Source organism: Pimephales promelas, chromosome 4 (genome assembly GCF_988280905.1).
Source record: "Pimephales promelas chromosome 4, fPimPro1.hap1.1, whole genome shotgun sequence".
Lineage (NCBI taxonomy): Eukaryota > Metazoa > Chordata > Actinopteri > Cypriniformes > Leuciscidae > Pimephales > Pimephales promelas.
Genome location: NC_142772.1, coordinates 33248994 through 33531832, shown reverse-complemented (window position 1 = coordinate 33531832; position 282839 = coordinate 33248994). Strand labels below are relative to the sequence as shown.

Here is a 282839-nt window from a genome sequence, read left to right as displayed (position 1 = left end):
ATTGGTCCGTGGGGGCGCCCTGTTTGCGCAAAGCGTGAGAGAAAGTCAGCACACACATAGGCTACACACACACACACACGGGCAACTTAGCCACTGACACCCCCAGTGCTGTTGGGCCATAGGCTACTTTGAGTTTCTGTTTGTATTGAGATTTTTTCCCGCACCTTAAATAGCTGATGTTGCAAATAGAGATGTAGGTCCAGGCCGTAACGTTAATTAATCACAGCTTTTTTGAGGATTAAGAGCGCTGATTGGAGTGATAAATCTGTTTCCTCCTCCATAAATCCAACTGTCCATATGTGAAACAATTAGCTCATTCAAACGTGAGATGCAGTTTTAGTGTGCTTAGGCCCAAACCCCCCAGGCAGGTATGTTTGTCAGAGAATACATAAGGAGTGGGTGAGAGAGCAAACGCATCATGCCAAGTTCATGTATAACACACATTAGTAACAGTTACATCACAATTTCATCACCATCTCCTTCTGAATTCATTGTTATCTCCTTTCTTCATTCCCCTGCACGAGCGATCAAATCGTTTCAAGTTTCGATTACTTGCTGTAACTTAAAAAAAGATATAAGGCCCAATAGGAGTCATCTAGTAGGAATCTCAGCAAAATTGCTATTGTTTCATTTTCCACTGCAGAACCGTATATCGTGGGAATCGGGATATCTTTCAACAGGTTTCAAGAGGTTTGACGCCCCCCCGTCCCCCACACATAGCTAACCTATTTAAATAGGCCTGGCGTGCATGATAAAGATGTGTCTAATGACCCACGTTGCGTTGCTTGGCATGAACTAACCGCAGTCATTTCACTGTCTGTTCCTTCGGGAGCGCGAGGCAGCGTTAAGTTGTTTGATTTTGAGAAAGTGCATTTGTCGCGCGCCTCACTCCCGCGGGACTTCGCTGTGTTCGGGGTGCGTCTCGCATCTCAAACTAAACACGAGCCACTCAAGGACAAACTCAAGGAGTTATTGTGTTGGAATTCCCCCCGCCTCTTGTGTATTATTACATTTTGAATGGTTATATTATTCACGTTTAGGCTATGTGAGTTTGCATGTGTAAACACTGAAAGCTCTAGCGTGTGTCTGAACGAGTGCGCGCGCGAGTGCAGCATGTGTGAAGATGCGCGCTGGTTCTCATGGTTGGATTAGGTCGGTTGATCACGGCTTCAAAGTGGAGGGCTCTAGATTCCCAAGTGGCTCCCCTCAAATGTCTCCGACTTGATCTTCTCCACCGGCTCAACAGTTGATCGTGTCAGCTCAGTCCCTATGATTCTAAGGCACAAACCTTCCCCTCTTGCTTTGATATGGGAGGACTTCTGGTGCTCTTTGAAACTCAAAAGATAGGCTATAGATTAATTAGTCTTTGTAGGTTGTTGACATTTTTTAACTAAAAGCGACGTCCTTATTTGAATTTGTTGTCTCCATTCTTTGCGTTTATTATGTTCGTTGAGTTAGTTCCTTTTGCTTTTATGTTGCTTAATTTTAAAGTGAGACGAATTAGCATCAAGTGATAAATTAATTGGTGAGTCTCTGCTGGTGTGTAGACAGATGGCATCATTATAACGCGCTGATGACATTTGTAGTTGCATTTAACTGTTATGGTAATGAATGGGTGCGAGGCAGAGAGGAAAACAAGCTCAGGGCCCCGGGGCCTCAGCAGAACACAGAGGGGAACGCAGATCCAGCCCTTGCATCTGGAACATGAAAACACGCGCTGAAGCGGCGAGACGAGACATGACGAGCGGCGCCCTCTATCGAGCACATTGGGTAAACCAACAGTCCGCTTCGCCCGCGCTCTACTTGTTATCCAAGGACATTATCCTTGACAAATCCAATGAGAAGTGTTTTGCAAAAAGAAAGAAAAAAATCCAAGTAAAAACAAATACACACACGTTTGTTTTTCATTTATAAACTTTACTGTTTATACTGTGTCTGTGGGACTTTCTTGGGAATTTCCCTGTCCGTGAACGGATAGTTACAGATGTAACCTGATGTCTGGTTCTGCGGTTAAAGCGAAGAGTCCGTTTTATTGAACCCGCACTCTTTTGTTTACTTACAGTAGGCTACATCCTGATGCAAGCATTTGGTTTGCCAGTTATGTTTTTTTTCTTTCTTTAAGGCAAATATAGGCTAACACTGTTATAGCATAATGGTTTGTGTCAGGTGAACGATATAAACACTTTTTAATAGAAAATATTTTGAGAAGATCTATTAGTCGTTTAGTTAATAGCGTGGATCAAGTCGACTATACCAGTATTATATTTTTTTTTATTTTTTTTTTATTCATATACATAAATTCTTAGGGGAGATAGGGACTACTTATCACACAGGGAAGTTGTCACAATGGTTAAACGCAATAGCTATAACGTGGACTACTTATCACACAGGGAAGTTGTCACAATGGTTAAACGCAATAACTATAACGTTTCGAGTTAAAAGTCCAATTTCAAAATGTTGAAGTTTTCTCTTCAAAACTTTTTATATTTTAGTTACAGCTGTTTGGTTAACAAGTGAAAAAAAAAAACCCGCATACAATGGGATACATTCAGGTAAACGTCTATAGTATTATATACTCTCAAAGCACAATTTTATACTTTTACAATATTTTGCTTTAATTTTTTTTGTGCTACCGTTTGCTTTTTCATATTCATTTTTTCATGAATTGTTTTGGGTTACACTTTATTTTACAGTGTCATTGTTACATATCTTATATGCAACTATTGTAATTACTATACATTATGCATTATTACTTTCAACTAACCCTAAAACAAACCAAATCCTAACCCTATAGTAAGTACATGTTACTTAATATTACTCAGTATATGTATAATTACAGTGTAACAATGACACCTTAACATAAAGTTTAACCTTGTTTTGTAACAATTGTTTTGGTGTTTAAATTTCATCCCACTACTCATCCTTGATAAACTGCAATTTGTTTTGGGTGGGAATGGCCAAACATTCTGCAATCAAAACTTTAAGGTACGTGTTTATACAAAATTGATTTTTTAAAACAAACCAACCCTGAGAAATATTCACTGGAGTAAAAGGTGTGACAACTAGTCCTGCTCTATGCGACTACAAGAAAAAAATTGTTTGTTAGACTTTTATTTTCCTTAGAGTATATAATACTTATTTATGTCAAATGAAAAAAAAAAAAAAGAATTTAGAAATACATTGTTAGTGCTATAACACTGAATTATCAAAAGTTCAGACTATTTTTCTCATTGAATTAGAAGATGTCCAAGAGGATATCAATAATCTGAATAGCACAATACACAAAATATCTGATTATAAATCATAGAGGCACATCCATACATTTTAAAAACCCTGAAATAAAAGATGTGCAAATTAGAGTACACATATCGACACAAATGAAGCTTTGGCAAAACAAAACCTGTCGGTACAAACGTACCAAGACCTTGAAAACAAAAGTGTTTACTGCAATGGTCCCCCTCCAAATAATCTCATATAATAAAGTTATAAATCAGGCAGCAGGCATTTAGTTTTCAGTAACATGTCTGAGCACCTGAGCCATTTGTTTAAAGGGTTAGTTCACCCAAAAATGAAAATTAAGTCATTAATTACTCACCCCCATGCTGTACCAACCCCGTAAGACCTTCGTTCGTCTTCGGAACACAAATGAAGATATTTTTGATTAAATTTGAGAGCTGTATAACTACCACATTGGCTCCTAAGGGACTGCCTCTTGACGGCCCAGAAAGTCAATGAAGAAAATGTTTAAATATCCCAAGTGACTACCGTGGCTCAACTATATGTTTATCAAGCGACGCGAATACTTTTTGTGCGAAAAAACAAACAAAAATAACGAGTTTATTCGACTATTTTTTTCTTCCTTGTAGGCCAGAACGAGACTTCCTTATAGATTTCCACGACGCATGCGCGAGATTTGCGATCTGCGTACACCAGCTTACACCACTTCAGATCGCAATTCTCGCGCATGCGTCGTGGAAATCTATAAGGAAGTCTCGTTCTGGCCTACAAGGAAGAAAAAAATAGTCGAATAAACTCGTTATTTTTGTTTGTTTTTTCGCACAAAAACTATTCGCGTCGCTTGATAAACATATAGTTGAGCCACGGTAGTCACTTGGGATATTTAAACATTTTCTTCATTGACTTTCTGGGCCGTCAAGAGGCAGTCCCTTAGGAGCCAATGTGGTAGTTATACAGCTCTCAAATTTAATCAAAAATATCTTCATTTGTGTTCCGAAGACGAACGAAGGTCTTACGGGGTTGGTACAGCATGGGGGTGAGTAATTAATGACTTAATTTTCATTTTTGGGTGAACTAACCCTTTAAGAATCTTTGCAGCAAAAAAAGTTATATAATTAGATATTATACAAATAAAGACAACATTATCTTTTAAAGCAATTAAAAATATGAATTCTGCCTCCCCACCTAAAAAGATATTATGAAAGCTATATCTCATTGTAATCATGTAACTGCGCCTAAATAACTAAAAGTAAAGATAAGTGTTGGTAATACATCAATGTATACACACACCAGAAGACTTGGCACCTTAAAACTATAGAGCTATTAAATAAAAGTACTGAGCATATGATTGATTTGAAATGCCATAAAATACTGTAAGCTTTGTAACTGTCTCTGTATTACAATAATACAGAGATAAACTCTCTCTCTCTCTCTCTCTCTCTCTCTCTCTCTATATATATATATATATATGTATATTTATTCAGCTTCTATTTTTAGTAACATAAATTTTGAGCATTATTTGCACAATAATATGTTATCGTCATCAGGCCGGCCTGAATTCAGTTCTCTTCCTAGTCATGATGACAAAGAAGTCAGTCAGTGCTGGCTGAAAGTTTTGACGTAATTCTGCATATGTTACATATCCTGGTAAATCTCAGATCACTGCAGGGAGGATTGCATCCTCTTTCCCTCAGGTCATAAACTGCGTGTAGCCCTCGGCACCCGTTACTATGACGTCCATCCAAATTCGCATGGCCTCTGGAGACGGTGCCACCATGAAATAAAGTCGATCGTGAGTCTTCACGCAGAAGGTTAGCGAAGGATTTGGACTCTGTAAGGACAGAAAAAAAGACACAGTATGCATTAAAGTGTGAGAAGATGGAGAACAGCAGGGCAGGAAAAAAAGGCATATGTCGCTGAAGTGAAAAAAAGAAAGCATGACGAAATGTACATGAACATGAAGCCGCCTTTGATCTCCTTGCCTTCTGCTGTAAGAAATTCTCTTTATGAAGACGCCTGTCTGTTTAAACTTTCACTGTGTGCTCAGTGTTGGTGCTGTAGTATGGAGCTTGATTTGTTGATGGTAAACAGGAGGTGTTGAAAAAGCACGGCATCCGTTCACTCGTTACCTTAGTTGCGCTGCGCAGGTGATCGTAATACACCTCCTCTATGGCTTGGAAGTAGATGACACCCTTCAGTTTGGTCTCGTGTTTATCTGAGTACAAACCATAAGGAAAAAAATTAAGGAAAATAACAATGCTATGTATGGATTTTTTTTTTTATGATATTATTCTACAGATCAGGTTTATTATTTATTAAGAAGAGATTGCATTTGCATCATTCAAAGAGTCTGTTGTGACAGAAATAACTAGATATTGGTATAAAAAAGGTCTTTTTAAAAGGTTTTCCACAGGGATTAAACAAACACATAAAATAGAAATGAATTCTAGCGATCAGAGCGATTCACCTAAAAGCATTGTGTGTCTCAATTTAACACTGTCTGCCACCCTCTGTAAACAGCTCCTATGACAGACGTTCCTTTTCGCTACTTAGCGCAGATTAACATCTCTCTTCGGATCGATTCTTATCTCGTAGATGTTTGAAACCACTGTTTTAAGCTTGTCAGCCTCCAGTGAGCCCCCTCTCATCAGTGTTGCGATTAAGATTGACTACTTTCCCCTTTGAACGGTTTCATTTTTTTTCTCTCTGTTCCTTATACAAATCTGCTTAGTAATGGGATAAATTGTTTTTGTGTTTCATGTTTTTGAAGAGTTAAGTGCAGTATTGTTACTCAGAACTGAGCCAGGGGTAAATCTACACCCCCATCCCTCACAAACGCTGGGCTAGAGAAAGCATTGCAGTTTATTTCATCATCATCATCACCACCATCATCATCATCATCACCACTAACATGGGGAGTGAGGGGGTGAAAAGGCTACACACATGAGCAAAGAGAGAGAGAGAACATCTAAAAGAAAGACAAGATGATCGGAAATTGAGCGAATAGAGATAAAACGTTTCCCAGAAGTTGCCACTTTGTAAGTGCCGTCAAAATTTTTTCCCCATATTTCTTCTCTTTTTCCACCTTATGTATTTTGACTTATACTTAGCAACACCAGAAAAAAGTATGTGCTCTCCTTTACACTTAAATCTCTTTCTATATCAATTTGTCAGGAAATAAATTCGATTTATAGGTATACACAGTAAGCTTTATGAAAAATTTCTCAGTTATAAAAACTGTATTTTGAATTTAAAAAAAGTAAAATTCTAAATTTATCACAAAACAAATTTGCTGACCATTTAATCAGGCATAAATACAACAATTATCTTACCTATGTAATAAGAGAAGGTCCTTTTAAGCCGATCAAAGACAAACCAGCGTTTTTTCCAGGATTTGATCTTGCCGCCCATCTTCACAAGATGGCCCTTGCACATTTTCTCTGTAACAATGACAAACGGACATGTGTCCACGCAGTGGCCTGATGACTCCACATGGGAACGCAGGTCGAACTCTTCTTTTCGAATAGGTAGGTAGCGCGTCATTGGCCGAGCCTGAGGAGGGTAGAGCTCAGATTAGCTGCTGTCTCAAATATTTCCATTAAAAAAATACTCATTCAGGTACACATAACAACAATACATTTAATGGCAATATAGCATGATAATTTGATATTCTGATCACTGTATTTAAGCATGCATCAGAAAAATGCACACAGTGGTGAAGATCACAGGTTGAATTCATTGTTTGGTTGTGTCACTTATCAGTGTTTAAAACATTGCTGTCCTACTGCCCTGCCCTTCCTTGCGTCTGCCTTACACCCCCTCCCATCTTATCTTCTTTTTGCTGTCTCCCTCTCACCATCTGTCTGCGTGTCTCCTCTCATCCACCTGCTGTGCGGAGCTGCTCTCTGTGCATTCATGCCTCCCGTCTGGCCCAGTCAAGCTGAGCAAGTGACCTCATAAAGACTTTTAAAGAGCAAATCCAAACATTCACTGACCTCAGAGCGGCACCGGTGAAGTGCACTGCTGTGTTCAGAGTTGTACGCAGACATTGAAACTGTCTGTACAAGTGAGAGCAGGCGCTACTCCACTGTGTATACATCCATGTTTCAAATGCGGATTTATAACTAACCTGATGTTACATATTTATACACACACATTATATTATGCTAAACATTATTAGTTAAAGGGTTAGTTCACCCAAAAATGAAAATTCTGTCATTAAACGTATACTTAAGGATTTGGCATTAAGCTTTGTATTAGTAGGAAACCTGTAGTATTTTTGAATTACCATGCTTTCCACCCTTACAGTATATCCCCCTGAGACGAGAGATTTATGTATTTTTTGTCTGGAAAAAAAACCTCAGATAACAGTCTTCATTTACTCTCATTGTTACTCGAGGACGGATCAGTACAACTGTTCGTGAACCAGCTTACGGTCTCCGGAGCGACAGGCCTAACGTCACTGATCACGGCAGAAATGGAAGTGCACTTTATGACAGTTCATCGAGTCGTTTTACAGATATAAAGTTTACCAGTTTATTAAGCACCCCTGAAAAGTTGTGTATATATTTATTTACTGTTAGTTGTAATGAGTGTTTTGTGTACTTCGCTGTGTATGCTGATGATGATGATAATGAAAATGAGAGAGTGAAGAGAGAGACTTTATGGATAAGACTTTAATGCGCTCTTCTTATATGCACACTTCATCTTTTGAACTCATTAGTATATTTTTGGCCATCATTCGGACACGGTCTGCTCCAACAGGCTTGTACTAATAATAGATAAAAGCAAGATGAAAATTAAGTTATTAACCGTAATTAAACTAGACTATACCTGTTCTATTTCCATACAGCATACATTTTCTGACTCGATGGCATTATTGTCCGACCTGGGGTCGAAATGAACACTACTGAGAGTTTCTGTTTTAAGATTATCATTCCGTGAGATATGATTGTTCTGTCACTGAGACTATGTTTACACGGAAACGATTCTGAAGAGAAAACGCAAAAGTGGCGTTGCGTCATCACTTTTTATTCTGCGTTAAGACGAACGTTTTGTGTGGGAAATCCGTGTGCAAATGGTGACGCAAAAGTGTGTGAAATTCAATGTAGTATGCACTTCAGGCGGCTAGGAGTGCATACTACAACAACACCAAGTCCACGCGCCTGCGTACAAGTTACCTTCACTGTCAAGCAGACTTTTGGGTTTTTACCGTTTCCACGGGAACGCGGCGGTGGAGCGTTTTTAAGATTTCCACTCAGGAGGGTGGTTTCACTTTTTTGCGTTTTTAAGCCTCAAAAATGCCGTCGCCGAGTAAACGAAAGGCACATCCGATAAAATATTTTTACGTTTTCACCCGGAATCGTGCTCATGTAAACGGGGCCTGAGCCAGGTCGTGAGGCTCCGCCCTCTGAGCCGGCAGCAACAGCTCATTTGCATTTAAAAGGATACATACTAAAACTATGTGTACACACTAAAACTTTTCTGAACCCAAAAAGGTGACAATTTAAACAAGCTGTAAAAAATTTGGGGTGTTTTGAGCTAAAACTTCACATGCACACTCTGCGGACATCAGTATAAAAAGTATACACGTCGCTTCATAACATTACAATTGAACCACTGTAGTCACATAGACTATTTTAACAATGTCTTTTCTAACTTTCTGGGCCTTGAAAATGACAACGACGTTGCTGCCTATGGCTGGTTTAGAAAGCGCTCGGATTTCATCAAATATGCATTCTGAAGATGAATGAAGGTCTTACTAATTAATTAATGGGGAATTCTATTCTGCATGTTAGTTTTACCACATTGACTTTGATGTATTGAATAATAAAAAATTCAATTAATAAAATACAATTCAAAAATGTATTGAATAATAATATAAACTAAATAATACAAATTGTGGTTAAATAATATCAATATATATATATATATATATATATATATATATCACAATAGCTTTTTACGCTCTTTATGTAAGAGGTGTATTTAAGAAGCTTCTTAGTTTTAATTATATTTATGAATAACTTAAATGTGCCACATCACTGACCTATATTTACATTCACATATAAATATATGAATGTACATGGTCTCTTGATCTATAAAGCATTATGATAATTATAATTAATACATGAGTTATTAATGAAAGCCTTATTATTTAGTATTGTCCCTTTTATCTCACTGGGAAACGCGATGATTTTATGTCCGCCTAATAAACGATTGGGAGACTCTATAACTCTATTGCTGATCTGAGACCAATTCATTGAGGTATTCTCCAGATGCACTGACCTGAGAACACTGTTTCTCTCTCATCTTGACCTCTTCCTCCACAAGTCTCTGCCTGTGCGCGGTCTCATCCATCAGCCTCCTCTCTACCTCCTCTCGCCTCCTCCTCTCGGCCTCCAGCAGCTGCTTCCGTGCCTGGACCTCTCTCTCCTGACGAAAACAAGACAGACAGACAGACTAAGACACAGAGGGGCTTCAAATCCACTGTGAGAAGATTTAATAGGCGATAGGGAAAAATACATACAAATACATAAAATACACAGAGCGGAGTGACTGGGGATGCATGAAAAAATAATTCAGCAAGAGATTGTTTGATTGAGTATTACTGTCTGAGAGCTTGTTAAGATCCAGCCTTTCATGTCTATCACTCTTTGTAGGTAAGAAACAATCTTTAATGCAGTAATGCCAAAGGGACCAGGGCTTCCTTTTTAAATTCATGAAAAAGATCTCTTATATGAGAGACAGGCTGTGGGATGGATTATGTTTCACAGACAATTAAAGTTTAATGGTACTCACTCGACTCTCCACCAGTCTGGCTTTCTCCTGCTGGGCCTCCTTCAACATCTTCTCCATCTCCTCCAGCCTCAATCCTGCCAGCCCATTGCTGCCAAGAGAGAAACACACGATTACGGTTTACGTGGTGTTTCCAGTGGCAGAAGACGACATTGGGCCCAAATGCTCACTCTAGACAGATCATAGTTGCTTTAAATGAAACTATACTGATTTCTAAATAAATATCAAAACACTTTAACAACAATAAAAATATATAAAAAATATATTATATTAAAATTATCGAGTACGTCTCTGACAAATTATTATTATTATTAAATTATTCTTAAAATTTAAGGCATTATATACTACTAAAAAAAGTTTAAGCTCACAAAGCCTGCATTTATTTGATCAAAAATACAGTAAAAACAGTCATTTTGAGCAATATGGTTATCCCTTAAAATAGCTTTTTTCAATTTAAATATTTTTTTTACAGCAGGAGTTCTCAACTTTGGCCCTCAAGGTCCCCTTTCCTGCAGAGTTTAGCTAAAGTGTCATTTATTTCTGTGATGGCAAATTATTATAATCAATGTTGAAAACAGCTGTGCTGATTAATATTTTTGTGGCATAACAGAATTAATTTGAAATACATTTTTCTTGTAAGAAATAAGAGTATTTACTCTCACTTTTGGTTAATTTAATGCATCCTTCATGAATAAAAGTTGTGGTTAAAAAAAACTCAAACCTCAAACTTTTAAATGGTAATGTATATTTTTAAAAAGTTGCATAGTTATTGTGAGTAATATGACTTTTTATATGTATATGCCACTGGTTAAAAAAGAAAAAGTACATTATTTTGCTTGGTTGAAGAAGATGTGATTTTTTTTCTATTTCACTTGAGGACCCTCTTTTACCATCTCAAAGTAAAGGTTAGTCGAGGGTGAGGTAAAACTGCTGAAACATCTAACCGAAATGTAAGAATGCAAGGTCAAAGATTCTTGTCCAGACTATCGACACTGAAAAGTAGGGCAACATCAAGAGAACGTCTTTTCATGACTTCAACATCTGACTAAACACCTGAAGCTTCCCTGGGATATCCAAGGAGCACATACTTTAAAATGACATTCTGTGCTTCTTTTGCCTCGGGACAAGACCAAACTTTGAAGATGAGAAGAATAGCATGTCTCTTTGTAGGGATGTATGCGTTGTCATGGAAACAACCCAGGAACTATTCAGGGAGGAGGATGAGAAAACATTTATGGGGAAATTGGGCAGCGTGACCCGTTGTCAGGGGAATGGTGGCAGAACGAAGGGTTCCCTTGACAACTGCATCTCACCTTTCAGGTGAACAGGCGGAATTGTTGCCGGTAGATACGCTGGTCTCCACGCTGTCGGAGCTCTCCAAACTCAGAGTGTCATAAGTCGACTCTCCTGCTGGGGGTGCTTGGTGGTGGAGAATGGAGTGGTGTACCATGGGAACTCCTGAAGGTGGTGCCCCCCACTGGCTGTGTTTAGGATCCGTAGGCCTGATTCTGGAATCATCACATGTATAGAGCCCTGGAGAAAAACACACAGAGCAGATCAATAAAAACACTAGACTCTACAGTATGTCTAAAACCATCTATGGGTTACATGTAGCTGTGTTAGCAAAACAACATTAAATTATTCAACACACGCTGCTTACAGTCTGATAATAATGATTGATGGACTACCTCTGCCCTGTAGATCTAACTGTCTCCTGGAGTCTAAGTCCAAATAAGCAGGAGATAGGTCTGGGAGACTCTGAAGATAAAACAGAAAAGTGACATATTTGAAAACAATATATGTGGAGTTATAATGAAGCTACAACAGGTTTTAAGTTGAGCCAGTCTTAACCTGCATGTCTACGCCACATTGCATATTCAAATTTTTTAAGGATTAAATACGCATCATATGCCACCCTTGTCTTTGAAGTAAGTGCACAACACCAAGGTTAAATGTATTCCACATAATGGATCAACATGCTGAATGAAGCTAAAGCCTGGCCCACACTAAAAGATTCTTATCAGATTTTCAAAATGTGACAGACCACAAACATGACGATAATTATATACTTTATATATATATATATATTTTTTATTTATTTATTTCTTTATTTATTTTTTTACAGTTTTGTTCGAATAGTGTGTGGACAGCACACCACACACTAACAGATTCAACCAACCAGATTCCCGGCTGTGCAAACGGGAAATATCGCAAAATCTCTTAGATTTGGTCATTAGCGCTGTTTTATGGGATCGTTGCTCTTTCCTTGTTTAAAGATAATAACACGTGTTTTTTTATCCAATTATCAAAATTTTTTTGTTGCTTCAAATCAAGGTTTGTAATGTGAATCACCTCATAGCAGGTTGGTCTGGTTCATGGCTAATAACTCTTTTTAATGAGTTTTTTTTAATGCCTATGGGAAAAATATTTCCACGGGTGCTGAAAAGGTGGATGAAAAATGTTGCATTATATATTTAAGCACAGCTAAAGTTGAATAAAAAATTGTAGACTCCATATTGTTGCCTCTTACATTATAAACCATCTTACTTTGGTGGGTGTGTTTCTGCCTGATGTGGTCGTGGAAGGCAGGGGTGTAAAGGTACCATTGGTCTGTCCCAGTTCTCCATCCTGCTTACAGATCTAAAGACAAAACATCTCAACATGTTCTTTATCCTTTCATCATTCATATCCTCCATCCATAATGACAATGACAAGCGAGGAAAAATACGACACCAAAGCAACCAGGCACCCGGCAATGTAGACGTAACAGACGTAACAGCAGTAGATTAAAAATGAGTGGTTATTTCTGCATAGATTCAATCAAAAGGACAGGGAACTTAAGGACAGACAACTTAAGGACAGACAAAAGATGCAAGCAGAATAGAAAACAGACAAATGAAAAGAGTTTACCTGCATAGGTTTACGTGAGGAGAGACACTTAGCAGGCAGAGGGGGAGGACAGGCATGACTGGACTCCCCAGCTGCCATGATTTCCTGGTACCAGCGCTCTGAATCTAGCCTGGGGATTGAAGGCCTACTCCATGCAGGCTGGGTCTGAAGTGCAGTCCAGGTAAAGGGAGGATAGGTGGGAAAAAGTGGAAAAATTGATACAGGAAGAAAGGAAAGATGAGACATGCATTGAAAATATTAAGTGGTATTTAGATTAGAAAATGTAAAAAAAGAAAAAAAGAAAAGGAAAATGTCTCAAAACCAAAAGCTTGAAATCCCACTTTATTCAACTCAGATTTCACATGGACTAGCCAGTGAGTGCTGTGGTAAATACAATCATGAACACATCGACACCAGGAAATAACACACACCTCTGCAGGAAGTGACTGGGAAGAGCCACACTGGGATGTGTGGCTGGAGTGGACAGGATCAGCGACAATAGCTTGGAATGATTGGATGGAAGATGTGGGGGAGGGGTCAACTTTAGGCATCCCGAACAGCTGGTTTAACTGACCGACTGTCACATACTCCTTTATACATTCAGCCCCATCACACACAAACACAAACATAAAATGTAACGTGGGCATTTTAGGTTTAGAAAAGCATAGAGCTAGCATAGCAGAGGCACAGGATACAACAGCAACTAAGACACTAAGACAGCTGGGAGTGGGAAGAAATGAAAAAGAAAAGTTTCAAGAGTAGACAGCCAGTGAGTTATTCAGACAGCATCATAAAAGAAAAGCCACAAACTAGAAATAAATGGTACTGGAAAGGGAAAGAGGAGGTGGAAAGGCAAGGAAAAGATTCTGTCATGGATGAAAGAGTGAGTGGAGGAGTCATACCTCACGAGGTGTGTCTGATGTTACAGCCAGCGGTAGACAGAGCGCGTTAGGGAAAGCAGTTTGGGCAGGGACACATCCGTTCCCATACATCTTATATACATCAGAGAGTTTGAGGTACTCCTAAGCACACACACCCATTCATCCGTACACACATCCACATCAGATATCAGTTCATATTTCAAACAACCCATGAAGAACTGCACCTTAAATCTCATGTACCCACTGGAAAAAGCACGCTTATGCCCAACACATCACAAACATGCCAAGCAACATCTCCAATATACACACATGCAGAATGTGTGGTACAGAATGTCAATGTCCGCCACCCCAGTACTACGATATGTAACCACAGCAATCATCAATGGTCTGAAAACCATTCATGCTGGATTGAGGCAGACAACTCCCACAATGTGCACAGTGAATTCTCACACAAAATGCAAATTATTTGCATTCAGTAACTATAGCTGTTACCAGTACAATGAATGCTCAACAAATGAACATCACATACCCAACAACTGAAATAAAATCCTGCAAATATTCAAGGTATGATATACCACACATTTGTCTATGGGTCAAAGGTTTGGGGTCAGTACGATTTTTTTTTAAAGAATTTCTTATTTAGCAAGGACACATTCAGGATCCAAAGTAATAGTAAACACTATACATTGTAACAAATGATGTATATTTCAAATAAATAATTTCTTTTGAATATTCTATTTATCAAAGAATCCTTAAAAAATATGATCACAGTTTCCAAATATTATGCAGCACAACAGTTTTCATAGATAATAATAGGAAATGTTTCTTGAGCACCAAATTATCATTATCATTATACTTTTTTCTAAAGCATTTAAGTTTAGCTTTACCATCGCAGGAATACATTTAAAACATATTTTAAAAAAAAACAGTTATTATTAATATTTCACAATATTACTGTTGTGCTGTATTTTTAACTTATTCACTCGCACCTTGGTGAGAATAAGAGACTTTTTTCAAAAATATTTTACAAATCTTGCCGCCCTCAAACTTTTGAACGGTAGGTTATGTCCATACACATCAGTAGGGTTGGGAACTGAGAACCGATAACACTAACGATTCTCAGACAAATCGTTAGCGGAACTGTTAAGAAACTGAAATCATTACATTCTATACAATTTCAATCCCTTCTCATCAGCCACATACTGTAGTAACATGCTCATTATGAATGGTGAAATGACTGAGTAAGTACCAATGACAATGTTTTTGTTAGTTTGTAAATCCCCCACAGCTGTCCTGGGGTAATGCTTTTACCTCCTGTTGCCTGTTAGAATATGTCTGAGTGGTGGATCTTTGACAACAAGAAGAAGGGAGCAGAGAATTCTGGGCAGGGAGCTCATCAAAAAAGTCAGGTTCATTGATGTAGAGCACTTCCTGTTTTGAATATGAACACCGAAGTCAGAAAACACCACCAAGATAGTTTGTGCAGTGTTGCGCAAACCATGCCAAATAACATTTTTATGACATTATTTGTCTCATATCAAACATCTTCAAATTGCCTCTACATATTTTATGGCTGATCAAAGAGGCATAAAGCGTACCGCTGATGGCGATAACCCAGAAAAAAAAAACATGCTCATTTTACTTCTAAGCAGGAGTGGAGTGGATCCCTACAGACACAACCACCATCAGGATGTACACAGCGATACGGTTATTTCAAACCAATGCACTCAATACTGAGATAGAGAACAGATGTTTTTATTATACTTATTCTTATTGTTATAAATTCTCTGGAGGTCCCTGTATACAGTCTGTTTACTAGATTAGACAGGGATAAAAAAAAGAGCAAACAAAAACATTTGGCAAACAAAAACAGGTCAATTGGCCATTGATTAGTAGAGTCATGGCTGGTGTTACCTCCTTTGTGCTGCTTGGCTTGGAGAAAGTCTTTCCACCAGTTAGGCTCTGGTATCTCTTCTCTAGGGCAGACAGTCTCTCCTTTTCCTTAAAGAAAAATATATCAAGGGTCAGATTTACCATTATGGAGTTTTATGGGTTATATAACCATACTTTTTAAATTGTGAATTTGGATATAACAAACTAAACGGAGTTGAATAATGACACTTAGGTAATTTTGCAACGTTAACTGTTTTTTCCTGTTTATAACTACGATGCTGCCAATTAATAAATAAATGTGACAAAAAAAGTAGTAACCTATTTTTGTATTCTTTTTTTATTCTCTTGGTAATATATTTTCTTGAGTCAATGATACTGAAACAGAAAGTACATTAAAGTTGCTATGAAATGGAAATAGCAATAGATCTTTTATTCTGTATTGCGATGTAACAGATTATCGGCAAAGAAAAAACTTAGGGCGGGGGCTTGGTTGCATCACAATGTTGCCACACAATCGATTGTGGAGGGGCAGGTATAAGCAAACTAAATGATTGATGATCTAGGAAACCTCACCGGAGGGAAGTCTGCCATTTTCATTGGAAGATCTAATTATGACATTTTGATCAAACATTACGAGTTCAAAAACATAAATAAATAAATTAATGAAAAAAAGAATAGAAACAAAATGTAAAAAATGAAAAAATATACATGGATGAATTGTTCACAATAAGATCAATAACCTATATTTAAATAATTAAAACTAATTTTTGATTTCATACCAACTTAAAGGTACAATGTGTAAAAATTTGGAGAATCTATTGACATAAATGCAATATGACATCCATAACTATGTTTTCAGTGGTGTATAAAGAACTTACTTAATAAACCGTAATGTTTTTATTATCTTGGAATGAGACATTTATATCTACATCACTACGGGCACCCCCATCTATGAAAGTCGACATGTTGTGACTCATGTTTCTACCGCAGCCGAACGCGAACAAACATTGCTACAGAGCGTGTTTCGTAGGATTATTCGTAACTTGGTTCTTCTCCCTCGCTGTGTTCTGGCTTTGCTATGTGGGGATAAATGTGCTGGTTACGTTCACGAGACAGCTGATTAGTACTCATGTCATTGACCCTAAAACAGTATGTTACAGGAATCACCAACCCGTCGATCATGGAAGCATCTTAAGTCGATCGCGAAGAGTTTTCCAAATCAGAGAAAAAAGCCTGTTGTGTGTAGTAAATGGTGCTGTTACAATCACGTCATTTTTGCCACGCGCACCCAGTTTAAACAATGCTTTACGCTTTAACTAGCTCAGCCACAGTAACAGCTCATATTTAGCCAGCTAAACCTTTACTACTTTTTTAGAAAAAATTTATAGTTGCATAATTTCATGTGGTTCTTCTCCCTCACTGTATTATGCGTTTGCTTTGTGGGGAGAAATGTGCTGGTTACATTTGTGAGACAATCAGCTGATTACTATTATTATATAATATATTAATATATGACTAAATGTAAATGTAATGTAAATGTAAATCTCCACCTCCAACATCCTCACGCGCAATATATAGTCTACTAGCCGGTACTCCTTCTTTTTGTGTACAGATGTGACGTAATGACGCAAAGACATACTTGAATCTCCCTCGGAAATCCACCAGCACCACTGGAATTAAAAACATTATTACAAGCTTACCGTTTTGAATCGAGCTAAGGCAAGCAGATAGTTTTGAACACTGGCTGGTTATGTATTTTCTCAAATATGTATATTTTGGATAATTTTTTTACCCAAAAAAAGCTATGGACTTCAGCTTTAAGTATCAAGTCTCAGCTGTATTTCTGTGGTGATGAAGACGCTTTGCATGAAGTGTAAATAGAGATTAAGCTTTGTTCTCAACCTTGTGGAGCATCTGCAGGCCCAGTGTTCTATCTTTGGCCATCCTTTCACAATCCTGAGCTGCCTGAAGTCCAAGTTGGTTAGCATGGATCTCCAGAGCTGCCATTTTCTCCTACACAACCAAGAGAAACGTTTCAACGGAAGCCAACCTCATTTGTCATCCCAGTCTGATACAGGACTTGCCACTCAAAACTGAGGATATGAGTCCTTAATAGAACTGACCTGAGATCAGTGTCATTTACCTTCCTTTTGGCCACACTCCGGTGATACTCTGCTTTCTCTTGCAACAGCTGCCTGCTGACTGTCTCCTTCTCCTCCTCAATGCCACTCTCTCGCTCCAACTGGCGGAACTCCAAATCCTCAAAGCGCTTAGTGGCCGACTCCAGAGCCTCCACCTTCTACAGACACACACATGCACAGATGGACAGAGAGACGAAGAGGGAGAGGGAAAGACAGAGGCAGACGAACAGATGGGAGAAACAAACAAGCAGACAGACAAATGTTCCTCAATGACATGCCGAAGAAGATCATTCTGTCTGCCAAACAATGTTTGCTGTATGGAACATGTATAAACAAAAACATTTCAATGCATCTCCTAAAAAAAGACAAAAACAATATTACACACATCCTCTGCTTGGAGATTATTGGTACAAAGATAAAGAAGAGTGAGGTGATTCGCTCAGTTCATCACCATATCAGTGAATTAGTGAGGAGATTTAGTAAAATAAGCACTTAAGCAAGAGTGAAAAGCAAAAGACAGACATACAAATAAATGAATTTCATGCAGTTTCATTCCCTGAAGAGAAGAGGTGCATCACAATGATCATGGTTGTTCAGTCAGTGTGTAAACCCTTTATTGCCATGAGCATAATGTGGCTCGAGAGGGAGCGCAGACACACAGCCAACACACACAGCCATAGGATATTTGTGCAGATCCAGATTCTAACAAGCTGTCCAGTTAAGGCTGTTGTATCATATCATGTGATTTGCCCATTAATTGCTGGTGATACTGGAGGGTGATACATTCCAATAGTTATTTTCATTGAGTGTCTTGTGTACAAATGGCATTATATAGGAGTAAATCTACATCAATCTAATTGGCTGTTCTCTGATAATTTTCTTCTTTGCTATTTTATTTTATAATTGTAGAGGCAGGCTGACATTGGGTATTTCCCTGTGTGTTAATTTCCCTTTTTTATATTTAGATCTCTATTGCTTTAATTCACCATTTCCAACACATCAATCATCTTAGAGTACTATGCATTATGACGGTGAAATACCTACATTCACTTAGCATTTAAAACAACTGATTACATTTTTTAATCTTTTATTTTTCATTCATTTCAACAAAATGATTTAAGCAAAACAGAATTGTAATATCAGCCAAAATTTCTGTATTGGTGTATTTAAATGTATACAGTATATTTATTCACTGGTCGTCTATTTATTAAAGCCGTCATGATTAATGTGTTAAATAATAATTTCATTAATTAAATGTTTATCATAGTTACATTTATAAGTTACAAATTAAATTATCTAAAAGTAAATAAATTGACAGTACAACTGCTTCATGGTGTTTTGTCTTATTTCTAAAGACTGGCAGATACTCCTGACGAAGGTCGTGTGACCGAAACGTTGTGTGTGAATAAACTTGATTGAAAAGTGCAAGTAATGATAGTGTGCGGGAGTTCCTTATCTGCTTAAAGACTGGCTGGGAAAAGAGAAAAGAGTGTTCTTGTAGCAAGGCTTTCCTTTATGCTTAGAGAAAGGATAGCCAATGAATTTATAAATTTGATCCACATGGGACAATTAACAACATTAAAGTAATTTATTTTAATTCATTTCATTACTATCAAAGATTTTATTAAATATGGTGAGTGAAACACACCAAGGCCACTGGACGGATGGCAAAACAAGATTTTATATATATATATATATATATATATATATATATATTTGGTTGTAGAAAAAGACTTCTAAATTAGAGGGAAAATGTGAACTGGCAACTAACTGTGCTAACTATTTTTTTTTTTTAAATCATGAGATCAATCGGTATTCATTATATATTTTAATGTCCACTCAATCCACCTATACTTTCTTTCATTTCTCCTGCTCCTCTTTAAAGTGAAGCGGATGTATATGTTCGATAATCGCTGTGACTGTCACGGCAGTATCAAATCGCACACTGACCCTGGTCAGTTGTTCCTGTAAGTGCTCCCTCAGTGATTCTGGGCATTTATGAAGCTGGCCCTTCAGCTCACTGTACGAATCCCTCAGTCTGGCCAGGACATCCCGCTCAGCTGAGACTTTTGCTCTCTCCTAAAAAACATTACACACACGTAACATACACACAAGTGAAATACACACGCAGCAAGCCAGTAAGGCCGGAGAGAGGTGAAAACAAAGAGGAAACAGATAAAGACACCATGCTGTGTTAAAACAGAGGTTTAGATATGGGGTTGCCATGGCAATCAGAGCCCATATTGCAGCAGACTATCTGAGCAGAATAAATATTCATACAGCAGTCAGTTGTAGAACATATAGTATATTTACAGACAATATTGTATATTGTATCTCTATTTGATTGCCTTTATGGTATTTTCACTGATTTTAACATTTATCGATGTGTAAATTTACTTTCAATACATTTTTATTATACCTACAGAAAACTGATTCTTTATGTTGTGGTGTGGAACTTTAATGTTTAATGGGCTTTAATGTTTTATTGCAGATTTCATTCCAAAGTAATTTATTTTTATCAAAAGACTGATATGAAAGTGCCCAGTGAAACATGCAATATAGTCAGTGTAATTTGAATTATTAAAAGTTAGATGTCAGACTGTTAGAAACTAGCATGGTAGAAAAGATGAATCCACAAGGTAGAAAGAGGAAACAGGGAAGCATGCTTTATAGCGTTTGTTTGTTGTCAGTACCGTCTCTTTCTCCGTCTGAGTTGCATTTTCCACTTCATTCAGTTTCAGCTGAAGTTGATTGATGATCTCCAACTCTGTCTCCACTTGATCAAGCTCTGCCCTCCGTTCTCCCTGTAGTAATGCTTTCTCCATCTCTGCCTGCCAATAAAATGACACATTCAACAGTCTGTTCACTTCCATATGTTTCTGTGTTAACATGAAGAACGCTGCACTGCTGATCAGGCAGAATCCTGCTTTCACATCGATTTTAATATGCAACACCAAAGATGTTTCTATGCATGACAGATGGTGATGCACTGACGTGAGATGAAGACGCCTAGTGATTGAGCAGGCTTTACAAGTTTGGATGTGAATATCTACATCTCTCGCTCTCATTCATGTGGTTATGATGGAAGTGAAGGAAGGTACATGTACTTTGTGGACACATCACACAGGCAACGGTCTGTAGGTTTAGTCTAACCTCCTGTCTGGACTCCTGTATCTGCTGTTCCAGGTCAGTGACACGAGTCTTCAGCTCGTCCACCCGAGCCAGAACCCTGAGCCGCTCTTCCTCCAGATATGCTCTCTCCTGCTGCCCCAGCACTGAGGAATCTTCATGCTGAAAAAGCATTTGTCAAACACAACAACAAATTGTGTTTGTGAGTGTGTTGGTGAAGCTACTCAGACAATGTTTGCAACAATAAACTCTACGTGGCCTTCTAACAGTGACCTAAATGAATGAAAACCATTTTATCTAAAGAAAGTGAGAGAAGAAGGCAAAGAGAGAGACATAGAAGAAATATTCAAATCTAGGCAAATTCAAAAGGGACCATTTTTCCACATGAAGTGCGTAGAAACTTCCACAACTACAACACAAAATCTCACATAAAACTTTAAAATATGGTCATATACATAATAAAGTGTGTGCACAAATATGTCCACATACTCATTCAAGCAGTTTTTGTTTTGTGTATAATGAGGTCTAAAAATCCCAAAATGCATATCTGTTCCATTTTTCTAATTTCATTCAATTGAGAAATTAACACATATTTCTTAGTATTTATTAAATACTATATATTTTAACATATTATATATTTTTAGCATACATTTTGCTTTAATTACAGCCGCACGTGAACTCCACAAGTTCATGTCAAGACTGATGATCATGTTCTCCAGCACGATTTGAGATCATCCAAAGAGCATATTGTGCTTTAGTGGAAGCAAGAACATGACCATCTTTACAAAAATCCCATGATCAAATGTCACAAATGTACTTATTTGACTAGTGACCAGGAAATAGCGCAGAATCTTTCAGTTTTTCTTATTAATTATGACACACGTGTATATTCACATTGTTTAAAAATGTTCTGTTCAGTCTAATAGTGGGAGAATCACGCATAGAGTGTGTGTGTGTGTGTGTTGTACCTCCTGGTGCTGGCTTTCAGTGCTGCTACACTCCTCTTTCAGGTTCTCCTCCTCATTCTCTCGCTGTCTCTGAGAGCTCTGGGCCGGCACAGTCGCCGGGACAGGACCGGGTCGTCGAACAGAGACCTCCTCCATACCCGGGAACTGACACGCCCTCCCTGCGTCCAAGCCAACCAGAGGATCACTCTTATTATACTCGGCACACAAATGCAGGATGGTCTCAAGCCTCTGCCTCTCCTAAAAACGCAAAAAAAGTTTTAGCTGCGCATACATCTTTAAATGGCACAAAAACTCACACACAGGTCTAAAATGGTGTAAACACATGTAGTTAACACTCTTCTAAGAGCTTTAAGTCTGTAATTTCTAAACTAACTGCAACCTGACACCAACATTTCAAAAACCACTTACGGCACTGTGTGACTCCCATAACATCCTACAGCATCGCTAACACATTAAACAACTCAGTATAAATAATAAACTAAAAATCCTGAACATCCGCAACAGTGCTTGAGGTCTCATAAAAATTCCCTTTGTGAAAGTTTCCCTTCAATCCAGTTACTGACCCGCAAACCTCTGAGCACACTCAAGCGACCTCTCACCTGGCTGTGATAGTCAGCTGCTGCCATCACTCTACATACACAGTGTGTGTGTGTGTGTGTGCACCCTCTACATACAGGCTGCCAGAGTCCCGCAGCTCTAGCTGGACTAACTAGCGCTCTAGGCATTGGTGCTCATTATATTTTTACATGGACAATACCCAGCACAGCTTGGCTAGATGACACGAGTGACATTACTAAAATAGCACGGCAGAGAGCACAAGTAATCTACAGCCATCCATTTCACCTAAGAAATTTTTATTTTGACGAACTAAGAAAATTATTTACACAAATAAATGTCAAGACAGGCCTGAGACTCTGACGTCTGAAAATGCACACAGTACAAGATAAATAGCATATTTTTTTATTTGTAACAGATTGAATTTCGTGCTCTAGGTGTTCGGTGCTGTAAAAGACTTTATCACTGAGCCATTATCTCACAAGACCAGCCAATAGAACGTCTCAAAGCATATGCTCTTCCCTTTTAACGAGGTCTCCCCTGTCAGGAGAGTGCAGACAGAGTGCTGGAACAAGGAAACGCTAACTGATGGGTAACGTAGCAACAGCATTCTTCTCCAACAAAAGGTTGTCAGCACAGCTGGTCTGCATGCTGAAGACAGACCAACACAAAGCCCAAAGCACTAAACATGTGTGTAAAAGCCACTTTAAGACACGACTATCCTCTATTTGGGCACAACAGCCAAGACAGTAAATTGAATTCATTATTAGGGCCCTGAAAAACAGGTTTAAACAAGGGAGTTAAGTGTAAAGTGTATTCTATAGAAATTGCTCTGGGAAATTTTTGTGTAAATGTCTGAAAACCAAAATGCAGATTTTAAAAAAATACTTTCCATCTTTTTTTCCTCTCTCTCCACACGCAAAATCTTCCAAGCATCGATATTAAATGTAAGAGGTGGTTTAAAAGAAGAGATGGTTAATTGAAATGTTCTTATGCGCATCAATGAATAAAAAAAGTGTAATTAAAAATGTGTATTTAGGGTATACATCTATTAATTGCAGAGGAAAACAGTGCTTTTAATATTTAAACTGATTTTTAGATGTTTTTTAATCTGGTAAACAAAGAAAAAAGTTATTTCTTTCAAAGGTTGGTGCCATATCGCCCTCATGTGGTTCATAGTATGAAATGCTTCAGTTCTCTGTAGCTTCCACAGACACAGAAAGGAACAAAAGGAAAATGACCTTTAAAACTTCAGTGAGGCAGCAGAGACACACATCTTTATGGATTTTGAAGACAAAGTGCATGTTTGTGTGTGGTGTAAAACAAGTGATCTTCTGGTGCTGTGACCAAAAAAATAATACATGCAAAAATAAGTCATAATTTTGCAGCCATTATAGTAAAATAAACAGATTTTTAAAAGGGAGGTGAAAATACTTCCTAACTCTTGCATCAAAGCCTATCAATCCAATTTCACATTTAGGTATTTTGCCACAAATTCACCTGTCACTTGGTCATGTGGTTCATAATAATAAATTATTTGTCCAAATATTTGTTCCATCTATTATGCTGGTAGCCCACAGTTTCTGCTATTGTCCGTGCATTTACACTCGTAGTTGTTCCTAGTCAGCCTGATGTCATCTTTAAAAGTTTGTGACAAAATGAACAGAAAACCACTCAAAATGGGTTCAACATTTTTTTTTGTATTATTATTTAATTATACTTTTATTCATCTAAGTATCCTGACAAATATGTAAAACCATTTCCACAAAAAATAGTAAGCAGCACTTTGTTTTCACATTTGATATGATTTTGATATGATCAGAAATCACATTTGTGTGATTTCTGAAAGATCATGTGACACTGAAGACTGTAGTAATGACATTATGGCTGCTGAAAATCCAGCTTTGATTCCACAGGAATTACATTATAAAACATTAAAATAGAAAACTTATTTTAAATTAGAATAATATTTCACAATATTGCTGTTTTTACTGCATTTTTGATCAAGTAAATCCAGCCCTATGGTGAGCATAAGAGACTTTCTTCAAACCCCAAACTTTTTTGTTTGTTGGGTCAACAACTGATGTCAAATGTAAAATCTGGTTCCTGAAGCAAAACCAATTGAGATCCACTGTTGTTGGGAATACGGCTGTCTGGAGAATGTGTGTCTGAGATAAAGGGAGGGCGGAGCACAGCAATGCTATCATTGAGAAGAGAAGAAACACATTTTCAAGCCAACTGGGCCATGACCTAGAACGGAGTAAACACAGACACGTAAAGGGATTTGAAAGTAAATATGACATTACCCCACGAGCCATTATCTCTTGTCAGGATTAGAAGAAAAGATTTTTACTAGATCTCTTTCCTCTCGCTTGTAATACACTTGCTCGCTTTTGTCTTTTTATCTTATCTCCCAAATGCTTTTCCGCTCAAGAACCCGATGAAATGTTCCCCCTTTCTGAGTGTAAATCACTCCTGCCCATAAGCCCAGAATGTGTGGTCACGTGCGGCTTACAAGAGCATGCTGCGAGGTCACGCACTTCTAAAAGGCCATTTTTTAAGCTATCAATGTCTATGCATTTGCTGACATTAGAAAGGAGATTAATGTTTAATTAACATACAGCTCAGCTGTGCTTTAATGTGGCACAAGTTCTTCTAAGGGTGATACTAACCTGAGAGCAGCATTAAAAAGGGCAGTCCACTCATTTTGGACAAAAACTAGCACTACCTTTCAAATTGCCACACCATTGGATAAAGCTGTGCTGTAACCATGACAACAGTGCCAGACAGACCAGAGACCATAGGACAAAGTTTAACCCAAACAGAGCTCTCTTGTTCATAACAAACCTAATGTTCCTGCCATTGTCTCAAAACGCTAACAAGAGAGTGATATTATGGAAAATGACTATCCTGTATTCATTTAGTTCTGTCTCATAGTAAATGGCCTAAAATAGTTTTTCTCAAGGGAATAACAAGAATGTGTGGCAGCCGCATATAATTAGGTTTGTGTGCGCAACGTGCATTGTATTTTTAAAACAGGTTACACTACTTCATAAAAATCATGAAAATGCCATTAAGTGAGCTGGTTAGAGCCACCGAAGATTTATATAATTTCAGGGATAAATAAGAAAGATGAATGAATGGCAATTCCATATGGGAATTTGAGATGCACCCAAGCAATGTCTGGGTTTTTAATAGGTTTAAATGAGAGAGATGATGTCTGTGTGTGATTAATTTAGGCAGTAGAGAGACTAATGTTTAGACTGCTAAATGAGGACAGTATGTGTGTGTGTGCATATGAAGAAGAGGGCAGCTCAAAGCACTGAGATTGTGTCGGGTAAATATAGTCTTTGGGAAGCCACACGTTCTGCACAAGCTTTTAAAAGGCCTCAGGAATTTACATCTGTGTGTTATTCCTGACTGTTCTGTCTTGACCAGAAAACTCTCTCCATATAAACTCCACCCGCTCAACCTCCAGTACTAAGGCCACTCCAAAAGCCAATGACACAATGACAAAAGCCTCATTACACAAATACTCTCATCAGTGCTCTACAGCAATCTATAGCTTTTCTATTTCATTTTATTTCCCAAAGACAAAAAAGCATCACTTTAATTAGTACCAGAACTTATATTTAGATTGGATTTGAATTGAAAGTGAAGAAACAAAACATCTTTGAGGCAATTGAAACACCACATCTGTGTACACGCATATGGAACCCCTTAAAAGTTTGGATTCTATTGACTCAATTTCAGTTTCTCTCATTTTTCTCATGATCTTAAAATACCATTTGATCTAAATCATGTTTTTAAGATACATATGAAAAAAAAGCTAAACCATAAAGGTTTTTACCTGGTCACTGATTTACGGATAGGTATCTGATTAGTTAAAACGATTCCATTTACCTCTGCAAAACAGACATATATATATATACACACACAATCTTACAATCTTCAATTCCTGCACTATAAGCACAGGAGTTAATGTCAACGAAAGCAACAGATATGAGTTGCGTTTTACTTATCATCAGCTAAATTGAAGCAATAGGAAAAAGAGCAGTACACTGGTAACGTGTTATACATCCTATAACATGCCCTCACACTTTATTTTTATTTTATTTATTTTTTTTTGTGTGTAAAATTTACAGCAAAAAGGAGTAAAATCTGGTTTAAACAACCAGATGCATTTATATTTGTCCTGTTTAATCTGGAATGCGTCTCAGACTACCTCCTCCTGAAGTTTAATCCGTCTCGAAAGCATTTAGGAGAGAATTTACATAGCTCTCCGATCAGAGAAAACGCATGAGGTGACCTGGTGAAAAAAGCCCTGATAGTTTTGACCCCGTTATTGGGCACTACATGATTTCCATACAATTCTGTTTAAAAGTTTTACACTTCTCTTTAAATGTTTAATGTTTAAAAGTTTTACACTCCTGTTTAAATGTTTAAAAGTCTTTTAAGCTCATCAAGCGTGCATTTATTTGTTTCATTTTAAAACATCATAAAAGTATGTAATTGCAATGTAAAGGTAAAAAACGTGTCACTTGATCCTTTAGAAATCATTCTAATATCATGATTTGGTCCTCACAAAAAATATTATCAATGTTAAAAACAGTTGTGCTGCTTAATATTTTTGTGGAAACCATTATACATTTGGTTTTTCAGAATTATTAAATGAATAGAAAGTTTTAATTTGCATTATTTGGAATGAAAATCTTAAGTAACACTATAAGAGTCTTTACTGTCACTTAGTGTCATTTTTGATCCATTTAATCCTTCTTGAATAAAAGTATTAATTTCTTTAAAAACAACAACTAACTGATGCCAATCTTTTAAACAGTACTGTATCTCCATTTTTGTTATTTCATAGTATGATAAAACTAGTACATAATAATAAACGAGTAGGTGTGTCAAAACTTTTGACAGGTACTGTAAACACACATGCTCATACATACCAGCCTCTCCATTTCCTGCTCACGCATCCTTTCCTCTCTCTGCCAGCGATGGTACTCCAGGAGGTCTTCCTCTTTGTCGCTGACCTCTGAAATGCTGTTCTTGCGTTCCCGTGTGCGCGTCTGGACCTGCCGAGGCTCCCTTGAGTTCTTTCTCTGGTTACGGGGACTAGTGAGAGGAGATGCCCCTGTCTGAGAACCAAAAGCTGGATTGAGAACACCGTTCTGCTTTCCGCCAGGCTGGTCCTTCAAAAGAGCTGATACAGGAGATGGACTTCTGCCGTGCAATCTAATATTTCCTGCTTCATCCTCTGCTGTGGTTCGTCGTTGGAGACGAGGACTCTCCGGTACAGTCCGGCCACGAGACGTTAAAGGAACACCAGGCAGAGCTCCAGGGAGTACAGGCACCCCCAGGACACCTTTGCGTGATGCAGAGGGACTGAGAGGAGGAAGCTGACGCATACTGGACAATTCTACACCACGGCGGGACGACTGGGGACTGTCTGGAGGAAGGAGTGCATGAGAATGGGACTGAAGACTAGAAGAATTTTCTTGGACTGATGAGCCAACACTGGATCGAGGGCTAGAAGATGCCGGTGAGGATGAGGAGGTGAGTCTGGTATTGACCTGTCTGCTTAAATCTCCAGATGCAAATGATAGTGACGAAGAGGAGGAACCATGGGCCAGGTGTGGATTCTCACCTCTACGGTTTGTAGCAGGGCTTGAGGGGGTTTCAGTCAAGGCTTTTTGAAGCCTGGGACTTTCTTGATCCTTTAGTCCCCCATTGGAACTGCTGGCCTTGGATGCAAAAGTGCGTGGTTGTGGCACCGGGGGCTGGGCGGTGCGGGTGTAGCTGGTGGAACGGGTATTAGAGGAGTCCAAACAAGCCCCTGGACTGCTAACCCTAGAGGAGGTGGAGATGGGGGAGAAAGGAAGACTGGTATTTTCATAGATGGAGCTTACTGACAAAGCACCAGGACTGGTTGGAGGAGAGACAAGACTTTGGCCACCCCCGTTGAGCATGGCAGACTGTGAAATGGGGTGGTGGGCTTTTTTACAGTGCTCAGATGAGGAAGTCTGGCCTTCATCCATAGACAGAGAATTCATAATGTCCTGAAGGTCCTTTTCAATGGAGCGCACAAGAGTGCCATGTCCAGGACGAGATTGATTGTTCACAGGAGGATAGTTTCCATTGAGCTGCCCATGGGTTTCTGTGGAGAGCAAAAAACATCAATTAATTACCTTAAGTATTAATATATAATTAATATGTATCAAATGTAGAAGACTCATACAAGATATAGACCAGGTTAACAAAATGTAGGATATTTTAAATATATATATATATATATATATATATATATATATTAGTGCAGTCAAATGATTAAAATATTTAGTCGTGATTAATCACATTAATGTCATAGTTAACTCGCAATTAATCACACATTTTTATCTATTCTAAATGTCTCTTGATTTCTTTTTGTCCCATTATTTTTTTCTCATTTTAATGCTCTTATCAACATGGAAAAGTGAATCGGCTTGCTTTGTGCAAATGTTTTTTATTGAAAACAACATTGGCATATAATGTGTTCAAATTCACACTAGAATTCTCACTTGGAGCAAATAATCTCTCACACAATGTAACACTGTCCATCAATAAAAGGGTGAAAGAAATACTGACTAGGTCCTGATATTGACGAGGGGGCGGAGAATTCGCATCAGCTGTGTGTGTGTGTGTGTGTGTGTGTGTGTGTGTGTGCTTGGCCATCATCAGTAGCCTACCCCCGGTTTCACAGATAAGGCTCAAGATAAAATGCATGTTTGAGCTGTTATAATTGAAAGAAACTTATATCTTATTTAAGCACTTATCTTGCACTTTATCTCATGTCATGCATTTTTGCATTTTTTTTTATTTTTAAAGCTATTATGATCTAAACAAACAACAAAAACATCAGGCATCTATTTCTCACAGCAATCTTGCAATCACGGATTTGAAATGTCAATATTTAAAAAGTCAGAACAAGGGGCGCAGGAAGTAGGGGTGTTTTCACAGGATTGTAAATGTTTGTTCATTTACATGTATTCATTTTTAACATTTATTTGTAATACTAACACTTTAAGTGGGCTATTTAAAAAAAAAAAGTTATTTATACTGTATGTTAAAAAATAGTTGCATAGTGTGACGTCATTTTGTGACCATTGCAGTGCATGTAGAAAGAATTTGTCCGCTCCACTCCTGATGTTGTGTCTTTTGTGTTCATTTTTATTTCCTGTCACTGTGCAGGCTCTCTCATTGTATATAACAGTGTAAACAGCTCCATAACCCTGTTATTTAAAGGCTTCATTTATGTACCGGCCCATTGCATTAAGATTGCAGGCAGTGTGTCAAAAAGTGATGTCCAGTCAAATGTCCTGGTCTGGTGTGTATTCCGTTTAAATGAGTGTTCTCTCAAACACGCTTGTTGTGCTTTGTGGAGTTTTGACATGTTTTATAGACATCTTCCTGTGCTCCTGGTCAGGACCATATTTCAATCATACCACTTGTGCTCTACATCCACGCAGGACGTGGCTGGGCATAATGCATACAAACCCACAACACCCCCTCCCTTACACATATGCTCAACTGGGTGTGTCTCTCGGCCTACAGACTGCGGATGGCATGAATCCCACCCTGAGCCCAAAGGTCACAGCAGACAGAAGAGAATAGAGGCTGAATTACGGCATGACTCATTCTGCGCACTCAAGACCAACTGAACGCACTCAATTCTGTTCACTCTTTGCAGCCAAAGCCAATGGTGCACTAACCACACAATAAACACATTATTTTAGGTAAGCAGGAGCTGTTTTTATGTGCTCACATCACATCACCCTTTTAGATCAGGTCATTTTATTTTAAAATATAAGAATAAATATTTTATACTGTAATTTTACCAATCAAACATGTAGAGAAATTTAGGGTAATACACTTCTACTGTCCACCAGTCAGAGCAAAAGTTGCACTGCAAGTTTGCTTTTTTGAGATGCCATTCAATGATATATTTTTTTTTTTATCCAGTAATGAAAATAGCTAAGAATTCATAAGAAATTAAATATTTTAAAAATTGAATTATTAATAAATCAAGTGAAACCTGAAAATAAGATGAATTTCATGAGAATATCAACTCTGGAAAACAACCTGAATGATGGTTACAAAGATTGATGTGACAGAACATCACAAATAAATAAAAACTGTCAATAAACAATCAACCACTAATTGCCATCGTGTTATGATGAATTTGAATTATTATCAAAACATGTCATTTCAATGTTTGTTTGTTTTTTACAGTACTGAATGGAAGTGCTTTAGGGTCACCTAGATAAACTCTGATGCAGCAGGCCATTACCCCAACACTAGCTTCACAACAATGTGATATGCATCACTGTCATGGCGGGTCATGTTCCTTTAAAATGTCCATTTTGGTGTTCAAGGGTTTTAAACTCAACCAGGGTCTCTCAACAGGGGCTTTCCAGCAGTTACAGAATGCCTGTGGCAATTTAAAGTCCCATTCTTTTCAGAGAATCACTTCCTGGTTTCTAAACTATTTGAAATGAGTCATTGCTGAATGAGTGAGAGCAGGGTTTAAAATGTGCTAAGATACAGCTGGAGGTTTCTCCAATAACATGGATATTAAAAGAGGCAGGATTAGGCCGAGTTATTTTAGGCAGATTTGTGTCACCTGAGCAGTGTCTGGAACTTGTTATAATTATCTAGGGTACAATGCCTCTTTGTGCACCTTTTGCCATTACGTCTAGTTAAATCAACGGAACGCACACTATTATTTGCAAATGTAGCTCTTCCTCTCTTTTCCTGAGTGCCTTCAGCCACTTTAACTCCCCACAGCACAGTATCCAGAGCAGTTCTTATACTACCAGATTTTAGGTCAGTGTAATTTTGCTTCTGCATATATACCTGAGTGGTTCTTGTAGGTACTGGTAAATCCAGGGCTTCCCCCTGGCATCAAACTCTTCATCCTGAGGGCCTCCTCTGGGTGGTTAAAGCGGAAAAAGGCTGACTGACCAAAACACAGCATACACCCTGAACAAAAGAATCATGTGTGGTAAACAATCAAAAAGTGCTTTATGTATGATGAAACTTCTAGATTAATTGGTTTCACTCAAGTTGACAATAATACTTTGAAAACTACTGGGGATATAGATCAGTCTTTAATTCAGTTTATTTTAAAAGGAGTAACAGCCCAAATATGGAAACTGTTGTAATATTGGTGATATTTTCTGTGACCTATATCACCAACCCTGAATGGAGCATGGCCATCTTATATACCTCCAACTGCTAAATGGTAATAATATCTTCATAAATATGACTTCATTCTTTCAAGGTAATCTAGAGCATCTGAATGAAACAAAACAAGGGTGTGGATGGAACAGTAAAGCCAAACAAAAAATCAATCAGTACAAGTCACTCACACACAGTGTTTGACTGGCCTGAAACATGTCCTTCTTTACATGCTTTATTGAAACTCATATCACGGCTTATCTTGCCATATCACAGGAGTTCAAACAAAAAGATTAAACTGAGTTTGTCTATTCGTAGGAAACACATATATACCTCCTATATTACCTTGTCCTCTGCCCTTATGAAATTGCTGTGATTAATGGGGCGGAGGGATCAATGCAGACTCAAAGTCGTCTCTCAAAATACCAATGAATTATGACCCAGACTTCCATTTCATAATGAGCATTGGCACAGAAAGCACAAAGTGAATTTAAGATCAGTATGACTCATTGCTTACTTACAGTAGAGAGGAGAGGATATGAAATGCAACACTGCGAGCTCCACTTAATGCCATGCCGTTATTTAAATGAAAATGCAGACCCTCTTTTTAACACCTCTGTAGTCTTTGTTTCTAAATAGTCAGAAAATTTTCTAAATGAAATAGTTTTCCATATGATGTCAAAGCTTACAGTGCTCCTGTATTTTTTCCACACATGGGCACATAGGCTACAGGAAAACAAAATGTAGCCACATATTTAAGAAAGAACAGACTGTGATATTTTAGGAATCAAAATAACCTTCTAAAAATTCAGCACTAACATTAATAATGAGGGCCATTAATGACAATATATCTGGTGGTTACGGGCCAGCCTGAGCATTCACTGAGAGAAATAAGAAAATATATAAAATGTATAAAATATTTGTGTACAGTTTGTTATCTTTATAAAAAAATGTGGTGCACATGTATTATTAGGTCAAAGCACTGAGGACAGACTAGAACCTCTATTTACACAACTAAAAGGCTAAACAATAACACAGACATATGGCATAAGGGGCATCAGAGGGGTCATGCTGGGCATAATGAGGTCAGAAAAGGGTTTTGTAGTAATCAAGGTGATATGACAGATAGCACAGTGCTGTTTTATCATCACTATAAGTCTCATAACAAGGCTGGCATAGTTTTAATGCGTTTTGATAGCGTTCTCAGAAAGTTCACGAAAGCATAGTCTGTTTTAGGTAGAAGTGTGTGGAGAACATAAAATAACATTCAGTTATCTCTATCATAACTCTAATACACACATAACTGACTGAAAAAAATTAAGTTATTACGGCACTATATACAAGGCTATTGTAATGTAGGCTATCCTCTTGGCTATCCTCTTAGTTCCAAATGCCTTTCTTTGATCAGACACGTACATTAACGAACACAACGGGATTAGTAAACGGTGTTCGTTGGTTAATCTATACGGTGTCTTTGGAATAGGCAACTACAGCAGCAACTATAAATATTGAAGATAAAGCAATTTCACCTACCAGGTTTGGGATACAAACTCAAACTGATATCCAAACGATTGGAAACCGCTGAGAAACGGTGGACAGATATGTTCGTGTGGAGCACTCGCACGTCGCGTGGAGTAAAGAGCGATGAGCGCGTTGGTCTGACCGCAGCTTTTGTGATGTAAATAGGGACTTTAAGCAACAGCTGCTGATAGAACGGCGACGGCAGCCGGAAATAAACAGTTAACTGCCGTAGTTAAAGAGCGCAAAAATCACTAAGCAACAGTAAAGAGGACGGCATAGGGAATAATTTAATCATCAGACAAAATACAAAAAGAAAGTGATTTTAAAAAGAAAGAGAAGGGTTGATTTTAGCACTTAATGATATACAGAAACGATTTCAATGCCACATAACCTAAAACATAACATTAACTGTCTTAATCTGTCACGTAGTAACGACTACGGCAAATCAGCTGTTCTCCCGTAGTAGACGGTTACAGTAGAACGTCAAGAAGTAGCAGTTAATGTCGCGCATGCGCAATAGAACGCCAGAATGCCGTTGCCGTTCCACCAGAGGCTGTTGCTTAAAGTCCCTAATGTCAAGCGCTACGACAGCTCGTCCACTCACTGACTTCTAATAGCCTACGACACAAAACAGCACAGCTGTCACCTGCCCGACTGTCATCGCCAGTCCAAAGAAAACGGACAAGCAGTTAATACAACAAAGTGTTCGACATCCGGTGAAAAGATAGGATAGCCTAACTTACTTTTCTCCTTTGGCGAAAATCTGGACTTCGCGGATGTTCAAGTCACTTTTAATGTAACTCGAATTTTTATTTAATATGAGAAGAAAAAAATGATAGGCATTAAGCCTGTTCAGAACTATAGACTCAAATGTATTGGAAGTAGTCGCATGGGTGGCACGTTGGACAGCTGTCCTCGCGCCGGCTGTCTCAAGTTATTGTCATGCACAGATCGCGATCAGGGGGGCGTACTGCAAATGAGCTTATCTGGATGACTATCCCTTGATCACTAACGGTCGAACTGGTGATAAAAAATTAGGTTACTCTTAGCAAACGTCAAAAAGAAATGCTTAGTTGTCCCATAAAGGCTTGAAATAAGCTAACTTAACTTAATAGGCAACATTTGTTTAGGCTACTATTGTTGACAAGATGAAACTTGGAGAGAATTCTGAGAATCCAAATCAGCAAAATATTTCTCTGTTAGAATCGCACTTCTTCAATCTATATAACTATGTACAGAGCGATTCAAGAGCGCCTGAAATAGCACAACATAGTAGGGCAAGGTCAAGTTCTTCAAATGGAAGTTCAAACAAGTCCTCATCATTATCATCGTGCAATTTCCTGGCCCGTGTATAACACAAATACACACTGATGTGATTCCAAAGTGAACAGCCTGAAATAGCTCCAAAGAGTATAGCATAAGGTCAAGTTTTTTAAAAAGGATATTCTTATCACTACTAACAAAAAGTGGTTACACAGTTATATTTGTTTTGAAAATGCAATCTTATCCGTGCTAGAAATGGTTAATATCTGATGCAGTCAGCTTGCGTTTCATAGAAGGTTCACTGAATTAAGGCAAAGTCCTCTGATATTGATTTGCAGGCTGAATCTATTGAATAACTGTCAAAAGAGTTAAAGTGAACCATCAGCTGGACACAGTTTTTTCTTTCGTTCCCATTTTGAAACCTATTCAACATATATTGAACAAATGCTGGGGTAATGAGTTCGATGAGCCCGTTGCTTACCTTGTGTGAGTCTGACAGGTTTGGTAACTGCTAAGCCATCCAATGAGCACTGATTTCCACAGGGGTACAGGGTAATGGCTCCCCCCACATTTTCAATGTAGCAATGCTGAGCAGTGACACCGGGACCCTGAATATTAATGTCTGTGTTCCCATGGCCGAGTGTAGTCTTCCCTGCAACATGTGATGGAGATTTATTAAAACTGATTATTGCTTCATTGCTGTACTTTAAATAGTTTAATGAATAAAAAATGTTTTTTTCATGCATATGAAATGCTTGCAACAAAAGGACACATGGTTTGTGTTCCCTTCTTTAACAAAAACAGGACCCCCCCCCACACCCACCCCATCCGACCCCAAGTTATTTCATTCGCAGTGTCTATGAAGCAGATGTGAGTAAAAAGCCATCACCCAAGCCTATTGTGAGTGCAGACATGGTAAGAAAAAAGTGACAAGAGTGGGTGTGTGCTGAACTTTAAATTGAAGATGAACATCATGATTCATGATGCTTTTTCAAGCGGTCATGCAAATTCCCTTAGACAAATGTGCATGCTCTCACTCAAGCAAGCTCAGTAACACAATGTGAAGCAACAGGGGATTGTCAAAGTCAGGTCATAGCCCCATAATTCTGTCTTTTGTTCTAAAGCCACTGCCATCATGAATGAAATTTACAAGATAAAACTGAAACCTCAATACTCCTCAAAAAAAACAAAAAACCTCAATCATAGATCGATCATATATGTATATATACAAGTTTGTATGTTTAGTGTAATAGGCTACAATAATGAAATCCATCCATCTATCTACATGAGCACAGGAAATTGTGTATTCAATCCCCTATAAAATGATTCGCTGATGAACACTGCACTAAATTGACTTCCTCTGGGATTTATACTTGAATGCTTGTTCTCATTCTTCCTCAATGTCAGGGGATGAGAAGTCCTCTATTTGTCATTCTTCATGAGATGAAGCATAGCCAAGCTTTGAGGACAGACAGTGCAGTGATATTTGTCCTCTCTCATGAACTTTTACCATTACCACACAAAAACACAAATTTAGTCCCCAGTTTTTCAATTGGCATCCCTTCTGTCGGTGCGATCATATAATTAGGTCTCAAAATTTGAAAAAATCATTGCCACTAAACACAAATTCCACAGCTAACCCAACACAACATCCTTAGTCAAATGACCATATTTGCAATTTAGCAGATATCTGGAGGGGGATACTTTATGAGGGTATTATATATTCAGTAATTTTTAAGGTGACTGAACTTACCCTCTGGCAGGGGCAGCAGAGTTATAGCCGTACTCAGACGGCCACTTCCCAAGCTGACGAGATGGGGCCGTTCTGCCTGGACTTTGAGAGTCTTGCCTGTTTCAATCAGGTCCAGCGACGTGTTCTGTGAATATATGAGGACAATACAACAGTAAATCAACAACAGGGTCATTTTTTTACAGGCTTTGATCACCATTAAAGTGACCTGTACTTTTTGGACGACTGCTCAGGGTTCCCCAAACAGGATTAGTGTAATTCCATTAGGACCATTGAGTATTGCAGCGGCAGGGTAAGAGGCTAACTGGCTAAACAGGCTTAGCTCCATCAGGTACCACCAAGAGGCTAACAGGATTTAGCTGTTAGATGAAAGACAAGGGACCAGACCGATAAAATAAGGAGGAACATATTTGGCCCCAGCGTGTCACATGGAGGTTCTCAAGGGCAGCACAGGGTTTACTTGCTTGGTAAATCATATGATATTTGAGAGAGTGATGAGGCACTGCACTTCTTCAAAATAAATGGTAGTTATTTATTTATTTATTTTTCAAATAGGGAAATAGCACATTTGGTATCTTTAGATGATGTCAGAAATCATACAGACTATGATGCACTAGAAAGGACTTTAGAAAGGAACTGAAGAGCAACCAGTGACTGATAGGGGTTGGAAATATCACATCCATCTCTTTTCCACATCTAGGATGTAAAACACTAAGTGCCAATAGCGCTGAAAATGCACAGAGATTTATTTTTGAGGTTGAGGTTTATTGTATGAATTTGTTAGAGTTTCCCTTTTCCTACCAACATTAATGGGAAGAGAGTATTTAAATAAATCATTTAAAGTGATTTAGTAAGGTTTGCGCTATTCAATTTAATGGTATTTGCGGCATTATTTACTGGCCAAAATAAGCATGTCTTAAACCAGATGCTAATTTGCACTGCTCTTGATAGATTGCATTGGTCATTAAGGAAATTATCCGGCTGTGTCTGTGTTCTTTAATTTTGCTTGTCGTCAGTAGATCAAGTAAGCAGGATTCTCCACTCCCATAAGGCGCTTTTTTGGAATTGCGCTCTCACGCTAATTTGCCCTGTTTAGTGAATCTGGCCCTAAATGAACTAATGGATTGGCCATAGGGAGTATGTCTGCAGTGGGCTTTTCTTACTTGTACAAAATAAACATTTACAGATTTTGAAAAAGATAGAAGTTTATTTTCTTTTTGAAAAAAGGAAAAATGTTCTGACATTATCAGTCCAACCTAATTTAAATTTCAATGTAAAAACTGATGTGCTTAGAAATCAAAACACAGTCAAATCCAAAAGTTGCATTGAATACATATGTAATATATATATATATATATATATATATATATATATATATATATACTGTATATAGTAGGGGAATTATGGATTACACGGGTTGTGATACAGGCATATGTCCTTGGTTGTTTTTCTGTCCCAAACTAGCCCTAAGAATGGACCATTCAAATAAAGCTTATTTAAAATTAAGTATTTAAAGTGTATTTAAATAGATTATTTAAAGTGTCTTCAGATGTCATCTTTTTATGGTCTAGCGTCGATAGAAATAACCTTTAAAACTGAACATGAAGCTTTCAATAGCAATGTATAAATTCTTTTTAAAGTGATTAAATGTCAATGTAGTTTGTTTTAGCTTTCGTATCTTATCCTGTCATCTCCTGATAATAGGGCTCCATATAAAGCTGCCACACAGTTTCCATTGTCCTCTGACATTTTTTTCTACACACTGCTCAGTTGTTTGTGTTTCTCTCTCTCTCTGTGAGTGTGTGTGTGCGTGCATGCAAAATCAACTTCAAGTTTTAACAGGTGCATTGAACTAACTTAGGCTTGATGTTTTTGAGACCCTGTAATGTTTGATAGGTGGAACACAGAGCAGTGTTTGAGCAAGATTAAATGCAGACAGAAAGGCTGGACTGGACATCAACAGTGATGAAAATTAACCCTATAATTAGGGAACATTTCACCTCTTAATTTTCAAGTTCTGCAGATTCCACTTTTAAGTGGTGTAAAGTTTTGCAGAACTATTTGTCTATTGCACCAGATGTACTCATATAGACATTATAACGAAATTACAAAATAAACTATATTCTGCTTTTAAAGTAAATGGATTTTACACAGCACTTTTCAAAGGTTCGGGGTTAGTTATACTTTATAAAATGAAATGAATAGTTTTATTCAAGGATGAAGGATGAATTTAATCAGAATTCTGAGCAACTAGTTTCTTTTTCACATTAGATTAAAAATGTTTTGGCACATGTCTGCAAAAGAGCAAGTATAACTACAGTTTACACAATAAATAAATACATGGCTTTGTTGATCAAAACTAATTAGTTGATAAATGAAGCTGTCAAACATGACACAACTTCTCAACGTTCCTTGATTGTGTGAGCCATCGAACTCAAAATGATCCATTAATTTATCAAAATCTGTCAGACATGCATGTTTATTCCATAAATGTCTGACGTGGAATGATTGTACTGTGATAAATTGGCAAAGTTCAGAAGCATAAGAATTTGCTCATAGCACAATCACTACCATTTTTTAACATACCTAAACAGCAGCTACAGCAGTACTTTAAAAAAAATTGTAGTAATGTGCTACTTGCCATGGAACAGCAAAATAAGAAGATATAAGAATGAATGGTGGTAGTACACATAAGTGTGTAAAAATTAATAAGACACTGAATTTTCAGTCACATTTATACAAAAATGTACATAAAAATAAATACACTGTATAAATAAAAATGTTAATTTTCTTTATGCACTACAGTATTGACCTTTTGTACCTGTTGAAATGTGTAGCTATCTAAAAAGCTCAGTGTGATACACAAGTATAAACTGACATTCTTGTATAGTAAAGAAAGCAGCCAGTCAACAAAATAGAAAAAATGTATAACAAATATTTGAATGGCGAAAAACATCTAAACAGTTTAAGTGTTGCTCAAATAGCATAAACACTTTTTTTATTTTGATGGCATTGGCCACTTTACTAACACAATATAGGTAGGGTTCCCACACCTTGGTTAACTTCAAATTCAAGGATTTTCCAGATCCAATACAATCCAATCAAATTCAAGGACTTAATGGGGAGACACGTTTGTTGTGTTCAATAAGAAACGTTGAGGTACTATCGTAGTAGTTTCGTGCGTGTGTGAACGTCATGAAAACACAAAGTACCCTGAAACCCGGGAAACGTTAAAGTAACGCGTAAATGCGCGTAATTAACGTAAATCAGGTAGAGTGCATATAGGCCACGAAGTGTTGGCAAAATACACTTTCATCCAAACGGAGGGAATAATATGGATTTTATCCAGAAATATCCAGAAAAATAAATTCAAGCACTTTCAAGGACCTGTATCAATGTATGTTTACTTTCCAAAACTTTGCAAGGCCTTGAATTATGTATTTATTTTTTTTCAGATTCACAAACCTTCAAGAATTTCAAGGACCCATGGGGACCCTGTATAGGGTTTGAAGGATGAATTAATTGTTTTGGAGAATATTAAGGCTGTTTCAAAAAATGTGCCAAAGCGATAAAAACAAGATTTTTTTTACAATAATACAGTTTATGGTATTTAAAAAAAAAAAAATCAAATACAGCCTTTGTGAGAATATTAAGAGACTTCTTTCAAAAACCAAAAAAAAAAAAAAAAAAAAAGAAATCTTACAGACACCAAACTTTTGAACAGTATTGTGAATGTATATGTATACAGATCACACACTCACCTGTAAGACCCGATGAGTCAGATGACCGTGTTCTGGAACGTTCTGATTCAGCCTGTCCATGTCTATGGAGTTGTCAATCACTTCATGACATTTGTCAAGATCCTGCTGGAAATAATAATAAATAATACAGAGTTTTTTTGTTTGTTTTTTGTTTTGTTTTTAAATCAGCTAGTCCAAAAATTATTTGCTGAATGGCTAAAGTTCAGTCAAATAAAACGTGAGTGGACTGGGTCATATACACAATGTATTTTTTTTTGTATTTATCTATAAACAGACTATTAGAATAGATATCTGGCAATGTTGCAATGCTTAAAGCTTGTGTCTTTGAGCTTAACATGAATGATCAATGAAATGAATGAAATACATCAAGTGTTTCCTTATTGTAGACAAAATACAGTGATGTAATGATAACAAATGCATATTATGATTAACCAACTGTCGTGAACAGACTGAAGTCTGCATCTTAGTTGAAATACACAGCATGAGTCAGTGTGACTCATCTTACGCACAAACACACACACACCCAGACTCGGAGTGAACAGATGCAGCCAATTATCTATGGTAGACACAGGCACATTAGCGTGAACAAACTAGAGTAGACCTCAGGTCAGCACACTTCAAAGCAGATCAGTCATTTAGGAACATCCCTAACCTAAATTCCCCCTCTCCCTCCTTCCTCATCCCTGACTCATGCCACTGTCTCTCAGACAAAACACACAGGGAATCCCAGAGAAACAGACCCACAAGACAAACTGAACATCAGGTTCTGTGCGTGTGGGTGGGTTCTTTTTAACCATCCGAGTCATCGAAATCATAAGTAATCAGTTTTATCTTATAAGAAGTTTTTAGCTAATAGTTTTCATCTTAGCTGAGCTCTTGGCTGTAGCTCAACTATTCCACATTTACAGTCTGGCACAGCAAAACATCAAAAACAGAATTTTCCGTACGTGTTTTTTTGTACATAATGATCATTGAGGATCAGTGAAGAACAATAACGTCAGTAAAAGACGTGGTAACTCAGTAGCGATGTGGTATCAACATTATGCTTAAAATCATGTAACTTTGCGACACTATTTTATTGATTAATAATTTGATTTGGCGGTTTATAATCAGTGCAAAATTGCTTGTTCTGACATTAAACAGCAGAAAATACTGTGTAGCCTTTCACCACACTACATTTTTCTTGACAATATTAAACAATAAGTCAGTGCTTCTGATTTAAAACAAATGAATCTTTTGGATTGTAATCACATGTTCTGATAATTAAATACAAAAACAAATATTAATATATTCGTTTATTTCTCCTCAGTTACATTTTTTCTTAACAACAATGTAAAAAAAACAACCATTGAGTTGTCGTGAGAGGTTATCCTAGATGGGTGTAAAGCCAAAACTGAGTGATTTTAAGGCAAGGGAAACTGTTTCCACTGCTGGCATGTCCAGTCAGGGAAACGACTGGAATGAGACGCTTCGCTTCTCCAAACAAGCGAAGACAGGTTAGGTGCGTGCATATATTATGGACATTTTAGTCTTTAACTCAACAGCTGGTACAAAACCAAACTTCATCTTTTCCTCCTTTCCCCAGCTAACCTCTCTCTCCCTTTCATTCCTGATGTCATGTTTGCAAGTGCAGCTGGCAAGTGCTGCAGGCCTACCGCCTCTCACAACCACGTCCAGTGTGTGACAGAGGGAAAAGAGAACAGAAAGCCTCTGTCACTATTCTGAATATGGTCACTGCTCTCACCATCACACACACACACACACACACACACACAACTGGACAATACAGACACACTGACTTGAATGCATACAGATTCCTTGATTCAAATATATTTGCACACAAATAAACAAAACAAACAAATATACACTTGATATCAGTTCAACTGGAGGATTTCAAACCGGTAAGTGGCATGCCTCTGAAACGTGTCATTAAGACTGCACTTATGCCACTGTGTCCTGCCCTCTGCAGCAGAAAATAGACTCAACCACATAGCACAAACCACAAAGCTCCTCTTACAGGGGTTATAATCATACAGGCTACACACACACACACACACACACAAACACGTGTAGCAGTATGTTAGAGTTACGGTAAGTAAGGAAACCATAGCAGGAACATACAGCTAATATAACAGTACAGCTAAATGTAGCATGGGCAGTCGGTGAATCTGGGAAACAGAAATCAAAAACTGTAAACTTGAAGGCCTAGCGACTTGTTAATCCTCTGAAAAAAGTGAAATTACACTGAGATTTAAAAATTATTTTAAAGTCACCACCAAGAACAAGAAAAATAAAAACAGTCCATTATCTTACATTAAATAAATTAAATATGTATATTCTATTATTAAAATATAGTATTTTTATTCAAAATGTTTTATTAAAATATATAATAATAACTTCAATTTAAAAAAATTTATAGGCTATTTTAAGTTTTGATTATATGGAATGTATAATAGTTTTGAGTTACTTCTGCACTTGGCATGATACTGATAAATACTAAGCAATTGATATAATGAAACATTTACTCTACATTTCTTGAGTCATAGCTGCCAAAAATCAATGCAGTAGTAAAAACAACCAAAGAAACTTCATTTAGAGTTTGTAGACATACCAAATATCAAGTTCTTAAGAACCCATAGGCAACATCAAGCCCACTCACCATATTTTTAGCCCAAGAAATACCCGTTCTGTTGCTGCATGGCCTTGTTTATTGACAGTCTCTGTGCTATGTCCTGTTTTTACGTCTTTGAGCCTTTGGTTGACCGTCTACAGTCAAGCTCTTGCTGTTTGTTTGTCCCTGCCGCTCACTCATGTCTCTTACTGAATGTTCTGAAGTTTCTGAGGACAGAATTACATAGTACCGCCACAGCTGGGACAGAGAGAGAGAGAGAGAGAGAGAGAGAGAGAGAGAGAGAATGAGAGAGAGAGAGAGAGAGAGAGAGAGAGAGAGAGAGAGAGAGAGAGAGAGAGAGAGGGAGAGAGAGAGAGAGAGAGAGAGAGTGCACAGGAAGAGGAATTCACATAAAAAAGTCTCTGTCAGAATCCAGGTGTGCGGTCCATCTTTCCAAACACCCATGAATAATCGTCAAGTATATGTCTAAATTTAGAAAGATAAATCACGAGTGACTTTACAACGTCTACAACAATTTACTACGTCATTTTCTGTGAGCTCATCTCACCTGTTTACGTATGCAGCTTACTGCTCAAAAACATGCTACACATAGGCTACTTTTATACTATCTCACCCTTATGTTTATTTTTATTTATTTTATTTACTTCAGGTTTATTTAACAGGGACAATGCACACTAATGATACATGATTAAATGTACAGTGTGCCAGAATTAGCCAGTAGGCTATTTTACATCTGCTGTCCCTGGACAGATCTTGATGTCACACCTAAAACAAAAAAAAAAACAACAACAAAAAAACCATAAAAACAATATATCTAGGACAATAACTAATGTCAAAGGTTTCCCCTATCTAAACACAAGATAAAACAATGAGCCAGCCAACCACATTGGCATAGCACAGGAGACACAAACAAGCAAACAGACTAATAAAAATAAAGATTAACAACAAAAGACAAAAAAATAAATAAAAAAAATAAAATGTTATGAGTTTCTTTCTTCTGTGGAACATTAAAGAGGATATTTTAAGAAATGATTGTTTGTTTGTTTTGTCCAAAACTGGTTACCACCATTCTTCAAAATATCTTCTTTTGTGTTTGCGTTTAATTTTCGGGTACACTATCCCTTTAAGAATTATATTTGACGTTAATGTCATGTTTTCATTTTAAAGCAACCGTTAGAAGACAATGGGAAACATCTGATGCATGTGTGGTTGCTATTTTTAAAGAACTGCTGGAATGATATTAAAGAGTCAGATCATCATCATTGCAGCATGGACTCATTTCGGACAGATTTGAGTTTACACGCACTTGTGGAGCATGGAAAAGTCCTTGATATTCCAGGTGGAGTCCCCCTACTCACTTCCTGTTCTTCCCTCCTCCAGAGAAGCAAAACAAAAAGTGGTGTTTTCCATTTGATGTTCAACAGCTGCAAAACTGCTGACGTGAGTCACTTTAAGAATATTTGTTACATTATTAGACTCATTTATGGAAACAATTTTTTTTTTCATTGTAGTCAACGAAAGTTGTCATGGAACTCCTATGCAAACATTTAAGCTTTGTCTCTAAGTCAACATACAACAAAGCAATCCATCACACAGCGAGCCAGACTGATTGGTAACAATCCTAAGAAACATGGGAAAGCCATGAATCAAAGCACTAGAGGAAAAACTTCTGTCTGGTGGAGGACGAGAAAGAAATCCTTTTTTTTTTCCATGGCCATTGCCAGTGAGTAAGACAGATGTCAAAAGAGTCCAAACACATAAAAAAATGAACACAAACAAATCTGAGCAGCAACTAGGCAACCACAGCTGGAAGATGAGCAGACTCTTCCGGTGTGGGCTCATAAGCGGGGACTCTTCCTGTAGCTTGACCCTATGATCAAGCTACTCTCTGGGAATAAACAGTCTCCAGCTGCCCCCTTCTCACCCACAACTGAGAACAAATGTCAATATGCCTGACAATTTAAAGCTGTCCTCTGTTTTGAGCCACTAGTACCTTACTGTTGAGCCAATTTAAGTTATTTATTTGTTTGTTGTCCTCCTCTGGGAGTTAAAATTCTAATGACTTTATGTGAGAATGGTTATTCCACCAAAGCTTCAAACATTCATGTGTAAGGCATTAGGCTCAGAAGTCTAGAGTGAAGCTGCCATGGTCAACACATGGCAAGCACACAAGTTGGAAAGTTAGCTGCTAGATAACTTTCCAAATTTCCATGCTGGACTGCTGTCTTTGACACATGTGATATCAAAGCTGAGCATTTTGGTCTTACTCATAAATTCTTTGATGGCAGGGACATGCTGCTTTAATCTCTTGCAGCATTTTGCAACAGTCTAGTCACTTATTATAGTATCAGAGTAAAGCAACAAGGCGTCAGAATGATTGACCACAGATCTCACCCCAGAAAACAGTCACAGTGGCTTGTGTGGCAGAAATGCCTGAGATCAGAACACTGTTTTTAGCAGTGTGTTTGTGAGAGAGTGAGAAGAAAGACTGGATTTGTTTCATTGGCACGGTCGTATAAGAAAATGTCTTAATTTTTTAAAAAATGCTATCCAAGAGGGAACATTCTTGCATATGGTGCTTTTTTCCTTTTTATTTTTTTAATTAGCAACCATTTGGACTTAAAATAAACACATTCAAGAAAGCATTTCCAGTCCCAGCCTGCCTATTTCGGCCAAATATTTCACACTTTTTCACAAGCACGTGTCAGAACTGAGTGTAACGTCCACATCTTCCATCACACCTGTACTCATACCATTTATTAAAGTCACCATGATATGAAATTTCATGAAAATAATGTGAATGACTGTGGATGATAAGGTTCACAAATTTTATACAACATAACTCAATCTTCTAGTGAAAACAGACTTCTTTTTGTAATGACATTGATAAGACTAAACAAACATTTCAGTTTCAATCCCATGTAAGGGGGAGAAAATCTGAGATCTACTCAATTTGCATCCCTATATTATCATTCCATTATGTAGTGTTTGTAATTCCTCAAAGGAAAATACATGTGAACTCAAGTATGATCGAATAGACAAATTCATGGTTCACTTCAGGTAAAAGAAACTGGATTTATGGTTCAAACAGACAGAGAAAGTAAAATCCCTGAAACTTTAGCTAGTAGCTCACATTTGTGGGTTTCCATATTGGAAGTGCATTTCCTTATAATACTACATGGATGGAGAACGTAAGCAACACCTCGAACATAAGCTAAGACTTGCCGAGCCAGACTTTTGATTATTGGCATAAATCGCTCAGTGAAGTGACTGTGGGCATGCTGTCTGCAGGTGTGAGCTACAGGTGTGGGCACTAGGAGAAAAGCTTGAGGAATTATGCCAAGGTTATTGAATCCTCTTTGGCTCTTTTTTCACCAGTGCTGGTGTTCAATTCCCCTTTTTTTGTTCCTCCTTTATGTTTGTTTCATCCACTCCCTCTTACCTTTTATGCACACGTTTCTTTGTATATTTGTTTGTTTTAAACACACACTTAGGCAACTCTTCCAGCAATCGTAGATAGCTACATCAAACTCTAAGTTGGATTCATTCCACTGCCTGGCGTCTCACATTATTAAATGCGAAAATGCTTTCCATATGAATCATCCCTTAGAAAAGTGAAACTTACTGCTCCAAACGAAGTGACTTTGTTTGTGTTTGTTTCCTGAATGAATCAGTGTTTTGAATGAATTGGTATATTGTTTGATTCAAGGACTCACTCAAAGGCTATGTCCCAATTCATAGGCTGCATCCTTCAAAGGACTTCCCATAGCCATAGTCCACTGGTTTTCGCCTACTGTATAGTAGGGAAGTATCCAGGTTCAATCATTCGATGTCAATTACCATAATGACGAGCTTTGAAAAAAGTTGTTAAATAGTGCCAAAAGATCCCAATTCTGACTTGTACCATGTGACCGCTGTACCTTACCAAAGCAGATTTTTTTTTGTTTTGTTTTTTGGTGTTGATAGTTTCGCCATACAAAGGCATTATTCCGAGTCCGAGAACAGTTCCTATAACTGAATGTAGTATGTGTTGTGATCTCTTAAGTACGATTATTATGCAGAATTCACGTACTACCGGAAATGTCCTCCATTTCTGATGTCGTGATTACAAGCTTGTTGCTTTCAAGTGCTTTGTCAGATAGAAAACGTGGAGGACACCAGGTTTATTCTAGCCTATTTCTTAGGGAGATCTTATTAAAGTCAACATGTATTGAAGATGTTTTCTTTTGTATAAAATGTAACAACCCATTTTTTGATGACCATCCACTGCGCCATCTGGTCAACTTGCTGACGATTCTGAAATCTTGGTGAAATGGGTGCTATTTTCGCTGTTCAAAAAATTGTTATTCATGCACAATTTTAACAACAAAACAAGGTGAGCTGTTGTCACCTTGACAAAAAAACAAACAAACAAAAAAACGAATTTAAATACCAGTCACAGGAGAAATTATTCTCCCCTCCACCATCTTTAGAGTTTACGGTTCAAAGGAAATTTCCAATAGCATGTGAAGGCGGTGTTATATCTGAGTTTCCAAGTAAATATGACTTAAGAGGGTATATTCATGTCCAATTTCATAGGAAACTTGTATTTATGATCATTCCGATACCACGAGTGAAGGCAGCATAGTCGCCACCTACTGACATAATGATGTAACCTTAAGAAAGTCCCTGAGAAATCCTTGGAATTCAGACAGACTGTCTGGAAAGTGCAAACACAAACAAGCAGGTTGCACAGCCTGTCAAATTCATGGACTGGAACTAAATGTTAGTGCCTATAATTTATGTCACATGTGTAATATCTAGCTGTGTCAAAAATGTTTAATCTATGACTGTTGCATTGCAGGGGTCATACAGCACACAGGTGGCATACAGAAGAGGTATTGAATGTGTTTCCAAATCTCTGCACCTGATTAATTAAACAGTGGAGTCATTTGACTGACAGACAAGGAATGTTTCAAACCACCTGTTAGTCAGCCTCTTTTAGTGAAAGCAGCATTGATGGTGCAAAAAAAAATTGTGTCAGCAGACCAAGCACAACCTTCCTGCACACTTCTCATACACTGGTGTGCAGTGCTGTCCCCACTGGGACAATAGTCTCATTGTTCATTCTTTAGGTCAGGGCCATTATTCCCATCCTTGTCCAGTGCAGCCCATTTTTATTCTCTCTAATATTCAACACATAAAGAGACTAGAGTTCTCCATTACTCACACACACACCTTACCTAAAATGAAGAAATACATTCATTTGAGGTAATTCATAACTCACACTATGACATCAGGGTGCAAAGACTGTTACACTGTTGTTACTTTTTAAAGACTGCATCCATTTGTGTCATAAACTGAAGTCAAATTTCTTCCGAAATCTGAATGTCCCTTTCAGTTCCTCTTTCAATGATTCATATACTAATTTTAAAATTTTAAAAAGTTTTGAATGGGTTACCATAGAGACAAATGTGTTACTATTTATAGTTATTTGTTTTTTTATATATAAAATTGATGTAATTTTACTAATTACATTTACATGTATTCATTTAGCTGACGCTTTTTATCCAAAGCGACAATTGCCATATATGTCAGAGGTCGAACACCTCTGGAGAACAAGGGGTTAAGTGTGTTGCTCAGGGACACATTAGTGTCTCACAGTGGATTCGAACCCGGGTCTCTCACACCAAAGACATGCGTCTTATCCACTGCGCCATCACCACCCCAAATTAATAATAAAACAAAATAATTAACATTTTTGGGGATGCATAGTAACCTAATGGTATATTATTATTATCCACACTACATATTAGCACCAATCTCTTACTTGTTTCATAAAATGATCACTCTAAATGCATTCAGAGAACTTCATCACAAAAACCCAGCTGTCAGTCAAAGCCTTACCTGAGTTCAGATCCTAAGCTGTGTCAGTCCTACATATAATCCTTAGAGCGGGAAACTCATGCTCACTTTAAGACATCTTAAACTCTATGGAGCACCAGAGCAGGATGAACAAATCATTCAGAACTAAAAATGAGAAATATCTTCCCTCATCTGTCTGTCCTGCGCTGTTCCCCCACCTACATGCTCTCTCTCTCTCTCTCCACCCCTTGTCCTCTCCTTCTCTTTTCCAACCCTCATAGTCTCTCACACACTTCTTCCCTCCCTTCTTTTTTTTCATTCTGCTACCACAAGGCAGTCTTTTATTCTCACAGCTGAAGAGCTCCTCACTTGTTCAGCCTCTGGAACGAGACACCCACCCTGATCCCAGATCAGGAGACAGGCCGAGAGAGAGAGAGAGAGGCTGGAATACAATAGGGGTGATTTATCACCACACTGATGTAGAGATTTCAGAAATGGTGTCTCGTAAGATTAGATTCGTAATATCAGCATATTGTGGAAACAAGTCAGGTGGCTCATTTTTTAGTCCTCACTCTCCCTGATTCTCCAACGTCCATTTGATTCTCTGTATAAAGAAATCTAATTCCCACAACATAGTTGAGCTCAGGCCAAGTCAGATAAGCAAAATGTGAAATTAAATTCAATTACAATAAGCCAATAAAGCTGCCCTCTAAATACGTTAAAAAGGCCCTCTGTAAAATTTCTTAGGACAACAAACGGAAGAGAAAACTAAAATTCAGAAACAGAGAAGTGAAGGCAAATTGGAGGAGTTTGTGGAGATGACGTTTTTGAAACAGAGAAATGGCTGTTGTGCTACTCAGAATAACGTCTTATTTTAGCGTCCAAATGTTAAACACCCAAAATACACACATACGCAATAGTGGCTCCCCATAAACCCAACCCATCTCAACTCATGAGACATTCCACCAACGCATGTCTGGAGAGGACGTTGTGTGGGTTGGAAACTTTGGGGAAGCTAAAGAAGAATGCGAAGTTGCAAAGAATGGCAACTTAAAAATCTGTTTGTAAATGTTCAGTGGGACGGGATATTATCAGATAAGTAATAAAAGTGTAAATAAAAGGTAATGGCTTCTGCTTAATATATCATCTCCATGTTAACTTTAAAATACCAGGCAAGTGTGTATGAGGAAGGGGGGTGGGGGGGGGGGGTGTTCTTAAATGTTTTCCTAATGCCATTGCCATTAAAACTTAAGTCTAGAACATACGCTACAGAAAGCCTATACACTTTTGTGCGTAAACACCCTTTAACCTTATTTTTCTTCATCTTCCTTCCATCTCTATCTGATTTATCTATAAAATCCACACTCCGAATTAAACACTAAAACGTTAGCAAAAGTATATAGGATAGAAATATCATCGTCGCAAAAACATGTGTTTCACAGCAAAGGGGATTTTACTTTAAAGGGTTAGTTCACCCAAAAATGAAAATTAAGTCATTAATTACTCACCCCCATGTTGTTTCAACCCCGCAAGACCTTCGTTCATCTTCGGAACACAAATAAAGATATTTTTGATTGAATATGAGAGCTGGATCACTCTTCCATAGGCTTCCAAGGGACTGGCTCTTGACGGCCCATAAAGTCATTGAAGAAAAGGTTTAAATATTCCATGTGCCTACAGCGGCTCAATTATAAGTTTATCAAGCGACGAGACTACTTTTTGTGCGAAAAAAAACATAAATAACGACTTCATTCCACTATTCCATTACATCCTTATGGGCGCATGCGCGAGAACTGAGACGAGGACGTTCTCATTCGTCTACTTCTTGTTACCGGCTGCTCACCGCGGAGTTTTACCGCCCCCTACCGTATAAAATGATGATCCATATATAAGGCGCTCCGGGTTATAAGGAACACTGTCGTTTTTTGAGAAGGTTAAAGGCTTTTAAGTGCACCTTATAGTGCGGAAAATACGCAAATTGAAAAGCGTATGTACAGCGCGCATCTTCCTCTGCTTGTAAACAGAAAGTTTTGCGCTTCCAGCTATATCAGCACATCATCTTATACGGTAGGGGGCGGTAAAACTCCGCGGTGAGCAGCCGGTAACAAGAAGTAGACGAATGAGAACGTCCTCGTCTCCGTTCTCGCGCATGCGCCCATAAGGAAGTAATGGAATAGTGGAATAAAGTCGTTATTTATGTTTTTTCGCACAAAACGTATTCTCGTCGCTTGATAAACTTATAATTGAGCCGCTGTAGGCACATGGAATATTTAAACCTTTTCTTTAATGACTTTATGGGCCGTCAAGAGCCAGTCCCTTAGGCAGTCTATGTAGGACTGATCTAGCTCTCAGATTCAATCAAAAATATCTTTATTTGTGTTCCGAAGATGAACGAAGGTCTTACGGGGTTGGTACAGCATGGGGGTGAGTAATTAATGACTTAATTTTCATTTTTGGGTGAACTAACCCTCACAGTGTAAATCAGAGTGGCTGTTTCCATTCATAAGATTCAGACCATTACACAGAGAATAGAAGCTGAAGTGGAAGAAATAATGACCTCTGGTGGTTGTGCACGTTTCATTTTCATCTACATATCTACTCCACTCAGCAAGCTCTGATATTAGACAGCAGGGCTTGTTTTGTTCTCAGAAAACAAAATTTACAAAAACATTTGGCCTTTTCAGTGAAGTTCAAATAGATATGCCTTTGAAAAAAATTTTGAAATGTAGTTAATTTTTAAAGAACTCTTCTCTATGGCAACTAGCTTGACGTAGTCAGGCTAAACTAGCCTATAAACAAACTTAATATAAATTATTGTAAATAATTCATGAAATTTTACCGTATCCATTGCATGCATTTAATCAGATTTGTAATTATTATATTTTACTATAATACAAATATCTGAGGAAAGGAGCTGGCTGTAGTGGAGCTGTGCATTAAGCCAATTGAGGAGGAAGGATGCATAAAGCCAATTCGAGCACTGCCTCAATCTACTTTCAGTGCTTCTAACAAACACATATGAGAAAAGCCCAGCCTGTAAAAACTTACCTCAACTCTCCACGCTAATTTAAGGTGAAAAAACAAGTCATGAAAATACTGATGGCCTGATATGGCTTTGAAATGTGCTATTATAAAATCAGATACACTGTCTTCAACATATTTTCCAGAGCATAATTACATTGTGAAAAGTATTCAAGTAGGACACATTAAAGGGATAGTTCACTTTGGAATTAATTTTTGATATGTTTTAGCTTACCTCAAGGTGGGTGTCTTTGTTTCCACAGCATTTGCAATTCTGACATTTTTTGGTCAAACCGTTGTTGTCTGTCAGTCATATAATGCAGTTTTAGGGGGTCCACCTCAAAGAGCATGCACAGAGAAGTCAAAATTAAACATGATTTAATGACTCGTGAATGCAAGTACACACTGATGGCCTAAGACACGAAACGAGCGGTTTGTGTGCAATTTCGATATATCTAAATATGTTTAGTGAAACGTAAAACTTCCGAAATCTTCATGTAAACAACGCGCGAGAGATCACTTCCGGCGTAACGTCTGGAGACGGTTCAGTTGGACATAACAAGAGGTAAAAACTATATAAATACTGTTCGTTTTCTCACACAAACCGCTCGTTTCGTGTCTTAGGCAATCAATGTGTACTTACATTCACGAGTCATTAAATCATGTTTAATTTTAACTGCATTATAGGACTGACGGACAACAACGGTTTGACCAAAAAATGTCAAAATTGAAAATTGAAACAAAGCTGTGGAAACAAAGACACCTACATTTTGGATGCCCTTGAGGTAAGCAAAAACATATAAAAAAATTAATTTCAAAGTGAGCTATCCCTTTAACTGCAGAAAAAGGACAGGTCACAAAAGATCCTTTTAGACTCTTTATTGACTTTTTTTTTAGTTTACACTGGAATGTTCTTTAACATGAATCCCTAATTCGTTATTTTACAAGATTACAAAAAAATCTCTGAAGTCTTTATACCATTCCCCCAATCCACATTATGATTCCATGAAAACCAAAACATTTAATACGCCCTTTCCATCATCAAAATATGCAGAGACATTCAAGGCATTATTTGGAACCAAGACAGCAAGGGAGGCCTCTTTCCTTCAGTGGGGGCCATGTGGGGTTGAGACTGAATTTTGGATGATGATTTGGCAGGCTGGGAACCACTCTTAATGCTGATTTGAGACCAGAGGTCCCTCCCTGAAAACCCATTCACAATCACTGACAGTCAAGAGACACACATGATCCCGATCCTCCACTGAGTGGCTCTATCTACATACAACACATTTTAGATAAGAATGAGCAGGTTGCCTTTTAGCAGTATGAAGGTCCAAGCCTGTAGTTCCTGCTTTCAATAGAAAACATGATATAAACCAGATAAACTGAGCTCTCATTTTTGAACAACTCACTGCACTATGTGTTGTTAATGGCTTTAAATGTTTTTTCCATTTTAATTGTTTGTCAAATTGTCCTCAGATGTCTATGATACTGGAAACAAAGTTATGAAAATGGATACTATATGTTCCATTTCATAACAGGTTGGCATTACTACATTAAAGCAACGTAAAGTAAGAAAATAGCAAGTCAGACAAAGATCCAAGCACAGATTTAGTTCTTAAACACGAGAGATGTCAAACAGCAGACTGAAACAGGAGATGAAATATATTTTAGACAAAACAAAAGTATGAATGGCAAAGAAAGATAAAACAATGACTAGTACAGACATTTCAGGATATGGACGAAAAGGCTATTGCAAGCAAGGGACAACAATCTTCTAGTGTTTCAAAAAAGTTAGTTCACAGCACAATGAAAAAGAAACTTTAGAAAACCACAAACTGAAAGAAATGACATGAGCTACTTGACCCTTACAGTGAATGTATATGAACCATCAATTCATATATATATACTGCCATGATGGCATCAAATAAATAAAGCTCCACCAGCCTACCTCCCTCCTGATAAAGTCTCCATTTTAGCCCCAACCCTCGCTGAAACTCACTGGCCTTTATGAAGAAGGTTACTTCGTGAAACAAATTTGGTACAAGTATAGCCAATATTGCCAGCAAAGTCTAAAATGACTTCATTTTATTTTTAGGGGATAAAAAAGTAAGCAGAATCCCATTAAAGTACTGCTGAAGATGATAAAGATTGCATCGTCCCTCCATTTGTATGTCTCTCCCTTTTTTTTAATTATATGAATGTTTTCAGTCCATTTATCTGCTCTTCTGTCAAGTTGGGTGGAATTTTGTTAGTGATGTTTCCTTTTATAGTATTTCATACTTGTCGACCACAAATGATGTTTCTGTGGAGAACCGAACCGGGCTGTCCCCATCCACTTGAGACACCTTAGTGACCTGACAGGAGAGAACATGAACAAAGAGAAAGGGGGGGAAATGTGAGTTTTCACCTTTTGTTTTGCATTTAAAAGGGGTCATGAACTGCATTTTTTTAATAACTTTGTTTCCTGAGGTGCACTTAGTTATAATGTTTGTATGCTTTATATATATATATATATAAAAATTTTTTTGTCAATTTAGAAATAAAAAGCCATTTTCTACCCTGTCTTATCCCTCTGATTTAAACGGCATGTCTGCCATGAGACTTGTATAAACGCCCACTGCTTTGATTGGCTAACATCTTTGCATATGAACTAAGTTTGAGAGAATTCCACCTGTAATGCTATGTTTTACTATTACATCTATCGAGATTAACTAATTGTGAAAAGTGTTGATTACAACATTATATTTAGATCTTCTCCCGTGACAAGAAAGTTTGCAGCGATGAGCATCGTAGCCGATGACAGAATTGTCTGTTGAGCGCATCTCGTCATTGCAACCCGATTTCAGCACTCTCACGAATGCTTTCATCATAACTAATTGAAAATACAATGTAAATAAGAGATTTATTGTGGAGTGTAGACAGCATCATTGATTATAATGGGAGTTTTGGCCAGAGTCACTGATAAACTCACTCTGTTTGATTGACAGCTCCAAAGATTATAAAGGGAGCGTTCTTTGACCGCTTTCACAATTTTAAAAAAACATTTTCATGCTACTATGAGAAACAATGTGAAGTTTACAATCTAATCACTGGATTGATGGTGACGCATAAACGGCAATAAATGATTTTGAGACAAAGAACGTCTGACTGTACATGAATAATTACATATCAAAAATCACTGATCACAGATTAGGCATTAGAATGAACATGGTTTCTTGCATGTTGTGTCATTACTTTCAGGTCCATATCTTAATGTCTGTTTGCAAAGCCTGCACCAAAATGTGACTGATTTACCAAATAATCCACAGTGAAATGTAACAAACAAACAAATATTGCTCCACTGACACACTCACATAAATAACCACTTTCCTAGTATTAGGATCCTTTGGAAGATAATGTTATTTTTAGTCCAGTGATCATTCATCTCTATTCTCTCCTTCTCATCTCACTAACGTTTCTGATGGTGGTTTGTCGCATTATTACATTATAATGTGGCAAAATCAGATATGATTTATTTTTTGAAAGAGCTTGGTTTAAAAAAAAGCTGTTTTTGGACTAACAAGGAAGTTTTGAGTTCTGAAACTTACAGGATGTTTTTTATAGTACAATGACCTCTTACATGTCAAAAGATAACTTTTTAGCGGTTGTTATCGAAAATGAAAAATGTATAAAAATTTAAAAAGTTATTTTTAAATAATGTATTTTACATTTGAAATGTCATGATTGTATTAATTATTAACTTAATTAGTTCATGAACCCCTGTAGCTCCATAACAAAACATGGTTTGGGAAACCATGACCTCTTTTTTTTACCTGAATGTCACAGTAGCTTCCCTTGGAGACAAAGGAGACACTGACAGGGAAAAAGTCATTGGGCTGGCCATTTATGCTGAACTCCATGCTACCCGTCTTATTCTTTACATCGATCACGGGAAGAGACCACTCCAGGACATTTCGTCTGTTGTCATGGCGATATTCTCCATCTAAATCACCAATCACAGGAGCTCCTACTCCAGACCTGTGATGAAATGTTTTCAGTAGAAACATGACCCCAAGATGCTTCATTACACACGGGGAAAGGCAGAAGGTACTTTAATATGGAGTATAATGTGAGTGAATTAAGGTCGCGAAATAAATTCAATTAATTTCTACTCACGGTACAGGAATAGAGATGACTACGTCATTGAGTTCCAGAGTTTCATCCTGTAGCTCATACTCAATGTTTACGTCACAGCCGGTACCACTCTCAGAGGGCCAGCAGTTTACTGCAGAGATGAAACAGACAGGAATTGGATGAGCATAGGTCATTTGACACTATGGGTGAGAAAAACAAATATCTTTATTGGTATTAATGAAAATAGATGTTTAAGACTGACTTGTTAATGGAATGAGAGATTCCTCTGTGGTCTGTAGTCTCCACTTTAGCACACCCACGTCAGTTTTCAGGGGGAAAGATTTGTCAGGGTTTTTCAGACCAATCACGGACTCCGCTGTGAAAAGTTTTTTGTCCACATTGGGATGGGTCTACAAGAACAGAAAAAAATAGTTGGAAGAGTGTTACACACTTCTATAGTTTTCTATTTTCTTTTATTAGTAGTTTCAGAATACATAGAAACATTTAATAGTTTTCAGTTTTGGCTTGTGTTTGTAGTTTAGTTTATTTCAGTTTCATTTTTCATTAGTTTTAATAGACCCTACTCTGGGTTTTTTTGCACTACAAACTAATGACTATACTAATACATGTGATTTTTTCACAAGAAGCATCATATTCAGAATTTTGAAGTGCCAATGCTGCTGCATTTAGAAAAACGTCACCTGTAACTGGACACCTCTCTTGTCATTATTGCTGATATTTAGCCTAATTCGCCCATTCTTCTCATCAGACACTCTGAGGGTAATCATGCCAATCACTTCCATGTTCTGGAGGCCACCATCACGGCCACACGTCAGGGTGATCTTTTCCTCCACCCGCATATGCACACTGAAAATTAGACAGAAATTGTTTAGATAATAGTACAATTTTAAGGATTATCCTAAATGTTGCAAAACAATCCTATTTTAAGACAAAACATAGTCCCGTTTCACACATTTTGTGTTTGCAGCATACTGGTGCATAAAAATGACGTGGTTTTATACAGAAAATAAAGTGATTTCTGGGTCATTGAGAATTATATGATTATCAAACTCTAACTATAAAGGGTAACATGTGCCTTTATTGTTGATGAACAAATACATTTTCACCATACGTTCTGCTGACTTCAGTGTGCACTAAGCAGCAAAAATAGGCTCAGTGCTGAAACTCTACTTGACATGCTGCTCAATCGTACAGTGTAAATACTGTGTGGATAGAAAACTGTTAAAGGCCTTGTCCACACTAATACATTTTTGTTTGAAAATACATCTCACCGTTTTGGGCTTACGTCCTCACCAAGATGACGTTTTTATGAACGAAAACTAAGCTTTTTGAAAACGCTCTCCAAAGTGGATAATTTTGAAAATGCCATTTTTGCGTTGTAGTGTGGACATTGTAACAATAGATGTGTGGTATTCACTTTCACGCAGTTGCAAAAATGTTACTTTGCACACTCTTCATATCACAGTCCGGCAAAAATAACAGAAAATTCACTTGCATTTGCTGTCCAGTGGCAAAAAATAAGAGCAGTTGCATTTTAATGGTGAGTATGATGTGGATGCATCAATGAATAGAGAGATATTTTACTAAATAAAATGATCTTGCGTGATGTCTTGTTTCATCATTGTATGTCAATCCTGCATTAAAACAGAGACATATCATTACCTCTCTGTGTGGGTTGGAGGAGGCAGAGATTTGGACGCATCCGAGGGTCTTTTGCCTGTGACCGGCAAGATTTCTCCCTCTGACTTGAGTTTGTCCACAAAGTCATCCACCTCCTTCCCCTTGCCAACCAGTTTAAGCGCTTTACTTGGACCACTGGACCTAAACAAAATGGCATTAATAGTGCATCCTGCTGCTTTTTATACAGGTTAAGGATCGCTGTAGTCCATTAAGATTATAGCTGTACCTGACGGGTGCAGGGGTGGGTTTGGGTTTCTCAAGCTCGATCAGAGTGTCTGTGATGATGGATGTGTTGCTGCTGCTCATGCCCGAGCTGCCAAAACCACCAAAGCCAGGACCCTTCTTTCCACGCTCTGAATCACGCCGTATCTGCTGAAGTTCTTTAGCCTTTCGTCTCATCTCTGCCTTAGCCTCGCGCTCCTGAGTCTGATGAACAATTGAGTGGTTTAGAGAAAAGAAAAGATAATTGACAGTAAAGTGCATCATAATTACTAAGAGCCCTTGCCAGTGGGTTATTTATAAACAACAAACATATAGCTGCGATTAGGGATGTTAAATTAACTCCACACAGCACCTTGTTTCACACATTAGGAACATATTGATCCTCCTTAATTGCATCAATTCTTGTACCTAAGCTATGCAAGTCTAGCAGATTGGAGAATTTTCTAGAATGTCATTAAATGGTGTAGACTTTTGTGGAATTGCCAAATTCAATAATTAGAAGAGCTTAAGATGGATGGGAAAAAAAGTTTGCTTTGCTATTTCTCAAGGAATGTCTTTCCTACCTCTCTGACGGCACGGAAAACCTTTTCCTCGTGAGAGTCCATTTCTGTGAATGTTCGGATCTGGGCCAAGTTGACATTTTCTCTATAACCGAGTGCAACAATCTCATCGAACGCAAAGATGAGGTCAAAGCAGTGCTCTGAAATCTCACTCTCCTCCAGGACACGACAATATTCAGGAATCTACCAAAATAAAAGTAAAATGAACAGAAAACAAATCAAGTTCATTGGAAAATTCTGATAGTAGAACAGGTTTAAGTTTCTATTTTACAAATTAATTAAAATAAGGTAAGATCTACAGAAAAATACTAATTTCTTTCATTACTTAGACTGATTTTTGGTTTATTTTACAAAAAAAAAATTAATTTGCTATTTTAAAAATGTGTTAATTGTAACTACATTACCTTACTACATCCAGTGAAAAACTGTAAATGTTATTTTACCCTATCGTGTCAAATTTAAGCCTTTTCTAAGTAAAAACTATGGATTGCAAATTTGCAATTTCATTTATGGTGACATTCCCTGGCTTATGCGTTATACATTTTTTATAGTGAATTTTAGGTAAAGAAAAGTGAACAATGATGTGCATAAAGAAGTGATGAAAAAGTATTTTATTCCACAGTGTATGCGCTTTCTTTCGTACCACACGTGAGAAGAGACGCAGTGTCTCCAGGTCCTCCAGTATATTACTGTTCTTGGTGGTGACCAGCACCATGTAGAGCTTTTCCAGAGGCTGGTAGACGTAGCGCACACTCTCAGTCTCCACAAATGTGTGCTGTTTGCCAGTGTTCATCAGCTTGGGAAAAGCGGCCAGAAGACCCTCCACTCGCGTCCGTGTCATCTCCACAAACTGCCGCGATACCAGAGCCTTACCTGCCTTGGTGCAGATTGCTGCAGCCAACAGCACCTGGAGAAGAGTTATTGAACAAGAAATTCAGGGAGCCAATTAAAAAAAAAAAAAAAAAAAAATTCAAAACGGCCGTACGCAATGATTAGATCAATTTAAAGAGCTTACACACACAAGGTGTTATTTTAATGTGTTGATGTAATTTCTACTGAAACAGAAGACCGAGCAGGAAGTATTGAACAGCTCTTACACTTTTTTTAAATTGCCAATAGCATTTATTTTATATCCCAGCTCGGCCAGAGGCAGTAAAGCTGCAGTTTCCTCCTAAACTCTAACCATTTCTCCTTCACTTCACTTTGAAATATAGCATTCTGTTCAGAATTCAAATGAATTTGATACATTTTCTGTATGCGCCGACTGTTATCCACTCTGTGCTATCGTGTCTCTGGAGCAGAGCAGACTGTACGCAGCTGCGGCAGTTCGCTTGACACTATTGTAAAACCAAATGGAAAGTATATACAGTCTTTCCCTATCCCCTGGCCTATAGTACACTATATGCCATTCACCATGTAGAAAACAGTAAATGTGTTATTTGGACAGAAAATCTGAAGAGAAGCTTAAGTGTAGACTAGAGTGATGTCATCAAAACCATTGATCCATTTGGCGGAAGTGAGAGACTAAGTTTTGAATCCTTGTATCTTCTATATGCGAAGTTTGTCATTGTTTTGGAGAACACAAGCTCATAGCCTAAATAACAGTAAACATGCACACTAAAAGCCAAAAAATAAATAAATAAATAAATCGTGATTTCATGGGGACTTTAACACTAGCTGGAACATGCACCATTTCACGCGGTCACGTTTATTTGCATCAAAACAGTGGATTGTGCCTTTAAAACAGTGCATTTGGACTTAGGCTATTCTTCCAAACTGTCTGTAGCTGTATAGCAGCTCAAGAAGTAAATAGAAAATGTTGCTGTTGATTATTGTACAGCGAATAACTATTGCCTACTATCATAGACACTGCTGAAAGCATTTAAGACATGCTGCTGCTGCACAAAACCACTACAGCAAATATTGACCAACTGTTTAAGCAACAATTTCATTAGATACAGATGCAATAGAAACCTTTCACCTTGTATTATGTAGTTAACCCACTAGTCTGCCCCATCTAGAGTTTTATGACAGAACTTGGCATTTAGTTCCATGACTTTTCCAGGTCTGGAACTAACATTTTTGAAAATCAATAATATTTCAAGATTTTTCAAGCTAAAGGAAACCAGCCAAAGTAACAAAGTATGAATGGGATTCTTTTATTATCAAAAAGAAATCAAAGGGTGAAGAGTTTTGTGGTCTGTTATACCTGTATTACACCTGACTAGACAGATGCACACTTCAAAATACTACAGTGCAATCCTCTTTGACCTAAGCTAGTCCACATTACACAAGACAGACCCAATGATTGTGTATGGGATTAAGATATCTACTTCCATCAGCATTTCCATAAAACAACTTTAAAAAAACATCAGGCAATAAATGACAATAAATGGGAAAATTAAATATTCAGCTGAGCTAAATTCAGCGTTACATTTAATGAAAAAGCCTTGAAACAAACCATCCTGTTACAATTGAGCAACAGACATGTCAACATGATCTACAACTGATCAACGTGCTAGTTGCAAATTGACTAATTTAAACAACGACAAAAACAGTCTGAATTGTTCTCAGTGCTAATGCCAGCACTGAAGTCAACACAACCTGACCACGTCAACATATGCTCTTCAATGGGCTAGTTATTTTACACACAAAAAAAAAACTGTCATGTAGAATTAGCCCACATCGTCCTACCGTTATCAATCACAACTTGAACAGTTGATTTGTTATCACAAACACGTATAATGATAAGCTGATAGGGAAAGTAACAGGCCTACTACAGCGAGTATTTGTGATGGTGCTGCTGTAAGTTAACGTTAGCTCATTTCTCTTATATTGACAACACACCTTACTAGCGAGTTTAACAGCTCAAGAAGTGACATTATTCGTAGACATTATCACTGAACTGATTTACACTTTTACAACACGGTAATTTCAAAGTCTCTCTTGAATAAATATCGAGCAATAAATCAGCCTGCGGTTCATTTCATTAGCTAGCTGTATCCTCTCGTGTAAAAACCGGAACCCGTCGTCAAAATCAGCCGTTTATCCATAACCGAATTAAGATGAACTCACCATTTTCACGGTCTGATATGTTTTCTGCGTTTAATCTTCTGAACGCCGTTTGTGTGGCTGTATAATGCTATGTGGAGATAAATAAAACTGTTATTTGTGTGCAAGGCGGCTCAATATGGCAGAAGTGTAAGCCACGTCTCCAACCGGAAGCAGCTCGTCGTCAGGGGGTAAAAGGGCAGCAAGGCTGATGTGGAGGATCCAACATCAGCAGCAGGACTGCCCAACCCACACACACAAACAACCTATTCTTATGGAAAGAATTATGGAAAGTAAACATAAAGTTTATGGATGTTTCTTTTATTCAGTGATATGGACCTAATGGTCCGGAATAAAGAATTAACAATAAACGGTTTTCCAGAGATTCCAAAGACATAACAAAAGTTTATTTATTTTTTTACATTAACAAAAAGTTGTAAAGAAAAGAAGGATGCACACTGTGAATCTGAGTTTTGGTGCCCTGTGTATCATTTGATTCCTCATTAAGGTGTTGCATTCCATTTTGAGTGCTTGATGTGGTTTCTTTTCCTTTAATTCTGAAATCACCCCTTCTTTATCTGGTATGAATGAGTCATTTTGCTACTCTCTTATGAATTGTCCAATTTTGTCATGAGTTGTCCCTTGATGATGTTTAATGACTTTACATTACAGTGCGATTCATTTTAAAGAGGCAATAACAAGAGCAAGCAACACAAAGTTTCTAACATCATCTAGAATGAGTGATGGGGGCTTTGGGGGCGAAACACTGTGGTTCGGACTTCGGAGCGTGTATCAAACTGCCAAAGTCACCCACGTCATTTCAGTAAACGGGGCTTCGTTATGTCATAGTCTGTTTCTAAATTTCAAATGTTCACCGCTAGGGGGCGATGATCTCTGCGAACCACAGACTGTAAAAATCACGCGCCCCCCAGCGGTGAACCATTGCACAAGCGTCTATGGTTTTTACGGTTTTACCTGATGTCTGATCAGTTTCATACATTACAACAAAAGGAATAATTGTAGGTTATAGTCTCTTATTGACAAGTTTAGACCAAACAAAACACGCCCAGAAAATTGATATCAAAACACATAGAACACACACGCACTGTATTAGATGAATCTGATACACTGTTATGTCCAGCAGGGGTCACCAGCGTGTGGCGTTTCGAACACTTAAGAAGCAATTGCTTTGAAAAATTAATAGATAATGTAATAAAGAGTCTGGAAGATGAAGATGCAGTTTAGGGCTCACAGATCGAACATTTCAGCTGTTTCATGAATATTGTCACATTTCCGGCAGTCTGAATCATAGTCTGGTTTGTGTATTTGACCTATTTTTACATACAATATTTAAATATTTACATGATATGTTTATGTTTTTACTACATTTTAATATGTAAAATCATTAAAAACTTTGTTGCATTCCATTAGGTTTTACAAATGTGTATTTACTTTATCTAAACAGGCACACTACAATTCTCAGTCAAAACTTTATTTTATTACAAAATTCATTTATCAGTCGACTCTTATATTAAACTGGTTTATAAATATGATTTTTCAATAAATACAGATGTTTTATTATTTATAATTTTTTTAAATTACACAACAAGAATGCGCTGTTTGGCGCAGCGTGACGAGCTTGAATACATCTACAGTACAGCCCAATGTGTTCTTTGAATGCAGACGGAAGTACTGTTCGTTCCCGTGTAGGTCATACCAGAGCCCGTCTGCTCACACATCTGAAATCTGGTCATACACAGAGTTTGCGGAAGCAGTTGGGCATTTTAGAAGTCAGTCACTCTACCAAAACAGTTGTGCAAATGAGTGAAAAATCTTGACGATACAGTTCGGGGAACAGATCGCTGATGTCTGGAAACGTAAGTATATGTCAAGTGTAAAAGTAAAAACTACATGGTTTAATGCGCTGTGGCAAATGGCTGAGTTTTATTGGCTCAGTGAACTGTCATTTTAACCGTTCTGTCTTCCTATTGGTGGACGGGAAGAGTTCGGAAGAAGTAGGCGGGGTCTAGAAACATGTGGACCTAAGAAATATGAGATTTTGTTCCAACTCTTGTGGTGAAATTGCTGTGTTAGTTTTGCACCGGCAGTTATAGGGTTAACGTGGGGAGATCCCAGGCGGGAAGAAAGAGGAGAATATTAAATGTGAGCAGGCTGGTGCGTTCTTCTGAGTAAACAAAAGTTCAGAAACAAAGCCTTCCTGGTCGTTACAATATGACAAGTGACAAGTGTACCTTGATGTAAAATGTTTACATGCGAGTCAAAATAAACATTAAAGTCTCTTATAGTGGCCATCGAATGGCCAAAATTCCTCGTAATTTGAATATCAATATGTTACAAAATGACACATTTTTATTTTATGCGTGACCTATCTACAGCTTTGCCTCTTCTATTTTGTAGTGTTTTCTGAACTTGAACGTACGAATAAGCAATAGAATAAAAAAAAAGGACAAACTGGGTTGAACGGGCAACATTTATCTGACTCGCAACTGTGAGCAGTGCATCGAGCCTTGGGTTTATCAGCACTGCCCAGAAACACAGGGTGTGGGGAATGCAAGGACACTGTAAACTAAAGGATAAAAAACCTCTTAAGCAGTTGTTGATTCATTCAGTCATTCATAAGGCCTTGGATCCAGCACATCATCTTCTGCAGCCTTCTGAACAGTTCTGAACAGTTATCCGCAAATAACATGGAAGGGCCATTCAAGTATAATAGAGTGAGAGTTTGATGAAACATATTTTTCTATTTAGAGGAGTTGAGGTGAGCGTTATGATGAAATTTTGTAATATTCTTGTTCTTGCAGGAAGGAAATGGCAAAGTCAGTCGGGTTATTCGCATGGGAACAAGGAAGAGCCAGGTAATGTAATGTTCAGAGTCATTCAGCTATGATGTGTAATAAGTTATTCATTCATTAATTTCATCTTCCTATCTAAGAATGTTCTGCACTTAGTTATACAATATACAGTAAAATGTATAGAATTGTAGTTGTACATTAAAATCAATGTTTGTAATGTTATATTATAATGTGTTCCTTGGAAAATTTTAGCTTTTTATCCCCATTGTGGTTTAGCTGTGGGTCCCTGGGTCTGTAAAGGTTGACAACTCTTGACATGGAGAATTTCATTGGGGTTTTCATCATTATGCACTCAAATTAAATGATCAGTGGAGCCAGTTAAGTCAAAAATAGAGAAAACATGGATTATAAATTGAATGGGAAGTGTATAGATTTAGATTTTCTTGTCTGGAACCGTTACAAAGTGAGGGTAGATAACAAAATGGAAATGGGTGTTAACTAGCATGCTTTAATCAGATAAAAACTAGTCCTTAGTGTCACCAGAGTGATTGCTGGGAGCAACGGCTAGCATTTAATCATGAAAATTGGTACATGTGTGAGGTTAGTTAAAGACTTCATAACCCGGAGAGTTTTTAAATAATGACTTGGACTTTAATGTTTAGGGAGCTGCTCTCAGATAAAATGTATTGCACTCTATGTATGGCTCTATGACATTGCTGAAAGTTAAATTTTGTATCTGCTATAATGGGGTTGTCTGTGTCTCTCAGCTGGCTCGCATTCAAACAGACAGTGTGGCCGGCAGACTGAAAGAGCTTTATCCAGACGTTCATCTAGAGATAGGTAAGAGAGGACATTTTGCACAGCATCATTTTTATGGATTCCATCAACTTTACTTGTATTGCTGCATTTGTCTTGTGTCTGTCAATTAAATGTATTTTTTCTAACACACACATACACACACACTTTTCATTTTCTTGTCCCCATGCACTCACTGCTTGTCTAAGGACAGTGAGGGATTGTGTTCTGCTGAGAATGTGTAATCTATACCACCGCTCCACTGCTGAATCCTACTGTCTGTGTCAAAAGACATGAATGATGATGTCAGAGTTGGAACCAGTGTGCACAACTATTCATCTCTGAACCTTTTTGTGTGCGTGCATTTCAGTTGCCATGTCGACAATTGGGGACAAAATCCTGGACACTGCATTATCGAAGGTAGAAATCCATCTGCAATTTTTACATGTCATTACTATTACAGTATGTTAGGTTTGGTGGTGTCTGTAATAAGAAATGCCTTTGAACTTTTGTGTGCTGCCCAACTTGTACAAATCCATTATAACCTATTAAATGTGTTTTCTTAGATTGGCGAAAAGAGCCTCTTCACCAAAGAGCTGGAAAATGCCCTTGAGAGAAATGAGTAAGTTTAATCAAAAACTGATTACTGTGTTAGGACACTGATGCTAAGTATGTTCTCATCTCAGCTTTTATGAAGGTTTCCCCCTTCTAAACTCTCTTTCGAAAACATAATAGACTGGTGTTCAGTACATTATTCTATAAAAAGCTTTAGATTGACTTAACTTGTAATTATTATGCTTTCCGTATTATTGATATGACATTTCAAATAGAACAGTTTTGCTCATATTTACTGTATTCAGCTGCTTCGCCCTCTGTTCTGCTGGTTACCAACACTACATCAGAGGATGTGAAAGCAGTTCTTTAAGACTTGTTGATGTGTTTTGTGTAATAAACCTTAATTAATCATGCGATAAATAACTTTTTTTATGGTGACACTTAACACAATGCAATAGAAGTTAGAACAACATTTTTCCTCTAATGTGTGAGTTTGTGATTTTTTTTTAAATATATTTTATTTTATTGTATTATTATTATTAATATTTTTATGTGTTTTGTTCACCACTAGAGTGGATATTGTGGTGCACTCTCTTAAGGATTTACCTACCTCATTGCCCGCTGGATTCACAATTGGAGCCATTCTTCAGTAAGTACCACACACTTGACATCTGACAAATATTGTTAATTAATTATTATCATTAATGTAGTTATTATCAATTATTGTGTTTCCTATTTAATTAATAATAATAAATGTTATTTATGACCCGTAATGCCCAAGGACAATGTTGTAGGTGGTTTGAAAACCTGTTTGAACAGTGTGTGTGTGATATATTGCTCATTGTTTTGTGAAGGCGGGAAAATCCCTATGATGCGGTGGTGCTTCATCCAAAGAATGCTGGACTTACTCTGGACAGCTTGCCAGAGAAGAGGTGAGCTCTGTGTTCTTTAACAATGTAGTCATGCCAAATAAAAGTGCAGACACCCATTCTAGAGAATTTGATTGATGACCCAAATAATGAAGGAAGATAATCAGTATTCATGGCGATGGCATTTGATTTCAAAATCTTCATTCTGTCAGATGTCACATTATGATAGCTATATGCATTTATGTATCATTTGAAACCTTTTTATCCCCAGTGTTATTGGCACAAGTTCACTTCGCAGAGCAGCTCAGCTGAAGAAACGATTCCCTCAACTGGAGTTTGAAAATATTGTATCCTGCACTTTCTTTTGCTTTTTGAATCTCTGGATGTTTATATATTATTAATGGGAACAGCTTTATCATTGATTTTGTTAGACTGCCAAAGCAAGCGCATGCTTCTTGGGTATTTGTTATACCGGCAAGTTTCTATATACTGTATATAGCATTTTAACAGTTCTAGAGTCTGTCTCCTTGACTTTACTGCTATAGAGAGGGAATCTAAACACCCGCCTAAAGAAGCTGGATGAAAAGGACGACTATGCTGCCATCATTCTGGCCGCAGCAGGCCTCAAACGGATGGGCTGGGAAAACCGAATCAGTCAAGTATGTTAGTCACGACATACTTCCAATTGAAATGAATTAATTAAAAAGAAAAAAAATTGTAGAGCTGGGATTTCAATCCATCAGTTGTTGATAGGATGCAGGAGGCAGATATGAATGCGTGCTTGCAGTAAATAGTAAGAAAGGCACGAAATGATTAGAGAAGTCCAGCATACATCAAGAGAGCCTGACGTTTTAATAAAAAAGGAACAGATAGTTCTCAATAAGATGCATTTAGAAAGCAAAAATACATTTTAATTTCATGCTGACTTTAATATTAAAATGATTTTTATCTATATAGGCCCATTTGCAAATGTAATTTCATATAAGACATGATATGGGTTTATAACTAGATTGTTATATATTACTGGGGAAAACCCATATCTACCAACCACTATTCTGAATATTGAATGTCTCTGATGACTACAGCGGTGTATATAGTTTTATTTATAATGCATTCATTGTAGTCGTTCTATAAATTGCAGATTCTCGGCCCTGAAGATTGCATGTATGCAGTTGGCCAGGTAAGTCGTGTGGAAGTGTGCACAAGCATTTGTAAACTATGAAACCCCATTAGGAATTCATGCACTAGTAGCTTATTTTTTCCAGTTTATACCCGTCACGCTTTGCACTTATTATTGTGTTTGTGTGAGAAAGAAGCAGGTGCAAGCTCAACTGTTATTGCACTTTATAAACATTAAAGGAAACACCTGTGTAACAATGTCAACGGTTGCAGCCAAAAAAGTGCAGTTTTTTGTGTTTGTTGCATGAACATAATGCTTCATTCGTAACCAGACTCATGTGAAGCCATTGCATACATTCTGTAACTCCAGAAATGGGACACTTAAAGGGATACTCCACTTTTTTTGGAAATAGGCTCATTTTACAACTCCGCCAGAGTTAAATAGTTGGGTTTTACCATTTTTGAAACCATTCAGACGATTTTCTGATTTTTAGAAGATTATCAGTAACCAGACAGTTTCTGGTCTCATTGACTTCCATAGTAGGAAAAACATATACTATGGAAGTCAATGAGACCAGAAACTGTCTGTTTACTGATATTCTTCTAAAAATCAGAAAATCGGCTGAATGGATTCAAAAACGGTAAAACTCAACTGTTTAACTCTGGGGGAGTTGTAAAATGAGCCTATTTCCAAAAACATGCAGAACTGTTTTTATATGACATGTCAGTCAGTAAATAACATAAAATGTGTCTTATGATCAGGGAGCACTGGCAGTGGAAGTCAGAGCACAAGATAGAGACATTTTGGAAATGGTGTCTGTCCTGCACCATCCAGACACAGTGCTGAGGTGCATCTCAGAGAGAGCTTTCCTCAAGCAGCTGGTGGGTTCCCTTACATACACACATGAAATGAACGGTCAATGGATGTGGTTCATATCTAATTGACCATATTCCTTGGCATACAGCTGTGGGCTCTAAAAATTCTATTTGTTCCTTTGCCTTGCTTTCAGGAAGGAGGCTGCAGTGTGCCTGTTGCTGTTCACACAGAAGTGAAAGGGTCCATGGTAAAGAGCATGTTTTATGCTACTTCACTCAATGTAAATCTGAATGAGTGTTGTTGATGTTTGTATAACAGATTAAAATCGGCTTTTGTTGCAGTTGTATTTGATTGGAGCAGTTTATAGTTTGGATGGAGCTGATTGCTTGAAGGACACTATGCAGACGTGTGTGGAAATAGACAACAAAGTAAGGGTCAAATATACTTATATATACATAACCGTTCAAATGTTTGTGGTCAGTAAAATATTTTTATTCAGCAAGGATGCATTACATTGATCAGTGACTTAGGTAAAGACTTAAATTTGTTTCAAAGCTTTTTTTTCATCAAAGAATTCTGTGAATAAAATGTATCACAGTTTCCACAACTAGATTAAGCACCACAACTGTTTTCAATGTTGATAATAAGAAATGTTTCTTGAGCAGTAGATCATCATATTAGAATTATTTCTGAAGGATCATGTGATACTGCTGAAAATTCAGCTATGCCATCACAGGATTGAATGTCAGGAAAACATTACTAATATTGAACGGTTATTTTAAATTGTAGTCAGTTGTGTTTTTAATGATATTACTGTTTTTGGACCAAATAAATGTAGCCTTGGTGAGCATGAGACTTTTTTTTTCATAAACATGTACTCCAAACCTTTGAATGGTAGTGTATAATGCTACATGATTATATAGTAAATCATTTTACAGCATTATAACCTTTATTCCAATTGGTTTCTATCAGGTGAGTGAGAGTGCACAGGAGTGTGTACACGTTGCAGTCACTGCCAACAATATATCATCATCAGCCCTCGATGCTGCTGAGAAACTGGGGATGGATCTGGCAAACGTTCTCCTTAATAAAGGGGCCAAAGACATTCTCACAACAGCCAGGAAACTTAATGATGCTCGATAATATATTTATATGTTTTTGTACATTTTGTGCACCAGAGTTAGTTGGGACCTAGTTTATTAAAAATTTGGCATGCTGTTAACTTGCTAAACTTTATCTAGAGCTGAATCTCCAGCTTAAATACAACCATGATTGGGTAAATATATTAAGTCTCTTCAGCTACTATACCTCTGTGACAGCACCAATTTTTCTGTCAGCTGCTAGTTCTCACATAAGACACTGAAATGTCTAATGTTTTGACTGCCATCTTCTCTCAGGTACATAATTCTGGAAGAAAATCCCTTTGGTAGTCTTTCAACTAAGGATCAGGCTGTTTTTATCAATGAGCCACATACACATTAGGTGCTCAAAGAGATACTACACTCAAAAATTAAAATTCCAGAATGATTTACTCACCCTCAGGTTGTTGCAAACCTGTATGATTTTCTTTCTTCTGCTGAACACAAAGGGAGATATTTTGAAGACCAAACAGTTGTGGGGCACTATTGACTTCCATAGTATTTTTCTCTACTATGGCAGTCAACGGTGCCCAACAACTGTTTGGTTTCAATCATTCTTCAAAATATCTCCCTTTGTGTTCAGCAGAAGGAAGAAAATCATACAGGTAAATGATGGAATTTTCATTTTCGGTTGGAGTATCTCTTTGAAATGGCTACTTTTTTTTTTTACATCTGGCCGTAGTTTTTAAATATCGAACTTAATATCTAACTATTTTATAAAAATGTCTATCAAAATATGGATTTTAATGTTGAATTCTGTAAAATTAGGTAGGCTAAATCACAGACGTTAAGATTATTACTTCAAAAGACTGAGCTCCATGCAAGTTCAATTTGAAAAGTTAGCATACGTTAGATTCTTCACTAGGACATTTAACGTTAGCTATGCAACGTGTTGTAGTCATCAAGACGCCATGATGTGCCTTTTAAACATGTAGCTAATTGAGTCAATCATAGCAAGTCATTTCACCAGCAATGTTAAGTTTTCTGTAACTAACTTATATCAACATGAGAAAAAAAAATTATCTGAATAAAGACTATCACTGATAACGTTACCATTGTTGTTCACTTTTTCCCCGTTGATCTCAAGCGTTGACCTGTATTCTTATTCAAAACACATACACAAATAGATATATAAAAAACTATTTAATACGTAAAAAGGCATCTCAATAATACAGGTTACATCACATTCAGAAACATGGAATTGGCTCTTTTCTGACGAGTGGGGTGGCCCTTAAAAGGGCCTTTGGGTTAGTTAGCTTAGGACAGCATAGCTTTTAATACTCCTGTGACTGGGAAGATCCCTTCTTTCCAGATTTGCCAGAGCTAGCAACAGCCTGGCCGGTTTTCTTGGGCAGAAGGACGGCCTGGATGTTGGGGAGCACACCACCCTGGGCGATGGTCACTCCTCCGAGCAGTTTGTTCAGTTCCTCGTCGTTACGGACGGCCAGCTGAAGATGGCGAGGAATGATACGAGTTTTCTTGTTGTCTCTTGCGGCGTTTCCCGCCAACTCGAGAATCTCAGCGGTGAGGTACTCGAGGACAGCAGCCAGGTACACGGGAGCACCAGCACCTACTCTCTCAGCATAGTTGCCTTTACGGAGGAGACGATGCACACGGCCGACGGGGAACTGGAGACCAGCACGGGAGCTGCGGGTCTTGGCCTTGGCGCGGGCTTTTCCACCGGTTTTGCCTCTTCCAGACATGTTGATGAAGATAGTTCTTTTCTCCGCTTGTAGAAGAAATCAGTGAAACGCTCCTAACAGTTGCTGCAGTATTTAAGGACTGACTGAACTAGAGTTGTGTGATCCCGCCCACCATTGTGATTGGTTAGTCGCAGTAAAGAACAGACCTGATTGGCGGTTAGAAGCAACCCTAGAACGGATGTGATTTCCTATTGGCTTGAACTTGCAGTGCATAAATGGCGCAAACTAACAAACCAATCCGGGTCCATCTACATGTGCGCGAACTGATTGATTCCTCTGATTGGTTCGTACGGCTCTGGTCCGCGCCCACTGCTGGTTTATTTCTTTGTCAATCAAATTTGGGCGGTAAATTCAAACCACACATTCATTCATTCTTTTTTTTTTTTAGTTTGGCGCAAAACGCATACGGAAATGATTATCATTTAACCCACAACCCCCACAGTTCTCCTTTTTTGTTATGTTTTGTGTGCTTGTATATAATTTCAAGTCATTGTAAGAACATTTTGGTGGGAAAAAATAAGAGGAATGGATTTTCAAAAATAATTTATTCAGAATAAATTAAACATCAGATTAAGCACAATAATATAAAGCTCTGAATTCCTCAAATGGCCCACTGCCTTCATTTTAGATTGTTCGGAGTTATCATAACATTCTGGTCATAGAACATTTTCAGGCTTTATGCTCCAGGAATTACACTGCAAACAAGCGCTCTGTCATTGTTCCATGAACTGTGAGCTGTTGACATGTTTTTCTATATTAGTTTAGGTCTTAACAGATCGTTGATTAATTCAAATAAATCTGATGATAGAAGAACCAAATGCTGAAAACATGCACCGGTTGGTAAAGGGATGGGAGAGGGATAAAGAGCTATTCCTTAAAGGGATAGTTCACCCAAAACGAGATTTGTGTTCATTAACTCACTCTACAAACCTCTAACGTTACTTATTTCGTGCAGATAAACAGCCTCAATAGCCAAACAGTGAAAGTGAATGGTAACCGAGGTTAATGATGATACAATTTTGAGTGTGAACCATGTGGACTATTTCTCTACTACGAATTAGTTTACGTTACTAGAAAATAATAATAATGTTATATTCAACATTATCATAAAAGCTATCTATTGTATTACAACGAAAATGCGTGCGAAGGCTCATGAATAAGTTATAGTATATCTCAGAAGAGAAAAGGGGGTTCTATGTTAGTTGGTCTGTTTTGTTCAAGAAAGCAATCTCGGATAATAATAATATTAAAAAATAGATAGACTAAACATATTTTTACCTTCTTTTTTTGTATCCCCTGAGGTTTGTTTTTACGTGGACCCTGAAAAAGCACTTTTCCACTGCAGATTCAGCCTGACGTAGCTCAAGAGTTTGTAGATAATATGTGGAATAATTTATAAATATACACAAATGCATTTTTTTCCCGGTAGTGTATCCCTTTTGACATATGAAGGGCTCATACTTTACAAACAATACACACAAACTTAATTTAGTGAGAAATGCCTATAGCTTGTGAACGTTTCCGTTTTCTAGAACAAATAAAAAAACATCATTATAAAAGATTATTAAGCCACAATTAATAAAAGTAAAACTTACCACTATTTGAAAACAGATCATAATATCCATTGATCTAAGTGCTATATCAACAGCAAAACGAGAACAAAGCTCACAGCATGTCTTAGCATAAGTTAACTCTCTAATGGGCTGATTGGGCTCAGGAGAACTAAACAGCGCCGATAACAGTAAACGATACACAAACATGATTTTTTTTAAAACGACAGAAAAAGAGCTCCCCAGCATTGTAAACAATCAGATTAAGATTAAAAGTGCAACGGATGAAATAAAATAAATAAGTAAAACAACACATAGCGACAGTGTTGGAGGGGAGGCATCAATAGTCATTGATCTATGTCGCCCCCCTGTGCTCAATAACCGCATAACACTCCCGTCCATTTTGAGTTTCTCGAATTGGTTCACCCATAATCATTCACATAAAAAACTTCCCCCAAATTAATTAGATTAACAATCCATCCATAAATGTTCAAATCCTTTTTATTTACCACATTTAATGGTGTTTTCCATCCTAAACGCTGTAATCATAGGTGAAGGATGACATTCCAGGCAGGAGAACAACAAAGCAAGGCTGGCTTCCTGGGTACAGTATGGTCTGAAGCATGACGTTACTCCAGAAAGGTTGTGGAAAATCAGTATCTAACATAAATAACTTTTCACACTCATTTGACTGGTGCCTGCACCATCTCTCTCTCAAGTTTCCATCCGCTCTATTTATCCTTCAGTTATCTGTAGTGCTGGACCCTCCATTGGCTGTGCTCGATTTGCCCTTAGTCTTGGACGAGCGGAACGAGAAGCGTTTGATGAGACGGCGGGAGAAACTTCCAGACTTCTTGCGGCTGGTGGAGGAGCAGGAGGCTGTGGAGGAGTCATTGCCCAGGTTGGAGACATCCTCATGGGACTGACTGAAACTGGGGTCTTTTTCTCTGTTTTTCCTTCGGAATAGTAGCTTGGTACCACTGCGGAGGAATCCCACTGAAACAGAACGTGCATACACATAAATAAAAAGAAAGAAGAAATATATCATCCTTATATTGTAATCATTATTGAGTGTTTCAGGGATGACATCAAAACTAAGACTAATTCGCCACTGATTTCCCTTGAGATTTTCCTATGGCTTTTTTTTTTTTTTTTAAATAATAGGGCTTTTCAATTTATGAGTGAAATAAGCTCTTAGTGATGATACTTGAACGTTTTGCTGTACAACATAGATTACAAACACCCATATTGAAAATGAGGATTGTGTTTATTTAAATAAAAAATGCTGTTTCTAAATGTTTCTAATAAGAATGTTTGGAGGGTGAGTGTGTGTAATTTATGTTGTAGAGCAAAACGTTCATAAAAATCTCCAAGTTATGTTCACCACCTTATTCCACTCATAAATTGAAAAATCCCATTATAAAAAGTCATAAGAAAATCTGGAGGGAACAGGTGGCGAATTAGTCTTCTGGGTTTTGACATCATACCCGCACCACTCTATGAGCACAAGTTGTAATTGCTGCCTAATATGTTCATTGTTGCTTAAAGGGATAGTTCACCAAAAAATAAGATTCTGTCAATCATTATACTCACCCTCATGTCGTTTAAAACCCATTATACCATGGTCTGGGTGAATACTCGATTCTGATTGGCTGCAGGGTGTCCGTTAAAAAGTGATAGAGGACACCTAGTAAAGTAGTTCTGGTGAAACTGCCTGTTTACCATTCGAAATGAATAAATAAATGCGCTGCCTACAACGGCTGTGAGTAACCATAGCAACAGGCAGTCACATGCTCTATCATCTAACGTTAGATATTATAGCCTAATACAACAATGAGCGACTTCGTGCTATTTCTTTTAACATTTATGGAGAATATGGCAACTTTGACGACTGGTATGCTGCTGAAGAAAGAAAAAATGTAAATAAAACGGAGAAAATTACACCGCTGCTGCTCTGCTCCATTGAATTGGTAACGACGTAACTTGCGACCATAGTTGGATAACGATGCTTTCGGGAAACGCACCCCTGAATGAGACCCTGCGGGAGTTTTACGCAGCTGTCCAGACAACCAAGGCAGGAGAAGGCTGAACGTTACAGCGTTTCAAGCCTAAGGAGCCTGAGGCAAATTACCCTCTCTTTGATCTGATTAATTTATTGCCCTCTATAACGTTAAGCGCAAATCGCTGGAGATCAGAGCTAATTGTTTTCTTATTGTTGTTTGATTAAACCCGCTTAATTAACCCGCTTATACCATGGTCACTTGCCAAATAAAACATTAGTTTATATTTTAATTAGGCTAAATCTAGTTTTTACAAATAATAACTTGCCTGCCTGACTGTTTATTTAGCAACCGGAGATATAGTCCGCTTAGCTCGTATCCCTTCAGGTTCACAAATGCATTTTTTTTTTCATGAAACACAAAGGTAGGCATAGTTTTTTTTTTTTTATTACACATAAAACAATTAATCAAACAACAATAAGAAAACAATTAGCTCTGATCTCCAGCGATTTGCGCTTAACGTTATAGAGGGCAATAAATTAATCAGATCAAAGAGAGGGTAATTTGCCTCAGGCTCCTTAGGCTTGAAACGCTGTAACGTTCAGCCTTCTCCTGCCTTGGTTGTCTGGACAGCTGCGTAAAACTCCCGCAGGGTCTCATTCAGGGGTGCGTTTCCCGAAAGCATCGTTATCCAACTATGGTCGCAAGTTACGTCGTTACCAATAGAGTTCAATGGAGCAGAGCAGCAGCGGTGTAATTTTCTCCGTTTTATTTACATTTTTTCTTTCTTCAGCAGCATACCAGTCGTCAAAGTTGCCATATTCTCCATAAATGTTAAAAGAAATAGCACGAAGTCGCTCATTGTTGTATTAGGCTATAATATCTAACGTTAGATGATAGAGCATGTGACTGCCTGTTGCTATGGTTACTCACAGCCGTTGTAGGCAGCGCATTTATTTATTCATTTCGAATGGTAAACAGGCAGTTTCACCAGAACTACTTTACTAGGTGTCCTCTATCACTTTTTAACGGACACCCTGCAGCCAATCAGAATCGAGTATTCACCCAGACCATGGTATAAAAGCGGGTTAATGCCCTCCGAGGTGTCCATTGTCAGGTTTTAATGGACTTCGGCGGAGGCAACCGTCCTCCGCTGCGCGTCGGCCGGTTTACGCCTCGCCGTCGTCCATTAAAACCTGACAATGGACACCTCGTCGGGCATTAACCCTTACTTAGACTTTCGCCCATCTTTCGAAACACAGATTTTAGAACTTAAATTAACTTAAATTTGATTTCCATCTGTCCAATGAAAGTCTCTTCACCCAAAAATACACTCAATGGTTTTATCTAAATGTTTTGATGGGAAAATCTGGGTTTTTTTTTTTGTCCATTTACTAAATTTGAGTGTTCTCTGTAGTAGGTTCACTGATCAATGTTTAAATGTGAATAAAAGTCTAAATTAAATCTGTTCATCATATAAAGCGATCATTTCTCTTCATAAAATACTTTAAATAGATGGACAAAAATCTCTCAACTTTCATTAAAAATATCCTCATTTGTGTTGAGGATGAATGAGATGTGTTTGGAATGACATGAGAACAATTGATGAGGGCATTTTAATTTTGGTTAACTAACCACACAACTTACTATATTATATCTGTATATTACTGCCATATTGACATTACTTTGACATACACATGTAATTTTTAAAACAAGCATTTTCTGGAGCGCTGCTTTGAAATAATATGTATTGGGAAAAGTGCTACACATATAAACTCAAAATTAATTTCATAAAAGGCATTAAAGAAAAAATGTACACCTTTGTGGTCTTTGAGGCTACGAGTCTCCAGCGCTCCGGTCGATCCCGTCTCTGACTCCGCGTCATCCACGGACGGTCGCTCTGACGCGTCAGACGGTGTGGTCTCGCCTCCTTCCTGATGCGCGGATGCTCCGTGGTGGTTCGGGGGTCCACTGGGAGAATGCGCCCCCTGTAGGGCTGCGTCCATGGCTGCAGCATAGCCCACTGATAAGGCTGAGTCATCCTCAGTAATGGGGACCTGTGGGAAGGACAGAAAATTAGTTTTAACATTCTGTTTCTCATGTACATGTCCTGCAGGCACAGCTGAGAAAGACAACATCTCAGCAGTGTGTTTGCAAAAGCGGCTCTGCTGTCAGCCTATCTGTGAACCCTGTTTGTTCAGACAGTGAATTTGAAACTTTAAACTTTGACAGTCAGACGAGGGCCAGTATTCTTTAGATTTACGAAAATATAGATTACAGTGTTTAAAAGGAAGTTACCAATAGTTAATTTTGATGTTTCAGTGCTTCAGAATAAACATTACGTTGGTCACATTTAAATCCTATCCTGATGAGTGTTACATCAAACATTATGTGAAAGAAAGAGATGACAAACAAACTTTACTCTGGGGGAAGAGGCTATTCTCGTGATTGTTTCTCTAGACACTTTGTTTCATTTTGTAACAAAGATGTTTATATGAAACTGATTAGAAATGTGTGTTTACACAATGTTCCGACTGACCTTTGACACCCCAGATATGATGAGAGTGCTGCGTTTAGTAGGCGTCTTCTTGGGTACCTTACTGGCCGACTCGGTCAGCTGCCGAATGGCCGTTTCTGCTACGGGATCCAGCCCATTGGGGAGGGTGCCTTCTGCTAGGGAATAGCACACAGACACAAACACAACAGGATCACAAACTTACACCTAATTTTGTTCAGAAGGCACTGCGAAAAGAAGATTAAACCGATAAATATGAACAAAAAGTAATATAATATGGACAAAATAAAATGATTCTTAAAATACGTTTAATTTATAACAAATTCATAATATTAACAAAAACATTTTAAAAACAATAATAACATAGACATAACAATATATAAATGAGTGGTACTTTCTTTTGGTAACCCTAACTTTTAATTTAATACAAAATGAATTAAATAAATGATTATAAAGATTTAATAAATCTATGCATTTTAATACATGTTTCTGAAAGACGCTGCTTATGCTCACCAAGGCTGGATTTATTTGGTCATAAATACAGTAACAATAATAATATCGTGAAATATTATTACAATTTAAAAAAAAAAACTTTTCTATTGTAATGTATTTTTTAAAATGTAATTTAAATTAATATATTTTTAAAATTGGATTTATTCCTCTGTTGACAAAGCTGAATTTTCAGCATCATTACACCAGTATTCAGTGTCATATGATCCTTCAAAAAACATTCTAATATTGCAGCTCAAGAAAAATGTATTATGATTATCACTGTTGAAAACAGGTGTGCTGCTTAATATTTTTATGAAAACCTTTTTTTTGTAGTTTGAATTATTCAATTCACAGTTATTTGTATAGCGCTTTTCACAATACATATCATTTCAAAGCAGCTTTACAGAAAATGCATGAGTCCACATTACAATTAGAGTGATCTGTTATAAGAGGCAACTGTCTATGCAGTTATGCATTTCAGAAATGTGCATTTACAAAAAACACACAGAGTTAACAATGTAACTGATTTGTAAATGAATCATCTTAAAATGCTAATCTTAATGTGGAGCTCACTGCTGGGGGTTGGACTGGCACTGGTGCTGCTCTGCAAGCTGTTTGTGAGCACACTGGGAGTCTTTTCAGTCACCTCCACCTTTGAGGGAGACCTAGACGGAGAGTCTGCTCCTGCAGTTACAGAGGAAGAAACAGGATAGGGTGAAACTGCCAAGTCACTTCTGTGGTACTGGATGATGCAGACAGAACGGCATATGAGTTCAGTATCCAGCGCAAGCTGGCCTTTACCTAGTTTGTGGTCCAGTTTAAGTCGTGACTGGATGGTGGTTACTGTGGTGACAATGGTGCCATCGGGCATGATGGTGCGGTCCACGTCCACCTTCTTCGAAGGAGTGACCGAGGACCGCAGAGGAGTTGCGTTCTGACATGCACGCAAATTACCGGACTCCAAATACAATAGCTGTGGATGCAGAAACACAAGATTATTAGCTTAAACAATGAACCTAATTAATACTTTCATTTTGAGAAAAAAGATATCTGTGACAACTACTATAGTGTTAGGGGTACAGCCACAAATGTCTTCAAACAATGACAAACAATCCACATTCATATATTTCTGTGCTTAATTTGCCTATAATGTGTGTAACAAGTACAGTATGGACTAAAGTACTAGGTTAAATAAAGAAATAATTCAGTTATCGTTGAGTTCATCAGAGACACGGTGATCGTTCAGCTCACAAGGTAGACCACTGTAATAAGATATGTTTTCTATTAAATAATTCACATTGACATTTAGAACAGGGACTTATCAGTGTGTTGAGAAAAGTGAACACAAGGCTGATGGACGCCTTAATCAGTAACACTGACACTCAACACTGTATTATCATGCTAAATCATGCTATCCGTGCTATCCGCTATCCGTAATACATGGGAATTATGTAGTGACAAATAAATAAATAAATCCATCCATCATGGTTGGAGTAAATAGGGTTAATTATATTATTTAAAAATAAATAACTTTTATTCAGCAAGGGGGCACATTAAATTGATCAAAAGTTACAGTAAAGTCATTTATAATGTTATAAAAGATTTGAACTTTATATTCATCAAAAAACGGTATCATGGTTTCCACAAAAATATTAAACTCTTTTCAACATTGATAAAAAATAAGAAATGTTTCTTGAGCAGCAAATCAGCATATTAAAGTGATTTCTGAAGGATCATGTACACTACAGACAGGAGTAATGACTGCTGAATTTTTTTACTTCTTAAAATAGAAAAGTTTTTTTTTTAATTGTAAAAATATTTTACAATACTAATCTTTTTACTGTATTTTTGATTAAATAAATGCAATCTTGTGAGCATAAACTACCTCAAAAGCATTTAAAAAAAAAATCTTACTGACCCCAAACTTTTTAAAAACAAAATAATTTGGAATTCCACTTCATGCTCCCCTACCTCTAAAGTTACGATAGCAGTTGGGGCCAGACCATGACCTGGAGCAATGGACAGATTGTGTTGTCCATTAGGAATTCTTTTAGAGAGATCCAGTGGTAAGGAAGCACGACCAGGCAGAAACTCTGTCAACCAGAAGAAAAAAATAAAAAATTGTAAAGTAAAAAAAAAAAATGCAATGCAACGAAAACAAAAAAAAAAGACAGAATGGAGAATATCAGTCTTAAATCATTCACCAGATCATTTGATATGTTGAAGATTTGCTCCTATAATCTTGGATAAACTATTGAATGAAAAGTGACTCACGTTCTCCTTTGCTGTTTTTCTCCACAAGTCTTACTTTGAGTTCTTTGGTTTCTGGTCCTACATCCCTAATAGATAACAACATGCTTAGATTTATCACAAGTAAATAAAGATGCACACACACACAAAAGCTTCCATTTTTGTAATACTGAATATTGGAGCTGAAGAGACATTTTTCTACCATCAAAAGAATGAATTATCTTTGTAACTGGATTTTAGGTTATGAAAAGGCTATATGCTTTCAGTTTTGTTTTTGACTAAATATCCCCTTTGGCCCCACAGCAGTAATCTGTATGCTGCCTTGAGTATTGAATTGGCCATTCTGGTAATTGATATCACAGGAAATAGTGATGAGTTGAAAATGGCTGTAATTAAATGTGCTAAATAGCTCTTTGTTTCTTTGGGAGTTGGCTGCATAAATTCACAGAGCTATTGGTGGAGGTGCTCACGGCTTTACACCTTCATTCATGACAGAAGGGCTGCCATTATAAAATAGGCTTTGATGAAAACACTCCATTGTGTAAAATGGAAGTGGTCAAGTTGACCTTTAAATGTAAGGTGTTAGAAAATCCAATTGGATTATCAGTCTAATTCTGCAGCAGAGAGTTTAAATAAATAAATAAATACAATTTTTTAGAACAAACATAACCTTATGTAAAAGAACATTCCCTAGTAATCTTTCCTAAATGTCAACACCTCACTCAGAAGTTGTCATTCCACTCCATCAGTTTAGTTTCAGTCTTTATATTGATCTATATCTGCCTTTACAATAACATAAGTGTGCTTACAGTGTAAAATCATCAGTCCAGTGCAGAGCTGCTCCAGGACTGGGGGAAGGAGTAAGGAAGCCTGTTCTGCATTCAATGGAAGGAGTGTCCAGACTTAGCACACAACAAAGCTCTCCTACATGACTCTGACATCCTGGTAAAGAAATCACTTATGAAAAAAATTCCATACATAATAAACTGCTCAAATCTATTGTTCAGTTTATCTACACACACATATACATATATATATACACATACATGCATACATACATACACACACACACATTTACACTCAACCAAATTTACACACCACACATATATGAACAATACCAATGTTTGTGGTCTGAAAGGTAATGTACACTTTTACATCATCATTTACATATAATTGATCAAAATTGACATAAAATACATTTAAAATGTAACAAAAGATTTCCATTTTAAATAAAAAATGCTGTTTAAAATTTCTATTCATCAAAAAAAATCTGAAAAAAGTATCTGTAAAATGTCTCCTATTATGGCACGGGGAGAATGTCATACTGCATTGAACAACGCCAGGATCGTAATAGAAATAAATAATAAATAAATGACTTTATTTTAGGGTGAACTATCCCTTTAAAATAGAAAACAGTGATTTTAAATTGTAATGTTTCACAATACAGAAACTTATTTAATTTTTTTTTTTAATCTTGCCAACCCTAAACATTAATATCTCTTGTTATGTAAAGAAAAGACCCCAAAGAAACACATCCGATTGGTGTAAAGTGAAAACCAGCCTAATTCAACAAGGCATCCTTAAAGTGATAGTTTACCCAAAATTAAATATTTGTCATTATTTACTCACTCTCATGTTCTTCTAAACCAGTATGATTTTTTTTCTCCTCTGCTGAACACAAAAGAAGATATTTGAAAGAATCTTGGTAACCAGATCAGTTCACGGTCCCCATTGACTAACATAGTATATTTTTTTGTATATAAGTCAATGGGTGCCGTCAACTGTCTGGTTATTCAAAAATCTTATTTTGTGTTCAACAGAAGAAAGAAACTCATACAGTTTTGGAACAACTTGAGGGTGAGTAAATGATGACAAAATTTCATTTTTAGGTGAACTGTCCCTTTAAGGCCAATTAGTCAACTAGTCATTCAGGCAAATTGTTGATTTTAAAAATAGCATGGCATTTCCATAGTTCTAACAAAAAGTAAGAATTTATTTTAAAATTTTCAAAATACATTTTTTGTGCCATTTAGTAAATCAGACAATCACATTGTTATACCTTTTTTGACATCAGTTGCTCTGAGTTGGTGCACCAAAATCCGCTTGACAGGTGTGCTCTGAGACGGAGAGTTCAGACCACCAATCTGCTTCTCCCTGGGAAACTATAACAACAGGCAATGGGAATGTTTTATAACATGAAATTCACATTTTATTGAGTTTACCTTCCTCATTGTTGTTGACCTTAATTGCATGTCTTGTATGTTTTGTACTGATAAGGATGCCATACATCCCTACATCTAATACATCAAACACACCCAACAAAAACATACACAATCCACATGGATCTGTCACAGTGTTCAGTTCAGTTCCAAATTCTCACCACACACTAACCCCTACTGTCTAATATAGCAATCGATAGTGGTGTTTTTACCGCAGGGCTTGATACACAGGCCCTCAAGTTAAGGATCATGGCGGGGTGTGTTGTGTATAGTGTGTCCTCCACCAGTGCAGCAATCATATCATTGTCCACCTCCACATCAGAGCCCTAAATACAAAAACAAAGATTTTAGTTTATTTGCATAGATGTAAAAATAGATTTTTTTGGTACCATTTATAAATTGTAATACATCAAAAGCTGAAAGGAACATGACATATAATACAAAAATGGCTCCTTTACCTCTTTCTGGACTCTTTGGCGTGATTTTACAGTTAAAGAGAGATGAGGTTGCTTTGAAAAAGTCCAGGACACAAGGAGACCCTCTTCCTCCACTTCCTCAAGACAGACCTGCAACTACAGCAGCCCATACAGATCATTTTAACTCCCATTTCACCCTAAATATGCAAAAGTAATATATTCATCGATGGCTGCTCCATTTTGAACCACCCAGAGATGAAACATTAAACTGTGGCACTGCACATTAAGTGGCGTCATTTGTTTGAGATGAGTATCGCATGCAATATTCATAGCCACCAAACCTCACAATCTACATTAAGCTATTGAGATGGGGAAAAAAAAAAACTGACAAACTGAGAAGCTCATTCATGTGAGCAGTGGAGACGTCGGACTAATGAAAGTTGAGTGTGCAGCAATCCAGACTGATGCAAACTCACAGATGCAAATCCATTTCATTTGTATTTTACCTGGGCTTGCATGGGCTTCATCGTGATCTGGTAGGTATCCATGGAAACAGCAGCAGGTGACTGCTGAGTGACAGTCACGGGGAACGTTATGGTGTCGACCGAACAATTGCACTGCAGGACCTGGAAGAGGTCGAGACAGAGATTGACAAATAATGACAGAGGGGAACAAAACATGGCATCTTATATATTATCAAAAAAAAAAAAAAAAAAAACACATTTGACAGACAAAGGTATTATTGAATGCAACTTGATAGGATGGACACATATGATTTTCAGTATTTATTTTAATGGATATGTAATTTGCCACCAAACACATGCAAAATAAAGGGTGTTTTAATGGAAATACATTAAATATGTCTGGGGGTCATTTTGGATTCGATAACTGCACATGCAGTAATGTGATATAAAAAAATGTTGTTATTACTGCAATTATTTGAAATGCATATATCTATATAATACAAAATAATAACTGAACTTACTAAAACCAAATTTAGTTCTAAATTCACACCATAGAATCACAATTCATATTATATTCAAATTAATATTATTATAGACAAGTCATATTATAAATAATTTCACATTTATATACACTACTGTTCAAAAGCTTAGGGGTCAGTGAGATTTTTTTTTATATTTTTGAAAAAGTCTCTTGTACTCACCAAGGCTACATGTATTTGATTAAAAATACAGTAAAAACTGAAATATTGTGGAAAAAAAAATTAAATTTAAAATAACTTTTTTCTAATAAAATAAAATAAAATATAATTTATTCCTGTGATGGCAAAGCTGAAATTTCAGCAGCCATTACTCCAGTCTTCATTGTCACATGATCCTTCAGAAATCATTATAATATGATGATTTGTTGCTCAAGAAACACTCCTTTTTAATATCATTGTTGAAAACAATAGTGCTGCTTAATCTTTTACCCAACAATGCACCCATTTCAATACATTCCAAAACATCCATTATTGCAGTTAAGCTTTTGTGACGTTAGCATTACGGTTTAAAAACAAGTGATTTTAAACCAATGAAGCGCAACAAGCAGCTAAAGAGAACTAATTTTGCTATATGCGTGCCAGCTGAGTGCCGTCTGAGAAGTGCGCATATGAAGCCGCTGCTCATAGAGTGCGTGAGTGCTGAACTGAGATCTTTTTCCCGCTTCATTGGGCTTGAGCGGTTAAGTACACATGCTCATGTGTCAAAATGCCCATCTTTGCATGTATCTTTATAAAACATAATTTATAAATGTATACATAAATCATTTATCTCTTAAGTGAATGTAAAAAATTGAGAAAGAAAACACAACTCAGTATTACTGGATCTGTGAATTTGGTCTTAAAGTAACAGCAGCCTAATATTCCTGTAACTGTCTGTGTTATTAATGTTAATCAAACAACAAAAGACAGAAAATCTCACACTGCTCTTGGCTGAATCACTTGTTTATCTTTAATGAGAATAAATGTATATTTAATTTATACAGTTAAGACTGTAATGTTTCTAGGGCTTGACGTTTTTCAGGTAGGTCTATTTCATTTGTGTCTTTGTTCTATTGTATTTTTTTTTTGTCCTATTGCTTGTAATCAGTTTTTGTACTTATTGTATTACTGACTGTTTACTTGCCTGCAGTAAGCTGTTTTTTACTTTTACTTTTTTGTGATATTGAAATTGGTGACAAGAATTATTAAGTTTCAATTGTAACAAAAATCGTGATCATAAAACCTTATTTAAAGCAAGTATAGACCATTTTGCAAGATGTAAACAACACTGGTCCAGAAGCACTTCCTGTTTCAGTTTTTTAACACTACATAAAAGCTGGGATAAAATACAATCAACAGAACATATAAAACTGAATCAAAAAGTTAAACAAACATCTTTAAGATTTTTTTCTTTACATGTGAAATAAAGAAAACAGTTACAAACTGAAACAGGAAGTGTTTTTGGACCAGTGTTGTTTACATCTTGCAAAATGGTCTATAATTATATTGTGATATATACATGTCATTTTCATAAAATAAAAGATTCACCCCTACACCCTTTTTTAGATTGCATAAACATATTAATAACCTTTATTTGGTGTTTTAGTAACTAAGGGCTTACCATGCTGCGTACTGATTGCTCGGTGCAAGTCACACAGTCAATGGACGCAGAAGTTGGGAGCTGAAGACTGTCATCAAAGGTGATTTGAATGGAGCTCTGAACAGAAATGGAGATTGTCAGTTAGTTCATCTGCACATAAATCTGTGAAGAAAATGAGTTTCTGGGTGCAATCAATCTTCAGATATATCTCAGGCTAAATGTCTGTTTGCATGTTTATATAAAGCAGCTAGATGATAGTCCACCATAAATCTTCACAGCAGCAAAACAGAAATCCCAGCCATTTAGGGATAAAGTAGCATGATAAACAGCCAAAGGAAGCACTGAAATAACGTCTGCTTTACTTTCCCCACAATGCATCTCTCGCAATTATACAAAGAGCATCTGAAGGGAAAAGACACATAAAAAAAACTATTTTAATTAAAAGCTGCATAAATCAAAAGCAGTAAAAGTGGGTGGAAATATAAAACAATCTTAATTCCAGCTGAGCTGAGGTTATTCCATCATTTAACAAAGAGTGTGCTCATGTTTGGAACATTATGTACTTAGTTACAGAGATTAATACAAACAACATATATTATGTCTCTTTAAAAACATTGGTCAGTGAATAGCATACTCAGGATATGACATCATTCGGTCCAGGCGAACGTGGCAGACTGCCATGACGACAAGCTGCCAATGTACCCATTTGAGCCAGACTTACAGTTTTCACATAGAGATCATGCAACAAACATTGCATGCCAGGACTCCAGGTAGAAACATACTAATCTAATAAGCATGTAAAACACCCAAATTTAAAAACCATGATGAGAGTAATGGCCTTTCATCACACTTAAAGAAAACCTCTGTCAATGACAGGATATTTACGCAAGGCAGAAACATTGGCCAAGCCGTATTGGTAAGAGAGGAGTGTGGTATTGGAAATGACGGCGCATAACCACAACACTGTGTGGAGAACACTGACTTCTGCTGTGTCTGTTGCTGTCACTGATGGACAGAACACGAAAAACTGGACCAGAAAAGCTGTAGCCTTCTGCTTATATGATTTTATGTGTTGTAAGACTAGATGAGGGTTGTGTAAATAATGATGTTTTTCATCATCACAAGTGACATGACTAATCCTCAGAATAAAGGATGTCATAATGAATCTGATTAGACTAATGCAGGAGAGAAACATCATCCAGAAGCTGAAGTTAACAGATAATAGACTCACATTATCATTAAAAGCACTACCATTTAATATCATAATCTCCCTTATGATACCATGACTTGACCACAGTATGGTACTTTTTATAAGGGATAGTCAATATATCTTTATCTAATTTGGAGAATTAACAATAGGATATATATATAATTTTGTGGTAGAAATTAAGGTGAAGGACATTTTTGGAACATCTTTGGAAGGCTTATTATTACTAGTGCGGTCAATCAAAAAGGATCAAAAAAGAAATAATCACACTTTTATCTGTAATAAATCATCATTATTCACATAATAATAGAATATTGTAATAATAAAAATTTGCTAAACTTATAGTTGAGCCACTGTAGTCACATGGAATATTTAAACATTTTTCTGGGCTGTCAAGTTTCAATCCCTTATGTAGCAGTGATCCACCTCTCAAATTTAATCAAAAATATCTTCATTTGTGTTCCGAAGATGAGCGAAGCTCTTACGGGTTGGTACAGCATGGGGGTGAGCAATTAATGACTTAATTTTCATTTTTGGGTGAACTATCCCTTTAACTTGATGTTTCCATACGTCTCATATAGCATGCGCTTCAGTAACCAAGCAGTGATGATGCATCCTGTTAGTTGGCATCATCCTGGTTCCCTTAACAAAAAGCCAATTTTCATTGGCCTTTGAATTATTTCAGAAATAAGTTCTGTAACCAACAAAGTTTTATGATTCCTACACGTTTTGTTCATCAAGATCTTCACAAACTTTTATGAATAATGAAGCCTAAATAATTGAAGTAAAAAATCTAAAGCTAGGCTATAACTTGAACTACATCACAGTTGCATGACTTCAACTGACACCACCACCAAGCTTCTGACAACACCATCAAGACTGTATTTAATATCCACAAGTTGGAAAGTTTGAGTTAGTTTGCAAGAGCGTGAGAGTAAACAGTGAGGCTATAAAATCGGACTAGTGAGTAGATGAGTTTTCGAGTTTTGCAACAACATCTGTAGTTCAATTTAGCCACCTTTTTCAAGACACATAAAAGATAAAAAACACACACACGTATACATTACAGATATATTTTATATCATAGAACGAAACGTGAAAATATCTTTAGCTTGTGTAAGATCACAGATTTTAGGATTCTTCAAAAATGCCTTTTTTCAGGTTTTAGTACTTCTGATTCCTGATACAATATAATAAACAATGAAATGGTTTGTGATTAGGTTGTAATTTTTTTTTAAAGCTACACTGTGTAACTCTTTTAGTTTATTCTTATGTCCCTCTTTTTTTTTTATTTCAAAATAATAAAGAATGAAGGCATGGACATTTTAATGTGCCGTTCATTTATCAAAAAGAAAAAAAAAAAGGTGAAATCTGTTAATGAAAATCAACCCCAATTGAAAGTAGTTTCAGAAAAGATTTGGCTGTGATTTAAGAATGACGGATAGATGGAATTTGACCAACAACATACTAAACAGGTTTGTAACTGTTGTGGAACTACTGCTAATAGTCCTTAGACTATTAAACTGAAAGTATATTCTCAAAGGAGCAAATCCCTTGTGTTAAAGTGTACCGTTCATTTCAGTGCAAAATGAACAAGCTGTAAATACTCGCAGAGAGTAAAGAGTAAAGACAAATGTAAATCTCAGAGAGTAAGAGTTTAAGTGCCTCAGAGCTTTGAAATTAGAGAAGCTCAGCATAACTGACTTAGGTTTCATTCTCTCTCTCTCTCTCTCTGTACCTAAGCCAATGGGACAAGAGGACATGTTTGACTGGGTAGCATTTACTGGCTCAGCCTCTGAGCTCTTGGAGAGGAGGAAGAGAAGAGACAAATCCCCTACTGAACTGGCATATGTTCTTTATTTCATGCCCCTTTCTCCATCCGACAAAGAAACAAAAACATGACAATGTGTGTATGTTAGTGTGTTCATACAGGCAGCACTGGGTCAGTGTATAAGATTCACATAAAGGTTTAACTATTGCTACCGGCTGCAAAATCTAAAGAAGTTCATTGCCAAAACTCATTCAATTTAGTGCAAACACCGCCACTTTGATTCTTTTTTCTGTTCTAGAGACACTGGACCACTTCATTTGCATTATGTTGGTTGATAAGTTGCTTTGTATCTCTCCAGTACAACAATGACTAAACAGATCAAAAGAAGCCAGGGGTGCATGGTCTAAAAGGGTCGCCCCTATTCCCTTAATGAGTAATGGGTGTTTTGGGCATAACGTGCAATAAACCAATCAGAGTCTCATCTCCCATTCCCTTTAAATGCCAGTTGCGCTATTTACATGGTGATACAAACGGATTTGCTGTGCGCAAAGTTAAGGCTATTAAATAGATTTACGCACCAAAACAGGATACACGGTAAGAGACAAGAGACTGAGAGTGCGGTGTAAACGACCCTGTGGTTCTAGTTGACTAACAAAAATCTTTAGTCGTGGCAGCCCTAGTTAGTACCACAAAAGCAATCTGATTCAAATGCGTGCTGATGTAAAAGCTGATGGTTTTACATCCCAACACGTCTTTTTAATTCTCTTCTCAGCAAAAAATAAAATAAAAAATACCACAATAGGTGTAATTTGCATACAGAGACAAATCCTTGTCATTTACATCACACATTTGCATGATCATCATCTGTGCTCTTTCACAACATCATGCTGTGATCCACATGTGTGACACTGGCTATTACCCACTTCAAACAGACACATGCACTGAGACCAGACAGGGCTAAAAGAACAACATTAGCATTAAGCTGGACACCTTTCTTTAGCACATCAAGTCTCCAAACAGCTGCATGACCACTGAAAATGGGTTTCTAGGGAAAGACTGCACATCCAACTACAGCACAGATTCTGCCCTGTGCATCAGCAGATTGTTCAGGTTCCATCAGTGAAATCGGCATACGTAATGAAAAAAAAAAGAAATACAGGACCTGTCCACCCCCACATGGCACAGATAAGCATTTGAACAAAATCACTACACATTCCACTTTAGCCACGCCATGCATTTTCAACACAAGTCAAAGTAGGAAATGGTGTGCATGCATTATGTTCAAGGGTGCAACTCTGGTCTGATACATCGTACTCAACACTGAGTGATAAGTGATAAAAAGATGCACATTTTTAGCTATGCCCATGATATCATAATTTTCATAATTTTTGTTTTATAAAACACTAGATAAATAAAGGTGACTTTATTTGGCATTGGTACGGAATCTGTGATTATAGCCAATTATATGGTTGCTTGGACTAATAACTGTATCGGGCTGAAACTAGCAAAAAAAAAAAAAAAAAAACCACTTGGTTTTGTTTCAAAACCAGGCTTTCCACATTATACAGTACCGGTTATACTCTGTATGAGTGGTGGTTTAGTTTATACCAGTTTAAAGGGGTAAACATTATGAATGAAACTTACTTAACAACAGTTGCTTAAATATTGTGTAGTCACAGGGCATGCCATAGTACCTAACAATTATACCTTCTTCTTCCATGCAAGTTTAAGTGAAAAATTCTGTATCTGATTCTGAAGCCCATTACCTCATAGCAAGCTTTATTTAATTTCTGTAGTATTTCTAACTTAAATAATGTTAGAGCCACCAAAACTTAAAGATGTTTATTTCATTTGTTTCTTGATTCTATTGTTTTTGTGCTATATCTTTTAAAATTTGTTTATTTATTTTATTTTTTATTTCAGACTGTTAACTTGTCTTTTTTTGTAAATTTAGCTACAATTTTCAAATCAAACCTCAATCTGTGTATAAGCTATTGCAACAAAATTACCTAAAATATCAAAAAATACAAAATAATAATAAATATATTGGTATTGACAGCCTATATATGGCAGTTCAGCCCGTTCTCATCCTTTAACGTCATATAGAACGCTATATGACAAAACGGCGCTATACTACGCACATGGCACCCTTTATCGTTAATATAACACGCGAACCCAAGACGTTATAAATCCTTTAGCGTGAATATGACACGCACACCCTACCCCACACCTAAACTTAGCCCTCACAGCACGTGTTATATTAACGATAACGGGTGCCATGTGCGTAGTATAGCGCCGTTTTGTCATATAGCGTTCTATATGCCGTTAAAGGATGAGAATGCGTTGGGCAGTTTGCCCTGTGGTACAAAGAAGGCAAGTAAGACAATGGATGACAGAGTATGTTACTAGACAAATTGGTATAATGTCACTTTGAGTTTGAGCCACCCTGCCATGAATCCCCCTCTGGCCTCTTCAAACACAGCACAACAACAATTTGAACCAACAAAAATATACTTCTTCAGGCACCGTGACAGAACATGATGACAAATCTAGGGATGCAAAGATTCCTTGAGGCAAATACAAATCACTGGGTGCCAACACCTAAAGGAAGTGCAATGCCATCTCAGAAAGTAAAGGACAATAGAAGGATATCGTCATGCACAACTTTGCTGTGAGCCTTGTAATAGTTCGGTGTTGATTTGTAACATGTTATTGATATATGGGTCTGCTGGTTTGCAGGCTTCACATAAACTAATGTGAAGCAAAATAAAGGCCAATTCACACTGGACTAACATGGCCGACCAACACGGACAATCACCCGATTACACTACGTCACTTCACAGGTATTCCACGACCCCACAAACACAGATTAAACATGTTCAATCAATGAAAACAAGCGCTCCAAACAGTAATTATATCCAGATCTTACTTTCAAGCATATCCACCGAGAAAGGGAAAGAAAAAGAAAAAAGGGAAAGGGCAATGGCAAGACAGAAATAGTAAATACAAACTAGTTTGGCCTTGAGTCCTGTGTGTTCGTGTGCAGACAGTGTGTTATTCTGTATGCTGCAGCAGGCATGATAATGTGCCATCATACCATTCCATCATATGCACAGATGCCACACACACACACACACACACACACAATCCTGACACTGACACACATGCCTGGAGGACTGAGCCATATCAGCAGCAGCTAAACTCTCAGAACATCGATGGTACCAAACGGGCCAGCTGGGAGAGCAAGAGACCACATGATTAATCAGACGCTTTTTCAGTATTTAAATGACATTTTAAAAATAGATGCTCTTCAAGACAGATCTGAACTGTTTTATATGCTGTAGCTCAAATATGTTTCTTTGACCATGTTGACCATTTGAAAATGTGTCAGTTGTGCTGTTTTAGTTTTGGTTGAAACTGTGATTTTTTTTTTTTAGGATTCTCTGCTGAATAGAAAGTCTTTACTGTCACTTTTAATAAATGTATTGTCTCCTTGCAGAATAAAATTATCAATTTCTTTTGAAAGCAAAATCTTATTGACCCCAAATTTCTGTCAGGTAGTGTATGGATTGGATCAGTGCACAGATGTAAATAAAGATACATTAAACTTTGACCTCTGGCCCTTAGGAAGATGCTCTGTATGTGTTCTATATTATATTGAGACAATATATTCTTAAACAAGTATTAATCTATTACATTTATAATTTTTCTCAATAACTAATCATACAACAATTTTGAGAAAAAAAAAAGAAAAAAAAAAAAAAAACTGGCCCTGAATTTCAAAATGACTGTTCATTTCTTTTTAATGAAATGTTTTATTTTCGATAAATAAAAATCCAATCAATCAAATTAAAGATTATTAGAATTATAATTCTTCAATTTAAAACAACCAGAGAGAACAGCATTTAAAAGTAATATTAAATTATATAAGATATGCGTAATCATGACCCTTTGCTCTGATTTCTCCTGTCATGTATCAGTTGACTTTCCCCAGTCAAGATCCAGTAAATCCTGTCAGTGAAAAAATTACACAGATAACTTACTATCCAAATCAGTTTACATCAAAGAGCTGTGCGCCTTTAAAAAAACTTTGTTTATTAGCAAGTAGTGTACATAAGTGCATGTGTGTGTGTGTGAACTATCTCAGAGGACGTCCTTCTATTGTTATTGCCACATATAGCCAGCTGTGCAGATCCACCCCCCCCCCACCCCCCACCCACCCACCCACCAAATCCCTGGATTACTAAAGGGAGTTTGTGTGTGTGAGCATGTTGAGTGAGAAAGAAAGAGGAAAGAACGAGCGCAGGATAAAACCTCTTAGCAGTCCTCACATGTCGCAGAAATGTAGCCCAAAACTGACCAAATATGATTATAACTGCAGCACACAGACTGCCAAAACTGTCAAAACGAGTGTCAAAACTGATCAATATAATCACATCCTTAATTGAACATCTTCCCCATAATCCTTCCCTTATAGACAGTCCAACAGCAATCCCACTCTCTCTGTAACAGTAATCAGATTAAAATCCCACTGCATGTGAAATTATGCAAAGGAGATTAACCAGTGGTCAATGGCTGGATTATCCTCCTAGTGAGAAGTTATCTGGAGACCTTCACCTTTGTACTAACAATTATAAATAAAATAAAAAGTTGCAAAATTTAATCTGAATGAATTAAACTCTTTCTCGATGGTGACCACACACACACATATGCACAGAGCCCTAAAACTTTAAGACTTTAAAATAAATCAAACGTAAATGATTTAACTGTGACTAGATGATTGACAGCATGCATATAACTAAGCAAGACAGTGGTTCATTAAAGAAGTAGTAGCCTATGTCATGTATGTTATTTTAGGGCATAGTATAAGTAGGTGAATTGGGATACAGCTGACTCTCCTCTCTTTCGCTGTTTAACCTTAGAGGTGGTCGCCATGGCTAAGGCTGGAACCATGGTGTTTGTTTTCATGTTGCCGTGGCGTGTCAACAGATGGCTTCAGCGTGTCAGAGAGGCCAGGCAAAAGTTGCTTGATGACTTTTGTGCTCGATCTGATCTCACGCATACACAAAAAAAAAAATCTCACAAGAACCTCTCTGGCAGGTTTTTCAGGTCAAAAGAACTTGATATGAGATGTCAAAGATCCGGCATGCTGAAAGAGCAAATATCTGGTCTGCTTGGACAGATACTAGATCAAAGTTTCCAAAATGGGAACTTCTCCCTAAAGCCCAATCTAACTCAGGAATATTTAACTAGCACATGGAGGTCACCTCTAAGGGAGAGTCACGTGACTAACATTTCAAGGTACTATAAATTCCCACAGAAAATCCGGTTATTACACATTCAATTGATAGGACTAGTAGATCACTGACACCTACTTTCTTTTTCTTCCAATCATCCACAAGGTCTTTATATTCTCCCGGACTACTTTTCACTGGAGCCAGTTAATTGTCTTCCCTCTGTTAGACAATTTTCTCTCCTCCTACATTATTATCATAGATGGTAAAACTTTGAAAACAGAACAGAGAAACAGAAAATGGTTTTCTTTCATAAAAGGTAAAAATCATTCAAACGGAAAAGAACAAACAAAGCATGACTGTCTTTTCGTTACAGCTCAGATTTGAAACTCTTTATGCTCCATTGCTTTGTATAATTGAGACAAAATTCATAGAAGTTGAACTGAACTCAACAGTGTGCAACTGTGTGAAGGGTTTTGGCAGATGAAGAGATCTTGAAAACAGATGCAATAGAGAGTTTGGAAAGATGTCTGGAAAATATTCTGTAGTAAAAGGCAAAAGACTGAAGGCTTATGTTCAGTAAATTTTGCTAGCAAAAGGCCCCTTTTCCACTGTCTCTGGTACAGTGATGCATGAAGCAGCATTTACCAGAGTATGTGAGCGGAGTGGAGCTGCAATAATTTCCCCTCCGCGTTCCAAGCATTCAATAATCACCTCACTCCAGCTCCGCTCCGTTCACCATTTCCCGCTCCACTCCTCGCTCACTGATATCACTCCTTGAGGAAATTGCGGCTAAAGTATTTACAAATATGCTTTGAAATCTCGCAAAAGTTCTGTACGTAGGCCCATTCAATGAAGAAATAAATAGACAATACTATATAGGCTAATACTGCATGCAAACTTTTCTTAAGACATGCTGGGGATTCTTATCCATGGGGATATTCAAATTAATTAACCAATTACTAATACCCTTGATCAGTTCTACCAAACGTGGATGTTTTTCCACTAGGAAACGAACATTGTTATTATGTTTTGATTGATAAAGCTACTTTGATGCAATCTATATTGTGAAAAGCGCTATCTAAATATACTTGACTTGACTTGCTAAGCTTATTAATGGTTATTAACAGCATTGAAGTTTAAATATTGTTGCTTTTTGCAGTGCGAATTTTGTTTGGAAAAACGAAAATAACAAAGTTTTCATCAGTTATTTTATCTAGAGGTCGCTACATTTCTTTTTTTTATTTATTTATTTATTTATTTATTTTTTATTTAACAGTCAGACATACATACAAACAAACCAACATAGTGCAGTAGTGACCAATCTTGTAAATCCATAATTCCAGCAGAGTGATTTAAGTGTTTGATCTAAGTGTGTAAGTGAGCGTGGGTATGTGTATGTGTGTGTACACAAAGTAACCATTTATTATTTATTACCATTGTCATTACCATCACCATCCCACTGCCCACTACCACCATACTGCCCATATTGTGTTTGTAGATTTTTATTTCCATCCTTCCTCCTATGTAACAATTGCCATTGTCAATTCTGTATAAAATAAAGTATGATAATAATATAATATAATATAATATAATATAATATAATATAATATAATATAATATAATATAATATAATATAATATAATATAATATAATATAAGACAACCTTCCCCCACATCTCATCAGTCCCTATCTTTTCCTATTTTTCTGTTTTTTTTTTTTTTTGTTTTGTTTTTGTGTGTGTTATGTGCAATGTCTAAAGTGCATTAAAAGAGGGAGTACAGTGCGAGAGTGTCTCAAATTGGCCCAGAGATGCTGTCCCGTTGAAACCACTTCTCGCCTGTCTTGCCTGCCTTGGTGTTTGCAATGTTTTTCCAAATATACTTATTCTTTTTTTTTTTCCCCTATTCTATGTTGTGGTGCATTAAAAACCCATGAAGAGATAAGGGGGAAGTTGTTTCAATAATGATGACAATGACGCTTAATTCTAGTTCTACATTCTAATTCTACAGCATTGACAATGGCAATATTGATGATAATAATAATAGTAATAATAATAATAATAATAAATGTCAATGATGATGGCAGTGGTGATCACAACGGTGAGAGCAAAAGACAGCAACAACAGCAATTACAACAATGAACAAACAAAAAATAAAATAAAAGTGAAAATAGGTCGCTACATTTCTTACAGATTTCTGCTCATTCGAAATCAAATATAGACAGCACTGTAAGATTGCATTAGTTTGAATGCATTAGTGAGAGAGCGATTGCGTCTCTGAATAAGTGCTACCTGTTTAAAATGTGCGTTCATCCGATCATATTTAGTAGCTTATCTATAAGGTAAATAAATTCCTTGAGAACTATAAACCTCCCGCTCATGTCCATCGCCGTAATCATAATCGTCATCACTCGACATCATAACCATTTTTTTCCTGAAATTTTCAACATTCTGTTGGTCAACAAGGCTTAATTTGCATGGAAAAGCTGATGGAAAATCTGTGTACAACTGATCCAGCCTAACGCAAAATCCAGATTGTGCGGATTCCTTTTAGAAAAATTTTCCCTGCAAAATTTTAATGAGCAATGTGACCGCACCTTTAGTATCAAGACTCAAGTTTGACGAACAAAAACATTACACTCCTAGTTTTAATTATCTTGAATCACACTACAACACATTATGTACCAATATAACCTGTATGTTTAAATACTGTCCTGAAACTATCATTCCATCAATATAACCTGTATGTATGTTTACAAGCAGTTATGAAACTATCATCCCATGAGTGTTTATAATGGAAGCCCCACCTTCCATAACATCGTCACAAAACCTTAATTAAAGGGATTTCACATGTACATACTGCAAAAATCAAGAACAGAATGCTATTCATAACCTGAGCCAAACAAACCAGTTTTTCTATTGAAAAAATGATGTGAAATCTTTTTAAAAATCTCACACAGAGAACATTTTTACACATCACATCAACTCTTGTGACTTATTCCCACATGCACCTAGACACGACCAAAACGCAGCCCTGAATGTTAGCAAAGACCATGTCAACTAGACAGTCCCCTGTGAAGTCCTCGTCGACACGACAACCATCAGCAGAGATCCTCAAGAGAGACCACAAGAACTAAACAAGCTCTCCGCACAGACCCCATGGCCAGCTTCGGCTCCATACCGGCGTGATGAATCCATCTTTAAGCTAATTGATCTGAATAAATTATTGAATGTTACTGATCCCAATCTGAATTTTGAATTCCTACTTCTGATGCAGCCTGAATCAAACAGCTTTCATTCATTGGTCAGAGGAGAACTGGTCCTCCGATGGAGCATGGCTTCTCCCAAGGTTTTTTTCTCCATTCTGTCACCTGATGGAGTTTTGGGTTCCTTGCCACTGTCGTCTCAGCCTTGCTTAGTAGTGGACACTTAATATTCAACAATATTATTGATCTGACTGACAATGTTATATAAGAACTTCTCTGAGCTGGACAATGACAATTTTTTATCTTTTTTTGCAGAACTGCTTTATAGATGAAATGAACTAATTTAATAATTGATGATGTTTACAACGGAACTGAAGTAAGACTGAACTGACTTATAAATAACTGACAGCAGAAATGCATCACTGTAAAGCTTCTTTAAAGCAGATTGTATTGTATCTATTATATAAAGCACTATATAAATAAAGGTAACTTGACATGGGGGATTCTTAACGTTAAAGATGTTCATTAGCAAAAGTCCTTACGTCAGGACTCCCAGATACCCCGCATACAGAGTCTGCAGAATCATTGCACCTCACAGCACTAAGTTACTTTTTGGATCAGCTAATCTCATTACAATCAATAATGCAGCTGTGGCACGTGGCCAAAATGGGCACTTAAATTAAACTGCGAACCAATAATGGTTATTAGCCTCGGTCTCCTCTTCTTTTCCAGAGCAACCCACTGACTGTGAAGAAATTTAAGATAAAGGACAGCAATTGCATAACTGCGTTCTGTAGCCTTCCCTTCCCCCACTTTTGACAACCTGAGAAAATAACTAGGCTGCTGAACTGGCACAACTATCAGCTGGAGACCTCAGTAAGGAAATGAGATGGAAGGATTTTCTCTCTTTTTTTTCGCCCACTTTCTATATAGCTCAGGTGCTGGAGCAAAGTTCACGGTATTGAAGTTTAAATCCCTTTGAAGGATTTGCTGTAAAAAGCAACTGGATGTAGTTGTCGGGTGAAAATGCCATTTCTATATTCTTTTGATATCTCATCAGGCTAAATGTGCAGATACCCATCGCTTAAAATGATGGTTAGACTTCTGATAAACTGATCTTCAAAGACTTCATCTAGTAAAAGCATTTATTCAAAATTCAGCCTGACCTCACAGCGGAAAGTGTCTAGAGAAGGAATGAATGGACGTCGGCCGTTTCACCTACTGGGCAGACTGAGCTTTGATATAGACACAGATCAAATACAGTTAAATATAGGAGTGGAGACCTTTACCCAACTCACCAGCCCTCAAACAAACCCGTAACCAGACAAAGGGCAACAGAGGAAAAAAGTTATCAAAGAGACCTTTTTGATTGTGGAACTGCAGAGATACTTGGCCACGAGATACTAAGTCGTTCACAAATAATAATTATCATAAATAGCGGTTACAATACTGCTGTATTGAATCACTTAAAGGGCACCTATTATGTCCCTTTTCACTAGATGTAGAAAAACTTGAAATTTGGTCACTTTTTGGGGCTCAGAAAAATGCCCCGTTTTAGTGTGTATACCTTTAAATACAATTGAGCTGTTGCTGCCGGCCCAGAGGGCAGAGCCTCACAAGCTCCACTTCAGTGGAGCTCCACTTCACTTTGACAGCGAATAACTTTGCATCTGAGGCGTCCAAAGACTTTATTTCTAAAGAAACACAACAATGTATAAAAGGCTCCATAACCTTGTATCTTACGTTATGGCCCAAATTTGGTTCCATGAGATAAAGCCCCTGAGGAGATGGTAGACTGAGGCCTGTCATGTGTAATACTCACTGCAGAGCAGATTTCTAGGAGGAGAGCAAGTGTGTGGTTGTTACACAAGAACCTGCATCCCCTGACACTCTAACACCCACACATTCACTAACAAGTAGTCAGGCCATGATATTATGCCCACACACACTTGCACCGCCTAAAAATACTCGTACACATGTATAAACATGCATGGAGCAATGAAAACACATGTGTATGTAAATACAAAACCTCCTACACCATTTTGTTTTAAGATAAAATTAAATTACTCACCCCTTGCCTGCAGGCCTGTTCGTTGAGTGCCCGCACCCAAGCTCTCTGCCAGTGCTCCCTGAACGACTTGAACACAAAGAGCGAAGACAAAAGCCCCTTGACACCTGCCTCCGTGTCAGTCCCTGCGCCATCTCGGCCCAGCCTCAGCCTCAAGAGGGAACCCCACACACCGCCCGTCAGTGTCTGGTGGGTTAGACTCAAGGGCAACCGCCATGGGGTGTCCTTCTTGCCCTGAACCCTGGACCACCTAGGGCGAAGCAACCCCAGTGAGAACTGAACTAGCCAGGCTAGTACAACCAGCAGTGAGGCGCAGAAGAGCACCAACTGAACCAGCCAGCTCACGTCCTGGAAAGTCATCATCTCCCTAATCACTGATCACTTCAGTCTCATTTTTAAGAAGGGTTGAAAATCTTGATTCACGAAGGTTGGAAATCTGGGGAAAGGGTAGAGAGAGACCGAGAGTAAGTAGACTGGTAAAAGACCCGATGCATATACATATGGATATACTGCCATACAGCAATGACAAGACGTGTTACCAACATCTTAGGAAACACTGACATCTTAAAACGACAGTTCACTCGAAAAATTCAAACCATGTAATTTACTCACGGTCACATTCTTCTAAGCACATATGGGGCCATTCACACAGATGGTAGTAGATTGAAAAAATGCCCAAAGGTCCATAGAAGTGTTAATAAAAAAAATAAAAATAACTTTGTTTTACTTGAGTGCTGACCATGACCAAAGATGCATGTCTAGTGAATGTTCACATAGAAAAACAATGGGGGAAAAAAAATGTGTTCTATGTGAAAGACTTTAGTGAGCATTCACTTTCTTTGCATCTTTCTTTTATAGCAAAAAAGTGTGACAGTCATTCTCCTGTGTTCCATAGAAAAAAAAAGAAAGTGAGTCATACGTGTTTGGAACACCATGATGGTAAATAACTGATGAAATTTTTGGGGGGTGAACTGTGCCTTTAACAAAAGTTAATTCATTCACAGATGGGAAAATCAGTTTTTTTTAAAATTTACATACAGTATATACCATAGGCCAATGTTTTCTTACCAAACTAATATATCACTAAAGTGATGTTGCTTATACAAACAAGCCTTGTTTTATTTACTGCCTTACAATCACAATTTCCACTCAACCAAACGGTTACCAAAGGGTACAAGTCATGCTCTTATCAGAGATTTACAAGTGCATGTCTCCTGTTAGTATCGCCACCTGTTCTTAAAAGTTTAAACAATTAAGCAAACTGACTAAGCATTTCGGTGAAAGTGTGACATTCAATGCCTGTCCTGAAACCGGAGAAGTGCCTAACTTCTTCCAGAAAACTAACTCAGATCGGTTGCACAGTCTAGTCTTGCGTGAAGCCTGTCTCATTCAAACTGTCACATTACTGGCAGTCCAGCAGCGATGATAGTAGCTGTGTTCTGGGTCAGTGCTGCATTGAAACGTCGAGTTTAGATCATCATGACCCAATGTAGCGATTAATTTACATTCCCTTCTTTTTAATAGCTATTCTAAGATTGTTCTTATACAGCGTATAATGTTGTTCATATCAAACCATGTATGTTTAATTACGTCCCCTCACTGGTCACCATTGAAATAGCTGTTTCAAACCCTACCTAGACAGCATTTGTGTGCATCTGATTCAGTTCAGTCAGTTCAGCTGACTCTAAACGCGCCTACGATTATTAACAAAAATGCTGCACGCGCATTCGACGCCGAATGTTCCTATTATTTGAAAGAAAAATCAATAGAAAGGAATGATTACCGAACAGATGAGAAACGCCGTCTTTGGACGCGGACTAGCTACAGAACACCAGCTCAATGGCTACATAATTTCTTCGTAATTCCAGCACTAGTCTTCAGGTACGAGCATCTTCCACAAACCTGTGTTGATCGGCATGACCTCCGTTACGTGGATATTTAGCATGCTACATAAAACTGTACATTTATTATATCCTGTGCTGTCAACGCAAGAGAAATGTGTCCCCCTCCCACCGTTGGTGTCGGACGGTCTGTAATGGTAATGCGCAAGAACAGAACAGTCGAGCTGTCAAATAGTGTAGCAACACAAACCCACACCGCGTACGCGCTTTGCACGTATTTAAAGAGACACGCACACTTTTAGGGCTGTCGATAGTGCGCACGCGCACATTCCCTGCCTGTGCTCCTGAAACGCATGAAGTAACTCCAGAGAATGTCTATAATTGTCAATTGTGTCACGTACCGTTAGACGTTTTACCCTGTAAAAGCCAAAAGTTTTGTTTTTGGTGACTTTTTTCATATTACTTTTAGAATTATTTTATTAATTCCTTGCAAAAATGTACATTCATAATAAATAAGTATAATAACATCAATAAAGATGTTATTTATTTGAATTCTTTTATATTTAATTTATCTCAAATCAATTGCTTGTAAGATTATTTTATGAAATAATACTGCTATTAAAAAAAATAATATAATACATTTTAGTTATATTGCTATTATAATAGAGTGAGCATAACCTGCGATATCCCCGCTCCAAGGCATTGTCTGACATTTTTTAAAATACCCACACCTCGAAATTAAATATTTTTGTATGCTTGTTTTGATTAAACTGTCAAAACGTACAATCAATATTTTATCAAAATATATAATTACAGCATTGCATTTTGGAAAATAATAAAATGAATGGATATAATAGTATAAATATGTGTTTTAGAAAGACCAAATAATAAAAATACTGTTTATTATTATTATTAATATTATTATTAGTAGTAGTATAAATATATAGTAGTAGTAGTGGTTGTGGTGGTGGTAGTAGTAGTAGTAGTAGTAATAGTAGTAGCAGCAGCAGTACATTATTAGTAAAATGCTCCTAAACGGAAAATGGGACCTTTACCAGAGCCCGTCTTTCTCTTTTTGTTTCCGGCTGTGTTACAACTGCAAAAGTTCGACTGAAACCAAGATGATGAAAATACATATTTATATATTTATCTGATTAACCACCTAACGTTACCTGCTCTCTAACGTGTATTTAGCAACCTTGCGCTTTAAAGCTTTTGTTATCGTACCAACAACTTATAAGTGTATATTAAGCGAGTCGTATTAATATAAGCAGTCGGCGGACGGATTATGTTGACGGAAGTAGACGTGGATTTTGATGAGATCAGAGCTCTACACACACTATAAACTGACATATATATCACGGTTGGATGTAAAAGCTGTTTACATTATTCCGACGAGTTACTAGTTACTCATAACTTCAACCGGTAGTTATTTGGGCTGGGTTCTTATTCTAGATTGCCTGTAATTTAACGTTACCTTATGTAAATCCAGCTGTCAACGTCAAGTCAATGAACTGTCATTCATTGATTCAGTGCTTTTGTGTGCGCTTTCATGCCAGTGGTGTCTACAGCAATGTCTATAGATTTATTTGAAATGTAGTTAAATTATTTGTCAACCTCGAAACATGCTCAATTAATGACAGCTTAACTATGTATATACAACATAATTGTATTGAAAGTTGCTGACAGGAAGCGAACTCTGTTTTCAACGAGATTTGTCGACATATAACGGCTTGGATAATACAGTAAATACAGTGTATTGCAATTTTATAGACTAGAGTTTTAGTCAATGGAGAAGATGTCTCCAATTCCTGTTCTTCCTCTTATCATCAACTCTTGTATGTCTGCACTGGGGTGCATTGCAACAGTCAAGCTTATTCCTGCTTTTAAGGATCATTTCATATCTGCAAGACTCTATGGAATGGACCTAAATAAAACCATAAAGAAAGAGGTGTAAGTGATTGATTTTCTTTATATTATTGTGCATTAAAAGTATGCATTGCAATTTGATGTCTGATACCTGAATTCAATTTTCTCTCCTTATTAACCAGACCCGAATCACAAGGTGTAATCAGTGGCACAGTCTTCCTCATCATTCTCTTCCTCTTCATCCCTGTCCCCTTCCTCCAGTGCTTTATGGGAGAGAAGTGTCAACGCTTCCCTCACAACGAGGTGAGCGAATGATTCCCTAATCATAAATAATAAACATTTCAAGAATGTTTGAGGTCAGTAAAATAAATTATGTTGAAAGAAGTATTTATTTTTTTAGAAAAGATTTCTATGTAAAATAAATGCAGTTCTCTTGAATTTTCTATTCACAAAGAATCATGAAAAAATTTATCATGTATTCCACAAAAATCAAGCAACACAACTGTTATTAACATCTATAATAATAATAAGCAGAAATGATTCTTGAGCAGCAAATCAGCATATTAGACTGATTTTGAAAGGAGTAATGGTACTGAAAATGTAGCTTTGCCATCACAGGAATTAAAAAAAAAAACAGTTAGTATATTTATTCTGTTATAAATAAATATTTCTGAATATTTTTTTTCCCAAGATATAACTGTTTTCACTGTATTTTTCAAATAAATGCAACCTAGGAGAACATAACAAACTTTTTTCACAAAACATTAAAAAGTCTTAATGACCCAAAACCTTTTTTTACCAGTAGTGTGTTAGACAAAAATGATACGGCAAACTAATTTGAACCTTGGCCTCAAATGACTTTGATACCAGAGAAACTTCATAGCCATACATGCAGTGGGGAAATCATGCATTTGTGGACATGTGCAACCTTGCTGAATAATTTAGCCACATATAATTGTAATAAAATGGCATTCATTCTGTTTCAAGGTATCTATTGAAGTACTATGGTGTTACTATGTGATACCATCATTGTGATATTTGTGCACTACAGTATTCCAATATTTCCTGTACTAAAATATTTATACAATTTGTTCTTTTGTCTCTTCTTGATCAATGATATGTCCATGTTAGTTTGTGCAACTGATCGGTGCATTGTTAGCCATCTGCTGCATGATATTCTTGGGTTTTGCTGATGATGTTCTGAACCTACGATGGAGACACAAGCTACTGCTGCCCACTATGGCCTCCCTGCCTCTACTCATGGTCTACTTTACAAACTTTGGCAACACTGTGATTGTCGTGCCCAAACCTTTTCGTGTCCTGCTGGGAATGCATCTGGACTTGGGTGAGTTTGACGGTCAGATAGTATGCTTAAATGTCTGGTGCTCTGTCTTGACACAGAGAGGTTGATTTTATTGGCATTTTGTTTGATATGTAGAATATGTTTTTTGTATTCTAAATAGATTTTTTATATGCGTTTCAGGCATTCTGTATTATGTGTATATGGGAATGTTGGCTGTGTTCTGCACAAATGCCATCAACATCTTGGCCGGTATCAATGGTATTGAGTCTGGACAAGCTCTCTTCATATCTGGCTCCATCATTCTCTTTAATTTACTGGAGCTCAATGGTAAGAGGAGAGCCTATTTTCAACATATTTGATAATTTTTTTACATGCTGGTCAAAATTTTTGAATAATTAAGATTTGTTTAATGTTCACCCAGCACGCATTTGTATGATACAAAAATACCACCACTGTAATATTGCGAAATATTATTACAATTTAAAATACTTGTTGTTATATTAATATATTTTAAAATGTTAAAACTAAATCAGTATATTAGACAAATTTCTGATGGATCGTGTGACACTGAGGACTGGAGTAATGATGCTGAAAATTCAGCTTAAATTCAGTAAATAATGGAAATAATGGAATAAATAATGGAATCATTAACCAATAATGGAAATCATAATGATATAAAAGTTTTTAAAAAGATTAAACATTTTGAACTATTCCAAACTTTTGACTATTATATATAGAAATGATTTAAGTTATTGCTCAAACCTCACTGACATTGCTTGAGTTTATTTAAATAAGTCTGCACTGCAGCTATATTCTCTCTCTTAAAGAGAATTATCTTGAATTATTAAATTGATCTTTGATTAACATTTCTTTTTCAGGAGACTACAGGGATGACCATGTTTTCTCTTTGTATTTCATGATTCCCTTTTTCTTCACCACATTAGCCCTCTTCTACCACAACTGGTTTGTAAAAACTATTTCTTTTTGATTATCTTTATCTGTGAAATATGGTTTAGTTTAAGACAGGCCTCTGAAATACTGTACTCTGTAAGTTATTATACTTGACTATCAAGACTATCAAAAATAGTCTTCACCTCAACCACTTTTGTTTTTGAACAAATAACAAACCTCTACTTTGAATACCTCTCAGGTACCCTTCCTCTGTGTTTGTGGGAGACACTTTCTGTTACTTTGCTGGAATGACGTTTGCTGTGGTCGGGATACTCGGACACTTTAGTAAGACCATGCTGCTTTTCTTCATCCCCCAAGTCATCAACTTCATTTACTCCCTGCCTCAGCTGTTTCACATTATTCCCTGCCCCAGACATCGCCTTCCTAGGTAGGTTTTTACACTAACATTTTAAAATCATACTATAATGAATACTCTTTTGTTTTATTCGCAGAGTGGAATTTAATTTGACCTAAAATTCTCATAAGTTCTTTGTAATCAAAGTCTTCATGCATTACAGTTATAATATGTACAGCGTTTCCTAAGCATTTACACCATAGATAAAGCAACAGGAAACGGCTTTGAGAGCTTGACCTCTAAAATTGATTAATACAGGTTACAGTCTGACACAGGAAAACTTGGCATGAGCTATTCCAAGTTCAAACAGAAGGACCTAGGCAAATTAGGACAACTTATTCTGAAGGTAAATACACATGCCACTATCAGTATTTATCATTCGAAATGGGTTTAGGGCTGTTTGTTTGAAAGGAATGTTGTTGATGGCCAACAAAAGATCTAAGAGCACATCCTATTTGGTATTCGGTGTTTGAATGTGATTTCCTCTTGTATCCTGCAGGTGGCAGAAATGCTATGGCTTCTGGATGTGCGTAGAGGGCTGGAAGGAGATGATGAGTTTATTGAGTGTAACAACATGACCCTTATCAACCTGGTTCTAAAAGTACTGGGACCTACCCATGAGAGAAACCTTACTGCAATCATGCTGTTAATGCAGGTGAATCCCTAGTCCAGATGTAATGTGCAATACTATGGTTATTTCAATTCAAAGTGGTTTGTAACAGTAAAGTGGTTTGTGATATATTACAACCTCACTAAAGTATGAGAAAGCATCATTAGTGGTTCAGTGTTATTTAAAGCAGAAAGGCATAACATGCTGTTCAAAATGCTTTACATTAAAATTATAATCAAATATCAACAGCAACATCACATCCAAATAAAAACTTGCATCAAACATAAGGGATAAAAGAAATGAAATGCAACACATACAGTATAAAATACTAAAACATATGAAGGACAAACATAGAGGTAAAACTAATCACCTACAACACAAAATACAAATTTATTAAAGGCATAATTCAGAGTAACTAGTTAAATCCCAGAGTAAAAAGTTGTTTTTAACTTTCTTTTTAAAATAATTGTACTAGTGTAGCTTCCCTAATATCTGATGGTAGTGTGTTCCACAGTTTTTGGTACATAATTCGCAAAGGCCACATCAACAATTTTCTTTCTTCTGTAGCTAAGAGAACCTCCAATAAACCTGCATTAGAAGTTCTTAATGTTCTTCAAAGGAGACTGTTGTTTTGGTAGATTTAAATAATATTACAATTCTTACTATATTTCTTTCTTAGGTCTTGGGGAGTGCTGTTGCGTTTGGAATCCGGTATCACCTTGTGCGTCTGTTCTACGACGTCTAGAAAACTTGCGATCCTGAGAGACTTTACAACCTGCTGCTTTCAATTAGAGAACAAACTGTATCAACAGATTATTCTTTTTTTATGGTCACTATACTGCCTGTCACCTATAAATGATGGAATCTCATTACAATACACAGTGTATTTCAGCACTTCTGTCTATAGATCTGCATGTAAAGGGACAAGTCTACACATTTGCCCTTCATTTTCATTGGAACAGGAAGGCTCATGCATAAGGATTTACAATAATTTGGGGGTGACTTGAAAAGCAGAGAGTTATATTTTGAAAGATGATTTGAAACACTTACATTCAGGGATATTTAAGGCAGTTGGGGAAATTTTTGAGAGCATTTCTGAAAGATTACTTGATATACAGTATGTACTTATATTTTTCTGTGTCAGATCTGATATTATACCTTTGACACATTTGAATAAACCAATGTGACAATGGACCACACTAGCTTCTGGGAAGAAAAATATCAATTTTGTCTACTGTTTTTGTACAGCACTCAGACATTAAGCCTAATCCATATTTGTAGTCATCTCACGTGGGTTTTTTAAATGTTAAGGGCTTCCAAATGTGATTATCCCATTCCCTTCCTAAAAGGAAGGAATTTTGCGAGTATAGTACGTGTGGTATTGTAATGACAACGTATTGTTTCCAAAATTAAATAACTGCCTTTTATTTGTCATTGAATTAAAATTACAGCAAACTGGCAATATTATTTCAAAAAACATATTATCTATTATAATTACATTTTAAAATATAAGAAAACGAATTTTCAGTTCCATACAGATTTATTTGTATTACAATGATATCGTTGAAATTCCATAGCAGGTTCATTAAAAATAGCAAAGTATAGCAAGTGAGACTCCTTTTTTGGGTTGTTAGACAGGCATTGCTCCCACTGAGTACGATGCGGAACACTTGAAAGGGTTTAGATGTCGGAGGGAATGATCATTGTGATGTACTGCTAAGCTGCGATTTGATTGGTTAAGATTTGAACGCGACGCAGCAATGTTGAAATCTGATTGGTTTGTTTTTTCGTGGGAAAGAATATTGAGGAAATGTTTGAAGTATTTGCTAACGGTGTGTTATTTCTCTATTTAACTCGATGCACTCCCTCACAAAATGTCATTGGATGAAACCACATTTAATTATTCTCAACCCAAGCTAACGAAAGGTACTAACGTTAGTCAACAAAATGGAGGCAGAATGTTTACTTCCCTTTTGTTTTGCTATCCAGCTGCTATGCCTGATGCTAGGTTAACAAGTTTGTCCATGGTTTCATAAAACTACTAACAGTGCTTTTGGCAGTTATTAAATTGCATGTTGGAGTTAATCATTTGTGGTGCAGTTAGTTTACAGTACAGTTAGTTAGTAACTGACTGACAGCTATGAACAGTTAGCTCGAGCAGAACCAACTTCGATCTCATATGTGAATTTACTGTGTGTTTTAGAGGATTGGAGGACCACACATTGTGCTTTACATTCAGTGCCTAATGATGCACCCGTCGGGTAAACGAGCCACGCGCAGAGAGGAGCTGCTGCTGGAGTTGGCTTGTGAGTGGGGCTCGTGTCAGGAGACGTTTGACAGGATGCAGGACTTCTGCCAGCACGTGGAGAAACATTATAAAGCTACAGTGGACAGCGAGACAGACTTACCAGGTGCGTTCAACACCTGTGGCCAGTTGCATAATAAACACAATGTCAAGTTTCTGCCTCTATGTACTGTCTGACCAACTTGTTATTCAAGAGGTATTCAGTATTATTTTTTTGAATTCATATGATACCAATCTACGTTTTTATGTAGCTGACATAAAAATTAGATGACTGACTTCTAATGCTAGTATTATAAGCAGTTTATAACTGGCCACTGGAAGTGTCAGCATTGATTTGTCCTTTAAACCATTTACGTATTTTCCTGTCTTAAAAAAAATAGTTCATTAAAAATAGAAAACATTACTAAAATATTACTAAAAAAACAACATTTTTGTTGATTTTAAATAAAGCTGAAATGTCAATGTTAAATGGAAAAAGAAAAAAAAAAGGGCAACTAACTGAAATGAGAGTAAGGTTGTAAGTACAAAATATTTAAAAGTAAAACCTAAACCTGAAAATACTATTTAGAAATATTTAAAAGAAATATTAAAAATGGCAAAAGCACATAAAAAAATGACTAAAAATAAATCAATTTCAACAACTGAAAATATACAAAATAAAAGCTCATTCAAAATATTAATATAAACTTCAATAGTATATAAATAACAGCTTTTGTTGCAATTGTGAGATGTAACACAATTAATGAGAATTTTTTGTGTAAAAATGAGGAATAAGGTTTCAGTTATTAATGTAAGTACACAATATATATACTAGGACTAGTGTACAATAATAAAATCTGGTTTAAGGTGTTCAAAGGAGACTATTAGTGCTGAGAGAGGGACAGGAACACATTACATTTCTTATTTCTTCATCCATTTCACCAACAGTCACTGGCACACTTATGCATTGTTCATCTATCTGTATAGATGAACATTGCACATCATCAGCAGGTGATTGTCTCTGAGTATTAAGCTATAGCAAGCATATCAGCATTCCTCGGGTTTCTGGCTTCATTGTCCTGGTCCACAATTAGCCCTAAGCTTGCCTGCATGCTTTACAGATGAGGAGCATAACTGTCTATGGCAAGACTGTGGTTTCTGCTCGGTGGAAGGAGATCCGGAGCTTCTCAGACACATGTTTTTCCATTGCTACCACACCAAGTTGAAGCAGTGGGGACTTGCTATACTCAATGGCCACAGTGATATGGGTGCCTGCTCGGTCGGCCTGCAGAACCGCAACATTGTGCCTGAGGTTCAAGAGAACTTCCTCTGTCTTTGGGAGCATTGTGAGGTACGAAGACAATCCAACATATTCTTTTTAAGTACTGTAGACGATAAATTGCATGTGGCTCGTCAAATCAGATCAAGTACTCAGCTGATAAGTATGTTTGTATTCAGATGTCTATGGATAATCCAGAGTGGTTCTACAGACATGTGGAGATGCATGCCCACTGTCTCGAGGCTAATAAAGAGAATGTTTTGTTCTGTGGCTGGAAAGGTAAGAAATGATAGTATTTTTCTTTATTATTATTATGTTGTCAATTATTATTTTATTATGTATTCAAAGAATACTTCACCCAAAAATAAAAAATTCAGTCATCATTTACTTACCCTGAATTTATTATTTTGTTGTAAATTAAGATATTTTGAAGAATGTCTGTAACCAAACAGTTGATACACCCAATTGAATTGCATAGTTTTGTTTCCCTTGCTATAATGGGAAGACTAATTAAAAAAGAAAGTAAACAACATATTACCGCTTTGTCACGACAAAATCAAAACTTGAAATTGCTGGAAAATATGATGACTGTGCTGCCTTGGGGAAATTAAAGGTACAATACATCTTTGTGTCTGCGTCTTTGACCAGTGTGTACAAGCTTGATGACTGCTGAAAATGTATAATACATTGTTTATATAAATAAAATTTATAAAAAAAATAAATTGTTATTGCCTTTACGTTGTTATTTTGGAATAAATGTAAAAATGCGTAAAAACAACAAGTAAAACGTACTTGGTTTTAAAAGAACAATACATAGTTAGTGTAAAATACAAAATAGAATTGTATTTGGTCCCTTTTTTATATAATGTTTATTTAATTAAAAATATGTGTAACAGAGACGTACGTTTTCATTTGATATACACCACTGATGCTCATGTATTATAATATGACTTTTCCAGGTATAAATATTACACTTTTAAAATAAAGCTACCTGATGTATCCAGTGGAAACTCAAAAACAGTTGGGGGTGAATTCAAATATCTTTTTATTTTTAGTTGTTTAAAGTCAACATGAAATCAAAATTGATAATCCTTTTTTTTATGGAATATTGCAGTATTTATTATAAATGATTTATCCATACTGATAATTATTTTTTCAAAACTCATGTGTCCTCATAATATTTGATCAAAATAACTTCTTGCTGTTTTACTCGGAAGATATTTACATTTCTACTATCTATGAGAGTGAACTACATGGCAGAAAAAAACATCTTAGTTGAATGTGTAGAAATGTTCCTGAAAGATTTCCCTTCTCACAATGACTTTCACAGTTCATCACAGTTTTGAGAAGACATTCACTTTTTCCTTTTGACTTCTAGATTGTGAGGCCTCTTTCAAGGGCAGGTTTAAGTTGCGAGAGCACATGCGTAGTCACACACAGGAAAAGCTGGTGGCATGTCCGACCTGCGGAGGAATGTTCGCCAACAACACAAAGTTCTTCGACCACATTCGACGACAGACCTCCATAGAAGGTGAGAGAGATTGTATTTCAGGTGGTACACATGCAGCAATAACAGGGAATCTTTAATTCTTCTATTGATCAATTTGGACTCATTTCAATATAAGTATTTCAAATCTAATTTTTATGGGCCAGTTGTTTATGTGTGTATTTTTTTATAGGTCAAAGATTTCAATGTTCCCACTGCTCTAAACGTTTCGCCACTGAGCGGCTGCTGAGAGACCACATGAGGAACCATGGTATGGGTATTTTTGTGTGTTATCTTTCACAAAGGTTGTACTTTGTTTTGCTGTATTGGAACTTTCAGGCCTTTATTGCCTGGTATGGTGTAATGATGTGCTAACCTGTTCTCTGTTCAAAGTCAACCATTATAAATGTCCACTTTGTGATATGACCTGCCCATCACCATCCTCGCTGAGAAACCACATCAAGTTTCGTCATTCCAATGAGAAGCCTTACAGCTGTGATTACTGCGAGTACAGGTGAGGCTGCTACATCACCAACGACTGTGACTCCTTTAATCTTTTGGCTTGCAATGTAAGACATGACCTGTCAGTTTGTTTTTGTTCATGTGATTTTCAGCTGTAAAAACCTAATAGACTTGCGGAAGCATTTAGACACACACAGCAGTGAGCCAGCGTATCGATGTGACTTCGCTGACTGCGATTACTCCACCCGCTCCCTTTACTCAATCAAGAACCACTACAAGCGCATTCATGAGGTGAGTCATTTGGAAAGTAACAGCAACATTCACCAATAAGGAAAAGACAACAGTATAAAACAACAACAAAATCATCTTTTGTGTTCCACAGAAAGTGTAATACAGGTTCTGAACAATGCTAAGCCTTTGCTAATTTGTCAATTGAATTAAATAAGGCTAGGCAATAGGTAACTAAAATACGTAAGATTAGTACATTGTTATATGTAATGCTGTTAATGTTGTTTTACCATGAGATTAATTGATTTAGTTTTTTTTTTCAAATGTAAATGGTAAAATGGCATTTGTTTTATAGCTGGTAATTGAAGTAAGAATGAAGGACTCTTATAATGTTAAAGTCCAAGGTTTGATTTATAAAAATTATCCATGTAATCTAGAATTAACTAATGTTGGAACTGATATAACTTCACTCAATAAATGATAAAATAAACGGTGTGAACAAACAAAATCAAACTAGCTGCATCAAAAAGTGAATATAATTCTACATCACTTCAAATGTACAGTAACTGATCTTCAGCTCATAGCTCTAGAATAGCTATAAATGTTAATGTGCTGTTTTTGCATTTAGGGAGATTACACTCCTCGCTATAAGTGTCACGTGTGTGAGCAGTGCTTTACCCGGGGGAACAACCTCACCGCCCACTTACGCAAGAAACATCAGTTCAAATGGCCTTCAGGACACCCGAGATTCAGGTTTGAAGGCTTCCTTTTTCCTTGTGGCCACCACCCATTAAGTTTTCATTACATATTTCCTCAACCACCTTACTATTCAAAAATGTGGGATCTCTTCGATTTTTCATGTTTTCAAAAGAAGATTTACATTCTAAAATAGTACAAAACCGTAGTTTTGTGAAATATTATTGCATTTTAAAATAATGGTTATCTATTTTCCTTTAGTTAAATATAATATTTCCTTTTAATGGTAAAATTTTTCTGCAGCCATTACTCCAGACTTCAGTGTCAAATGATTCTTTAGAAATCATTCTAATATTGTATTTTGGTGTTTAGGAATCGTTTATGAATATGGTCAATGTTGAAAACAGTTGTGCTGCTTAACATTTTTGTGGAACCCAAGGCTGCATCTGAAATAGAATACTCTCCTGAGTTGGTATTTATTTTGAATGAGTGATTATGTTGCGACTGCCAAAACAAATGTTGTGTAGTATGAAGAATGTAATCCAAATGGACTACATTCGCCAGGTTCACACTGTCATGTGACCTACCAGCGTCAGTTTTGTCACTTCATTGGCAAACCTCTCCTGTGACCCCCCATGGGATAGTAAAATGTCCATCAGTATGGCATGTGCAAACTTCAGAATCATCAGGTCACCTTCTTTTTGCCTACACTCTTATAAATACTATGAATTCAGACATAGTGCTCTCATCACTGTTTTGGTTTTATAGCAGGGATGGATGTGATTTCGGATGCAGCCCATGATAAAAAAAAGCAGAAAGCTTTGATGAATTGAAATTTATTTGTATCTTTTGTTGAAATATAAAAGCTTTTGCTGTCACTTTTGATCAATGTATCAATTTAATGCATCCATGCTGAATAAGTTGAATAAAACTTTCTTAAAAAAAAACATAGTGATCCAAAAATTTGAAGTAGTGTAACTAACAGTGGATCCTATGGGTGCTATTTAATTAATATTAATTTTAATTTTGGTTTCCAGTTGACAAAGCTTACCCGTCTAACCTGACTATGGTCTTTTACACTTTGCCAATCCCTCGTTTCAGGTATAAAGAGCACGAGGATGGATTCATGCGTCTGCAGCTGATCCGCTATGAGAGCGTGGAGTTAACAGAACAGCTGATGCGGGAGCGGCAGGGCGAGGGGGACAGCAGTGAGTCCAGCCAGCAGAACGTCCAATCCGGGGAAGAACTGGAGGAGACCATGGCGGGAAATAAAGAGGCAGGAATAAGAAAAGAGGGAGCAGAGGTCTGTAGGACTCAGGAAAATGCAGAAAGTGTGTTCTTGGTGTTGATGGCCGGCACCTCCTCAGAAACAGACTCTACAAGAGAGGGGTCAGTGATGTGTCAGCTACAGGACACTGCCCAACAGCTGGGCATGGAGGTGGTTTAACAGCTATTCGAATCCCTCCCTAAGACTGCTGTGTCAGACATAAAAAAAGACATTAGGACATTCCTTTTAACTCTGTGATAATACTCATTGTACAATGAGACTAACAGTGGACCAAACCTGGATAAGAGTGTTTTAGGATGCTGTCATCCTCAATCACCTTGAACACTGCACTGAAACAGAAAAGATCAAGCTAAATCACAAGTTAGCTCTGGGGATTGCTTAAAGAGATGATTCAAAAAAGGACATTTCTGTGATAATTTACTGACCCTGTGTCATTCTGACACTATATTATTTTGGTATGGCATGAAACAAAGTAAGGTGTTGTTAAGTAGATTGTTTGACCTGCCTTTTTTCATTCTATGAAAATAAAATTAATAGCAATTTATACTACCAAGCTCCAAAGGGGCAAGAAAGCATCATGAAATTATATGAAACAGTCCATATGACTTGTACGTAATATTATAAATGCTGTTTTCCCTTTTTGGAGTTTGGAATCATAAGTTACCTGCCTTGTAAGTAATATAAGGTAATAGGAACACACAAACGCACACCTCTATTTGTGTTTCACACGGAACAAGGATAATACAGGGTTGGGTGATTAAATGATAATTTGTACTATTAAAAACTAACTATCCTTTTATATTTGACTGTTTGGGTGTGTAAGGAAGTGAGAGAGAGGAAGGTAAAGGGGAATGGAAATGTTTAATCCTACTGAACAATTTAATCAGCTTTCTTTGACTCTTCAGGTTCAGTGTTAGTGTGAAAGGAGAAGGACTAATCACATTGGAGACATTTTTACAGTGTGTAGTTTTAACTAATAGTTGATTTGGAAGTGCTTCTGAACTTCAAACTGACTAACACCCATTTAATTTATTTCAACTTTATATGGAGAATCTGCAAAAACACCCATTCTAACCGAAACTACCTATTTCTGACACTTTTCTATCAAAGTAAAAAAAGGAGTTAAAATAAATTAAAAATAGTTTTGACCTTTCATTAAGATGCACCTTTTCCATAGGACTTTTATTTGCCTTTGAGTCCTAATACTCTAATTGAGAAGGAAAACTATACTAAATGACTTAATTTTATTTGAAATAAACAATGGCAGTTATTTCAGTACATTTTTGTCCTATTTGTTTTGTTTTTCTCCAATTCAAACACAAGCGAAAATTCTTGCTATTCAAAGGTTTCAAGACATTTAAAAAAAATCTTACAAACGCCAAAATTTAATTGGTAGTGTGTATATTGTGTACTCTGGTATGTTCAGTTCATATTCAGGTAGGTGTTTTCTGGGGATAATCCACTTTGCTCTTAGTTGATCCTGTATGTTGATCCAACGGTACTTGTAAGTCTTGTTTGTTTTAAGGAGAAGTTCACTTTGAAATTAATTTTTGCTATGTTTTAGCTTACCTCAAGGGCATCCAAGATGTAGGTGTCTTTGTTTCCACAGTAGTTTCAATTTTAATATTTTTAGGTCAAACCGTTCTTGTCTGTCAGTCATATAATGCAGGTCTATGGTCACCACCTCAAAGAGCATGCACAGAGAAGTCCAAATTAAACATGATTTAATGCGCTCTCTTGCACATGTATGTCACTCATTGTTTACACAGAGATTTTGGAAGTGTTACCTTTTAAACATATTTAGATATACAGGGAATCACAATGGAAGATGATTTCGATATATCAACAGGCTACGTTGAATTTTTTTCACAACCGTGAGAGAGATCCTTTACGGCGCTTGCCAAACCGAAGCACCCTCAGATGACTTGGACGTGGCTGTGGTTACCAGAGGTAAAAACAATATAAATGTTGTACGTTTTCTCACACAAACCGCTCGTTTTGTGTCTTGGGCCATCAATGTGTACTTACACTTATGAGTCATTAAATCATGTTTAATTTGGACTTCTCTGTGCATGCTCTTTGAGGTGGTGACCATAGACCTCCATTATATGACTGACGGACAAGAACGATTTGACCTAAAAATATCAAAATTGAAACTACTGTGGAAACAAAGACACCTTCATCTTGGATGCCTTTGAGGTAAGCTAAAACATACCAAAAATTAATTTCAAAGTGAACTATCCCTTTAATCTCTCAGGACAAGAGTCAGCAGTCAGGTTGTGCTCGGTTAGGCAGCAGTTAATGCATTACTGCAGCAGTCAGAGGTCAGTGTTGAGTGCTTTTCACAGATCTATGTTGTTACAGTAATTACACGCACTGCAGATCTCGAGGACATTGGACGAGATAATCTCAAATCAAATGTGAAAAACATGAAATTTACAATCAGCACAACGGAAAGTTAAGCTAAACTGCAAATCAGCCAAGCCATGGCTCTCTCCCGTTCTCTATAATCTCTTTGTCTCTGCTCTGGTGATAATCGCTGGTGTGTTAGCACAGAGTTTAAAAGATTAGTTTGCATTAGGGGCTTAGTGTGAGCTAAGATGCATCACTTCCCCTTTCTTTCCATCTGTCTTGCTCTGCCTCGGTTTGAAAATTGGTTCTTGGAGATAGTCTTTAAAAAAAATACATTTAATGTAAATGTTTTTTTCTGTATTCAAACAATTAGAACTTCCATATTGAGACAACAGAACTATGGATTCCTGAGTAGAGAATGAGTGGATGACGTTCATATGAGGAGACCGAACAGACATAGACTTTTCTGCATTAGAGAAGTAATACCACCAACGAAACGCCATGAAACTAGAAGCTCTTCTGCTGCTGCTTCTGGGGTCCATGCATGGGGTGTTCACGCAAGTGCCTATAACTGCATTTACTGAACGAACAGCTGTGGAGGAAGATCTAGGAAGTGGTAAGAGGAGCATTTGATTTATTCATGTCTAAACTAAGCTTACAAATTAGACAATGTCAGAAATATTTGAGCGCTATGTCCCTCAGGTCTGTTAGAGGTGGAACAGGAAGATAACCAGGGAGACACTTACTGGTCCGGGACAGCCCCACTTTGTTTTGGCGGGTGTAAGGGCAGACATAGGGAGTTAAAGAGAGACAACTGTGGAGATTCAGACTGCTGCTGGGTGGGATACAAATCCCTCTGTAGAGGTACAACAGATGCACTGCTTTTTTTTTGGCATTTCCATAAACACACAGAATATTCTGTTGAATTATTCTGTGTACACTGGAACTTATGTGCTTCATGAGTTTTGTCTAATAAACTTTTGCCCTAGTGAATTGTGGAAAACCTGATGTGGACTTTAACGGGATGGTGTATGGGAGTGATTGGTGGGTGGGTTCTGTGGTGCGGTACGACTGCAGGCCAGGTTTCGTGTTGGTTGGAGATCCTGCTCGAGCCTGCCAGTCCAATGGGAAATGGACGCCCAAACCGTCCTGCCTCAGTAAGTCCTTGTCTGGCTGAACATTGCACACAAATTATGGATTTGCCTGGAAAATGCTCAGATTATGAATACAAGACCTATTCTGTCTTAAGTCTCATATTTTATACATGATTCAAGATGACATTATTCAAGTTGTGCTATTTTTTTATAGTTAAAACAATTGGTCAAAGTCTTGGTTGTGGAGAAAAAAAAACAATGGTTGTGGTCTATTACATTTTACATTAAAAGGAATTTCACTGGCTGTGAATTACATTTCTGGTGTCCTCCTGTATGTGACATTAGGAGTATGTCATCGTGGCCGGGTTGAGATCAACGAGAAGGACATTGACGGGACGTGTTCGTCCACCTGTCCCGATGCTAAGAGCTATGCGGTTCCTCTGAACCACGTATGCAGTCGCATTGAGAACTGCAGGACTAAAGAATCAGGCTGGAAGCGCTGGTTTACACGCTGCAACTTCTGCGACTGTGACTGCTTCACTCGCTGTGGTAAGTTTCCAGTCATTTAAGAGTCATTTAAACTGCTGCTAGGTAAAGCTAGCAAATAAAAGTACACGAAAAATGCTGCAAAATAAATGTTTTATTTTAAATGCTTTCAGCTTCTACGGGATAGAAGACGGTTAATCTGTTTATCCTTTTCTATGAAGACATTATGTTTATTTGAGTTCTGGAAACAACAGAATGAATCTTTATTTGAATATACAAAGACAAGCTTCACATGCAACATGAATATGTATGCTAGCATTTTATGCATTTGATTATCTATGTAATTGGAGACTGGTAATGTACACTATTTGATTGTACCTTAATTATTCCTAATTGTTTAAAGATCAGACAAACAGTTGCTGCAGTACTCAGTGATTTTATTAAGTATTTAGCTATTTTTTAGATGCAATCAAATTATTAGATTATTTATTCACTGATTGATACAAATGTGGGATTTATATAGTATACTGACATGTAGAATCTGAGTGGTCTCATTTGAAACCACAAAATACAAGTGATTTTAGTCCCATCTGGTGAAATTCATAATGAAAATCTCATTGGGCTTGGGTTGGTAGCAGCCAATTCCTGGAAAAGATTGGGGTAGAAAATTAATATTTGATATATTTTGTGTTGAATTGTAATGAATTGATTGAAAAAAGTTGTTGTTTTTTCTTGCCAATTGTATTTTCACTCATCGTCAGACTGTGGCATATAAGTGCATGCTTTATATTATAATTAAACTCACACACTTACCCACGTCCAGCCTGTGTACAGATTTTCCTTTCTTGGACAGAAGCTCCCAGTACGTGTGGTCTTCAGTACACCCAGCCAGTCCGTTCACACTTTCCAAATATATGCCATAGCTTTTGCTAATGCTGGTTGTGAAACTAATAGAAATAAAGGTAGCAGAACAGAACAAAAATATAAATTAAGAACTAAGAAGTTCTCAATTGTCTAAAGGGGTGCTTGATTATGATTTCACTTTTCTAACTTTAATTAGTGTGTAATGTTGCTGTATGAGCATAATCAACATCTGCAAAGTTACAACGCTCAAAATTCAAAGCAAAGCGAGATATTTGCTTTTAAATAAATTCCTTTTTAAGCAACAAAAGGCTGGTAGACATTACACAACATTCCTCCCACGATAGTGACATCACTAACCCTAGAATTTACATAAACCCCGCCCCGGAACACAATTATTGTTGATTATCAAGACAGAATATACTTATCAATAACTAGAAGATAACTACACATTAGCTAATTCATCAACTAACCATACAGCAATGTCCTGTTGCTTTTACATGTTGTCACTTCTCGAGTCTCTCCATATTTGTCTGACTCCGGTTTGAACATAAAATGCTAAAAGTTTTTGAAACTTTCAGTGCATGTTGGTGTGAGGTAAAAGGAAGCTCTTGAAGCTCCGCCCTCTGTGCCGGGAGCAGCTGCTCACATGCATTTAAAGGAACAGACACAAAATGGTGCGTTTTTGCTTACCCTCAAAAAGTGACCATTTTAACATGCTGTATAAAAATATCTGGGAGGTATTTTGAGCTAAAACTTCACATACACACTCTGGAGACATCAAAGACTTATTTAACATCTTGTGAAAATGGCATTATACCACCTCTTTAAGCCTTGTACAATAAACTTAGAGGTTAAGCCTTGAGTCAGGTCATCTAAGCCTTGAGTCAGTTCAGGTATTGAGTCAGAAATCATTTCAGTCATCTAAATTAGCATATTTTAGCATTTCATGGATTCTTTGTTTTTGTCTTTCACAGTGGTAAAAGATTCCTAGCCTAGAAATCTAGACCCACCCTAAAGGCAGTGTGGTCTAGCAACTCTCCATTGGCTTTCGAGCTGGAACAAACAAACTCTAGTCAGGCCAATCACATTGTGTATAGAGTCGGCGGGCGGGTTTAACATAATGACGACAGAGTTGCGACGGTTCTCTGCTACTTGAAAACAAAGAATGGCTGCTGATGCTGCCGAACAGCGGTCTTTCGAATCGGCTTTGGCCGTGACTATGGAGGACTTGGAGTTAAGCTTTTCTTTGAGAAAAGAACAAAGAACGATAATTAAGGCATTCTTTAAAAAAAAGGAAGATGTGTTTGTAGTTTTGCCGACCAGATACAGCAAAAGTTTAATCCATCAACTAGCTCTGCATGTTGGTGGGAAAACGCTCTAGTTGGTTGTAGAGGTTATTTCCCCATAACCTCATTTAGTCATTACACTATAATGTACTGTACTGTTCTATTTGCATTAGGCCTTCTGGGTGTAAAGTGCATTAAACCACAATAATTTGATAAAAGTTTGGGTCATACTTGAAGCTACTGCTGTCCTGTAGTTTATTCAAGACTCCAAACATCGGCATTCCCTTTGGCACAGTGGTGGAGTATGAGATGATCGTATTGGTGTATTTATTAGTGACATCCACCTTAACTAACAGCAGGTCGCCTACTTCTGTTTAGAAAAGAGCAACAAACAGAGAAAGTGTGCTCTTTAGAAAACTGCAGGTGTTATGTAAATAACTGCATTTACAGTAAGTGACCAAAGCATTTAATAGCAAATGCTTTAGTAATTTGCAATGAATCATGGATTTACAAACTTTACAAATGTTATTTATTGTAAGTAGTAGTATAGACAAGATTTGAATTCAGTAATTATCCTTAAGTATCCTTGTTTTAAGCAGAATTCATGGCTTTATATAAAAAAAAAACGTACCTGAATGGTCGCTGTTTCCCAGCCCTGGAAAAGGCAGCAAAGCTGCAAAGCACAGAAGACTGATCGCTGTCAGAGCCATTCTACCAGTCTGCTCAGTGTGTCTGAATGTCTCTCTCAACCAAACCTATTTATATATTTTTGTATGCTAATTTTACTAATTGTTTTGGAAGTTTTTTAGAAATTCATACCTTAACAAGAACAGGTCAGGCAAGAAACTCAAGGAATCAAAAACAAATCTGACTTTTCAAGTCTCACTTCCTGAACCTTGTGCAATACACTGACAAGACAAGTGTTGAGTCCTTTTTAGCATAGTCATAAAAATGCACTATCCAAACTTAAATGATTGTAATTAATAAATGCTTTGGAACACAGACCTAAGGTTGGTCTCTTTTTGAAGACACTCAACAGCTAATTGAATGAGAGAAAAAAATAGAGTAAATAGTTATAGAAGTGAAAATTTACTGCAAAGCAAATTTCCTGTAGGCTACTAAACATTTATTCTATTTTATACAAAATGTATATTTAAAAAAATATTTAGAATCTACAAAATGTAAAAAAAAAATTAAAGCCATATGACTTTCATAGTGTTCCAAGTTGTTATCACAAAAAATTAAGTTCCTTTGAGATTTTTTACGCTGCAGGGGCCAGTTGCATAAACATTAAGTTTAGACAGTGTCTTAAGAACTAGCTTGAACAACTAGCAGTTAGTTAGGGGTGATTAGTTTACTCTTCGGTATCAAATTAGACCAATGTACCTTTTTATGTAACTAACTTTAAAAAGTTATGAAGAGTCTTGAAAAAAAATTGGATGACTAACTCGTAAGACTAGCGTTTTATGCAACTCGTGTAACGCAACAGGAATGAAAACAGGATGCAATTGCAAATAACGCTTTATTTTGTGAAGACAGCAACAGGCAGGTCAGATGACAACACGAAAGGGTCGGACAGGCACAACACAGATGGCGGGTGGTGCAGGGACCTTGGTGGGACAACCGGTGATGGTGCTCGGGACCGCCGGGATTAATACGTGCATGAAACACAGGTTTTAATTTCTCGTTGATAGACACATGGAAGGCGGGATGAATTATGTACGCCTGAGACGATTTTTTTTTCCATGCTGGGAAAAACTGTTGGCTGGTACCCTAAACTAAATTCAAACGGAGAGAGGCCCGTGGATGACACTGCCAACGAATTGTGGGCGTACTCCACCATCGAGAGTTGTTGACTCCAGGAGGAAGGATTCTTGGAAACCAGACATCGCAACACTCTCTCCAAGTCTTGGTTGGCTCTATCGGTTTGTCCATTGCTTTTGGGGATGAAACCCTGAAGATAGACTGACAGTCGCCCCCAGTAGTCTACAGAACTCTTGCCAAAATTTGGACACAAATTGGGGACCCCTGTCAGAAACCACGTCCATCGGGAGGACATGTCGTCGAAAGACGTGATCTATAATGATTACTGCTGTTTCCTTGGCGGAGGGTAATTTAGGCAAGGAACTGAAATGAGCCGCCTTTGACCTGTCCACGACGGTCAAAACGACTGTCTTGCCCTGGGAGGGCGGTAACAAAATCTAGAGCGATGTGGTCCCAGGGTTTCGAAGAGACTGACAGCAGTTGAACGAACCCATCTGGGTCGACTGGAAGTCTTATCAGTGGCACAAACTGAGCAAGCAGGACAAAATTGCAGATGTTGCGAGCCATCAATGGCCACCACCTGAATCATTGTCTTACCAAAAAACTGATGCTTATTCTAACCCTAACTCTACCAGTCTACAAATACTTGACTATAATGAGAGTGAGTTGTCATGTAGGTGCAACGTTACTAGTCAACAGAATGTGTTAAAAGGACCATCAAAATAAAGTGAAACCCGCACACAGTTTTAATATTGCCTGAAATCTCCAGGTTTTCCATGGCCTACCCTGAGTCAGTGAACTAATGAACATTCAATGACATTTAACTACACGTAGATTCGTCAAGGTCGTATGTAAATAAAACGGCAACGCCCAATCCTTAGAAAACCTGCAAAGCAGGTATAATTGTTGTCCGAGCTATTCTACCAGTCTGACCAGAGTGTCTGATATCCCTTAGAAAGGAGTGTTCTGTAAAGACTTCCACCATGGATTCATTTATACTCCTGAGATGTTTCAATGCTTGTCTCACTGTCACAGCGGTTTGCATTGTCAAGTCCATCCGTCAGTCAACATTCAATCTTAACAGAACTTCTCAAACTAAATATAAAGACATTTTGTGCATCTCTGGAATAGTGCATTAGACCAACATGTGAATCACGTGAAGTGTTTTTTTTCCTGATCTGTGTTTAGATGAACCGTTTTGCCAGGTGAAGAGGTAGTGTTGAATAGTGTTCTGGGAATGTACACTATTTATTTGAATCAAATGAGCTGGGAATATTTGTTAAAAGATCAAGGAGGCTGTTCAGTCCGTCAGCTCTACATGTTTATTAGAATGTTATACTACTGTAGATGCATATGAAATTATGAGTTTATCCACTCACTTAAACTTTACACTGATGACATGGATGAATCATGATGTGGTAATAATTCAGCAGTCACATTTTATAGTTCATGATAAAACAAATCTATTTTTTGGCCCAAGTAGTGAACCTCAAGATCAAATTCTCATCTCTCTGGGGTTGGTAGCAGCCAATTCCTGCAAAAGATTGAGGCATTCCAGACTTTAAATAACAATCTACATTTAATAATGAATTATTGTGTGTTGTAAGTTGATTTAAACCTTCCTGCTCAATAAAATAATACTCTATATGTATAGTATTTAATTATCTTTCCCCTTACCCACTTCCAGTCGGGTGATAACTCCTGCTTTCTCCGACAGAAGTTCCCAGTATGTATGGTCCTTATCAGATCCAGCCAATCCATTCACACTCTCCAGATATATACCAACGGTTTTGTGAATAGTGTATGAGAATCTATTGTTAAAACAGAAAAGGTAGAATTAGCACAAAATTAATGCTTTCTAAAATTTTGTTAGTCCTCGGCCTTGTTCAATTGACCGAGACAGATTCAGCATCTGCGGGCTTATCGGAAATGGACTGAAAATCAATAGTACATTACAGAATTGCATTGATATTTTTGTTCCTGTTTTCCTTTGTGGTCACAGTGGTTAAATATGCCCCATTTTCCTATAACCTTGATTTTGATTAAGGGTTGTTACAACCAGTAGTAAAGTTAATCAGGTATGATATAATTGCATCACTGCATGTGAAGTGCACTAAACCTCGCTAAATGAATTCAGTAAAATTTGAAGGAATACTTGAAGCCGGCGTTGCTGTCCTGCAGTTGATTTAAGGCCTCAAACATCAGCCCTTCCTCTGTCACAGTGGTGGAGTAGGAAACATGCTCATTAGTGAAATCATTCACCACAGTCACCTTAACAGGGACCTGTCCCAGCTTGCCTGTTTTGAGAGAGAGAGAAAAAAGAGCATCATATAGCTTGAATACATCAAATGCAGTGGTAATTTAGAGTTAGGTGTAGCTTTAATGACAAATACACAGTATTAGGTGCAAGTCATTAATAATCAGGCATAAGACAACATTTACACTTTTTTCTGTAATTTAAATAGTGTAGAACAATTCTGTATAACACAGTAGTGGAGTTAACATCAGAGTTGAACGTCTAATGTTAAAATGTATGTTTTTAATGTAACACTTATGGACTCACCTGAGTCTGCAGGCAGTCCCAGCCCTGGGAAAGGCAGCAAAGCTGCAAAGCACAGAAGACTAATCGCTGTCAGAGCCATTCTACCAGTCTCCTCAGTGTGTCTGAATGTCTCCAACAACCTCACACTCTATTTATATTCTGCATTTTCTTTGCATGTCTATTTCTAGATAATAAATGATCTGGTTTATGGGAAGTCTTATCTCTTACCTTAGAAAGGAGTGGTCTGCAAATGTTTTTGCTATGGATTAATTCTTTGATGCTTGGTTCTGAGAACTGTTGAGTAACAATGATAACATTGAAAGTACAGAAGTAATTTTTTGGCATGGACTTGTGGCCATATTCACATGACATGTCAAATATACTGTAGAGAGTGATGATTATGTGGTTATGTTATCATTTACCACTGACCTCTCTTACTTCTTAAATATTTGTTTATATTTCATTAATTACGCACAACAAAATAACCCGACCATTGTTGCTTTATCCCCAGTGACGTGCAGGTGTCATAGTACCTTGGAAGCTCTCTTTAATTATTTTATCAAATCATTTCTTTACCTGACCAGATCAGTTCCTGGCATAAAATTGGATTAGAAAATATGTAAATGTCAGAATTCCTTCCATTGTACATCTCCTCTCTATATATTATGCAAAGGCTGGTTGTGATAGAGGAGAACACAAATGGTGAGACCCTATCTATCTATCTATCTATCCATCTATCCATCTATCCGTCCGTCCGTCCGTCCGTCTGTCTGTATGTATGTGTCAAGATTTACGAATTTCAGTAAAATCCATTCAATTGAATTGAATAATCCTTTATATATATTATTGCATAAATCTTTTACTTGATTCTTTTTTTTTAATTTATGAATACGAATCACAAACTAAATGGTCCATTTTTGTTGTTCCATTAAAATGTATACAAAGTGATTTATTACAGTTTTTTTTATTCACTTTGATGCTATTTTCACAAGTAAGTGCATTTTTTAACTGTTGAGTAACTATGATAACATTGAAAGTACAGAAGTAATTTGGCATGGACCTGTGACCTCTTTATTGTGAAACATGACATGTCAAATATACTGTAGACAGTGAGGATTATGTGGTCATATTATCATTTACCACTGACCTCTCTTACCTCTTAAATATTTGTTTACATTTCATTAATGAACAATGAACTTTAATCATTAACTACAACAAAATAACCCAACCATTGTTGCTTTATCACCAGTGATGTGCTGGTGCCATCTGAGTAGCTACTACCATGTGAGAAGTAATCTACTATTGAAATAAGGCTTAAAAATTGTATTGAGTGAATCTATAATTTACCATATACAGTGAGAATTATATTTTATTTAAACAGGACAATAAACGCTTAATACTGTAATAAATACTGTTAATTTAGATAAAATTGCAAAATATTGTAAGAAATGTTTTAGAAGTAAAAATTATGAATCATCTTATATGTGCTATCGTATGTGCTATCCGCCTGTCTCTTAATTACATGCACATAATGTTCCCTTTCAGCAAAATTCAAATTGAAAAGATTTTTCAAAGCAACCGGTAAGCATTAGGCTATCCCTTTCCATCCCCAATATCAGCTTATCCTAACGTAGAACAATGAATATGATAGCGTATCAAAACAGCAAACACTTCGTGCCATGGATGATGTAGGGCGTCGTTTGAACGCGAGTTACCCCGACGGTTTCACCGAGAATAACCCGAGCACTGCAGCATCAGCACCAGTAGCAGTCGATGCGCAGGTGCCGCCTTTAAAGAGACCGCGCGCTCAATTCTCCCGTACTGCTGGATAGTCTGTAATTTCCCTTTGTTGAAGTTTTTCGTCTAGGCTACATCATTTCCAACCCCACCCGTTCCTTTGCCTCCCAACCAAAGCAATCTCATAAGCAAGTGCTTCTAAAAATAGGTTTTACATACGTTTTCCTCCTGCCCCCCAAAAGAAAACAGCCCTGTTGCAGGTGAATAGCGATAGTCTAATGTTGGCTATTTGATTTGCACGAAAAAAATCGTATGATGTATAGCCTTAGGCCTATATATGGAAATATGGAGATGCAGTTAATTGCACCTGCTTGGATTCCCTCTTGGATCATGGGAAAACTGAGATCTCCACATGTCCCGTGACCGTATACCAGGCCAGCCCTGCACTCACTTTCCCGCAGAGGGATTTGTAATGTAAACTACCCCACAACAACCCAATAGGAAGTGGCGTGTGCGTCTGCCATAAGGTTGTATTGAGAACAATTGCAGTGGAACATAAATAGCCTACATTTTAATTATTTATATTTTAAATATTTTATATTTTATCCAAATATTTCTACATTGCAAAATATCAGCAATTTAACCAATGTAAGAATTAATTACAAAATTGATTTTTAAAAATGGGTAAAAGTTACATCCGGTAAAGCCTAGTTCATTGCATTTTACAATAGGCTATTAAATCAGTATTAAAGGTTAAAAAAGATAGTAAAACAACTGTGTAGTATAATGCCTAGCTAGTCCAAAATATAGTTAGGCATAGGCTATCAGTAACAATATGAATCTTTTTGTTTGGGCATTGCCAAAATTGCGCGAACCACTAGCATAAACGTTTTATTTATGAAATGGCTTTCTGTTTTTGTTGACAGTCATAGGCTACTTGAAGTGTTTTTTTTTTAAATTTAGGCTGATATTAGTTACATATTTTAATATTGTTGTAACATTATATCCTCATAAAGGTAAACACATAGAATGTCACCAAATGCACGCAGCATCATCATTGTAGCCTATTTTTATGGCAAAGTGCAACCCCTCGGCTGCCAGATTTTGACCATACATTTCCGACAACAATTTAAAATGGGGGATTTTTTTTTCGAAACACCTGCAAACACAAGCAAAGCATAATCTAAGTAACCAAATATAGTTTAATCGTCCTCCAATGTGTAACACAGGTTTATTTCGGACGAGAGCAGTTACGCCCAGTACCACAGACCGGGCGTGCCAGGGCTCCTCTGTCCACTGCGCGCTATCACTGCGGTGCAGCATCCGGAGGACCGGGCAGAACGAGCACTACTTCTCTCTGCACAGCTCCATACGCATTCTGGATGACTGTAAATGCGCAATGTTCGAGTCATGTTTGCCCTTCCGTCAGCTGTATGAAACTGAAACTCCTGTTTTAACAAGGGTGCTGCATATAGTTAATTTATAACTGTTATGTTTATTTTGGATGGGAATTGTCTCGATATATTTTTAAGGAACGACATGAATGTGACGTACAGCGGCTTTCTGAAGGAGAAGAGCATCCTCGCCGTCACCGGTGAGCGGGATCGGGCGTGTAACGGAGCATCTTTTCTCTCAGCTGGACTAGTGCGGGGCCACTCCTGTTGCTGAAGCCTGTGTGTACTATTCTCTTGAGCTAAGAGGAATGAAGTGGACATTTTTATAAGGAAACACAACGCGTCAAAAAAGTAGGTATCATGTCATGTCATATAGGATCTGTATAAACACAGCCTGTGTTTTGCATGTGTGTGATGTCATTGGCAGGGTATGTGATGCATGTTATTCTAAACACTGACTCTGTTCACCAGGTTGAGTTTACGTGTAATGAATGTGATAGGTATTTCTTTATTTATGAATAGTGTTCCCTCATAATTGCTTATTGAGTGCTCTGTCTGTGTTGGGAAGTGGAGCATTTGTGATTGAAGGGAGACAGTGACCTATCTCTGACAGACTGGGTTTTCACTACTGGTTCTCAATCCTTAACACTGCACATTTGGGATGTTTGCCTTATTTAAGACAACTCATCGATATCATCAGCTCATTAGTTAAAGCTCCAAGACTTATTTTGGGTGAGTCTGAATAGAGACATTCAAAATTCTGATCCATTCTGAGGTGCTAAAAAACATGGCCTTTCGCCTAACCAGAAAAAGAGTCAAGTTGTGGGCAATAGAGTCCTATGGCTTTGCTATGCACTATATACCACTTGGTCAAGTTGGTCTGTTATCTGGTTTTGCATTAATTTGTTAATCCAGTTTAACACCAGTATGGCCGGGCTGTGGGACCATCTTAAACCAGTAAAGACCAGAATTCCAAATTAGGCTGCATATATTAAATAGGAAATATTTTAAATAAAGCGTTCAGGACCACTCATTTGAAGATGAATCCCGTCAATATGAAGAGGACCAAGTGCAGGTCTATCTGTGAGGAAGATAAATTGGGTGAATTTACAGATTTTGAATCCCTCTGAGGTTTTTTCTTCCCATGTTGGTGCATGTATTTCATCCAGCCTCAGCAGTTATGATTTTATTTAATGAAAGCCTGTGTCATGTGGAAGTACAGAGGGTCCAATACATGTAAAGCTCCAGAGCAGTCTGATCAGTTTTGAAATGTAGTTTTGTTCGATTCTCCAGCCTCTTGTCTTGTGCCTTTAGACAAGATGGAAAATAAACTGAGCGCTTCTTAATGGAAGATACCATATTGACAAGCACTTTAACAGTATAATTTACTAGATGGCAACAGTGAAAACATTGGTTCTTTAGAGAGGGAGGATTTTATCAAGCACATCAGCACCCGGAACTGGTTTAGATGCTTCTGCAGTCTAAGTGCATTCGCTATTGACGTGAAATACAATAACTCATATGGATTCCACGTTCTCATTGCTGTCAGTACTGTTTGTACCTCTGTAGCTCAGTTTTACAATGTCAGTGTCATTGAATCTGGTGGAGATTTTTAATTAAATGCTGATATGACTAGATTTAAAAGTCTGATATTCGTGGAGAAAGGCACTTGTGTACTGCATTCTGAGTAATGCAATTCTTGCTGTGGACTTATACATTGTTGGAACAAATTGTCCCAGTCCCTTCGAGGGAAATTAATTAATGAACAAATGGTTATTTCACTGTCGCCTTGCTTTTGGCTTGCTTTGAGCTTGCTCAGTTGGGATTATTTAGTGTTTAGCAATGTTGTTGATCTGTGTTGTGCTACTTTCATGTTATCAGTGTGAAGCTGCTTTGATACAATCTGTATTGTGAAAAGCGCTATATAAATAAATGTGACTTGACTTGACTTGACTTATTTGAAAAAGTAAAATGAAGAAAGTTTTCTTTGGGTGATTTAGTGTAGGGAGAATATCGATTTGTACATTATAAATATATTTGTCTATAGAGAGATGAAGAATCTAATGTGTGTGTGTGTGTGTGTGTGTGTAGAATTTTCATATTCTATGTCATTCAGAAAATTCATATGAATCACTATACTGTTGTCAGGCTTTAATCAGATCCTTACTCTTCATAACAGTTCTGGAATTACAACCTCAGCCTTCCACATCCAGCTGGAAAACGTGAGAATCCTATTAAATCTGTTAGAGCTTTCCATCCGTCATGGCCCTCACAGAAGCTTTCTTTTTTATGTAAATAGAGGAGAATTCTATAAAAAAAATATGTGAGTTTATCTAAATAATCTGAAAAATAGAATGGATTATATTCAGGGAAGTTCGTCATTACTAATGCAAAGCTACAGAAATACTAATTTGAAATAGAGAGAGATGCTCGACCCAGTGGTCAGTTGTAATTCTTGTCAGCTTGTTCGTTGAGAGCTGCCCACGCAAAACTGAAAAAAAAAGGGTTTCCATCAAAGCTTCAGATGCTGGCATCAAATTCCATAGGCTTTAATTGCTCTACTAACTGAGACTGTCTCCAAGTGCATAACCCTCATGTCTGAGCAGATGCTTCCTCTGTCACAGATTTATGCTCAAAATATCTTTCTAGATGGCCTTAGGATAATATAGTTAGCACCCTAATGCCATTCAACTGCTAACCGAAAACACTTCATTAAAACATACAGTAATGTGGTTGGAAAGAGCGGATTTTTATTCAGAATGGTGCATGATTAATTTATGTTTCTTTTTAAAAGACAGAATGATTTTGATACCTTTCTCCAGCCCAACCTCACATAGTATCAATAAACTCAAATATAAGAATGTGCATGAACTCATCAAAGACATGTTTTCCACTGCATAAGTGTGTGTATGTGTGAGGTGATTGCATTGAGGTAGATTTGATTCCAGAAAGTAGTATGATTGTATGATTCTGTGTCAGTACAAATGTTCCATATTTATACATTATAACTATTTTTTTCATCATTGCATTCTCCCACATTTCCCAGGCTCTTGGTATGGCTGCGAAGTCCTCAGAGCCGGGGTCAGTTTCCATTCCCATGGAGGAGACTAAGCGTGCGGGAGGAGCCCCTCAAGACGCTGCCATGCTGACCCACCTGAAGAAGGTGGAGAACCATATCACCGAGGCACAGAGGTTTTCTCACCTGCCTCGGCGTTCAGCAGTGGACTTGGAGTTTACAGAGCTTTCCTACACCATCCGCGAGGGCCCCTGTTGGAGGAGACGAGGTATTGCATGAATCTTCAAGATTAAGCTTATGTGGTGGTGATTACAAGCCTGACGTCAGGATGTTGATCAGAATGTGAGTCTGAAACTGCTCCATAGGGCTTTGATTATGAGGCGTGTCTTAACCGAACCAGAAAAAAAAAAAACTCTGCACTCAATTGGATAGTCGCAGAGACCTACAACCAATCAGAGCAATGCAGTAAGTCAACTACTCTGCATATCACAGTTGTCAACTACAGAACTTACTTATTTATTTTAGAAATAAAATAACAAGTGTTGCTTTTTTTTACTTTGATCCTCCATGAGTGCGACCAAAGCAGAAACCACAACGACCACAGGGCTTTTCATTACGTCCCATCTTCTTAGCGACCATCGGACCAGCTGATAAGTTACACTTTTCCCGAATCATGTAGGAAGGACGGAAAAAATATCTTTCCGATCGACAAATGCCTTGATTGCAGTTTTCTGTTCGTCTATTAAAATTAATGCACTGTCGATTTATTTTACAACAGACGCGACAGTGGAATCTATACATCTCAATTCTCCAGCTGCAGTCATCTTTAAGGGGAAATCAGTTTAGCGCTCTTCGATAACGTGATGATTACGTCCCTGCAGATCATCTCTCCATCATCGTATAAAGCCCGCCCTGGCAATCTGATTGGCTCGATCATTTTTTGACTGATCATAATTACTCCTCAATGGATCGAGTCCAGACCGAACTTCCCGACCAAAAAAATGTTGTGGGCGGGGTTGGCTTCCAGACTAGGTGATTAGCCTACTGTAAGATGAAGCTTGAAGTTAAACTTGGTTAACTCAAAATAACTCAAAATTAGTGATTATAGTATTATTTTTCAGGTAGTATTAGTGGGTTACACATTTTACCTTTGAGATTTTTTTATTGTGTCCGAAATCAAGACGCTGACAGTTGTTTTCCTTTTATTGCCCATGAGTACAAAAGTGGTCATGTGATTTACTGCGTTTATCTCTCCCAATCAATGACACACTTTACAGATATGATAAGCTACACACATAATCACAGATATAATAATATTAGCCAAGAAACTGTAATCATGCAACAAACCAATCGTAAAACTGTGCGGACATGAACAACTTATTTGTCTGGTTTTCTTGTGCTAAACATTTATTGTGTCTGAACTCAAGATACTGCTAATAAATGAAATTTATTATATGGTTTCTGGAATACTCAAATCTGATTGGTCAATCGCTGTCGTCAGATCTCCATCATCCATGCCAACATCACCTCATCCTAGAACTGAAACCTACTTTCACAAAGCAGATTCAAACTATTTCGAACATGTGCCATGGTGTATCTCTGTAATCAACTGTAATATAAATTCAAAATATTTTTTTTTAATCTAATGTACTGGCAAGATCATAGAAATAAATAAATGTTTCATGTCGTCTTATTTACTTTGGTGAGTTGGTGCATCGGTGTCATGATGACCCAGTTGGGGTTTGTTTTGTGATATGGACAGAATAGCTATACATAATCCCTTATCACTCCAAACCCACGACACACAAACACACATATACATGGACATAATACTATTAGCTCCTCACACACACACATCGCCCTGTGTCCTGGGCTGTGGAGTGCTGTTCTCAGCAGACTTTAGATAGAGTAAATAATTCACTTCCCTAGACGGCACACTGCTCAGCTGTCTGCTGTATAACCTAGCTAAACCTGCCCAGGATGAGCTCAGCCCACACACGTGAACGCTCTCACACACTTTATTGATAAAGACAATCTTCTTCTATACCACCCATTTTTTAAAATCTGGTTGTAATGATTCATTGTACTTGGGTTATTTGCTCTGCAGCATATAGGCTGGTTTTTGATGGACATATGAGACTAGGTTTATCTGACATTCTGTGTAGCTCGTGAGATAAGATAAGAGATCTAGTCTAAAGAAGGTATATGGAGAGCTTAGATAAAAGGAGAAATGTTTTGTGCTTAAATGCTCTTAAACTAATGGAAATCGTTAGTTTGAGCTTTGGGTGTATGTGCTTCACTGCATGGGCTAGAAAAAGGTTCATGAAATTATTCATTTTATCTTTATATCATAGTATATTTTCACTGTACTCTCATTTCATGGTATATTCTCACTCTGTACACACACAATTTTATAACTTAAATATAACTCATACATAGAATATGCTTAACAAAAAAAAAAGCCGCACCCATTTATTGATTTATGATAAATCACATATGTCTTTCTCCCTCTTTCTATGCTCCTTGTATTTTAGCCAGTAATCCTCATGGGGTGGTTGCAGTGCTGTGTTAATGCTGGTGAATTATGGCTTTTGCACACACAGCAGCTCCTATAGCTTCATGTCCTCCAGAATGCTGAGCTCCTCCCACACACACACACACACACTGCACAAACCAAGCACATGCACACTACAGATGTATCATAAGGTCTCCTGCACACATGTGCCCTTACTAAATGGAAGATGGTGAATCATAGAGTTGTGATCTCTATGACATTGATAGCCGGTCGCTCCTGAGACTGTTTCTTATATGTTTGAATGGTGTGCCTCATTATTAATATTGTTTTTAATTAGCACCCCATACATTAGTATGTCATTCTTTCATTGTTACCTCATACCTCATTATACAATACCTCTGTTGTTCCATCTGTTGAGAAACAAGCTCTTTCATGTGCTCTTTTCATGTCTCAATTTCTGTATCAGCCGTTTCAGATGCATCATTTCATACTGAATTTATTTTAGGTCTTAGAAAATGTCATAACCTTATCCAATCGTTTCAAATAATCTTGAAAATGAGAAATAATTGCTCAACAACTGTATTTATAGTCTGTGACTTTATAAAACAAATTTGTTTTTGTGAAATATTATTACAATTTATAATTTAATTTTAATAATTTTAATATATCTTAAAATTAAAGAGTATTTTACATTTATGGAGCATGTTGATGAGAAACATATGGGAGATGACGTTATAAAATATAATTATATAACCTCCCTTAGAGATTATGTATAAAATATAATTTATTCTTGTAATGGCACAAAAAAAAACTACTATTACTTCAGTCTTTAGTGTCACTTGATCCTTCAGAAATCATAATAATATGCTTATTTGGTGCTTAAGAAACATTTAATATAATTATTATTATAATCTATGTTGAAAACAGTTGTGTAGCTTAATATTTTTGAGTAAACTTGGTTATTTTTTATTCAGGATTCTTTGATGAATAGAAAGTTCAAAACTTTCAAGTTTGTTAATTTAAAAATAGATTTTTTATGTAACATTGTAAAAGTCCTTACTGTCACCTTTGAGCAAATTAATCCAACCAAACAGTATAAAACATCCACAGCCGGCATGGACATTTTTAGTATTAAAATGAATGCAGAAATTTATTTTATGCATTATGCATTTTCAAACTGGTAAATTTAAAAAAATACTGCAAACAAAGGCAAATGTATTGCTTGCATCCTACAGTAGATACATGTTGATCCAGTTTTACCTTGTTGTTTTTCCTCACCTTTTCATTGTTGTGCAGCCCATGTGGAATTTCGTTGTGAAGGTCATACAGAATTGTTCCTCTATAAGTACTGCCCTGAGCCTTGAATGATAATGTATGAGTAAAGGCAGAGCAAATAGATTAATTATATGCAGGCTGATGGTTTTGTTTCTGAATGATGAATAGAAGCTATGTGGCTTTCCTGCCATTTAACTCTCCTAGATGTCATACTGCCTCTTTCCTCTCCTAGCCACTCATCTTTATTGATCGGTCTCTGTTGTTTTTGCTTGTTTTACCTCTGGCCCCTCTCTCTCTCCACTTTGTCTTTTCCTCTGGACTTCTATTCACCTGTCATGTTTTATCTTCTCTTATCTTCCTGCAATTTCTTATCCCTTGTTCTGTTCCTCCTCTCTCGCTGCTTTTAGAATGTGTCGAGTCATAAACATTCTGAATTTTGGATGGTTGCTTTGATCTGAATCTGTGGGAAGGAGCATACATGGCTGCCCTATATGTTATACAATACCAGTGCAAATGCAAATAAGCCCCGTGGTTGAGTTAGAGTTATGAGTAATGCACAATAGTCACAAATCTGCTCTGTGAATATACTACATCTCCAGCACTGTAAAAAAATAATAATCATGAAATCTACAGTAATTTACTGTATTTGTGCACAGGAAATTACTGTATACAAGTTCACAGTAGAATACTGTGTATTCAGTCAAAAATCGCAGTAAAGTAAGTAATCAAACAATTGGCGGTAGCCATTGACTTCTATAATATTAATATTTTTTCCCCATTCTATGGAAGTCAATGGCTACCAACTTTTTGATTATGTGTGTGTGTAGTGAATGTAATCCAGAAATACTACATTTACCATGTTGCCCGTATGTTGCTCTATGTCGCTCTATGCTCTATGTGAGTGACATTCACAAATCCTCTCCCGTGGCCTTATGGTGGGATAGTAAAATGTCCGTCGTGCACACTTCAGAATCTCGCCGGAAGAAGTAGGTCATCCTGGTCCTTTTTGCCTATACTCTTTTATGAGTACTGCTAATTCAGACATACTTATTTTTCGCCAATAGGCTATGTACATAGCTAAAATCAACAAATAATGGCAGGGCAAATGAACAGAACCAAACCAAAACAGAATACATTACAAGTATATTGTATGATATCTGATTTATGTTTTCATGTCATTTTATCAATTTAGTTTTTAACAATTCAGTGTTATTTAACCGTGTTAACTGTTTTTTTTCTTTCTAATGTTGCTGATGTATGGACAGTACAAGCCAAAAGTTTGAACCAACCCTCACATTCTGACAACTTTTGACTGTAGTACATTATGTCATGGGAACATATGGTGTTAATGTGTCTGATTATTTATGTTTATGAATTATTGTGTAATGATCATAGCACCATGATTTAAAGTGTTATCAAGGAAATACTTAACACTTCCAGTGACTAGCTTCAGTATTGCTGCTGTAAAGCTTCAATACTGCATTGCATTGCATTGAAATAGACGTATAATATGCAAATTGTTGGTCAAAATTTATGCTGGCCAAGAAAACTGATTCATCAGTCAGTGTTTATGCCCTCATGCTCACGCAAAAAAACAACTCAGGACTAAGTATTATGTCTATGGGGAGAGTCAATACATAGCTTGCCCCGCTGTTTATTAGTCATGCTAATGCTAGCAGCTCAGTCTGAGAGGAACAAGCTGAGGCTCTGATATTTACTTGGCCTGTTAACTTATATAAAATATAGAGTCTTGAATGCATACAGTAAATGAACAAATTAGGCTTTTATTTAGCGCTTTCATGTGTACCACGGAAGGATTTTCCTAAGACTGAATTTAGGAATTCGAACCTGCAGTAAAACAATAAAAACTCACTAATCTGTAAAAGAGGTCAAAGGGACAGAGGGCACCACACAACTGGCCCAACCTGATATCTTGCCCCCCATGTTGTGGTTCTTGACTCTGCACACTATCTTCTCGCCTCCAGGGAGACCTCCTGCCTCCAGCTGTGTTATGTGAGGGCAAAATAAATACTTTTGGTGGGAGTAGAAATTGTTTCATTCCCGCAGCAGCAGAACAGGCAGAACAAGAAAACAATGCCTGTTCTTCTGTTGTGGGAGATGTCCCAATAAAGATTTGGGTGATAGGTGTTTATTGTTCTTTTGCTTGTGAATCTAAGGTTTTCCCTTTTCATGTTTGGTGTCTCAGTGCGATTGGTAAAATGGTCTTAATTTCATTACAGTCATTGGAAATAGGAGAAAGATTGAGAACTTAGGAGAATCCTGTTCTCCTCCAAGGGTGATGTCTTTTCAAGATATAATCTCCCCTCTCCCCCGAGACCAGGTGTTACCCCCTGGGGTATAGGAATGGACCCAAAACAAACTCTGAAAGATATTGGTACAACCCTTTTGTTCTGGTCTGGGTGTTTAAGGCTAGGTAACAGAGCAGTCTTCAGGAACCTGTAACCAGGAAAACCCCCATATACAGTGCTGTGTCAGTGTTTTCCCGGTGGAAAGCACTCACACACTACTGTGTGTCTCTGTCAGGAATGCATTGCTCACTTTTAGAATCGTCTTTGAGTAATTGATGTCATGTATTTATTATTTCTGAATTGGCTGTTAATTGCTTGGGTAATTGGCATGATACATTTTTTCCTGACAAATTAATGTTACATCTTGATATATGCTGAAGTATTCTGACGTCATTATTTAAGTAAATTATAGGAGGCTGGTGCTACCGCAAATCTTGCAGGATAGGTCAAACTAAAGGCACAGATGTGAATGGAGCAGTAGGCACATCCTCAAAAGGAGACCTTTTGATTTCTGTCTATCACTGATTTAGCAAGTTGTATGGAAATGGCTAAAGTAAACTACATTCTTTGTACGAGTGAGCCGTAGGCAACCGACTTAAGAAGTATTAGCTAACCCTGCACCCTCTGACTAAATTGAGAACTGACAAGGTTTGTGTCCGAGAAACACGATACAGCCGACGTGATCTCTGTGCGGCATCGGGTCCATAATGAATTAATAACTGGAAGTGTAAGAAACTCTGACTAATCAAAGATCTAAATTAAATCATAATCAATAGTTATAGTTATTTTCTAATAAGAAACACAATCTAAACTTGATCATCAGTAAAAATTGGAGTCAGATTAAGCGTAGAGCTAAAGTAATATTGAATCTAAATTCTAATAAATTAAGGGAACTTCACTGGATCGCTAAAAAGACGTACGCACTATCCATTCGCCCAGCCATTGGATTCCATCTTTGGGCCAATGGGTGGTCCTTACACCACTGTACACCCAAAGTGCTTTACAATCATATCAACCACCACCAGTGTCCAGCATCCAAGATGATCTTGCCTATAACGTCACAAATAGAGAGGGGCAGAGGGACAGATTACACTTTGGGTTGTGGTACTATGATATTAGACAGTTATTAGTTTCAATAAATATAAGTAATCACAAATGTAACCACTAGAAAGTGCCCATTACATGTGAGAGCTATACATGTAAATGTATAGCTCTCATCATAGCCCTTCCACAAAATTGTGTTTGCCTAAGCAAATTATTCATAATCATATTACAATTTGTTTCCTCATTTTAGGTAAATTATGGCCATGTTGTACTAATTCTTTCCCTTATTTTCATTAAATTGATATTTAACTATTAAAACAAGTGACTGAAATAGTACAACATGGCAAAGATGTTGAAACATGGCCACAATATTATAATTTTTTTTCCTGTATGTCATGTGTTGGGCTCCGTCCAAAGCAACCTGCTCCATGTAAATATAATATTATTTTAATGAGTAAAACTTTTTAAGGCAAATAAGATTTAGATTGTGAATATAAATACTGACTTTTAGTCTTAATTTCCTTTCAGGAACCCTCCTAAAACTCTGTAGAGCTGTACGTTTCTAACACAAGACCATATCGCTATAGGAGATTGATGCTTTCTTCCTTATCAGCACACAACCACAAACTGCATGGATGCATCTATTGATTAAATGTTTAAACTTTCCAAGAGTGCTCTCAGTCTGATCCCAGTTCAGCCTATTGCACAGACCCATGTAAGTGATCTCACACAGTGCTGCTGTTTGTTTTTAACTCATGCTGGAGATGGAGAAAAAATATATGAGCAGATTAATGCTCAGGTTACACATTGTCAGCATGTTGCAAAATCTAAAGATGAATTATTAGTTACAACAGGATGCGGGGCATATCGTTTGTGCATGAGTTGCTAGCATTTAATACTCATGCATGCCACAGAATCAGATCATTGGTATGCAGAGAGGCATACAGGAATAGGTCGATGTGAGGGTGTTGCCCATGTCGCTCTCTTTCTTTTTCTCCATTCTGTCACTTATCGTGCATACATTTTTCCATGATATGCAGAGAAGGAGAGAGAAATTCAGGGATTGAAAGAGAGCAATCAGAGCACTTCACTAATGACTCAAGGATCTGACTGAAATATAGAGATAAAGTGGGAAGACAAAACATATAACATAAAACCAGGGTTCTTCAGTGAGGCATCTATGGTCCTGGGGTCTGGATACTACTGTTACAGACTCTTTTTTTTTTTTTTTTTTGCATTAAAGGGGTCATGACATGGATTTTTATTTTTTATTTTAATATGTTCCCTGAAGTTCACTCATAATGTAATAAAGTTTTTGTTTTTGCACAAAAAAATGATATATATATATATATATATATATATTATTTTTTGTATTTTATTTATTTATTTAAATAAAATATATATATATATATTTAATAAAAAAATATTGCAAAGCGGAATTTACATTAAATTACATTTATTATTATCAGTGTTTAAAACAGTGTTTTTTGTTGACTTCTGACACATTTTGTGGAAACAGTATATGTTTCTTAAAGTTGCTACACTCTTATAGAACATTCTATATAGAACCTTAAAAGGTTTTATCAGCTCTACGTATTTGGAACCCCTAATAGGTTCTATAGAGAACCATTTTCAAGGGTTCAATAATAATAACCCTTTAGGGTTCTTCGTAGAAAAAGGTTCTATATGGAACCTTTTTTCATTCATTAGCCTATCATTTCTTTTGGCCTTTCCGGATTAAATATTTCATATTATTGACAAACATCAAGACCCTGAAATGTATTTATGAATGCATGTGAATGATCACAAAATTCAAGATATGGGGCGGGTTAGAAAATGTATTTATTAAATTTTATGTTGTTAATCAACATCACACGAAGAGTACCATTTCAGTTTTTCTCCTCCAAAAACCAGTATGATTCAAATGTGATATTAAGTTACTAAAACAGTTTAATAAACAATAATTCAATTACAACTACAAAATGTTGCAGAATAATGTAATATATGAATGAATAATAGCCTATTAAGAACCTTTAGTTCTTTCTTGTCATTATAGAACTTTTTTTTAGCATAAAAGTTCCTTTGCAGTTGGGTAAAGAACCCTATATGCTTCATATATAGAAACCCAATGAACCCTTTTTTTCTAAAAGTGTAGTCTTACAAGTAAACACTTGCATGCAATGTGACTTTTGCTATTTCAAAAAGAGGATATTTTTCAAAAATTGAGTGGCAGCAGCACAAGTTTCTGTCTCCCTCTTGAGGCAGAGATAAGAGTCACTGGTATGACTCAGTCTACTAACATGGGGAGTCTAATTTTTGTGGAAGAATTTAAATCAAGCTAAAGGCAATTTCAACTGTTTATCTCGTTCATTCTTTTGTTACCCTGAACAGTTACATGTAAATTTAAAAATGTAAGTTCCTTTCATGATGTTTAACAGTCTGTGGTATATATCTGGATAATAATGTAAGTGACTGCATTAATCATTATTATATCACATCACATAATCAAATGAATGAGGTGGAAGGAATTGAACTTCATTGCTTTTTCAGCACAATTGGATGATGGTTCAAATCGTGACTGTGTTATTCAGTCATTGGTAGTTTAAATAATGTATATATTACCAAATATTAAAATATTTTTAATATTACAAAGTAGTTCATAGGAGTTCGCAGGTTATGATTTTGTATACTGTATATTCATATAATTCAATGTTTAATCAAACCTATTTTTGTTTGATGCCAGCTAACTCTGTCATGCTTTTAATTTGGCAAGCTGTGCGTTAAATAAACATACTGTACCCAAAATGCTGTGTGCAGGATTTAAAGCCCTTCTGAAGTGTCTGTCCGGAAAGTTCTGCAGTCGGGAGCTTATCGGAATCATGGGACCCTCCGGGGCCGGCAAGTCCACACTCATGAACATTCTTGCCGGCTATAGGTGGGCATGCATGCATTAATGCACAGAGAAGGATTATTCCATAATTAATTTCCCGTTTATCACTTCCCAGCCTTTCTTTTTCTAGTCTCATTAAGATTTCTGTCCCATGTCTCTATCTTCCTGCAGAGAGACAGGCATGAAAGGACAAATTCTGGTAAACGGGCGACCCCGTGACCTCCGCACCTTTCGAAAAATGTCATGTTACATTATGCAAGAAGACATGCTACTGCCAAACCTAACAACACGAGAGGCAATGATGGTGAGATCCTTTGTGTGTCTGCGTGTGTGAGAAGTGCTCTAGAATACTTAATTCTGATTGGTCAATCACTGCATTCTGTGGACAAATATATGCATCATTTTCATTTAGCAGTATATAACAATTGTCCCTGGCAACCAATCTCTTTTCTTCAAATAATAAAATAATTTCAATCCAAATCATTTTAATGCGCAATTATTTGTGCATAAACACCTTCAATTATATACTTGTAGAGTTTTTTTTTTTTAATACAGCTGATGGATTATAGATTAGCCCTGTTCTAATGTAATCTTTCCTTGTTTTGTTTAGGTTTCTGCTAACCTTAAACTTAATGAAAGTATGGACGTGAAAAAAGAACTGGTAAGCTTTTGCAGCACCACAAATGGCTCGTTTCCACTGAGGGGTACGGTACGGTACGGTACAGTACAGAGTACGGTACGGTACGGGTCGGGTCGGGTACACCATGATCAGGCTTGCGTTTCCACCGCCAACAGTACCCTTGCTTGATAGGCGTGGTATGCTGGAAAGAAGCGATCGACGTCATTTTCGCGCGAAGAAAGCGACATAGTAAACAACAATGGATGACAGACAGCAGATCTTGTTCTTGCTTCTCGGCATGTTTGTCACTAGAAACAAGCGCTGGCATTAGGCTTTTCCAAGAAGCCAACGCAAAGTCCGACTCAGGAGAATGATCCCGAGGACGCGAGTCCAGTAATTCTGTTAATGGAACAGCGCGTTCTTGAACGCGGCCACTCTGCTCGCTCTGGCTATGCGACTGCGGTTATCTCTGTGTGTTCATTTTAGGCAACAATAAAACGAAATATGTTATAAAACACCACTCTGCTTCTTTTCGATTTCATTTCAATACATTTTAAACATTCTAAAGCACACAAATGTGGTTCAGGCAACGCATAGCCTATTAATTATATTCACATGCATGTAACGTTATTTTTATAACAAAACTAAATATAAAACAACCCTGCCTCTTTTCGTTTAAATTGAAAAATATTAAACATATTCCAGGCAATGTGTAATGCAATGTAGCTATTGCATATCGCATTGGTACAAATGTTGCAATAAACAACAGATGATCTTGAAATAAAATGAAAAAAAAAATTACAAAACTATCTCTTTTTGTTGAATTTCAGTTTTATCAATAATAGCCATTATGAAAGTATAAGTAAAAGGTACAAAAAGATATACAGTAAAGCTTTAATAACATCAAGAAACAATCAGTCATAAGCTATACAAATTCAGCGCTCAAAGATATGAAACTTCACGTAGCCTTCTGCCAAAACTATTGGCCAGGGAACGAGTTAAAGATTCACGAGACCAAAGATCACCTGTTAGGTTTATACAAGACGAACTATATCTCTTGTTTAACCACTACAGAGACGTCCGAGTCATGGGTAAACATCAGAACGACTAGCCGAGGAAACTGTTCCTGGCGGGGGACACGAGCGCGAGCGTCCGGTGATCGCTTGGAATGGATCTCAGTCAAATTATCATAAATCTATAAATAAACCACATATTTGAGCTTTAAAAAACACTTTCTCGCCTGAAAAACTCTTAAAACTACATTTCGTGACAAAATAACAGTAAAATTATATTTCAACTGTATGCTTCTAATGCCCTTGTATCACGCGCGAGTGACGATACTCTGTCCACCAATCAGCGTTCTGCAGGGAGTCTAGCTCCACCTTTTAGTACCCTTTCACTGTGCTAGGTACCCCAACGGAAGGGTACCCAAAAAGTAGTACGGTACGGTTCGGCTTTTTGGTACCATTCACAACTTTTGACAGTGGAAACGCAAATAATTGCGTACCGAACCGAACTGTACCGTACCGTACCACTCAGTGGAAACGAGCCATAAATATATTATGTTAGAAAAATGATCAAAACTATGAAGCTGAATGGTGACACTGTGTTTATGTGTTTTTGTTAACCAAATAATGATATGTGTGACAGGTGAATGAGATCCTCACAGCATTAGGACTGCAGGAGTGCGCCCAAACTCGCACCATCTCCCTGTCGGGTGGCCAGTGTAAGCGATTGGCTATTGCTCTGGAGCTGGTCAACAACCCTCCTGTCATGTTTTTTGATGAACCCACCAGGTACCCAGAGCTGTAGTATTACACACAGCCTTATTCTTAACTGTAATCCTTTTAAAATACAATCTATGCGTTAATATTGCCCCTTTACGAAACCTTTCTGTTTAATAATTCCAAACTAATGTGTGTTTGTCTCTGTATGTTAGTGGTCTAGACAGTGCGTCCTGTTTCCAGGTGGTGTCCTTGATGAAATCTCTAGCTTTGGGCGGAAGAACCATTATCTGTACGATCCACCAGCCCAGTGCAAAACTATTTGAAATGTTTGACAAGGTCATTGCTGGATTCTAAAATTATATTGTATTGTGAAAAATGTGTTTCTGGGTTGAATGACTGTTCATCATGTTCTTCTTCAATACTCTGTCTGTTCTTCTGTGTAGCTTTATATCCTGAGTCAAGGTCAGTGTATATATAAGGGGACGGTACCATACCTTATCCCTTACCTGAAAAACCTCGGACTCCACTGCCCCACATACCACAATCCTGCAGACTTTAGTAGGTCTACTATGTGTGTATACGCTTGTTTGTGTGTGTGTGTGTGTGTGTGTGAGAGAGAGAGAGAGATAGAGAGTGAGTGAGTGAGTGTATGAGTTTCTTTCTTCTGTTGAACACAAAAGAAGATATTTTAAAGGATGTTGGTAATCAAACAGTTGTTGGTAGCCATTGACTTCCATAGTATGAAAAAAAAAAGTACAATGGAAGTCAATTGCTACCGTCAGCTGTTTGATTACCAACATCCTTTAAAATGCCTCCTTTTGTGTTCAACAGATTTGGAACAACATTGATGGCATTTTCATTTTTGGGTGAACTATCCCTTTAAAAATGTCACACCTAAAGAAATTACTAAGATTTACTGATTTAAAAAAAAAACAATTTAACATTAATAGTGATAAGAAATGTTTCTAGTGCAGTAAATCATCATGTTAGAATGATTTCTGAAGGATTAAAGACTGGAGTAACAGCTAATGAAAACTCAGCTTTGTCATAATAATACAGTAAATTACATTTTAAAATATATTAAAATAGAAAACAGTTCTTTTAAATTTAAATAAATTTAAAATATTACTGTTTTTACTGTATTTTTGATCAAGAGAGTATAAGAGATTTTGAATGAAAGTGTTTCTCCTAATTTACTTTTATTTGTTATTGATAGTTTTTTACAGTATTGTATCCAGTGTGATTGAGTTGCTAAAGGCATCATGCCAGTGTATTCAAAGAGTTATTGTTTTCAGTTCCTCTTACCCATCAGTCCGTTTCTCAGCATGTGTATGAATTCTGCTGTCTTTCTGCTGGCAGTAATCGAGGTCGCCTCAGGAGAGTACGGTGATCTGAACCCTGTGCTTTTCGAGGCTGTTCAGGGAGGCCTGTGTTCAGCTGAGAGCAAGAAGAACTCCATTGACAAGAATGACCCCACCACATCCTGTCCCTCCCAGTGTTATAATGTGAGCGACGAACACACACCCTCACACACAAAATCTGTCAGTCTCTGTATCAGTATCTGACCCGCTCACTTTTTGTTTTATTGTATATTCGACCAGGATTCAGGCTACATTGAGAAACACACTTTTGCCACCAGTACCTTCACACAGTTCTGCATCCTCTTCAAGAGAACCTTCATCACAATTTGCAGGGACACGGTAACAATTATCCTCTCTTGTTATTGTCTGTGCCCAATATATTAAATGTTAAAGAAATCCAACGACAAAAGCAACGTCTCTCTCTGTGTGTGTGTGTTCAGGTATTAACCCACCTGAGGGTGATGTCACATCTGTGTATCGGCGTGCTGATTGGTCTGCTGTACCTGAACATTGGGAATGATGCCAGCAAAGTGTTCAACAACACTGGCTTCTTGTTCTTCTCCATGCTGTTTCTCATGTTTGCTGCACTCATGCCCACCGTCCTTACATGTAAGGCAATCTGTGTGTTTGGTTGTGTTTGGTTCATTCTTTATGAGCATGGAAAACAGATTTGATCTGAGTGAGTAAATCCTTTTTTGGTTTGTTATGAATTAGAAGCGTTCTTATTGGCTTGATTGAGAGTTATGGTTCTTACAGAAGCAGTGGATCGAATTAGATGCTGATGCAATGATGAATTTTCCTTGCAGTTCCAATGGAGATGTCAGTGTTCATGAGGGAGCATCTTAATTACTGGTACAGTCTAAAGGCGTATTACCTGGCTAAAACCATGGCTGACATTCCATTTCAGGTACTTCTGTTTCTACATCTTTCTGTGATCATGTTAAATCAAAGCATGTAGCCACTAATGCAAAGGGCTTGAGAAGTTGGCATGTGAGGGGGACAGACGTTTCTAAATGTCTGGGGGATGTCAATCAATGACCTACTGGGTCTGCCACACTTTTCAAATCGTTCATATGTGTCAGGTAAAATCTATGAGTGCTTCTTCTCACTTTTCCAGATCATTTGTCCGATAATGTACTGCAGTATTGTGTACTGGATGACAAAGCAGCCTCCAGAGGCAGCAAGGTATCTGCTCTTTATGGCACTGTCCACCTCCACTGCCTTAGTGGCTCAGTCTTTGGGGCTTCTCATTGGCGCGGCATCCACCTCACTTCAGGTATGAGGACGTCAAACTAGTGGTGGTAACATGCACTACCGTTCAAAAGTATGGGGTCAGTAAAGTTGTTGTTTTTTTTAAGGGAAATAAATATTTTTATTCTGTAAGGTTTCATTAAACTCACAAGTGACAGAGAAGATTTTAAAAATGTGTAAGAAAAAATTATGTAGATTTTGAAGAAGTTTATTTTAGCATAGCAGTGACAAGTATAGGAAGCACCTTGGGTTCGTCGGCGTCACAATGAATGTTAAAGAATTTACCACCTTGAATGTTAATGAAGTTACTATTATTGTAAGAGCTGTGGTCTGTATGTTCATGAATTTGAGGTGCCCCACTGTCTGTGACAAATATATCATATTTGCTAATATAGATAATAAGAAATGTTTATTGAGCATCCATTTAGCATATTGGACAGATTTCTGAAGGATCGTGTGACACTGGAGAAGACTGGAGTAATGGCTGCTGGAAATTCTGCTTTGCAATCAGCAATAAGCTGCATTTTAAAATATATTGAAATAGAAAACAGTTATTCAAAAAACATTAAAAGATGTATATACTTACCCTAGACTTTTGAACTGTAGTGTGTTCTAAAATCAGTGAATCGAAAATATAATGCATTGCTATGATAATTTTAATACATGTAATACATGAATACAATTACATTTTATGTCAGTGTCATTGCCTGGCAGTTGTGATATCATGCAGATATTATGCACATATCAAGAAAAATATGTGTTGTATCCTGTGTCATTTATACACCACATGTACTTAGAGGAGTTTTCAATTCTTTTGATTAAAGACTTTTCTCATAATTCCAAACAGTCTTTAGACCACTCAGTGATACTCTAATAATTCAGTAAATCTGTTAAACAATATTGCTGGGCGTTGTTGAAGACGAAGATTAAAATGAAAAAAAAAAAACTTTATTAGCAGAAAGATAACTACACCAAACTTAATGTAAACATTAACCAGAACCGACCAGGGAGCAGACCAAGTAACGGAACATAACATTTTATTAATATTTTAACTTGACTAGTTAACTTTTGACAGTCCTAATGCATTCAGTTAAATTCCCCTTTACATTGACTGTTCTTTATATTTTCCTCTTTCACATCTTCAGGTTGCCACATTTGTAGGTCCAGTCTCTGCCATCCCAGTTCTTCTGTTCTCAGGCTTCTTTGTCAACTTTGACACCATCCCCAAATACCTTCAATGGAGCTCATATGTGTCGTACGTCAGGTCAGTCAAGAACATTGACAATCCTAAACAGACATTCATCCTCATCACAAAAATATCACACCCACACACTGATCTATTCCTCTGCAGGTATGGTTTTGAGGGTGTGATCCTCTCCATCTATGGCATGAACCGCTCAGAGCTGGAGTGTCCCGGCGTGGTGTGTAAGTTCCAGAAACCAGAAGAGGTGCTGCAGCTGCTGGATGTGGAGGATGCTAAGCTCTATGTAGACTTCATTGTGCTGGGGCTCTTTTTCTTAATTCTGAGACTTGCCACGTACCTTGTTCTGCGGTATAAAGTCAAGTCAGAGCGTTAGAGCTCCTCTTCAGACATACATTTTATTTAACATACTCATAAACTCATAAATGCACATAAAAATCTCTTTTGCAATGGACGCAGAAACCAATGCACATTGATTATGGGCCATTTTTTGGCAGTGCAACCTTTATCCTCAGTTTTTGTTACTTGAAAGATATTTTTAATTCTCTAAGTATAGAATAGTAAATTAATATGTAGTTTTTTTTACTTTCATTTTTATTTTTTGAATGTATTCCATGCAGTTTAACTGTAAATGTACCCGTTACTGAACATTGAAGCATGAGTCTGTTGACAGGATTGGATGTATTTACATTGACAATTTCGTGACAGCTCCCAATAGCATGTGCAATGGCCAACAGCCAACATGTGAACAAGTCTCTTTATAACAGATTGAAGGAACATCATATTATCTCACTGTTAATGCATTTCAATTCAGACCAAGATGAAGAACACCATCAATATGTGTTTCGGAAGAGAGTGCGATGCATGCTTCGGGCACTTTAGGACATGCAGTCAGCAGAACCAAGAACTCTGACTGAGGTGTTCGGGATATCCTATAAGAATCGTCCAACCAGCGTATCTTCAATTCCATTTTTGTCTTCCCACAATACACTGAGCTTGAGGAGAAAATATCTTCTGGAACCTGCTGAACATAAAGACTTTCATGATCTCCCAAGGCAATTCTGGGCAAAGCCATGCCAACCTAAATCCAACCTTCTGAGGATTGTTGAAGCAAGTGCCCTTGATGTGAACTGCCTATCATTTTTATCTGAAGGGGATCTGAAATCTTGTTTGAAAAACATTTTGGCATTTTGTCAGCATCCATCTGTCTCGTTACCTTAAATTATCTGACAACTGCCTCTTTGGTATCCTGAGAGATAAACAAACTATAGTTTGTGGGCTTTTGCTCTCTCGTTTTCATCAGGAGGGATCAAACCTTGAACTTGTACAATAAAAAACTCCTTACAGTGACCAAAAAGATTTAAAAAAAAACCCTGAATTTACTGCTTTCAGCCAGGAACGACATATCAAATGTCATGAAATGACATTTTTCAAATGTAAATGAAAAAAACATTTGCAATCATAATGTCTGATCTTATACGAACATCCATTACTGTTTAAATAGGACTCTCTGGCCTGTTTCTTTATGCTTCTTTTGCGACTGTTCCCCGGACACTTAATCTGCACTGCTGAGGATATCAGGACCTTTGCAGATAGTTGCAAGTGACACGATCATATAGATGCTGGATGAACACTTTATGCCCTCTTCAATGTGCTTTTCTGACTGGATGGATTAATCTATGGCTCTTTTTTGCACTTGTATGTACACCTCCTCTTCCCCGCTTCTCCCCCCTAACAGCCAGGCTATTCAATACCGCAATGCAAACATCTTCACAAGTGACTCAATGGACTATTTTTGAGTCCGGCTATGTGTTATGTCTCCTTATATAACGAAGACTACTACTTATCTTAGTATACACAAAGAAAAGTATATGTGTTATGCTTTAATCAAGACTGTAAATACATGTATGCACTTTTTTTGATGTTGTTTTATTGGAACTTTTTTGGACATTCGTTAATTTTATTTTTATATCCTTAAATATGACATGCAATTCTTGAAAAGGGAGTGTTGTGACTGGAAACCGCATGATGAATTTGGAATCAAAACACAAGGTGCTGTGACTGAGGAATTTTTGTTGCACATGTGTTGTAATACAGAAAATACTCCCAAGTTTATGAAAAATCTGCTGCGGGTTAATTTTAGGACCTCTTGTTATTGTTTTCAAATGTTGACTCTACTTGAGCCATGCGAGTTGTAAAAATGTGATACATAGGTTTTGAGAGCAGGAAGTGGTCCTCATAATGTCAGTAGCATTCAACTCTAACACATAGTACTGTACAAGGTACGATTGCTCTTTTTCTAGAACAATCTGTCCGCCGTAACATTGCACACAGCTTTAAAGATGATCTTTTGGTCATTCTGCAAGTGAAGAATTGCTGCTCTAAAATCAGTTTTGCTTCTTTGCCATATGGTATACCCAGGGAAAATTAGGTCAGCACTTGGGCGTGGATGCTTTCGGAACAAGGGATCAATGACACTATTAGCTGCTCGACAGTCAACAATCCAGCATTCAATATTGCTTGACTCCAACCAATCAGCAATTGCTTAGACAAAGTGTTATCTGTTGTTCCGTATCCTTTAGAGTCATTGGAGTGGTTTAGAACAAGGAAATGTTGTTCACCATAAAGAATCTTTCTTCTAATGGTACACAGACATAGTATAGAGAGTTGGATAATACCTGTTTCTAATAGCAATAGTATTGTTCTGTGCCTATGTGATATTTCCTAATCCTTGAATATTCAATTTTCAGCGCTTGTGTGTCAATTCTCTATTGTGTACGAATCATCATTTTGCGCCCTGTGTCATTAGAATGTGTCAATATGTTTTTCTGTATGTGGATGTTGAGAGACACCCGGACGAAATCATTTCACACTCGTGTTTACTTACGATAGTTTTTATTTAAAAGCAAAATCACATTCTTTGGTGCGCAGCATGCAAGCCTTAACAAATAAAATGTTCCCTCTCAGATTAGAAAATAAAAAAGATAAGCAGGTAAAGTGCAAATTGATTTTTGAAATATTGAAAAGGACTTTTATGTACGAAACATTGTGCAAGGTTTTGGCTTGCACAGCAGATGTGCATAGAACAAGAGTTACTGCAGTTAGCTTCCCTCATCAGAAATGCAAGTTATGTGTGCTAAACCATATTCAAATGATTATAATAAATGCATTTATATATTATACACTCAATGATTTCTGTCTTTATTTTTCAAAATGTCAGTATTTAAGGGGTTGGATTTTGAAATCCACTGATGCTTCAATGTATATCTGAGTAATTATTTTCCTTCTAAATATCACATGAGTGAAGTTATCAGTGTGATTACTGAAATGTTCTTTTCATGTATTCTTTGATGTCTTTATTTGATATCTGAATGCAGTAACAGTGCTCATTTAGCCCAGCTTCCAGAGATTAAATATGGACTCGTTTTGTGTTTGAGAAAGGTCTTCAACATGTGTTAAAACATACAGGGGTCAGTGAAGTCTTTATAGTTTAAGGGTCTTGTTCTTGGTTAAAGCCTTACTTTCCATATAGACTAAAGTGTAGCTCTCCTTGAGAGAAAGAACATATTATGCTGATGTTATGAGAGGACTGAGAGCTGGAGCCTCAGGGTCCGAGTGCCAATGGAGATATGCTTTGGTCTATCTGTATATCTGTGTGAAATTACGTTTAGTTTATCAATCTTTTAGCCAATGAGAATCATTCAACCTGAAGCAAGGACTTAGCTTAGACCTTGGTGAAGGTATAATTGCAGTGATCTTTGTAACCATAAGCGGGCGGGGTGGTGGATGGACGGGTGGGGGGACTAACTCCTTGTGAGTGAAGCTGACTTCTGTTGATGAAACTGCTCTCTATCTTCAGAAAAGCTTTTCTTCAATTCATTATAATTATGACACTGGTCATTCATTCATCATCTGGTTCTGGATCTTTGACTGTAAATCCCTTTGCAGTACATAATTGTTTTACTTTATTATTTTTAATCCTGAATTTTGTTTGTTGTCTTTAGGATAGCTTGCTTAAAGTCACCATGAAATCAAAACGGATTATTCCTAATTTTTTAACAGAATATTGTAGTGTATATTATAAATGATTTATCCATGCACTCCTTTTTTTCATTTTCTCATAATCTTAAATCAAACTTTCCCCTCCCTTTACTTTAAATATTGAATTTCATGAATTGTGTAAATTGTGTGATATGTGTGATATCTGCATTTTTTCTTGTTCGATAATATTTCAAACAGATATCACACATATCACACAATAGGGAAGAAAATACTCTTGCAACTTATTTTTCATCCCTACTTTAAATATTGAATTTCATTAATTGTGTAAATTGTGTTGTCAATCAAAACGGTAGGCTACAGATAAAACTTTGTGTAAACAATCTATTATCTAAATGGTTGGTATCGCTATTATTGATATTGAAGAATAGCCAGGAACTCAGCATCCACCTTACAAATTGTCCAAATGAGGTGCGTAAACCAAAAAATATATGTAATTCGAGAAACTCGCCTGCCAAAAGTCTTTGATTTCTTAAAAAAAAGTGAGCTGAACAGATGAAGAAGTCTTCTGACCATGGATTGGAAGAAAATCCAGATGCTTATTTTAGGACAGATATGACTTACTTTACCTAACCTGATAATAATCAAGATAAGGTAAAATGTGTGCTGTAAATGAACTTTAAAACATGTCAATGCATGCCTTATTACCACCACGACATCTGAATTGTATCAGGTTGGTCTCAGAATGTCCTTAAGCCCATCTCAGTTTGGTTTCATTATTCCTTATAGAATAGGCTATCTTAAAAAATTTTTTGGGAAAAAAATGCTATCCTAGTGGGTTAGCACTGTGTCCTTAAGAGATGAGACTCCTTCTATCTCACTTCCCCTCATGCCCCTTGCAACTTTTATACATCAGCTCTTAAATTACAAAACGGTATTCACAATTTGTTCTTGCGTTACATGCATTTGTTTCATCCTCACTATTATCCTCTATTATCCTCACAGCCTTAAAAGCATAAGCAATTGCATTAGTCAGTCTTTGCAACAGGCTATAGTGAAGTTGAATAGTATGTTGAGTGCTGATGCAGGTGTGAGACTTACCGAGAAAAAGACTGTGTTTACACCCAAGGTCTGGAACAACAGGCCCCTCTTTACGAGCACACTTAAATCATTAAAAGAGGAGCATAATGACGAACACACATGTGTTCCTGACACTCATATTCCACTGGCGCGCTATGAGAAGAGACAGCTCAGGTAAGTACCTCTAGCTCTATTCTTGTTTCTGTTTTGAAAGATTGTACTGTTTTTTTTTTTTTTTTGTTTGTTTTTTTTTAACTCTGATTATTCATCTATGTGAATAACGGCTAATGTTAAATTAACTGTGAAAATGTATAAATGTGGGAAAAAAGCCTTCATGGGTGGAATTTACATAATTTGCATGGTCACGGTTGTTACACACATGGTTATTCTATGAGAAAAGTAAACTGTTTTAATGATTAGCTTAAAAGTAAATCGTGGTCACTCCATGGTCACTTTGGTGTTTGTGTGATCTCAAGGCCACTGGGGTCTGTTTATTTAACATTGTTGAGGACATAGTGCCACATAAAAATGAGACAAAAAACTAATGTCCATTGTATTATTTTCTTTGTAATTATAACATTTCCAGTATTTTAACCTGTGACTTTTGAATTATGAGTCATACAGCTTAAGCTAAACCAAGTAATGTGCAGAATGCGGTGACACGATTTACCTTGCCATTCTTGACATGTGCTGTAGCTACTTAATATAAACAAGGTTTTAACTAGGTGTTTAATCAAAGCCTATCAACCAAAGGTAAACACTAATTTGAGTATGTTTTGCTAAAAACATCACATGTTCTCACTATGGATGACTAAGTATTAAGGGAAGTCAGAGGAGATGAGCTGTAACCACATTTTCTGACTGAGTCAAGATCTGTTCATGGAAATCCAGAGGTTAAATTGTAATTTGTAAAGCAAAATGACTGCTTTTGACTCAACATTAGGAATCTGTTTTTTGTCCAGGAATTTAAGGTGTCTTTGACTTTTTATCATTTCAAGTTCTTCCTCATTACTTTAGTTGCAGTGCTGCGGGATGTCATGGAGCTGATAGAGTAAGTATTTTAATGGCTTGTGCCCCTTCACAGACACACATTCACACATGCTTTTGACTTTGTGCCTTCTGATTTGATAAGCGTACAAATGGACGGACCTGCCTCACTTTATGGCTTCATCAGATTTCTGAGTGTACTAAAATACTGTCCGGGAAGTAGGGTATATTGACTTGTTTATGGCAGTGCACTAGATCTCATTGGCTGCTTGTGTATAGAACTTATCAGAGGGCAGAAACTCATTCCTTAACCTGTTCTTTTGTATGTTCATTAAGGAAGTTTACCTTCAATCCCAAGGAGGGAATAGACAATCCAGCCATGGTGACTGCAGAAGATACAGGTTAATGAGTTCTTGTATTGGGTATTATTAGTGCCTTTTTGTGTGTGGATAGACTGGATACTTTGAGATTTACAATTAAAATTATTTTGTTATGTTTTTTATTTATGTTTGTGAATTATTTTTCACTGAGACCACGACAGATTTCAGATGTCTGTTCTATACCAGGGTTCCCCAAACTAAATGGAAAGCTAATAATTAAATAAATCATACAAATAAAAAAAAAATCATTTTAAAATTAATATAAAACATCAACTAAAAATATTATTTAATTTGTTTACCTGTATGTCATGTGACTATTAACCAACATCAGAGAACTACAAACATTCAGCTGTGTTGTTTAATTATTGAAATAGCCTATTGAATTAAAATCTCATTGTGGTTTTCAAATAAATATTTTAGATCAAAGAGGTTTGGCTAGCAAAAAAACGTTTGGGATGTTCCCTGCTCTATACCATTATTATTATATTTTATAAACAAATACAGCTCAGAATAATACGAAATACAAAACGCTGCTAAAATGTGTTACCATAGTTTATAGTATACCATAGTGTTGAAGTGTACAGATTGTTCATTTAACTCCAGTCTTTGCTGACAGAACATGTGTCAAATCCCACACCACGTGTGTGTGTGTTGAGGAGGGAAGAAGGAGAAATCTTTGGCTTCCGTCTGCGTGTGGAAAGAGGGCGGCGGGGTCATATAATCAGGCAGCTGAATTCAATGGGTGTGGCAGAGAGGAGTGGGCTCAGGGATGGGGACCGCGTGCTTGAAGTCAATGAGAAGTTTGTTGACAACATGGAACACATGGAGGTGAGAAGTCATGATCTTTGTTTTGCAATTGTTGTATGTTTTTTTTTTTTTTACTGTACAAGCTATGAACATGTGTTTTTTGTATCAGGCTTTGTAACAGATCACTTTATTATATTTGTCCCATTTGTTTAGGTGGCCCGTATGATTCAGGTGAGTGGATCACAGTTCTGCTTTCTGGTGTTAGATGAAAAGGCCTACAACCAGGCTGTTTCTGAGGGCCGTGACCTTAGAGAGTTGGCTAAAGCCAGCCGCGGAGAAGGATGGAGGCCTCCTCGTCTCTGCCACATCAAGAAAGATGCTCCTGGCCTGGGCCTCAACATTCTGCCTTTGGAAGGTAAGAACCACAGTATCTCACATATTTTTTTATTTATTTTTTAAATCTGTAATGCTGTTTGTATCGTCATTTTTGAGATTTTTCATATTTAATCCAACACACAGTGAGGTTAAAGGTCAAGTGTGCGCTTTCTGGTGTATCTGTGGTGTAGGTGAGAAAGGCAAATGCACAGTAAGCCCAGTGAAAGGGGGGGCCGCAGAGAGGGCAGGAGTGAGGAAAGGTGACCGGCTGATCTGGATGGATGGTGCCATGACCTGTGAACTCACACACTCTGCCATCAGCAGAATGGTAAGTGTAGTGTTGATAAATGTTATAGCCCTTTAAGGGTGGTGTTACATGGGAAGGTGGGTGCAGGGGGGTTGCTCGAGTGTAATGTAAGAAAGAGGGCAATAAAACAAGGAACACGTTCGGCAGCGCTATAGATCTAGTCTGCATTGTGTCAGTTATTGATAAATCTATAGTAAGCAAGGACTTGCTTTAGATACACTGTAAAAAAAAAATCCGGTTAAATTTATGGTTAAAAAAAACAGCAGTTGTGGTTACCAGATCGTGTGGTTAACATCACAGCATTTATTTCCATTAAGGGGTGCATACATTTGTTAAATTTATTGTTGAGAGGAAAACCCCTTGAGATGTGACATCTCATTTTCGTGGGGACCTCAAGAAAAATATTCTTCACAAACATACATACATACTAACAAAACAAAGACAAAAGCTTTCCATCACACCAAAACCACCCATATCTTCCCCAATCCAACCATTAGGCAGTAAACAGTTAAGGTCATTCATATAAACAAAATAAAAACTACAATATATACACACACACACACATAGTATATAAAGCATGAAGAAAACAGTTGCAGCTTGTATGAAAATAATTAAGAAGAGACATCTTAAACTGGTGAAAAGAGGAGATCGATCTAAAAGACGTAGGTAAACCATTCCAATCAGAATGGGCTTTAAATTGAATGGCTCTCCTACTTTTTGTGGATATATTTGGTATGCTTGGCTTCAAACAAAGACACTAAAATAATGCAACAAGCATTAACTACAGAAAACAGAAAATTTAACACACAACCCTATGATATATATTTAATAAGAAGAATCAAACTATTAGTAACTATTTTTCACTGTAAATTATTTGGCAATTCATGTCATGTCAAACCATTGTCACTATGTGAATGGCAACTGACAGTTACAATATTTTTTTCTTGCAAACATTTTTATAGTGTACAAAGCTCTTCTGAGCTATGTGTCAAACTCATGGGCAGCGTGTAAACCTTCTGTCTCTCACATGATGGTTATGGTGATGATATTTCCAGGTGAAGAAGTGCAGTGATCACATGACAGTGCTGGTCATTGACAGTGACAGTGAGAAGAGTTATGCCTGTCGGAAAATGCCCATTCTCCCAGCCCTGGCTGACGCAGAGAACATGCCGTATCGGCCCCACAGACTGCATTTGGTGTTGGGGCCAGAAGGGTATGGCATCTTGCTCAGGCTGGAGAAGGCTGGAGCAGGACGCAGGGGTGAGAGGCAAACACACATTTGACATGTACTAATTTATTTGCAATCTATTTGTACAGCTACATAAATGGATTGCTGTCTACATATTTATGTTTGGTTTATACAGTTCACATGGTGAGAGAGGTGGATAATGGCAGCCTTGCTGAACTGGGAGGTGTTAAAGAAGGTGAGGTGATTCTTGAAGTGAATGGAGAATCCACAGACTCACTGAGTCATGATGAAGTTGTCAGCAAAATCAGACAGAGTGGGCAGCAGGTCACCCTCACAACTATGCCACCTCAGGGCCATGACTTCTACACTAAGGTGAACATACTTTAAAAATATAATAACATTACTTTTCTTCAAATAACATTTATCAAATGTTTAATCACATTTCTTAAATGTTTAAAAAAGTCACAGGAATAAAGTTCAGATTATGGCCTTGAAGTGATAGTGTGCACTAGATAGTAATAAACTAACTTTGAACTACACTTTGAAAAAAATATATATATTTTAACCCATTTGGTAATGACAATTTAAAGCAAAAAAAAGCTACTCTCAGGATATTTATGAATATATATATATATATATATATATATATATATATATATATATATATATATATATATATATATATATATATATAATACATTTTTAAAGATTGATCGTCTGTTTACTTATGTCTGTTTGTCTACTTAGTTGTCTTTAAACGACGTCATGTTTCACTCTTTCTTAGCTGGGCCTCTCCCCCTTACTGTTCTGTGTGGATTTTACATCTGGTAGCCCGGAGAAAAAGGAAATCCCAATGACGCTGAATCCTCCAGTGCCCTCTATTGAGCCTGAGGTGGATGTGCAGATTGATCCTAATGTTAGATGCTGTAAATTGCTGAGAGGCTCGGCTGGTTTTGGCTTCCATTTGGGTTGCGTCCAACAGAAACCTGGAACTTTCATCAGCCAGGTACAATGAAGCCCATTCACTGACAAATCAGCCTTCATACGATACTGACTTCAGATGTTAGGACTGGATAGAAATGAACCTTTGTTCTGGATCTGTGGGAACTCTTGACTAAAGTATACTCTTGCAAAACCAGCTAGTCTACATATCATGGGAGTCTTCATTTGTTAGAAATTATAGAATTACATAAACATTTTATAAAAGATCAGTGATACAACTCAGTTAGATGCTTTGACAATTACTAAAAGTAAAATCTATAATTTCAAGTGAATTTGACAGTGTATTACCAACATTTCTTTAGGTAGCAGAAGAGGGTTCAGGTCTGCTTCAGGGTGATATAGTGGTGGAGGTGAATGGACAGAATGTGGAGAAAGAGTCTCTGGAGGATGTGATCTTACTTGTGAAGAGAGGAGGAGACACTCTTTCTTTACTTGTAGTAGATCAAAAAGGTTATGACTGGCTGAAGAAGAATGGGAAGCCAATCACTGTGAACAAACTAGCAACAATCTCTGAGGTATGCAATAAAGTATTGTTGTGCTTTCTCGTGTTTGGTATCAGTGTCGGTCGGTGGAGGCGTGAAGAGAGACACACAACAAACAAAATCACTTACGCTAAATGTAAACAACAATAAGCAGTAAACTAATCCCTGCCTAATGACATAGCCACATCTGATTGGCTAATTCAAAACTCATTACATTATTAAATAACTGTAACTCAATACATTTATTGATCAATTGCATGATTGTGCCATACATACTCACACACACACACAATAAGCAAACACATCAACTTCATTAACTTTATTTATATTTGTTCATGTACCATTTGTTACAGGTGGAGGAAAGTGTTTCGAGTGCTGCTGAACCCCAAACACTGAAGACTGATGACTTGTCTAATGTTGACTGGACTTAGTTCATAGTATAGTAGATGGCCATAAAACAGTCCTGATAATTTCAAAGAGATTAGTACTTTGAGAATGATCTTTAACTAGAGTTTCACTGGTTAGCTAAATTCTCTGAACTATATTTGCACTTCAGCAATTCAAAACGTGTGCATGATCCCAATTCTGCATAATCAGATTGCTGTAGGCTAAAGGTTAAGATTGGTCTGGATGTAAAAAATCCAGAATGCATTGCAGGAAGACATTAACATTGATTGCTGTGTTTCTGAGAAGTATTATCTATTATATCAGTATTTTAACATGTGCTCACTATGTTTTGCCAGGTTGTGACTTATGAATCTACCATGTTGTGACTTATGAATCTACCATTTTTGCATTGTGTCATTTTCATCCTGAATAAATTATCATTTAAATAAGATCAAATGTCTTTTTCTTTTTCGCCAAATCAAAGTGTTAAATAAATTAAGATCAACAAATGAAAAACTAAAAATGTAAATAAATGTCTCTAAGAATGATCCAGGAAATAATTTGTTTTTGTTGTAGCCTACTGACCTTGGCTACTGATAATTTGATCATTAATTAATAATAAATAAATAGTACACAATTTGCTTTTACAACACTGATACATGGAAGATATAATTTAGAAGATATCACCGATATCACCCTTTTATGTAGTGCATTTACAGTCGCACTTAGTCGGCCGTTTTATGCCGCTCTTATTTATGTAAAAATATTTTAATCCGTGCATGGTATTACATGTTTAATCGGGTTGAACCATTTTATTTTATTTTAATAAACAGTATTTTTTGTTCAACATGTAAGTTACACTATATAGATATAGGTATATTTATGTATAGGCTTGCTCTAAATTTCCGTCAGGCGTATAAGCTTGCATACTCGATTGAAGGGTCCTTCGCTGGAGGTGACATTCATTGAAGGGCCCCAGTTGTGGAGAGAAGCGGCGAATTAATCTTTACAGTTCACAGAAATCATGGCCCAGGCGGTACAGAAACTCGTGGCTAAAGTGCCAACGTTGGTCGGCGGTAAGAATAATTACCTTTTACTTAAACCGTAGAAGATTTATTTCTTTGTAATGTTTGTTTCTAGTTAAATGCTTCTGGTTTCCGCAGCTGTTAGAACAGGCCGCGTAAATGATCAAATCATGAATTAGATCAATTAAACATAACGCATACGCTAATGTTTTGTGCAAACGGATGACCGATCATTGTGTTAGTAAATGTTTTTGTTCTGTCTGGTCTAAAAACTGTTTATACATTTTTGAGTGCCTAGCTCGTACTTCTACAACAGCGTGTTATGCTGAAGTTGACGGAACAGTCTCCCAATGTCAACGTGTGTCGACTCAAATATTTGTGTTGTTCCCTTGGCCTTTGCTTTGTGACATTTCTATGTACAATGGCGTTGATATTGATATTTTGCAGCTGCTGTGAGCTACTCCAAGCCCCGGCTAGCCACATTCTGGTATTACGCCCGTGTGGAGCTGGTTCCTCCCAGCCCTGGCGAGATCCCCAAGGCAATCAGCGGCTTCCAGGATCTCATCAAGGGCTTCCAGTCAGGACGGCTCGGTCAGACTACAGTCAGGGTTAGTATGGGTCCTTCGAGTTCTTGGTTGCATTTCAAGTTGAACATTTCCGTTTTAAATAAAAGATTTTAATATTTGCATGACAGCTGTCCCTCAGCCTGAGCAGATGCGTGAATAAAAAATATTTTGTAATTTGCTTTTTTAATTACTTAAATATTTTTTAAAACGTGTCTGCTCAGTCAGAGGGACCGCTTTCATGTGATTTTCTATTTTAAATATGTATTTTATTAAATTGTGCAAATAACATGGACACCATTAGGAAAGGCTTTGGAATGGGCTTTATGCCCAGCTGCACTACTTCCTGAACTTCAGCCAGCTCCTTGTTTCCTGTCTGCAGTTATTGGCCAAATTGATTAATACAGGTGTGCCTGACCTCAGTTGTCATGGCAACAATAATCAGACACACCTGAATTAATCAATTTGGCCAATAATGGCAGACAGGAAACAAGAAGCTGGCTGAAGTTCAGGAAGTAGTGCAGCTGGGCATAAAGCCCATTACATTGCAGCATGCATATTTATTAAGAAAGTTGCTCTAAATCATCCATCCATCCATCCATCCATCCATTCCACACACAAGCATATACGTCTGTGACCCGAGCTGGCAAAATGAGTTGGACATTTTCAAAAATAAGTCATTTTCATGTTGTATGATCTGTTGAAATCAGACTAATTACTTGACAAAACCTGTTCAACTGTAGTTGATAGTCAGCAAAGTCAATTTTGAGTTTTCTGAAGGTTCCAAAACAAAATCAGCTACCATCCCTTAAAATCCCAGGTAACAGCAAATTTGGCACACACCAAGTCATATACATAATCAACTTTTTTTTTCTTCCCATGAAACCACAATTGTTTGATTAACATTAATTAAACAGACAGCCTATATATTTAAGACCTACTGCACTTATCTAAAATAATGTTACACAGATGTTTTTTCCCCAACAGTTTACAGAACTTTCACATAAGACATAACAGAGGTTTGCATAAATACTCACCTTGACGGATGTTTTTAAATACTTTAATTGCAGTGTTTCCCCTACCATTGTTTTAGCCCGAAATGCTGACGAAATCCAGTCATAAAAAAGTAATTTACTGTACTTTTTGATTGCTAAAAAATGACATGGCAGCTCCGCAACACTAGCAGGTTCAAACCTGATTATAATATATTATTAATTATGTAATGTTTCTCATCACTTTTATTTCCTTTTTTTTGCCACCACAGGATGCTATGAGGAATGGGCTTGTTGCCACAGAAGTTCTGATGTGGTTCTACATCGGGGAGATAATTGGAAAGAGAGGCCTTATTGGCTATGATGTATAAATGTGGACTGTCCTGATTGCTTGCTTTCGTTGCTAAGTTGTGTGTGTTCCCTTCTTTATCAGAATTCTTGGAATCCAGGAACTAAATAAATAAATATTATTAAATAACAGCTTTCATGCTTTTTTAAATTCCAATTTAGTCAGTGGACCCATGATAATGGTACAGTGAATTACAATATTGTTGAACTCTAGGATGTTTCCATCAGTTTAGTACTTGGTGTTTTGAGCTCAGCCCTTACATGATACTCTTCATTATATAACCACTGCCCTTTAGAATGTTTCCTCTCTTCTTGATTTAAATGAGTGAACATTTTTATTGTGGGATGGATTAACCACTGTGAGAGATTCCTAGCCTATGTTAGGTTAGAAGTGGCTCAAGATTTTTTTTCACAAGAAAAAAAACATGTATACATGTGGGATATAGGTTTACTTTGGCATACACACACAAATCATGTAATAATTGACATCTCTTCACGCTCCTGTTTTTCTGATAGCATTCGCATAACATTTCCCAAGTATTTGTGAAACTCCTGTCGGACATCTTCAGGCTCTTCCTCAAGGTTTGAATGAATGAGAGGCAGCTTGTTTAACTGTGGGGCTACACAGAGGATAAATAAAATGTTTTTGTTGTAAATGTGATGCACTCAACATTTCAAATCAGCAATTTTCAAAGGGGTGTTCAGAAATTAAACGAGAATTTTAAATGAAAAGGCAAATAACAGCATCATATTAAAATCTGCAGTAACATTAATTATAGTCAGGTCTTCATCAGCCTCAAGATAGCTTATTTCTCTGACAAACTAATACCGTAAAGTGGACAAGTTACCTAATGGTGGATGGCTATTGTCAGCTCCACACCCTGGTTTATGATGTGCTATGAGCAGACACTGGGCCTCTAGCAGTCCCTGTGAGGAGATGATTGTTGAGTGCCAGGTCTCAATTTCCTTCAGATGACTGGGCACATCTGGGTTAAATACAATAACTACCCCATTGGAGTCTTTCATTATAGCTGGCCAACATGATTCAAACCTGTGCACACACAATATTGAATGAATTCACTCAAGAAAGAAAATACAATTGACAACTTCAATCTTGTTCAGGAAAAGTGGTCTACATTTGGTCAACTTACTTGAAATCTCCCGCACAATCCCATAGTTCCACTTCACATGCTGAATTTTTGTTGCCATTAGATAAACTATGAGATTCAAACTCAAGTATCCTATAGAATTATTAGAGGATGTAACAAAAACAAAACGTTTGGCCAGACAGCTTAAACATTGATACTTATTGCAACAAAATATTTCAAATAAACCCACCTTACGCCTTGTGTTGGGCTGTAATGATTAGCTCCAATTTGTTCCGTTGTGTCGGAGAGAAAATTAGCCAATGCTGTTTTTCCACACTGTCAACATGAAATATGAAAAATAGTGATCTAACGTTACACTAAATAATTTAATATTATACATCGCATTCTACACACCTCTACATTACCTCGCTTGGTCCAATGAATAATATTTTCACCTTGACCATCTTGACGTATCGAGAGAATAAAAAGACAAGGAAGAAATTTTTGAGTAGAGACCCTATGGTAGAGACCTATTTTTCAAACCTAGCTAACGTTAGCGCGCTAGCTAACAAAGATAACAAGTTCACGTGCAGAAAAAAAAACGAATTACAAAACGTTTAATCAACGTGCCAAATACAAATAAGTGCGATATTTCTCCTAGTAAGTTATATAGACAGCTAGATGAAGACATAGACAGTAAAAGAAAGGATGAAGAGCATGGCGAGTTATCTCATCATGATGGCTAACATAAACAACTCGTTTCCAAGGCGATTATGCAGAAATTACTCGTCGCAGATTCGCTAACCTTCATTCATTTAAAATACATTCTTAATAAAAATATAAACAAATTACATACTTAATTCATCAATTAAAAAAAATATATATACATAGACTGGCCAGAAGAAATAAGAGTTGATTTTGCCAATTAGTTTTCAGGAAGTAAATAGGCTAATTTAGACAACGCTGGCTTTTAGCGACAATTAATACAAGATTACACAGATTTTGATTAGATTATACAGATTTTGCACATAAATAACTTATAAAACATATGTGACAGCTTGCCCCTTTTCTGAAAAATACTCTGAATTTTTCAGATTTCTATAGCTTTCGCTTTTGAAAAACAAAATGTGTAAACTTTAAAGTGTGGCCATATTACAGACTTGAATTACATGTCCTAAACGTGATCCTAAAAGTGATTTCTATCGCCAAAAGTTGCACATAGTTGTAAAGTTGTATTTCCTTTTATAGCCACACGAGGACAGCACACATCTGTCATCTGCCATGCCGCTTACAAATGTAGCAATCTGTCCAGCAGAGCAAGTTTGTCTTCAAAAAATTTTTCTACGAAAACAACACGTACGCCCAAGTGAATTGAGGGTTAGAAATAAACCGGGTAACACACAGCTGTTAACAGGTACGTAGCTGTCAGAGGATGTTACAACCTTAAAGTTAAAAAAAAAATAGTGAATCTGCTCCAATATGGCCTCTATATTTAAAAGATAAAACAAAGATACTTAGTGTCAGAAATTGTTGCTGCAGTTTATACAAACACTTTCACCCACAGAATGTTCATTTTAGCAGCACAAAAACGTCTTGTTAAAATACATGACATTTTATTATTACTGCCAATGTTATATGTGATTATATTTTTCTAACAGTAAAGTCAGATTATCCAGCTGTATAATGTCCACTATGACAGCAAACCAGTGACCTTTGACCTCCAGTAATTGTAAAACATGTTAAACATCTATGTGACCACGTTATACTTTTATTAGATCTGTGAATGGGAGTGTTAGAATTAAGTTGTATCCTTCTGATCATTTTAGTCAGGTTTTTGGAGCAGACCATTTATGTTCATGATATGTTTTATGTTTCAGGCTGCAAAAAAACTTTTGAATTACTGTATTATGGCAGCCGAAAAGAACTGTGTGTGTGTGTGTGCAGGCAGGCACTACACCCAGTACAACTTATACAATGCATTTCCTCAGTCATTATGATTCAAAATCTCCACATTGTAATAATTGTCTAAACCTCACATAATGTGGAAATCAGATGAGCTTTGGTAATGTAGTGTGTATTCATACTGTAAACATGTGTCTTGTCTAAGATGATCTTTTGTCCTTAGTAGACAATTTATTGTTAAATAGTTATCTTTTTTTTGGTGGTGAATTTGTGGTTTCAGCAGCAAAACACAAGACAGATTTTGACTGAGAACAAATGACCAAAATTGTTTCATTGACATTAGTATTTAATGAGAGACCAGTATGTATAACAACTTTAAAACTTTATTGAAATATAAAGATGTCATTGCTGAATAATGTTGCTTTACAATGAGGATAGCTTTTGCATTTGGATACACATTATAATATTAACTTAAGAAGATATTAGCATCTAAGTGTTTTTCTTCATTTAAGCCTTCATTTAGGAGAACATTATATATTCTGCAGATAGGATCATTACTGAAAAGTTACCTTATTCCTTCAGAACCTGATAAAATAGTTTAAACGTCAGACAAATGGCATTCGACATAAAAGACAGAGTAAAAAAAAAAATCATAGAATAAAGAGCAAAAATGTCTGTCCCACACTTGAGATTCTTCATGGAAATTACACAACTCATGTAGTGTTCATTTTAATTGACAGATCTTGACTGACGTTCCAACCCCAAACCCAGGATAGATGGGCTCAGTAAATTTGGTATCGAAACGATAGAGACGTGTCATAGTCTCACCAATACTGTAGAAGGCCAACACCCCTGCAGAGTGGTCCAGAAAGACCCCTATTCTCGAAGAGTGAGGGCCACTAACAGCCTTGTCTACCCTGTTATGCCAGGCCGAGTACCCTGTGTCAGAGCAGAGGAGGCTCCAAGATTTATCGTTGTAGCCCAGCAAGCACAGGGAGCCTTTACCCTTACGGCTAATGCCCCGATAGGCCACTCCAATCGAGAATTCTCCACTCCACTCGATTTCCCAGTAGTAGCGGCCACCTGACAGAGCCTCACGACACAGCACCTGGGCAAAGCTATCGAAGCGATCTTGGCTTTCTGAGTATGGCTGCAGGTCTCGGGTTCTAATCACCTTTCTGTTTCCCTCAGATAAGAACAGCTCCTTATGCGCCGTGTGGGGGTCTAGTCTCAGCTGACAGTAGTCTGGAGATGAGTAGACAGATAAAAGTTGCTTTAATGTGTTGCTTCAAACAGATCTTTATAAATCTTCCTCTGTCTGTATTTAAATTCTGATTTTATTAGTAATAATGCCATAAAAATACACTGGGACTAGAAACAATATTAAAATTCTGGCCAATACAGATTTATTTTTTCATGTTCTGGCTGGCAACAAACAAATGGACAATAGTAATTATAAACTAAAATCTATAAGCAGCCAAGTTTTAAATACAGTCAATTTAGGCATTACAACTTCATTATGTTCATTATGAAAAATGGATATTAATTTTGAGATTTGCTAAATATGTTATTAAATTATTAGTGTTTTTAAGTGATCTAAATATAAAAAATATAGAAAATTTATGATTAAATGTCCAGTATATTTTTAATGTCTACTGATAACCAATATGGCACTGTTATATTGTGCATCCCTAACTGTGAGAAACACAAACATTTGGATTTGAGAATAAGGAAATCATGATTTGTTTTTAGATACTTACATTTCAGAAATTCAGATCTTGTCCTGGGTTCTGTAGGAGGTGAACTGTCCACTGCATGAACTTCTTTAACTGAACACAAAGAGAAACACAGACTTTATGAGGTCATATCCCATATGTATAATATCATTTAAAAGTTTGGGGTCAGACAAATTCCTCTTTATTTTCTCAAATAAATACTGTTCTTTTGAACTCTCTATTGATCAAAGAATCCTAAAAACAAGTACCATGGTTTCCACAAACAGAACCATTGTTAAATGTTATTATTAATATTATAAAAGTAAGAAATGTTTCTTGATCATCAAATCTTGCGCATATTAGAATGATATCTGAAGGATCATGTGACTGAAGTAATGGCTGCTGACAACTTCTTTCAAAAACATAAATACATCTAACCAACCCTAAACCTTTGAATGGTAGTGTATTATGTAATGTTTTTTCAAGTGTGTCAAGTGTGAGTCAAGTGTGATTAATGTTAATCAATATATAGGTAAGTATTTAATTTGTCTTACCTCTGGTACTTCTCTCCTTGGTGCGATTCTCCACAGTGTAAACTGGTACGTCGTTCACTGTTATAAACAAATAGGAAAACTTGATTTACAATTATCTTTTTAAACATGAAATAAGATCTGAATAAGTCACTAAATCGTATTGTTTCAAATTCTATTAATAGAAATGAATAGCTCTTTTGTTTGTCATTCGAACTTTGCTCAGTGGATTGAAAACTTAGAAGAGTTGAGGAACTCAAAACACTGTTTACAGTCTCCATGTAATCACATGGCTTCCTTGCTGAAGTCATGTGTACTAGTTACCAAAAGGCCTGACTTATCAGAGTTAAAGACTGATCTATTTAAATGTTGGTTATTATTTCGGGACTTGAGACCCAGAAATTATATGTGTTGATATACTGTAAGTGCGAATTGTGGCTCTTTAAAGACAAACTGAGTTCAGCCATACCCTCCAAGTTCATGCAAAATAGAGGGCAGTGTGTTCAGATCAGCAAACAGGGACAACTTCACTCTAAAAAAACTACGCCTGTGTCTGATATGCTGTGCAGTGTGTGCTCTGACCTGATTTTGAGATTTTGCGTAGTTCATCTCTGCCCAGCTCCTCCAGCTTCTCTTTGATCTCAGCCACGGCCTTCCTGGCTGCACTGAAGGAAAAGTCTGGATTCAGAGACACTCTGGGTATGAAGCCATCATCAGTTGGGGTGCAGAGATAATTGAAATTCTGTTTAAAAGGAGAGAAATCTCATTAAATAAAATGTGTAGTGATGGAAGCCTTGATTACTGAAAGGTAACTGTGTTTACAATGTCTTTGAAACTTTCATTTAATGAAGGTGTGATGCCAAAAAGTTTGAAAAGCCTTTTTGATGTCAAATATGACGATTCCCCTTTTCTAAAATATAAAAGCACACTGTAAAAAATATATATATTCATGATTTGAAATCACAACATGTTTTCTTTTGTCAAATCAACTTAAATAATTAATTTAGATCAGATAACATATTATTTTGGGTTTCTGATGATTAAATCAATCTCCTTCATTGTATTAACTCACTTTTTCCATTTGAATGAACTTAATTTTAAGGCAACTAGGTAACTTATTTTTTTAAGTTAAACCAACAATATTTTTTGTCAAATATTAAATGTGCCATTTTTTATCATAAAAATCAAAATCATAGAATAAAGAGCAAAAATGTCTGTCCCACACTTGAGATTCTTCATGAAAATTACACAACTCATGTAGTGTTCATTTTAATTGACAGATCTTGACTGACGTTCCAACTCACTTTTTCCATTTGAATGAACTTAATTTTAAGGCAACCAGGTAACTTATTTTTTTAAGTTAAACCAACAATATTTTTTGTCAAATATTAAATGTGCCATTTTTTACTGCACAAGGAGAAAATATTATAGAAAAAAACCCATAATATAATGTAAATATAAATAACTGGGTTTTAAACTGTTAATGTAAGGACATAATTAAAAAAAAAAAATCTAAAAATCTGATCTCCAGATCTCATTTTGAAAACTCATGCCTTAAAGTACCTGTAAGAAGTGAATGTGATCATCAGTGCTATAAAGCTGTTTGAGTCCACTCTCTTTCTTCTTCAGTTCTTCAATCTCCTGCTCCAGTTGCTCCATCAGTCCCTCTGCCTGACTGAATGCAGCCCTCTCATTGATGTTGATCAGTTTGATGACCTCTGACCTCATCCTCTCAATGGAGGTGATCATCTCATCAAACATCTTCTTGCTTTCGGTCATTGCTCTTTGTGCAGAGCTCTGCGGTAAAAATGAGTCAAGTATAAGAGTCCATTGTCCGTTCTTTTAGTAGGATACGGTTTTGCAAGAATAACTAATAGATAACATTTACAACTCATTACAATTACTCAAGCTGCTGCTGCCATCAACAAAAAAGCCATGTATCAGCTTGTATCTAGAGAGCTAGCATCGGGATTACATGAGGAACAAAAGAACACTTATGGCCACTTTACAAGGACTGTTTGCTTTCCCAGATTGAAACAGTTACACACTGACTTAACAGATAAAAGGCCTTGTGCCATATCACCTTTGCCCAGATAAAGCAGTCAGGTTGTTCTTATTTGGTCTAATGTTCTATGGCGTGACCTCGATATGAGCAGTGACAACAAAACTGTTACAAGTGAGCCTGAAACATACTTTTAGAGAATCCACTGCTGTCTTCAGCTCCTCCAGTTCTTTAGTTCTCTGCTGGCATTTTTGTTTGATCTCCGCCTGGGACACTCCAAGAAGTTTCTGTCCGTGAAACAAGAGAAAACATAACTCAGTCTTTGTTGACATAGATTCAATTACAAAACAAACTCCTCTTCAAGTAAATTCTGGGAATGCATAGCAATATAATACAGAATGGCATTTCGTGTCAAATGTCTTCACATATGATAATTTTAAGTTATGTTTTTTTTTTCTCTAGAATTCAAAGAACCTGCTTCACATGGATGACTTTATCTTCGAAAAGAGAGGGGAATGTTAATCACTCCAGGAATGTAAAACTAGCTGGGTCTGCTTGCTGGAGAGACAGTTCAAGGTGCACACGCTCAGTTCTTTAGGGAAAGAGGAGGGGGCTTCTGAGCAACCCCTTGCCAAGCTCACCGAACCATTCTTCAAGATAAGCTTGAAGGAATGTGGAGAATCTGGGGAGGGGGTGAATAAAAGTGTGTGTGTGTGTTTGTGGTGTGTGCCATGGTACATGAGGACTTAAATCTGGGATTCCCTGCGTTTAACAGAACAAACAAACCATTCGCAATTAGTGCCTGCGATAAGTATTAGATTACGTATATAATTACTGTATCTAAACAGCGCCGGTGACAGTTCAGTCAAAACAGTACAAAAAAACATCAACTGCTGTGCTCCCTCCTTGTCTCAAACTCGTTCAGTACCAATGAATTGAAGGAAAAGCTTTGAAATCTTAAACCTTTGAAAGGTCTTCCTTCCATTCAGTTCTCCAGTGTATTGATGGAACAGTAAACATCTGGCCGGTATCTATAAATAGTTTCGGGTGAAATATTTTCACTATCCTCACAGTCAAATTGTACAGTGACGCAGTTTTCATTGAGCAGTTTTTATTGCGAAACTCAAGTTTGAAGAGGCGGTTGTCCACATTTCTTTCAGCTACTCATCTGCTGAGGTTTATGATGTCTTTGGGTCAAGGTACAAAAAGCAGTGCACTATTTTTTTATTCTTAGCGTGTAAACGCCCTATAGGGGGAGGTTGGGATGGTCCGTACGCTCCCTCCTGATTTTCTCAAATTCACATTCCTTGCCTCTCCCTACAAAAGAATACAGACCTGCCCAGTTTCTCATCCCTCGTTGCTCATAACAGTTATTTTTCTTGCACTAAAACAGATCATCTCGGAAAGGTTTGGACGGTGTTTAAATCAAGTAACCTCTGAGTTGTCCATTGTAGAGGAACACACCCTTTTTGTGACTCAACATAGTTTAGGAGTTGTAACTATCTCACTATGCTTCTTTTCTATTTCGATCAGTTTAATCATTGCCTCCTCCCTTTCTTTTCCATATTTCCTTATCAGTTTTTTTTTTTGTAATGATCTGGATCAGCATGTGTGTGTTAACACAAAACCGGTTATATGGTGTATCTACATGACTTCTTGGCATTTTTTTCTTAAGAAGACCTATTTTATGTAAGAACATTTGTTGTTAATTAATAGAATCATTTAAAATTCAACTTGAAACCCAACAGCCCCCCCTCTAGCCTCTCAGTAACTTCAGGTAAGTTTACTCAAGCAGTCTATTTTCCTTACCTGTTTTTCACTCCTTTCTGCTTCGGCTGAGACTATATCATGACCCTTGTGCTCGCTTACAGTACAGAGAGCACAAATACACATCTGGTCTGTTCGACAGAACAACTCTAGGCTCTTCTGGTGCTGAGGGCAGATCTTACGGTCCAGGTTCCCCAGCTCATCCACCAGCTTGTGCCTCTTGAATGTGGCGGACTCGTAGTGGGGCTTCAGGTGCTTTTCGCAGTAAGAGGCAAGACAATTGAGGCAGGACTTGACCGCCTTGAAATTCTTTCCACTGCAGAAGTCGCAAGGAACATCCCCGGGGCCAGCATAGCTTCCATTACTTGGAGGCGTTAAGTTTAAGCCAGTCTTCTTAATCTTCTCCGCAACTTTGGTGAGAGTGGCGTTCGGCCTCAGCACAGGTCTCTGGGTGAACGTGATCCGACACTGGGGACAAATGTAGATGCCAGTGTAATCAGCTTCATTCCAGTAGCCGCTGATACAGTCCATGCAGAAGCTGTGACCACACGGGATCGCCACAGGGTCCCTCAGGAGCTCCGTACATAGAGGGCAGCTGAAGTAATCTGAAGACAGTTGCTCTGCCATATTTTTTGGCACTCTATTCAAAAACACACGTCTGAAATGTTTCCGAAAGAGAAAGAGAAGTCGAACGTTGCGTGGCTGGTGTTTTACTACAGACAGCCTTGAGTTTCTGAATTCCACAGGTTATTAATTAAAGGAAGCAAAGCCCTCCCCTTTGTTCTGAGGGAGTGTGTTGAAGAGAGGAAGGAAGAGAGAGAGAGAGAGAGAGAGAGAGAGAGAGAGAGAGAGAGAGAGATTAGAGCACAACACAGCTCAGATAAACAGGTTGAGCCAGGAGTCTTGAGAGAGAGAGAGAGAAAAAGAGGGGGAGGGAGGGACCAGGGGTGGAGTGAAAGACATTGAAGGAAAAAGGTACAGTTGAGAATGAATGAATTGTAGTGTAAAGCAGGGCCATCCAGGATGAAACTTAAAAATGAAAAGCTCTCTGTTTTACACGCACAAACTGCTTGGCTGAAGGACATTTGCATCAGTTACCCTAAAACTACAGTTTGTTAATAATTGGCCATTCTTGGTTGGCTCTGGTGTTACATAGTTTGTTTATTGTCTAGGATACTCTCTTGCTTTCATTCTTTAAATGATATGCCAATTTGGTTGAAAACGAAAAAAAAAATGAAAGCTTTTTTTTTTCAAATTTAATATATAAAATTGATCATTTTTGGTTCATTTATACATTTTATTTCATTCTGTAGTAGCACACCTATCTGGCTTTTTTAAAGCTGTATATAATCTGACATATAAAGTTGCCACTGTAAAATATATTGCGTTGAACTGTCTTTCATAACACAAAGGCATGTGCTACTATGCTCACTGCACTAAACAAACAATAGTAACAGTCAGTCTAAAAGGTGAGTTTGATCTGAATGTATGAACTAATGCCAGTTGAACTGGATTGGGTGTTGCAGACTTTAAAATATGTCATCAGTTTGTTTTCGATGGGTGTGACAGAAAAAAGAATGAACAATATTTATGTTTTTTTTTTAAGAATATTTCAAACTTTCTAACACTTGACATTTTCAAAATAGTTTGTCCAGCTACAAATATTTGCACATTCACTATCCTTGACACAAAACTAGATTAATTTGCACTTGTAATTGCTAACATAAACATAGGCACTCTTTGTAAGTCAGTCCTGGGTGATACAGAGTTTTTCATAAACATAAATATAAAGGTTGAAGACATACTATTTAAAGTTATCTAATGTACTGTAATGGAATTGAACTTGGACATTTTTGGGACATACTTGAACTTAGGCACAGTTTTCATAGAATGTGATATTCCATGTGACTTGTGTCACCAACTGAAGTATCTTTTTATTAGCTCAAAGTACTTTCCAAAGACGTTCTTACTGTTACTGTGAAGCTTTTTCTGTCTCTTTTTCCTGGATATGTTTTATAGTTGTGTGGAAGAAATCAGATTTTGAATGCATTGTGTTTGATATCTTTTTAATTATTAACTTTGTGTATTTTTACTTTAGATGAAGACTGAAAGCCATTGGTCCAGCCAGAGCCCAGGTGACACCACAGTGACAGAAACCCACACCTATTACATGCTGATTGGTTACAGAGGGTCCTACCAGCTCTGCCCCAAACACAAATCTTGCATCATCACTTCATGAATAGTTTCACCCCTCTCCTTATAAGGTCTGTACTCTGATAAGCCAGTTTCTCTTCCTCTTTTCCCTGAGTTAAACAGATTCCATTTAAAGTGTAAGGTATAGTTTGCGATTACTCATTAACTCGGCTAGCCTGCTAGTTTAGGCCTCTACTTGCAAATTGAACATCAGTTTTTGCAGGTTACTCCAACTGCAGCATATGAAGTAATGATTTTAAAATGAAGGAATGGGCCTATTCATGGAGTGTCGCTCCTCATATTGTTCTCATGGTCTTCATAGTTCTTAGAGAGGAAATGTTGCAAACCATACAAAAGAAATCAGTTCCTTTAACACAACCTTTATTGTTCTCCACACCCTCATGCTGACCCCACTGAGTTCACATTGGTTCACGAGGGACTATTTTCCTATTGAAGAAGCTGCATACTTGAGTAAGCCTGCCAGAGGTCTCCTGTTTCTTTGTGTATATTAAGGGTCAAAGGACAAGTTTCATTAAACTACCTGATTAAGGGGAGTGTGCCCGATGGAGGGTGACAGAGTAAGTGTGGAGAGTGAGCTTGCATAGGTGTGTGCTGTTATTGTAAAAACCAAGGGGTTGCCTATGTCAATCTGATTGGTCAGTGCATAAAGTGCGTGGAAACAAGGTATTTACAAGTGTTTCCATGAACAATGGTCACCTTTGTGAGTCTTGGCTGAACTGTATGTGTATGTGTGTGTGTTTGGCTGCGCGTCTGGCGCATTGCCAGGTAAAATTGAACTGGCTGTGCTGCAGAACGGAATTCTCAAAAACCACAAAAGAATACCACCATTCAAAAGAGTGCATGCAGGGAGTCCTGTGCATTGAAAGCAATCATTAAAAAATATTTATTTAGCCTCAAGTTCACTGTTTACAGTGAAAACTATCCCTTTGCTCAACTGTGAAGAATGTCTAAGTGATTATATATTAGCGCACAATATTAACAGAGATGTCTGAGGCTCAAAAATGGTGTTGCTGTAAAAATCTTATCACTGCTGATGTACAAAGGTTTGTGAAATGTAGTCTGAACACGTCGCTCTTTCTCAACAAAAATGAGAGACAGAAAGGTAAACGGTCTTGAAAATGTGTTGCACTCACATCTTCATGTTATTTATTTATTTTTTTACAAATGTGTCACTGTGGCATGGCAGGCAGTTACAGAGCGATCAGGAAAGACAAGATCAGCCATCTATAAATACTCTGCAGTACTAACCACACTGCATAGGTCAAGGGGTTTGTTGGCTATTGTAAAATTTTTACTCTATGTTAGAAAAGCATTTAAGCTCTTCATTATTTATATAGAAATATTTGAAACACTATTCTCAATGTGACCCATCATAACTATGAATTAAAGTTTTATTTCAAGACTGCATATTATCTCTGTCATAAAGGTCAAATTCGATCAACTATTTTGAGCTGAAGACCTTTAGAACTGTATGACTGTACAGACCAGACGATGATCTGGAATCAGAGACATGTCATCAGATTGGCTGCAGACTCTCCAGCACTGTCAGACTGCATGTCCTGCTGAAGTCTGGATATTCTCTTAAACAGTGGAAACTTTCACCTTTGCTGGCCTCTCTGTTATCTCACTTATCAGGTCAGAGTGCATTCTTGCCAACATTTTTGCTCTCGTTACTGAACTTACAAGGCGACAACCATCTTAAATAAGAGGAATCTTGAGTTTAGTTTGAGATGGGCATACATCTTTGCTCTGTTATCTCAGTTTGTGTTCTTGATTTTGGATATTAAATTATGTAGGTTTCCATATAAACATGAAAAATGGATTTGGTAAAATAAATGAATCAGATCTGGAGAGAAATATAAGGGGTGGATTTGCAATCCTAGTAGAAATGTTCTAATTAGCTTTTCACCACATTGAATGTGAGTCACGGGAAAACTCACTTCCACTTCCTGTTTTGCAACAGAGATTCCTGGAGCTTTGTGGACTGTGCTGTACAGAGGATGTATGCTCTAGAGAGATGAGCGAGGCTAATCTTAAACAAACACTTATTTCCATCTTCTTGGAGCAACAGGAATAAACGCCTTTTCTTAGGAAAATGGATCCTGTTAGAGCTGTTACTGTACATTTAAAACGTAGGCTATTAAAGTAGGCTATTAAATACATTTGAAATGCCAGTTGGGTTTCACTGCCAGACTGAGGATGGTTGTAACACTCTTTGCTTTAACATCTGTAACTGTGTTGTGTTTCTCAAACTTTGATATAATTTCCCCAAATTCATCTGTCCTTCCGCAGTTATTTTAAAATCTACATATTTCCCCTAAACTGTGTACATTCAGTATAAGAAAGCTGGTCATACTACAATCATAATGAATTATAAGAACCTAACATAAGGTCCATGACCACTTCAGGAGGATAGTGGTCATGTATTATTCACAGCGTAACATATTTCTAAATGCTCACTGACAGTGACTCTCCTCATGCTACAACTATGCCGGCTTTCACCATCACAACTCAAATGTTTGGTGGTTAAAGGACTCTTAATAAAAAACATACTTTTTCTCTTACTCAAAAATCTTTCAAGGAGGAATAAATCCCCCAAAGTATATACTCATCCTCCCTCCAAATAAATTACCCTCCAGCTTTGATGGTGTGTGCCAAAGGTCACAGTATGCTTGGTCTGTAAGCACTCATCCATCAGGCATCTCCTCCGCAGTGGAGCACATACCCAACGTTAAGATGTCTGCCAGCATGAGGCCTCTCAAACCGCCCATAAACACTCAACCGACGAGATCGTTGCTTGCCACGAAAAGCAGTAGTCACAAGACAAGCTTTATCAAATATAAAAGAATTGCGCGTCCTAGAAATGTGTGTGATGCAAGAGCAAATTTTAAACAATTTTATGCCCTGAGATCATACATTTCATTCATGCTTCTCCTCTTCACTGTCATCATTTCCATTGACATCTGACGATACATGTTTCTTCTTTCTCTCGATCACCCCCTTCACCTGTGGTACAGCCACTCCTCCATTCATTTACTGGTTTCTGCATAACCAGTTTAGCCGCCCTCCCTGTTTACTCTATATAACTTGCTGTGGTGGCACTTTAGACTCACTTTTCCTGTCTCGCACTCAAAACGCACATTTCCTCTTCTAAGGTCTGTGGGGATTTAACCATGTCGCTTGACCAGGAGCTCTGTTACCTCTGCAAGGAAGATCTCAGGGAGCCCGTTTCCATCCCATGCGGTCACATTTTCTGCCTCGTCTGTATCAATACCTACTGGGACCATGCAGACCACACTGGACAATACTTGTGTCCCCAGTGCAGGGTCGCCTACAACAAGAGGCCTAATCCACGCCGCTTTCAGCCCTCACGCAGTTCGTCGTCATCATCCCTGAGAAACAGGGATTCAGACTCTTTCCCACCAGCCCCTCCGGCCCCCGACTACAACTACGCTGGACCTCAAGACGTGGGATGTGACATCTGCATCGGCAAGAAGCTCAAAGCTGTCAAGTCTTGTCTGATGTGTCTCGCTTCCTACTGCGAGAAGCACCTGAAGCCCCATTACGAATCATCCACTTTCAAACGACACAAGTTGGTCGATGAGATCGGACACCTGGATCGTCAGATCTGCCCTCAGCACCAGAAAGGTCTTGAGCTTTATTGCCGAACGGACCAGATGTGTATCTGTGTGTTGTGTACCGTGAAAGAGCACAAGGGCCATGACATGGTGTCCGCTGAACAAGAAAGGGCGGAAATGCAGGTAGGATTCCATCATATGCATTACAAAACAAAAGTGCAATTGTGATTCTATTTTTGTGAACCTGTTATGACAACACATTAATTGGTGATAATCACCAGAGATGTATAAAGTACTAGAAACCCGGACTTGAGTAAAAGTACAAGTGCTCTATCAAAAAAGTGACTTGAGTAGAAGTTGAAGTGCTCTTTAAGCACCACACTTTAGAAGTACTAAAGTATTCAACATTTTTTGTACTTAAGTATTGCAAGTAGTTTATTTTAAAATTCACTACTTGAGTACTAAAAGTAAAAGTACAAGTATTGTGTCATGTAATTATTAAAGAAAGCAGTCAAAAGTTTGAACTAGCAATCAAATAAGGCGCTTTGGCGGGATACAAATTTGCTTTGGCGGCCGCCAAAAAATGTCATTGCAGGACAACCCCTGCATTAGTTGTCAATGTGTGTGTCAAACAATACCATTACCCTATAAAACTGGCGTGTGATTTAGGCAGCATGAAAGCCAACTTGCAACGAATGATTCGTGAAATTTTTATAGTTGTAACAAGTAACTAGCAGAACATTAAAAAAAGTATCGAGGGTAAAAGTATTAAATTCATCGAAAATATCTACTGAAGTAAAAGTAGAAGTGAAAAAAACAATACTCTAGTAGAGTACAGATACACCATTTTAAGTACAGTACTTAAGTAGTTCTACTTCATTACTATACAGTACATCTCTGATTATCACTGAAGCAGATATCAGAGGTAACATTATAAAAGTCTGTTATTTCAACTCCTGTATGCAACAATGGACCTATTCATTCATTCATTCATTCATTCAAAAAAAAAAAAAAAAAAGACATTCACAGTCTGTTTTAATATCCTAGATTAAACATGAGATTAGCCAACCCCTGATAAACAAACATATGAAAATGATCTTTTTATACAGTGTAGGCTAGTAGTGCGGAAGGGTTTCATTATGAACAGTAAAGAAAACACCAATTGCTACACACACATTATAAGTTCACACCCATCAGTTTACATTTTAATGGTACTAGTGATTTGTAATATACTTTAAGATGATGAGAATGTTTCATATTCAGTACACAAAGAGTTAAGAGTATCCCAAAGTGACTATATTGTCGTGTGGAAGTGGCTGAGGTGTGGTAGGATGCTGTACTTACAACATTCCTTTGCCAGCACCTCATTGTAATGAATTTGTTGTTTTTAATCGTCTGTAGCAACGGTTAGGTGCCACCCAAGCTGAAATCCAGGAGAAGATCCATGACAGAGTGAAGCAAATGGAAGAGTTAAAACAGGCAGTGGATGCACTTAAGGTTTGTCTGGAGATTGAACAGAAACGTGTTATAATTAATGTAATCAATAAATTATACATACAAATTTAAGGTAACACAACAAGATTAACATCATATCTCCGGTGAGCAAGAATATGTTTTAGAAATATATAATTGGTGTACTCTGCTCTGGTGTGACAAGTTCTCAGAAAGAACCAGAAATGTTTTGTAAATAGTTAAGTGTATAAAAAATAATAGGTTATGAATTTCCAAGAAAGAAAATTAAACAGAACTAAAAACAGAATACTGATTACAATTGGTCTTTCAGAGTTCAGCACAACGGGCTTTGCAGGAGAGTGAAAAGCTGTTCAGTGACATGCTTCGTTCCATTGAAAGAATGCAACAGGAAATGGCCAAACTCATTTCGACCAATAAGAAGGCTGCACTTAACACTGCTGAGGGCCACATGGAGCGTCTGGGGCATGAAATTGCTGACCTGAAGAGGAGAGACAATGAGCTAACACAACTCTCTCGCACCGAGGACCACATCCATTTTATCCAGGTGACTGAGACGCAGTCTGCCAAACACAATAAACATTCACAGAGCTAAAGCAGTGCATTATGTAGAAATGCGTTACTGTGTTACTTCACAAAAGATCTATTGCATACAATTAAAAATATTTACTTTTTAGTTTAGTTTTTCTACTATTTCACAGATAATGTAATGAAATACTGTGCAAAATATTCTTTGCTTCTCCTAGAGCCATTAGTGTGTGAGAAAATATGTGCTTGTATTGTAGAACCAATGACATCTCTACGGTCAACATAGCTTACAATGCTTTTGAGAAACACAGCCCAGGGCAATTTATTGTAAGAAAAATAAGACTAAGATTTGTTCTGTTTGTCGTTGCAGAGTTACCATATGCTGATTGCCCAGACTGATGCTGAGGAGCTGCCCTCTGTTACTGTGAACCCTTACTTCTCCTTCGGTTCTGTTACCAAGACCGTCTCTGAGATGAAACAACATCTAAGTGAATTCAGCAATGAAGAGCTGGTCAAGGTGGCAAAAACAGGTATGGTCCAGTCTGAAAGGATTTTTTTTTTGTCTAATGTAAACCAATGTAATTTGTGCCTACAGACATTTTTGTTTTATTAGCCACTGTCTCACACTCATTTTGAAATGCTCTGTGTCTTTTTGTCCCATTAGAGTGATTAAACAAATCACGGTCTTTCTAGTTTATTACTGTTCGTCTTAATCTTTAAACTGACTTTCTTCACAACTCTCAATTCTCTCCCAGTGAACAAGATGCCATTCTGCCAGCTAGAGGACCGTAAGAAAAGAAAGACTATAAAGTGTAAGTAAATGAAAATGGGAAACTTTAGCAGGTCTGCTGTTCGCTTTGTGCAAAATAGCTGAAATTTTGGAATGGCATTTGTCAAAAGCCAGTGTTGGGCTCTAAGAAATTGCTGACCGGTTGCTAAGCAATGATCTTAAGACCAACATCACATTAAAATTCCTATTTATTAGCTAATCTCTTATATGAAATGCACACACATCATGGATGTTTTAATTTCCTGTTCAAAAGTCTGGGGAATTTGAATGTTTTTGAAAGTATTGGCATGTATTTGAGTAAAAATAATTTCTATTTGAATACATTTTAAAATGTAACTTATTTCAGTAATTTTCAGCATCATTACTCCATGTCGTCAGTGTAAAATGATAATTCAGAAATCATTTTAATATGTAGATTTTGAGCTCAAGAATCAAGTATTATTATTATCAATAGTTTCAACAAAACATTTGTGCTGCTTAATTTGTTTTTGTGGAAACCAATAAAAATTCTTTTACCCATGTAGAAAGATTCTTTGATACGTAGAAAGTAAAAAACAGCATTTATTTGAAATAGAACTATTTTGTAAAAATCTTTATGTAAAAGTCTTTAATGTCACTGTCGATCAATTAAATGCAACCTGATTAAAAGTATTAATTTCTTTTAAAAAAATATTATCGACCTCAAACAAAGTTATACTTTATTTTGATAGTCCACTTTAGATATTCTAAGTAACTTTGCAACATGCCAACTCACTTTCATAATTTGCAACTACATGTCAACTAACTCATTTTAGTATTAGTAGACTGTATTCTCCTTTTAGTCGACTGTTAGATTAGGCTTCGGGTTAGTAGAATAAGTTGATGTATACTTGCAAGTTACTTATAGTCAGAACATCTGTTGGGGACACTGAGCATTAACACTCTAATGTTTGGTAGTTGACATAGTTGTATAGTTAGTTAGTAGTGGACTATCGAAATAAAGTGTTACCATAAACTATTTAACAGTAGCATATTGTTTTATCAACATTAATGTGAAAGTACCTACAATGCCATTCAGAAAGTACCTAACGGTACTTCCTTTTTGTCAGTAACATCCCAGACAGCAACATAGTGTCTGCCCAGATCCGGCCCACAACTGGCACACATTGAATCCACATGTTCCAGATGTGGCCCATCTGGAACATGATACAATATAATCTGTTTTCTTACTATCAGATGAATTAAACGATTAGATGTTTGACATCTTTCTGACTCTCTTTATTGTGTCTTTAGCTGATGTAGTTGACATGATGTACAAGAGCCCCAGCAACACTCCCCGGACAAGGGACGATCTCCTCCAGTGTAAGTTTATTTTCATTCAAGAATTTCCTTTTTACATGTATGCCCAAGACCATGGGAAGTTGTTGTGGTGATAACATTAACAGGATATAAGGTCAGCAGAATTCTCACCAGACAATTTTGATTAATCCAAATATTATATATATATTTTTATATGTTTGTGCATAAAGTGTTAAGAAAGCATGCTGGCTTCCATCCTGTTAAATGTCAAAGTCTAGTGGGAGTAGTCTAACATCATTCTTTACATACTGAGTTTGTGTTTAAGCATATTGTAAGAACAGGCTTAGTCTGCTCAGTGAGTGGGTGTGTGGGTGATTCATGATAACTGCCATCCTTCAAACCTTTAGATATTTCGTCTTCTCTTCTAAGAACAATCAGCTGTGGTCTTTTAGAGGACTAAAACACTCTTCATGCACTAGTGTTCAAATTATTGGGGTCATTATGATGTTTGAAAAATAATAATAACTCTTTTGTACAGGAATGATGCATTAAACAGATCAAAAGTGACAATTAAGTGACAATAATGAAACAAATGCTGTTCTTTTGAACTTTGTGCTCATCAAAAAAGTATCATACATAAAAAATATAAGCAGCACAATTGGTTTCAAGCTAATAATAATAATAATATAATAATAGCAATAATCAGGAATAAATGACATTAAAATTGTATTAAAATAGAAAACAGTTGTGGTCAATTTTTATAATATTTCACAATAATTAATTTTTGATCAAATTTTTGATCAAATAAATGCAGCCTTCATGAGCAGAAGAGACTTTCTTCAAAAAAATCTTACAAACCCCAACCTTTTGAGCGATAGTAGTCAGAAGACAACTTATGCAAAATTTCATGGTTTAAGAGAATATATAGGGTGTCTTAAATGTGTATCGACACTCTCGGCCCTCTAGATCAGAGACGTTCACGCACCTCTGGCAGAAACCACCTCCAAATGTCCAACCAGCTCTGAGAGCCAATGTGCAGACTCAACCACTATACTCAACCATAGGCAGGTGATTTGTCCTCATGCATGTATCACCTTACACAAGGAAAGCTGATCAAGGATCAGTTTTGCTCCAATCTGTTCATATTTGGAGACCACAATTTGCAAAACTGTTCCCAGATCAGAAATCCTAGCCTAGGATAGCTTAAGATAAACGTGCAATGATGTCCATCTTGTCATTTTGTGTTTCTCTTAAAAAGAAAACTTTGATGCTAGACACTGCTAACATGATTGATGTGTTTTTTTACATTTTACAATTAATTATATGCAGTATATACAACTTATGGTCTCTTGTGTGTCTTAACTTGACCCATGCACATTGGTATTTTTAATGCATACAAATCTCTTATGGCACTTATTTTATCCAGTCTCAAACAAAAATGGAGCTTTTAAAGAACATGGACATGGACCAAGATACTTGCATGCAAAGTGGGCTAAGATTCATTGTGAGCAGGGGTGTCTTCATAATCACAATGAAACTTTGTCTGCCTTTACCCATTCCCAATGTAAATGTAAAATGTAAAAGTTTTGATTAACTAATCCTAATCATCTCTCATCTATCTTGTTTATTTTAAAGACGCCTGCCAGCTAACTCTAGACCCCAACACAGCATACAGACAGCTCTACATCTCCCGAAACAACAGGAAAGCATCATTAAAGAGAGAACCTCAGTCTTACAACGACAGTAATCAGAGATTTGACTGCCTGCCCCAGGTCCTGTGTAAAGAGACCCTCTCAGGAGGTGCTTACTACTGGGAGGTGGAGTGGAGCGGGGAGGGCGCTTCTATTGGTGTCACCTTTAAAGGCATCAAGAGGACAGGTTATGGGGACTCAGCTCGTATCGGCTACAACCGCAAGTCCTGGAGTCTCTTCTGTTCCAACTCCAGCTACTCAGCCCGACACAACAAAGACCAGGTTGAGATTAATGCACCCTACTCTTCCCGTATCGGGGTGTTCCTGGACTGTGCAGGAGGCACTCTCTCATTCTACAATGTGTCTGAGTCTATGTCACTTATTCATCAGTTTAAAGCCTCTTTCAGTGAGCCAGTATATCCTGGCTTCTGGGTGTGGTATGAGTCTGCTATTACTATTTGTCAGGTGTAAATGGTCGAACTGGATATAAGGGCATTATATATACTTTTTCTTTTCTTTTATATTTTCTTTTAAATTGCGTGTGTGTGTGTGTGTGTGTTTTTTTAAATGAATTTCTGGTAAAGCTGATCACAATACTTAATGTTTTAATCTTTGACATATCAAGAATATGATTATATAAAGTATGAATTACAAAAATAAAATGATATAGAATTATATAGAAAATATATTTAAAAAAAATTAGATCATTTTCTGATAATTCAGCCCTTACCGAAAATGTTTTTTTTTTCTTTTTTTTTTTTCTGTGTGATTGTACTGTTTAATGAGTGTGAAAGTTTTTAACAGTAAATTTTAAGTTTGATTTATGTGGGTTATTTTGTCTGCATTAATGATAACATAATAAAAGTCTCATTTAAATTGTTTTGAATCGTTTATTTGACATATGTTAGAAGCTGCCTACAGAAACCAATTTTTTGTGTATTTACATTTAGCAGACGCATTTATCCAAAGCGACTTACAAATGAGAACAAACAATATAGCAGTGAAACTAACAGTAGGACAACAATATGCAAGTGCTATGACCCTTCCCAGTTTATTCTAACGCAGTAGGCTAGGTCATTCCACCAGCATGGAAAAGACCAGAAAAAGATCTGAGAAAGATATTTTGTGCCTATTTGAGATAGCACTACAAGACGGACGGCGTTCACTTGTAGAGCACAAGTTTCTGGATGTTTTTGGATCCACGTGAGTCTGAAGTAATGACTCATAGTGTATTATAAAAAAAAATCTCATGGTCCTAATGACAAGTAACCTCAAACATAACACAAGAGTGACCTCTTCTGGTTGCAATTACATCTGCCTCAACAATGAGGCTTTCGAAAGAAAGAAAGAAAGAAAGAAAGAAAGAAAGAAAGAAAGAAAGAAAGAAAGAAAGAAAGAAAGAAAGAAAGAAAAAAAGAAAGAAAGAAAGAAAGAAAGAAAGAAAGAAAGAATGAAAGAAAGAAAGAAAGAAAGAAAGAAAGAAAGAAAGAAAGAAAGAAAGAAAGAAAGAAAGAAAGAAAGAAAGAAAGATTTTATTTCTCAAGGTGTTACTTTATTTCTCAAGGTGTTGACAAAAAAATTACACACTTTAACTAAAATGTTTATTGATTCATATTTCTATATATATATATATATATATATATATAATTATAATAAATAATTTTTCCATGATATATTAAACTTTTCAGCCCATTTTTACTGATGCTAACAAGGCTAGTCCCGTTCAAAAGCTTATTTTACCTCGGTGACAAGCTGAAGGTATCTTCTTGTAGTCCATGCACACATCAAGAACTCAGGCACGTAGTCACGTGTTCCACCCGGACTGGTTTCCACTGCGCACCCATTCAGATACAACCGCCTGACGGGAAAGAACATGGCAGCTCAGGCAAGTCCAATATTTAACGTTTTGTTTTAGAATTATTAACAAATTTGCGAATTTCTTCGGATATATGTAATGTGATGTATCTATGTACCACTATTATGCTCTGTCTTTAAGGCCTTGGAATGTTTTGTGAATAACATTACTTCTGTAAGCTTGCCGCTTTTTAGCACATGTGCTTCAATTTATTACAATATTCAGATATAATCCAGACCTTTGAGATGTCGATGTGGATTTATGAAAATGGCTTTAATCCAGATATTCAGAAAATAAAAATCTTTTTTTGATGCTGTTTTTTTACTACTACTAGGCTGAGGCCAAAGCTTGTGTTTATGGTTGCTTAGCCTTCGCACTGTTTTTATTGGGAATATGAAACTCCAGCATGTATACTGCATTATAAGCGCATTTGCCACAAATTGTCATCGCGGTAACGTTAGTAAAATTACGATGCTGCATCTTACAGTTGGCACTTTACTGACTAGCATGTCTAAAATTTCAACTAAGTTATCTGGAAACTCTGTGTTGCGCTCCTGTGTCACTATGGCAACGCACTCGCTTAACGGTTGTTTACTGTTCAAGTTAGTTCCCAACGGAGCATTAAACATTGAAAATATCACAACGAAGCATACAAATACAACTTAATAATTGTTTAATAATATTATGTTTACCTTTTTAATTTACGAAAGGTTGCAGCCACGAAGGTTCCGGAGGTGCGAGACATCACTCGCATTGAGAGGATTGGTGAGAAACTTTATTAATCACACCGTTACAAATAACGTAAAACACACACACACACACACACACACACACACACACACACACACACACACACATATATATATATATATATATATATATATATATATATATATATATATATGATCAAAATTACTCAGTTTATTTACAGCATGAATGTATGGTAGTGAAGATGCCATAAATGTTGACTTCTGTCGCAGGTGCACACTCTCACATTCGTGGCCTTGGGTTGGATGATGCCTTGGAGGCACGACAGGTAATTTTCAAAAAATATGATTGATTTAGCTACCAGTGGCAACATACTCGACATTGGCTTAAATATTGCTCACAGTATGTTTAAAACAAAGTGCTGAACCTCTCTCTGACCAGGTGTCTCAGGGGATGGTGGGTCAGCTGGCATCTAGGAGAGCAGCCGGGCTGATCCTTGAAATGATCAAAGATGGTCAAATTGCTGGTCGTGCAGTCCTCATTGCTGGCCAACCTGGAACGGGCAAGACGGCTATTGCTATGGGTGAGTTTTTGCATTATGATTAATCTCATATATATATATATATATATAATATTATGTTGTTTTTAACATTGTAAAGCCATTGTAAAATAATATGCTAACATGTGACATTACAACAAACTCTGTATACAGCACAAGACCTATTCATAATTGAGAGCTGTTTATTGTACAGGCATTGCTCAGTCCCTTGGCCCTGACACACCTTTCACTGCTATGGCCGGGAGTGAGATTTTCTCTCTGGAGATGAGCAAGACAGAGGCTCTGAGCCAGGCCTTCCGCAAAGCCATAGGAGTCAGGATAAAGTGAGTGAGGCCGATTGAATGGTGAAGCAGGATGAAGTCACCAACCTCCACAAATATTAACATGCTTGTTGTCACTTTGTCATTATGAGGGCACGTCTATGGATTTGAAGGAATATTTACATTTATTTGTATATATATATATATATATATATATATATATATATATATATAATTTAAATTAATGGATGTTTTTTTTTATTTAGATTCATTATACTTTATTATTATTATTTTTTGATAGTTCTAGCATAAAGTTTGTTTAATATTTATGCTTATGTTCTATATTTGTTTTCTGGCAGAGAGGAGACTGAGATCATTGAAGGAGAGGTGGTAGAGATTCAGATCGACAGACCGGCTACAGGAACTGTGAGTCTGTGCTCTTCTCCCTCCATTAACCAGTTTCAGTGAATTAACCTCTCTATTTTGTTACAATTGTTTTTTCTTGGCTCTTCCAAGCTTTATAATGGGAGTCAATTGGTGTATTTTTTTGGAAGTCCATCAAAGCGCATCCATCCATGATTAAGGTGCTCCTCACGGCTCTGGTGTGTACACAAGTCGACTTGTGTACGGCTGTCTGCCAAAAGCTTTTTAAATAGGGATATTTTTCTTACACGAATGCATCGCTTCCTTTCAGAAGGCCTTTATTAACCTCCCAGAGCTGTTTCGAGCACTTTTATCATGGATGGATAAAAAAATATACCCATTCACTCCCATTATAAAGCTTGGAAGAGCCAGTGTATTTTTTTTTATGTAACTCTGATTATATTAGTCTGAAAGAAGAATGTCATATACACCTAGAATGGCCTCAGGGTGAGTAAATCATGGGCCAATTTTCATTTTTGGGTGAACTATCCTTAACGCAGAGGTAGAGTTACACTCACAGCACACTGCAATTCACAAAATTCATTATTTGCATGTGCCTTGCCGGATAAACATTTAATTCGCGTGCTGATGCACTTTTCTAATTTGTGCTTTCCTGATCACCGGGGGGCAAGGTTTATGTACATTTTAGGGTTGATGATGTCACTAAACCGGGAGGAATGCTACACAACATTCATCCTGTGTTAGTCCCTCTACACGACATTCCTCCTGGGGAATGTTGTGAGAGGCTGGCACAGTAATGTTTTTTTTTGATTGAATAGCCTATTATAAAGAATAATGATGTGCACGCTTAATAATAAACACTGCAGTTTTCCATAAAAAAAAAAAAAATTGTCATTGTGGTAACATTTGAAATATATTGAGAAGCCGAAGCAAATAAGCATGTCATCACGCAACACACTTACCTCAATGCACTCTAATTTAATTCACCTATTTGGGTGGAAAGCATTATTAAAGATGTTTATCATTATTCAGTGGGAAATTAATTTTTTGTTTTTATGAAAGTGAGAAATGAGTTTTCAGCTACTGTGATAAGTTGAGTGTAGGGCTCATATTAGTGCTCAATGTGACTATGCTTGCATAGACATTAGGACATGTCCCTAAGTGAACTCAGTTAGATGTGAATCATTTCCTTTCCTTTCTGTATTTGTGTTAAGGGTGCAAAAGTGGGTAAACTCACACTGAAGACGACAGAGATGGAAACCATCTATGACCTGGGGACCAAAATGATCGAGAGCCTCAGTAAAGAGAGAGTACAAGCTGGGTATGTAGATTATAAAAATGGGATCCTCAATGGATCAGACACAAATGGATCGGACTGGACTGCCATCCAGCTCCTCCTACAAAATGTATTAATTGTGTTTGTAACTTTATCCACTGAAACACCTGGCGTCTCATTTATAAAACTGTGCGTAGGATCCTTACTAAAAGTGTATGTGCGCCCGAAAGCCAAAAAATGCGTACGCCAAAAAATATTCAGACTTATAAAACCTTGCGTACACCAGAACCTGCGCCACATTCCCTTTATAAATCCCAGTCAGCGGAAGATTGTGCGCACTTGCGTCTCCTCCCCGAAATAACCATATATGGAGCTTACAACGCCTAGTTTTACTATGCATACCCTCATCTGCAAATCATGTGATGCCATATTTAATGGTACAAGACAAAATGTGAGATACGGATAAGCCGTCATATTACATTGCTAAAAATCACATTGTAGCATATCCTATCCTATACTAAACTTTTTATAGTATAAAATACATTTCAGTGATTGGTGATTGGTTGGTTCATATATAAGATGTAAAACAGTCTAAATCATTCTTTTATTTATTTTAACTGTTATTGTGAACCTGCACTGTATTTATGATTAGGACTCATAAGGAAGATATAATGTATTTTTCCTTCATCTTCCTTCAGTCCCTCAGCTGACCATTGATGTCTCCAAAACGTTTGTACGCATGAGTCAGAGCTTGTGTGTAGGTGTGCACATTTTCCTGTCAAGTTTGTTTTTATAAACAACCTATTGGTTGGAAGTAGCGTATGCCTCTTTCAAGGCTTGGTTTTTGTGTACACAATGGTTATAAATGAGGCCACCCCCCCACGCACACACACTTTTTTTCAGTGCTTAAACTGTTTAAGTACTGGCACATTATCATATTTCATATTCTGCAGAGATGTGATCACCATTGATAAAGCCACAGGAAAGATTAGCAAGCTGGGAAGGTCTTTTACTCGAGCAAGAGATTACGACGCCATGGGGTCGCAGGTACACATTCTCTCTTCGTCTGTAAAATGAATCCACCAATCAATGACAACATTTTCCTGAGAGTTTTTATATATATATAATATATACACTGTTGCTGTTTATTTCAGACACAGTTTGTGCAATGTCCAGAGGGAGAACTGCAGAAACGGAAGGAGGTTGTTCACACCGTCTCTCTTCATGAAATTGATGTCATTAACAGCCGCACTCAGGGATTCCTGGCCTTATTTTCTGGTTTGTCAAAGCTTTTTAAAACTGACAAACTAGATACTGACATGCTCAGTAAAACTAATCCTTGATTATTTTTCAGAATGAAATGGCTCTGTAGATTTTGTGTGTTGCTGTTGTTGATATTTGATAATGTGTTCTGCAGGTGACACAGGAGAGATTAAGTCAGAGGTTCGGGAGCAGATCAATGCTAAAGTGTCCGAGTGGAGAGAAGAAGGCAAAGCTGAGATCATTCCTGGGGTAAGCAGGCCAGACAAATAAGACAGAGGAACCAAGCCTTTAGGGCTTTACTTTAGGTTTATTTTTTTCTTGAAAAAAATCGTCCTACTATTGACGTAAGAGTACAGACTTTAATTTAACCCTGCATGTTTTTTTGAAAAAATGTTTGATTCCGTTTTCTTTAATTAAAATAAAATAAATCAATGAATTGCTGTATTAAACCAAAATGTAGGTATTAAAGGGTTAGTTCACTCAAAAATTAAAATTCTGGCAATAATTACACACCCTCATGTTGTTCCAAACCCGCAAGATTTTCGTTCTACTTCGGAAAACAAATTAAGATATTTTTGATTAAATCTGAGAGCTGGATCACACATGACCAGCGTCAGCTAATAGTGAGCCTACGTGTGACGTACACCACAGAGGCACTGCGCTGTTACACTATGTGACTAACTCGAGGCACAGAGAAGGAGAGTAATTACTGACAGAATTTTAATTTTTGGGGTGAACTATCCATTTAAATAATGTTTTATGAACAGTGCATAAAAAAATGCATAAAAATCTCTATGCACCATTGGCTCCATATGTTCCATCCATATCTACTAAATCATTCAAGCAATTCCTCATAACATACAAATAAAAATTTGTGTCGGGTCCGAAATTTTTTGGTTTCATCTTCCAGTCCTTGTGGCAGGTGAGCCAAAAAGTTAATTTCGGAGCCTGATTTGTATGATTTTCTGTATTATAAAAGCTAAATGTGAATCATATTTTTTAAGGGTAAAAATAATTTGTACACCCTAAATTAAACCTTTTTATTGCCATCTTATAACCATCATGTTTTGAAATGGGTTTATTGTTTTGAGGTAGCTCCATTCTATAGAAATAATTTATGCCTGCAATGGAAATGTTTTGTTGTTGAGCTTTTTTTTGTGGTTGCAGGTTCTCTTCATTGATGAGGTTCACATGTTGGACATAGAATGCTTTTCTTTTCTGAATCGAGCCCTAGAGAGTGATCTTTCACCTGTACTCGTCATGGCCACTAATCGAGGCATCACCCGGTATACATACAAACACAGCATCAATAACTACCATTAATACATGATGATGTTTTGGATCACATCTCCTCATTCACTGTTGTGTTTCATTTTTACAGTATTAGAGGCACCAATTACCAGAGTCCTCATGGTATTCCCATAGACATGCTTGACCGTCTGCTGATCATTGCTACCACTCCCTACACCGAGAAAGAGACCAGACAGATCCTGAAGATTCGGTGAGAGAACTTTCCAAGGTCATATTGTAATGTATTGTTAACTGTATAAAAAAGTGCAACAAATAAATCTAGAAATCTAAAAAATGATATGTGAATAATATAAAAAAATAACCTCTTTATAACTTAAAGTCCAGGAACAATTTTGTTAAATACACGGGATTTCAGTTTTGACTGCATGTGGTCATCCAGAACAATAAACTCGATAATTTTGTTGGTTATATTTATCGCTTGTTGGCTGTCTTTTGTAAACTTTTCTCTTTTTTTGAAATGAATGAAGCTTCTAGAGAAGTTTTACCTTTCACTAAACATATTTAGATATATCGAAATCGTCTTCCATTGCGATGTCCCGTATATCTAAATATGTTAAGACACCTCTGCATATCTAAATACCTCTGCATATCTAAATATATTTCCCGTATATCTAAATATGTTAAGACACCTTTGCAATTTCATAATCAAACTAAGCCAAATTGCGATTTTGGCTTTATATCGATTAATCATGCAGCCCTATTATATCATATATCAGTTCTGTCTCACTTCTCACCTTACACTTGTGTGTTTTGTGTTTCAGCTGCGAGGAGGAGGATGTAGAGCTCAGTGAGGAGGCACACACAGTTTTAACACGAATTGGACTGGAGACTTCCCTCCGTTATGCCATCCAGCTCATAAGTACTGCAGGCCTGGTGTGCCGCAAACGCCGGGTAATGCTAACACAAACGTATCATGGATAGAGCTGCGAGCAAATACAATACAGAAGTAGTGAACAAGCCTTTTTGGTCTGACCGTGGTTGGCTTTTTCTCACAGGGCACTGAAGTCCAAGTGGAGGACATTAAGAGGGTCTACTCTCTTTTCCTGGATGAGTCCCGGTCCTCACAGTACATGAAAGAGTACCAGGACTCCTTCCTCTTCAATGAAACACGTGAGATTCTTCTCTGCTTTTCATGCCCCTCGTTCAATGTACATGATTTGATTGAACAAGCAGTGTTCCAAGCGTAATAATGTAGAGTCCAACATCAATATGGCTTTCCATGCCACTTTGCCTTAGTGTTGCAGTCCACAATTAATCCTACTTTGCCTTTTTGGGACTGTTTTTATTTGCGGAGCCACAAAAACCCATATTGTCTCTGAAATGGCCATTTTATATCTAAAATGTAAGCTACTCTGTCACCTTGTTTATAGAAGTGTTGTATAAAAGTCTTGCCTAATTTCTTCAAATTGTGAGTGATATTGCTTAAAATTTAAAGGTGTAAAATTTACTATTTACAATGTATTAACTTCCACTTTCTATTTCTTTGTTCAGAATCCCCTCAGATGGACACCTCTTAATCAGAGACACTGTGAAGTCCATTTACTCTCATGACCTCGTCCCTTGCAGTGTTGCCTCATGCAATTGTTCTTGCTCTCAAGTTTTTTTTTTCTCCATCCTTCAAGTTTTTTTTTCTTCATTTGTTACTTGCTATTGCTAGATTTTATGTTTTGCATTGAATAAAAAACAATTTCTTCTTGATGGCTGTATAACATGGCAACCAATAGGATGAAATAACTAATGGACCATGAATATAATGATACTCTTGTTATTAGGCAGCCTCATAAGCCTGATCTTGATAACTACAATCTACAAATAAATAATCTACATTGTTTGTAAGCTTAGGCAATATTCTTTGACCTATCTTAGATGAGAATGTCCATTTAGATATAAACGTAGATTCTAGGCTACTCCACATAGAAATGTGAATGTGTAGATTGTTTGCACAGCATCTGATTGTGATGCACAACATCACCTCTGTAGGTCTATGAAACTGTTTCTTCATCCCCATCATTATGTGAATATGAATATTTGATTGAGTAAACTTTATAATATTACCGGTACTTTAATACTACTTTTACAAACTTTAATACTACTACTGGTTTTAATTTTTGCTGTATTGGGTACTTGCAACTGCCTGGGATTCTACTGGGACAGGAGGCTCCAAAAGACCGATATTAGCATCAGAACCTGTTGGAATCAACCAAAAACCCAAAGTAAAACAAATGGAAATATCAAAAATAGCCTATATAAAAAATAACACATGTAGACCTTTTACATTTTATGTTGGCCCTTGAATGAGTGTCTCGCTCCGATCAAGTCCCTTCAGGAATTCCCTGAGCCATTGGCCTTCCAGGTTCAGGGCCATCTCCATCTCCATGATATGCTCGAGCCTTTCCTGACTGAATTATATTTTTATATTTCATTATCAGCTGCTGCCACGTTATTTAATGCCTGCAGGATTGCATCTACAGGAAAATTTTAATTAGGTTGAATAACATACTGTTTTTCAGTTTCACCTCTAATATTGTCTTAATAATTACAAACTAGAAATGACATCTTTAATAGTAAAATTAGATTAATGTAATAATTTCTATCTCTAGAATGTATTGGTCTACTTATTACTAATTACTAAATCCCATATCAACATCGACCACTTGCACAATACAAGGAGAGACAAGAAACTGCACTTTTAATGCTTTCAAATTAACAATATACAATTGCATGAATTCTGGAATTAAACGGAGTGTGTAGAGGGAGAACATTAAAAATGTACCTTTTAAAAATGTATGTTAAATTCACTATTGTTTTAAACAGAATTGTTCTAGTCTGCTCATCAGATTTTACTTTAAATTACAGAAGAATTAAGAGTAATCCCTTTAATTGAATTACAGTATTTAGATTACTTGGTAATTAATTACACCCAACACTGTAAGTTACAACAATAATTAAAATGTAAACTTAAGCATTGACTCCATCAACTATTTTCTTCCAAGCTAAAACAGTTCTGCTGGTGAGAAATATGCAGACTTTCTTTTGTCTGGCGCTGTTGCCATGGTGACTCATAAAATCTGTGCTCCATTGATAATGGCTTTTATAGTTGTGGTGCACGCGCTTAACTCTCAGAGTTGATTGAACTAATTCATTTCAGCTGTTCTGTAACCGAAGTTTCCCATCTCAGGATGTTTTTTAGTTTTAGGTTTTAAGTTTTTTTTTTCCCACGGACGTTGTAGTTCAACAATCCTACGTATAATTTATGTTTGATTATGTTCCTGAATCCTGAAAATGACATAGGTCTCTGTGCTGCGCGCGCATTTTAAGAAAAACAGCTTCCAGAATCTCCACGAATTCAATGCCGGATTCGTTACTAAAACATGAAGCAGTTCCAACTTTAAAACCAGAGGCAGCAGACGTTTGTTGGGCCACAACCAGTAAGTAGGCTAAGACTTAATCATTTTAAATGTATTTGCATGTATTATAATTCCAGACGTAATGTTTAAGTTTTATCAAATGCCAGCGCTGGCTTTATAGTCACTAGGCTAATAGTTATGCTATTTTGTGTCTAGCCTATGACAAACGTGTACAAACATTTTGGACCTGAAGTTTGTATATGTAACGTTAGCCTACTAATGTTGTAAATGTATTTTTCATGTATTACCATTCAGAAACGTTTTGTTAAACCGTTTTGTGAGGTTCTGCTTGCCTCTCTTCATCGCCGCTTTCTGGGTCTGATTCTGGCTCATACTGATACTGAAGTGTCCACTCCACACTCCATTATTTACATTTGACAGGAACACATACAACTTCGCCCTTAAAGGTAATGGGCGTGAATTTTCCGGACAACGTGCACTACAGTTTAGCCAATCATAACACACCGGCCCAAACTAATCAATCTGAGCCCATTGCCTGTTTCTGGGGGAGTGGTTTCATCGACTCAGGAAGTCAACCGGTGTGTGGCTTACAGTTACAATAAAGGTGAAATTTATGAAAAATAAGACTTTAAAAAAGAAAAACCAGGAATATATGTTATATTGCACCCCATAAACACAATAATGCAAAGAAAAGCAGTAATTACCACCCCTTTAAGTATTATTTTAGTGTTCAGTCAAATGGTGGTATTATGCTCCTTTTTACAAGTCTCTGTCCCTATTGTGTATGTGAAGTTTTAGCTCAATTTTTCTTTTTACAGTATGTTTAAATTGTCCCTTTTTGAAGTTAAAAACGTTTTGTTTTGTGAGTGTCCCTTTAAATGCAAAAGAGCTGCTGCAATTACCTCACAGAGGTGTCTTCCCAGCAAACACAGAATGTTCCCCTAACGTTCCCGTATGGTTCCTATTTGGTTATTTTTTTGGGAACCAATTAAGAATGTTCTGGGAACGTTCCTGTAGGTTATTTGTTACGTTCTCCTAAAAGGAACATTCCCAGAACGTTCCCCTAACCTTAAGGGAACGTTCTATTTCCGTTAAGAAAACTTTCCTGGGGAACCAATAAGGAACGTTCTGGGAACCAAAAACGAATGTTTCCAGAACCTAAAATTGTTTGCTGGTTTTTATGTTTAAACTGGAGTCAAACAATGGTGGAGTGGAGACTGAGAGACTCAAGAAGCGACAACGTAGAATGCAACAGGACGTTTCTGAATGGTTAGTTGATGAATTTATGTTGCTGATGTGGAGTTAACTATCTTCAAGTCACTGACTAGCATATTCTGTCATGATAATCTACAAATCGCTCGTGTGGGAACTGTTGTAAGATGCCTACAGAGTGACATGCACTGTAAAAAATAATCCAGTAAAAAAACGGTAAACTACTGGCAGCTGTGGTTGCCAGCATCATACCGTAACTATACGGTGTGTTACTGTTTTTGTGTTCGAGCATAGAGCTGTTAAATTAAAGTTTTGTACTGTAGATGAATATACGGTATTTAGCTGTTAATTTAAAAAACAGTAACACACCGTATTTTTACGGTATAATGCTGGCAACCACAGCTGCCAGTAGTTTACCGTTTTTTTACAGGATTATTTTTTACAGTGTGCTATTGCATTTGTGTTCCGTACCATTTTGCATGTGAAAAGATGGATGCAACAGATTGAGTAAACTGACAAATGTGCTCTAGTACAACTCTTCTATTCTCATCACTTTTATATCGGTTTATGTCAATTTTAGGGTTAGTGATGTCACTAACACGGGAGGAATGTCATGGAGCCCCTACCGGTTGTTTGTTGTAGTCTTTAAAAACGATTTCTTTAAAAGCAAATTTCTTCCTTTGCTTTGAACTTTAAGCGTTGCAGCTTTGCAGATGTTGTTTTTGTATTTTATTTTAATGAATGAAAACGATTTTTGAATAGTTTTAGATTTAGTTAACAGCCAACAACTGTGGTGAAAAGATGAACATGCTGAGATGTCTGTTTTCCTCATTGGGCTGCTTGTCAGTTGTAGTACTACAGCAATTGGCTAGATGGCAGTAGTTAATCAATATTGAGCTGCTCTTTATGCTGTACACTTGACAGTGGATATCTCTTATTTCTTTTCCCCACCTTAGTACCACAGTATGTGAAAGTTTTCTTTTATACCTATTTAATTTGATAGGTTTTAAGAGTCGTTTAAAACATTAATGTGGTGTTTGTTCACATATTGCCAGTGTGCACACATGCTATAATGGTTTACAAGGATTGAATGTACTGAACAAAACCAGAGCGAGATTTAGAAACCCAGAGGTTTTGATGTGTGGTCTTAGCAAACCAAGCATAAGACAAGTCAATTCATTCACGGTGTGATGAATGTATGAATAGATAGACAGTGGACCTTTTCTTTGGGGCAATTTTAGCAGAAGGGTCTAAAGTCGTCATGTCTGAGGTTACAAAGCAACGTTTCCGCACGCTGCATGAGTGAACATAGCCTTCCATTTACACTCAGAATGTCTGCCTGTTAAAAAAGAACCATGACTAACAAAACAGCAGACTACTTTAAAATGGCGGAAAGAACATGATAGATAATCCTTGGAGACGCATTGAGTAGACGCCACTGGCTGGCCGTCTCAAAAGAGCTTTGGATGAATCTGAGCAGTTAGATGAAATCAAAGGTAGCCAGTATAAATTGAAAAGTCTGAGAGAGTTGTGTGCGCTCTCTCCGTTCCTCTCTACCGTCCCAGAGATAAGACCGTAATTCAAAACCTCCCATTAACATGTCAGGATAAATGGCAGCTAGAGAAGGAAAAGCGCTGGAAAGCTATACTGAATCCAGGCCCAGTTAACTTACTTCAATGCAATCCCTGAAAGTTATGACATCCGTTACCATTAAGAGGACACTTGACTGTTTCTTAAGACTTATGGACTGGAAGATTCTTTTTTTTTTCGTGATTATTTTAGGTCGTAGACTGGCCAGGAAAAAATAAAAAAAACTATTTTTGCTTCTTTAGGTTGACTAATCATGACCCACTTTTTCTTCTTCTTCTTTGTAGACTTTATACTTTGTGTGCTGAAAATCCCTTTAAGGGAGCATTGTTGGAATACAAATCACTTTCATGAGAGATTATGGGAAAAAAGGAGCCTCGCTGCTCCCTCTTAGCCTTCTTACCTGGGATTTTTGTGATGTTTCATAACTCTCCCCATCTCAGTTCACTAGTGAGGATTAATCTGTCATCTGTATCCCACAAATCCCTCTCAGTCTCCTGTTGTACTGTGATGGTTAGAATTATTTGCCCCCTTGCTAAATATGATCAACGATGGCTGTAAAAAATAAATCTGCATTTTTAATCCTTTTGATATTTTATTAAAAAAAAAAAACTAGCTAAAATCAAACCTTTTATTGAAGAATAATAATTGAAAGTGGGTGTAAAATCATATTATGAAATAAATGTTTTTCTCTCCAAAACACGCTGGGAACTATTATTTGCCCCCTTCCATTAAATACTTTTTGCAACCTCATTTTTCCAAGATAACAGCTCTGAGTCTTCTCGCATAATGCCTGATGAGTTTGGAGAACACCTGACAAGAGAGCAGAGACCATTTCTCCATACAGAATATCTCCAGATTCCCAGATCAATGTTGACGCTTCTTCTCTTCAGTTCAGCCCACTCATTTTCTATAGGGTCCAGGTTAGGATGTACTGGGATGGCAAATGCTTGGTTTTGTGCTCAGTGACCCATTTTTGTTTTGATTTTGATGTTTGTTTTTGGATCACTGTCCTGGAAGAACATGGCCCGTCATAAGATTTGTTGCACAGGCTGTCAGGTTCAGATTATTTATGGTATTTGATCGAATCCATGATGCCATGTGTCGGAACTAGATATCCAGGACCTCTGCCAGAGGTGGAGTAACATGGGATACAATTAATTACTCTATTGTATCTTTAATGCTGTGGGCTTAATTTTCTGCCAGAGGTCCTGGGCATCTTGTTCATACATGACATCATGGATTCGATCAAATACCAACAGATTAAACATACGCCAACATGGATCTGGGAATCTGAAGATCTGGAGAGATATTCTGAAGGAAAACTCATCAGGCATTATAGGAGAAAACTCAGAGCTGTTACCTTATCTTGGATAAAGGATGTTGCAAAAAGTATTTAATAGAACGGGGCAAATAATTGTTCCAAATGTGTTTAGGAAAAAAAAAAATATTTATTTCATAATGTGATTTCACCCCACTTTCAATTTTTTTACTTAAATAAAAGGTTTTATTTTTTTTTTATTTTTATTTTTTTATTTTTTTTTTTTATTTTTTATATAAAATATTAAAAGGACAAACATTTTTACAGCCATCTTGATCATATTTACCTAGATGGCAAATAATTATGACCAGCACTGTATATCTGTAGGTAAAAAACAAACAAACAAAAAAAACAATGAATTTAATAGAAATAGGAATCTTTTATAAATGTATTCAACATTTTTGTTGAATAAAGGTATTGTTTTTTTTTATTTCAAAACCGATTCTTGGTGACCCCCAACTTTTAAACAAAGTGTTCACTATATGATGATGCTGATACTGAGCAGCAACATATTCTGTTCAATGTTTTCTTAACTTTAATTTAGCTGTGACTCGTTCCTTGTGTCTCATTCCAACTTCAGCATCCACTCTCAGAAAAAAAGGTACAAAAGCTGTCACGGCGGTACCTTTTCAAAAGGTACACTTTTGTACCTAAAGGGGTACTATTAAGGTACCAATATGCACCCTTTAGGTACAAAAGTGTACCTTTTGAAAAGGTACCGCCCCAGTGACAGCTTTTGTACCTTTTTTTTCTGAGTGACGTACTTCTGTGTAAAGTTTCTGTGTGTCTAATCAGTAATAATGCATGAAGTGACAAAGTGTATAAATACCCAAGACTGCGATGTGTGTTATGCAATGCTGTGCATGTTGCTGCATTTGCGGACAGTAAGGTATGAAGCAATCTGTTCTTTAGCATGGTCCATCTGTGTGTTTTGTGTACCAGTGAGTGCTCTCGGTCAGGGATTGAATATTTAGACCCTGACAGATTGCATCAGTCTGTACGGGACATCCTGACATTATCATAATACACGCTCTTCATTTACAGCATGACCCCATGCCTTGCTGTATCCAACACCAAGTGTAAGGGTATTTAATGCATTTATTTTGCCGTATTTCAGACAAATTTAAGAGTAGAAGTCCCTGAAGAGGACGTGGTGCAGTTTCTGTGATGCGTTAAGCGGCTGTCATCATCTACTCTCCCTAGAAACAGGCATCTTCATCACGCTCTGAGAACTGCAGCATCTATCTTCACTGAGGACACACTGTTCTCTCTCTCTCTCTCTCTCTCTCTCTCTCTGTGTGTTTGCTGTTCTTTACCCTCTCTTTCTCATTACTGCTGCTTGTTAAGACTAGACTGTACAGAACCTCTGGCCCCAAGTTTTACATTTTGTCTGTAATTCATCCTTCGCAGTTTGTGCCACAGACACAAATGTTTCTTAAATCATGCAGATTATTAAGGAAAGGTGTTCTGATACTTTTCTAAGCGACCTCATTCATGACTCACCTGTTGGTCTGGAATAAAACTTGCATTAAAACCTGATGGAGGGATCCAAATCTAGAGACGTGACTTTAGTCAGTAAGCAACTACCTATAGACGGTAGACCTTATGCACCAGAGAAACGAGGGCGCCGTCATCTTTAGAATATTGTCTTTGGACTTCGTAACTAATTGAACTACGTAATTCGCTTTTGAAATGGATTTACTTAAAGTTAACAAAAGTTATCATGAGGATTGTAATGTTTAAAGCAGATGAGAACAAATGTCAGTAGACTGGGAAGATTTCAAAACGAGCCGTTCATTCATATGTTGGGATACCTGGGATTATTATTAGCTCGGAACTAATCATGAAACATGATCGGGAATCACCTACAAATTATAGAAGTTCATTACTTCATTACTCGTCTGTGGAAATTAACAAAGTAGACTATGAAAAGGAAAACACCCCCGTGGATTTCATGTTGTGCAGTGAGGACCATCTGCTTCTGGCACCAATAATCATGCCACGCTCAAAATTGCTTAAATCACCTTTCTTTCCCATTCTGATATTCAGTTTGGAGTTCAGGAGATTGCCTTGACCAGGACCATACCCCTAAATGCATTGAAGCAACTGCCATGTGATTGGTTGATTAGATAATTGCATTAATGAGAAATTGAACAGTTGTTCCTAATAATCCTTTAGGTGAGTGTTGTTGTAGCAACAAAAGACGCCCTCGGCTGCTATTTAGAACCAAACCCTGCCAGTTTTTTTTTTTTTACTTAAAAAGCACCCTTGTCAACTTTTTCTTGTCAAAAAAGACGCCAAGTGTAAACGCGCCCTAACAAATGTATTATTACAATGCAGCAAATTTACACTGTAACAAAAGTATAGTTACACTTAATTACACATAGCAAATGCACAATTACAATGTAAGAAACTTATAGTTATACTGTAACAAATGTATAATTACACTGTAACAAATGCATAGGTACACTAAAAGTGTAAACATAATATAAACATTACACTAAAAAACATAATTACAATAAAAAATAATTACATTATAACAAATGTATACTTACACTGAAACAAATGCACTGTAAAAAATATATTACACTGTAGCAAACATATAACTAAAAACAAATGTACACTTAACTATACACTAACAGATGTATAATTACACTGTAACGTGGACATCTTATAATAAAGTGTAACTTCACATTCTTTAGGAAATGAACTGCATCCAATTTACGTTGTTTTCTACATCTGACTCCACAGTTGTACTCTGGCCACATGCTGGTTGCTGGCAATGTTTGGATATTGTCATCTAAAAGGTTCTACGCATCTGTGCTGTGAAAGCCAATACACACCCAACTGTGTAGCAAAACAGTAACACACACATACACACCAAGCACTGACAGTTACACAAAAATCCAGGTGTGTGCCTTTGATAGTCAGTCCCCTGAAGAGTTATCCGCAATGTTTGAGATTCATTCATGCTCGCGCATACAGATTGGTGTGTTATATTTAGCAGGGAAATGCAAACAGAGTGTTTCTGCTCTGGTTCAGATAAAAGTGTGACTTAGTGTGGGGATCTATTTGCAGCACATCAGCACTACACTGAAAAGACACCCTCTATGTATATAATGTGCAAGCTAAATGCGTGAAAATACAATAAAATTACAACTCTAATGTGCTCTAAAACTATTTTTACATTTTATTTATTTATTTATTTTTTGCGCAAAGATACCTCATCTAATTGGTATTGGTATTGGTTTACTTAAGAGGGGACAGTGCAATTTCATAATAAAACACATGAACAAACACGGTTTAAAAAGCCAGAATTAGCTAAAAGGCTATTTTTCATCTGTTGTCCCCTGGCCAAGATGTAAAAGAAGCATTAAAATACAAACATGAAAATGCACAAGTCTATGGCAAATCAATAACTACAATTAAATGACACTATAAAATAACTTAGGACATACAATACCTATTAACCTATTACTGATATTTAAACTCACACACACACACACACACACACAAAACCATATTCAAAAAGGCGACGGTATCCAAATATACAATAAATTGTATATTTACAGTATATAATAACATGCTTGGCTTTTAATGTTGGCAGACAGACTGTACATGTTAATGAGCCAAATTTAAAAAAAAATTGTAAAGGCCTTGTGAGTGGTGAGCTGTTTAACCTCCTCAGGTATTGCGTTCCATTCAGTGGCGCCCCTTGCCGAACAGGCCGAGCGTCTGAAAGTGCACCTGCACAGAAGGACAACACAGTCCCCTCTGGCAGAGCCTCGAGTGCACGTTCAGAGCTTTTTCTTTGGCTGATGAACTCTACCAGAGTAGCTGGGGCCAAATCTTGTATTACTTTGTATATGAGACTCAGATCTGCAAATTTATGAAGACTGTCCTAGTTTAAAAAAGACTGTTAAAAGGCTGCCATCAAACATTCAACTTCAGAACAAAGTAGGCAAGTCATTGATATAAAGGCTAAATAAGAGGGGGCCTCATACTGAGCCATGAGGAACACCGGTGGTAATGTACTGTACACAGCAATTGTAAATATGTTTAAATTAGGCTATTTTCATTGCAAAAAAAAAGAAGAAAAATAAAGGCTAGATTGGACCAGCATCAGTTTTCATGTTGGTCTACACAAGTTTTTTTATTTTTTATGAAAGCCCATTTCTGCTACATAAGACAACTCAAATTTAAAGGTGAAATGATTAGATAATAAGTCTATGATCTAAAAGTCCATTTTAAATTTGTCATACATTTTTATGTAATAATTTTTATTTCATAAAAATTACATAATTTTCACAATTTATTATAATTATTATAATAAATACTATTATTTATTAAAATATTGTATTTTTCTTATGTGGTGGAAATAGGCTTTTTATGCTGGTTAATGCTGATCTTTATTTTTCATTTTTTATACTTTGTCTGTTTTTGTTCAACCAATGAAAATAGTTTAGTTTGACATTGTTCGTACAAAATAAGAAAGACTTTATTTGTTTTGTTTGAACAATTGTTAATGAAGAAATAGCTTTGTTCCCCATAGAAAGTGCAGTTACGTTAGTTACGGCAACTGCCCATGCTAACCAGTCAAGCCGTGACCCCTGATAGAATCCATGCATGAACCTGACCAAAGTTCAAAGGTCAGCCAGCTGATTGATAAATTGAGAAGGGGCGGCCAACAAAGGTTGCCACCTTGCACTTTTAAAGATCTCAATAGTTGGATCAATTAAAATGGATTTTTCTCTATGTTAAGAGATTTGTCAATTGATTTTTGTCTTTTCTTTTTACTTTTTACGTTTTTCTTTTTAAAATTTTTTGTACTTTCTATTTATCAGTTAATCACGGTTTCTACAAAAAATTGCAGTACAGCTCTTTTGAACATTGATAATAAGAAATGTTTCTTGAACACCAATTCAGCATATTGATTTATGAAGTGTCATGTGACACTTGAAGTTTATAGGAGTAACAGCTCATAGTTTAAAATATATATTATATATTTTTATATAGGGTGAATTCAGGTATATTGGGCTACTATAGGGTGTTAGAGTGTATTTGTTTGGCCTTCCAGTATGACATTTTCATTACACTTTTTGTCTGGTCATTGAGTTGGACTGTTGTTTTGTCTGTTTTGACTCATCAGCCCATGTGAACTTATATTTGAGCCTGAAATGAGTGACTTTACCTCACTTCACTCTTCCGCTTCCCATCTCTGGCTTCTGGTGCAATGCTTTAATTTTCCTCAGTCAGGTGTTGACTAAAGGAGACTGCTGAAAGTGCATTCACACACACACACACACACACACACACACACACACACACACACACACACACACACACACCTCAGAATAGATCCCCCAACAAATGTGTGTGTGTGTATGTCATCTTGGTGCTTCAGTAATAGAGAGAGGTTTTGCTGCAGGGGTGTGACAAGAGAGTGTAAACAGTTTTCCCCTTCATTTGCTGCGCTCTCTCTATTATCATTACAGTTGCATCGCTCCCAGGCTGATGATACTCAATTTTTATGATGGCAGTTTTACAAAGCAGGCTCAAGTTGAATGAATTGAATAGCTGGGTTGTGTGTAGATGTGATGACACCCAAATGATCATGATAGTTAAATCACATTAAGTTATGTAACAAGTTGTTTTCTTGATGAAAACGTGTTTATCTGATTGTCATACTAATGTATTTAATGGGGTTAAGGACTGGTGAGTTGAAAATCCTCTGGTCGTGGTGTGTGGAGTCATTCATGTTGCTTTACCAGCTTTGAAAATCAGTGACTAATGCTTTATACTGTATAAACACAGATGCATAATTGTGGGATTAATATTAACATATTTGTTCTCTTATTTGCCTCAACTAGTCATAGTTTCCCTTTTTTACATCTTATTGAGATTCTATAATTTATTTTGGTCTCACTATCAATTCTCACTATCAACTAAATATTAACTATGACTTTTGCCTCGATTTGCCTCCTAATTACTGCTTATCGACAGTTTGTAAGGCATTTGTTAAGTTTAGGTATTGCGTAGGGTTAAGGGGTGTAGAATATAGTCATGGAGTCTAAAAACAGCCAATATCCTAGTGATATGCATGCTAATAAGCAACTAGTAAGAATTGAGCCCTAAACTAAAATGTTATTGTTAGTGTTATTTATTTTAAGGCTTTGTGACTGTTGTTTTATGCAGATGGAATACAAATGCTTATTAAATAGGCCTACTTGACAGTTTAGCAAACTTGCCCCTTCAAAAATTGTGGACTTAAAACCATGAATTAGACAAATGACACAAATTGAATGCCCTATCAAATCTAATATATTGAATTTCACTAGTTCACCTGCCCATTCAGGGCTTGGCTTGAGCTCCGAGTCTGGTCTCGTCATTCTAACCTGACTACTTACCTGTGCATTGAACTGTCCCGTCCTTTGTCTTCATCAGTATTTCAGTGTCAATGTCTGCCAGTCTTAAGCCCACCAGCCACTTCTCTTCGCTATCTGCAAAAAGATAAGACTATCATTCTCATGCCTGTTTCACCATCACGATCTGCAATCCAGAGAATCACCTGCTAACTTCATTATTCAATAAACTGTTCATACACACCTGTGTTTGGAATCTTCTGACAAAGACATCTTAAAAGACATTAAAAGACTTATCTAAAATGTCTGAAAAGGTGAAAGCAATAACTTTTTTGACAATGTCAGATCATATTGAAGATATATTATTCATTCTGAGAAAATAGAGCACAAAACAGGCTACTGTGTTACAATGAAGAAATTTTACGATTTTTTTTCACAAGTTAATGTCGCATTGTGTTGTGTTGTGTTTTAGGGTTAAAGGAAATGTCCGTAAACTTAACAGATAACGGCTGACATTTGCAGTACCTTTTCTGTTTTTCTATATTTTTTTTTCTCTTGCAGTGTAAATGGATAAGATTAATAATAAAGTTTTTAGATAAGATTAGAAAATGAGAGAATATTCCAATCATAAGAGAATTTTTTTCTTGTAATCCACATCAAACCCTCCCATATCGGTGCAGATTTACTCAAGATATTGCTTCATTATTTAAAAAAAAAAATGAACAAAATAATTTACAATTCTAAAACGTATGTGTACACTCAGACACCAATTTGGATTCCGGCACAGCCTGTGTGGTGAGCAAAGAAAGAAAGGTATTCTGAGGTGATCTGGGGTTAAAGTCAGTTTCAGCATGGAGCCATATTATCCGTCACAGCCCAACAGGCCTCAGTGCACAGAGGCGGCGTTCTTCTGTCCTCATGAGGGAGGGAAGCAATTTGTCATCAAGGAAACTTTTGGCATGGCCAGGGACTGAGACATTTCTCTTCTGAATGTTATTATAGCATTAAACAGTGTAGATAGAAAATGAGTTCAAAGAGTGTGGAAAGCGAGGTGACTGAGAAAGAAATTTCCTCTCTGCATTTTGAGAAATCCTCTCACAAGATCAGATCAGTAGTGGGGCCATGTGTAACTGCATGCATGAAGAATGGATTAATGAGCATGACAGGTTCTGATAACACTCACATACTGTTACAGAAGCATGTGCGATTCTTGTTATACATGAATACTGATGTTGTGCATATACAGTGTCAGTAATATCAATCACACTCAAATGATGATTACATTGTTCCTGCTGTATTTGGAAATGAAAGGAGTGCTAAAGTCTTGTATTGTTGCTGTTGAAATCTGTATAGGAATCAATCATAATCCAAATCAATTTGGAGAATTAAATGGACTAAAGGCTGGAAAAGAAAGACTGGCAACTGCAGATGAATTTACGCCTTTATGGTATAGGGGAGTTTTCCACAATGAGCCTTTATAGAATGCCATGTTAATGTGTTTTTCTTGTATTGTCAGGTTTTAATAATAAGAGCAATGTTTTTGGTGTGTATATGCGTTTTAGGGAACATATGTGAAAAGATATGAGAGAATCTTGGAGCTAATGGCACACACCTCAGCTTTTATTCACAATAACAACAGAAAAACAAAATGTACATGTTTTTCACCATTTGTCTTTCCGGCACTTTTCCAGCTGTGCGCATATGTCGTGTTTGCTACATACATGCTCTAGTTGGTCGATTCCACTGCAGGGGCTTATGGAGTGCTGTGAATGATTCACGTGTAGCATACTGTGTTCATTAAGAGATGCATGCGCTTGATGAATGGGGAAGCAACCACGACAATGAATGAGTGCAGGGAATGTGAACCTGAGCCTAGATTGGTGCATTGCAGCTGATTAGTGAGATCAGTCTGTGTTGAAGACGCAAAGCTGGCGTGTGGAAGTGAAAATTCACAAATGGCCATAAAGCACACCATGAGGCTTTCCTAAAGTAAGACACTTGTACAATCCATCCAAAACACTGGAGCTAAAGAGGCCGTTAGCACTTTAATTAGGTTGCACATCTTTGTCTATCATCCACAATAATGTCTTCTAGATAACCAACACATTGTATTACACTGTAGTCCATATCCTATCAAGTGGTCATAAGTAGATGAATATGTTTCAAGGTGGCATGAAAATTTAAAAGTAATTTTTAAAATGGCTGTTAATTTAGCATGCCAGTCTGAATTACCAAGCTTATTGACTTCGTAACTGCATTAGTGCTGAAGATAATGAGTTCATAATGAGAGTGCTGTGTCCTGCTATTTACCTGTATTCTTCTTACTGTTTTATTTTATGTATGATTATTTTATTATTGCAATGTGACTGTCACAGGAGGATGAGGATGAAGAAGATGGATGAAGATAAATATAAACGTGATTTAATAAAAGCAAAAAAAAAACCCCAAAAAAACAGACAGGCATAACTGTGCATACTGTGCAACTGTGCAACTGTGAGTCTATTGTATAGACTGAAGAGTGAAACAGTAGTAAACCAAAAATATATAACAGGTGTGATGATTATGAGTGTGTACAGGTGGGAGATTATGGGGAATGTATGGCCTATAGTGCGATGTGGTGACATTGTGACAGTGACTTTCTGGAATACTTGATTCTGATTGGTCATTCATATTTGCTAATATGCTTAGCCAGGTTCCTGAAACCCCCCATGCATACAGTACACAAAAAAACAGCATGTAGACAAAGATGATAAATAATATAATACATATTGCCATTCTGTTTGACTTTAGAAAGCCCAGGCGTAATAGTAGTTCTTCTTTTCACATGAGAAATATGGTTGGATGCCTCCATTACAAGTATGATTTTTTTTAATGCCTCTAAATTTGTCCCAAGGGCTTTTTTAGATCTGCCTGTCTGCTGTCATTTGCTATTTTCTGCCTTTCTTTCTTTTTATATTAATGAAGGAAGATGGAGACTGTGGCGTGTTCCCTTTTTGAATCTATATTTAATGAAGTATAGGCTATGTGTTATTTTAGTATGTGTTATTTTATTCCCTAAATGCACAATTAAGCTGAGTTTTGAGGCGTATGGTGCTATTCTTAGCATTGACCTTTCTATTGGTCTCTGGCTTTTGAGGAGGAATATCAAATATGCTGACTGCACTAAAACGTACGTGGGATGACTTCATTCATAATCAGACAGCATGAATTCCATGAGGCTCTCCACAGATTATGCCTTTTATTCTTTTCATCTGCTGGTGTACTTGGCGTCAGTCCTGTTTTTCTTTCCACTGTTCAATTTTCAGTCACTTTGCATAACCTCATACTATTTGTCAGCTATTCACTTTGTATTTTACTTATAGAAGACATTAAATGTTATATTAGATGATCATCATGGGTGTTCGATTCATTCAGGTGTCAGATGGACAAAGTGAGTCAGCATAAACTTTGTCCTCGTTTATCTTTTCAGAGATTTGACTCTGCGACTTTTTTTGTCAAATATAATAATCAGTTAATAATCATTTTATATATTTAACTCATATTCAATTTGAGATGCACTTATCTGGAGAGACAATGACAGGAAAGATACAGCAGGTAATAATATCGTTTTTAGTTGGTTTTGTTCCGTTGTATGTTTGCTTAAAAATGAAAGGACCATTTTAAAGACCTGCAGAGTAGGAGCAACTTAATATGTAACATAAAAAAAAAAATCACATCATTGTTGATCCTGGAACAACTTTACAATCACCCAGTCCCAATCAGATTTGAGGGACAAGTTTACAGTTTATGTCTAATGTAGGCATTAAACCAGGGTTAGGTACTTCTACATCAGTGTTATTTCACTTAAAGGGTAACTAAACCCCTGGTCAGAGCCTGACTCCACCCACTAGCAATATTTGAAAAATGCTGAAAAAATGGGCAGACCCCAGCGGGGCTACGGGGCGTGCACCTGAGACCCGCCGTGAGTGACAGCTGCTGTCAGACTCTAAAATAGAGCGAGACTGGAGTGACTCAAGTAGCTGCCTTTGCAACAGAGCGGCCATTTGAAGTCGAGGACTTTTCTCCCTCACCTTCACCTTCACCTGAAGTGGATGAGGGTGAATTGTATGTAGACACAGGGCCAAATCCATTCGAGCTGCTGGCTCAAACTGCGGTCTTAACTCCCGCATTGCGACCGGCATCTGATGAGTTATGTCGTCGAGTTGATCTCAATAGCGCACGCTGGCATATATTCATATCGACATTATGCCGCTATATGAAAAAATATGAAAAAATCCAGCAAAATGCACCGGCTCGTTTGTCGACCCCAGAGGATTAACTAACTAGATGCTATTATATGCTATCCTGATCGTTTTCAATACTCATAAATCCAACTCCTGACTCGCTACAGTAGTTTTGACGGAACCAGATGCTTTTATACCAGATGCTTTTATACCAGGGGCTGCCAAGGGCGTGGTGAGCTCGCACCAAGGGTGTGACAGAGTGCGTCTGAGAGTTCGCTACGTCAGCAAGTACCCCTACTGCAGGAGCTTTCCGTTTAACCTGAAGAGGGCAGCACTCAGACGTTTTTACGCCATATATTTGAAAATCAAAACACTTTATACTCAATTGTCAAAAAATGTACTTGAATCAATGAACAGCATTTATGAAGCTCCATTCTTACAAATCATTAACTAAAAAAAGTTGTTTTGGTGTTTAGTTACCCTTTAATTTAACATAATTTATGGCTAGGGTTAGGTTTAGGGACATGGTTAGGATTACATTTGGCTGTTGTGTATGGTTGGCAACACCAGTTGAGATGCTTTTACTCTGCGTTGTGACTTTGTGGAATCAGACACGGTACAGCAGACAGTGAATTGCCCTTGTTCTCTCTCTTCGATGCAGTTAATGCAAAAGGGGGAACAAATTTGCATGAAATAAATTGAGTAGAGAAAAACAAATACATTATACAAGAAAATAATACCACAGAGAAAACATACCTGATATAAAGCCTCTTTGAGTGAATTGCCCTTGTTCTCTCTTTAAATTATATATCATGTATACATCACCATGCGTGCTCTCATTTACCCATATGCCAAAGACAAAAATATAACCCAAGAGTAACATTACAAAAATAGTTCAATTTCTAAGTTCAAAACACTTTTTTTTGTCCCCAATGTGCTCTATGCACGGCGGTATTTCCGGTGAAGCATTAGGGATGCTCGATAACTTCCGCCGATCGTAGAGTCCAATGCAATACCGAGAATTTATATTGAATTTTATACTCCATGGTTATACTAAAGAAACGTTAGTCACAAAAACAGATAAAACAGACACCCCTCGTTGTGTTTATGCTTCTTTTTAAAATTATATTAAATAAAAATAACTATATATAAAATTACATCTAAACGAATGTACGTTTAATTTCAAAGACTGGAGGACAGTACATTTTGAAGACTCTGCCATAATCCCGTTTTCCTCGGTTTTCCTCCGCTTTAATCTCCACAACCGGAAATGGACGAGCATCCTTGCGTCAAATGCGGAATTTATGCGTGCATATAGCCCATTTGTCCCCAATGATGTTGGTTCGTGACATCACAACAATTAAAGAGGAAAGCACTCATTTTAATCAGACAATTTTGTGTGAATTAGATAATACATTTATTTAACAGTATAGTTTTTATTCCTATTACATCAGGACATGCATTAAAGGGCTAGTTCACCCAAAATGAAATTTCTGTCATTAATTACTCGCCCTCATGTCATTACAAACCCGTAAGACATTTGTTCATCTTCAGAACACAAATTAATATATTTCTGATGAAATCAGAGAGCTTTCTGAACCAGCCATAAGCAACTTCATTGCAACTTTCAAGTCTACGCTGTTCAGGTAGTAAACACAGAGCAGCGCTAGCCTATGCGGGTCTCTGTCAGAACTATAACTAACCCTTTAAATTATATCAGGACAACCAAAACTTCATTTCAGCATTCTCATGTTCTTTCAAACTTGTATGGCTTTCTTTCTTTTGTGGAACACAGAAGAATATATTTTTGAAGAACTGTTTCTCCAAAAAAAAAAATCTGTATTGTCCCAAACAACATTGAACCGTGTTGGATTTCCTTGTTTGTCATGATACTGAAAAATTCTACTAAATATAATTTTGTGTTACACAGAAGTCATAAAGGTTTAGAATGACATGAGCATGAGTGAATAATGACATACTTTTAAATTTAGGATGAACTTTCATGCAACTAACTAGCCAAATAGCCAAATAAAGTAACTCGTCAAAATAACCAAGCAAAAATTGACATGAGCTTCAGCAAATATTTATTCAAGCTTACGAATGCCTCTAAAATGACCCTTGTTTTATTGTTTGTTTCTTTGGCTCACATAGTGTTTTAACAGGTCCATGGAAAAGAAATCACCACATAGATTTTCCTGCTGAGTATAAGGAACCATTATATCCTGTCTACACCCTAGAGTTTCCTGTCAGATCTCCACTGTTCTGTTGACGTTGACAGTGTTTTATGCCAGAACTAGGTTTGGTTTGCTTGACCAGTGCATTTCTGTCAGTCTATCAGAGTTTAATGTCCAGTGAGAAAAGGTCTTCATCCTTTTTTTCAAAGGAGTTTGATGTTTTAGTCTAAAATAAATATTGAATGTTTGATTTGAGTTTACTCCTAGAAATGTAACATATATTCGGTTCATTTCAAGATCCTGTTTTAATTAGCATTTTAATTTTCTTAATCTTCAATGTCATACTGTAATTGAATGGTAAGACTGTAAATTAGTCAAACATTGAGATGTTGCCTATATAAGGACCTTCCTGTCAAAGGTTAGACAAAGGTCACTTGTGATTAGAAAAGCTCCTGTGATCAATACTTCTGATTAAACGCAGCCACAGTAAGCATTTTGGGGTGATTTAGGCTATCAGCTCTGCATTTAACTAAAGGAAAACACCTCATCATTATTGACTGACTCTTTAGAGTTATTTAGCCATTATGGGTCTTATGAGCTTGTCATATTTTGTAGGGCAGTGGTTCTCGCTTGGTCAAGCCTATCCCCCTTAATAAAAATATAACAGTAAGGGATGATAACACATCAGAATGTAACATTCATTTGAAAATAAATAAATAAATAAATAAATATTTCAGTGATGTTTCGCATATAATCAGAGCTCTTTTGACAGCGCCTCACAACCTCAGCTTCTTGTACATCTTCTCGCTGGTATATTGCAGCGAAGCGGGACATTCGCAATAGCAGCTTGTGATTCCGTCTGCGGAAGAGGTACAGCGGCTGCCCCCACCCCAAGCTGTACCTGTGCACCCCTTTGAGAACCACTGTTTTATGGTATGAGGTAATTCTGTCCTCAGCTGTTGCCACGGTTGCAGATATTTGTGAACTTTCTCGATTTGCTTTCACATGCAGTTTGGGTCGCACCATGAGCAAATATTATTTTTTTTCATCTGTAATATGGATGAATGTGACAGCTGTTGCTAAGCACATTTTCATATATTTTCAGCAACACGTTATGTAGGTGTTTCAAGTCTTGTCAACACACTGGTGACCTTCTCCATCTACATTCTTATTCTCTGGTGTCACAGAAACTGTTGCCGGGCAACAGAGGTGCACTGTGCCTCTCTAAACAATGCTGGACTTTATCCAGTCCCCCCAAATCCTGGCTGACTCTTGCACTGCCCGATGAAAATGAAACCTTTTGCTGAGCCCACCCCCCTTATACCTCTGAAAAAGAGGAAGAGAGAGGGCTTCCTGCTCCGGAGCAATGAAAGTCTCCTTTCAATGCTGCCTGCATTTATCACAAAAAAAAAAAAAAAAAAAAATAGTGAAAACAGTAATACTGTAAAATATTACAATTTAAAAATAATGTATAATGCAATTATAATGCATTAGCCGTTATTCCAGTCTTCAGTATCACACAGTCCTTTAGAAATCATTCTAATATATTGAATTGCTTCTCAAGAAATATTTCTTATTATTATCAATGTTGAAACATTTGTGCTGTATTTTTACGTAAAACCATGATTATTTTTTTACAGGATGCTTAATTAAAAAAAAAAAACACATGATAAATTTCCTCCCACAATTGTCTTAATTGGGTAACAAAATGAAATCAAGTGCACTTAAATCTAATGTAAAAAAACGACAACAACATATTGCTCTGTTTTGATTAAATAAGTTTATTTTGATCAGTTACATATAGGGTGTATATCCCCGTGGGAGCATCACAGTAAACGTCCTAGATACTTTTCTTCTTTATAATCACACTTGCTCTAAAAAATAAAATCACCTTTTAGTTTCTGCTTGACATCAGAAATAGGTACATTTTTACAGAATTCTTGTATAACAAGAAAATGTGCAATCTGAAATACTCAATTCTCACGATTCGGCAATTAAAACGATCTCATAAAACTGCTCAATAGCATCGGGTTTTGTTGAACTTGGCCGTACAAATATTAAGCCAGTCGTTAGTCCGACCTAGATCACCGTGAGCGCTGCCTTTCAACAAACAAATAAACTAGTCATATCAGCATGTAAAATAACTTTGAAAAGCTATAGCCAGGCAGTGAATGGAGAATAATCCCTCAAAGCTAGCACTTAAAATGCCAGTGTAGAACTATTGGATTAGACAGTAATAGAAAACCCCCCTGATCAGCACATTATTCACACACTCAGTTGCTTGTGCAAAATAAATCAATTATCAGTTCATTGGTCAAACAAACATGTTGGTACACAATACATGTCCTTATAAGTGTAAATCATGCTGTTTGTTTGTGCGAACCAGTAAAATAATCGGCTCCTTTGAAAACAGTTCTCTGAGATGAACAACTGAGAGATTCTTCAAATGGTGATGAGGAATTTTCAAAGAAAATTAAAAACAAAACTGTACATAATATCTATGTTTACAATATTTTTTCCCTTATACCTTATCAGCAAGGGTAGCAAACAAAAACATAATAATAAATACATTGCATCAAAGCCGTTTACAATATATTAAAATCGCTGCATAATAGTTTATCTTTATAGTGTTTATAGCCTATATATATAAAAATCATATTTGTAAAAAGAAAGAAAATGACATCAGTAAAAGAATAATAACAACAGTAATAATACAAAAGCTTCATTAAGATAAATTTGCATGTGTAAACACATTGGATTGGACAGAATCACATTCAAAGGCTTTTCACCTGGCATGATGAAAGAGGATATGACTGGCAAACAGGACGGTAATTTCACATGACATGTTAAGTCAGACCTTCAAAACACAGATTAGCTTTTTCCCCACTTCAATCTATAGACAAGGTGCTTTTTTCAAGATTGGAAAAAGCATCCGCTTCTCTTTGAGAACGGCTTCAGATACAGACGGATTTGGTAACACCAGGTTCAAGAAAAGTGACGGTGTGTGTGTGAGTGTGTGTGCTGAGTGAATCTTGCTAAATATGAGAATATACAAATTATTGCCACTGTGAAAGCTTTCATTTTTGTTAACCTTCTTTTAAATTGCATATATTACAAACTATATTCTTAAGTAAAACCACACAGGCCAATAACAGCGAAAACTGATATTTTCTCCAATTGTATTTCTTCATATCCAAGACTACTCAGTGAAAAGCAAAGTGCTTTTCTTAGCATATGTAACATATTCAAATATCTGATTTCTGCTAAAAGAAACTTCCACAAAATTCACAGAATCAACAAAAAAGCAATCCAGACTTAGCTTAACCCCAGAGTTAGATTTCTCCCTTTTTGAAAACGGATGGATTGCAGAGTTGGTAATTAACTCGGCTGCGATACACTATCATCCTGTCTCTCTCTCTTCTTTTCCAGTAAAGGGATATGTAAAAGCAAATGAGCAAGGTAAGCCAACATACAAAGACTTCCATTCTTATAGACTGAGCTTGTGAATCTTATCCGTAGTTAAAATGAAGGTCTGGATGGGTAACCCGGCACTCCGGACGGAATTCCGCACTGAAAAACACTAGATAAGTGACGATAACCTTGGCTTTGTTCACTTAAATTTTTGAACATTTCTGCTTCCTTCCTGGGCATACTATGCGATTTATCCTGGCAGACTGTTCAGTAAATATGTTCAATATGAAAGCATTTAAATTTTGTTTCTTCATTTTAAAAAGTTATTTACAATCCAGTGTCCCTTTCAGCTATAGTTCACAAAGTCCCTCCTGTTTTAGTTGTAAAAACACAGTCAGAGCAAGAAGAGAAAAGATAATAATCGATGTGTCATGCGTGGCTGCATGAAGTCACTGGCACTGCATTAAAATGGTAAGTGCTAAGAAAAAGAACAGAAAATACATTTCATAAAAAGGAAAGAAAAGAATCTTTATAAAAGAAAAGTGACCGGGGACCAAACCTGTGCCTCTGCCAGATTTCTTAAGGCAGGACTCACCACTCAGTTTTCGTTGGGTAGTTGATGGGATGTGAGTGATTCCCTCAGTTCTGTAGTTACTATTTTGGGGGTGATTTTTGGCGTATTGGTGAGCCCCTGTTAGCTGTGAGCATCTGGTACTGGTCCCCATTAGGAATGTGATGTTATGGCACTTGGTGCAGATCGACAGGCAGCGTGACAGGACGGGAGTGTGTGTCCGTGCTGTGTTCAGTAGTATGGCACCCTCATCTAAACACCCACCAGAGCCCACAAGGCTCTTTATATACATCATTAATAGCTGCACACCAGCTGCTGATTGGCTGAAGGCTCTTTCCAGCTGAAGGTTTACCGGGACAAGCAAGGTGCGACTCGAATTCAGAATGGCCTTCACAGAATGGAGCGAAAAAGCAGAGATGACGATGATAGCGGTAATCTTAGACTATGCTGAGTGTGCATATAGAAAGTTAGCTGCAAGTTTAATTCCTTCTGTTTTTCCCTCCACCTGCCCATATTTTCATTCCACTTTTTCTTCATTGCAGTAGTGGCTTCTCATTTGGTAACCTGAGGGAATGAAAAAGAGAAAGAGGTGTGAGTCTCTGGCTGTTCGTAGTTGTTGAATAAAATTTGGAGCAATAACATCTTAGTCTCTGGGTTCCCTACAGGATGTTTTAATTATTATAACTCAGTACCCAGTGAGCCATCTGTCTGGTGCTGCTGGTGAGGTAAACTACCCCCCCCCCACACACACACACACCAGAGCTCTGTAAGCTTTCCACAGCTGCCCCACTGACACCCCAATGTGTCTGTCACAAACTTGACAATTATTGATTTAGTCTCAATTTATTATGGTAGCACGAGGAAATGCAGAGAACAGAACTCTAAGATGACATTTGGCTGATGCAACGTAACTAGAGTATTATGCTTAGATAATCACATCACTGATGTTTACAGAACATCCAGGGTCATGCTTGGGATTTGTCACTCATTATGCCACAAATAATCTGTCCTAGAAACTCCTCTACTGTTAAACAAATCATTGTTTTTAGTGTTTTTAAACAGCACTGCACATAACTCTCAGTTCATTTTGAATAGATTATCTATTAAGGAAATCCAACCATGTTAAACTCTGCCTAAAGGATGAACGGTTGAAAGACACATCTGGTTGTGTTATTATTGATTAGCAGATGTTCTCTAAAAGGAAAGACAAGCTTTTTATTGCGAAGACTCTCCATTTTGTTGTATCTGTCCACTAGATTTAAGCACTCTCTATGCAAGATCTCTTAAGTGTTTAGCGCATCGCATCCTCCATCTGCTATATAATCCAAGGGCAATGCTCCATTTCTTTCTCTTTCATCTCTCATTTGCTCTCTCTACTATCTTCTCTTTGCATTGGTTGCAGGCCTTTCCTTTCTGAAATCTTCTGCCTTCATCAATGCTAATGTCACAATAGTGATTTTTCCGGTACTCCCACTCCAGCTGTCACATCACCGTGCCTCCTCGTAATTCCTTTTCTAATAACGCGCGTGTGGGTGTCCGTCTGTTATGTAACTCTGCGGTTTCCTCTCCACTTTGTGCTTTGACCCCCTATTGATTAGAGAACTTTTCCCATTTATATAAGTGACAGAGGCAATATGTCTTGTCATCACATGCTCATTTATGCTAATATATGTGCCTCTGACCGGCTAACCCTCAAGGCCATGGTTTGCGCTTCATCCAACCAGAGATATCTTATTGATTTCCAGTTAAACTTCAGCCTGTTTAAGCTGTTAACCTAATAAGGAGTAGTAGTTTTGCTAATTAGAATGTGGAGGGTGTAGTTAGAAGAGTAGGACTGCTAACTTGGGACAGTCTGCGTTACAAAAATACATCACCACATTTAACGGCCACAATCCACCCTCTCAATCAAATATTTGAGGGACTAGTTATTTTTGGTGTACTGCTCCCACACACATTGTCCTCCACCTAAAAAACTGGCAACCAGAGAAACCTTTTTCCCGATGTTGTTTTCTTACTCTTTCTTTTGATGCTTTGCCGTTCTTTTAGGGCATACAAAGCCATGGTTATTATACAAACAGGCTCATAACAGTGTGTGAGAGGCTGATAAGAGAAAGAGGGGAAGGGGGCAGGAACAGAGGTTTGAAGAGGAGCCAAATTTGAGATTATTAACGGATTAAAATAACCTGGTCACCTATTCTATTCTATTCTATTCTATTCTATTCTATTCTATTCTATTCTATTCTATTCTATTCTATTCTATTCTATTCACTGATATTATGATACTCAATTACTTTAATGTGTAAAACAAAGTTGGTATATCTCCTCTTACAGTACTGAATACCTTCTGATAAATAAGCTTGAACCATTATATTCTGCATTTAAAAGATCAACCGGATAACAGTTGTGTAACCTGGAGGCCTTTGTTGGAGGCTTGCAGGAAATTGAGGTCTTACCTTAACTGTGGACGGCGGCCGGGAAAGCTGGTTTACTCTGCTGGAAAATTAAAGGGAAAAAAGAAACAGAATAATGAGGGAAAGATTGAGTAGATATTTGTGCAGTGTTTTTTCATAATTGTACATTCACATGAGCAGGAGCTCACATGAACAAAATATCTTCATTTGTGTTCTGAAGATGAATATAAGTCTTATGGGTTTGGAATGATATGAGTGAGAGTAATTTTATTTTTGGGTGAGTTTGAGCTAACCCTTTAATGTACTTTGAAGGGTTGTCAAAGTTAACATGGTAAATATGATTGGATATTTTAATTTCTAAAAATTGGTTTGAAACACATTTCAGTCCTGTTAAACGATATCCTAATCCTGCTTACTTGTAATTTCTTTCACTCTATTGGAAATCTCAATGGGAACACTTCATTGCAGTGTGATTGTCTTCCCTACAGGCCACATGTGCTTTAACACACAGTTCAGGGATGCTTATATCGTCAGTACATCCCCATGGACACTATGCCAACTGACGCCAGGCAGCAAAAGATATGAAACAAATGCGTGTGTGTGTTTTTTGAATGGCTGCCTATGTGCACGGTGTTTTCCCCAGCGCTATAAATGGCTCCCCCTCAGCCCAAAACATCCAACAACCAAGAAATAAAGTACTCTTCAAGCTCAATATATATTCCTATGCTCCAGTGAACGCCTTTCATTTTGTATGTTGCATCTATAAATAGAGGAAGACAAACGATGCTACATTGAAGTAACAAGATATTTGTGAATAAAGAACAGCTGAGCCTGAAACAGCACAGTTAAAATGCTATTTTTAGGCTCGATTTAACCTCGTGATGATGCAATGCTTATGAAAAACAGTGAGAAGGGTGTTATGCAAGAGTATTTGTTGGAAATGTTTAATGAATAAGCTTATAGTTTATGCTGCATCCACAAACATAACTGTTTTAATCTGTAGCTGCTGCTTTTGCATGGCATATTTAGCTGCAAATGCAATTCAGTGGCTATTTTAAACCATAATGGCTACATAATGGTAAAAAGGTGTGGTATAATCTACAATCCACTGTGGGAGTCAACTGCTTTGAATATCTTTAAGGATACACCTTCACTTGCTATATTTACTCTAGAATAAATATGATGTAAAAATAAAATCACCTTTAAATTTAACCTTTTTTGCCATTTATTTTACATCTAAAGTGACGTTTTAAGTTTTTAGATTGAGAATGTTAAAATACTTTATCCTATTTTAATATGCAGGGATATGTATATGAAGTAAGTCATTCATAGGTTTATTTCCCTAAAAAAAAAAAAACCCAAAACAAACATTGCTCTGTTTATTTGAGTGTCCGACCCGTAAGATTGGCTCAACCAATGTGAGTTTTGGACAGAGATATCTGTTTGACTGACCAATAGCAGAAGTAAGAAGTGTTTAGGGAAACCTACTTAGAAAAGTATCACTTATAGGCTATTATTCTGTTTGATGCTACACTTTTGAACATTTATTCATTGCTAAGATTGATGTATTCAAGACCTGTATCTCTTGTTTCAAGTACACTATTTGTATTCCACTACTTAGGATATATAGCAGGAAAAAGAACATTTAAATAATCTTGTTGAGTAGCTCCTTGTGAAAGATGACTATAATGATTAATCTGTCTGTTGTAGATGGCGAGACAAGAAGAAAAGTCAACCTCCTTAGCCGTCTCTAAGACCTATCGTGGGAATCCTTCACAGAAATCCAACATACCACCCTGCCTAAAAATGTCCTCAAGCAGACGGGAAGGAAGTCGTTTTTAAGTGGCAATACACACAGGAAATCCACTTGATAAAAGGCGGCCGCAAAAAAGGAAAGTGAGTCGCAAAGTTTGAGTATCATGTTTGTCTTTACCTTTTAAGGGAATGGGACTCTTCCATGACCAAACCAGCTAAAGTTTATGATAAAGGTCTGTTTTAAAATGTCTATGTGTAAATATACATAGGGTATATATACTATAAACATATATAGTGTCTCACAATGTCTTATGTATGACATGTTAAAATGCATGGGTATAGCTTCAATGGCAGAAGAACACTTGGTTTATTTGACGTTCAGTTCCTCGCATGTCGCCATGACTGTTTTTACCGGACAAATGCTATATTCATAAACTTGCTTAGCTTGTCTTGGCCCAATGCTGGAGTACTGAAATAACATATATATTGAAATTTCTCTTATAATGGGTTAATGATTTGAGAAAGGGAAGCAATTAATCTTAAGGTCATCTGTAGTCCATGTGATGTGTCATTTCCCCCTTGGCAAATCACTTATGCAGAGTGTCATTGTTTGAGAATATATCTAGATCTCCGTCCATCTATCCAGCTCATTCATCCTCACGAATTAACGATCCACCTGAGGCTATTCACCAGCACAAAAATGGCCAAGGCTACCAAAATCACCATGGCAACCGCCATTCTCCGGATTGTCATTGTCAGTGTAGGAAATGAGAAATGATAGTCCCATTTAGGGATGTAAAGTGAGGACCCTTGAAACGGAAACACCTCGATGTCATTACAACAATGACTTAAAAGATTAGACTGAATTACTAGGTTATGAGGCTCAGGCACTCACTGTTTCTCCGCTTTGTCACGATCGTCGAGGAAGAACAGGGCGGTGGCGAGGAAGAAAATCCCCCCCAGAACGATGACAAATGGACAGAGCATGAGGGCATATCCCAAGCTCAGGAACTGCCATAAAGCTGACGTAGCGTAGCTCTCTTGGAGGGAGTCTGATATCTGTAGGAGCACATAGAGACACAAACAAAAGAGAACTCATTAGCAAACAAAGGAAAAGTCTGCTGTGAGCCATCAGCGACATTAATACAATAATTAACTTCCTAATATTGTCTTCAAGAGCTGCGCTGTCAATCAGTTACTGGGTAAACACTTAATCCTTGTGTTAACTTATCTTAAGCTATTGGAATCTGTTCAATAGTATGTCAATAAATCTATAAAAAGACTATTATAATTAATTAAACTATTGATTCAGTCAAGGAGGCATTTTTGTTCGTTTCAATTTATCATCATCTGATTATTAGTTCATAGTCAGCAACTGTTTCTTAATGCTAAAGACCACATGACATATTTCCTATGTAATATTACAGAGAGGGATATTGTCATTGGATTTGATCGTAAAGAAATAGTACAAATAGTGTAGTGCAGGATGAATGATTTTAAATGATTACATCGGCTAAAATTAATTTAGCACAAGGAGTAAAGAACAAAACGCTTTAAGACAAAACACTATTTTATAACATAAAACATTTATAACATTTTAATCATAATTTTATAACATTCATTGGTGGTGGTTGAGGAGACCCCCACCCCCTTCTATGTAAAGCGCTTTGAGTACCCCGAAAAACGTATTATCATTATTATTATTATAACTAACAGACCTGTGAACAAAAAACAAAGGGATGATTCTAGTGCTAATGATTTGTTCTAGCCATTCTTGTGTATTATATTATTACAAAATAAAGCAAAATATATATATTTTGAGCATGAAAATGATGTTTAGGAAGGCTCCTCATCTTACTCGCTTTAGCATGGCTAATCTGTTAAAATCAGCACTAGTGTGCAAGTCTCATGGGTTGGGTAGGTATGCTGACACTAAAAGGTGTATAATTGAGTGCTGACAGTGAGGTCTGTGTGTGTGTGTTCAGACCACACACCTGTATATGTGTATATCTCACTCTTTATGATGCCAAACATTAATGTTGTACTATTTCTACTGCTGAAGTTGAACATTTGTGGTGTGTATCTAATGAGTTTTTGTTGTGGTAAAAAAGATGGTAGATTGCGACTGATAGCCTATTTTCATAGATAATTACACCACCCAGTATGCCTTGGGGTGTAGATTTACTTACAGGTATTATACATGTTTTTACATCAGTTAGAGTGAAATGGAGCGTTACCAGGTATTTAGGAAATGTTATTCATTCACAGGCCTAGTGCACATATTGTTCACTTTTTAGAGGTTGTCTGCCTGCCACATGTATAATGTCTGGAAAAACTATAGTGTCATTGCCCAGTTTTAAAGTTCCTGTGGTTTTTCTCTAAAAACTGTTCTTCGTATTTAAAAAAAAAAAAAATTTTATTCAGAGCTGGCATTTTTTTTTCCCCCCACAGAAGTACGTCACAGCCACCATCACACTAGCTTGCCAGTCCTCTGGAGTGAAATTATCAAGTAACTGTTGATGCATGACTCGGCCCTACATTGCTGGATTTGACAGGCCAGAATGCCCACATATTGGTGTTTGATGCTAGTGTTTTTACTCTCAGTGAGGGTTGTGTAGTGTTTGGCTGCACTGAGCCTGTGTTGAGCGTGTGTTAAGAGTTGTGTTGCTTGGAATGAGTTTTGCAGGTAATGTGAACTGTTTAGCTCAGGTGATGAGGTGATGGTTGGTAGTGCAGACAGTAGTTTTGCACATGTAGCTCCACTTGTGCTCACTGTCGTTTAGCAATCCAAAAAAAAAACTGTAAATGAATCAATATGTAATGTTATAAAATATTTCTAATTCAAACAAATGCTGTTCTTTGAACTTTCTATGTCAAGCCATTAAATCAATAATGTGCAAGACATGTGGTTCAAGTACCAAATGATTGAGCTATACAAATCATATTAACAATATACAGCCAGATTAGACACACTTCTTACCTCCTGCTGTGTGCTTATGACACATTCTTGCCAAATATTGATGTGTATGTGGGAGATAGATAAAGAGCAAACACATTGCAAATGTACCTACTTTTGTTGTAAGAGGTTGAAAGTGATACTTGAATAAATGAACAATGGGTCTGAACCCTGAGCCCTACATGACATGGGTCTCTGAACCTGTCAAAAGCACGCACACTGTTTAGCTTGGATCAACTCCAGTGACTCCTGTTCAGAATGCCAGGAATGTCTACAGGAGTCGGAAGTCTAGGAACCACAGCATGCTTTTTCCGGAGTTAAGAAGAATGATGAATCTATGCCGTACTGTGATCGGTTTGCCTTTGTTTTGTTAACATGAACAAGAGGGGAAATAGGAAAAGGGAGATGGAGCCAGCGTCAGCGTACAAAATCATAGAGCAAAATGTCACAAGGCGGCGTAGCTTATTGTTGCGCGCTAGTGTTTAAGAGACCAAAGGGAACACTTGAGATGAATGTAGCCTTGAATGAGCTGGTGACTGGCATATACCAACATAACGTCCCCAGGGGAAGAAAGGTATTACTGGAAAGAAACGCAGATCAGGAAGAATGGGAAACCTTCAGAGGGCTTTTGTGTAATTCTGCCATTGTGAATAAAAAAAAAAGCACTGTCCCTACACGCCAAATACTCAATACTGAACAGTATGTACTTGTAGCAGGAAGCGCTGCAGATCACTGCCCTATGTGTGAGACATTCTTACCAGGCCAATGAGGTACGGGCTCCCAGCATCCCCTAGTAAATGTGACGTGAAACCCTGGAAGGCAACAGCAGTGGCTCTTCTGGTGGGAATGACAACATACTGGAGAAAGAAAAGAGGTGATGGGAAAACAGCAGTGAGAAACAAAACAGGAAAACAAAAGTACCATGAGTGCTCAGTTAAACAGACACTGTCAGAGCGCTTTACACTGACCCAGGCTGACTGGAGTGACTAAATCAACCTTACATGAACTCAGTTTACAGCTTCTCTCTTCTCTAACTCACTTACTTCCTTCCTTCACACAAAAACATCCAAGCTGAAAATGTTATTCCGTTTTACTTTCCATGAGTGGCATTTCCATTAAGTACAATCAAAACAAGCAGCAATTTTGTCTTGGGCCCCACCCAGGCTATACCAAACCTCGTAGTCATGCAGCCCACCATTCAAAATAAGAAACTAGCCCGAGAAGATGACAATTTTGTTACAGTTAAAGACTTTAAAGTTTCCACTCGACCCAGCAGATAAATACAGGCTTTCAATACAAACCATTAAAATGTCCGCTGTAATGGCCCAGTTCAGAAAGAGCAGCGTCTCTCCGATGAAAATGCAGATCTGAATAGAAATAGAATAGAAGAGGAAAGGTCAATTATATTTCATTCTTTAAAATGAAAAGTTACTCTACCATCTACACACACACCAGGGTTTGCATTTGGTCAAAGACTAAATTAACCCGGCTCATATACTAAAAAAAAAACAAAAAAACTACTCAATGTTGTGGAATATGAAAACATGTCATTATACCGTGGTTACATGTCATTTTTGATTTGAGAGCAACGGGACCATTAGTGGAACTCAAAATGTCTGGCGGCTGAAACCGTGTCACATTTAACAAGTTATCACAACAGATTTGTGCAATCCCATGAGAACAGACTAACTGATTTAAGCATTCCCACATAAATTAACTGATATCCCACAGTGCCTAGTCTGGATTTTTAAGGTGCTTATGGCAGACTGAGCATTGAATATCTCCACTAATCTTAGTGACTTGACAGAATGTAGATGGTCTCTCCACAACTCTGAGGCCAGAATACGGCTGACGGCAGCTGCCGGGGTCAAACCAGACAGGGTTGTGTGAAGAACTGTGGGTTGCAAGGGGGTTTGATCATTCAAGTGGCTACTCTGATTTTGACAGGATCTTGTGTTGGTCTCAGAGATATGTTGAGCAGGGCTGACAGAGAGATGACCTCATGTTGTCTTTTTTTTTTTATTTTTTATTTTTTTTAGTTTGTGGGTCTAGAACCTTCCATTTAGATGTCAGTGTGATCTGAAGGTGAGAAAATGAAAGCATGAAAGTGTGCGCATGTTTGGACATGTATGAAACTCTGTCCCGAAGTGACTTGAGGCTCAGACAGCGTGACGGACAGACAGGCTAAAACTGTAAAGCCCTGCAGGACTCTGGTTCAGGACTGAATTGTGATCAGCCAACATGCTGATGAGACAGCAGCTGTCCCTGCTAGAACAGACCCTGACACAGCTCCAGAGTGCTGTCACATTCTCAGACTGCACATCTGTCACTATCAAATTTTCTCACTCCAGATATTTTCCCTCCTTAAAGTTTTGGATTCCTTGTTTTTCGTATGCTACATTTGGATGTAATTACAGAAGCCTTGTGGCAGGTGATTGCAGGGGTGCTCATGTCTTTAGTTGGGGGCTGGCTGCCGCTGTCATGTTACCTGTTTGACACATCATTTAGACCACAGGCCCTGAAGCCATCTTGTCATTCATTTCTATAAATATAAATCTTGAGTGATTGTTGCTCTCAGCTAGACTGAGAGAAATACACTTTTCCATTTTCACATGTTCCAATTACAGTGATATTCCATTTGAAATTTAAATAACAAAAGGTCTGTTTCTGTTTTCTAAGAGTTTAGTGAGACAACTAATATATTGTGAAATGACAATATATACTACTGTTCAAAAGTTTATGGTCTTAAGATTAAAAAAAAGATTCTATTATGTAGAATTCTATTATTCTATAAAAAAAAAATCTGTTATGCTTAACAAGACTGCATTTATTTGATAAAAAAATAGAGTAGAAACATAAATATTTTGAAATATCATATTTAAAAAATATGGTTTCTGATTAAATATATTTTAAAATGTAATTTTTCTTCAGTGTCGCATCATTCTTGTATGATGATTTGCTGCTCAATAAACATTTCTTATTATTATCATCAATATTTTCAGTAGTATTATCAACAGTTGTGCTGCTTAATTAAATGAGGATTGAGAATTCTTTGATTAATAGACAGTACTGGGATTATTTGAAATCTTTTTAAACATTATAAATACATTTACAGTCACTTTTGATCAATTTAATACATCATTGTTGAATAAAAGTATTAATTTTTTTTAAACATACTGAACCCAAACTTTTGAATGGCAGTGTATATTTTTAATTGAATTTTATTTTATTCTATATATTGTTGTTCTTGTCTTGATCAAAATCCAACTAAAGATTGGTATGAGTCTATGAGACCACACAGGTCATACAGTTTGCTTTTATAGTCCTTAAAGTCATCACAGCTTTTAACAAAGGAACAAATGGTTGCAAAACCAGGTCGGTTGAGGGTACAGTTAGTGAGTCTTTCATAGTTAAGATAAGGTGGCAAACGTTGAGCAAGCTTAGAGTTTCTCAAACATAACACCAGAGACATGGCATTATCATGGTGTACAAGGTTCTTTTGTCCATGGGAAAGACACGCAGTCCCTTAAAATACTTTCTCATCAGACTTCTCATCATAAACACTTATGAGATTCCCAGTCTGGTTTGGCCCTTCAGGGAGCACCAGCATTTTGTTCTGACCTGATTGTTTCTTGTTAGAAGAACGAGTATGACCTGGTAGAAGTTTTTTCTTTGTTTTCTTATGCACTGCAGCATAACTTTTTCTCCATTAGTGACTCACAAATGCCACAGTCTATTGTTTCTTAGCCGTAACTGTGAAAACTGCTCCCTTTTCCTGCTTTACATGCCAGTTAAAAAAGCGCGTACGCAGTGCCTGTTGCGCTTATTCTTTTAGTATTGGGTTTGAGCCTACCAACCCTGCCAAGCAACTATGGCTGTTAAACCCAATAAATGCAACAGAATTTATATCGTTTAAATAATTATATTGAACTCTGACTAGATGTGACCTTTTTTGACTTGGACCGAAAGGGCTCATTGTAATACAAGGATAGTCAGAAGGGAGCTGTACCAGAGATATTCAGGCCACAGTGTTAAGAAGCAATTCAGGAGACAATCTCAATCTCTACACCACAGTTCTATGGCAACCAATATAATATGAGCTATTTATGTGAAGTGTCATAATGTCCCAATCACCCTGAATTCACCTCAGTGAATGTAAGGAGTATTAATATTATTTTCTTAGTCTTAATCTTAATATTTTAGAATAATTGTATTATTTATTGATTGTTTGATTATGAGTGGAGAAGCCAAATAGAGTTTCTAGATTCTAGTCTAGTCTAGTCTAGTCTGTTGTTTTTCAAGTACTCGCACACATATATGTTTTACTGGAAAACAAATCCAAAAGACTAATTTATAACTAATTAAAAAGTCAATTTTTACAGTATAGACTTGTGAAGTAAGCTGAGACTGAAGAAAGTAGAGTTACTTACATATGCTCCCACAATGCTTTTCTTGGCCACAACAAAGATGAGGCAGATGAAGATAGCAGAGCCCAACATGCTGACCGCACACACCAGCGGGTCAGCACGCTCCGTCTTCTGGCGGCAGAGCCGTGTGGTCACAGCGCCGATCACTACCCCCAACAGCCCAGTCACGCAGGTGATGGCTCCAAATATCAAACTAGAGATGAGAGAGAAACATTGTCAAAACTGTAACGCTTGTGATTGACTGTTAGGTTTCAAGCGGAGTGTGTGTGTGTTCTGACCTGTCTTTACTGCTGCAGGGTTGATAGGTGCAGCTCTCTGCTGTCTTCTGCACCACCTGAGCTCTGACTAGGTACTGCGGGATCCAGATCCCAAACGCCCCCGTGGCAAATGACACTGCGGCCGATGCCAGAGAAGAAAATACATAACTACGGCTAGGGAACAGAAAGAATAGGAATTAACATGCATAATTCTTGAGTTTTCATTCAAAATGCTGTGATTTTGCCAAGTAAGACATCTATTGCAGATCCTGGAACAACATTGCTGTCCAAACATAGTCCTAACCCCATCCTAACCCCTAAACCTAACCCTGCCCATAACTTATCCCTAAATAAGTAGAAAAATATAGGTGAATAAGAATAGTGTAAAAGCCCCTAATCTTATTGTAAACTTGATATTAACTACAAAACTATCCCTCAAATCTGATTGGTTGATTGAAATGTTGTTTCAGGATCAACAGCAATGTTGATCTAATAAAATGTGCTACTTGGGGAAATCACGTTAACCAATGTGATATGGGTAGTTGACATATAATATGGCCATTGCCTACATTCAATGTCAGTTTAGCCACAACAAATATGGTTGGTATTGGTGTGAACAATACATGTAATAATACATGGGCTACACAATTAGGTAATGTTATTGATGATAATAGATATTGTATATATCTCAGTGTTTAAAATACAATCAATTATTAAAATGATAGAATATAATTAAAATTTAGTTGAATTATAGTTGTCACACCATAAGCAGAGACTACTTGGCCCTTAAAATTCTATGCCAGCTACTCCAATGAACTGTCACATGTTCAAGTGAAGGCATGACTGCAAAAATAGACACTGAGGGTCCAATATTCACTCGATGGTTGATTAAGCGATTGCATCTGGTACATCCCAATCCTATACATTAAGTTCATTTCATTTTTGAGTGATGGATAGGAAAAAAAAGTGGCATACTTTTTGGCAAGAGCTTTCATGTCACAGAGCCAGGAAGTGCGTGTCTTTATCCGTCCAGTGAGCTGGTCAGCACACCCTCTCTTCGGCTCAGGGATAAAGATGAGGATGAGGAACCCAGCAGTCAAACCTAACATTGGAGAAACCTTGAGACAGGAGAAAAAAAGACGATATTGCAGTTTAACATTGCCTTGTTTTCCAGAACTAAACATGCTTAAAACAATTGATAACTGAAAAGCAAATTACTTACTATTTTATACCATTTTCCGTTAATAACATACCGGTACCTCAAATTGTTTTTTTTTTTTTAAAGAATAAATCTAACAAAATCAAGTCTTATTATCTTATTTAAGTTTTCTTACACAAATTGAGGATGTTTTTACTCGGAAAAAGCAAAAATGCTGCTTAATTTTTTTCAGTGCAGTGCTCTTAACTAGACTAAACATTTTTTTGCTTGTATTACTGTGAGTCTGTGCTCTCTGATAAACAAAATCTTGTGGGCTGAACAATAAAAAACTGTCTCACATCCTGTTTGGTCTAGCAAGTTATTCGCCGAGTCGATAATGGTGGTGTTATGTATTTTGTGATTAGTTTTATTTATATTCACATTAGGGTGTGTAGGGCCGGCAAGGTACTAGACTGCAGTGTGAAGTGGACTCTATTAGGTGATGTTTCTTTACTCCATCCTTTCGTTTTTCTTTCTCAGTTTTCTCCCTTGTGTGGGAGCAGCTGCGGTCCACCAGGCCATGAGCTATTATCTCTTTTATCATCCTTCCTGATGGCTACAGCACAGCAGTTTGTGTGTGTGTTTGTTGGTTTGCTCGCCCACATGGAAGCAGCGTAAGCGCCTCTGTCGCTTGTGAAAGCCAAAGCAATTCTATCTGTCAGACGCAATCCTTCTGGATATCATTTATAGCACATTAAAGCAACGCTCTGCTCATAATTGTGTCTTATAGGTATGTATAGTTCTTCTTGTAAAAATTTAGTCATCTGCACTGCAAAAAAGTTCCTGATTGTCTTATTTTCAGGTAAAAAAAAGTTAAATTAAAACAAGATTCAATTGTATAAGCAAAATTAAGATAATATAATATTGAATCTATCTTAAGAATTAAAAATTACTGTTCAAAAGTTTGTAGTCTATAAGATTTCTTTCAGAGCTTCAAATAAACGCAGTAACTTTCAACTTTCTGCTCATTAAAGATGAAAAAATGTATCGTGGTTTCCACAAATATTTTAAGCAGCACAGCTGTTTTCAACATTATATAACTTAATTCAAGAGATATTCCACAAGTTTGAGAATGTATTGGAGAATAATTATACGAAATATTGATTATTGTTTAACGTTTATCTAAAAAATTTGTGAATGTTTTATTTTTGTAGTGTTCAGCATTATAAATAGCATGAGAGGGAAACGGATCACTGCATCCCATTGACATGCTGCTGTTTCCCGCACTATACTGTGATTCTGTGGACTGAATGTGTGTCTGTGTGCACTGCGGTGCTTTTGATACAGAGCTGCAGTGTCTCGCTAAAGCCTGGATTTGGTCTTGTTATCCCTCTGTAACTAGAAAACCCAGCAGCCGTAAAAAAGGTCTTTGCAGTGGACCTATTTTCTAACAGTCACACTGTGGAGATCCCTCCCTACCTCTCTGGTTTAGTTTAATATCAAAGCCTGCGTTGATCAGTCATCTTGAACTTTGACTCTTGTCTCGCACTTTGTCAGACGTTGCCCTTTCCTGCTAATCTCAAGCTAGCGCAGCTTCTTTCGTGCTTGTTAAGGTTAGAGTTGGGACGAGTGTAATCAAAGAAAGAGAGATCAAGGTGCTATTTATCCTGGCATTTCCCCACTTCGACCTGCAGAAGATTGATATGGCTCTCAATAATTATGATATAATCTTCCGCTCCAAAAAAACACACTCCCTCTTCGAGAACGGAAGGCGATTGAGTTTTTTTAAGGGCCTGCAAAACAAGCGGAAAGTGGCACGGAGTGTTTTTTCCCATTTCAGGGCAGGATATGGCTGATATGGAGTACCTTTTTCATCTGTCTGTTGTTTTTATACTCATTTAAAGTGCTAGTGATGATTAATAGTCCCCCAAACCATGAGCTTTGTCTCCTCAAGGAATGTTTTACTGCATCCAAGAGCTCAAACAATGGAGCTCTGCTACTGTTTTCAAAAGCGTTCTGATAAACTAGCTACCAAATAAAGCCATTTATGTTCCTGAGGGTCATATAACTGTCATGTTCAGGGGTTATTTTGTAAGAACGAGAGGGTTTAATGCTCCTCTTAAAGTCTCCTTTCAGGCCTAAGAGCTTGACAACAGAACCACGCTGGAGTTTTAAGAGGCAGCCATACAACAAGTTTAGTTCAAGTTCACGATAAAACCATCGGTCGATTCTTTATGACCCCGAGAAAGGAACAAGTAATGAAGCCCGCCTGCTAACTTGAGCATCCACCTGTTAAAGTTTGAACTGAACAAGAGAAACCGTTGGTTATAAAACTGCGCTGAGCTAATGAAGGAAGAAAGACAGGAATCTAAAGCACTTGAGAGGCCTCTCACTTTCTCAGAAAAGTTGTTTTTGCTCTCTCTTTCGCTGCCCAAAAGTTGCAGACCACTACCCTTCCTCTCACTCAATCATTTCATAAATTATTCATTTGAGCTGCATTAAAAGGTGCTCTATTTTGGGCTTTTGGTTAGCAGTGCAAATCAAGGCTACTGAGGAATATCCTACAACAAAAGGGTCTGTGTAAGTGAGCCCCCTCTTCTCCTGGGCCTTTGCAGTACAAAGACTGTGAAGACTGCATTACTCACGGATAGCGTGTGTGAGCGGACCCGAGAGAGCTGGAGGTAATGCTATATTAATGCACTTGAGCTAGCTGGGTACTCAGTGCCCATTTCATTGGCTTCAAGGGGGCAAGAATGTTATGCTGCTTTTTCAAGAGACGGCTGAAGGTATTTCAGGATTCACCTGTCTGCCATGGGTTTTAGGGATATTTTTGACCAGCCCGAGAGGAAATGGTGTATATTTGTGGAGGTTGAGCGTGCTTCCTCTAAAATATTGATACAACATAAGAAAACATTTTAACAGCTCTTACCCTCAGTGCCCAGTACCAATCCCCTCCAGCATCTTTAGCAATGGATCCCAGGATGTATCCAAGACCGCTGTGGAGAGAGAGCAAAAAGATTTAGTCATTATACACAAACAAACATATCGTATTCTGGGCATAAACGTCCGCTCTCCAGCTGGTTTGCTGGTCTAAGCTGATTTAAGCTAGACTGAGCCAGTTTTAGTTTTGAATTTTAATATAGTTTGTATTGTAATAATTGTTAGTTATTTTTTATTCACCTTTTCAATTTGAGTTCTAGTTTAAGTTCCCAATTCACCCCTTGGCCCTACCCCTTGTTTTTGAGTGTACCCCTTGGCCCCTAAAACAGAGTTACATGGGCCAAGGGGTTGAAATGTTCCCCATTTGAAATGGAACAACCTTTCATGAACAACCTTTCAGTTTTTACACGATTTCTCCATGACTGACAATCACTCCAGCTGCTCTGAACTTTGAGGAAAAATGATGATTATAACATTCCTTCCTTGAAACGTATGTCTTTTCTGATTCGGAAAAGGTAATTTATTATACAATTTCTTAATTTAAATGACTATAGAGTAAATAAAGTGCATGGTGATATCATCTGGCGCTAAATTTAAATGTTTAACCGTTAGCGAAGCCATCTCGCCGATGTTTTGCGATGCATTCTGTGAACTTTCTCGTAGCCCTCCGTTTGGAGTGTGCCTCTGAAAAATCTCCGTTTCGAGGGCTATGTAGCCCTATCCCTTCGCCCTACCCCTCGATCTCAACAAGAATCGGTTGAATTCCCAGTTTCATAACACTGGTCTAAGCTACTCTAGCTGGTCTTCCATCCTGCACAAGATTGGCTTAAACTTGTCCTAGCTGATCTAGCAGCAAACCCAATTTGGTTTTCAATTAGTGTATGTGTCCAAAACCAGCAAACCAGACCAGCCTGACCAACTTAGGGTGGTTTAATATGTTTGTTTTTTTAAGCTATTTTGCCATGTGCCTGTCTCATTCACTTGGTCCCTCTCACTTCTTCCCCGCTGTTTTTCCCACCCAAAGCTCTGTCATGCACCCTAAAACTTTTATGCGCTGGCTAGGCTGCCTGAACTCAGCATGCATACTAATACTGCTGATAATGGCTTTACTCTGAACATCACCTCTGGCAATATAAGAGAGTCAACCACTTAGCATTACTCAGGGGCTTATGATGACAGATCAGCTCCGAGGGAAAGAGAAAGAGATATGACTTCGGAGAGAGACCAGCTTCCCGCACTGTGTCGCCTTGGGTTTTGGATGGATTTGGGGACTGCGTTGAAATACTAACATCAAAGGTTCAGATGACCTAATTCTGAGAATCCCTGTCTGATGCTGTCGGATATGGCATTTGTCTCATGAACTTTCCTTTAAGTTCTTCTAAGGCAAGACTGCCTGACATGAGTGATATAAGGAAAGGAGGAAGACGAGCACTCAAGGTGGGATCATTTCAACCCTGTCGGTATCTGAGGAATCTGTGAGTCATATCTCTTCAGACGCAGACCAAACTCTCTCCTAGCTCTACATCCTGTTTACAGTCTGATAAAGTTCATAATTGCCCAGTTATGATCTCGGTGTGGCTGAAGCACATGTGAACTATTCTCTCTGTATACCATATCTGTATGCGGATTATCTGGTTTGAGACTGTGCTGCCTGTCATTGACAGTTGAATGATATTTCTCCTCTTGGTCATAGTCTGTTTAAAAAAGTTGATTGGATGTCTCGCAGTTTTTCTTTCCATCAGTTCTCAATTTCAGGTCGAAAGTATTCCTCCATATTTTCAGCATCAGCTTCATTATTATTCTCATTCTCAGTCACTCTCTCTGCCTGTCTCCTGCCTGTTACCAAGCCTCAATAGCACTCAACAGGGAGGGAAAAGAAAAGTTTTTGCCTTTTTAAGGTACTATTACACCTATTTAAACACCAATTGTTATTGTATTTATGGTATACTTACCATTTCGACAGTAGTGCACTAGTAAATGCATATGGAAACCACAGAAACAAGAAGTAAACTGAATTTATATTTGTCTAAGTTTGGCATGAATTTGAACTTTTTTTTTTTTTTACATTTTTCTAATTTAATACAATTATTTTCAGAATATTATTATATTTTGATCAAATATATGCAGCTTTGGTGAGCATCAGCGACTTCTTTAATTAAAAAAAAACATTAAAAAAAGTTCTTGCTAACCCTAAATAATAAAACCTAAATTTGTTTTAAGGTATTGTACAATTACTTAAGCAATACTATAGAGTGGTTTGAAAATGTAGTCTCCTGTATTTGGGGATTGTTCTTTTTTTTTTTTTTTTTTGTACATCAGGCCCTGGCCTAACTGCACCATTTTAATCCTTCTGTTTAAATTTGGAACGTCCCTCTGAAAATCTAAAACCTAATGCACACTTCCTGTGTTCCCAGACACTAGCGCCAGGCTGTCGCACAGCAGGTAAACTACATTGTGTACCTTTAACTGCCCCTGGCATATCTGACTGATGAACCAACCTGACCTGACCCATCAAACAATAGGACCTGATCATCGAGAACATATGGCTCTCAAAATGAGCCCACACACAGTAACCTCTTAATTAAAACCCCTTAGTTAAGCCTTAATTAAGCCTATGGCCACTTGGTATCTTATTGATGTTCTTCATTGGATTAGAGTTTTTGGATATTAATTTGGTACAACCATTTATATGTCTGTACGAATTTGTAACACAAGTTGTCGTTATTACTCTGTTTCTCTATGTTTATTAGCAACTAAAATATTTTTCCATGCCCATAAGAGGACTAAAATTTCCTGCCAAACCTTTCTCTCATGGCTGAAGTCACTTCCTGGAAACAGTAACAACCTGACTGTAGATAAACAGGGCGCTAGACAGGAAGTGAGGCGGCACACTGCAGCGCTCCAGTCTTTCACCTCTTATTGTTCGTACTGTCGATCGCTTTGTTTAGGCCGAACCCAGTTATCCCGCAAATACCAAAACTCTCCTGGGTCTGCTATTTTTCCATCCCGTCCTTTCCTCTAACTGCATTCAATCTCTCATCGATACTATTACTAGCCTTAGAACAGGTCTAATGGTGACAGCTGCTGTGTTCAGATATTTTATTTTCCTCAGTTCAATGGGGGTGTATCACACTCGGTGTAATACAACTGCATGGTCAACTTGATTAGTTTGGTTGTTGGTTTTCTCCCTATCAGATTAACAATAATAATTCCAAGATGCTGTAAACACAAAGCAGCTAAAAATGCTATGCACATACATGCATGCATTTATCATCTTTCCTCTGTTGTTTTCCTAATTTTCTCTCCAGTCTTTTTCCACCTCAGTGAACAAAAAGAAAATGCCACAGCCTGGGGTTAAGTGACCGAAATGGAAGAGCTTAAATTCTTTCACAGCAGCAAACAGATTTAGAATATCATTGTCTATTTGGCCCATCTGAGGCGGTGACCACACAAAACGAAAACGCTGAGCTCAATTCTCCACAACTGACCTTTACTGAGTTGAGATGGTATCTGAGATTATCTGGCTGTCAGAAGCTGTTCCCTTCAGCCACAGTTCACCTAACCCGACTTCAAATGTCTAAATACTACATTACAATTCTTATAATGGCAATAATATTATCTGGTTGTACAGTATTATCTTAGTGCTAAAGTGCTATTGTAAAACCATCTCTAATAAACATCTGAAATAAATTAAACAAAATGAAATGATATTTCTAGGATTTTACTCATTTTCTAGATGTAATTGTACCTGATAATGGATTGAAAAGAAAATAGAGTGGTATTGCTGGAATTTGGCACTCACCTTCCTAGTGGGATGGCCAGGTAGAAGACAGAGAGCATCATGGTCCTTTTGTTGTTTGTGAACAGGTCTCCGATGATGGTTGGAGAGATGGATGAGTAGCTTGATTCACCAATTCCCACCAAACATCTGGACAGCACTAACAACCAATAATACTGCAAAAGAAAATGTCATATGATCAGAAAAGTTGAATGCATTTTTTATATATACTATTCAGTTGGCGCATATCTAAAAACGAATATGGCTCGAATAGGTCATTGTGAAGCTTGTTTCTTTTAGCTCCTTACAGTTAACTATCGGGAAGAAATTAATGGGATATTCCACATCTAAGGATTGACAGATCATTGAGACCTGAAACGTTTTCATAAATCTGTTGATTGACATTGAGACTGTGTTCAGGTGTGTGTGGCTCTAGACGTTCAACATTCATTATCAAAAAGGAGCAAGTGTCCTGCATTTCTGAAACAGTGGGAACATGTGGCCGTTGTCCTCTGACCTCTCGGCTAGGAAGGAAGCCAGACTCAGCCACCCTTCCCTGAAATGGCCTAGACTCATTGTATATATAGTCGTTTAAGTGAAGACATTAAGTGTGGGTGTGTAATGGACAGCTTTACTGCTGTGGAGAATTTGGGTCATCCTGGCAGCCGACCAACTGAGGAAGCTAGTTATAGATTTCTCTGTTGCTTGTGCTCACAGTCAATTCCTCTTTACGGGTTGACCTCTTTTTCTGTGAGTCTCGCTCTCCTTAATAATATTCATTTTTATTGTCACCGGTGCACTCAGTCTGGCAGCAGTGGGGAGTCTAGCCACACCCAACATTGATGGAGTGAAAGAAAATGAAATCAGCAAACATGGACTCTCTCTAGAGACAGCAGGTCATCCCATTATGGTATGATGTGCATACAGCACACACACATATACAGATCTGTCATCGCAGACTTCCATCTCCTCAGGGGGCTCACAAAGCCACCTGACCAGCCAGATGCTGTTGTGGCAGATTTTTGTGTACTAACAAGCCTTCTGTAAATGTTAATGTGTGCATGTGTTTGTGTGTGTGTGTGTGTGTGTGTGTGTGTGTGTGTGTGTGTGTGTGTGTGTGTGTGTGTGTGTGTGTGTGTGTGTGTGCTTGGGCACATATGGCTATAGTTATATATGTATTTAGTCCTTTACACATTAAAAATATATAAAAAAAAACACATTCAAATGTATATATTCATACTAACATTCAATAATATTTTTAATATAATAAAGCATTTAATTCGTAAGTCTTCCGTGTCTTCAGTGACACAAACCTTCAGAAATCATAGTAATATGCTGATTTGGTGCTCAAGAAACATTTCTAATTGTCAATGTTGTAAACAGTTGTGCTGCTAAATATTTGTGTGGAAACTTTTTTTTAAGGTTTCCTTGATAAATAGGTTTACTTACTAAATAAATAACATTAAAAATACAAATAAAATAAATAAACAGTTTATTTGTATTAATTAGTATATAAAATATATTATTGAATTTTTGACTATTTAAATTGGAATGTGTATTATATATATATATATATATATATATATATATATATATGAATTTAATATAAATTGCATTAGAACAAAAAACATTTTTTAACAAAAAATCATTGTTCTCCATTAGCAATTTATCTTTAGCTTGTTTTCATTCTCATAGACTGTAAGTATAATTCATCCCTTGCTCAAAACAGAGGCAGAAAACCTCATGTCCTCCTTCGGCCATCCAATGGTCACTTTTCATTACTGGGAATCCCCCTCTCCCTTTCCTGCTTTTTATCCTTTTTCTTTTCCACCTGACAGTCTTTGGTGTGACAGCAGCCCCACAACATACAGCCAAAAGAGAAATAACTTTAGCTACTTGTTGTTGAATGTTACACAATTCTCAGCGGGGGAATTTCTTTAGAGTACGTGACAGGAATCAGCAATGAGAGACTGCAGCAAGCTGGGTTATCCTCTGGCACTGAGAGGATTTCTCTATCCCTCCCTCCCCCTTTCTCGCTCAGCTCCTTTCCTGCTTTTCAAGACTCTGCTCTAAAATGACAAAAGCTGTGTGATATTGTTTATTGACAGATGGTGGAGAGGGTGAGTGGATGACTAGTTGTTTGTTTGTTACACAACCTTTCCTCCTTTCACCCCCCCCCCTCCACGCACACACATACACACACACACACATAAAAGATTAATGCTTGTGCTGTGATTTGCTGAACATACATACGTCTGGAGAGTGGTTATTTAAAGTGACACACACACTTATGTCATCCAGTGTGAGAAGATTTACAGTAAGGTGGAGGGAGGGACTTAAAGCTGGTGGTCTCTGAACCCTCCATTGCCCTGTCAATCACACACGCCTACTGTGTCAGAGCAGTGTGTGTGTGTGTGTGTGTGTGTGTGTGTGTGTAAGTTAAGGCCCCGTCCACACTACTGCATTTTCGTTTAAAAACGGAGACCTTTTGCTATGTTTGCACCTCCCGTCCAGACTAAAACGGAAAAAACGAAGACCTAAAACGGAGAAGTTTAAAAACGCTGCAGCTGCGTTGTGAATCTCCGCAGGGTGTTTTAGTGAAGACGGGACAAAACGGAGGATTTTAGAAACGATGACGCAGAAGCTCACACTTGGCTCTATGATTGGGTGTCATTAGTCATGACGTATCCTTCCCTGATTCGTCAGCCACCTGTCAATCTGTGGCATCACGTCAATCCATTTCCTGTTTACACCGGCTTAATTTAGATATTCACAGTCTGGTTCAACTTGATTGCTTGCCAAAGTTTAGTGAATTTGATCCTGAGACCTTTTTGAATCTTGACGTTTTTGCTTTATGTGTTGACAGACTGGATGCAAATGTATATATAGATGTTTATGTATTACTTTCTTTGTGAGGATTTGATTTTTTTTCTTCACACTCATACTTCTGTTTTTATTTGAGCTTGTGGATGAGTGGTTAAAACCCCAAGGCTGAAAAGCAAAGTTCACGCATCTGCCTTGTTAATTTTGTTCCAGTCCACAACCAATTCATGAGTTTGCTGTACTGTAGGACTGACTGTACGCATCAGACTCCACTCAATCCCTCAAAAACATGCATAAACATGAGCATTCAAATACATTCTGTATGAATATGTGCATATCTAACTAAAAACCACCACCGCTGCGCTGACGCCTCCTGATGTTTTGTTTTCTCGTCATCAGGCAAAAGCGACACAATGACATTCATGGGAATTTGCATGGGAATCAGATTCAGACATCTTAAATTCTGTCTTTTAATTGCGCATAAACTGCAGTCTTGTTGTAGAAACACAGTGCAGTGAATTGACTGTCTCTTCCCAAAGCCCTTAGAAATCTTGTTAAATGAAGCTGAACATCGAATTACAAGGGATTTTGGTCGTGGAACAGATCAGCAAGAGGTTGTGTGGTCAATTTAAGCCATAGACAGATTTAGTTGATATTTGTTGATATTATAGTTGATAGATATTTTTCTTCCTAGTATCAGTGCTGGGCGTCTTTAAGCCAAACTAATACACGAGAATTTCATTCTGTTAAGATGTTTTCTTGGCGTAATAGTATTTTTAAAATAATTTTTCAGTCTATTCTTATAAAACACCACTCAGCTCGTTATGAATAATGTAATGCAGACCTTGCGCCAATCTTGCGGAGTAACATTAACGTGATGGTGATGATGAGCTTGTGCGTAAATACGAGATGATCTGCTTACTTCTCTTGGTGGAAAGCGTTATATAACAGCCCACTGCTGTGGGTTGGATGATTGACTGATAAAAGGATATCTGCAGTCCTCACGCTCATGTATGCATATGTGCATGTGTGTGCGGTCTTGGAGGATCATGTGACATTGATGCAGACTGGCTCGTCCTGTCAGTATCAACTCAGCAATGCAGATCGAGGGGATTAGCGCATTTATATCCTCAGTTGCACACACACACACACACACACACACACACACACACATCTTCTACTGTATATGTACACATGCAGTCCTCACACTATCTGACTGGCTAAAGGGAAGCAAACCGCACACGAACCATCACTAAGTCACTAGTTATCACTAAAATCAGTTATTGTAGCCACAGGGAACATTCCTCCGTTGTCATTTTACAGTCTTCCTCTTATTAACATGGCCTTTTAATTAGCTGCCACTGTCTGCCTCTGTTGCAATAACCTCCCTGGAAACTGGCCACACACACACATCATTTGATTGAGATGGTCCATGAGAGATTATACGTAGACTATAAGCATCAATTAAATTGTCACATGTTTTTGACTGCTGTTCTTAGTTTTGCTTTACTGTTGTCTCAGTTCCTCTCAACATAGGTTTATATGAAGACTTTTATGTTTAACACAAGCACTAATACATGACTGTATTTACAGTGAGAATTAGGTTACAGTCAGAGAGTCAGGGTTTGAAGACTGTACTTACTAACAGATGTCACTCTCGAATTATACTGTTCATGCAAAGCAGCTCAAATACTGTCTGTATAAATGAATGACCAAAGTCAAACCCCTTTTCTGGTCTTGTAATAAGTGACGGTGGCTAAAGTAAAAGAGAAATGATGAAGATGAAGACTTCCGTAACATTAGAGTATTTTAGCAATTGACACTGTGCTATGCAGATATAGCAGATATGTGCTATACTGTGCTATGCAGATATAAACAAGTGCATCTGTCATCATATAATCTTAACCATCAGGGCAAAATGTTTTTATTTGTTTATTTAATTTTTAACTTTGATCAGTGTGGTTCTCAGGTGGGGCCCAGGCCAATGGCCGAGAGATGACGTAAAATGATTAAAAAAAATAAATAAATAAAAAAAACTTTAACAGATGCTGCGATATTAGATATTTCTCATTTAAAGTCACCCAAACAGCATGTTTTTTTGTTTTCATACCATTTATCTACATATGCCAAGCTCTAAAATATAATTTTTTGTAAGTATAAAAATAATATCCTTATCCTTAATATTAAATCCTTATCCTTAATTCTTATCCAGTAAGAATTCTCATCACGATTGGATCTTAATGAGGATATTCAGATAGGGGACTAGATGAAACATGAGCTCAATCACAAAAAAAAATGAGCACATGTCTGAAACTGCTACAATTTAAGTGGTTGATACGGATTCATATTATATTGCATGGATATAATGAAAATGTCCCTGACACTTTAGATGCAGTGAGTTTAAAGGTGCCCTATATCATTGCATATGGGAGTGTGAAAAAGTCAACAATTTTTGGAAAGGTGTGAAAGAAATGATAGAGAAGATCCTACCATTACACTGCCACCTTTACTTTTAATTTCATTTATATGCTAAGGAGATCAAGTTAAAAAATAAAGAGTATAAATTTATAAATATATGTATTATACAAGCAAAACATCTTATTTTTTCTAAAATTTAAAAAGTATTTGTGCACCAAATATAGGACAATGGCTAAAAGAAATTGTAACAAGTATGGCAATGAAATTTAAGTGATAAATACGTATACCGGTATGTACATACAGTTAAAATGTTTATATATATATATATATATATATATATATAATTCTCACAAACAAATAGAAAATATATAGGGCTTTTGATATTAGTTTAGTGTTTTTTTTTGTGACTCTCTAAAATTATTGGCTAACAACAGTGATCTCTTAATGACATGAGCGAGTGAGTGAGGGCTGGATGAAACAGGGAGTAAGATACAGAAGACAAGGAGGATGACAAACAGTAGTAGAGTTATAACAAGAGGTCTTCTGAGACCAGCTTAGTGTTATGCTAAGTGAGCATGTCATCTAATCAATTCATCTTAGCAAAATAGAAAGAGAGAAAGAGAGAGAGTATAATAAAGTACACTGAGATGTTTTTTTTTTTCTATGTTAAATGAGTCCTGCTATGTTGAATGACTCAAGTGTCATTTCAAAGCGCTCTCAAATGAGCCAGAAACTGAATGAGCTTTAGAGATGCTACTGCTGCTGGGTTGCTAAAAATACCCAACTAGCGCTACAAGAAACAAACCTTTCTAAACATAAACAAGCTACATTTATATTTGAAAGATTCTCATAGAATGATAATCAAGACAATATGATTCCTTTAAGAGGTTCTGGGCAGAGACGGGTTTGAAGGTTTAGGCTGCTGTTTGTAGAGGAGGAAGAGAGTGTGGCACTTACATCTTTGGTAATAAAGGAGCTTAGCAGTGTCACAAAGGACCAGAAGAAAATTCCACTGCTCAGAATGATCTTTCTGTTGAAACGGTCCCCCAGGTAACCGAAAATGGGTGCGGCCACCATGAAACTGCAGATGAAGACTGGAAAGAATAACAGAAGCAGAGCAGTTATTTTTAACATTCGTTGTCACATTTATCTCATACTTTGTAGCATTTTTTGTGCCATCATGACGGCAATAACATTTTTCAGTTCTGAAAAATACTTTCTACTTAAATGCAGAAAACGGAAAATCCACATCCTTATTCTTTAAAATGACGAGGAAGCTTCAAGATTCCCTTTCTATTTTGCTAATTCACTTCCTGCCCACAATCCTCTTATGTGCTACTGCCCATTAAATCAATGGCCAGACACAATTCCTAACTCAAGATTGCTTTAACCAAGCAGTTTAACATGACTATAGATTTGCTTAATGCTGGATTAGTATGCTACACACACCTTTTTTGACAGTTTCTATATATTGTTTCGTATTTTCATATTTTTTTCATTTATTTCATATTTTGATTATTTCTATATTATAAGTGTAACTTCCTTTATTCAATTTTGAGTTTCTATATTTTTAACATTTTAATTTCATTTATTCCATTTTTGAATTATTTATGTTATTTGTTTCATATTTTTATAATTTCAATAATTTTTTCATTTCATTTCTTCTTTTTCTTGTTTCTATGTTTTCCATTTTTTCACTTGCTGTTTCAGTTTTTCCTCCATCATTTCTGTAGTTACAAGTACACATCTCAGATATGTGCACCTGACAGACCCTTTACTTTCCCATGCCATGCAGATTGTACTCTTTTGAATATATAGCCTACACACCTGCATACTTCTAAAACATACTTTATTAACAAACACATTCTCATCCTTTGGCGTCATATAGGTGACGCCATATGACGTTTCGTTGAAATGTTACGCACATGGCACCCTTTAGCGTCAACATAACACGCACTGTTATAGGTAGGTTTAGGTCTGGGGTAGGGTCTGCGTCTCATATTGACACTAAAGGATGCCAGCCACCTATATGACGCCTTGGGTTCTGGGTGTTCTATTAACGCTAAAGAATGCCATGTGCGTAGTATTTTGACGAAATGTCATATGGCGTCACCTATATGACGTCAAAGGATGAGAACGGGCTATTATTAACAGTCTTCAACTGCAGTAAATAAAGTACACATGAAAGTATCCGATGTTAAAGGGTTAGTTCACCCAAAAATGAACATTCTGTCAGTATTTACTCACCCTCATGTTGTTCCAAACCTCAATGTGTTCAGCAGAACAAATAAACACGTAGACTACCATAGTAGGAAAAAATACATGGTAGTCAATGGGGAATGAGATCTGTTTAAAACATTCTTCCAAATATTGTCCTTTGTGTATAGCAGAACAAATAAACACATAGAGGTTTGGAACAACATGAAGGTGAGTTAATACTGACAAAATTTTCATTTTTGGGTGAACTAACCCTTTAACAATTCCTGTAAAAGTCCAAGATACCACAATCATTGTGTAAGACTTCTTAATCCTGGAGTTGCTGCCTTGACAACTCCAGTTGGGTGCGCTGAAAACGGCATCCAAAATGCTTTCGTAATGAGTCTGTATACATGGCATGAGTTAATAATGCTGGAAATCTGGAAACTTCAGAGCCGCAGATTTTGTGGAGTTTTACCATCTGCATAAACATTGCAGTGGTTGTGTGTGTGTGTGTTATGCAAAGTGAGGATGTGTTTGCAAGCTTACAGATAAAAGAGAAATACAGTGCTAAAACAGTCCAAATCTACACAAACATCCTAGTACAGTTCCGTGATATTTTATAATAAATCTACATCCTCTTTTGTGCTGTGCTGAGGTTGAGAGACCTTGGTAACACCAAGTCTGTGGCTATAAAGTCTGGGCTGAATTTATAGCCGTCTCCCACCCTTGATCAATGGCCATGTTTGGATATTTAATAACTCCCCATTTTTGAGGAAGGCTGAATTTGCTGAAGCCACCGGAAACATTGCCCTGTATTATCCTTGGCTGCTTGTTCAAGCCAAACTCGACCTGACTTGAGTATATCCACTCTAGAAACAGGCACGGAGCCTAAACCGAGCCTGCTGGGAAATCAGCGCTCTCTCCACACACTCAAACCTGTACAAATTACAGCAGCACTATATGCTAAATGATCTGCTATTTCATCCCCGACTTCACTCGCTTAGTGATTGTAATTAGGCTGCCTTTTGAAATCCGTCCCAAAACTGAAAAAAGACTTAAATAAATAAATACATACGAAACAACAGTGAGTAAATTGTGTTTGTGAGGTCGACTTGTTTACAAAAGCATAGAGTAGGCTAGGTCTGATTTGATAAAGATGCTGTAAACATGACAGGGAGGAGATGAGAGTTAAACTGGCGCTCTGTTGTGTAACTTGCAGCAAAAACTTGCAGCAAAAAAAAAAAAAAAAGACACCGGATTCAAACATCACTTCTTTGTTTCACGAAAGGCAAAAGTCTCATAATGAAATTGCTCTGTCAGTAAGTACCATGTCATCACAGTCCTTTCCTATCAACTATTTCGCTGTTACCGCACACTATAAGAGCAAGGGGTTTTCCCACTTTTCCCCCTATACACTATAACTGAGTTTGGGGTCAGTAAGATTCAGTGTTGTGTACTCGAGACTCGGACTTGGTCCATATTTTAATGGTCTCGGTCTTGTCATGGACTCGTATGCATTTTGACTCGGAATTGACTCGTTCTCGAACATATTAGGACTTATTCCCGAGTCCACTCGAGTCCCATTCAAACTATGTTGTGATTATTGCTGTATGTTAATATTTCTTTAAATTGTTTGATTGAAACGTCCAATGACTGCTGACTTCAGTGTCACATGACCCATCAGAAATCATTCTAATATACTGATTTGATTTGTGATTTAAACATTTCTAATTATTTATCATCAGCGTTGAAAACAGTTGTACTGAGGAAAAGTCCATAATAATAGCATTTATTTGACAGAAATCACATACTTATTGTACAAACATATTGTAAAAATGTTTTTTATTGTATTCAAATATTTAGTGGACCTCCTAAGCAGAATATCGCAGAGATGATCTATATAAACAGAAATCTCACAGGCTATGATCCACCTGAGCACAGCTCAACTAAAGCAATTAACACCTCTCTCTCTTCCTGAGATGTTGATATCTTGCCTTTACCCAAGAGCCATGTCCTGCTAATTCCTCAGTTAATGACCTCACTCCTTGTCCGCGTTCATCACATCATATAACTTTGCACATCAATTACACCTGTGTGTGTGTGTCTGACTGTGAAACAGAGAGAGACACAGTATCCAGAGAGAGACAGAACATATGGACGAACACCATACACACAACATGTGCGCAGTGAACGGCTCCTGAAATATTCATGGCTCATCTTTCCCTGATGAACGGTTCCCTCAGAATTAGCATGTTAAACAGACGTTCACTTTCACTAGGGTGGGTTTCACATTAAGGACAGATTCTTGACAGAGGGACAAAGACTAGACATTTACATTTAGTCATTTAGCGGATGACAATTCACAGCGATTTACAAATGAGAAAAAAAAACCAACCAACCTAAAAGAACAAGTACATGATTTTTTTTTTTTTTTTTTACATACGCGCTTTAGCTTAGAAAAGGGGCATCCTCCTGGAGACAAAGTCTACACTATTCACTATACACTAAGTCCTACTATTCCATCCACAAATAAAGCAAACATTATCTCCATGCTCAAATAAATGACATTCAAAGATTAGAAACAGCTCTTTTGAATGCCATTTTGCAAATTATGACCAATCAACTGTACTGTATATTGAACATTATTCCAATCAACGGCTTTCTTTCATAGTGCTTTTTTAACCGCTTTCGGTCACACTTTAGATTAGGGTCCAATTCTCACTACTAACTAACTAATAACTATCAATTTTGCCTCAATAAACTCCTAATTACTGCTTATTGATAGTTAGTATTGTAGTTATTACTTTTAGGTGTTGGGTAGGATTAGGAATGTATCGGTCATGCAGAACAATGCATTAATATGTGCTTTATAAGGACTAATAAACAGCTAACATCCTCGTGATATCCTATTAAGCTACTACAAAGTTAATAGTGAGAATTTATCCATCAACTAACATGTTACCCAGCTTTTTTATTACTTTTTATTGAACTTTTTGTGTTAAACATATTGGTCCCACTTTATATTAAGTGGCTTTAATGTACTTGCATTGAAATTAATAATTTGATACAATTAACTTGCTGTGTACATACATGCTTTTACATTGTACTTATATTTTGAAAATACCTGCATGTAATTACAGCTGTAATTAAGTTATGTAATTGCATTTGTAATTACACTCGTCCCTTACACCTTAACCCACCCTTAAACCTACCCATACCACACACACCTGACCCTAACCTTACCTGTATCAGACCTCAATAGCAGCAAAAGAGTTTTCCAATACAACCTGAACACAATAAGTACATTGCACTATTTTTCGATGTAAGTACATACTTAAAGCCACTTAATATAAAGTGGGACCAACATATTTAATAAGTAAAAAAAAAACTTAAGAGCGCTGAAGAGGTTTGCTGTGTTTATCCTGTTCTGACCTGAAGTTATTCCCCTAAAGCTCTTTAACAGAAACATAATTCCTCATAATGATATTTCTGACATAGCTTGAGGCATGTCGCATACCTCACCTGTCCTTCCGTGTGACTACTGTTCCGCTTTATGTGACCTCCAATGATGTTTTACGGAGGGTATTTATTAAGAGAACACGTGTAATTTGTTTCAAGTGGCTGATTCATTGCCTGTAAATGCCATTCTGGATTCCCTCTCTTTTAGAGCGCAATGTTCCTCTGTCACTCATCGCTACTTGCCTTCTATTTAAAATTCATGCCGCCTTGAAACTGTCAGAAAAGCTCATAGATGAGTGTACACACTCACACTCCTCTGTCATCCTCCTCTTTTCCCCTTAAAAGGATGAAATATGATATAAAGAAGGATTACATCCCGTCACCATTCTGACAAAGAATGACAAACACTGCACCTTCACCTCTTCCTTACTTGTTTTCTTTGACCCGTCTGTTAGAGCGTGTTGACCCTCCATATTCAGTATTTGTCACGCAGGACCCCAGTAGCTCTTCAATTTTATATTCCATAACTATAGTTAGCCTCACAACATATTGCTGTTTACCATGCTGTGCTTTAGCAACAGGAACCAAAGAAAATAATGTGTTTTATTTTTTTTGTATATCCTACCCACAAATATTGAAAACCATCTTGGAGACCACGGAAAACTCTATTCCTGGAATATTTCTTTGGGTTTTACACAAACTTTGCATTATGTTTGCAGTGGAAGAATTGGTTTCAATGACAGTGGTGCAATGATTCATTGTAGAGAGTCACTGTAGCTATTTGTCTATGGCAAACAGACTTATAATAGGAGACTCAAACTAGACACATGGAGGATATGTGAATGTTGCATGTAAATGGTAAACAAAAATGCTTCTCAAATGAGGGATTATTTAAGGATCGACTAAACAGTCATTTGGATATTATTTCATTATTTGAAATAAATCTTAACCGAGATTAAACCATCTGTGGATGTTCTATTGTACACATGTGAATTGCTTTATGACTTACATGACTTAATGACTCTAATGAGCCGGTTCCTATTATTAAATGAAAAAAAAAAACATACAGCATGAAAAGTGTAGTCCAATTCACAAATAAATTACTGGGTTGAATCAGTCAGACAAATGTTTTAATTAAACTAAAATTACAAGAGTTATTATTGTTTTTAGTTTTTTTTGTAAATGAAAATAAAAAAAATAAGTACAACTTTGGAGAAACTGGAGTTATAGCTGGTGCAAAAATGTATCTTTAAATTACAATTACATTTGATATACATTACAATAAATTACATTTTAAATAAACAGCTATTTTATTTTAAATTGTAAAGGCTCTAAATTATTCTTTAACTATATTTTTAATAATAATTTAAAAAAGTATTTCCGTTTTGTTGAGCATAAAGAGGCTTCTTTCTAAAGCATTGAAAAATCTTACTGAACCCAATCTGTGTATATTCTTTATTTCTTTTTAGGAAGCACTGCTGTACAATTTAAAATGAAAGTACACACTAACTTTAAGGTTGCATATCTGAAGAAACCGTCTATACTTCCTCATTGTATCCATATGACACTGCATTCTGTACATAGCTAAAGTCTAACCGTCTGCAACATACCAAAGCTCTGACCCAAATGTAAATTCTCTTTAAATGTTTGCATACAAGGAACAAACAGATTTTTACCACGCTATCTTATATGTCACATACCTGAAGCATCTCAGTTTTGAATTTGCGGCTGATGCTTGACAATAGGAACTCCTTAATGAAATAACAGAGATGCCAGCTCACATTCTGCTACCTGTAAATCGCTATGAACAGAGGAAACCCAACCTGTTTCTGTTGATGCAAATGACGCATAAAAACATAGCTGAATTTGAAACATGCTGGTGACATGCTCTAATGTTAAGCTCCTCAAAAGGTTTGCGTCAGGCCGCTTAATGGCTCATTTGGCTATTTTGCACTTCTAACACATATTTGGGCTGTGTCAAAATAAATAAAGCATCCAAAACTCCTACACGGCCTTCCCCATACAGCCAATGGCGATTTGAGCCAGTGTGGGTGAATGTGATTTAACAGGCAGAAGTGGGTCGTGTGTGGTGGGCTAGCTGTGGATGACTAAACTAATGACATCACGCCACATTTAATTGCTTGGATATCTTTTATTTGCAGTGCTCAAATAACGCCTTGACTTCGTGACTCAATCTTCATTCGCAGCTGAAGTAGGAGTGAGTGATGTAATAAGCGTAGGGGTATAGCCTCATAAAATAAGACGCCTAGTATCATAATATACACCTCTGAAGTCAATATCAATCAATGGTCAGTTTCAAGCCATTTCAATTTAACAGATCAGATTAAATCTTATTCAATTCATTGTGTGTTTGAGTGGCTATGTAGGCTGAATTAAGGACACTTCTAATGCTTCTTTTGATCAAAGACCAAAGATAACTTGAGACATGTTACTATGACAACAGGACTACCTGTACTGGCACTGCATTATGTAGTTTATGACTCAGTTTACAGGAATCACCTTCTTTTTATCCAGCATTGTTTCGCTGTCAAGGAGAAACAAACTTGGCTATGAAGCCTTCACCTATGTGAAGACAATGACTTTTGTTCTCCTCTAATCATTTCTTTTGGATGGCAGTTGGGCGGTGTGTGAGTGGGTGTTTAGACACAGAAAAATCGTGACTAGTCGGTCAAGAGGACACACATCAACACAAAGTCAACACAACTTTCTCTCCATGCGCAGAAAAAAATGGTGCTTTCTGAAGGGCAAAGCCGTCAGGACTCCAAGTTCATTTGAAACGGGTTATGAAAGCTTTCGCAGACAAATTGCTGGCATTGATATGGAAAGCATTATACAACAAGTTAATAAGGGGAAAGGTATAAGCTCAGTGAGCATCGTAATTAGCTGGAAAGTGTCAGGTACAACCCTGATTTAAAAAGTTCTGTTCAGTAACAAAAAACAAATTGTCTTTGCATCATGAATGCAACATCAGAGAGACAAATTTGTACAGACAAAGCTATATATATATATATATATATATATATATATCTGGATCTTGATTATTTGCGTAAAAACTGAACTAAATTTTTAAAGGTTAGTTTATAGGAGAGATTAACAGATTGACATGGACAAAATATTTTGTGCTCTGAGGACTTTTATCTTTGTGTTATCTAATCTGTGAAATAATAAAGATAAAATGTTTTCTCTTTCTTGCTGGATTAAAACATATATTTTCTTAGTCACTAAAGGTGAATCAATAATATAATAAAACACATTATTTCAATCTCTATTTTTGTTTCCCTGTAAAAAAACAAACAAACAAAAACCATATAAATCCGTACCAGTGTTAGTGTTATTCCCTGAAAAAGTAACCAATTTGCGTAACTTACTTTTTATAGAAAAAAAATGTTACGTTTTGTGTTCATTTTTCTCATCTGCGCTGGGCTTACTTGTTTGCTTTTTAATAACAACAAAATATATATATTTGGCAAATGTAAAGTCCCTTTCACACCAAAAATGAAACGAATAAGCCTCAGACTGAATGAAATGCAAAATCACACCTGTACAGTAGAGGGCGCTGCTCAAACAAACCTTTCAGCTGTGCTGCCATTCTGGATTACAGAAGAAGAAAGTACAACACTCTTACTTCACCAATAAAAACAACAAGCTTAAAGTCCCCGTGAACCGGAAGTTGCAAACGACTTTTCTCCAGTACTGTGACGTATTTCCAAGTGAAACAGAATATTGAACAGAGGGCAGGGTTTTACTCTAGCGCTCCTCCTCTCCATCTCTCGCTCATAGCAGACTAACGGTTTGAGGGGAGTGGTTAAGCGTTTCCCAACCCAAGCCGTCAAACCTACGTCATCAGAAAAAGACGCCGGAAGTAACTTTTCAGATTTTGATTAAAGATTACCACGGTAAAACATTTTTTATTTATTTATATATTTACTTGCACTGATTAATTGTTCACCACAAGACTAGTAATATGTGCTAACAAAGTAAATAGGGTCAATTTTGATTTCACGGGGACTTCAAAACACTACTGTGATGTTTATCAAGTCATTTTTGATTATTGGTATGGTTGAATTGGATCATCGAAGGTCAGCAGCAAAGACATTGGTTAAAAAAGTTAGATTAAATACTTTGTGTTATTAAACATATTTAATTATTTGGGGTTTGCAAAAAAAATCTGAGTTTGCATTTCACAGGTGTTATTCATGTTGAGGAATACTGAATCTGTTTTTGTGCAAGTGAGATGAGTAAATGCATGTTCACATTTAGTCTAGAACTACAATAACCATCATGTTCACATAGCACACGCAACGCCTCGCCTCTGCACTCACGATTTCTCTCAACATTGGGACAGGAGAGCTGTCAGTCAATAAATGGGAAATCAAAGCAACTTTCATTACTTATTTGAAAAAGTAACTCAGATGTTTTGATGTATATTTCAAAGTAATGCGTTACTTTACTAGCTACTTGAAAAAAGTAATCTGATTACATAACTCACGTTAGGCTTGAAATGCTGCTCCTTAAAACAAGATACATTTTCAGTGGGTATCGTAAATATTTTTTTTTTCTTATATTTTTTTTTTTTAAAACATACACTTTTATTTAAAGATTTGTGCTAAAAAAGTAAAGTAATAAATGCAATGTTTAGAGAAAAATATAGATTCAAATTATGTTTTTTTTATGTTTATGAATCCACTAAAAAATCTAATATAAAAGACTTGAAAGTTTGTAGATACATCCACCTGTGTCAGTAAAATGCATGTCAAATGCGCATAGTTGTTCATGCGTGCCAGTCAAGTCCATGATCTGACCCTGATGGAGGACACCTGTTCTCCTGCTATAGGAATCTCTCCATGAGCCAGTGGAGTGTGTTCATCATACTAAATCATCATGCTTCTCTTATCAGCTCGCTCCAGCCTTGCAAATGTTTTCATAACTTCTTAATCTTATAATTGAATAGCCAAGCGTTTAGGGTAATCTCATTAGACAGACCTTGTCCTTCACTTGTGATGTTCAAACAATATAAATGGACAGTGAGAACAGTGCCCAGCTGTTATGTAATATGAAATATAAGTATGCTATTTCAACTGTTGTTTATAATCTGCAGAACATTCATGTTTTTTTTTTATTTTTTATTATTAATCGACACAATAAAGCATTAGGAGATATGTCACATCATCTAAACCTAGCATTCAGTTTTCTAAATTACTGGCATATTTCTGCCGTGATGACAAGTGCAGTATGTTGTGCTTTGATGTGTGAAGAGGATCTTCTACCTGCTAAAAAAACATTAGTGGAATGCTTTCTCTTTCTCGATTCGACTGAAGTGGTGATGTATTAACTGATGCCAGGTAATGTTCATGGGAATATCAACGTAAAATATTTGAACTGAAAAACAAGTCCTTAGATGGTTAAGAAGCCGTATGCTAGTAAAGAAGCACTCAAAAATTTCCTAAGAATGTGTTGACGAGGAGTGTCATTGAACTAGAGTTTTGTTTTTGTTACCGCAGAAACGCTGGACAATGACTGAGTCAGGTGCACGACGATATGCAAATACTGCATTTCTAAAGAAAAGGAGTGTAATGTAATGTACATTACATTACATACATAGTTTGAGTGACCAATTTCCAATCTTTTCCTCCCATGCGTCACAAATTGGAAATGACCCAAGAATGTGTGAGCAGGAAAACAGCACATGGATTCCAATATTCTCAGATCTGTTTCAGGCCTCATTCATATAGAAATAAATCTCATATGAAGTGCATTTGCGTCTAACACATAAATGGACAGGTCGGATATTTCCCTGTCAATGCAAGTCATTGAAAAAGCCATGGTGGCAATGGCAAATGATGGCAACTCACAATGGCGCAGAGGAGGACGAAGGCTCAAACCAATGTATTTGCTGTCCATTGCAAATCACATAATTTTTACTTCCTTTTCCGGGTTGTTTTGCCAAGCCAATAGTGTAAATGCAGATGTTGAATATGGGTAATTTTTTAAAATAGATGTAAGCTGGTTCTCAAAAAAATATAGTGGATCTATGTCACCAAATCGGAATTGTGCATCAAGTCCTGCAGTGTAAATGCGGCTTATATAAGCTACATCACACTTATTCAGGAAGTTGCAGTTTGGTAGAATATGTATGTTTCCTCACCTTTGAATGACTGTTGAAGTTTATTAAGCCTGTCATGAAATGCTAAATACATGTTAATACCAGGAGGTAAAATACCATGTATAAGTCAGTACGATTTTTTTGAATGACCTGAAACTGTACATTGTGGTTTTGTTTACGTTTATGCGGCAATTGGCCGTGAGTTACATTTGCCGGTTATCGCATCCTTGTTCCCAGAGTCTTGAACTTTGTAAAATGTATACATTTAAACATCCTTGTGGCGACAAATTTTTTCAGTTTGAAAATCTGTGCTGTAAAGTATTTTCTGTACTAACACGTCTAAAACCACAGAATAAACGGATACAGTGAATTATGAACGTCAGATCCATTTATTTCTCAGCGTGCTGAGACAAATGACAGTCTATGGACTTTCCAGGTGCGGAGCGACAGATGCTGAGGAAGTGACATTAAACAGGAAACTCTCTGACGCCTGTGTATATTTGTGAATGTGGATAGTTCAATACCTGCCTGTGTCTGTTCTCATTGTGTGTTTGCAATCTATAGAGGCCTCAACAGAATAAGAGAGGATGTTGAGTTGTTTGAGAGTGAAAAGACATCGCAATGAATCAAGCCAAAACAAACAGATGAAAGTATAGTAGAGGATGGGAACAAGAGATTCAAAGCTCAGCTTTTCTTGAAGGCTATACTATAAAACAGTAAACAGAGGTCACCTCGTGTTGATACAGTGAGATTAATGGTCCTAAAACTTACTGGGTGAAAAGGATGGTTATTTTGCATTAGGTGCTGCTATAACAGGACTGAACAAACACTCTGTCCCTAAGTAATATCTGAAAAAAACTAAGTAATTCCAATTTACAATTAATCTTTAAAAAGGAAACTGTGACCTATCAGACGCTCCGATGTCAATACTAGCAGATGATACTCCTAATCATGCAATGGAATGGACACTAACTTACATAACGCAATAGCCGCTGGAAACATGCATGCAAAAATACAGTACACCATTCACTGTCACTTCTCATACACTTCTGTCAGTGTTTAGCGCTAGCAGCAAGGAAAATGGATGTCACAGCTGCGATGATGGAAAGCTTTTAAGTGACTATGTCTGTTCAAAAAGCTGATAAAAAATGCTTAGCCGTTAGCTCAGGGGCTTGAGTCCATGAATTACACGGAGAAAAAAAGTTTTTTCACCCTTCATTAGAAATGTGCTTGAGCGAAGTGGGTCTAATAGAGATATCCTTAAAACATATCACAATTTTTATTTCATTTAAATGTCACAACGCCACAGCGTTCAGATTTTTTATTTTTACTTTGTGACATTTTTAAAAACTACACTTTTTAAACAAACTGTTTTTTATAAGACAGAGGTTTGTAGAAAGATAAAGGAATAGGAATAATGTATTGAGCACTGAATGAAAAAGAACACAAAAGAAATTTCACGTGGTTTACAGCATATCAGTTTAAATTGAAGTATACTGTTGTTTTTTTCTGTACGCTCATGCTAACTGCCCTTCTTTTTCTTTTTTAAAAGTGGTTAGAAACAAAAATGTGTGCTTGTTTTGGTTTGTTGGAGGGAGAGTAGAAACAGTTTGTGGATTAGTGCTGGTTAATGAGGCTATCCCAGTAATTTTTAGACACAAAAATGGCAAATTAGTAATTAGCACAAATGCTACAAAGTGAAAAAAAGCCCCCTGGGATCTAAAAAATGGATACACTACACCCATTAGAGATTATGATTGACTGTGCTTTGTATAGGTCCTATAGGACACAAATGACAAAGATGATGTTGATGTAGCAGAGAGCTTATGGTAAAGGTTTTCCAGTCATAATAACATAGAGAATGCGGACAAAATGTATCTGTAAAGCAATTAGCAAAACCTAACAATTCAAACAATCTCAGAGGCCAAATGCCTAATCAATGATGCATCACAAAACTATGTAAGGCACTAATCTTTCTAAATATGCTTTGGAACTATTTATATTGTGAAAGGTGTTACTGAAACTGACAACTCTATTTTAAATAACACAATGACTAAGCTTAAAGGAGTAGTTCACTTAAAAAAAAACAACCTATGTCATCCAAGATGTCCATGTCTTTCTTTCTTCAGCTGAAAAGAAATTAAGGTTTTTGATGAAAACATTCCAGGATTTTTCTCCATATCACTTTACTGGTAACCAAACGGTTCAAGTAAGTTTCAGTGCAAAATGCAAACTGTTCAAAGGGCTTTAAACGATTCCAGACGGTGAATAAGGGTCTTATCAAGCGATCACTCATTTAAAAAATAAATAACAAAGTTTAAGTTTTATAAGCTCAAATGGTTGCCTTGCTCTGTTCTGTGATGCGCGTTTGTGACTCTCCTGTTCGAACTCGTTTATCAAAATGAACAAATCTTTTTTCGTGTCATTTGGTTCATTCAACGAAGATTCGTTCATTTTGATGAACGAGTTCGAACAGGAGAGTCATGAACGCGCATCACAGAACAGGCGACCAAGCTTATAAAACTTTGACTTTGTTATATTTTTTTTAAAATGAGAGGTCGTTTCGCTTGATAAGACCTTGATATATCGCTTGATATTCATCGTCTGGAATCATTTAAAGCCCTTTGAACAGTTTGAAACTGTCTTTTGGACCTTGAACCATTTGGTTACCAGTAAAGTGAAGAAAATATGGAGAAAAATCCTGGAATGTTTTCATCAAAACCCTTAATTTCTTTTCGACTGTAGAAAGAAAGACATGGACATCTTGGATGACATGGGGGTGAGTAAATTATCAGCAAATGTTTTTTTAAAAGTGAACTACTCCTTTAAAGAGACCCATAAACACAAACACCTGCTGCATACCACTGCTGAAGAGAACAGTCAAAACTATGAAAAATATTCCCGTTTTCTGCCTAGATTCTCCTCTTTACTGTAAATCTGTCAAGGAGGTTTAAGACGCTCTGTTCTCGGTGTAGAATATTTCCCCTTAAAATGATGTAACATTTTCAAGTAAAACCTGATGCTTCCTCTTTAAATCTCTGTAGAGGATTTCAAGGAAATATCCTGAAATCAGTGAAGTTTCCATCTAAGGATGTTTTTGCGGAAAAAAAATGGTTAGCACATCCTAATGTTCAGATATATCTGATGGAAATACTAAATATTGATTTTCAGAAGTTGTATGCAATTCTATGTTGATACTTCAAATGTCTTGAAAACTAGTTTGGAAACACTTATTGTGAACTGCTTAACATTTTTACAGGCCATTTCTGTAGTGCTTCTGTCAGATTCTTACAGTGGCATTTGCCCTCCAGACAGAAGACATGCAATAGCTATGAAGGATGTTTCTGCGCATCTACCCAGACTCCACCTTTGGCTTTTTCTCACCTGACCTTCACGCTCATGCATACCTCTGTCAGAATTCCCCCTCAATGAAGGGCTTAGCTTAGCTTTCACCACAACACAAAAACACAGTCCAGCATACCCGCTGTACATCACCAGCCAATCAAACATTTCACGCTTCAGTAGTTTTGGCTTACCGGTGTGGGTGTGTTTGATGATTTATGTGTGTGTGAGCGCACATATGTTTCTTGCCATATTATTTGCGAGTTGTTGGGTAAAGCTTCCCTGAAATAGGACACGCTGTTTGTAGCTTACCAGACTGGAGCAATGACATTTTTTCTTTTTTCTTTTCCAAACACCACTATTAGCTCTCCCAAGGTTCTGGGGTGAACCGTTACGATTGTATGGCCCGCATGTGGAAGTGGTGGTAAATGGTGTTAGGTTGTTACGCTTTTCACCACTCACTATTAGCTCGCAGCTGCACTTGTGCCTTTCAACAGATCTGAGAGGCAGAAGAAGAGCGCCACTGATAAAAGGAAGATCAACTCAACACTTTACAGATGAATAGTGTTAGCTGAGAGAGATTGGTTGGGACATTTACATGAAGTGTAGGCGTGTTTTCTTTGAAGAAACACAGTTGCACTTTTTACAACCTTCTACACATAGAATAACAACACCACAGCCTAGTTTTAAATTGAATCCAGATGAAGATTTATATTCAAAATTCTCATTCGGTTTAGTGCACATGGGAACTGATCTGGAGAAGCTATTTTGAAGCTAGCTAAAACGAAAAACTAAAATGAACCGTGAAGCAGCAAAACACTTATTTCCACAAGCCATTTTGGTATAAACTGTCGAAAAAAAAAATGAATCAGAATTCTCTAAACTATTGGAGAGACAGGACAGGTCAGGAGATTGTGTGATTCCTGCCTGACTTCACTCCGCTCAACAGTTTCATGCAAAACATAATGTGACAAAAAATATTATAGAGGATCACACTTGTCACACTACACTGTTACTGTTTGGAAAAAGAAGCTAAAAATAGCTTGTTAAAGGAAAATCGCTATTATTTTGAAAAGTGCCACTGTCACCCTTTTGGAAAATGTACTGTTAAATTGGTTGCATCACTTGGCCTACTCTTAATTAGTCAATTACCTCTAGGAAATTTGTCTGGACACTGAAATTCCTTCAATATGGACATTAAGGTTAAAAAAGTAAACCACATGGGAAATGGAGCTTTAACTGTATTTTATAATGGCCTTGGTTTGAAAGCAGAATCAACACAAGAAAAGATAATATCCTGCAATTTCCTTGCTTACGGCTGGTTAGACTCCATGTTGGGAGCTGGTGTGTGAGAAGCGTGGGATATGGGCTTTTTCAGTGGGTGTGGAGTTTTCCTCTCCAGCCCAGAGCTTTACATCTAATGATAGGCCAGCATTCAAATGACAGAGTGTGTAAATGCGTGTGTGTCTATGCTGAGGTCCTTGCCAAAGCTGTTTAAACCAATGTGACAAATTTACTCACAGTTGGTAAGTCAAAATGCACACAAACCCTCACGTAAACACATATAATCTATCATAGGATCACACCCATGTTCTTTCTCTCTCTAAATGTCAGTAATAAATGATTTGACCTTGAGTGATGAAGTATTGTAAGTGGATGGGTGGTTCTGTCCACAGGGGACAGAGAATAGACCCTCGCCTTGTATTGATTTCTCCATGTCTTTCTCGTACAAGAAAATACACAAAGTTTGTGCAATGCCTAATCTAATTCTAATGTCTGAGGGATTTTGGGTCATTGTAAAAAATGATTTGTTGTGTTGAACACTGAGAGAGCTTCAGAAGAGCTTTTGTCCTTTCTTTAATATGCTCTCTCCATTCCTATCCTCCTTTTTTAGAGGGAACTGTCCAAGCAGACTCTTTAAACATGAGAGACGATGCCTTTGTGAATCTAATATGAATGAGGCTGGCCACTCACTGGCTTTGTGGTTAAGTTGCTGTGATTGGCTGCAGGTTTTTGATTGGCATGAAGCTCTGCGAGAGTGAGCTGAGGATCAGGGTGGGGTCAATAAAGGGATCAATAAAGCCCCGTCCCCTTTGAGACATGGCCTAAAATTCCCAGCTTTTATCTAATTCACACACACATTTCATTACAGTATATATATGTATATGTATATATAATTTATTTTCTAATTTGGGCTGAAATATGACCCTGACATTTGTGAGATTGGTAAAATTCATCCATCCGTCTGATCTGAAAGAGATTCAAGCTGTAAGACGTACATATCTATTCATAGCATGTGCAGAGATGCGGATTTGATGTATTGATTGCTCATTACCCAGTGTCAGAGCCGAAATTGTTTTTTTTTTCTTTTTTCCCTCCGTTTTCACATTGACACGTCTGTAATCCATTACATCTCTATGCCATTGACAGTGAAAGTGATGAGCAGGTGCTGGGATCTTTCCTCTTTCATTTCCATTCCCCTCACTTAGTCTCCAACCCTCTCCTTCAAACACATCTCATACTGTCTTTTTCCTGCTGAGGAATCCATTTATTCCTTTTTTTAAATATTAGATGCCTGTCAAATTGACAGTGCATCAAAAACTGCTCCAGAGCAATGTGTTTTGTGAGAAACCTAATGATACAGAGAGACGAAGAAAGGAAGGATATCATAGTACAGCTGAGGTCTGAGTGTGAACAGCTGATGATACACAGATACAGTAGCTCCTCGCTGTCTAGGCCAAAGAAATCAGAAACGGTAAGATCCACCATTAAAATGAAAGCTGAGAAGGGGACAATTGTGGCTGTGTAAACATACAGTGGAAGTGCTATACTACAGGAGGCCTGTAGTAACATCTCACTTCTTAAATAATGTCTTTTAATGGCTCATGGCTATGTAAGCCAATATCCTGACAGTCACAATCCAGTCCACACAGAAATTTCTTCTCGATATAGCGCATTCTTTGTCTGGATGGATGTAGTCGTGCACCTGGGCTGCAGTCATTCACTGGCCACAGACTGCAGCTATATGTGACACATGCCCCAGACGGAGCGGCTAGACGGAGACATGGGCGCAGTGGAGTCTTGTCAGGATTCAAAAGCAGTGTTCGCTCCTGCAGTGACAGATGGGATAGGAGACAACGGCAGACGTACACCTAGCATGCAGACAAGAGCTGCCATCTTTGACCAGAGGGCGCTGACCTCTTGACCTTTAGAGCAATAGAGTCTAATTAGAGTCTCTACGGTATTGTCAGAGGTATAAAATATATCATATCTTTCTCATGAAAATGAATATTAGTTGCTATTGCTCATTGAAATATGACAGCACGCGAAAACCATTTATGAGAAGCGTTCATAAACCTGCTACTGTCTACAAAAGAGAAGCTTTAATGGCTCCCTGCAGTTTTTTCACCAACATTAAAGCTTGATGGTAATTAAGTAATTATGACAGCCGTAAATATTGGTATTGTAGTTTTATAGTTGTACTGTAAAAAGAGTATTATCATTTTTAGTTGTTTTTTTTAGTATGTTTTTTTTTATTTACTACTGCTATTATTACTACTAATAATATTATTATTTTATAGTCATATTGGTACATAATCACAAAATATTTGGCCAAAGCATGTAATTAAACCTACAAACAAGCAAAGCAAACCTGAAACTTTTGTTATCGCATTTTAAATCGCAATCTTTACAAACAGACAATTCACAATTAAATGTTCCCCCAAATTGTGCAATCGTTATTGTGCTATCATTTTGCAACCCCTTTATAAACTAGGATGCAATTCCCATTCATGGGTGCGCTTCCTGTACAACCACATAACTGTTTCCCGAAACCATATTGTCGCAAAGTGGTCGTTCAACCACGTTGGTTTATGAAGTCACGCACGTGGTGGAGTATTAACTTATTTTAATGAAACTGTTTGAGATTGAATTAATGCTAGATGTGTTGATATAAATTACAGACATGGCATCTGTGGAATATTTCAAAATTTACTCAGTTATTTCGCTTTATTTACCGATTCAATCATAGACTCATTCTAACCGAGCACGGTGCTTTAAATCTCTTGACGAACTCAAAGACTTAAATGATATTTGTATGTATTCCAAATAAAAACAGAGGTTGTACTGAATGTCAGCTGGCTTATTTTGCTCAAGATAAGGATTTATTAAGCTCTGGTTTCGGGAATTTCGGGACGTATCTCACTGCTGAACCAACATAGTACGAATCATCATTCTAGAAGAAACTAACTAGCAAATCAATACTGTTTCGGTCACACCTCTGTCATCTAAACCACAATAGTTAGCATCAAACAATAGGCTATATGTTGTTAATGATGTCATGTGCAGGTGAAGTAAGATCTTCAGCTAATTAATCTCTTTGATATTGCAATTCATGTATTTAATATTATTATAGTCAATTGAAATTACCAACAGAAAGCTATTTTTTTTAAATTATGTTAGCATGCAGTATTTGGCGTATACTTTACTACATACGGTTCAGTCAGTCAGTCAGTTCCAACTATGTACGTTTGCGAGGTTGTTTGTGAATGTTCATAGGAACTATGGTTTCAGGACTATGTTGATAACAAGGGAACTTGCGACCATAGTTAGATAAAGACGCTTTTGGGAAATGCACCCCTACTCAAGTGATTAATGTGGTGGCACGTTTTCCACTGTCAAGCAAGACTCATATGAATTATTATTATTTAGTTTCTTATTATTGCCCTCAAAACAAGTGCAAACAATTTGAGCATTAAAAATCAATGCTGGTTTTAGATAGTGTAAGACTGAAGACCACCCACCGCTGCGTCACTAACCCATAGGAAATTCTAACATTCACCTGCCTAAAGCTCATCTCCATTCATCCATCTTCAGCAAATATTTCTCTTTTGGATGCAGAGAGGCCATCCAGATTCCCTGCACCCACCCTTAAAATGCCAATGTCACCTACCAAACAAAAGAGCAGGAGGAGGCCCTCGGGACAGTAATAACATCCAAGTTAACCCTCTCTTCTTTCCTCATTCCATCTTCATTATATCTTGCAGACATCCAGGCCCGCCTGCAGGTATTGTGGCTAGCAAACAGTCCATTCTTTTTTGTGTGTCAACAATAATTGCTCTTTCCCACTAATCTGAAATTAATATCTTGGTCTGATAAAGGTTTTGGTTAAAACCTAGCAAGGCAGAAGAAATGAAGCATGAGAGAGCATTGTGAGTGGCATAAGATCTAGAAGGTTTGTCTTTGTTGATATGGAGGTGATTGACAGGTATGAGAGCCACAGGCAAAAGCACATCGTGTTAAGCCCAGTAAAGTCAATTTTGCCCTGATAAGGTTACATGTAAGGGGCCTATGTGTCAATATCAAGTATAGACACACATTTGTCTGGAAATATGACACTGGGCATCACTTGAAGGACACAAACCAGACTTGTATCATGTAACCAATATTTTACATCTATGAAATATTTTTGCAGGGAGTTTTCAGGAACTGAATGTTTCATCTACTCGATTTGTTAATATAACTGATTTAGTACTCGCCACAATAGATCAATTGATACATGAGGCCTGAATCACCCAGTGTTGAGCTAAGGCTTGTGGTGTATGACCTCATGTGGTACTGGATTCTCCAGTCTTCCCACAGGCCATCATTCACTGATTTACTGTATATTTACTTCCTTTTGTTATGACAATGGTACAACGTCATGACAGATCGACTCTTGTAGACTTGGCCTTTGAGTTTAATTATATTATGAAAAGCTTCCTCCTCCCAAACTGTCACTGTATTTCACCTCCTGTTTTATAGTAGAGTGCCTTAGTCAGCTATTCTCAAGACATTCCTTAAGACATTAATCTCTACATCTCTTCATGCTATGTGCACTTTAAGACATGCTGCCATAGATTTTTGGGAAGGCTAGCACCTCTGTCAAACTAACAGATGTCTCTAAAGCCCCTTTCACAGCGCGTTGATCCCGAGAAATTGCTGTAAAAGAGTGCCTTCTGGGATTGATGCTGGGATCGATGCCGGCTTATGTCTTATTTCACAGTAAATGTATCTAAAAATCATATATATAAAAAAGAAATAAAAGCTTTTACTTTTTCCATCAAGGTCAGTTAAACACACACTGGTCACACCTATCACAATAGGTCGCACTCCAGTTGATCTCACGCCATCCCTTCAACCAATATTTCACACCGAGGTTCTCAGCCAGTGACCAGAGCATCTGAAATTTCGTTGCGTTGTGTGAAGAATGAGGTCAGACTGGGATCAGAGGCCAGACTAAACCTACCACAGACACTTCACTGACCACATGCACTGCTTAAAAATGGGGCTTTTCCCTGCTTATATTTTTCTGGGTGGCTTTGATATTTTGTAATATAATACAAAGGCAAGCATATACCTGTATGCTTAAAAAAAAAAAAACCTTGCTAAAATGGTATAAGAAAACTCAACGAGTTATGTCTAGATGGCAATAGTTTTCTCTAATTTTCTCAATGCTCCAGTCCTGATTTTGTTTGAGGTATTCAACCTAAATTTAGCAAATGACCAAAAAAAAAAAATCTCTATGGTACATTTATTTGTTTGTTTTGGTGGGGCTGTATCTTGACAGATTTTTGGGCTCCCCACACTTATACGTACAAATTTAACCCCAAGTTAGAGAGAATCTTGAGACAGTGTCACAGCATGAGAGGTGCCATCCCTCTTGTAGCATATAGAACAATGTAGAACAATAATTGGCTGCCATTCTGTCGAAGCATGAAAAGAAGCACCAATTCCCTGTTGAGAATCAACCTATAGAAAGTTTCCAACCAGTCGTTTACTTCATGGTTAGCCTGAGCCAAGCAGAATTGTAATGTTTATTTGCAACCAATTACAGACTAATCAAAAACACATTTTCTTCAGTGAGTGACAGTACAGTCTAAATTGGTCAGCTAAGCAAAAGCAGAATTCTTTCTAACTGCCTTTTAATGAAGGTTTTCCGTTGTACATCTCACTCATCTCTGCAGGCAGTTATATAATATAATTGAGCTGAATAGAACTGGATGTCTCATTTAGAAAGTCTCAAAGTACCAGCAACATTGTATTTCATCTTTCCCCCTCTTTTTTATACACTATTTTGACAAAATTTAAGCTAAAACGCTAAAAACTAAAATTAAATTTAGATATCAAAACATGCTTAAAAGAAAAAGTTTAATAAAATAAGTTTTTACTGTGTTTTTGATTTAAAAAAAATAAACTTGAAAAATCTTAACAGCTCCAAACTTTTGAAAGGTAGTGTATTATATAGTATATGTATTATTCATTTTTTCTGTTAAAATAAAAATAAAATAAAATAAAAAACAGTAATTGTTCTTCTCAAGTACACTGTAAAAATGAATATGCTTTATCTAATCAATAGAATTGTGGCAACAGATTACAAGCAATATTATTAATTAAATTTAACAAATTAGAATTGAGTAATAATTAAACAAATTACTCCTTAAAAGTTAACCATTTAAACTGAGTAAAGTTTACACAAAAAAAATTAACAAAAAATATCTCACTAAAAGACAGTCAAAGATTAATTAACTCTTTGTTTTATCTTGCCAACATTGAAAACACCTGATTTCAACAAGCAGAAGAAGGAGAAAACCGTAATTTTAAAACAAACACTGATCACCATAATGGTGACTTCATTTTGTTTTTTTTGGTTGTTGTTGTAAGTTTTGCTCATTTTATATAATTAACTTTTAAAGAATTAATTTGATGAATTATTACTCAATTCTAATTTGTGAAATTTAATTAATAATATTGCTTGTAATCTGTTGCCACAATTCTATTGATTAGATAAAGCATATTCATTTTTACAGTGTAAATTAATCTTGTTTTACAGTAAGAGGTGTAGATTTTTTAAATGATTTTACCCAGAGGCAAAACATCCCACTCTTAAATACGGAAAGATTTATGTGCTGAGGTCTCTGTGCCGGTTATTTTAATATATTTTTTTAAACCAAATGAATGGAGGCAATAGATAAACACTGAGCTGGATCTGAATCCCAGACATCCCCGACTATGCCACTGCTCAATGAGCCTCTGTGTCTGTGTGTGAGTTTGTGTGTGAGCATTTGTGCTTGTATATTCTTGCCACTGCATATGACGTGTCTGACGCGTCTCTGTGTGCACACTCTGGTGTGTGAATATGCACATGAGTATAGTTTGTGTGTTCTAGCATTCAGACAGCCGCTAAGCACTCCACTAGGACCTCCACACAGTGACTCTCCTTCACAAAAGCCATTTGACATGGACCCAGCCCAGTTCAGGAAGCCCAACCTAACAGCCTCCAAAAAAAAAACCCACCTGACCAAGCGTAAGCCTGCCGTTTGAACACTGAAACCTCTCATTCACCTCCCTCCGTATACATCCACTGATTCCTCACCAACCACAAATAACCTTTAATGATGTCATCATGTGCTACACATCACTGTCTTCTGCATATAATGAGTGGATGATTATTAGTCATTTTTTAATTTTAGCTGTTATAAACGTTAGCAAATACCGCATGCATCGCTGAGCTTAGCTAACAACAGCTCTCTGTGTTAGAACACACTAGTCTTTTCCTCCCATTAAAAGGAACCATAGAGTCGACTTGCACCGTTGGGCATCCACTGCAGTTTCCTGTTACATGTAACAACCAGGCTAACCCACACATTTACAGCTTCCCCTGAACAGTTTTACTGAACCATATATACTGTGGTCTTTTACCTTAATAGAAATATCGGAAAATCTATGTAATGTCCTTGCACTGTTGAAAAACGGGTGGGTCTCCATCTAATCCAAACAACTGTGGCACTCCTCTGCTTTGTTAAACCTAAACAAGTGCTTCAAGCTCAGTCAATTACACTGGCTTTGGTGAGGAAGGAGGTGTTGCTGGACCACCGCATCCATAGTTTTTTTTTTGTTGTTGTTTTCACTCCTTTATTATCCCTGTCACTCCGGCTGCAAGGAGCTTATTGGATTTTAGTCTGATCTTCCACCTCAGTGATATTTGTCAGTGAGTCTGCATGTTCTCGCTGCATGATTGCAAAACCACTTAATTATGGGATTATGAGAGACTAACCTGTTTGCAACAAGCCTGCTCCGCTGTCACCAACTTCAAAGTGTTTCTGTATGTCAAGAAGGACACCTAAAAAACAGAGAGAGAGAGATTAGAATTTGTGCAGTGATGTAAATTTGAGTTGAGTAGAGCATTTGAGACTCTTTTCGGAGAAATAATTACTGAATGAACTTTCAGGCATCTTTTGTGCCAAGCAATTTAAAGAGTCAAACATATTGACAGGCATTTCTCAATATGTTTCCATGTGATCCTCAAAAACAGAACAATCAAAGGCTTATGGATGAACACACTTCTACTCTGAGCTGTTTGAGGTGTAATATTTCATCAAAATTAGGGTTGTTCTGATATTACAGGCAACGATGAGCTGATAATTCCTGAAAAGTTAATAGGCAGTAAATAGCCAAAATGAAATTGAATGCTATTTTAAATAAATGAAAAATACATTTCAGCTGAGGTGCATCTAAACATTATAATGTAAAGTATGCAAAAATGGATATTAATTTTGACATTTGATAAAGATTCTATTAAATATAAACATTATACAATAGAAATATATAAATATATTCTATCGCTTATAAAAGATAAATAAAATATGCTCTAATATAAAATTAAAATGAAATGTCCCGTTGAAGGGTAACAAAGGCATGACGAGAACGAAAGAGTGTGAATGTACCTTGAGTTGCAAACAGTAAGGAAAGAGACACTGGCTGCACAGGAATGCGAGCAGGTGCCGTGACTCGTGTGACTGGAATGTTACATATGTCACTATGTGAGGACAAGCCTGCACCTGCCAAAGTGCTCCTTTTCAGTACGTCTTTGCTACAACGTGCCAGTGACAAGTCAAAACGGGTGGCGACGGGAAACCGCGAAGTGATCGAGACGAAACTCGAAGATGACTAAAGCCACCACATTGCTATTTCTTCTCACAGCCACTCCTGTGTTCTGTGTTTGTGTTTGTAAGACCTCAAAAAAAAAAAAAAAAAAAAACATGACGTAATTATCCAGGCAGCGCTGAAAAGTTAATTAAGAGACGCTTCTACAGCATTAGGTGTTTGTTCTGGGTGCGTGTGAATCGCGGGATTGGGAAGCCTGTGAAGCGGATGTTGCCTCTGTTTGTACAAGACTGTTCAGTGACTTAGAAAGATACTTCAGAGATAACGTCAAGGATGTTGGATCTCTATCGCTCTTGTCTAATTTCATTGGCTGTCAGTCACAGGCCCTGTTTACAGCCTACCCTGTATTTAGAAGTGTCTGAATGCTGTGAGCTTTTCCCAAATGGAAGATCAAAGCATGTGTCTGAGTTAGACACTTAAAGAGCTTGTTTTTACTTTAAAGCGATCAGGAAAGAAGGAATGTGGAGATGAGAGACTGATGATTTGAAGGTAGCAACATGAAAGCTGCAATTACACCAAAAAGGGAGTTATGCCCTGATCAAGAGCCCTTTAGATTCCTGGCCAACACATACATAACTACAGCAATTAACCATAGAGCAACATGATATTGTCAGATTAAACAAAAGACAAGGAATCTTCTAAAACATTTTACTATTGAATCGATTGAAATCGTTAGGTGTTGAGATTTGAATAACCTTTGTCATTGTGTAACGCTCACTCAAAAAAAAACTAATCAATTATTAACAGGGATTAGTGGGTTTATGGACTGCTAATAATTAATTATATGAAATAATAATAATAATAATAAATATTAATTTAATAATATTAAAATTAAGAAATCATAAAAAACACTGAATTAAATGAATTGACGTATAACCACGGACATACAAATGTGTTGTTAAATGATTGAGATTCCTAAATGACTTGCAGCATTTCTTTTTTATCTATTATGAACAATAAATTCCTGTCTTGCTATTTAAAAAGCTACTAATGAACTTGGCACACTTTGAAACATGATGAATCTTTCTTTCTTGATTTGGCAGATATGGGAAGCCCGGGCTCATTATTTTATTTTGATCAAATAAAACAAAATTCTGTATCAAATTAGACAAGACGATTAGTTTGTTCAGGCATGGTTTTAGGGAATTACAAACCTGCATACATATATTCAAATGCACATAACTATAGAATAAATTCTTAATGCTCATGTGAACACCATATATACATTTATCATATATACATTTTTACCTTACAGTTACTGTAAATCCGACATCTAATTCATAAACGCCAGTAATACTATCAGTAATGCCCTTGATTAGCTCTACCAAATGTGGATGTTTTTCCACTAAGAAATGAACATTGTTATTATGTTTTGATGGACACTTTAAAGCTGCTTTGATCTATATTGTGAAAAGCGCTATATAAAGATACATGACTTGACTTGATTGGAAAAATTGTCCCCTTTGGCAACATTTCTGCAAACGTGTATTGCGTTGCTTCTTGCATATTTTGCAACACTTTTCATTGTCCAAAATGTCCAGTGACTGGCACTAAGAAACTGTGAAATTAAGCTTTATTAATGATCATTTGTGAGAAGAATAATACAAGTTTTCTAGTGTTTATAGTGGGAATTGCATGCATAGGCATGTTTTTTTTTTTTTTTTTTACGTTTTTCCAAAAATATAGGTAGAGGCGCGCTTTTCCAGTGAGCCTAGTTTGGATACGGAGGTGTTGGCTTCCACTGTCCTTCTCCATGCTCAGGAACGGGTCGTCCCGCCCTCTTTCCATTTGTCTAATCTGAGGCGGTGTTCTAATTACCTTGGTCACACTCCTCCGTTGCCCCCCTATCCCTCAATCCCTCCGTCTCTCCCACTCCTCCCACTAGGAGGGGGATCCCTGTGCCAGATGGTGCTGTGTTTCTCCTCTTTCAACCGAGACTGCACCTGCCCACCCTCACGCCTGCCAAAGACCTCAACCACCAAGCTCTTCCCACCAAAACTCCCACAGGCACAACTGATGCAAACTGATGACTTGTTTGGAAATATGATTGATTCAGTTTGTGAAGTATGTCCTTATGTAACATTATATAGGAAAGAATTGTAACTGGAAGAGACTGGTACTAGTAGGTCAGAGTGTGCACAACGTAACACTGAACTATTAGAGAACTGTCATATTAGTGAATTATGTTTTGTGTTTGGCAGGCGATACCGCCCATGTGAAATTTGCCTTAAATTCTTCTCTCTATATCTTCTCTTCTGGCTCTCGGATAAAGAGACACTGCTCAGGGAAAACATTAGCCTGGCAAGCCAGACCTACATCAAGATGTTAGGTCTGGGAACTCACAATTGGCATGCCTCAATCGGAGGGGCGGGATAAAAAGTTGTCTCGCAAAATCCCTCTACACCCAATAGGATAGCGCCACAACCAAACAGAGCAACGAACGGCTGTGGATGAGTGAGTCCCATGCGTTTTCTTTAGTCCAACTAAACTTTTGCCGTATCTGGTCTTCAAAAACACGTGTCCGAACAAATCTTACTTTTTTAAGAATGACTTGAATCAATCGGCCAAAGCCGATCACCTAATAGGTGAGTAGGGAAATCACCTATGGAAATCACGCGGAACCACAACTTTGCTGTCATTTTGTTAAGCCCACCCACCAACTCTATACACGATGTGATTGGCCTGACCAGAGTTTGGTTTTTCCAGCTCGCAAGCCAACAGAGAGTTGATAGACCACACTGGCTGCAAAATAATTTTTGCTGCCGCTAGGGTCTAGATTTCTAGGCTAGGAAAACATGGCAACACCTTCAGAGAGAGCTGTCTTTAAGCATCTAAGGTGCAGCAGCTCTGACTTCATCTTGCATCATATTGTAAAATGGTAGGCAATGCCACACAAGGTGATGCAAATGCCCCAAATGGCACCGGTAGAATCATCGACCTTCTAGTGTCCGCCTTGATGCCGCCAGCCCTGAGGTGTTGCCATAGTAACACGGCAAGGGCGCACACACTGAGGAAGGAAAGGTTGGCTTGCAAGTGGTCAGATCAGACTGACTAAGATGGAAAAAAGAACACACATTTACGGTAATATTGCTCATCTGCTCAATCTTTATCTGAATCTTCTTACATGGAAAAGATCTGTCAGGTTTGGCTGATAGGGTCACTTGCAATGCACTTTGATTTACTAAAATGTAGAAACTGCAACAGATACTAAGAGGAAAAAGAATGTTGTCCTGCCTGTTGGGACTGATCTATTGCATGCAAAACACATCTCTGAAGAGCAACCGCCATTGAACAGCGTGTAAAATCCTGTTATAGCATAACGCCATAAGATTGGCTGATATATAATTATTTTTCAAAATAAAGAAATCTGATCATCTAAAATAAATAAACTTGTTTTACCTGATAACAGATAAATGTACTTATGGAGGCAGTTTTTTATTTGGGGCCAAATTTGTCCTGACCAAACATTTGTGTGGGGACATCTGTGGGGAGTGAAAAAAAAAAACAGGAAAAGTTTTGAATTTATATAAGGCGTGCCCCCATTTAAGGTATGTTTTACACTCCACTTCAAATGCACAAAGCATTGAATATTAGACAAGTTCCACAGAAGAATATTCTAACAGAATAACTAGTTCATTGTGAATGTGTGTGTGCATGCATGTGTGTGTGTGTGTAATTAATAATTATATTCTACATTAAAGGGATACTCTACTTTTTTTGGAAATAGGCTTATTTTCTCCCCTAGAGTAAAACTGTTGAGTTTTACCGTTTCTGAATCCATTCAGTCGATCTCCTTCAGTCGATCTTACTGGCGGTACTACTTTTAGCATAGCTTAGCATACATCATTGAAGTGGACAAGACCATTAGCATTTCTCAAAAGAAAATGACCAAAGAGTTTAGATATTTTTCCTATTTAAAACTTGACTCTTCTGTAGTTACATCGTGCACAGGCCGACGGAAAATGTAAAGTTGCGATTTTCTAGGCTGATATGGCTAGGAACTACACTCTCATTCCTGCGTAATGACTACACAAACTTGGTCATGGTCAGGTTGAAAGTTACCGAGCTGGGGACTTTTTCAGGTGCTGTGTCATAACATTACGCCTGCTTTTTATTTCCAAAAAAAATTATCCCTTTACTAATTTTGAAATATGTGTTGTTGATATAACGAATGATACTGCAGGGGGTAGATGCTCTGTATGATGTAAGTTATTGTTATTTAACACTAGTTTAAAAGATAATTAATGCAAAAGCCCCTAATGCTCATTTTGCAAATTCCATTTAATATCAATGAAGTCATGGACTAATGGATTAGAAATTAAATTAATGAAACCCACTAATTCAAATTCAAATAAACATCTGCTCACAAATCACACAGTAAAACTGCAATGCAAACAGTGTGGTGTGAGAAAGAGCGTCTTTTGTTTTCTAGCACACTAGTTTCATTATCCCAAATGCTAATTAAACATTGACCCGTTCATGTAGGTCTCCATCTTATCAGCTGATTGGTGCAGTGAAATGGCGATATGCTAATGTTGATGCCATTGCGTAAGATGCAGTGCATAATGCTCCTTTTTGGTATAATGCTTTCATAGGGGAGACCCATTGGACATTGACCAGTGGACTGACCAATAGCCCGTGGATGAGGATGAGCAAATCAGTTCCGTTAATGTGTCTAGTGCTATTTCAATTCTCTGGGGAGTTCGTTCAAGTGAAGCTGTTTAATGGATCCTGGAAGCTGAAGCGCCTGCATTTGATTTACACCAACCGTGTGATGCTATCTTTGACATACATTGTTTGGACCCACTTTTATCTGATCTGATCAGAGGAAGCCAGCCTGTGAGTTTAAGTGCTTGTTTGGGTTGAGTGTGTTCTTAAAGAGTATGAGCTCATCTAACCCAAGAAAGACCAAGAGGTCTGAGTTTTGATATACAACCTTCTCTGAGATGAACTGGCGATATGCCAACACATTTTGAGTGTGTGAGACACAGTTTTATATGTATAAACCATCCATTCATTTAAACAGGAAGTGGTTCACCGGCTGAAATTCCAACACGGTCAAATCCTGAAACTCAAACAGCGCCTATTCATCTGTCAGAGGCTTTGACAATGGCAAAAAATTTTCTTAGAATCTAGATACTAAAACTCATTAAGGTGGGGATACGGCATTAATACACACAACACTTGTTCTTATTTTTGCACACAGACACGTCACCTTATATAGACCCAGAGGACAGTCTGGCCGTCTGGGGAGAGAGAACGAAAACGAGGATCACTGAGTGGTAGGACAGACCTCATTTTACAATCCCCAAAAGAGAGACGATAGACCTGAGAAACCCCCGGTGCTATTTCAGGGCTAGGAGAAGTAGGTTAGGATAAAGCCATAGCAACAGAGGCTGGCCGTCCTATATACTGTAACTGAGAAGATGACGATAGGTGAGAAGAAAGACAACTGGAAGGAAAGGAAAGCTTGGTATATTCACAACTCTGTGGGGAGTTTTTGTTGGAAATGAACTGCGCCTGCTCTAGCGTTGTTTACTTGCACACTCCACCACTGCAATCCACATACCTGAGACAGGTTTTTAAAATGCATTCACAGCACATTTGTATTATGCCAAGTTATAACGTTCTTCTCCGTTATTTGATAAACGACAGGTGCCATGATCAACATAAATGTACACGATCTGTTAAATTGAATGTAGTTAAGCAAAAAGCTAATTACACCAGACACACTGACTTTTAGTAAGTAATGGTCAATCTAAAGCTGTGGCTCAAACAGAAAAGCATTGTGTGTGCAAGCAATGACAAGGTCATGGGTAAGAGCGAATTCATGATCCGATAAAATGACTTGAATGCAATGCATCTACCAAATGCATAATGCATGTAAATTTACATACAAAAAAAAGATTGCAGATGGTTAGTAAATAAGTCACAGGGTTTTGCGCTGCAGTACTGTATTTAAAAGTGGCAATCATTTTGAATTAATTGACCGTCGGATGTTGTTTTAGCACCCGGTTAACTAAAGAAATTATGCAGATTATCAAAACCAAAAGGCAAGGCATATTATCCTCCATCATTTGATCACTATTTGATGATGTACTGCCACAATGGTCATTAGATACAACTGATACGCAAAACATCTCCTTTAAATGAAATGCAGTTTAATACAACACCGTAAAAAAAAAATATTTTCATGATTTGTAATCACAACATATATTTACTTTTGTCAAATCAACTTAAATAGTTTATGTAGTTCTGGTAACATAATATTTTAAGTTTCTGATGATTAAATCAATCACCTTCATTGTATTAACTCAATTTTTCCATTTCAATGAACTTAAAACTTTAAGGCAGCCAGGTTACTTCATTTTTTAAGTTAAACCAACACTTTTTTACAGTGAATGCAAGAAAATAGTAAAATGTGCCCCTGTGTGTGTGTGTGTGTGTGGTAGGTGAAACTGCAGTACAAATGTACATTTCCATATCCTGTGTAATGCTACTCTTTGCGGTAAGAGAATGTTTCCTCTCTGTTCTCCCTCATTCTTTTCATTCTACCAAACCACACTGTTCGGCTGCTGACATATCCTGAAGCTCTCTTCCTCCTATTTTCTTTTCGTCCTTTCCCATCCCCTTCTCTGCTTCTCTCATCAGCTAGGGGTGATCCTTCTTAAAGTGTCACAGGAATCGATGTAACAACACCTTAGCTCGCAGAAGTTACACATTCGAAAGCGAGAAAAAGACTGTTCCCGTGTTAACCCTTCCCAGCTTCTCTGCAAAATGTCTGCCCTCTTACAGAGAGTGCAGAGGCAGGGTAAGACCTGACCACAAATATGCTCGTCTTTTCTTGGCGAGCTCCTGACCACCGGGTCCATCGATATCCCGCAAAGCAACGGATGCTTTTTTCCATTCAGCCTTTTAACCACTACACAGTCCGTATAAACACAATGCAGATGTCAGAGGAGCGGGGGTGTGTTTTAGCGGGCGTTTGCGGGTGTTTTGGAATTCCCTCACCATTTTATCCCAGTAGTTCCTCATTACTGCGGGCCGCGGGCTGCCAGCGCTGCTTGTCAGAGTATCATGGTGTACACTGCACTGCTAATCTAAAACTGGTTTTAAGGTGTGTGTGTGTGTGTGTGCATAAAAAATGGAATGATGTATGAAAATGCAATTGAAAATGCACAGAAAATGTATCTAATAACCCCAAACACATTCCCTGTGTACCCAAATACTTGCCTGAAGAGTGTAAATAAACTGTGCACTGCAAGATTTCCTCACCAAAACAGATATTCTAGACTGCATCGCTTGCTTTTAAATATTGCATAAAAATATTGCTCGTCCGGAGATGCTATGCAGAAACAGTCTAGTATTTGGGCATTAATAATTCATAAGAGAATTATCCTCTGGAGTGTGAGCCCATGTGTCAGACGTATAGCTGTGCAGTGGTCAGAATGCAATGGAGCGCAGAAAAATCCCCAGGCTGCCCGATTCCCCCTTTAGATACTCAGCATCACTGTCGGAGTGCGTATGGTCAGTGAATGTATGGTAGAAGATAAATATCAGTAGACTTACTCCGTACACACTGGTACAGAACTAGAGTGGTTTTTGCAGTTTAAACATCAAAGATAGATTTATGAGTAAAGATGTTAGCAGCTGTAAACATTGACAGTAATGTTTACTATACATTTATATAGATGATATTTCACACAGAGGCTTTAAATGAGCTGCTTGTTTCATTAAATGAGCAGATTTGTGGTTCACATTTATCAGGACAGAACGCTGTTGGTGGACGCTGGAGTGCAATTACAGCCACCCTTATTAAACAGCCTGATCTTATACCATCCTGTTGGATGCTAATGTTAACTGCCAACCAGAAGCTTCAATTACCTTCCCTTCTCTCAGATTCTAATTAAAAAAAAAAAAAAAAACTTTACGAGCAGTTTTCTTTCCTGTGTTGACGTATTTCCAAGTGAATCTAAATTTGGGATTTTTTTTGTTAACAGCCATTTGCTATTTACTAGTAATTTGCAAGTGGTGTTACGTGAATATACTGTACTCTTTAAATGTGTTAGCAGTACACCAGCATACTCTACAAACTAAAAGTTTGGGGTCAGTAAGATTTTATTTTCTTCTCTTTTTTAAGTTTTATTCAGGAATGCATTAAATTGATCAAAAGTGAGTAACAGTAAATAAATATTGAAAATATTATTGAGCGGCACAACAATTTTCAACATTGATAACAATAAGAAATGTTTCTTGAGTGAACTGTGAGCAATGGCTTCTGAAAATTAAGCTTTGCCATCGCAGAAATAAATGACATTAAAATAGAAAACCGCTATTTTAAATTATAATAATAATATTTTAAGACTTCTTTAAAAAACATTTTTTTTAAATCGTACTGAGCCCGAACGTTTGAACAGTACATTCCCAACGTCATCTGATGACGTAAAGCCATTAACTGGCTTAATGTTTTGCTGACTGACGTTAGACAAGCTTCATTTGTAGCCTAATCCGGATGCTTTGTTTTTATTTTTTTTATTTTTACATAACACAGAAAGGGATTACTGTAATTATGAGGGCTTTTTGTTTTTTGCCTGTAACGGGATTTCATTTGGCTTTTCTCACTCGCTATGCCTCTTTGCTTATTCTCCTTTTCTTCTCTTTGTTCTGTAAAGGCTGTGTAGGAGTGGGGTGGGTCTCCCCCAGGGGGGTGTCAACAGTGCCCGATTCTGTGAATAATGATGTGCTTTGATTATCTTTCTTAATTACTGCTGATCCCATTCAAAGTGTATACCTATAGTGAAAAATCATTAATTAGCCCATATCCCTCTGACAAACATGTTGAGATGGTAAACTGAATCTATTAACCAATGAAACTTTTTAGATTTAAAGCAGCAGCATTCTTACTGATTTTTAAATTTTGTGTCCATTAATTGTGTATAGGCACAAAAAAAAAAAAAAAAAACATTCACCGTCTTTGGGCGAAACATCTTTGAAGCTCTTTGATTCAGAAAATGTCTAAGGAGAAGAGCTCAATCAATAAAGCTTCAAACGGCACTGTGAGCCAAGCTATTCTCAATGTACTAATAGACAGTGTTGAGCAACTCAGAGTGAAAGCTACCAGAGAGAAGAGAGTCAAGAGGTGTCACGAGACTGAGTAAATGAAAACTGGAGAGAAAAGAGGACGAGGGAGAAAAAGAGAGAGCTAAATTGGATGGGGCTTTTCAGCACACTTTGGTCTGAAAAAGTGTTGAGAGCTGGTCTTTCAAGCTCAATTTAGCATTAGTCTGTAGCCATACTGCCCTGTGTGAGTGGCCATGGGCTTCAGACAACTGACAGCTGAGGGTGATGAGTAGAAATGTGTGTGTGAAAAAAAAGTTTTTCAGCCAGTTATAATGACCAATTGAGTGAAACCTACGCACATAAATGTTTCACGGTTTTCTCTTTTGATTTATGCTCTATGAGAATATAAAAGGCATTCTCAATTCAATTCTGAATCTCGCATGTGATGAACACATAGAAAGCATCAGAACTGGGTTGCTTGAAATCAATACCAAGAGATCCACATGTGGCATCTATTCAAAGGCTACTATAGTCTGTAATTGACTGTAGCCCAAGAAACCTCTATTCTATGCAATCAATACACAGACACACACCCATGCAATCACACGCAGACCTCCTGGTCATTTCTATCTGTCCCAGTGTCTTTTATTACATCCATTTTCTTGCTATGCAAAGCACTGTTTTCATCCACTCTCATTGAGAACAGCTGAGAGTCTCCAGCACAGTAATCCATCTCACTTTCTCCGTCATGAATTAGAGAAAATCTCATTTCTTCCTGGTACGGTTTAATGCAGAGCAGTGCAGGACACTTTCAAGAGACATTATGTCTTAGATTTCTATTTTTTCCAGCAGGCAAATAAAAAATGGACCACCAAAATTTTCCAACACAGAGAAACGTTAAATAAATTCAGAGAGAGCCATGAAGAAGTGGTTTGAGCAGTTTAAATGTATATGCTTTGTATTGATTTTGTTTTGACAAGCACCTTTCTGTGTCATGGGCTGGTGACTGGTAACTATAGATCGGAGGTAACTGTGGGAAAACAAAACAATCGCATCACTGGAATTCCAGCTCTACCTCCACATTCCACAGCAGTTAGGTGGAGACACACACCTCACACACACACACACACAGACACATACACATACACAGGTATTTTAGGCGTTAGTTGTAGGTAATTATTATGTTCTGGTGTGGCTAAATAACTCAAGCTATTGTGCTAACCTGGTAAGAATGCCAAATTAATCCTTAAAGGAAACTATGGTCTTCAATGTCTCATACAGCAAGTGGCAGCAAGCCCCGGGGTTTCCTATCCCTGCGTACTGTACAGCATACATAAAGGCATTCTTGTATCCATAGTATACAAGGGGTTAGTTTTAGGACTGAATGGCTCTGAGAAATGAATGAGTCTATTTAAAGAATCACTGGATTTTAAACAGGTACAGGGTAGGACACTGATGTGACAATCATCCTAATGGTTTGAGAAAACACAGCCTGTTTCTCTGTGCATTCCTGAGAATATACTCTGGGCATCTACACATCATCACACACACTGAAACTCCAGGGCAAGATTTCATGCTGAGGTGAAAGTGTTTAATGTGTCGGGGTGGCAATCAAAGCCATATGTTGTTCTCAAGTATAAATAGATGGCATACAATTACACAGGTGTACACATGCAACATAGATGTGCTTAATTGCAAGCTTTGGAAAAATGTTGCAAATAATGGCTTAATGAGATGATATTTCAGGCCTGTACTTTCATCCCTGCATTAATAGAGATATCACAAAACAGACAGAGGTCTAAACCCCAATTTACCCTACAGACACTGACACACATACACGCTTAGGATGTAATCTGGGAAATATATGTTACATAACACCAGTGGCTGACTGGCTATTTACTCAATCACTATTGAATAGATGGAAAGATGAAATATTTTCCTCCTTAATAAGTAATAAGTAAATACTTGCAGTAAAGTACTGTTTAAATATTTGACCTGGCAATATAAAGCACTTCCGAAAGCTTTACTTTAAGGACAAAGCTGAACGTCAGTAGTTTACCCTAATGACCCTTCTTTTTTATTTGATTATTTTAGTCAGTATTTACTCAGAAGTCTTATCTAAAAAGAGAGGGGAGAATATCAGCCTAATCCCATGTATATCATCCACCCTCATATAACTAGAACAACTACTTAAATCATAGATGATTTTAGGAAAATTCATTCATCATTTGAGATTCCGGTATCTCCGTTATGCTGCAGCACCTATGGGGATTTTTAATGCTTTCAGAATGATTTAGCCACTGTTATGTTGCATCCAAACATTAACGTCAGGGTCACTGGGATTGCCCCTCTCTGTGTGTGGATATATGGATGACAGGGTTTTGTGTTTGCAATTAAAAATAAAATAAAAAACGTATTACTGAATGGAAAATGAATGAAAAACGCAACAGTATGTAAAAACATAAACAATGGTCAATTTATATTAGATCCGGTGGTACTGTTCACTACCATTCAAAATAAAAGGACTTTTTTTCCTCATCAATGCAATCTATTTGTCAACTTTTTTTCATTTTGATGAATAGAAAGTTCAGAAAAACAACACTTTACTGTTACTTTAAAACAACTGAATGTATATATATATATATATATATATATATATATATATATATATATATATATATATATACAGGACAAACATTTTAGTTTTCATGTAATTTTACTGTAATTTAACTGTAAAAGTAAATGCAAATATAAAAAATAAAAGGGTTGAATGAAAATCTGGATTATATACTACTATATTTCATACATTTCATATTTCATACATGCACTTTTACTGTAAAATAATGGTAAATTATGCAGGCTCTTATGATTATAGCATTATACAAAAGCTTCTGCTAAATGTTTGTTGTTTACTTTCTGTCTCTGTTTGGACATTTGTAGTCATTATGGGTCAGAGGTCCAGCCATAGGATATCTCCCACACTCATATTAATACATTCTGAATGATCTTGGTCTAACACACAGTGACATACCTGAGACTTCCAATCTCACAGGTGCGCTCCCCCCTCAGGCACCCCTCCTCCCGCTTCCTCCACCCTCCTATACAGCTGTCTGTCAAACTCTCCGCCCTTAATCTCTTAGACACACTCGATCAAAAAGACACATGTTGAGGCTGAGAATCACAGTGAATCTATTTTTTAAACAGACAAACACCCACACGTAGTGCGCATCTGTTTGGATACGCAATGAGCTAAATATGGGCCACCAATTATATTAACAGGGTCAGTGCCATTTAAACAAGCATGTCAGCCGTCTCTCTGGTGGAAAAAAAAACGTAACAAACGCTGTGCCTTGTTTGGATCGTCCACGCTACATTAAATCAACATCACATGGGCTAAATGAAAGACAAGCCCGTTAAAAAATAAACCGAACAAATCGCATCCCGATTCTCAGAGGCTGTTAGCGGACATGATTGTGTCAGTGTTTATTTTGAGAGACACCAGGCTGCTTCGCCCAATACAGCCTCTCCCGAGCAAGATGAGAATTTGTCCCGCTGAACACCACTCGTGTCTATATATATTATACACTGACCTTATTGTTGGGGTCAGATAGGCGGTCATGGTTGTGTGTTCTTTATAAGGAAACAGCTGAGGCAGATGAATGAAAATAAACGATACAGGAACGCTGGAAGTTCTTTTCACTCACTTTTTTACCCAACTTTTAGGGATAGATCCGGCTTAAGGAGCCAAGCTGTCTTTACGGAAGTAGTAGCTGACACAGAAATGGCTTTTAGAGCTTGTGAAATAAATGTCGTGACCACGTGAAAAGCGCTGTCGAAAGGAGGAAGAAAGGCTGCTGTCTAATTCCAGCTGTCTAATTCTATTTTGCTGATGTACAGGCAGCACATACTGTACATCAGCAAAATAGAACCCCTCAAAAACACACACACACACACACACACATATGCCAAGAAGGAATCTGAATATGAGAGGACTTTGATGTGAACAAAACTTGTTCAATTAAAAGTAAACACCCTGAGTACATTATGCCAATCGAATATCAAACAGCGGTTATGGAGCATATTAAATAATCTGTGCCTTCTTCAATACACTTTAGCATTAAGAGCTAAACTTGTAATCGTCTTTTAATGAGTTTACTTTAATGGATTTATATTGCAGGTTTGAGAAAGTCATCAGAAGTAAACAAAACAGCTATATAACTGCTTCAACGATTAACAATTACAGTGCATATAGAAATCAACTTTGGGAGAAATGGAACCCATTTGTTCTTCATGAGGGTTTCAGAAGAGTGAGACAAGCTTATAAACTCAATTACTGAGAGTTTTTCATTACTTTCATGTTTTTGTTGTTGAAAGTCCTTTAATACAGACACAGTAAAAAAGTGAGAGAAAAGGAGAGAGACGACTGCCAAGCCTAAAGTGATTGAGGCAACCTCAAAGTTTCATTTTCAACACAGACATCCAATTTGCTGCAAGTATATTTAAAATGCACCACTGTGATACTTACCCACATAATGTATATATATATATATATATATATATATATGTATATATATGGACAAACGGATTCATTGGACGCCTCAGATGTAAAGTTGTTCGCTGTCAAATTGACGCCAAAATGAATGGGAGTCAATGGAATGCTAACAGCAGGTGATAGTCTGCTACATTGGCAGCTCCCGCGATGCTTGACTAGTCAATTTAAAGCTGCAGTCTGGAGTTTTTCCTCTTTGTCGCCATCTCTGTTTGAAATCTGCAATTGCAGACTTTCGAAGAATTATCAACATTACGTGAGTTGTTCCTTGACATGGCACAGCGCGGACAAAACACACTGTGTTTGAGGAGAGTGTTATGCTGTCAGTCACCACACCAGTGTGGATACTGGCATTAAGAATCACAGATTATTCTTTTTGGAAGTATGACCAACATAATAATTTTCACTGGAAAATATAATCATCTAATTTTGTTCTGGTTCTGTCATTGCAGAAAATCGCACTGAATAAATCTAACAATCGCTTAAGTTATCATATCACGCAAAACCGTGCAAATTATACTTTGTCCTCAAATTGTTAATGTTAACAACGTCAGCATTGTGTGCACACATGTAATGTCGAATGATAAGTTTAATTATATCAAGTGCTTTGAGAAAAGCCTATAAATCTCCACCTCGCAAATCGCAATATGGCCGAGACTCCTTCTTTATGTGTACAGATGTGACGTTTAATGACGCAAAGACATGCTTGAATCTCCTGTGGAAATCCACCAGTACCATTAATTAGCTAAGGAAAGCAGATAGTTTTGAACACTGGCTGGTTATGTAGCTTTATATGTATATATATAAACATTAAACATAATACAGATAAAGATTTATTAGCACATACACTGCACACAAAGTATTGTATACAGTGCATGTGCTACGTGCTACTTCTGCGGACCACCTTCAGTACAGCACACTGTTTTGTCACTGATAGGCCTTATCACACCTTCAACTCACACCATAAGGGGCACAAGTGTGCGGGTGTGTGTGTACGTATGTCTCACAAAAGGCACTGCCAAGGAGTGTGTCCACGCAGAACTAGAGCTGAGCCAGCTAGACTGGAGCATCTAGTGCAGAAGAGCAATGCAGCAAAACGTACAGTACTGTTAGTCTCCACTTCCCCTCATAAACAGTGAGCATGTGTATATCTGAAAGCAGACATACCCATTTTCCCTCAAGGAGCTCCTAGGGCTGCCGTCACACTTAATTAAGCACTTGTCTTGAGATTAAACATTCTCATACCTCAGATGCCTTTAGGAAAAAAACTGCACCTTTCAGCATCCGCTGCACCTCATAATCCAGATTACCAGTCAAACTGCCTTCATTAGAGCAGGCGTCAGACCGGGGCTCAACGGAGGATCTTAGATCAAATAATGTTAAGTGGCCTCCTTCTGTACGTCCCTGTGGTGTTCCCCGCGCCTCCTAATCCCTGTCTTAACCGTAATCTGTTGTTGAGCTCAGCCTGTCTGCTGGAGGGACTCTAGCCAGCCAGCCTCCCTGGGTCTGAGCCATCACAGCCAAACCACAAATTTAATCAAACTAAATGGTTCACAACCTCAGTCCCATCAATCTGATCTCTCTGTCCCACTGGAGGCTGTGTTGGAGACAGAAAGAGACGGATATAGATAGTGGACAACTATAATGCGCCAATAGGGAGGGAAAGACGAGGGCAAATCAGCCCCCACGTTGCAGAAATGCACCTCGGGCTAAACATAAAGAAGGGTGGTGAAGTCTCCTATGACTTTGACAAGCCAGATATGAGTTATAGCAGAGAGCCCAACCACCAAAAATATACAACACAAGCCTACAGTGATCATTAAACTCACGCCTAACCACAATCCAAACTCAACACAGGTGATAAGCAAGTTTTTCTCAAAGATTCAGGACTCCTCTACGCTTCGAATTGTGCTCTGTGGTTCCTCATGAGGGACTGGTTGTCTCTCCTCTGCTGTAAAAAACTGCACACCCACTACTTTTGTTTAGGTGGAGAAAACAGCTAAATTAGAGCTTTTCTGTTTTCTTTCACACACAAGAATATCATCAATCAGTTAAACATAAGACCAACAAGGCCAAAATGATGCACGCTGCTTTTTGGAGAATTAAAATGTGGTTCTGGCTAACAGTGATGAGAGACTTTGGTTGATAATAAAAGATTCCAAGACAACCACAGCCTGGAAGAAGGGCTTGTAAAAAGTGAGACTGGCAGTAATTGGGTATGACTTCAATATAGAAAAAAGTCAAATTAAGTGTTTTCACAGTGACGGTATTTATTAGACTTGAATATAGTCATTCGGACTGCATTCGTTTGTATGTAAGACACTGACTGCGAATGTTTCAAGCAATTGCTGCATGCACATTTGATTTCATTTTGCTTGTGTGTGACATTAAACTGCTGCACTAACTTCAATGGGCAAAGTTCGGTTTTCCATTTTTTACTACACCACTGCAAATGTTACAGGAAAGCGTCATGGCTTAATGATTTATTTTGAAATTATGGCAAAACATCTGTTTGCTTTTACAGGGATAGTTCACCCATAAACAAACATGCATTTTTGTTGTATGTATGAACAAAAAACAGACTTATTTCTTATATATTCTTATGTGTTCTACATTGAAGGTAAGTCAATGATGACAAAATTTTGTTTTGGGTGTACTATCTCTATTTTCCCTCAGACACACAAACAGGCTGAACATCATTAATATGTGATGATGATCCCTGTGTAAGTCTGACTGCAGTACATATGATTGAACAGCAGTGGTGAGGAGGTCTCTCAACCATGTGTATCATACTCTCTCTCTCTCTCTCTCTCTCTCAGACATAGGCTACATACTAAAGAGTGACCGTTGCCACTGCAGGATGACTGCGTCAGATAGCTTCTTTTACCCATGAAGGGGGCTTCACCCTCACATACACTTCTCTAATACATAATGCACACCGAGGTGTAGAAGAGATCCATGCTTAACTCAACAACATTCAGTCTGCTGCTGCAACACTTACAAACCAAACACATTTACAATACTCCTCTCCTGAGAATTGACCATTTTTGCTGCAATCTCACTGCAATCATCATCTCACACATTTCTTTATATATATTCTCAATTTCCTTCAATTCATTCATCTATACTGTTAATATGTTAAGAGGTTGATCAACTGTGTACAGTATGTTTCACATGAGCAGCTGTAGCCTATGCATGATAAAGAATCTATTTCACAGACAAAAGTGTGTATTTATACTCACTTGAGAAAAAACTGAATGGAATTTAGCTTACACTGATATTTTATATATAAAGAGGATGATACATTTGTCTATTCAGGATAACCTTTAAGTGAAACTAGAATGATTTTAGAGATGGCGACTGGCGAGATTAGATGAGAGCCTATACCCACGTAAACCCCTAGTTTTCATAATGTTATTACAGCTTATGTAATGTTGCTGAACCTCGAGCCGCGCTACAAAACGGCCATGAACCGATAACGTTTGAGATCGTGTTGTAGCATCTCCTTTCAAGTCTTCTCGCACTTCATGTCTTCATCCCAATACTGACTGACGTCTTAAAATTGTTCGCGAACGTAATATAACACGCGACCATCTGGCAAAAAAAACGCACCTTTCACGTTTTAGGCTACTATGAGAGAACTGGAAAGGTGAAAACTGGAATACTGAAAAGATGAGGGAATACTTTCCCAAAGCAGATCCTGCAACTGGAGGCATCCCGGGCTTTGCTCAATAACTAGCCTACATCCCCCCATTACAATAAAGTAGCCTGCTGCAGAGGCGCGCCATTCAAGCATCTCGCGCTTTCAAAGGTATGTAGCGCGCGCTGGAGGGAACGGGGTGTTCAGCGCAGAAAGAAGACACAGCAACATTCCCATTTCAATTATGGAATCGTCATCATGTAAAAATACCGTTTTCTTCTTTTTCTTACAATTAATAATTATTTGTAATGAGTAGGCTATTTCCAATAGGGCTATAATATGCTATCCATGTTACACTAGGCTATGCGTTTATTTCACAAACTCCACTAATGAAGGAAGTGCATAACATTCAGGCAACTTATCGTAGGCGACCAATCAAGAAACAGAAGGGAAAATGTCATATAGCCTTCAGTTCATATATAGTACTTAAAGCAATGAGGGGAAATAGATTGAGTCGTATCCAATATTGACGGCTACACCAAATCCCGCATTTCAGAAATCCCTAGCTAATACCGCGCTCTTGCCTTGTTCCAGATCTCTAATCGCATTCGTTATTCATGAAAATTACCCCTCTCAGAGTGCGCTGGAGAGCAACTGTCAGCTGACATGTCGCCTCAGATTGCCAAGTAGCCTAGCCTAAAAACGAACTAATCCGCACCTTTTGAGGGATGATCAATTTGACAACAGAAAAACTAGTAGATTAAATCTGTTCTAGTTTCTATGGAAACGTGTCAGACCACGGCTGCGCTCTGCCTTTATTCCTGAATAACTTGATTCAAGGGCATTTTTATGTGTGGCGCGTGAGGTTATTTATAAGACCATGGATATAAGATGTGTCCCTCGAGAAGTTTGCTCTATATTACTTTGGACTGTAATATCCTCGAGAAAAGCGCTACTGCTTTAAATGAGGTCTGTGAATGTTTGTAGCAGCTTGGACGCAATGTCCATTAACTGGCTATGGCTACAATTCATATATTGGTAGCCTATACGTTAGCCTACGTGATTTGAATCACATTTTAAATTCACGGATAATGCTAATTAATAAACCTCATTTAATTAACCTCATACACAGGCAAATTATTGTGTGAAGTTTATATTTATAGCCTATAGGCTATATGGAGCCTATATGGAAAAAAAGCTCATAATGACATTTACTTTGTCAGGAGATTTAGGATTATGTCTCTTTTGCGAGACATAAAGTCAGATTAAGATCATTCACAAAAGTAGGCTAATCAATATCATGTTAGAACAACGGGGTTACCTTTAAGACTATAGGCTACAATCCGGCTGGTTTGATTAAATCAGTCTAAAGAGCTGGAACCCGTTCAATAAAACTCAGCACGTGTGCAGCGAGATATAACCTACAAATGATCACTTGATTTATGTTAATGTTTACCATGTGATTTTCCTGGCCAGTGTGTTGAAGTGAAACATTGTGAATCATTAAACAATACATATGGTGACTATCGCTGCTGATGCGCTCCTGAGCTAGTTAATAAAAACGAACATATATAGCTATCAGAAAACTGCTGGTCTTACCTGCTACGGTGTATCTGTCCATGTAATTGAGCACATTTCCAAAACTCAGAATCCCGGCGGCAACAAGCGGAGTCCGGCATCGGAGTAATGCGGCACGGAATTTTTGCCCAGGTTTGCAGGGATGCAGATCTGTACTGGATTTAAGAGTGGGACTCATGCTTCCAGACAGCGTGTGCACCACATCCGAACTGCTGCACCCCTCAATTTCACATCCATCGCTCTCCACGCACATCTTCTGGCACGACAGATCCAGCGCAAACGATTGAACGATTTCTGAACAGAGACAGGACGATTATGACGGAATAGTGTTGCACCTTTGAGCGGAAAATTAAAAAAAGAAAAACTGTTAATCGCGTAGAATAAAAATAATTGATTTGATTATTGCTCGCTGAGCTTGGTTCATGTCTGTACAGTGACAGGATTGAGCGCTCGGGAAGCGCTTTTCTCTCACTCTGTGTATGTATGTGTGTGTGTGTGAGAGAGAGAGGGAGGGAGGCGTGGTGGTTGCTATGTAAGCCCCTCCCACTCCGAGCGAATGAAGGAGCAGTAGTGTGAGCGGAATGCTCATGTGAGAGAGGAGATTTTAGCAGTGACAGAACAGCGCACCCAGGGCGCTCGAGTAAAGTTGCTTTGTCTCTGTAAAATAATTCATCGAATAAACTCAACTGACGTGAAACGTCCTCTAAAAGTGTAAATGAAATCAGAGCACAGAGCCGTAAGGAAACATTAGCCTATACACTCCAAGTATAGCAGGTCATCATGGAATCAGGTTGACACAAGACAAAGTGTGAATTATGGGGGGCTTTTGGGGGTGTGACCCTCCCTACTAATATTTAAGCCCTCCAAAGGATGTCAAAACAAATTGTTGGTCATCTTGCAAAGTATAGGATTACATTAAACGTTTTAATTCTATAATAGTTTAGCCTACAAAAGGGGCTTTTTAAAACCCTGTTAATCACATTCTAACTTGTCGACAAATAGTAAAAGTCGTTTGACTGAGGTGAGTAACCATAGCAACAGGGTGCGTTAGGGGGACCAAGTAAGTATCCTGTCAAAACGTCTATTTGATGCGCGTGTTTTCACCTGGTAGACGGTGTTTTTTGTTTGTTTGTTTGTTTGTTTGTTTGTTTGTTTTTTGCTTATCTGCAAAATGACAATTCCTGACAGATGATAAATAGACATTTACAAAACGTCTTCAAAATGATTTATATGCAAAACGGGCTTTTTAAAGATGTTTGTACACAGCACATTCTTTCTAGATTAACCGCTCTTTAACGTCATCTTGGAGAAGTAGCCTACTGTCTTTATTTTATAAATTTTATTGCAGATTGACATTCACACGTTTATCACTTGCCATATAATTCATTCTGTGGGCTATAATTCGCAATTAGGCTATATAAAATACTTGTAGTAGCCTAGTTTCGACCTCTTATGTATGAGAACGATGCTGACATAAATTTGATGAAACTGGTCATTCATATTAAATACCTAAACACTGGAAAAGTTTCAGTATAATAAAACATACTGAAACATAAAACTTTAACATTAAACGGCCTCTTTAAACTTTTGCAATACAAAATATCTGGAATGGAACACCCGTTGAGTGCATTGCAGTTAACTGTCAAAGTAGGCTAGGCCTAATGTTTTATCTCACAAAGTAGCTAGTCAGTTTAAGACACAATATTTGCTTAATTCTCGTGGAAGGGTTTGGGTTAAAACAGCTGTAGTCAAGTAGTAACACAAGTAATCACCTCATATGAAAGTGATCGTGGTCTTCAGCACTCTGGACAGCTCATTATTACGATCTAAAACCTTACACAGCCACACTGAATTATCTCATAAACACTGTTTCACCTCATAGTATATT

General features: G+C 37.3%; 18 protein-coding genes across 39 annotated transcripts; 9 read left to right on the top strand and 9 right to left on the bottom strand.

The window, feature by feature from the left end:
• Nucleotides 1-3093: 3093 nt before the first annotated feature.
• Nucleotides 3094-48751, bottom strand: phldb1a (pleckstrin homology-like domain, family B, member 1a). 14 transcript variants are annotated; one of them, XM_039659243.2, is made up of 25 exons: nucleotides 48524-48751; nucleotides 40006-40110; nucleotides 36248-36371; nucleotides 34976-35146; nucleotides 31387-31512; nucleotides 27444-28651; nucleotides 21937-22173; nucleotides 20993-21130; nucleotides 20533-20670; nucleotides 19790-19918; nucleotides 17842-17997; nucleotides 17601-17711; nucleotides 15720-15806; nucleotides 15117-15236; nucleotides 13827-13946; nucleotides 13356-13514; nucleotides 12946-13089; nucleotides 12583-12675; nucleotides 11724-11793; nucleotides 11349-11568; nucleotides 10039-10126; nucleotides 9526-9672; nucleotides 6570-6789; nucleotides 5367-5452; nucleotides 3094-5068 (listed from the first exon to the last, which is right to left on the bottom strand). In XM_039659243.2, the coding sequence occupies exons 2-25, from the start codon at nucleotides 40063-40065 to the stop codon at nucleotides 4928-4930; spliced, it is 4293 nt and encodes a 1430-aa protein (XP_039515177.2). In that variant the 5' UTR covers nucleotides 40066-40110; nucleotides 48524-48751; the 3' UTR covers nucleotides 3094-4927. The 14 variants fall into 14 exon arrangements, with proteins under 14 accessions (XP_039515177.2, XP_088986433.1, XP_039515175.2 ...); XM_089130307.1 differs by having other exon boundaries at nucleotides 40006-40107; XM_039659241.2 differs by lacking the exon at nucleotides 48524-48751 and adding an exon at nucleotides 42665-42830.
• A 4398-nt stretch (nucleotides 48752-53149) lies between these two features.
• arcn1a (archain 1a) lies at nucleotides 53150-61385 on the bottom strand. The gene is made up of 10 exons (XM_039659249.2): nucleotides 61177-61385; nucleotides 58745-59008; nucleotides 58105-58284; nucleotides 57546-57745; nucleotides 57302-57460; nucleotides 56320-56485; nucleotides 55881-56028; nucleotides 55661-55769; nucleotides 55318-55522; nucleotides 53150-53859 (listed from the first exon to the last, which is right to left on the bottom strand). The coding sequence occupies exons 1-10, from the start codon at nucleotides 61177-61179 to the stop codon at nucleotides 53770-53772; spliced, it is 1524 nt and encodes a 507-aa protein (XP_039515183.1). The 5' UTR covers nucleotides 61180-61385; the 3' UTR covers nucleotides 53150-53769.
• A 1438-nt stretch (nucleotides 61386-62823) lies between these two features.
• hmbsa (hydroxymethylbilane synthase a) lies at nucleotides 62824-70311 on the top strand. Of its 2 annotated transcripts, none has more exons than XM_039658718.2 (14): nucleotides 62824-63029; nucleotides 63975-64028; nucleotides 64733-64805; nucleotides 65131-65180; nucleotides 65327-65382; nucleotides 65887-65964; nucleotides 66170-66247; nucleotides 66456-66531; nucleotides 66730-66843; nucleotides 67326-67364; nucleotides 68066-68185; nucleotides 68314-68367; nucleotides 68462-68548; nucleotides 69093-70311. In XM_039658718.2, the coding sequence occupies exons 1-14, from the start codon at nucleotides 63018-63020 to the stop codon at nucleotides 69261-69263; spliced, it is 1062 nt and encodes a 353-aa protein (XP_039514652.1). In that variant the 5' UTR covers nucleotides 62824-63017; the 3' UTR covers nucleotides 69264-70311. The 2 variants fall into 2 exon arrangements, with proteins under 2 accessions (XP_039514652.1, XP_039514651.1); XM_039658717.2 differs by lacking the exon at nucleotides 62824-63029 and adding an exon at nucleotides 63691-63887.
• A 76-nt stretch (nucleotides 70312-70387) lies between these two features.
• Nucleotides 70388-71059, bottom strand: h2ax (H2A.X variant histone). The gene has a single exon (XM_039658719.2). It carries the CDS (start codon nucleotides 70960-70962, stop codon nucleotides 70534-70536), a length of 429 nt encoding a protein of 142 aa, XP_039514653.1. The 5' UTR covers nucleotides 70963-71059; the 3' UTR covers nucleotides 70388-70533.
• A 429-nt stretch (nucleotides 71060-71488) lies between these two features.
• c2cd2l (c2cd2 like) lies at nucleotides 71489-100525 on the bottom strand. Of its 3 annotated transcripts, none has more exons than XM_039658715.2 (15): nucleotides 100376-100525; nucleotides 98477-98909; nucleotides 85008-85103; nucleotides 82911-83030; nucleotides 82447-82560; nucleotides 82201-82314; nucleotides 81829-81931; nucleotides 80579-80711; nucleotides 79794-79858; nucleotides 79491-79612; nucleotides 78321-78492; nucleotides 78093-78203; nucleotides 77052-77185; nucleotides 76332-76569; nucleotides 71489-73508 (listed from the first exon to the last, which is right to left on the bottom strand). In XM_039658715.2, exons 2-15 carry the CDS (start codon nucleotides 98834-98836, stop codon nucleotides 73255-73257), a joined length of 2136 nt encoding a protein of 711 aa, XP_039514649.2. In that variant the 5' UTR covers nucleotides 98837-98909; nucleotides 100376-100525; the 3' UTR covers nucleotides 71489-73254. The 3 variants fall into 3 exon arrangements, with proteins under 3 accessions (XP_039514649.2, XP_039514648.2, XP_039514650.2); XM_039658714.2 differs by having other exon boundaries at nucleotides 100257-100520; XM_039658716.2 differs by having other exon boundaries at nucleotides 77052-77182; nucleotides 100257-100520.
• A 919-nt stretch (nucleotides 100526-101444) lies between these two features.
• Nucleotides 101445-106604, top strand: dpagt1 (dolichyl-phosphate N-acetylglucosaminephosphotransferase 1). Its single transcript, XM_039659167.2, has 9 exons — nucleotides 101445-102267; nucleotides 102366-102486; nucleotides 103315-103528; nucleotides 103667-103813; nucleotides 104365-104449; nucleotides 104637-104825; nucleotides 105051-105138; nucleotides 105292-105447; nucleotides 106082-106604. Exons 1-9 carry the CDS (start codon nucleotides 102104-102106, stop codon nucleotides 106145-106147), a joined length of 1230 nt encoding a protein of 409 aa, XP_039515101.2. The 5' UTR covers nucleotides 101445-102103; the 3' UTR covers nucleotides 106148-106604.
• Nucleotides 106605-107096: 492 nt separating this feature from the next.
• On the top strand, nucleotides 107097-114689 carry hinfp (histone H4 transcription factor). Of its 2 annotated transcripts, none has more exons than XM_039659164.2 (10): nucleotides 107097-107234; nucleotides 107606-107813; nucleotides 108808-109037; nucleotides 109145-109244; nucleotides 110344-110496; nucleotides 110645-110722; nucleotides 110845-110965; nucleotides 111066-111204; nucleotides 111770-111894; nucleotides 112939-114689. In XM_039659164.2, exons 1-10 carry the CDS (start codon nucleotides 107163-107165, stop codon nucleotides 113282-113284), a joined length of 1572 nt encoding a protein of 523 aa, XP_039515098.2. In that variant the 5' UTR covers nucleotides 107097-107162; the 3' UTR covers nucleotides 113285-114689. The 2 variants fall into 2 exon arrangements, with proteins under 2 accessions (XP_039515098.2, XP_039515099.2); XM_039659165.2 differs by having other exon boundaries at nucleotides 107192-107328.
• Nucleotides 114690-115317: 628 nt separating this feature from the next.
• On the top strand, nucleotides 115318-117347 carry LOC120469399 (complement receptor type 1). Of its 2 annotated transcripts, XM_039658364.2 has the most exons (5): nucleotides 115318-116093; nucleotides 116180-116341; nucleotides 116467-116634; nucleotides 116917-117120; nucleotides 117231-117347. In XM_039658364.2, exons 1-5 carry the CDS (start codon nucleotides 115979-115981, stop codon nucleotides 117242-117244), a joined length of 663 nt encoding a protein of 220 aa, XP_039514298.2. In that variant the 5' UTR covers nucleotides 115318-115978; the 3' UTR covers nucleotides 117245-117347. The 2 variants fall into 2 exon arrangements, with proteins under 2 accessions (XP_039514298.2, XP_088985862.1); XM_089129736.1 differs by lacking the exon at nucleotides 117231-117347 and having other exon boundaries at nucleotides 116917-117209.
• Nucleotides 117348-117565: 218 nt separating this feature from the next.
• On the bottom strand, nucleotides 117566-120091 carry tcnbb (transcobalamin beta b). Its single transcript, XM_089129737.1, has 4 exons — nucleotides 119839-120091; nucleotides 119439-119577; nucleotides 117871-118004; nucleotides 117566-117702 (listed from the first exon to the last, which is right to left on the bottom strand). Exons 1-4 carry the CDS (start codon nucleotides 119915-119917, stop codon nucleotides 117638-117640), a joined length of 417 nt encoding a protein of 138 aa, XP_088985863.1. The 5' UTR covers nucleotides 119918-120091; the 3' UTR covers nucleotides 117566-117637.
• A 2183-nt stretch (nucleotides 120092-122274) lies between these two features.
• tcnba (transcobalamin beta a) lies at nucleotides 122275-123654 on the bottom strand. Its single transcript, XM_089130304.1, has 4 exons — nucleotides 123535-123654; nucleotides 123127-123268; nucleotides 122649-122782; nucleotides 122275-122505 (listed from the first exon to the last, which is right to left on the bottom strand). The coding sequence occupies exons 1-4, from the start codon at nucleotides 123611-123613 to the stop codon at nucleotides 122435-122437; spliced, it is 426 nt and encodes a 141-aa protein (XP_088986430.1). The 5' UTR covers nucleotides 123614-123654; the 3' UTR covers nucleotides 122275-122434.
• Nucleotides 123655-126391: 2737 nt separating this feature from the next.
• Nucleotides 126392-149041, top strand: abcg4a (ATP binding cassette subfamily G member 4a). The gene is made up of 15 exons (XM_089130303.1): nucleotides 126392-126995; nucleotides 129691-129928; nucleotides 139621-139738; nucleotides 139865-139997; nucleotides 140304-140354; nucleotides 141963-142108; nucleotides 142252-142375; nucleotides 142483-142597; nucleotides 143399-143544; nucleotides 143641-143739; nucleotides 143841-144009; nucleotides 144207-144307; nucleotides 144518-144676; nucleotides 145797-145915; nucleotides 146003-149041. The coding sequence occupies exons 2-15, from the start codon at nucleotides 129700-129702 to the stop codon at nucleotides 146226-146228; spliced, it is 1935 nt and encodes a 644-aa protein (XP_088986429.1). The 5' UTR covers nucleotides 126392-126995; nucleotides 129691-129699; the 3' UTR covers nucleotides 146229-149041.
• Nucleotides 149042-150957: 1916 nt separating this feature from the next.
• Nucleotides 150958-157245, top strand: nherf4b (NHERF family PDZ scaffold protein 4b). The gene is made up of 11 exons (XM_039658331.2): nucleotides 150958-151105; nucleotides 151949-151982; nucleotides 152255-152319; nucleotides 152915-153126; nucleotides 153259-153460; nucleotides 153612-153748; nucleotides 154783-154987; nucleotides 155092-155288; nucleotides 155701-155922; nucleotides 156221-156433; nucleotides 156754-157245. The coding sequence occupies exons 1-11, from the start codon at nucleotides 151039-151041 to the stop codon at nucleotides 156829-156831; spliced, it is 1632 nt and encodes a 543-aa protein (XP_039514265.2). The 5' UTR covers nucleotides 150958-151038; the 3' UTR covers nucleotides 156832-157245.
• Nucleotides 157246-157704: 459 nt separating this feature from the next.
• Nucleotides 157705-159847, top strand: atp5mg (ATP synthase membrane subunit g). Its single transcript, XM_039659891.2, has 3 exons — nucleotides 157705-157863; nucleotides 158260-158420; nucleotides 159640-159847. The coding sequence occupies exons 1-3, from the start codon at nucleotides 157812-157814 to the stop codon at nucleotides 159736-159738; spliced, it is 312 nt and encodes a 103-aa protein (XP_039515825.1). The 5' UTR covers nucleotides 157705-157811; the 3' UTR covers nucleotides 159739-159847.
• A 298-nt stretch (nucleotides 159848-160145) lies between these two features.
• On the bottom strand, nucleotides 160146-161581 carry ift22 (intraflagellar transport 22 homolog (Chlamydomonas)). The gene is made up of 5 exons (XM_039659890.2): nucleotides 161229-161581; nucleotides 161054-161139; nucleotides 160867-160956; nucleotides 160564-160766; nucleotides 160146-160335 (listed from the first exon to the last, which is right to left on the bottom strand). The coding sequence occupies exons 1-5, from the start codon at nucleotides 161265-161267 to the stop codon at nucleotides 160187-160189; spliced, it is 567 nt and encodes a 188-aa protein (XP_039515824.1). The 5' UTR covers nucleotides 161268-161581; the 3' UTR covers nucleotides 160146-160186.
• Nucleotides 161582-163070: 1489 nt separating this feature from the next.
• ftr82 (finTRIM family, member 82) lies at nucleotides 163071-169512 on the bottom strand. Its single transcript, XM_039659604.2, has 7 exons — nucleotides 168762-169512; nucleotides 167144-167239; nucleotides 166514-166747; nucleotides 165533-165692; nucleotides 164975-165031; nucleotides 164466-164534; nucleotides 163071-163950 (listed from the first exon to the last, which is right to left on the bottom strand). Exons 1-7 carry the CDS (start codon nucleotides 169344-169346, stop codon nucleotides 163430-163432), a joined length of 1722 nt encoding a protein of 573 aa, XP_039515538.2. The 5' UTR covers nucleotides 169347-169512; the 3' UTR covers nucleotides 163071-163429.
• A 4526-nt stretch (nucleotides 169513-174038) lies between these two features.
• ftr83 (finTRIM family, member 83) lies at nucleotides 174039-180830 on the top strand. 3 transcript variants are annotated; one of them, XM_039658286.2, is made up of 8 exons: nucleotides 174039-174694; nucleotides 175913-176008; nucleotides 176295-176528; nucleotides 176880-177039; nucleotides 177265-177321; nucleotides 178572-178640; nucleotides 179544-179641; nucleotides 180213-180352. In XM_039658286.2, exons 1-7 carry the CDS (start codon nucleotides 174107-174109, stop codon nucleotides 179600-179602), a joined length of 1263 nt encoding a protein of 420 aa, XP_039514220.2. In that variant the 5' UTR covers nucleotides 174039-174106; the 3' UTR covers nucleotides 179603-179641; nucleotides 180213-180352. The 3 variants fall into 3 exon arrangements, with proteins under 3 accessions (XP_039514220.2, XP_039514219.2, XP_039514218.2); XM_039658285.2 differs by having other exon boundaries at nucleotides 179544-179645; nucleotides 180213-180350; XM_039658284.2 differs by lacking the exon at nucleotides 179544-179641 and having other exon boundaries at nucleotides 180213-180830.
• A 2005-nt stretch (nucleotides 180831-182835) lies between these two features.
• Nucleotides 182836-189582, top strand: ruvbl2 (RuvB-like AAA ATPase 2). The gene is made up of 14 exons (XM_039659855.2): nucleotides 182836-182888; nucleotides 183104-183159; nucleotides 183273-183414; nucleotides 183584-183713; nucleotides 184010-184076; nucleotides 185249-185355; nucleotides 186264-186357; nucleotides 186465-186588; nucleotides 186728-186822; nucleotides 187741-187859; nucleotides 187955-188074; nucleotides 188646-188775; nucleotides 188880-188994; nucleotides 189376-189582. The coding sequence occupies exons 3-14, from the start codon at nucleotides 183285-183287 to the stop codon at nucleotides 189399-189401; spliced, it is 1257 nt and encodes a 418-aa protein (XP_039515789.2). The 5' UTR covers nucleotides 182836-182888; nucleotides 183104-183159; nucleotides 183273-183284; the 3' UTR covers nucleotides 189402-189582.
• Nucleotides 189583-209892: 20310 nt separating this feature from the next.
• On the bottom strand, nucleotides 209893-281435 carry spns2 (SPNS lysolipid transporter 2, sphingosine-1-phosphate). 2 transcript variants are annotated; one of them, XM_089130300.1, is made up of 13 exons: nucleotides 280973-281435; nucleotides 261235-261300; nucleotides 237974-238110; nucleotides 231800-231951; nucleotides 227987-228053; nucleotides 224895-225037; nucleotides 223941-224093; nucleotides 223666-223855; nucleotides 220537-220602; nucleotides 219994-220092; nucleotides 217175-217338; nucleotides 214567-214606; nucleotides 209893-212677 (listed from the first exon to the last, which is right to left on the bottom strand). In XM_089130300.1, exons 1-13 carry the CDS (start codon nucleotides 281202-281204, stop codon nucleotides 212666-212668), a joined length of 1521 nt encoding a protein of 506 aa, XP_088986426.1. In that variant the 5' UTR covers nucleotides 281205-281435; the 3' UTR covers nucleotides 209893-212665. The 2 variants fall into 2 exon arrangements, with proteins under 2 accessions (XP_088986426.1, XP_088986427.1); XM_089130301.1 differs by having other exon boundaries at nucleotides 214567-214603.
• Nucleotides 281436-282839: the final 1404 nt, after the last annotated feature.

Bases quoted from the DNA above. Each gene is read 5' to 3' on its own strand.
- tcnbb (XM_089129737.1), bottom strand. From the start codon at position 119,917: ATGGCTCTGACAGCGATCAGTCTTCTGTGCTTTGCAGCTTTGCTGCCT. The intron at 119,578-119,838 runs GTACGTTTTTTT...TTTTCTAAACAG, and splicing joins GGGAAACAGCGACCATTCAG to AAGTAGGCGACCTGCTGTTA. The intron at 117,703-117,870 runs GTAAGTGTGTGA...AATCTTTTCCAG, and splicing joins TGTACACAGGCTGGACGTGG to GAATTGGCTGCTACCAACCC.
- abcg4a (XM_089130303.1), top strand. From the start codon at position 129,700: ATGGCTGCGAAGTCCTCAGAGCCGGGGTCAGTTTCCATTCCCATGGAG. The intron at 139,739-139,864 runs GTGGGCATGCAT...ATCTTCCTGCAG, and splicing joins AACATTCTTGCCGGCTATAG to AGAGACAGGCATGAAAGGAC. The intron at 139,998-140,303 runs GTGAGATCCTTT...TGTTTTGTTTAG, and splicing joins CAACACGAGAGGCAATGATG to GTTTCTGCTAACCTTAAACT.
- nherf4b (XM_039658331.2), top strand. From the start codon at position 151,039: ATGACGAACACACATGTGTTCCTGACACTCATATTCCACTGGCGCGCT. The intron at 152,320-152,914 runs GTTAATGAGTTC...CTTTGCTGACAG, and splicing joins GGTGACTGCAGAAGATACAG to AACATGTGTCAAATCCCACA. The intron at 154,988-155,091 runs GTGAGAGGCAAA...TGGTTTATACAG, and splicing joins GGCTGGAGCAGGACGCAGGG to TTCACATGGTGAGAGAGGTG.
- arcn1a (XM_039659249.2), bottom strand. The intron at 56,029-56,319 runs GTGACGTTTTTC...CTGTTCTTGTAG, and splicing joins AGAGAGGTGTCCAGTTACAG to ACCCATCCCAATGTGGACAA. The intron at 53,860-55,317 runs GTAAAAAAAAGA...CTCTCCTGTCAG, and splicing joins GAAGCTACTGTGACATTCAG to GTCACTAAGGTGTCTCAAGT.
- c2cd2l (XM_039658715.2), bottom strand. From the start codon at position 98,836: ATGATGACTTTCCAGGACGTGAGCTGGCTGGTTCAGTTGGTGCTCTTC. The intron at 83,031-85,007 runs GTAAGCCCTTAG...GACCTCTTCCAG, and splicing joins AGCAATCAGTACGCAGCATG to GTCCTGCAGTGCAATTGTTC. The intron at 79,859-80,578 runs GTAAGCACACTT...GTTATCTATTAG, and splicing joins TGGACTGATGATTTTACACT to GGATGTAGGACCAGAAACCA.
- atp5mg (XM_039659891.2), top strand. From the start codon at position 157,812: ATGGCCCAGGCGGTACAGAAACTCGTGGCTAAAGTGCCAACGTTGGTC. The intron at 157,864-158,259 runs GTAAGAATAATT...GATATTTTGCAG, and splicing joins AGTGCCAACGTTGGTCGGCG to CTGCTGTGAGCTACTCCAAG. The intron at 158,421-159,639 runs GTTAGTATGGGT...TTGCCACCACAG, and splicing joins TCGGTCAGACTACAGTCAGG to GATGCTATGAGGAATGGGCT.
- ftr83 (XM_039658284.2), top strand. From the start codon at position 174,107: ATGTCGCTTGACCAGGAGCTCTGTTACCTCTGCAAGGAAGATCTCAGG. The intron at 174,695-175,912 runs GTAGGATTCCAT...AATCGTCTGTAG, and splicing joins AAGAAAGGGCGGAAATGCAG to CAACGGTTAGGTGCCACCCA. The intron at 178,641-180,212 runs GTAAGTTTATTT...TTTATTTTAAAG, and splicing joins AAGGGACGATCTCCTCCAGT to ACGCCTGCCAGCTAACTCTA.
- spns2 (XM_089130300.1), bottom strand. From the start codon at position 281,204: ATGTGCGTGGAGAGCGATGGATGTGAAATTGAGGGGTGCAGCAGTTCG. The intron at 228,054-231,799 runs GTGAGTGCCAAA...CTCTCTCCACAG, and splicing joins CTGGCCATCCCACTAGGAAG to CGGTCTTGGATACATCCTGG. The intron at 223,856-223,940 runs GTCAGAACACAC...TCTCATCTCTAG, and splicing joins CCCTGCAGCAGTAAAGACAG to TTTGATATTTGGAGCCATCA.
- LOC120469399 (XM_089129736.1), top strand. From the start codon at position 115,979: ATGAAACTAGAAGCTCTTCTGCTGCTGCTTCTGGGGTCCATGCATGGG. The intron at 116,094-116,179 runs GTAAGAGGAGCA...TATGTCCCTCAG, and splicing joins GGAGGAAGATCTAGGAAGTG to GTCTGTTAGAGGTGGAACAG. The intron at 116,342-116,466 runs GTACAACAGATG...CTTTTGCCCTAG, and splicing joins ATACAAATCCCTCTGTAGAG to TGAATTGTGGAAAACCTGAT.
- hmbsa (XM_039658717.2), top strand. From the start codon at position 63,861: ATGGAAGGGCCATTCAAGTATAATAGA. The intron at 65,965-66,169 runs GTAAGTACCACA...TGTTTTGTGAAG, and splicing joins ACAATTGGAGCCATTCTTCA to GCGGGAAAATCCCTATGATG. The intron at 66,844-67,325 runs GTATGTTAGTCA...TATAAATTGCAG, and splicing joins GGGAAAACCGAATCAGTCAA to ATTCTCGGCCCTGAAGATTG.
- ift22 (XM_039659890.2), bottom strand. From the start codon at position 161,267: ATGGTCAAGGTGAAAATATTATTCATTGGACCAAGCGAG. The intron at 160,957-161,053 runs GTGGGTTTATTT...ATAATTCTATAG, and splicing joins AGCCCAACACAAGGCGTAAG to GATACTTGAGTTTGAATCTC. The intron at 160,336-160,563 runs GTAACTTGTCCA...TCCTCTGTGTAG, and splicing joins CAATAGCCATCCACCATTAG to CCCCACAGTTAAACAAGCTG.
- tcnba (XM_089130304.1), bottom strand. From the start codon at position 123,613: ATGGCTCTGACAGCGATTAGTCTTCTGTGCTTTGCAGCTTTGCTGCCT. The intron at 123,269-123,534 runs GTGAGTCCATAA...CTCTCAAAACAG, and splicing joins GGGACTGCCTGCAGACTCAG to GCAAGCTGGGACAGGTCCCT. The intron at 122,783-123,126 runs GTATTCCTTCAA...TTTTAACAATAG, and splicing joins GACAGCAACGCCGGCTTCAA to ATTCTCATACACTATTCACA.
- h2ax (XM_039658719.2), bottom strand. From the start codon at position 70,962: ATGTCTGGAAGAGGCAAAACCGGTGGAAAAGCCCGCGCCAAGGCCAAG.
- phldb1a (XM_039659241.2), bottom strand. The intron at 17,712-17,841 runs GTAAATGACACT...TTGGTTGTGTAG, and splicing joins GGAGTGTGGCCAAAAGGAAG to GAGAAAATGGCAGCTCTGGA. The intron at 13,515-13,826 runs GTATGACTCCTC...GAATGTATAAAG, and splicing joins CATCAGACACACCTCGTGAG to GAGTATGTGACAGTCGGTCA.
- ftr82 (XM_039659604.2), bottom strand. From the start codon at position 169,346: ATGGCAGAGCAACTGTCTTCAGATTACTTCAGCTGCCCTCTATGTACG. The intron at 166,748-167,143 runs GTATGTTTCAGG...TTTTTACCGCAG, and splicing joins CAGCAGTGGATTCTCTAAAA to AGCTCTGCACAAAGAGCAAT. The intron at 165,032-165,532 runs GTCAGAGCACAC...TGTTTATAACAG, and splicing joins ACGCAAAATCTCAAAATCAG to TGAACGACGTACCAGTTTAC.
- hinfp (XM_039659164.2), top strand. From the start codon at position 107,163: ATGTTGAAATCTGATTGGTTTGTTTTTTCGTGGGAAAGAATATTGAGG. The intron at 107,235-107,605 runs GTGTGTTATTTC...TGTGTGTTTTAG, and splicing joins GTTTGAAGTATTTGCTAACG to AGGATTGGAGGACCACACAT. The intron at 111,895-112,938 runs GTTTGAAGGCTT...CCCTCGTTTCAG, and splicing joins TCAGGACACCCGAGATTCAG to GTATAAAGAGCACGAGGATG.
- ruvbl2 (XM_039659855.2), top strand. From the start codon at position 183,285: ATGGTGGGTCAGCTGGCATCTAGGAGAGCAGCCGGGCTGATCCTTGAA. The intron at 187,860-187,954 runs GTATACATACAA...TCATTTTTACAG, and splicing joins ACTAATCGAGGCATCACCCG to TATTAGAGGCACCAATTACC. The intron at 188,075-188,645 runs GTGAGAGAACTT...TTTGTGTTTCAG, and splicing joins AGACAGATCCTGAAGATTCG to CTGCGAGGAGGAGGATGTAG.
- dpagt1 (XM_039659167.2), top strand. From the start codon at position 102,104: ATGGAGAAGATGTCTCCAATTCCTGTTCTTCCTCTTATCATCAACTCT. The intron at 102,268-102,365 runs GTAAGTGATTGA...CTTATTAACCAG, and splicing joins AAAACCATAAAGAAAGAGGT to ACCCGAATCACAAGGTGTAA. The intron at 105,139-105,291 runs GTAAATACACAT...TGTATCCTGCAG, and splicing joins TAGGACAACTTATTCTGAAG to GTGGCAGAAATGCTATGGCT.